Source organism: Salminus brasiliensis, chromosome 5 (genome assembly GCF_030463535.1).
Source record: "Salminus brasiliensis chromosome 5, fSalBra1.hap2, whole genome shotgun sequence".
Lineage (NCBI taxonomy): Eukaryota > Metazoa > Chordata > Actinopteri > Characiformes > Bryconidae > Salminus > Salminus brasiliensis.
This window is the reverse complement of record NC_132882.1, coordinates 22593998-22882355: the sequence shown is the minus strand read 5'-3', so window position 1 is coordinate 22882355 and position 288358 is coordinate 22593998. Positions and strand designations below refer to the sequence as shown.

Below are 288358 nucleotides of genomic sequence, written 5' to 3'. Positions count from 1 at the left end.
TATGGAGCCGGTGGAGCACAGATTATGGCCAGTACTTTTAGATTGTCATTATTTATAACAGATGTAGGGTTTCAAAAGGAAATGTTTGGACACCATTTAAGTTTGCATAGTTGTTGAATTCAAATAATTCCACAAACCAAGTGGTGAACAGAAAACAGTACAGCTCTATGGTGCTCTAGGCTTCTCCATATTCTCCACAGGTGGGTGTGTGCAGGTGTGGTGTACACCATTGTAGTGTTAAAGGCCTGAATGCTTGATCCTCATTAAAAGGTTTTATAAATATAAAAATGTTGTAAATCACATAAAATGTTTTAATTATATATGTGGGTTTACATTTGGACATCTGTGGAATATTTTGGACTAATGTGCTCTATCATAACAACACCTATAAAGACAATATCTTTTAGAGGAATGGTGTTCCTCCAGTACAGTTCTAGAGACTTAGTAGAATCCATTTGTCACCTATCTGTACATTAGGAGCCTGTCCTAATAGGTCCTAAATGTGCTATCTTAGCAAGCCTCAAACTTTTCCACCACCAGACCATTGGCCTAAAGTGTGTAAGGGTCATGGAAAAGCCCAGTTAGTGTTGAAATTTTACTATGAGACATAACTAACATCAGAAACTGAATTATGGTCCCATGATGCCTGCTTACTGACCACAAAGAAATGCTGTGACCAGAGAGAGGAGACCAACATCCAGACATGTCAATTGCTGAACTATCCTCACATTTCCTGTGGTCTCATAAATAGCTGTGGCTAGATCTAAAGCATGCCCAAAAGACTCTCAGATTAACTCCCATCTGACTTCAGTGTCATACCGTCTTTTCCAGCACTCCTGTAAAGAGCCTGAACCTAGAAACATATGGTAATTCACAAAAGCTGTTGACCATGTTTTGTTTGTTTGTTTGTTTATCTTCCATGCTCCATGTTGATCTATTTGTAATCTTATGTGATAGGCTGTTTCAATATCATCAACAGGCTAGGTTGCATTGTGAAGATCAGCCCATTGACGATCCTTCGAGTTTTGTTTCCTCTAGCAGAAATCCTGGAGAGCATAAATCTGTCTTTGGTGCTTGGCTAGAAAGCCACTAACGATCTCTGAGATGAGTCACACATTTTACAGTGTCATGTAATGAAGAGCTCTCACTTGTCTTGTGATCCCACAACATACCCAGCCAACGCCAGCCACCACCAGTACCCCAGCTTAGCATAGCCTAGCCTAGTGCAGCCAAGCTCGCCCACTACACAGAACATTTCCTACAGGGCTGGAATCAAAGCATCAGCAGGCCAGGCCTTCTCAGAGTGTGCCACCCAGAGAGCTCATATTCTGCAGTCACAATTATTCTTGTTGTCACAATCCTGTGGTTCAATATACAACTTTAAGACAATATGCTTTCACATTAGCATATGTTTCAACATGTAGAAATGTACATTTAAGATGAACTGAACATGAGAGCAAACAACATGGAAATTGGTGTAGAAATGCTAATGTTAATGCTAATGGGGAGGACAAACCACCCCAAAGAAGTGCATACCAGAGGTGTAAAGGGATGTCTCGATTGGGATCAGGGTCAGGGAGGTGAGTCAGACTGGATTATTATAAGAAATTAAGCACACTATAAAACAGTTATTTTTAAACGTCTACTAAACTAAATCAGTCAGTTCTGAATGTCTTACTAAAAATAATTTGATTTTCAATGTAATGTACTGAACATTATATATAAATAGCTTTTGACTGTGTCCTTTTCAATAAAAGCACAACTGCTGACTCTTTGACATCTACTAATTTATTGTAATAGGCATGAATACAGTCTATAGAAATGACTATAACAGCATTCCTATTTATCAAGGTTTTGCATAATACTCCAACCCTCCAAAGAAGACTGTTCTCTGCTCCACAGCCCAAAGCTTGGGGTTTTATATTACCCTCCAGCTAGTGCCTGGCATTGGATAGGGCTGGGCAATTGTTAGATAATCTATTGCAACCAATGTTCAGAACCTCTAATTGACATAATGTTGCCCATGTCGGTTATTTCAAATGTTTAAAATTCTGTTTTGTCTTGATGCAATTTCCCCTGACTCCACCCTGTCCACTCTGCAACACAGAAGCAACATGGAGGAGAACTTATACACCAAGCCAACTGAGTAACTCGAGCAACTTATATAATCATTCTTTAATCGAGGCCAAATGTTCAATTAATCGTGATACTGCTTTGAGGTCATATATGGTGACCTTGGATTCATGTATGGCAGCAAATGATACACTAGATATACTATGTGAAGAGCTTTTCATCATTCAGGAATTTAGACTAGTTATTAAAAAAACATGAGAGCTCTGTAAGCCTCTTTTTGTTCTTAAAGGTGTTTTCTCAAAAACATGGTCCTATTGGTTTCCCAGTGGGCAGTAATCTTTAACATCAGTTTTCCATTCTTTGTGAATTTTTGAGGATGGATCTTCTCTGTGAATCCAGAACATTCCTTTTTAGGTAGTCATGTAACCTGTACCACACTGTTTTGGTCATGCCATTTTTATGCCAGTTACTCCTTCAGACAGACGTTCAGACAAAGCATAAAGCAGAACCCCATTTTTTTGTGTGCTCATAGTTCATTTGCCTCTCTGATCTCATAGCTCGTATAAACCGCTTCTGCAGACAACTTGTCAGACTCGTGCCTTGGCTTGAATGGAGAATAACCCGTCTTTAATGGTGAAGGTAAAGCATACGTATGTGGAAATAATCAGGTCATATGTGCACTGAACCATCCCGGGATTATTTATGTCACCATCAAAGATGCCTGAAGGAAAGGTTTCCCCTTCAAAGAAGAGTGAACCCCGTGGGGCAACATCAATCACTAGAAAGTGGAATGATTTGGTTTCTTTTTTTTTTTATGCAGTGGAAAAGGCATGCAGTTTTGGGCATGGACTGGGGATGGTTACCTCAAGTTATTGTGAGAATAACAAAGTACAGACATGAGTATAAATCTATGAAAGTGGAGAATGTATTTATGCTTTCTTTTGCCGTGTTGTTGTCTTCATTTGCAGTGGAGAATCTCTACTTGAAGACATATACCGAGCTGAGTGTTCGGGTAAGTACACAAAGTACCAAAGGCAGGAAAAACAACAATTATAGTGTAGTTTTCTTGAGACAATTCCACTTCTCTGAATGTTTATTTTTCTCTTATAACCAAGGCTATGAACCTGTAGAAGAAAGGTAACATTAAATATACATTACAAAAACTCACATATATATTTATTATTTATAAGAATTAATAAATAAACAAAGACTTTTACAGTTCCCTCTAATCACCTTCCCCTCTTTTTCAGGTTTTGCAGCACGGGCGCAGGCAGGTTTTATGTAGCAAAAGCCATGGTCTGTGCTTTGTGTGTAACGAATATGTGGTAAAGATCAGCTACAGAGCAGTAAGTAAGGAATGGGAGTCTACAAGATGCTGCTGTAGATAATTACACTCTTTCAGCATGCCAAACGTTCCTTGGCTGATTAGTGTCCACACCATCCACCTAATGACAAAGCATCTGTATTCTTGTTTCTTCAGTCCTCATCTCTCTCTCTGTCTCTCTCTTCCTCTCTGTGCATTATAACCCCAGAACTACCTGTTCTTACTTATACAACTTTACCACACAGGAAACACCAAGGAATGTTCCTCTTTCATTATTCACTTTCTCATTCTCATATTCTCACAAACCACGTAACATGTGGCAACTTATGCAATATCGTCCCTTTTTTCCCTTTCTAGTATTGAAAACAGCAGTATGCAGTATTTCAGACCTGGAACCAAATGTACCCTTTAAAATGCTTCCTTTATTGAAAAAGCACACGCTGATACTACAGACCGCAGCAGACATGGTCATGATTAGGAAGTGGTTCGGTATTTTTGTGTAAATATATAGAATAGGCATTAAATTGCACTGCATCACTTGGATAAACGTGTATATGGAGCTTACAGATAATCCATAATGCTTGCTTCCAGTTTGCGGTATATTGTGACTCGTTCTCAAATAACACACTGTGGACGTATAACTTTCCTAATAGAGCTATTCTGTCTGTTTGTGAGCCAAAAAAGAAGTGGTTAAACTCCACTCTCTAAAAACGTAAACAGCCTGTTTGTATCGCAAACTTTGGTTCTTGTACTAAAGCCTGTCACCATTATTTTTGTGAAATTGTATGTATTGTTCCAGAAAAAAACAATATTTAAAAATAAATGTGCTAAACACTATTATTTTCATTCTAACATCATTTTATGTGGCTGATATAATAATAATAGCATAATAATTGGAATTGAAACACAAAAATATTGAAATATCCGAAAAATATAACATAGCAAAATCCAAATGGTGCAGTGGTGGTGCAGCCGTGTGTATGGTCACTACACTCAAAAACCTAAAAAAGCCACAATGCATATTCAAATAGCATGCAATATGGATATTTGAGTACACTCACTTTTATCTTTATTACATACCACATAATCAAACACTAGTTTCATTACCAATTGGTATGCAATTGAGGCACCCCCCCCCCATTTTCTTGCTTTGGAATACAAGCTGCAGATGTCTGTGTATCGCTTGAATAAGTGATACACTACAGACTACAGCAGCAGTGAAACTGTGAATCTTGTGATTAAACCTTGGCAGTTAATCCATGGTTCAAATGTTTGGGGAACCAGGGGGTGATCCATGTGTATGTGTGTATGGAGGGACCATTGTTGATTTACATAACTTACGACTTACAAAACTGCTTCAATGTTTACTCAGAAAATATCCTTAGTTTGTCCAAATGATCCCTCTAAGTTTAGATGCTACTAGATTCTAAGATTCTATGATTACCACAATACTCTCCAATACACTTCACCCAGGTACTCTTGGAAGAGATGGGTCTGCGTTTGAAGACAGTGAGTGCCTTTCTGACACCCAGGGGAAGTTCGTTCGCCTGGATGTTGCATTAGTCATTGCTCAATCTCAAACTCAAGCTCATGTCCTTATATACGAGTGTACAAGAAGTCAATAATAATTATCAGTGCCTACTTGCACTGAGAGCTTGTGTTTGTGAAGTGTAAAGACAATTACATTTTTATATCAGCTATTATGATTTACATCAGTTATTTTTGCTACACTTGAAGTAAAGTTTCTTTACCAATAACAATTCACTTTTACACTCTTTTACAAACATGGTTCCAAAAGTGGTTCTTCTGTGGCTTCACTTAATAGCAACCTTGAGTGTAATTGATACATTCTAATCACCAAAAACAGTCATAATCCAGAAACGTTTACTGTGCTTTCTAGAAAATGCATCAAAAGCATCTTCCATGTTCAGACGGGCACTCTTGTGACAAGGCTTTAAATCAGCTACTGCCCAAATCCCCCTTTGGCAAATCAGAAGGTATTGTACCACACTAACGGAGCATTGTAATTTAAAATACCACAGTAAAGGACAGAGCTGTTGCCATATTCTGTCTTTTACCAGTGGCAAATAAAATTATAAATGAACCTCATAATATGCACCAACAACAATAATGCCCCTCGCACACTTGTGTCTCAGAAATAAAGTCAAGGTTAATTGACTGTAAAGAGGAAGATGGTTTTAAATTTGTCTTAAAAACATGCATCAGAAAATCATGCCATATTCAATATGGCAGACTGTTAAAAAACAGTGAGGCGACTTTCACAGCTGACTCAAACCTTTGTAGTCAGTTGTCGTGAAATGCACTAATGAATGCCATACTGTGATCCGTACAGACATTTGGTTTGGATCAACTTTATTGTACATAAATAAATACTCTTAAAGTCAGTCACTTCTAGATCACTCAGACGTCCAGGACTTTATTACTGCCATGGGCCATATATGATGTGTTTTGATTGTTTACTAACAAAAGAGTTAAAGCTCCCAAACATGTTATTTCATGCTACTGACTATGCATGATTGCAACTCTATATATTATTAGGGGGTAGAGTGATGGCGGTGCAAGGCGGCGAGTTGGAAATGGGATGACTGTGGGAAATCAAATGTCATGGTCATCACTCTGCTATTCTTAAAGCGGTAAGCGTGTGCTTTGTCTGTGTGGACCTAAACTACAGTTTAACCCTTTAATGACAACACAATAAACATTATTGCACCTTATAAATAAATCTATTAAGGTCACAACTTAAATACGGAAATGTGGGGTCATTTAAGCTGATTAAACCAAACAAACTCAAACATGAACAGTTTAGATACACACTTAGTTTAATTTGGTAAGATTATATTTGCAATTATTCATGTGTTATATTGACATTATATTAATGATTATATTTATGAGTAAACTGAGTTCTGAAGGGAGCCTTATGTTTGTGCCGTGAAACCTTGATGAGGAGAATTCACACCTTTCCCACTGGCCCCTGGAACCATTAATTTGCATACTGGGTGCCCTCATTCTATTAGTGTGTAGTAATTCCCTCAAGGCTAAACTCTACTGGGTGTAAATTTATATTTTTCATAATGGTTAACTTTCTGGCCTCAGTGTTGTAGGATATAATAGCAAGTTACTATTTTCTGTACTGCTAAGTGTGACTGGCTGAGAACTGCAGTGTCCACTCTTGCCTTAACACCAGACTATACTGTCAGAGAAGTACACATACAGATACTACACACATATAGTACACATACTATACTAAACTATACCATCAGGATAGTATATATACAAAAAACTATATATACAAGTAATGATAGCTAATAAGGAAGTATTTTAAAATGCAAGTTTATTTACCTTCCATTGAGCTTTGGGTTAAGGTAACACAAATGATTCAGTTGAGGTATTAAGACTTTATGGGTATTTCTAACCTACTGTATTCACGTTGCTCTAACATAGAGGATGAGTCTTCTGGACAGGAAGTTGGTGTTCTGGCTTGTATTTTACTCTCCTTTGGCAGTGTTATTTTTCAGTGCTGTTGTCATATTTACTTTGATGATCATAACTGTGGAGTTCATTATGTCCAAAGTGACAGAAGGTGACAGGTGCAGGGGACAGAACTGCTCTGGGTTCATGGGTTTAAGGAGAAAAAACAGAACACTGAATGTATCTCCAGTAGTTGAACAACTTTATCTAATGTTTAATGAGTATATTTGTCCATCCTGTAGAGAGAGGCAAACATATGCCTCTGAAAATCAGTGCCACCTTCAGTCCATTAAGAAACTTTTTCAGCGATCTAAATCTGGAGGTTCTGGGGGGGACCTGATTATGCCACCTGTTTGTTTTTCCCCCAGTCTGCTCTCTGGTTTGGCGCAGTGCATCCTCATTGTGTTTCACAGGCTGTGTAATTATGTTTTAATGGCCTTCGACCTGCTTCAGTACGTCACCATAAAGCGGTTACTGCCCAAGCAAGCATGAATTAGCCTTCTGCAGTGTCTGCCTGCTGTAAAACCTCTCACTGTGGTGTGGGAGGTGTCTCCCTCCTCCAGTGCAGCCTGTTACCCTGGACCTAGCAACAGCAAAGAAAGGAGCAATTTGAAGTATTTCACACTTTTCTTTCTTTTTTTTTTTTTTTTGCTTTCATGGATCAATATCAAGCATTTCCAAACTCAAAAGTGACACTGTGACAAGTGTTATTAGCAGATTTCCTGGCTAAAGCATTCCCCACTTGCAACTTGTTTTCATCAGGTTATTTGTTCAATAATCAAACTGCACAGAGAGAGAACAGATCACTTTAACCACCTATCAAAGTTTCCATGAGCTAGCTGTTCTCAGAAGTAGCATCTTCTATTGTCAGCTCTTCACATCAATGTCCCATTGAAGTGTGAGGATCAGCATGGAATAAATTATCTGATAACAGGAAAAACATAATGTGTGTCTACCTCAAAACCTATACTTAGCTAATTAAAGAATGTACAACATGGATGTCATGTTCACATGGTACACATTTTATAGGCCACACAGACAAGCCCCACCCTGCTTCTTAGATTGCTGACATATTTTCCTCCTTAGAGAGATCTCTCGCCTCTACCTCTGCTGTAAGCAGTTGTAAGTAAGTGGTGGAATGAAAGAATCTGATGAAGAGACTGCTGACTGCATGAACCGGTCAAGCATTCTTAGGCCCAGTGAATAAGAGTCATGGCCTCAGATCTTTTTTCTCTACAATGCTTTATTTAAAGAAAAGTACACTCCTACAAAGCTACTGAAGAATGAATGAATGTGCTTTTACATTATGAACCATAAGTATTTGGTCAGTTACATTATTTCTTAAATATTTTGTACACAAGAACACAGAATTTAAGATGAGTATGCATATCTACCTTAGATGAACCAATATCCACCCATGTCCCAGACCTTTACAGGGTTTTTTTGCAAGCTGTAGCCTGCCTTTTTGCTCTTGAGGTTGTCCGTGGTTTTTCTTGTGGTAGTCTTTGGTACGGTGACATTCTGGATGATGCTCTTGATCTGTTGATCTGAACAGTTTTTATTCATGATGGAAAAAAAAAATATGCACAGTGTTCTTAGCAATGTACCTCTTAATGTTTAAATCCAGTGGTGGGTTTTGGGCCGGAGTTATTTTTTTGCCCTCTAAAAGTGAGAGAATATGTATAGGAAGCTATAGCGGTGATTTCTACATTTTCCATAATATGGGTCCTGTCTTCAAATTAAATTGTAATCGCCCAAATACGTGTAGAGCACACTGTAAATCTAATGCAAACATTTTGTGAGAAATTGATTCTTTCTGTGGTGCAGATTGGTAAACTTTCATCTTTCTTGTCTGGCTCTGTATTTGTTGCTTTTGTCTCAGCACTCATTGGCCTTGACAAGCTTTCCACAAATGGACCTTACCTCTGCTTGCCAGAACCTGGTCCACAGCTGGGCTTCAAAGGCGAGCGATAACATATGACTCTACTCCTCACTTAAGCTCAATGTGCTTTCACTTAGGCACATCTTGTATGATAGGGTCATGCACTTGGATTCAATGGGAAACCCAAGCAGCCCCTGCCTCCTTCAGCATAAGACAGCCAGATCATGTAGAATAATGAACTGTCAATAATCATTTGGCAGCAACCACAAAAATGTCTTATTTCCTTTCCCTGTGCTCTTGACTGATATGAGATTTTTTCACAGTATGTGTGCTGTGTAAGATTCATATACTGTGAAAAGTGGTGGATCAGTGGTTAGAGTGCTGGGTTATTGATCAGAGGGTTGTGGGTTTGATACCCAGGTCTGCTAATGACTGCTTCACATTATGTGAATTTAATGCAGAGAGATGCTGACAAAAGTCTCAGGGCGAGGTCAAATCAGCGCTTGTTCAGTCGGTGCAAACTGCAGAAACACACAGTCCGAAAGCTTACAGAGGAATGCCTGATCCTCATTATGAGGAGGGTGAGGAGAAAGCCAAGTGTGGAAAGCATTGGTTTGAACCTTGTCAGAAGCACCAATGCCATTTCGATGTTTCCAATAATCTATCTGTGTGTCTTTATCCATTTTCTCATCCATATACTTTTCCTTTTTCTTCTGTGTGCTATTGCTGCAAAAAAAATGTGTCTCCCATATGACATTGCATTAGTTCTCGTGTTTATTTTCATGACAAAATGTGTTTTCCTTCTGGTGAACGATCTTGCAATTCGTGACCCGCGTTGCTGATCAGTCCTTTAGCGTGCAAACCACTGGAAGATTCCCGATTACAAGACAACAAGTTGTGTAGTGTAAAGAGTACAACAATCTGACAGCTTTGAGGGCTTGTCCTCAAAAAAGGGCAGGTATAAACACCTCCAAGACGCACTGTGAACGGATCCCTCAAACCACACGTGAAGGGGGTCGGATAAGCGCAGTATTACAAAGTTTGTTCCCTTGCGGGTAAAATAGTTTGGCGCATTTTCTGCTAGTGTAGTTACAGGAATGAGAGAACCATCTATAGTTCCACTGCATTGTAGAACCACCACCATACCTCTAAATTGTTCACCATCTCCCAGAGAAGGATAATTTTGATGAGAAACCTTTGTTAACAGGAAGTTAAAGGGAAAGGATGTAAGGGAAAAGTAAATTCAGATCCTATCTGCTCATGTGTGAACAGTGCGTATGTCAGTGTGTCCATTTTAAACCTTTCCTAAGCTTTCCTTAGGAAGACACAGTCTTATTTATAGTTATCTTCCAATCATTGTTCACTTATTTTGATACATGGGTGTGAGTAATGTGCCCACTAAATACATGAGAGTACTTAGGTACCTAAAACTACTGTGTACACACATGTAGTAAATTGTATAATATTAAACTATGTTTTGTGTAAGGTCAGTAAACCTACAGTTGTGGTAGTGTGAGGAATTTTACTCATTTGATAGAAAGGCATTGAACTTGTGAAAGAGTGGATATGTGATGTAACATTATTCATCTCAACATAGCTTGTGCTTAAAGCATAGTTTGCATGTTGCTTTGTGTATTCATATTCATTTCAGCTTAGGAAGGACAAGGCTTCTTCCTGTACCTTTTGCAGGTGATGAGGAAGTGGCCTTGGTTATATACAGGCTGCATGCGGCTTAGGGAAATTTTTACATGGATTGTGGTATAATGTCAACCTTGAGCATTTTGAGTGCATTGCGCACATCAAAGTGACCATGAGCTTGTGATGGGCACAATGTTTTTTTTTTATTTTTTTATTTTGTATTTTTTTGCCTGGGGTGCTGTTCCCTGTTCTTTTTTCCCTTTTCTTTCCTCTTAAGAGTTGTCAGGATTTGTTCAAGGCTGGGACGGGGTGACATAGTGCAAGGTACATCCCGTAATTTCCTCTTACCGCACCTTACAGAAAGGTGTAGTACAGAACGTAGTGTGATACCAGCTGTCTCTTCTTCTGCCCTTATCCTGCAGCGCATCTTAATGGCTGAAGGCCACATCCATTAGAGACAAGCTCATAAAACATAATCTAATGGCTGCTCAGAGAGAGCCAGGGCTTTAACTCCAAGGCGCTGAATTACATGTAAAAAGTTAATCAATTTGAGAAATGAATAATGGAAATGATTTGACTGCTCACATCTTCAGAAAGACCAGAATGAGAATGAAGACTACTATTGTGGTTTCTTTGTTGTGTGGATATGTGCGTGTGCGTGTGTGTGTTTTTTTTAACTTTCACAAAAATATTTTGGTGGTAATAACTGTGTAGCCTGAAGTCATGTGGGATGCCACCCGCATACAAGCAAAAGGAGAATTTCTTCCCTGCTTTCTCCTGTTCACTGCTTCAATACTGTTTTCAACTTGCCCTCATCCACTTGCCCTTGCTATTTCCCTTTGGAGGGAATCACTAACGCCATTTTAAGGACAGAGTCATCACTGTATAAATAAATTCCTTCTCATATTTATTGCACTGTGTTCTGTTCTAAAGTTTGAGTAATGCTGCTAGACTATGTGTGCAAATGTTTGTGGACACCACTTCAAATGAAAGCAATCAGCTACTTTAAGTTGCACCCACTGCTGACACAAATGTGCAAATATCCACCCACAGCAGAATAGGACTCTCTGGAGTCCTATTCTGGAGTCCTATAAGCATGAACTTATTGGCCAGGCATGGGCTAGAGGGGTATAAACACCCCCAACACTAAGCTGTGGAGCAGTGGAACTGTCCCCTCTAAAATAATTGTGCCTCATTCAATACTTTTCTGATGAGTTGGGGATAAGGTGGGGTGGTGATCATGGGGTGGTGTTACAGCAATGCTTCAAAATCTAACAGTAACTCCAACAAAAGTAGGATAAACTCTTTTTAACATTTTCAGATTTCAGAAGAACCACCAAATGAGCATATGTCCAAATACATTTGTCCATATAGTGTATATGCACTTCTGGTAGTGGCTAACTGCATTTTGGTAGGTACATGTTCTTATACTAAGAAATTAAATTGAGTGTGTCTATTGAAGTCAGATGATAGGACAGGATTGAGTCAATATCAATAAAGACTAAAGCAGCAGCATCTTGCCCAGTGATCTGTGATCTGATGCAGTTTTCTTCTTAAAGCAGCAATGTCAGATGAAGCTTATTTTAAGACAGAGTAATGCAATTCATAATATTTACAGTCATGTGAAAAATAAAGTACACCCTCTTTTAATTATGTGGTTTTACATATCAGGACATAATAAAAACATCTGGTCCTTATAAGGTAACCAAACAATTTGAAGTCCATCATTCGGCAGTGAGAAAGATTATTCCCAAGTGGAAAACATTCAAGACAGTATCTTTCCAGGAGTGGACATCCCAGCAAATTTATCCCAAGGTCAGACTGTGCAATGCTAATGCCAGAATAACTGCAAAAAACCCAAAGAGCTACATCTCAGGCCTCAGTTTGCATGTTAAATGTTAAAATGACTGAACAAGTAGGGCTTGTTTGGAAAGGTTGCCAGGAGAAAGCCTCTTCTTTCTAAAAACATGGCAGCATGGCGTAAGTTTGAAAAGTTGCATTTGAACAAACCACAAGACTTCTGGCACATTATTTTTTGGACAGATGAGACCAAAATGGAGATGTTTGGCCATAATGCACAATGCCACATTTGGCGAAAACCAAACTCAGCATATTGGCACAAACCAACTACCAAGCAAGGTGGTGGAGGGGTGATGATTTGAGCTAGTTTTGCAGCTACAGAACCTGGGCACCTAACAGGTACTGTGTCATCCATAAACTCCTCTGTATGCCAAAATATTCTAGAGTGAAATGTGAGGCCATCTATTCAACAGCTAAAACTTTGCTGAAAATGGGTCATGCAACAGGACAGTGACCCAAAGCACACCAGCAAATCTACAACAGAATAACCGAAAAAGAAAATAATCAAGGTGTTTGCAGTGGCGTAGTCAAAGTCAAGATCTTAACCCAATTGAAGTGCTGTGGCAAGACCTTAAGAGATCTCTGCATAGACGATTGCCCACAAACCTTAATGTACTGAAAAAAAATGTTTTAAAGAAAGGGGCCAAGATTTCTCCAGAACGATGCGGAAGACTGATCAAGTCATTCAGAAAACAATTACTTCAAGGTATTGATGCTAAAGCTGCTCCTACAAACTGATTGATAGGGGTATACTTTTTACACATGGCCTTTCCATTTTGGTCTAATTTTGTTAAATAAACAATGACACAGTGGAATCGGTTTTGTTTTGTTCTTCTGGAGTTGTATTTACCTAACTCTCAGAAGACCTTCTAAGAACCAGATTTTGTCCTCATACATAAAACCATAGAATTTAAAGAGGGTATACTTTGTTTTTCACATGACTATAAAAGCTATAACACTCGACAAGTTGGTGAAACAAGTTTGTCCATACATATACAAGTTCTGACGTAACTCGCTTACTTTACTTTTCTAGCTCGTTTGTTAGCACTATTCCAGCACTATTCGATCTGTTTCATGCAGATATTTTGACAGTGGACCAGTGAAAACAAAGCAGTTCATGAGCCAAAAGCTGTGCTCATAGGCAAAGCTTAAAGTTGAAAATATAATAAAAACTAAAACCAATAAGTAAAATTCACATTTAATTTGACTATACATAAGTTTTATGAATAAGTACCATTATGCTTGGACTTCTCTTTAAAAATGGGCTGCATTACAAAGCTTGTTTTCTTGCTAATTAGATCAGGCAAGTCTAGGTGGAAGTGTGTTCCTATTTAAAAATCTGCTGCCTCCCCCTTTGTTTGCTTTCAATGCAGATGCTTCACACTTCTAAGACATGAGTTGAAGTTGACAAGGGATTGTTAAAAACAGTTCCAGTGCCCCCAGAGAGCCCCTCAATGACATAAGAGAAACCAGCAGATAAAGATAGACCAGGTAGTCAAATTAATCTATACAGGATTCATGTCACCTCTGGTGGACTTTGGCTGACCGTTGTACCTCAGCCCCCCCCAAAACCATCTGTCCATGACAGTGGCGCATCAGTGACAGTATTACAACATCATCTGGGGTTTAAAATTGCAGATGTCAGAATGGCACATTGTCCAAGCCAATTAAAATGTCACGTGTCAAACATCTGGCAAACGTTTGGTATTGGGAGTTGTTTATGAAAAATAACCTTTTGCCTGTCTCACGGGTGATTTGAGGGTAGGGATGTTTGTTTGCTTACATTGTGTTTCATATTTTAGCACAGCAAGAACATTTTCAGAAAGTGATGTATTGCTAAAGGGTTGGCTGGTTTGATTTGTTAAGCTAAGCCCTGGGGAGATATTTTTTGAGTAGCTCCCTGCCAGCTGGTCTTGCCTGCGTTGAGTGGCAACAGTGTAATGAGGTATTTGAACAGTGTTCTGTTTCGGATATGTAATGTTTAGCAACCATTCAGATCTGACAGCTCTTGTCTTTTTTTCTGTTGTCTTTGTCTCCTGGTTCACATGCTTTCTCTGTATGGACATTTTAGAATCAACTTGCTGTGTCCATGTAGTCCATGTAGCCTGCACAATGTGCTGTATCTACTCTCTAGGAAATTATCAGAAATTCCATAGCAACTGCACAGCAGCACTCTGGCAACCACTAGGAATACCACAGAAACTACATTGCAACAACTTAGTGACCACTTGGGAGACAGCAGCAACAGTCTATACTATTAAAAAATAAAGGTGCAACGGGGTTGTTGGCAATACCATTGTTGGTAAAAAAAAAATGTGTGAAGAACCTTTTAATTAGTAACCTTTTAATCTACTTTGTTTAAACCTTCAAAAGGTTGACACATACATCTGTTTTGGCAGCAATGGATCCTTATGGAACCAAAAATGGTTCTTCTATGGCATTGCTCAAATAACCCTTTGTAGCACCTTTATTTTTAAGAGTGTTGAAGTGGGAAACACTCTGAGTCATTCTGTACTCTCTCTGGAAAATGTACTGTTCTTGTTTTTGATGAAATACATATGGTCATAATGTATAATAATAAGACTTGCATTCTTCTATTTTTTGTTTGCATATCTAATGTTGACCAGAGGAGAAGAAAGGCTTCCCTGTGTCTGTGTTCTTGGTTTGTTGTTCTTGCCCTGAGAGACATTTTCCTTGCCACTGTCGGCTTTGCCTTGTTCAAAAGAGGCATGGGCCCAAGCTTCTGTAAAGCTGCTTTGTGACAGCGCTATACAAATACATTTATTTGGATATTGCCCAGGCATACTAGCTAAGCTAGTTTTTCTAACAGCTAGACACCATGTGCTCTCTGTCACACTATACTCCACTACTGCACTAGTCTGAGACCTACGGATTTTGTTTTTCACAGTATTGTAATGATCTTGCTCATCCAAAAGCTTCAGGCAAGTCTCTGGAGTCTTATTGAAAGCACCAAGAACATCTTCTAAATCCGGGAGTACTGCAATCATTCTGTGGCGATCATGCTGGATATTCCTTAAGCATACTGATCAAATGCTAGATGCTGTGGATTATAGAGACTGATGCCATGCAGATGCTGTGATGGGCAGCCGCGCAGACTCCGTCATCTGTTTCTGATGTACCGTTGAGGCTCTGTCAGTGACAGCACAGAGGACATTTTGGCAGGTGGTCCTGAAGTTTGAAATCATCTTCTGCTGTTAATATTCCCAAGGGAAATCTAAGCTTTGTTACTTCTGGAGCTCCTTTTTTGTGTCTTTAGAGTTAGAATAAAGTCCAGCCAGTTTTAGACAAAGCTGATGCACGTATGAGCAGTAAATTTCAGAGGCAGAAAAGAAGCCAGCGAGGTGATATAAACATGGCGAGAGAAAGTGAAATTTTCTGTTAAGCCGCTTTAAACACTCCCGTTGTCCATCACTCATCGGTTTTAGTAAATTAACTAAAAAACAGAGTGGACAAATGTTGTACAGACCTTTCATCTTTCAGCCTTAAATTGCCTTAATAGCCTTTAATTTTTGGACAGCTTTGTAAGAAGAGACCCAAATGGACGTTCCACACAACATTGTAATGGAGGCTCACTTCACCGCAAAACAGAAAACAGATGGAAAACAAGACGAGAAAAAAAGATATACAGAATGACTCAACCTTTACAAACTGACATGTCTGTTTACCAGCAAAACTGTAGAGTTCCATTGTGCAGTGGGACCTGGTTTCAGTTGTGTTCTCATGGAGTGACTGGACTGAATGATGGTTATATTTAAACAGCTTCCAGATGGGAGGAGAGATAGACATGGCCTGATCTCCACACTCTAACCTCTTCTCTTTGACCTTCCTCAGTCTAGTGATTCATGCCTGTTTTACTGTATTCCAGCCTTGTGAACACTGTTTGATCAAAATCTATCAGGTCATGCTGCACGTGGCTCGTACTCAGTCTACATACAGCATGGTTTTTTTTATTCATTATCGAGACTTTGCAAGCCTGAAAATGCAGAATGCTGCAATATGCAAATGAGTCCTCGAACTAGTCACTGTAATTTTTGTGTGACATTTGTAATTCTTGTCCAACCACAGCTTCGGTTAAGTGTTTCTAAAGGTGTTTGGACAAAAAACGTATTTATGTCATACAATAAAAGTTGGTCATCCTTTAACCATGTCACATTTTTGATGCAGCAGTGCGTTTTCAATAAATGACAAGGTTTATTGCAGCTGCAGTACAACGAGGGTACAAGTATTTCCTTCATATTATGCAGCTCCTGTGTTTGCAACTGTGGATGGCAACAGCTAAGTGTGAGAAAATGCCTAAAAGGTTATCTCATATTGGGACTTGCTAAAGCAAGCTTTTGAGCCTTCAGTTCAGTGTAAGGGTGCAAGTGTACGCTCCAGATAGTATGCTCCATCACTGACAGTGGTGAGATTTGTAATGGACTCGTACATGTTCCTTAGCAGCAGGAGGCTCTGATTCAGCTGATGACGTCAAAGCTTTGCCCCTCAGCGTGTTTTGTTTATCTCTGTGTGAAATGTCTTGGAGTTCAGAGCGTGTGACACACAGACCATGAGCTTCAGGAATGCTGTGCGCGTGTGTGAGAGCTGACCCTGTGATCCTGAAGAAGCGTAGACAGCACTGTCTGTTGTGATGATGTCACAGCCCCACTCACAAACAGCCAGTTGGTGTGGGAGCAGCACAGCAGTGATTGACTCCCTCCCTAACACCTCCTCAAACATGCTTCAAGCTTTAGCCTGTTCTCCAACTTTAGAGCAGACTCTCCAGAACCTGCTAGAGATTTCACTGCTGATGTCTTACATATGCTATTTTAGGAAGCACTGTTTTCTCTCAGTCAGCCAAGTAATACCCATTTGGTTATTGAGGAGGGTCATGTTTGGGTTATGACTTTTTAGCAGAGATTGTAGAATTCAGAAATCAGTTTGTTACTCAAGTGCAAATACTCAAGCTTTGAAATTACTTTGCAATCAACACTGCTGTCTGGGTGAGCAGAAACCCAGTCTCTCTAAACTCTTCTGTCTCTGAATCGTTGTACAAAATATTGTTTACTGTATACTGTCAAAACAATAAGTGGAGATTAAAGAATATGAGTAATAAACTCTTGGGCAGAAGTGGTAAAATACTGATGTGGGGAGATATTACATTTGACTATTAGATGCACTACATGATCCAACAGGACATTATCCAACTTGGCCCTTACTTTATGCTCTGCTATGGTCTCTGAATCGTTGTACAGCATGCCTAAACACTATTTTGAAGGCTGTAAGCCTCAGTCTCTTGAGAGCTCTTGAGGGGCATCCATTGTAAAAAGGCATATCTAAACTATTTAAAATATATTACATGTTGTATATTATAATAAACTATAATCTTAATATCTAAAATGCTATTTGTGCCGACGGAGTCTGCTGTGGGGTCTAAATGGTTAATCAGCTGCTAGTCTAAAATACTACAAAGCCATACATGTTGTGTGTGTTCAACATCTCAGTCCAAAAACATGGTCATCAATATGGTGTTTGTCCCCCTTCACAGCTTTAACAGCCTCTATTCTTCTAGAAAGGTTTTCCACTAGATCTTGGAACATGACTGTGGGGATTTGATTTCTTTCAGCCACAAAAGTATTTGGGGGGATTGGGCATACCATTGGGCCAATTTATCCCAAAGGTGTTTGGTGGAGTTGAGGTCAGAACTGCATAGAATTCTGGCACATAAACTGGAACACCAATGGCACATATACATATATACATATATATATATACATATATACATATATATATATATATATATATACATATATACATATATGTATATATATATATATATATATATATATATATATATATATATATATATATATGTACAGTGGGGAAAGAGGATTTAGTTTCATCTTCAATGCCCTTGCTGTTGGAAGGAGGTTTGCACTCAAAATCTCAATATATGGCCCCATTCATTCTTTCATGTACACGGACCAGTCGTCCTAGTCCCTTTGCAGAGAAACAGCCCCAAAGCATGATGTTGCCACCCCCATGCTTCACATGTGGTATAGTGTTCTTTGGATGCAACTTAGCATTCACTCTCCTCCAAACACAACGAGTTGTGTTTGTACCAAACAGTTCTACTTTGGTTTCATCTGACCATAAGACATTCTCCCAATACTCTTCCGGAACATCCCACAGTAGATTTCTTCACACCAAGCTGCTTGCCTATTGCAGATTCAGTCTTCCCAGCCTGGTGCAGGTCTACTATTTTGTTTCTGGTGTCCTTCGACAGCTCTTTGGTCATCACCATAGTGGAGTTTGGAGTGTGACTGTTTGAGGTTGTGGGCAGGTGTCTTTTATACTGTTAACGAGTTCAAACAGGTGCCATTAATACAGGTAATGAGTGGAGGACAGAGAAGCCTCTTAAAGAAGAAGTTACAGGACTGTGACAGCCAGAAATCTTGCTTGTTTGTAGGTGACCAAATACTTATTTTCCACCATTATTTGCAAATAAATTCTTTAAAAATCAGACAATGTGTTTTTCTGAATTTATTTTCTCATTTTGTCTCTCATAGTTGAGGTCTACCTATGATGTCAATTACAGGCCTCTCTCATCTTTTTAAGTGTGAGAACTTGCACAATTGGTGACTGACTAAACACTTTTTTCCCCCACTGTATATATATATATATATATATATATATATATATATATATATATATATATATATATATATATATATATATATATTACATGCCACTCGCATGTAATTTTTTTTAGACGTGAGTAGCTCCTCCTTTTTCGTTTCACATTACATTTCACAATAATCCATGTTAATATAAACATATAATAAAAAATATATAGAAGATATCTGAGTATACACAACTTCGACACTTTTATTTATACAACATACTGTATATTTAAAAGTCTTAGTAATTAGTACGCAATTAGGGCACACCCTGAGAGTTACACCCTGAACTGAACTGACAAAGTTAAAGCGTTTTCATGGAACAGTTTACACAGATAGAAAGCTGAGTTTTAACACTTTACACACATTATACCAAACATACGTTTGTGTGTAGATAGATGGATGAGAATGCTCTTTCACTTGTAGAAGTGGATCACCTTTCACACTGAAAAAAAGACACAGAGACTCTTACTTGCCCATTTTGAATGACCTGGGCTGTGACCTACTTGGCTTCCTATTTACATTTTAGGGCACTAATGAGTGTGTGAATTGTAAAGTGGAATTTGAAAGTAATTTTGAGGGCACTACAATCTTCCATAATGCACTCCTTATTTACAGTAAACATTGTAGCTCACTACATCAGCTGAACGTGAACCAAAATGTCTTGAGAGTCGCGTTACTAGGCAACAAACAGTGAAATGAAATGGAGCCGCCAACATTTACTCATATGAGCAAGTGATGGTTCCGAGCCACTGGATCCTGTGAATCTCAGATATTTCCCCTTGTAGTTCATCAGTGGCAGTGTTGTGTGTCTAAGCCACATAATGGTCAAAGATTGTTCCATGACTAGCACAATTCTTGTACTGATTCAGAATTCAGTTGTGCGTGTACGTAGCTTTAAGAAATGGCTCAAGGCCAATTTATGCTTCTGTGTTGAATCAATGCAGAGTCTACGCTGAAACCTGTGCAAGTGGCCTACACCGTTGCAAACGTTTATACTTGTGCATTGGTACGTTTGCATTGCTCTGCAATTACACTGCCAAAACACTAGTCCGGTGATGGGGTTTCTATGCAGCTGTGTATACTACAAATGATGGTGGCTGGAAATGGGCATTTTATGTTGGAGTTGGCGCTAATAGCTAATAGCGAACAAGAGAGAATATGTCTCAGGAGATGGACTGTACAGCCTTGAATCATTTGAGGCAGAAAGAGGGTGAATTTTCTGTGCTTCTCCGGCCACTTAGAGACACGGATGAGGAACTGCAACTAGATTTGATGATAGAATTCACCATCTGCAACCATTTCTTACATCAGTGTACGCACAACCCATGGCCCATGTTCGTTCAACTAAATGTCAGCGAAGGAGGAAATATGATGCCACCAAGCGGACCAATCACAGTTGTTGCGGTCTGCGTGGCCATTGCGTACTTACATTTCTGGATAGGTGTAAGTCAGGCTGTGTAGATTTGTTGCAGAAGCATAAATTGGCCTTTAGTGACTCGGTGCAGACACATGTTAATAATGAGGAAGTGTCAGAATTCATTTGTGTTTTTAGCACTACTTAGTAAACTAAATAGTCCCTCCTTATGTAGCTCAATATTAATGAGGGAGCAGGGATCCATTTGGGGCACAGCCTTGGCCTTCAGCACAAGAGCATCCACAACTACAACCATCTATAACCAAAAGTTCAAGGATGCCCTGAGAAGAAAATTATTCTGTTTAACAAAGTTATCACAAACAACTTCACAAGACCTTTCGAAAGGCAGCTTCTGAAAGAGCAAGGTCGACCAAACTCTACACACACACATACACACACATACGACTCTGTCCGTAAGTGTATTTAACGAGTACAGCCAAAGGTTCCAGCTTTCACATTTTTCTTCAAGACATAAATCCTTATATGGCTTCTGTAAAACCTCTTTCATTTGACCAAAAACTACCATGGCAAACCATAACCTCTTTTTAAAGGAAAGGAGTCAGTCAGCAGTAGTATATGGGAAAAAACTCGTTTTTCCCAGCAGATATTTATTTTCTCGTGATCAGAATTTCCATGACTTCAAAACCGAAAAAATAAGAGAGTGGAGATTCTCAAAGTAGGAGAGAGTCCAGCACAAAGCATTACACCATTACTGAAGCGACACTTGGACTATTTGTTATGTAACTGAAAGAAAAGGCAAACAGCTGTGATCTTCTTAATAAAATCAATGTGATAAATTCATACCCTTCTGTTATCCAGTGACACTCAAAAACAGAGAGAGAGAGAGAGAGAGAGAGAGAAAGAGAGAGAGGGCTAGTGAATTGTCTTATTATGAGCATGAAAGACAATATTTCACACATATGTGCAGAATGAGACTGCAGATAGTGGAAAGTTTTAGACCTTGACCTTGAGCCCGATCTTGATTATTGCCAGACTATTGTATACTGTCAGAACAATAAGTGGAGATTAAAGAATATGAGTAATAAACTATTGGGCAGAAGTGGTAAAATACTGATGTGGGGAGATATTACATTTGACTATTAGATGCACTACGTGATCCAACAGGACATTATCCAACTTGGCCCTGACTTTATAGTCTGCTTCACAGAGTCGTGAATCTTACCCAGCCATGCAAACAGAGTCATATTGAATTGCTAACTGTATGAGCAGACACGCACTATATGAACAAAAGTATTGGGACATTGGCTCATTCATTGTTTCTTTTGAAATCAAGGGTATTGAAAAAGAGTTGATCCTGCTCCTGTTGGAGTAACTGTCTTTACTGTCCAGGAAAGCCTTTCTACTAGATTTTGAAGAATTGCTATGAGGATCTGATTGCATTCAGAGAGTGTTGGTGAGGTCAGAATGTTAGGTGATCACCACCCACTTCATCCCCAACCCCCCAGCTCATCCCAGAAGTATCATATGGAGCAGCATTATTCCAGAGAACACAGCTGAATTTTGAAGAGCTTTATACCCCTTTAAGCCCACGCCTGGAATTAGGCATGGTGTTAATAGACTCATGTTCATCTGCTCCATAGAGTCCTGTTCTATTGGCAATACTTCTCTACAGTGTGTGGGCATTTGCACATATGTCTCAGGAGCAACTTATAATGTAGATAAAGTAGCAACTAAAGTAATGAAATGCATTCATTATAAGGGATATCCACAAACATTTGGATGTATAGTGTTCCTTCACATCAGCTTTGTGAGGCAGTTTTGCTATGTGTACAAGTGTTGACTAATTTAGTTTTTATGTGGTTGGAGGATTACAGGCAAATCCAAACAAAAAGAGACAGGACGCTGGCATATACAATCAACTGTCAGTCAGTGGATGTGGCAATTTTATTAATGCGCTTTATGCAGTCTTCGTTCCAAACTGCTCTCAGATTTCTTCTACGGTAAGTTCACACAGTGGTACGATCTCAGAATGCAGAGAAATGGGATGAGCCTTTTCAAGTGCTGGAAATGTGTTGGAAAGATACAGAACAGACTGAACTTTTGAAATGGCTACTTTTGAAGTTACTGTAGGGTTTGCAAGTAGCTGAATTCACTGTCGCTGAATATCTGCTCTGTGGGGTTTTTTTCCTCACAAAGACATTTCTCCAATAAAACCCTCCAAATATGCCTCAAACCATGTAATTGCACTTGCGTGCTGAGCTGATATTTTGCATGTGATATCCCTTAAAGCTCAGATTTTACTGATAATAATGGTGTTCCAGACCCAGGGAAAGTTATTAATAATTGCATAGTTTTAAATGTTTCTTTCAACATAAAATTCAGCATGCCCAGCTTGGTTCAGGCATAGAAGTGGTCAGAATGAATGGTGGAAACTCTCTCTTGCCTGAAGCAAGAGGAAACAAAAACACAGACTTTCTAATTTGATAATATGCTTTATGCATCCACAAGGACAGAGCTTTGCAAAACCTCTTACTGTGTTCTAGTTCTGGTTCTAACACTAAGAGCATGTTTGTACTTCGGTAGTTTTGTTCCAAGCAAGGAAATGATACATTGTTGCACTTTAGTCCTGCTTTGCTTTGTGTTCACATTGACATATTTGCAGTCAAACCAAAAGGCACAAAAAAAGGTAGAATATGATGCCAGTCTGACAGAAGGCTACAAGTAGAGGTCGGCATAAGGCTGGTGTCTTCGTGGGTTCTGTGTGAGCCATGCAGTAACTAGCAGGAAAAACGTTTTAGAATTTAATTAAATTAAAAATCTAACCAACGGATCCTAAAACCTCTTATTAAATTACATTATCACACAATGCACCACAAGCATAGTGGACCCAAGCACATAGTTTGATAATGTACACAGGCCTCTCCAATTAATCCAGAATGCGACAGAACGGATTGTCTTCAATGTTTCTAAGTTTAGCCATGTAACTCCACTGCTGCATTCTCTTTGCTGGCTTCCTGTAGCTGCCGGTCTATACCAAGAGCCCTTCAAGCTTCAAGTATGGCTTAAGATCCAAGAAGGGTAGTGCTTAGTATTGTGGTCTCCATACTGACTTTTGCAATGTACATGCTAATTTGTTTACAGAATGACATGCTGTACAATTTCACATTACTGTGGCTGCTCACACATGCCTTTACTTTACTAAGGCAGCTACACTAATGAATGCAATTCTAATGATGGCTAGTTCTGCAACACTGTGTAGTGTGGTAGTGTGTGGTTTGGGACACAGACCCACCAAACTAAAGCGTCAGACAGAAGTTAAAGCACAGAAACATGGGCAGGTCTGCTTAGAGAGTCACCCGTGACAGCCGAGTTCATTTAGAAATGGACCGAGTCGCAACCGCACTGGTTTTCAGTGGTTCAGTCTGAGCACTGCTGTGTTCGGCTCACTTGTACTTGTATATTCATGACATGAAATCATTGTGCTGTTTGTTGTGCTAACTGGTGATGACCAGAGAAAAATGGGCTCCCCTTTTTGAGTTTTGGTTCCTCACAAGGTTTCTTAGTCTCGCTATGAGGGAGTTTTTCCAAGCTGCTTGGTGACAGCGTTCATTTGTGAAAAGCACTATATAAATAAACGTGACTTGACTTGACTGCTTGTTGCTCCTCACCAAACTGATTCTCTTTTCTCTCCACACGCCACATAGCTCAAAAAAAATCTTCACACTTTTATGCTTAGCAGAAATCCAGCTGGGCTAGATCACCTCGGGCTTCATGCTTGTTGTTGTAAGTACTGGCTTTTTAACCCCTGACCACACCCTTCCTGAAACAGACTGACTGGAGGATCCATAAGTAAGTTATTGAACTAGCTCTCTCATTCATACAGTTGAATAACATTGATGTAATTGCTGGGGCAATGCATCTCCAAGTTTCAGAAGGCAGGCTGTTGCATGTAGGTGTAAGAACTAAACACATGCACACACACACACACACACATCAATACAGGGACACAGTATGCAGGATGATGGAGTTATGTCAAAAACAGGTTCAAGAACTCAACAATTTATGAAGTTTGATTGTCTGAATGACAACCACATAATCAAATTGCTACTATAACGAAAAGCCACAATGTAGTATCTGATGAAGTGTATTAGTACATGTCCTCATTTTGGAGCGACTCTTATCTAGACCAGCTTGTACACGTGTGTTTCATCACACATCCACGTTCTGCAGACAGGCTGCCAAATCAAAGCTTGTCTCAACAAACCTAGAGTAAGATTGTATGAACCTGTCTCCTGAGGGTCCAGCTGTGTTTCACTGTTGCTGAAGAAAGCGTCCGCAGATCTCTTCTGAGGAGCGATGTGCTGTCCTCAGCTCTAAACCTAAACTTGATCCGAGGTGATAGTTTTACATATATCATTACAGTTACCGTTCCAACTGATCATAATTATGTCTCATGTCAAAGGCTTGCAGGCTTATTGAGGTTATGGTTTCAGAAATCATATCACAGTCAATAAAAGTGTAGTCTTGAAGGGGCTGCAGAGAGTGATGGAAAGTGTTTATAATAAATCATTGTCAGCTTCATACCTTTATCGGCTTAACAGTAAAGAGAGAAACTCTTCCCTAAGGAAGCTCCTGCAACTTACCACCCACACACCGTCTGACACTTATTGAGTTTGGCTAGCTTTCATCTCTCTATTTGCTATGTGTTTGAACTGTCTCTGAACTAATTATCTTTTTTATTAATCAGTCAGGCCCTATTTCCTAGATAGGGATTTGGCTTGGATTAGTGCTTATTTCTCTTTTGCTTTGCAGTTAAGGATGGGGTTTGTTCACCGTTTGTAGCGGTTCATTGTTTGTAGCAGTTGAGTATGAAGTAATATACAGTGACAAACTATAATCAGAGACATACATGTAGATTATGACAACGTTGGGGGTCTAGCCCAGATTTTTGGGGTATAAATACACTGTAATTTCTATATAAAACAAGATACTTATTGATGTGCTCAGAAGTTTTTCCAAATATAGGGAGTTAGATGCTCTTTTGTAACAAGACTGAATTGGCTGTTTCATGTGGGTTGCCTTTTCACCATCCCAGAATATTAGCCATGGAAATTAGTGTCTATCTACCTACCTACCTACTCATTACTCTCACCGGCGCAATATAATATAATATCTTAAGTACTGAATACCACAGTTTACCAAACCCTTTAATTTACGCCGGGGTTGTGGTGTTTTTTGAACAATAGGAGCCCCCCCACATGTGCTGAGTGTTATTCTGTTTTTCAGAGAGCTGCTGGCTTTCCAACAGCTAGTCTGTGGCTGGTAGGCGGGTGCACATATTGGCCGTTGGGGAGAGCTGGTCCTGTACTGGCTCGGTTCACTTATCTGGCTGAGACCTGCAGCAGGTCAGGCCAGCCATGCCTAATGAGAACCAGAATTAATTTCCTTACTTGTCTCAAACCCAAGCACATGGAGACACAAAAGAAAAGGAGAGAGAGGGGAGAGGAAAAAGTGAGGAGCAGGTCCAGTGTCAGCGTGGTGCTGCACAGCATCAACTTCCTTATTGTTTCAGCTGTGAGATCACAACCTTTTCGCTTGCACCTTCAAGGCCTCCAAGATTACATTAAACACAGCTTGTTGCAAACATCTGAACACAGTGTACAATTGCAGCATGCAGGACAGGCGTCACCTTGTCAAACTGAGCGGGCAAAGAGGACACACAGAGTTGCTTCTTGGATGCATTTTGCCATCATATGCTCTGTTGATGCTTTCTGGGTTTGCTTGGCCAGAGCACTGAGCTCATGCCTGCATCTCAGCCCTTTTTCTGGCTTCCCTCACTAAAGAGAGATTGATGTGCCTGAAACTCAAAGGCCTATAAAAATAGTTGTTTGGCTTTTGGCTCTTCAATCAGGCAGAGCCCTTTGGATGAGATTCTGATGGCTTCAGATCTTTCTCTCCCTCTTTTCTGTCTCATCTTGTCCTTCTCTCTCATCTCTACAAACTTACATACACTTAATGGATACATTTGCATTTCCAGTTCAGTGCTGTGGAGTTCAACTGCAGTTCGAGATAATTAAAAGATGAACATGGATCTAACATTTAGATTGTTGTCTTATATTTCTGAGCAGTATTTTCCAAGTTTCCACATTTTGGAGAAGTGCCAAATCTTTACTAAGCACTAATGTTGGGACAAGTGGGCAACAGGATTTTCTAACTGGCCAAAAGTCTCATTTAATGGTAAATGCATACAATAGCATGCAAATATTTGTGCACCACTGGTAAAAATGTCTAAATGAGTTAAATGAGTAGAGGATGTGGAAAGTAAATGATTTAGAGAACTGTTCTCCACAAGGTTTAACGTTCATGTTGGCACATTCTTTCACAACATTTTAAGCAAGATAATTCTTTTTTGTACAGGTTTGATGTGACAAAAATGGAATGGGAAACCCTTCAAAAGTTCCATGCAAGACTAATAAGATTTTAAAGACTCTGGAGTGGTGGTACATTGTTTTACTGTGCAGTAAAATCTGCACAAATATTACCTTTCTGGACAAAAGTATGTTTGTAGGAAAAAGGGTGCAGAATTTAATGAAAAGAACACCTGTCCAACTGTTAAGCATGGAGGTGGATTGATTATGCTTTTGGCTTGTTTTACTGCCAGTGGCATGGTAAACATATCGCTGATGAGGGAAGACTGGATTCAATTAAACTCCACCCAATAATGATAATGTTCCTCAAAATCCACAGTGCCAATCTAAACATCATTCAAACTCTGTGGATGGATGATCCAAGAATCTCACAGACCCAGAGACCTTAAAGGAGAATATTTTCTGAACAGCAATTGAAACCAAGCTGTAATACTTTCCAAACAGGTACAGACCATGTATTTTGCTTCAGGCCTTTTCTTCTTTTTTTGTTATTTTAAAAGTATAAAAGATGGAAACTTTATGGCTTTGGAATTTCTTATTATTATTATTGGCCCAGGACTCACCTGGGTCATCTTTTACTCACTTAACTATCCACAGTAGCTGGAATTTTGGAGTGCCCAAACGTTTGAATGCCACCTATTGCATACACATCCAAAACAACCACAGGCTGCTATCCACATTTACATTACAGAAATACAGGAGCTGCACTGCTGCAGGGAAACAGAAAGGTTAAACTACAATTCATAAAGAAATATATATAGATGACAAAGAAGTGTTCAGGGCTAATGTTCTGTATTTGACGAGGTGTGGCTTAACCTTTATTAAAATTATGGAAGGAGAGGAGTGTGGAGAAAGTGAGGCACATATTTCTTTAATGCTGAACAGTATACAGAAACACCATGATCTTTTCCATCTTCAACAAATACCTCCACACTCATTGGGCAGAGATTTATAATGTAGCATGACAACAATCCAGAACATACCAAAGGATTCCTTGAAGAAAATTGGGGAGTTTTAAACTAGCCAGATCAAGCTTCTCTGTTAAATCCAGCTTCATTTGAAGAAAGACAAATATGTAAAAAAAAAAACAAACAAACAAAAAACCCAAACAAACCAAAAATGAGGCTGTCATTAAAGCTTGGCAGAGCTCCTCAAAGGAAGATACAAAGAAGGTAGTGACCGGTATGGCACAGACCTCAGTTGGTTACCTCATGTAAAAGATATGTTAAACACAGAATCAACACAGCTTTCATTCCCTTCCAAGAATTTGTTTTAAAATACAAACCCCCTACATACTAAGAACTGATATTCATGAAATACACTAACTTTAATCAACAGATAACCCAGGAATTCTGTACTTAAACAAAGCAGTTTTAACATACACCGTGTGCCTCTGCTTTATGCTTCTCACTGTAGATATATTATCCCTGCATATTTACTGTCAGCTGTTGCTGTAAATGGCTATTACCACCATGTGTGCACTCCTGGTTAAGTTATGTCAAGCTATGAAAAACTTTAAAATAGGAGCAAAGTTGAAATTAAACGTTTCTCCTCATTGGCTGGGCATTCTTAACAGGCCGTTATTTATATAGAGGCATCTGTCATCCACAGAGGTATACTTACCTGTCCACAGGTGTGTGTCTCTATGGATTCCATCTGCAAGCTTATGATCATGATAAGGTGATAATTATTATTATTATCACCCTTGAGTTAAGTATAGCTGTGGCTCTGTGGTTCTGGTTTCAATCCAGCAGGCTGGGCTTAAAGAGAGAGACGTATGCAGCAGGATCGTAATGAATGCTGGGAGTAGTGCTTTCTCCCTAAAGCTGCCAATGAGGCTTCATAAGCCTCTAACCAGTGTAATTGAAACTGAAATGAGCACCCAAAGAGAGAGAGGTATGTCAGAAATTGGTGCTTAGAACCAGTAAAACATTAAAAGCCTTATTAAATGCTACTTCAGCCAATTGAAAACATTGCTCAAACCCTTTGTTGCTGTGACTTGTTTTTTTTAATGTATAATTTCATTTCTGTTCTTCTTTTAATGAAAGTAAAAGTAAAAGATGAGTTTTGGTTTTGTAGAGAGTTGGCATTATTCAATGTACTAAAATACACTAATGTTCTATAAAATTTTTTTTAAAAAAAATTAAAAATTGTTAATAATAAATTACTTCCAGCAGTGGCAAAATCAACCAATGTGTTTACTTGACATGATAATACAGACTTTACTACAAAACAAAATAATGATTGACATGGACAAAACTACTCAAAACAGACAAGCAGTGAGAACGGTGATGGCTGAATTCAAAGTAAAACAATAGTAAACATGTAATGAAAATCATTAAAACCACACAAAGAGATTCATTAAAATAGGAAAAGAAAGTAAGTATTACAACCCTTACAAGATGAAATGAAAGATTTCCTAAATCTCCTGAATCTGCACCAGCAGAGCGAGGAAGCGTGTTGGCAAAATTACAGCTGACCCTTTTCATCCTGGACATCACCTCTTCCAGACACTCCCCTCTGGTAGACGACTCAGGACCATCAAAACCAGCACAACACAACATGCTAACAGCTTTTTTTCCCCCCCAGGGCTGTAGCACTCTTAAACCACAGTGGACACCTCACACTCTAATCTATAAATTTAATCTAGATTAAATATTCAAGATTTGTTGAAAATAAAGAGATTCTGATTCCAATTCTGAAACCACCAGAATTGGCGCAGACCAGAAAGAAGAATTGGAGCAGAAAAGAGGTTGACTTCTACAACAGGACAATGATCCAAACCGTACCATAATAATAATAATCTGCAATTGTCCTCCCTGGTCCTTGGTTTGCACATCATTGAGAATCTGTGGGTAGATCTTAAATGTGTTTCAGTTAAAACAGTTGCTGCAGAACCAGTGGCTAAAAGGTTTCTCTTGTTTCATTTATGTTACCATTTAGTTTTTAGAATCTTTATTGATCTAAATTCTATAACATTCTATAAATAAAGAAAGACTTTCATACTTCTTCAGTTTTTCAAATGTATGTCTGCACTAAACCTCTGACAAAGCCAGTTGGATAATATCAAAGTAGTCAATCCACTCGTCTGTGTCCTGATTTTTCCTTTTGATTTTGTTCTTACAAAAAGCAAGACTTGTTGGCCTTGTTAGAGCTCAGTTCAGTGATGAATGTGCTCAGATGTGTGTATCCATATCAAGTATTTCGCAATGGCTTCGAACATAGCTCAGCCAGTTGAATTCTAAAATGGGGACTACCCATTTTCGACTAAATCCCAATTCCACTGTATGTGTGATTTGTTATTGACCTGCTTAAGCATCACATTGAGTCATACTCTCTTTTAGTCCTGACACTCAGGCACACTGCTGTAAGAGTAACCATGAGTTAGAGAGACAGGAGTTCATTTCCCCTCCAGTGCTGAGGTCACTGTGGGACAGTAATCCAGGCTGTTCTCTCTGCCTTTATTTCACAGTTTGGGTAAAATCCCACTGAGCCTCTGATGACACCACTGGGAAGCCCAGTGCACAGCCTCACACATTCTATGACTTCTCCATCACCAAACAATGATGCCAGCAAGATCTCATACTTCTTGGTTTTCCAGCACAGGAAATTAGGCAGAAAATTGTCATAAAATGCATCTAGCACTAAGCCACAAGGAGATCCTGGGCTTAGGCATAACTATATGCTGCATTGTCCATTTGTTGCCTGTGTGTGTGTGTCAGATTATCAGATGGGCCATTCTCTGAATCAAAAGCTCACATAAAAAGAAGAATGTGGTTGTGTGTCTAATCTCTCAGAAATATTTAAATGATCTATAGCAGCCTGTCATCTTTTATACTAACTGTTCAGGTGGAGAAATGTTTGAGTCAGAGCTCATAATGCTTTGCAAACAAATTTAAGGTCTCACTTTTCTTTTGAAATAACAGAACATATTTTAAAGCTTTTAATGCCAATGCAAATAAGCAGCTACGGATGCAGTACACTCACCGTGATATGAATGTCATGAAAAATGTTTAGCTTTGAGAGTTATAACTGTTCTTTTTCTGAAGCAGAATACATCAGTTTCTGGATTTTTTAAAGCATATCGCACTTTTTTCAGTCAAGTCTTTTAGAAGGTCATTTCCTAAAGCTTAAGGTTAGCCTGCTTTATCCATTTCACAACCTTTGATGTTTTGATGGGGTTACTGTCCTGTAGGAACACCCAATGTTCAACCGTAGCCGGAGTCCAGCATAGTTTGCTGATTTCCTTGCTCTAACAGACCTATTAAACCTGCCAATTAACAGGTGAGTTAAATTAGATGTGCTTAAGCAGGAAAAGGTTCCCACTGTTATGGACCAGAATATGGAATATGACCCACCCCTGGTCTAGATGAGGGTTCGATTCTATGCTGAAGAATCGATATTCGTTATTCTGCCATCTTTACGTATTGTACCAATTCCACCTCCATGCTAGACAGTTGGACAGTTGAAGTTTTTCTAGGGTTCAGTGCCCTCCAAACGTACCTCTGGTGATTGTATTATTCGACCAGAAATCATCACCCAGAAGGCCTTTTCATTGTCTGTGTGGTGAGGCGCAAATGAAGCGTTTTAGTCAAGCTTGAAGGTGTCTATTTGGGAGCAGGGCTTTATTTCTTGGATGGCTGCTTCTCAGGCTGTGGCAATGTAAAACTCAGCAGCTTTCAGTCTTTGGCAGGTCTGTGCCTTGGTGGTTCTTGGGTTATTTCTGACCATCTGAACTAGTTTCCTCTCAGCAGAGGGTGACAGTTTGTGTCTTGTTTCAGACCATGGCAAAGTGGCTACACCTCCCAATGTTGCATTTAATTGCTTGAACCAATTATTCTGGAATCTGCAGTTGTTTTGAAATAGCTCCACCCCTGGAGCATCCTTCTCAGATCTGCACCATTAGGGAGGCATCTTAAGGTATGATCCTGTCACAAAACGCAATGTTTGAAGTGTAAAACAGAACATCTAGAGAACCTAGATTAGTTTGGGCGACAGGTCTGTAAACAAGCTGTAAACTGATGTCAAAATAGAACTCTTTGGCCACAATCAGCAAATGTACTGAAGCTGAAAAGAAGATGGCTTCTACAACAGAATAGTGATATGCAATATACCTTAAAATCCACCATGGACTAGTTGAGGAGACTTTTGGAACTTTTGGAATGGCCCTCATAGTCCCTTGACCCAAACATCATAGAACATTTGTAGATAGACTGTGCATTCAAGATGACTCAAGAGTATCCCAGAACTAGAGACCATATGCAAAGGCAAAAATGCAAATGGGGTGTTACCAAGTTGTCTTATGTTATGAAAAACTGAATAACTGTGCAATTAGGATTATCTGAGTTTTATATTGGTCTAGCTAAAGAGACTGTGTTTACAAATGTAAAAATGTGTTATTTGGCCAATTTACTCACATAGTGTTCAACTTCCAATTCCACATTCATATACATTTACATTTTATCTACATTTTTTTGTAACTGAGTGTCTTGCTATCCCTTTCTGCTGTGACACAGAGAATTTCCCCACTGTGGGACTAATAAGGGATTATCTTATCTTATCGTGTCTTATCTTGACTGTATCACTGATGATGTAGGAGACAGCATCCAGTTTTATTTAGAACTCTCTTTTGTGTCTTGGACACAGTGCTGTATGTGAGAGCTGTACTGGCTGAACTGGATGCCCTGCCTCTCTGTGACGGCCTCTATGGCTTTTTTATTTGTAAACCACTCCAGCTGTTCCTGTGGGAGGAATTACACACTAGTCACTCTGCTAGGGCGGGAGAGAGAAAAGAAAACAGCTGTCACATCGTGAAATACAGCACTGCACGTATGGTGACGGTGATCACCATAGTGATCCAGAAAAACTGCAAATTAAGGATGTACAAACACACACACACACACACTGAAATGAAACATGTCTAGTTAGCAAAAGCTTTAAAGCTGCGCAACACTGTAGATAATTGCCCAGCCACTGTAACAGATACTGTAAGCCCCTTGTGCATTTTCTCTGTTTACACAGGACTAATTATATTACTTCCATTATTTACTACTCAAGCTGGGCTTTATACTTAAAATGCAGTTCTGTCTAAAATGTTGGTATGTTTTTATAAATGTCTTCATTCATCAATCATTTTGTAGCTGCAACTTAATATTACATGTTTTAACCAAATGCCCACCTGTTCTGACCTCTGCTTGGAGTGGATCTGATCAGGGAAATGCAAGTCACTCTGTCACATAATATTATTTCATGTTTTCAACTTACAAAAAAATGAATCGGTTCCAGAAGGCCTTGCCATGCAAATGAGAAATGGAGACACCAATGTGTAATATGTCAGTAGTAGCTATGAATGTGACTCATTAAGCTAAACTGGTCAAATATGCAGCCTTAATTAAGATTACCATTAGTTAGAAGAGGCCATCTCTTATAAATGCCCAAGCTGCTACCTGACATGGAGTAATCTTGATGCATACCAGACATTTTCACTGTTTGAACAAAAAATATAGCTGAGCTTTAGAGGTCACACAGATTTTTAGAGATAATGAATTAGTATTTTTGCAGCCAAATCTAAAACATCTAAGGTAACAAATAGAGATTGATCAAAAGCTATCAGTAAATTATCAAAAAATCTATATAAAAAGAAAATAATAAGAAAAATATCACTAGTGAATAATCAGTACTTTATTGATTTCAGATTCATAAGGACTGTTGGCGACACAATTTAAATGCCCTCATTTCCAGGAACACCTATTTCAGAATTTCTCATTTTTGAAAATGGAACATTTTGCGGTGAATTTTAAGGAAGTTCTGGCAGCAGGCTTTAGCCAGCGCTGCTTTTGTAGGCAAATCCACTTGCATATTTACAAATCTTTCATGAAAGGGTCCATTATGTCTCTTTTTGTTTTCCTACCCTTTCTGCTTTTCACTGCAAACAGAGAACATCCGCGACCTGGCCCTTCTGAACTGTCCCGCAGTGAGGCCATGTGTGAACAGAGCCAGGTCCTCTCCATGCTGTTTCACAGCTGCATGTGTGCAGCTGCTTCTAGACCCGTTGATAAAGCAGCACAACAGGCAGGAGAACCTCCAGAGCAAGCGCAGTGCATGTATACAAAACGCTGCCCTGCTTTGCACTTCTTTGAAAATCAGAATGAATTGTATCAGTTGATTGCGATTACAGGTACTATAGTCTGTCGTTTCACACTGATAGCATTGCTCTCTAAGCGTTATGCTGGTGTCAGGTGCCTTGATTTAGTTATCTGAAAGAATGCATCATTTTTTCAAATCCTGACATTGTGATTAACTGCATTCCTTTGCTATTGTTAATCCCTTACACCTGCTTCTCATACATGCCCACATTTCATCTGTGGAGGCAAACATAGTCAACCCACCCACACTGTAAAATGTGAAATGGCACAAACTTGTAGTATGTTTATCCAAATGGCTTAGGGAAATAAATATGGCTGCTTTAAACCCTCTGATTTATCCTTGATATTTTATGTCTACCTTGAAGCCAGTAGTCCAGCACCTATAAATTCAGTTAAGGCAACAGACTGCTGGGTTACTCAATCCTTCAGATTAAATTTACTGAGCATTTACAGTGTGCTATCAGTCCAACAGGAAAGATGCCCCTTTTTGCTCGCCTCTACCCTCCTTATTCAAAGTGTAATTCAGCATCTCGATGAAAGTACACTGCTCTGTGACTGCTAGGCATTAGCCTGAGCGCACTGGTTGCAAAGTTCAAATTGCATGTTAGTCATATTAGTGGCTGCTGCTCTGCTGATGAAATGAGAGTTAAGAGCTCTTTAAAAGTGGTCTGAACATGAGCAGGGCACCAAGTGGCTGTACCTAATGAAAGGGACAGCCGTTTAATGGTCTCATCTGAAATGACCTGCTCTTTTATCAGCTGCAGCATCTGGCTTCAGTTAGCCCAGCAGTCGTCCCCCAAACACCGTCCGCCCCGACAGACCCCAGCAGACAGCAAGGCAAGTATGTTTTCACTGGGCTCTGGAAAAAACGTTCTCCACGTACTTTATTCGAAGAGATTAAGCCTGTTTATATGGAATGAATTTGCATGCTTTCGATGCTTTGGGTGCAGCTGCGTTCAAGTGTTTATTGCCGCAACAAATACAGCAGAGCTCCATATTTAGAGCGCCATTTATTTACTCTTAATAGAGTCATTTTTTGAACAGGCCACTTGTGCGCCATATTATTATGTTATTAACATTAAAACAGACTGGCAGAATCACTGCTTCTGCTGATCCTCTTATGCAAGCTGTTTTTTTAGCTGAAGATTAACTACAGATATACTGCAGATGAGTCACAGCTCCCTGTGAACACAACAACATGACAAAGAAACACTGACACACAAGGATATGTCTTACAGGATATGTATGCGTGTGTATTTTGTGTTGTGTATTTTACAAAGTGTTTTTTTTTTCAGTTAAGTCTGGTAACCAAACTAAACTAAACTGCTGGGATCAATGTTTTGAGTCTCGGTTTTACACTGTGTGATAAGCAGCCTTGATACAGTGGCACACCAGAATTTGGGCACCCTGGTCAAAATGTCTGTTTCTGTGAAAATATAAGCGAAGATGAGCTGATTAAACATTATTTTCTACAATTTACAATTTAAGTACAGTTCTAGAGTGAAAAAAGGAAAGAAGCACCATGCAAACGTTTAGGTACCCCAGGAGACTTGAGCGCTCAGATAACTTTCACCAAGGTCTCAGATCTTAAATAGCTTTTTAGGATGATGGCTTGGTCCCAGTTGTTGTTAGGAAAGGCCAGGTGATGCAAAACAAGACATTATCAAACACTGTGTAATGTAACAATCCCACAATGCACCAAAAAAAGAATGTACAAGCGTTGTACACCAAATGGACATGGAATACCAATAATCCATCCAGTTGTTTGGTTTGCACAGGTTGTCTGGGGAAGACTAACCGCCAGATTGTTCATGCCATGCATTCTGCTGTCGCACAGCAATGAGCTCATGAGTTTTTGGTAAGACGGCAAATCAAAACCAAAAAAAGTTTAATTATAATGTTTGGCTAAAAACAGCTGCAATACATTTTTATATGATCACTTTTTTATATTTTTGTTACTTTTACCTGTTTTGTTGTTGCATTTGAGACTGATCTATGCAAATTTTACCTCACATGGCTGGATCCTGTGGAATGCTGCCATAATTTTGCTTCCCGACACTCAGGAACAGCCTATTTAATCATTTTCTTCTTATGCACACTTCAGTTTATCTGAATCTGTCTGCAGTAGCATTACTCTTTAGTACTTCAACATGGGTGGGCTAACTTTGCTATTATGTTGACTTCAAATGCAGCACACTTCAGTGTTTTGTTGATGGTGATGGGTGTGTGTGCATATAGCTTTTATGTAGCTATCATACTTCCAAGCATAGATAAGGTAGCAGGATCTAAAACGGGACTATATAAAGTCAGAGCAGGTGTCATGCTTGCTATGAACAGTATGTAGACACATGTTGCTGTGTCAAGCTCCCTAGTTTCAAATTTATTCCCACTTTATTATCTGTCAGTGATGAATTAACCCAGCCACTGAGGGGGAGGGTGTGATCCAATGTAGGGACTGACCGGTGGATGGCACTCTGGGTTCTTCTCAGGCGTCTCTGGCTGAAGGATTGACTCAGTGTCTCTATAGCCCCTAATCCACATTAGTCTGCCTTCCTTCTTCGAGCCTGAACCAATTACATTGGAAGCATTAATAAGGAGACATGTCTCCAGCTGTAGGCCCCTCATGTCTTCCATAATGCCTATATTAATATACAGAAGAACTGACCTCTGTGATGCAAATGCAAGTGCATGTCTGTGCAAATGAGAATCAGACTAAATCTTAATGGTGGCTTTACTCTTTACTTTTTCTGATTGCTGTGAATCATAGTCATACTGTTTACACTTTTCACCATGTAAGAGGGTGTGTATTATGCTGTATGTTGCACAAATGTAATAAAGTATAAAGTAAAGTTTGATGTCTGGGGAATGAATTTTTGCTGTATCTGCTTTTACCAGGACAATGTACACTCATCATGGAGATGAATGTCATGGCAATATTGGGATTTCAGTGATTTCTTTGAAATTAACATTTTCTAGGAAGGAATGCATGTACAAAACAAGAGTTTGGTTTCGCAAGTTTTATTTTTTAGTTTTTTTTAATTAACAAAAATGTGATACATATAGGGTCATATATATATATATATATATATATATATATATATATATATATATATATATATAGATAGACAAGGTTCAGAGATATGTAACAAACTATGGTCATAAGGTATACTCATATAAGGTATACACAGTCAGCTTATAACATGGTTTTAGTAAGATAAAATAGTGCATTACTTCAGTTAATATGGTATTTAGCAGCTGTTTCTTGATAAAGTGTATGTGTGAGGGGGGTCAGTTCAGCTTGATAGCACTCATTGCACGGAACAGCACACAGTACAATAGGTAATTCCAAGGAGCTCAGTGAAAATCTGAGATGGAGATCTGATCGTAGATTTGTCTCTTGGAGAGCTTTCTTCACAATAACAGATTCTTTGATCATTAGTTCCTAATAATTGTATAAAAGTACGAGTTACTGGGAGGTGTAGCCACTTTGCCAAGGTCTGGAAGAAGATCCAAACTGTCACTTTCAGCTCAGAAGATGGTCTGGATGTGTTAGGCACAACCCAAGAACCACAAACACACTGGCCTGCATTTAGCTGACAGCTGCTGGAATACCGTTGTCGCTGTCTCCAGTCAAGCAAGTTTCATATCACCATGGACTGAGAAGCTGCCATCCAAAAAAGAAACCCCTGTTCCAAAATATACACCTTCAAGCTTCTCTAAAGTGGACAATAAAATGTATACTTTTAGGTTCTGATGAAACAAAGATTTTGTTTTCTTTTTGACACAGTGACCATAGGTATGTTTAAAAGAGTAAAAATAATACATTCAACCCCGGGAACACTGTACCAACTGTTGACCAGGAAACCAACACATTTTACTGAACTCTGCCAATTCTGCCAAGGGAAGTGGTCAAATATTTAATCAAAAGTCTACCAAACAAATGGCTACCAAAAGTGTCTGGTCAAGGTGCAACTTGCATGGTAACGTTTTAGTAACATGAAATAATCCAAACACACCAAATATACAAACATTAAACTGAATTCATGACTTTTTTTCTATCACAGATATGTTTTACACTTCTGGCTCAGAAAACATCCAAAATTGCCATGGCATTCCTGTAAACCATGGTGTTATTTTTGTTTATCTGTTCCACAGTTTTCCTAATTACTGAAATCACATAATCTATTATGGTGGCCTTTCATGGTCTGTTGTTTATAAATTACTAAGCTTACCACAGCATTTTTAGCTTCCAATAATGCGTGGAAGAGTTAACTGTGACACTAAAATGTTTTGACTGTGCACATTGCTCTGGTTGCCATGTTGTGAAACAACAGAAAGACTACAGATGCCAATTCCACATCTAGAATCAACTCTGGATATTTTAACTCGCTTGCACATGAACTAATAATGCAGTGACATACAGCTGAATCAAGAAACAGCTGAACAGAGCATTAAAAGGACTGAAATATGCCCAATAGATATAAATACTATTACATTAAAACCCACATACTTACATGACCATTTCGTATAATAATACACACATGGACAAAATTGTTGGCACCCCTTGGTTAATGAAAGAAAAATTCACAATGGTCACAGAAATAACTTGAATCTGACAAAAGTAATAATAAATAAAAATGCTATGAAAATTAACCAATGGAAATCTGACATTGATTTTGAACCATGCTTCAACAGAATTATTTTAAAAAGTAAACTCATGAAACAGGCCTGGACAAAAATGATGGTACCCCTGAAAATAATGTGACCAAAGGGACATGTTAAATCAAGGTGTGTCCACTAATTAGCATCACAGGTGTCTACAATCTTGTAATCAGTTAGTGGGCCTATATATAGGGCTACAGGTAGTCACTGTGCTGTTTGGTGACATGGTGTGTACCACACTCAACATGGACCACAGGAAAAGGAAAAAGTTGTTTCAGGAGATTAGAAAGAAAATTATAGGCGAGCATGTTAAAGTTAAAGGTTATAAGACCATCTCCAAGCAGCTTGATGTTCCTGTGACTACAGTTGCACATATTATTCAGAAATTTAAGATCCCTGGGTTGTAGCTAACCTCCCTGAACGTAGCTGCAGGAGGAAAATTGATGACAAATCAAAGAGACGGACAATACTAATGGTAACAAAAGAGCCCAGAAAAACTTCTAAAGAGATTAAAGGTGAACTTCAAGCTCAAAGAACATCAGTGTCAGATCACACCATCCATCATTGTTTGAGCCAAAGTGGACTTCTTGGGAGATGACCAAGAAGGACAACATAATAAAAAAGCCAGACTGAAATTTGCCAAACTACATGTTGACAAGGCCCAAAGCTTCTGGGAGAATGTCCTATGGACAGATGAGACAAAAATGGAAGAAATGGGCTGCCCAGTGTCAGAAAGCTTGGTCTCAGTCACAGATCATGGGTCTTGCAACAGGATAATGACCCAAAACACACAGCTAAAAACACCCAAGAAAGGCTAAGAGGAAAACATTGGACTATTCTGAAGTGGCCTTCTATGAGCCCTGACCTAAATCCTATTGAGCATCTTTGGAGGGAGCTGAAACATGCCGTCTGGAAAAGGCAGCCTTCAAACCTGAGACAACTGGAGCAGTTTGCGCATGAGTACCTATGCCAAAATACCTGCTGAGAGATGCAGAAGTCTCATTGTCAGTTACAGGAATTGTTTGATTTCCTCAAAAGGTTGTGCAACAAAATATTAAGTTAAGGGTACCATCATTTCCAGACCTGTTTCATGAGGTTATTTCTGAATAATTCTATTAAAGCATGGTTGAAAAGCAATGTCTGCCTTTCATTGGTTATTTTCATAGCATTTTTATTTATTATCACTTTTGTCAGTTTTAAGTTATTTCTGTGACCATTGTGGGTTTTTCTTTCATTACCGAGAGGTACCAACAATTTTGTCCACGTGTGTAACTTTTAGAGTCATTAAACTTAATGGGCATCTAGTTCCCATCATCACCATTGTGAACTATTATGAATTTAAAACTATTATGAAGTTTCTATTTAACAAAGCATTTCACACCAGGCAGCTCTGAATGATTGTTTTTACATCTTAACCATTTCATTAATTATGCAAACCTTTATAAACATCTTCTAAATTTTCCCCTTTAAGTGGCTGCCTTTGGGTTGTGACATACAGTGCCAAGCTTGTGAACCCTTTACAGTTTTCCATAAATCCATGAATGCATTAAAAAATATGCACATTTCTGTGGTGACATTATGCACATTAAACACATCTTTGACAGTAAAAATGAACCTTTGCTGGTGTAACTGGTGTAACCCCCTTTGAGCAGCAATAACTCCAACCAAACATTTCTTGTAATCCTGCACAATCCTGCACAACAAGTGGGAGGAACATTTTCCCATTCCGTCTTACAAAACTGCTTTAACTCAGTGATGTTGGTGGGTGTCCTTGCCTGAATTGTTCTTTTAGGTTTTTCCCAACAGTTCTATTTTGTTAATGGTCTGGACTAAGGTCTGGCCTTCTTTAACCATTCTTTGTAAAATTACGTGTGCGCTTAGCGTCATCAAGGCTTAGCCTTGGTAAATGACTTACAATTAAGCTTTAGTTCATGGACAGATACACTGATATTCACTGGTCCATCAGTAATGGCAGGCCTTCCTGGATCTTTCCTGGATAACACTGCCACCCCCATGCTTAGCAGCTGGTAAAAGGCTCTTCTTTTAGAATGCAGTGTATGTGCTGCAGAATTCCCAACATTTGTATCTCATCATGTGACCAAAATCATAAGAAAAGATTTTATAACCTTTTTAGCTTGCTGAACTCCTCAGGAGTCTTCTGTGTTTTAGGCATGGCACACTTCAATATGGCATGTTTAGAGATATAGATTTAGATATAAGAATTATTTTATTTGTTTACCTGGGTGTCAAACCTATGAACAGTCGCAAATAAGACCTTAGCATGTGTGCAGCTTGTTTATTGTGTTTTGTGTGTGTCATCATGTTTGTCCGTGATGATGTGATCATTACTAGTTGCAAACGCCCATGGTAAATGGTTACACCCTCTATAATCTCTGCACTTCTTTCCAGCCTCGCTTTTCTCTCTTATTCTCTGTAGGCTAGTGCTACCTATATGTACTATCTCTCTCTCTCTCTCTCTCTCTCTCTCTCTCTCTCTCTCTCTCTCTCTCTCACACACACACACACACACACACACACACACACACACCCTCCAATCTAGTGTTATTTAGCATGGATTTTTCTTTTCTCCTCTCTTCTACTCTTCTCCTATCTTCACTTCACTTCACTTCTCCTATCCTCTACTATATGCTATTCTCTTCTTTTTCCTTCTATTTTCTTCTCCTCTCTTCTCCTTTTGTCTCTTCTCCTCTTCTCCTCTCTCCTCTTCTCCACTCTCCTTTTCTCTTCTCATTGTCTCCTCTCTTACCTTCTCCTCTCTTCTCCTCTCTTCTTTTCTCCTCTCTTCTCTTCTCTTCTCTTCTCTTCTTTGTAGATTTAGTGGTGATAGTGTGGTAGTGCGTATCTACAGGTGTCCTCCTGGCTGGAGTGTAATTACTGAGTGTATGTGGTGTGCCTCAGGCTTGTGGTGTGCCTCAGTCTCTGGCTGTGTGGAAAATTCTTTTCCTTTTGAGCATATGATACCTGCATACATTCCTAAGTGAAAAGAAAGATTTGTTGAAAGTCAAGAGAAGATAGTGATGTGCTAATGTAAATTCATTGTAATTCATTCAACTGTAGTAGGCCTTTCTGAAAATGTCTTTAAGCGGTCTAAAAATATCTTAAAGGAAAAAAGTATTGAATTTGACATATGGTGTTCTGCAGGGTCCAGTAATAAGCCTGATTATTTTTTTCCTTTTACATGCCTCTATTAGTTCTATGTCTGATAGAGAATTATATATTTCTATTGAGTCGCATAATAAAAATGCTTATGTTTCTATGTCCACTATCAATCACTGAATAAATACTTTTTTTTCATTAGATAAAAAATCCACTTTTATTTTAAAATTTCACACATTACAAAAATGTTTGAAGAAAAAAGAAAAAAGCTTTCTTTTATTTAAGAAATATAACATCCTTCTCATGCTGCTAAATGCTGAGAAGCTGACCCATGCTTTTATTTTTTAGTGATTAGACCACTGTAATACATTATTCACCTAAAAGCACAGTTTGTTCAGAACGCTGCAGTCAGAGCACCTGTTTTTAGCTTCATTACAATGTGTTCCTTTCTTATTTAGAATTTAGTTTTAGAAAGATTTGACTTATTTTTATAAATTTCTTAATGAATGAACAGCTGCATAGATCTCAGAATGATTGACATAATAGGTTCCAAATCATGCTTTAAGGTCAAACCCTGCTTTATTTCCAGGATGAAGCACAATGAATGCACTTCTTTATTTTATTGTTCTTATTTTTATTATTATACAAAATGCAATGTAGTGCTTCAGGATAAATCAACACACACATCATGCAATATAGAAGTACACATTTAAATATAAAGAATAAAAAACTCTTTTTTCTCAATTTGGAGTTTCTTCACACTCACACATCTCCTTTAAAAAAAATTTTGTTTAGGCAACCAAAAATGGTTCTTTTAAGGCATCACTCAAAGCACCTTTTGTGCCACGTTTGTTTGTTTTTACACTTTGAACAGGGATGCCTGTACTTTTGTATAATACAGTATACGTGCTGTTATCCTTGTTTTTACCAAATATGAATAAATCTAATAATTCTAAAGCACATATTTTGTTACCTGGAATTGATCTGTTTTGTTTACGTTGTTACTGTATATCATTGCTGTCCAGTGAAAAATATGTATGTCCCAAATTGGTGAGTTTACAGAAAAAGGCAAAAATGCACCTCCATTCATCCAAAATTATTTACACAGTGTACAGAGCAGCTACAGGGTTCAAACCATGGCCCAAAATCCCTTAGTTATGCCTTCTGCCTCAATTCAATGCTTTTTTTATTTAATTAATTAAACGTTTTAAAAGCTCCACAAAATCTATTTCTACCATTTTACCATGATTTAATTTATAATTTGATTTAGAATTATTTTTAAAGATACACTCATTTACACAGTAGTGGTAAAATGCACAGCTTTTTTGGATTACACATTTGATCTGACAATTTTATTAAAAACATATTTTATTGCAGTTGAATCGTCTCCATCAGACCGATGCATTGCTAAACAGTGCTGCACTGGCTGTGTTTAAGAAGACAACTGGGTTAAATTAGACTGGTGTTGATATGGCTTGGCCTGACGTAAGCAGTGGGGCTGTTTATTAAAGCAGGACTCTGGAGTGTCTGTGAAGCGGTGTGCCTCTCACTGTGACCATCACAGCGCTCTCTCCCTCATTTCCTCCCCCTTTCTCCCCTCTCTGTGTGTCTGAGTGATTATATCTGTTACAGATAAACCTGCTAACCCCAATGAACCTAATCCTTCAGACAAGGAGCTCATCTCCTGCTTCTCTCCTTCTCTCTGAGACACACACACACTCATACATACAGCATATACTGCACAGTATATTGACCTCAAAAAGGTATATTGCATGTGATACCTAAACAGACCATGCATGCACAGACAGTTGCACACCTTGTTGCAATGTAATTTTGCATGTTGCAATTGCCCCCAATGCACAACCCTCCTCAAAACCCTCATTTTCCTGCTTTCAGTCTTACCCAATGCCCACACATGCATTTTTCCAGTGGCACACTGAAGTACAATTAAAAAGGAACTTTTGTGCAGACAGGAAATAATGCCTCTATTGCTCTGTTGTCACCTAGCAGCACCACACCTCACTTAATAAAAGCTCTAATCGGAGTATCTCCCTATTTCCCTGTCCCATGGGAAGACTTCACTTACACACTTTGTGTTTTCTTTATAAAAACTAATTTCCCAGGTTTGGTCCAGCCACTCGGGGCTTCTTTCAGGTCAGTGGACTCCCAGCTAATGCTTTCTGGGATGTTCAAATGTGGAAAGAACCCTGAAATGTTTTCCTTCAGTCAGAGATGACTCTGGCTGTGTTAAACCAGGATTATCTGTAAAGAGCATTATCTAATTATGAGGATTGTTATTGAGTATATATTTTTGTTGGTTTTGATGACAGAAATCTAAATATACATTCTTTACTACTTTTCTTCTGCTTTATCCTGGTCAGGGTCTTTTGTGGGTTTGGAGCCTATCTGGCAACTTTGGGTACAAGGCAAGAATACCCCCAGTCCGTGACAGGGTAGCACACACATGTATTCACTCAAACACTCTCAATGTGGGGACAATTTAGCCTGGCCAGTTCACCTTCCATGTGGTTTTAGGAGGTGGTAGGAAACTGGAGTCCACCAGACTTCTCAAAGAGGCCTTGGAGTGAGGATCGAACCCACAGCCCCAGTCCCCTGGAGCTGTGCAGTGCACACACCATCTGCTGCACCACTGTGCTGCCCAAGTTGAAAGATTCCTCTTTTTAATTAGTTTAATAAACCCATGAATTAAATAAATTGAACTTGTGGAATTTGCTGGAAATGCCTTGAAACTCTAGAAGTAAGATTAAGCCGCTTGAAATGGAATACCCTAACAACCACTGCACAAGCTAGAGTGCAGCTCTTTGCACAGTTTTGTTGGAAGTATTGAAACAAATTTGACATTTATACTGAGCTTGCGTAAGGCAAGCATGTCAGTTCTCAGCAGGGAATACGCTGTGATATTCCATGGCACTGGTTCCCTCTGGAAAATATTCAATATTCAGAATATCACTCTGCCATAATGCAGAGCAGTCTTTGCAGAAATTCTACATACACACATACACACACACACACACACACACACAAAAGAACTTAAATCTTACAAAAATATAGAAACAAGTCAGTGTGTCTGCTATGAGTGTTTGTAAGGTAGCTGTACTGTGTTACTTATGCTCATACAGATGTAATTATGGAGGCCTAATGTCCTTCATGATAACGCAGATGCACAGTTCTGAGGACGTCAAGCTGCATTAATGCGCTTTGCATCTGTGGATAGCTACTCTGCTTTGGAGCTTCTTGTGTGTTCACATTCTGACTGTATTGTAATTTACAGTGGTGGCTTCTGTGGCAGGCCGTGAAGGATTCTCTTGGAGGGAATCCCTCTGTCTTACTGCTGAGAAGGGACTCTGCACTGCCATGTCACCACGCTCCTCCAGTCTCTCTCTTTCTGATTCCATAAAACTCTTAATCTGGAAAAAAATGCTTCACGGAAACTGAAGGGAGAAGAGTGAGCCCCATGAATTAGCCGCCTTCACTTCTGTCCACGGGTGGAAAACCCATTAGGCTCAGCAGAAAATGCACTGGATGGTTTTAAAGGTATGTAGAGAATACCTCTCGGCCGATAGCAGTCACCTCGTAAGCAATTAGGGAAAAATGGCGCTCTGCAGTGAACGCCTGCCAATGTTTTTTCTGTGGTTAGCTTCAAAAATAAGCTGTGCAGTTGGCTGTAGACCTTGTGTGTTCCCTGTAATGCTGCTTTCTCTCAGGCTCAGTCTGGTGGTAGGTTCATAAAAAAAAAACTATCAGTTTATAATTGGTTTCATTGCATATTTTGAGGAAGGCTACTATTTGGAGGCACAGTAGTTGAGGCACTCACTGCACCCACTGTAACGTGAGCTATGTGAATAATATGAATGTAAAATTGGAATAAAATGAGAAGATACTATTTTAATTTAATGGGAACTCAATATGCTACTAACTGCAGTATGTACCTTTGAAGAAGTGGACAGGATAACGATCACAAGAACGCTGTGTAACGCTGCGTAATCCGAGTCATATTTGTGTTAAATCCAGTAATATTACTGTACTATATCAGTTCTCATGCTTCTTTCACATTCTGTGATGGTTCTGTATCTCTCAGCTTTTTCAGAAAAAAATGTGTCCTGTGTCACAACTGTAGGGGGAACATTTAACACAGACAAATGCACTTATCACGCCAACTTCATTAATATGTGGTTTTAATAGAAGCTTTACTCAGAGGTCAGTCAAAAACATCACCAGCACAACGCTTTGAATTTTGCCTGCTTTAAACAGCTAGTTGCCCTGGACAACTGCTGATGTCAGAGATGCAATACAGCAGGGCTTTACAGAAATGTCACTTCACAGCAGTGCACATTTATTGCTTATTGAGTGTGCCTGCTAACAGATTGCTTGACCTCTTCTGAGAGCATCACAAGCCACTCTATTAGCGAGACGTTACGAGCAAAAACAGACAAAATCTAATCTATATCAGAGTTAGCCTGTGTGTGAGTTTCATGTTCGAAACGCTGGGAAAAGAGTGTGTGTGTGTGTGTATGTGTGTATGTGTCCAGAGGGGACAGGCTGCCTTTGTTTCTGCCCGTACTTAAAGCGATCTGCTTCCTGTTTGTTACGCAACCTGTAGAATTCAGGACAGACAGATTTGTGTCATATGGATTATGCTTAGCACCAATTAACCTAGTGAAAAGGCCTACTGACAATTACCATCGGGTAGTAAGTCTGATTCCTGACTGGGCACAACTGCTTATTAGTCTTGCACCAGATGGTTTTTAGGTTTAAAGGTCTGTGCCTTTATTCTAAACTCTACTAATGAAGTGTCCCTGAAAAAAGAGGCCACACTGTAAACTTTAAACTCTGAGAAAAAAAAAGTGGGAAACGGATTTATCTCTAGTGAAGTCTACAGTTTCATTTGAACTTGTTACTTATTAAGTTGAAGATCAGAGTTTGTATTTCTTTGTAATATTATATAGATTTTTGCTAGAAGATAATATTTGAAGTTTGTTGATTAAAATATCAGTTTTAAAACAAAGTTTCTTAATTTTGTAATATTGTTGTGCATTATTACAGTGCACATGCAGTCAGTGCAGAAGGTGATATCTCGGCACAGGCAATCACTGTCATTACATTGTGTTCAGTTTTATTTTTAAAATAATTGCCTATTCATTTTAAAATAATTGCCTTTGTGCAAACAAGTGGACCAAAATAAACAATCTTGTATTTGAATAAACCTTAGTAATATTAATGCACATTAAAACTTAGTCTGAATATTATTTCTAGTTTTGTTAATGCAAAAATATCTATTGTTTCTTATAATAATCTGCTGTACAAACATAATGAAATTATTCTCCATTTTGACTTATTATTATTATTAGAGGTGAACTGATTTACTGTAAGATCTTGATTTCATGCTATAAAGTCCACAGTTAGAAAGAGGTTTCTGTCTAAAAAGAGGTTAACTAATCGTATAGCATAATTAAAACCACCTCATATTGAGAAATCTTAGATCTGTTGCCTAATTTTTGAACATGGTTTAAAATACAAAGATATTTGACACCTCTGTGTCCTGTTCTCCCCTATCAGAGCAGCATTAAAACACGCAAACGCACAGTTTTCAATGGCCCAACCTTAAATAAATAAAGGCCTATTGTGTGAGTGATTGTGCATGTACATTGTAAATTAGACAGCTCTCAGGCCTGTCACTCTCACTGCACAGGAGTTTAAGCTGTATGTGAACGTCACTCACGGCCTAAACCCCCAACCTATAAATAAAACACTCTGCATCTCTATTGCTTTCTCTCATCACAGATAAGCACTTTCATTTGTCTACAAATAGCACTCCGTTAAATGTTCATTAGTCTGATTCTGCAGGGGCAGCCATTAATCTGAATTTATTGACTGGTACATCAAGTAAAAGCCTCATAAGAATCTTCATAAGAACCAATATATAATGTAAATAATGTTAACCAATGCGCTTAATTTAACATTGTAAATTATGCTTCATCACTCACAACTAATTTATTTAGTGAATTTAGTGAGATCTATAAATTATTAGATTTCCATCTTAGAGCTCCACCTGTATGGATGAAGGAGTGAACTATATGTTTTGATATTTTAACAGCACTTACACACGACTTCTTATTTCAGTATTATTTTTTATTTCAGTAGAAATTTAAATTTCCCACTGATATGGACTTTTTAAAGGCTGGCCTGCTTTGAGATAAATATTTTTCAAATCATTGTTCTGATCATCTGATTTTAATCATTATGTTTGTATATTTGGATTTGTATGTGTGTGTGTGTGTGTTTGTGTGTGCGCTTGTTGTTTTAACCTCTAGCTTCCATTATGATTCTATAGTATAGTATAGCATAGTGACTCTCTCTGGTGGTGATGTTGTCCCAGAGTGTGACTTCTATCAACTATGCAGTACAAGCTTGAAAGCTATCAGAGTTACCAGAGTTTAAGAGCTGGTAGGAAGAATCTGATGAGCAGGCAAATATATTCACAGCACAAACACATCAAAGTCTCTTTTTCGGTGGATGCAAATCCCTTCCATTGACCCAGCAGCTATTCCTGGCAGCAATAGTAACGGGGTAATTTCTCTCTCTTTCTCTCTCTGTCTCTCTAGCTCTTTTTTGTGTGCTATGGCTGGACTGTACTCTGCTCTGGCAACCCCGCTCCAGCGTTTTCCTTTGTGTACTGGGAGCTGGGCCCAAAATGAAGTGAGAATGTTTACTTTAGAGCTGTTAAAATATTCCTCCGTCCAGGTTTTTTTTTTATATTAAAAGATCATATTTGTGAGAGGATTAAATGCAAACATTGTTATATCATTTCCCAAATATTCCCTTTGTTTTTCCAAATAAAGACATCATACGCAAGGCCCAGCTTGCCAGATACTGCAACAAGTTGTGAACCCAGGCAATCTCGTATTTCCACAAGGGGGAAGAGCCTGTGAAATTAAAAGCTTTCAAATATAATGCTGCTAATTCCTCTCTGGCTGGAGGCATTTATTCTTTTGACAGTTCCCTAGATGAGTAAAAAAACAATCCGGTGCATCAGGCCGGTGCAATGAAAAGGCATGAGTGACATTATAAGGGTTTTGAAACTTTTTATTGAGGAAAAATCCTTGAAATCTTCGACCCAATGGACACATCGACAACATTTGCAAAAAAAGCAGTTCAGAAATCAACAACATTTAGCAGCTCGACCACAGATTTGAAAGCAGAGTGACAATTAGAATGTGTAATACATGTATTAAAAACAAGCATGATAATAAAAACCCAGAGAAAAGAAAATCTCTTGCATTTTTGACTTTTTTTGAACAACAGTTCAGAACACTGTGCAACATGGCAACATCATCTTCTACTTGCTTTGTGCCAGCTGAGGGGCTAAGCGACAACTGTTTGCGCTTTTCCAACCATGTTTGGTTTGTGTGTGTGTGAATTTCCTCATCCACATGATACAAAAAAAAAGTAACAAATTCCAAACAACGAGGTTGGACGCAAACCACAAATCGATCTACTCAAAAAGAGACGTGAGCAAGTAAAATTGCAGGATATGGAAAAAAAAACAACAACAACAAAGTTTAAGACTTCTGCTCAGGTCAGCAGCAGACACACAGCATAGTCTATGCAAAAGCTCCTCACTGTCTGATCCCGCTCAGGATCAGTCTGCAGCGCATACACAGCTATGGAAGAAGAAGTAGCCCTGTCAGTAGAAAACAAACAGCTTCGAATGCAAACTTGGCAGAACGGGGAGCGCCGCCTCATGGGACAGTTCTCAATCAGATGTTTCCTCTGAATCTCTCCCTCCACGGGAACCTGGCCTTGATGACCCTGATCAATTTCAAGACGACTAATAGTTCTGGAAGTTGCCTTTCTCTTTGGCCCTCTTATTAAAAAAGATGACTGATCTTTTATGGACACACAGTTTGAGTGAATAAGCATGCCTTGATAGGACAGTGATGATTAAAGTATTTTCCATGCCACATTCCTTTCCTAATCAATCGGTATTTGATTACACTGGGCCCACGTTGTTCCTGCTTGTGTTTCTTAACAGCAATTGCCTCTCAGTGCCAGATCATTACAAACCATGACAGAGGAGGTTCTGATTAAAAACTGTGTGCGGAAGGAGGTGAACCCCATCACCAGCTGCACCCATCACCCCAGCTCCCTCGCTTCGCTGTGCTCACCTCTCCCACGCACTCTTTCACACTTCACTGCCTCCTCCTCCTCTCCTCCTCAAGTTTAAATATCCGTGCTGCCCTCCAGACATGCTTCCTCTCTCCAGTATTAATCAAGAACAGGTTAACCCTCTGTTAGCCTGGGCTAAATGTTAGGTTAACGCTGAGCACACAGGACGGCAAGCTAGGCCGAGTGAGCATGAACACAGCCAGTTGTAGTCTGACCATTTCAGCGGTAACTGTGGAATTCCCTGCTAGGGTGTTACATCAAATATTGTCCCACCATCAGAAGTGCCTCAACAAATATCGTCCGTCATTGCAGCGGATGGAAACACATTCCCTGCTCCCTGTTCAATAAGACAGCTCTTTGTTTTCTACCGTGCCCTGGCCTCTGCCTCCCTCTCTCACCTGACACCGGGGTTTTGTCCACGTGTCAGTGATAAAAAAAAAAGGCCAGCGTAACAGCCGATGAGAACTGTAACCAAAGTGTCTAACAAGCTCATGCTGTAACGCAAGACTGCATTTTCTCTACCAGCTCAAGCCTTTATGATACAGTAACAAGTCCATCAAGGAAGTCAATTCATATCGACTTAGAATTCTGCTCATTGCGAGCAATAATAAATTAAGAAATAGGTAACGCAACTAACTCGTTTTCTTCTGTTTCGATGCAGTGTTTCAAAAGTAAAGCACCAGAAATCTTGAGATGTCCTGCTGTCCGCTCTTTTCAGAAACCAAACGAATGCCTTGTCTTGTCTGCGATGCTGACGATACCTTAGATTTGAACGTCTACCTTAAAAAACGACACACTGTTAATCAGGATACATCCCATACATTCACAAGCTTTGAGTCCCTTTGTCGTGTGTGATGATCATTGATTTGTGTAGTTTATTCACCTTAAAAACCAAAACAAAAAACAAAAACAAAAACTACAATGGTCTGCGTGATTCCCTTACTGTTCTGCATTGGCATTAGGCACTTAGAATGCGTGTTTCACATATACAAATATAGACAGCACTACTTCCATATTTGGGCGATAAAAACAGACAATCATAAAATCTTTGGTTTTGTAAACACTTATCAGGAATTTCACCTCTTTTTCTGAGACTCATTTTTGCTGTTCACAATGTAATTAAGTTGACCCCTTTGAAGGAGACACGTCATCCTTTTTTTCTTTTTTTTTTTTCCGTCCTCCACACATCTGGATGCACATGTAGAAAGAGTCAGGATGGGAGTGCTCCAGAACACAGCACTAGTAATGCAGCCAGTCTTCGGGGCCATATAAAGACTTACTTTTAATGTTCACAACAGTGTCAGCCAAACTGAGGCTGGGTCTTTAACGGGTGTCTCTTCGCTTGCGTTCTCTGGGACTGCTAGTTAGCCTGAGAAGACAAAGCCTAAAAGTCCTTTCAAAGATTGGCAAGGCAGGGCCACAGGGGACCCTCATGATGTCTGTTAGCAAGACTGTCAAACAGCAGAACCCTGTCTGGAGCAGCTGACTATCGTTTGCCCCCGTTTTATTGGCAAATTATGCTTTAATGCAGTGTGGGAAAACATGGGGCTTTTAATTCAGAGCTAATAAGCAAATCATCTGTTTGCTCTGGCTTCCCTGAAACGCTCAGGACAACTTGCAAAACTGATTCAGCTTCTGTATGGAAATGCAACTGTAGTTGTTTCTCTCTCTCTCACTCCTACTCTCTCTCTCTCTCTGTCTCTGTCTCTGCCTCTCTCTAATTCTCAATTCGCTCAGTTGCAGGGTAACCAGGTTGAGTAGGTCTGCTGCTGGCAAGCGAACACGGGCTGCACCTGGGCAATGTAGTAATTACTGAAGTTGCCGTCTGCTACATAAGGGGCAGGCTGGTAGTAGCAGGTGACGTTTGCCACATTTGGTATGACGTTCTGCTCGGCCAGCACACGCACGGCCAACATGGCAATGAGCCCTAAAGTCTGCCGCCTCTCGTGCCCCATCAGGCACACCGTGCTTTCGTTCACCACCCCATGCAGAGTCATCAGATAGTCGTACTTGCGGTCCTCCAGCCCCACAAAGTGGTTCTGGAGGTAGGACTCCAGCTTCCGCTGCTGCTCGTTGATGTCCGAGAAGTCAATAAAGAAGCGTGAGCACATGTAGCGCTGCAGAGACTTCATCTCCGTCTCGGAGGCGGCTCGGAAGCCTCTAACCAGCAGGTGGCAGTACTTCAGCAGGCCGCCTCCCCGGATCTCCTCGGGGTTCCTGGTGCAGATCACCTTGTTGCGCAGGTGCTCCAGTGCCACGTTAAAGTCCCCGTACACGCTCTCCCCAATGATGGTGGGGTGGAAGGTTTTGGCCATGGGGTTCTCAGAGCATTCGTAGAAGAGCAGGAGCGAGTCCAGTTTGATCTGGAACGAGTCCACGCTGAACTCAAACTGTCGCCGCAGCGAGTCTACAAACTTCAGCTCCACATTCTTGCCTCTGTTGTTGGAGAGGGAGATGAGGCTCCAGCGGTCCGAGTCGTTGCACACTTTCACCATCTTCTGAACATAAGCTTCCTGTGAGGCAGGGCAAAAGGACACATTCTGAATGACATTGTCATTAATTCCTCTTGAAATCTTTCAGATCAGCTGGGGTGTGTGCATGAAGTCAGCTTTTTTTCTAGGTCAGGTTGCGAGTTTGAAACATGCGGGTGCTTTTTGCAACACCATGCTGCAGTCTTGTAGAGCCTACAACTCCGCCGCTGCCCGCCCTTACTCTGTGTAAGGTCTAAGAAGCTGAGAAAGCAGGATCGGCTTTAAATTGGTTTAACTCAATCCTCTTAGCAATCGAAAACCTAGATTTTACTATTAGTAAACTTGGCTAATTGTATTTTGGAGCTTTTAAATGTGCAGCACCCTTTGAGACTGCATACACAGTGTGAAAGGCTCTAAATCAGGTCATGAAGATCAGGCAAGAATAATAAAATATCAACACCACCACTCATACTAACAGTGATGACAAAATAATGGCCAACTAGTACTACTACCACCAATACAGATATACAATAATGATAATATAAATATACTTTATAATATAATATACAATATAAAACATCAACACATCAGAGAAAACAGTAAAAACAAATATGATAGAAAAATACTTGAAAAAGTGCTGAATTAATCTCATTTAAGGAAAATAGTACTTTTGTAGTCTAATAATAATAATAATAATAATAATAATACCTTTAAGGTCAGGGGTGTGATTTTCTCCTTGTTCACTCCCTCGGGCAGAAAGTCCAGCAGACAGTCCAGCACGATGTCCTTGACCATCTGAAACTCGGCCTCCCCCTTCAGCTCGGCGCAGAAGATGAGGTCCAGGTCCTTGTAGCCCAGGCCGCTGTGCTCGTGCAGGACGTGGCTGGCCGCGGAGCCGTTTAGCCGGACGTCCCGAACGCGCAGCTCGCGCTCCTCCATGCGCCTCCTAACGGCCTTCACGATCTGCCGCGGCTTCATCTGCAGCGTGGGGAAGTTGCCCCGGCCGTGGATGGGTATACTCTCGGTCAGCAGGCTGTCCAGCCGCTGCACTTGCTCCCAGCTGAGCACGCTGAAGCTGCCGCCCTGCACGGCCCCGGGGGCAGCACTGTCCTCCTCGGCCATCGTGTGGACGGGGAGCAGAAGAGGTGAGTTTTGAGGGCAGGGGCACTGCAGTTCTCTCTAGTGTGAGCGCTGGGGTAAAGGCGAGCCTGGGTCCAGCCTCATCGGAATACCAGCCGCTTAACTCTCCGACGATGGTCCTTATGGACGCTGGTGAAGTTGCATGGCCACAAACTTGGTGAGGTAGAGCAGCTGAAAGGCCGTGTCGCTTCCTGTCTGAAGCTGAAGTTACTCCCTCTTGCTCCTCTTTTCAGCCTGTCGCACGCTGCTCGACCGCTCGTTTCTACAGTGGAGGTGCAGGTTCTGCTTCTCGCAGTGGGGTGGCCGTTTGTATACGATCGTTGGAGTTTTTTTCTCCACCCGTATTCGGGGGAAATCGCGCCCCCTGCGCTCTCATTGGTTCACAGTGACTCGCCTCCTGCGCGCTGATTGGTTATTGGAACATGCTCGCAGGCAGTTCGCCCGGTGCTGGGGGCGGGGCTTGTCGGAATACGGGTGGAAATAAACATTGTAAACTCTAGCGGGGCTTTTCTCTAAAGTTCAGCCTGTGGCTCCATGGCTTCAGGGCACACCTATTACTCTGTAGGAACAATCCATGTGCACCTGGCACTGTCTACAAGTTAGGCAAAGCAGAGTACCATAAATATGTCATTTTGCTGTTGTTGTTTTAGTTTTTTAACCTAAAAACGTGTCGTATGAGCTCAGTGGCACCGGTTTGTTCACAGCATTACTGTATAAAGACGTGCAGCATGGATTCGCCTACTTCTTCGCTGTTATTCAGTATTGTATGCAGATCTGCAGCACAAGGTGTACCATATGTACGTGAAAGTCGTCAATAGTGGGTGTTGGGCTTCTGACTGAAACAGAAAACAGCTGGATTCACCAGGACAGTTCTGACACTAATCAGCTGTAGACTAGGGACGAACTGTCCTTACAAACCTGCTTTACAAACGGGACACAAAAAAACGTAGACCATCCTTATTACAATAACACGTTTATATAAGTCATATGTATAATATGTATTAAAAAATAAGCTGTATGTATGGATTTAAAGTGGTTGGCTTGAAATGCCAAGCGCAAAAACAAACCTCGGCAGAGACTTTGTAAACACTCACGGTAATTTTGCTCAGAATCTGAAACTAGTGTTGTGTGTTGCCCCCTGGAGGCGGTGCTGTGAAATACAGTTATACTGTGCGTTGGTCACAAGTTCAATAAGAACAGGGTCATTTCATTAACAGAAAAAAGCTTTGTAGGTATTTTTGTATTTTGTGCAATACAAATGTAGTTGACTATCATTGGAAAGGTTATTTCTAGCCACGATTTTCTATTAACTGTTAACTATTCTAATTTCTGTAAGCCTATGATTTCCTTACTTGTACCTGCATGTTATTAAATAGAATAGCAAAAAAAGGGTTATTTGACTCTTCACAATAGTAGAAGCATTTTTAAAGGTTAACCTGAGGGGTTAATACATTTTAAAAGGTTAATAGGTTTGTGTTTATATGAAGGGATTTGTTTCAATGCGCATTTTTGGAGTACAGATATAAAACAATATATGTAATATAAAATATAATATAATATAAAAAATATATAATGATATAATGATTAATAATCTGAGAATGAATTATTATATAGCTCTGACACTGTATTTTTTTAATCTGTCGCTTACACCAGCAACAAATTTCACTGAAAAGCAAGAAATTATCAAATTGCTGAAAATGGCTTTTACTGCATTTTCAAAACCAAACCCATCACTACAGCAGTGCCACAGATCATTCAGCACAGAGCTTGGAGCTTTCAAAAAACGTTGCATATGCATGCTTCATTTTGCTAATATGGAACTGACCTCACTACACATCACTGATATCGGTTTGCTCCTAGACTATGTACGTCAGAAACTCAGATGGTAGTAGATAAGCTCAGTCCCAGGTGCTTTCTAGGCGAGGGAAGGAGTCAGAGATTGGGTGCAGTGTCAGGGTGGGGCATCTGTCAGGATCCATCACGGTGCAAGGTCTGCGTCACTGCAGCCACCCAGCCCTTTAAATCCAGCTTATCCCATTTACTCTAACACAGTCTTAGAGTGGACGACCTGTGCACCTACACCTACCTTAGGTGATGACCCCAGCCTATATGTAAAATCATCACCTAAACCTAAACATAAAGCTGTTAAACATTTACTCCAGTGCAGTCGAATACATACTCCTTATTGCTCAATAGCTTCCTTAACCAATCTTATCATTTGCACACTGCTGTTCTGCTATTGCAGTTTACATATCATTTGCACAGTCAACACTCAGAACTGAAATCTTTGCATGATTTACATTCTTACACCTTTTACTGTCTGTCTTAAACTGTCATGTTTTGCATAGGTGTTGTATGATGTTGTACTTATTGTTGGGCTTTGAGCCAAATGGTTCACTGTTGTGCATGATGGTGTTGTAATGGGTATTGTACCACACTGTCTTGTCCAGTTGCACTTTATGTAGTCTATGTGCTTCTGTTTTGTACAGGCCTTGCGTGTGTACGGAACTCACAATGCCGCAGAGGGGCATTTATAAAGTTCTTCTTGATTTTATTCACTATTAAAATTGCTATGTGCTAGGTGTTACATCATAGGTTATCTTTGTACAGCATATAGAGACAATACTAACTAACAGACTAAGCAATGTGCATATCTAAATATGACCTGTTCCTTTCAGTAATGACAAATGATAAGTTACTGACCTGGTCAGAAGCCTAATGTCTGGAGAAAGGGTCTCTTGCCCTCTGGCAATATAAAGCTTCTTTTGTGTCCGCCAAGAGTGTATCTCTAAACTTCCTGCCCAAGACTGATCTGGACACACAGGCTAATAAACCAAGTGCAGAGGGTAGACTCTGCCAGTGAACTGACTAGACTGGGAATTTTATGGGCACAAAATCTTAAACTGCTGTCTCACATCTAGGCCGTCAGAAGGTATTTATTCACATTTACGAGCTCTCTTCACTCATCAGCATTTTTGTAGTGGTCAGAAAGGAGTACTGATGAGACGGTGAACAAGCATGATAAGTCATGTCAGGTTTTGGATTCCTTGCAATGTGGCAGAACAGAGAAAAGTAATACTGCACAATGATACAATGTAAAAATGAGGTCAAAAACAGTATACTGTAAGGGACCACTTCACATTTGACTTCTGACACATGTGTCTCTGACTTGCTTGTGGTGAGATGACTGTTCAAAATAGCAGAATAGGAAGTGACTTGTGTTTAACACATTTACCATGGAAAGAAAAGGCACTCCTCTAACCTTTGCACCACAGTGAGCCTTCACTTGTCTCCATACATCTTTTGTCTTTTCACTTGTTTAAGAAACTGTGCAATTATGTTTTGCACTGCATTTTAGTAATCAGTTTTATTTCACAATTTAACAAAAAAGTGATCCACATCATTAGATATATACAATATATACATACACTTACTGAGCAACTTTATTAAGAACACTGTACAAACAGTTGATAGGGCCTCTCTTAGCCCTCAAAACAGCTTCAGTCCTTCATGGCTTGGATTCCGCAGGGTGCTAATAAACATTCCTTTGAGATTTAGGTCCATGTTGACCTAATCCAAATCTCCCGTTCCACCACATCCAAAACTGTTCTACTGGATTCATATCTGGTGATTATGAAGTCCATTGAAGAACACTGAACCTCACTGTCATCTTTATGAAACCAGTTTGAGATGTTTTTTGCATTGTGACATTATCATGTGGGAAGTAGCCATTAAAAGAATGTTTGCGAAGTGCGAACCACACTTGACTGGGGCAAGGAGGAGAACTCGAGAAATTTTGGCTGGAGCACTGGGGGGCTTCAAGCTGATGGAACCCCGAAGCCAGACCCCCCTTGCCGGGCAGAGAATGGATAAAATTAGACCATTGGGAGGAGCAGGGGTGGCGGAGGGGTGCGAATTTTCATCATGAGAAGAAGAGGGGAGAGGAGCAGCTATATAGTGCATAGTAATGAAGAGGAATTGGGGCGTGGTCCTTCTCCCAAACTTTTAACTTTTATTACATAACTCTATTTATATTGTTTTCATGAAGGGATGCACATGGTCACCAAAAATGCATTTGAACAATGATTAATTGATATAAACAGGCCCAACAAGTGGTAAGAAAATGTTCCCCACACACCAATACACCACCTCCACCAGTCTGGACTGTTGACACAAGGCAGATTGGGTCCATGGATTCATGCTGTTCATGCAGCAAATTTGAACTCTGTCATCTGTGTGCCTGAGCAGAAATGAAGATTAATTGAGCTGCGATTACAGTATGTGATTTTTACCCCAATTGTAGCCATGATTCTCAATCACCTAGGCGCTTTTGTCCACAGACCTGCCGCTCACTGGATGTTTTTTTTCTATATTTCACAATTCACATAAACTCCAGAGACAGTTGTGCTAAAAATCCCTGGATATCAGCAGTTCTAAAAATACCATCCCACCTGGTGCTATCATGCCACACTTATAATAAGTGTGTAAGACATTTTCCTGATGGTTGATGTGAACATTACCTGAAGCTGCTGGCCTGTACCTACTTGATTTTATGCTTTGCACTGCTGCCACACGGTTGGCTGATTAGATATTTGCATAAAGGAGTAGTTGTACAGGTGTTCATAGTAAAGTGCTTGGTGAGTGTATATTGTTTTTTACCCATTCACTTAAGAAATATACTGTTTGACCAGTATCCTGTGGTTCCTGGTTTCATCAGTGTTGACAACCCACACAATGATGTAACTAATGAAACGTATTTCCTCTAAGCACTAGACTGTGCAGAAAGATACAGGAAACTAAGACAAAAATGTCTCATTCTCTAAACATAACGATGAGAAAGTTTAATTAAAGCTTTTTGTTTAAGCTACATGAAGATTACAGTAACGCTGACCAAGGCCTCATGCATATAGGAACAACATCAAACAGTATGATAGTATGTGAACTCAGCTAAAATCATCCTCTTCCAATTAGATGATAAAAAAGCAACGCACAGAGCCTGAAACAGCCATGCTGAATTCCTTTTTTTGTTTTCTCTCCCTCCCTGTGTTTCATTTATCCTCAATTGAAATTCCAGGTGGGCCGTTTGAGTGGGTCGTGCTGGACCGCTAGCCACAGTGCTAAAGTGCACAGTTAGTTTTGGGAGAACATCAGATCAGGCACTTGCTCCAGAATGGAAAATCCATTCCTCTTCAGTCCATTTGGTTTGACTCTGGGGACAACCTGATGCGGAATCTCTCGACTTTTCAGGAACTTTAGGGTGGGATTGTAGGTGGTGGGCCAGCGAGACGGAAAAATAAAGCAGTCATTGTGCCTCCGGTTCCATACTCAAAACTTTTTTGGAGGATCAGTGACAATGGCAGGTTCATAATGTTGCTGTTGCACGTGTTCCTGTCTCAGGACGATTGATAGATTGAGGAGACTTATACGCCTCTGCGAGATTGGATCTCTTTGATTATGGACCTTTTTTGCAGTGCAGCTTCCAGGCGCCTACTTCAAAGGTGCAAGCGGAGAGCCCTGCTGCTCAACAGCTTTAGCAGGTAATATACAGAGCAGACGTGCTCTCCATTAGCTGTGACAGACGTCCACCCTTCTAATGCCTCAGAGACCTTTTAATAAACCCCCAGCCAACTGTTACAACCCATTGAGAAAAGGTCATATTGGTGAAATGCAAGGTAGGTGCTTGTTCAGCCTTAAAGTCTTTTTCCTTACATTTATAGACCATAGGCAAACTCTGTTCTACTCTAGGCCTGCCTAGCAACATGTGTTTAAATCCCTATTTGAGGGATACTCTCCACACTTATTGGCAGTGGACCAGAACGTGCATAGCGGCACATGGCGGCAGCATTTACTATGCCAAAGGCGTGAAGGATCATTGACGTCACACGACGCGGCGGGCATGTTCACGGTTACACTCCAACTTGTAGCCCTAATCATTCAAAGCAGGCGGCTAATGAAGAGCACTCAGGTAATCCATGCTAAATGGCTCCATGGCAGCCAAATGAGATCAGGAGGGCTGGCTTGGTTGGGTTCTTAGCTATAGAGGGAGAGAGACTAAGCAGCTCGAGTGGACATTTCAGGACTGCTGAAAGGAAGTCAAGAATTACAGCCTCCAGTTCACTTTCTCTTTTATCCTGTTCTCAAAGTGACAGGTTATGTCAGAGGTATGTGTTGAATAGTGCTGGCTCCTGTTTTAGTCCAGAAATGTGAATGTATGAGAGAGGTATATTAAAAATGTGACCTATGAGAGTTATATTACCATGACCTACACCCATGATCTTGTGTTGCTAGTACCTCATCAGTTTGTGTGCTTGCACAGTCATTTGCAAACGGTAGCATGGGTAGACTCTTGGAGCTCCACAGCAAAAAATAAAAAGTACAGCTTGGCCTTCATTTAAAAAAATGGCCTTTAATAAATAATCAAAAGTAGATGTGGTTTGCTTGTTTACTCACTTCTGCTGTTTCAGCTCAGCTTGTACTCTCATATGAGTTAATTTACCCCCCTCCCTTGCACAACAGGCCCCAGCGTAATTACACCACCTTCATCTTACCTGTGGTAAAACACTAAAGCATCACCTTGAGTGGCTTATTGCTTTATCCTGCATTAACCTTCATTCACTAACCAGCAAAGAAAACAGAATGTAAACTGAACATAAATGGCCTAAACCTGGAGCTATATAAATGGTTATGGGTTGAGGTGCTGGTACATACTACTGTGATAATCAGGGAGCTAATTATGCCAAAAAAAATCAAATGTCAAATGTATCAATGCACTAACCTAAATAAAGACTAACTATGTGTATACAAACATGCAAAAATTTGTGACAATATTTTTGGCAGCCCCCTTGGAAAAAAAGCCAAACCTACCCATGACATGTTTAAATGTCCCTATCATTATTTAGGCAAATTGTATTATTCTTATTTAACCACATATTAAAAATACTTGGGAAAAACATGTACATATCGTTAGAAGATATTTTTCTTTCTTGCATAATGGAAAACGTTTTTTTTTTGGGATTCCCACCTACAGTGCATCTCCAAGGGGACTGATGGAGCAATGAATGCTCCAGGCCTGGCTCTGGCCTACCATCTGGGCAGGATGACAATGGAACAGGAATTCCTCAAGATGGATAGCCTGTCTCTCTTTCTATCCACTTTTGTCATAAATACACAGCTCCTTAGCTATCTTGTGTAGCTGGAGGGCAGCCGGATGACTTCTCCATGCATCAGGAGGGAACACTGACTGTCAATTTCAAGCACAGTTCTGGAAGAACGTGTTCCTGCCTGATGCTCCTGATCAATGAAACAATACTTAATCAAAGCAAAACACATATTATTCAAATTCCTCACTGGCAAGTATAGAACTGGATAAACTTTATCTTTTACTTGCACTAAAACAGCACTTAATCCAGGGCTATTATACAATGACAAAAGTATTCATGAACATTTTGTCACCTTACAACCACAAACTGAAATGTATTTTTTTGAGATTTGTGATAGACCAATTACAATTACTACACATAATTGTGAAGTGGGACAAAAATGATTTTTTTCAGAATTTTAATCAAATAAAAATCTGAAAAAAGTGATGTGCAAAAGTATTCTGTACTCCGATCCCCCCTAAATAAAATCCAGTGCCTTCAGAAGCCATTTAATTAGTTAATGGAGTCCAGATGTGTGTAACTTAGTATCAGTACCTGTTCATGGGGGCCTCAGTGGTTTGTTTAAAGATAGAGTTGTGGAGAAGTTTAAAGCAGGGTTAGGTCATAAAAGCATCCAAAGGAGCACTGTTCAATCCATCATCCTAAAATGAAAAAAGTATTCTACAACTACAAACCTAGCAAGACATGGCCACACCTACCAAATCTGGTCATTATGGCAGAGTGGCAAGAAGAAAACCATTGTTGAAAGAAAGACATACGTTTGCAGTTTGCCACAAGCCATGTAGGAGACATAGCAAACATGTGGAGGAAGGCGTTGTGGTCAGATAAGACCTAAGTTGAACTTTTCAGCCTAAAGCCTAAAGTATGCAAAGTGCTATGTGTGGCGGAAAAGTAACACTGCTCATCACCCTGAACACATCATCCCTATTGTGAAACATGGTGATGGCAGTATCATACTGTGGGGATGCTTTTCTTCTGCAGGAACAGGGAAGCTGGTCAGAGTTGATGGGAAGATGGATGGAGCTAAATACAGGGCAATTCTGTAAGAAAATCTGTTGGAGGCTGCAAAAGTCTTGAGACTGGGAAGGAGATTCACTTTAAAGCAAGACAATGACCCTAAACATACCACATTCATGTGTTATAATGGCCCAGTCAAAGTCCTGACCGAAATCCCATTGATCATGTATGGCAAGACATGAAAATTGCTGTTCACAGAGGCTCTCCATTCAACCTGGCTGAGCTTGAGCTATTTTGCAAAGAAGAATGGGCAGTCTCTAGATATACAAAGCTCAAAAGACTTGCAGCTGTAATTGCAGCCATAAGTGGCTCTACAAAGTATTGCTAATTGCTAATGCCACCCCACACCATATACTTTTACGTCAAACTTTTCAGACTTTTCAGACATTTTCGTTCCACCTCACAATTATGTGCTACTTTGTGTTGGTCTATCACTTAATTCTTTTCAGTTTGTGGTTGTAAGGTGACAAAATGTGAAAATGTTCAAGGGGTATGAATACTTTTGCAAGCCACTGTATGTAAAAAAGGAAAAAAAGGCCATCAGATAACTGCCTTACATAACCTTTGACACTCTTCATTAGCCAACTTCCCATTACACAACATCTTCAACTGTTGATAAAGCCAGTATATCATACAAAGAATTTTTGGCAATACTTGAGTTACAAGCTACCGACACAGGGACTTCATAACACAAAGTATTTTATTCAAAACATAAAACAAGTTTTATAAAGTACATTTGCTTCATTGCTACTGTTATGCAGTCTCATTCCTAAGTAATGGAACTTATATGGTAAAGGACTAGTTTAAAACACCATATATCAGTTACAGTTGCAGTTTACATTATTCTGCCTCCATTGTAAATTAGGTTTATCAGCAAAATATACAAAATACAATAAAATAATCCAACCAGAACATTTTAAATAGCTCAACCCAACTGATATAAGTGGTCTAGAGGCAACACAAAATGACACTTTTAATGACTACTACAGTCTCAGAATGATTTAACTCCTTCATGACAAGTATCCTTAGTACTTAGTACAGCACCTAACTAGCTATTGCTGTTATGACCTGCTGCAAAATGATGCATGGCCAGACGCCAGCTTCTAGCAGCATTCCTGAGGATTTAAAGCCCATTCCTCATGAGCAGTCACCTGCAGTTCACTAATATTCATGGGTTCTTCACCTTCTTCAAATATCATCAATGATTTTCTATGGGGTTCAAGTCAGGCGACTGAAACGACCAGTTCAGAATCTTCCAGAACTTGGTGGACTTCAGGGTATGCTTGGGATGCCCAAGCATCAACTTCTTCACAAAAGACATTTCCTAATTCTTTACTGAATCCATCATGTCCTCCACACACTGCAGGTTTCAGTCCCAGATGATGCAAAGCAACCCCAAAGCATCACCGAGCCACTGCCTTGCTTCACTGTAGGCAAAGTGTTCTTTTTAGTGTATGCTTTATTCTTCCTCCTCCAGACATGTGGCTGATCCAGGTAGTGTAGCCACTATCCCTTTAACTTTAATCTTCAGTTCAATTCAGTGCCTTTGCTAAATGATCCATTTCTATTCTTTCCCTTTTTGTTTGAGTATGACAATGATCTCTTCTCTGAACTTTTTGGTCAACTCTCTTGAGTAATACATGTTTATATAATGCATTCATAGTCATAGTTAAAAAACCCTGTGTTATATTAGTTGTCTTGAGCTATTTAAATTGTTCTTGTTTGATTTGGTTTGTTGCAAACAGCTGACATTTTTGCTACATTTTGCTAATAAACCTCATTTACAAAGGAGGTTGAATAATTTCGAACTAAACATACAGTATATAGTGCATTATGGCACATGGCTCAGTGTTTTTGTCCCTGACTTCACCCTAGCCCTGCCCAGTCATAAGTGTCCCCACCCTTGCCTTCTTGGTGACCCCGTCCTCTCGTTATCCTCCCCAGGTGTTCCAGGTTTTCTGTGTTCTTCTCAAGAATCTGTAACGAATCCACAAGTATCATCCAATCAACCAGAATAGTCTGGGACAAATCTTTCAGGACGAAAGGGAGATCACCACCTCCATACAGTGAGTATCACTAGTAACACTAGTGCAAACTTACCTCAACAGATATTATATAGCTGTTAGTGTAGCATTGGTTCTATTCAGTACTAGTCTGAAATGGTTAAATAAATTTTTCTGTTTGTCTGCTGGCAAATAATGAATTCAAACCAGTACATGATGTGCCATCTGTGCACAAATACCTAAAACACTCCTAATGTTAGACATTCAGCACAACCCACAGTCAACCACTACAACACCATCACCCAGTGGAGAGCACTGTTTTAACATAGCCTTCATTCCTACAGTGTAAAACTAGAGTGTCAACTCCAGGCTCTTCTCTCTGTTATGCAACAACAGTCAGAAGCACTACAAAGGAATATTAGAGCCATTCTCTGCAATCCTCAGCCATGATGTCCTCCCAACCAGCATTTAGAGTGGGTACAGACATCTGCTTATGGGGCAGATGTACAGTTATGTACAGTTCCTCAGTAGGATTGAGGAAGGGTGAGCAGGACAGTGTGGACTGTATCTCACAGCAGGTGTTCCATGTTGGCCCCACATGTGTATACCACCAGGGTCAGTGATGGGACCAGGAGGGGTTGAACAGATGCCACATCTGGGTTATACACTGCATACAGGGCCTAGATGGGACCCATGTGAGATTAAGGTGGGCTTTAACGATGAGGCCCATTTGGGAAGCCCAACTGAACTAAAATAATTCCAGAGCCAGTATGAGAGGAGATCATTGACATTTTAATGTTTTTTTTAAGAGTTCTCAGAGTTTTTTTATTTTCCATTTTTAATGTGTTGAGAAGATGATCCATATTTGGAATATATAATATATATTATATATTATGAATATATAATTTTCATACACTCACCAAGCCCTTATGAGCAGCACAATACTAAAGCTTTGCATGGCCTCCCTTCACTCTCACTCTCAGTTCTTCATGGTATGGATTCCACAAGATGTTGGAAACATTCCTTTGGGATTCTGGTCCACCTTGATGTGATTATGACACCCATATTCTGCAGATCTTTCAGGGCCCTTTGATGCTGTAAATCGCCCGTTCTACCATATGTTGCAATACTGTCAACAGGCTGTATAAAATTATTCTATACTTCAGTTTGCAATTATTCACTGGTTAGGCATTTAATATAAGCTCACTAATGTGTGTATGTGTGTGTGTGTGTCTGTGTGTGTGTGTGTCTGTGTGTGTGTGTGTACGTACAGGCTGACTACTGAATACACTGGAAGTACATTCTGATTCTGAAAACAGATGAGCTCTAGCATTGCTTGACTGAACGGAAAGTTCTAGTTCTTTTGTCTTTGAACTCATAAACATCACTGTGGAACGTCTTAGCACAAGCCAGGACATTTCACTGAACACTATTACTTATTATTATAATATATTTTACTACTGTGATCAGTTGCACAACAATATGTTGCACTTTGTACTTCACACCTGACAATTCTTTTCTGCACTGTCCATTTTGATATTAAATATTTTGTTTAATTAAGTGACCCATTAACTATTATTAAGTGACTATTTTGCTCTTTTTATTCTTATTTATCAGTTCTGTATATATGTTGATACTAAATTCAGATTTTATTTGGCAAAGCTGTATTTTATATATTCTACTTTATTTGATCACGTTTAGCACATTTCATGTGAGCGGAACGTTTGCATTTCACTGCTAGTTGCACTGTGTATAACTACATATGTGACAAATAACACTTTGACCTTGAGCTCTAAATGCTTAATGTGACGTAATGCATAAAACAGTGACCTCGGAGCACCAAACTTGCTCTCTGCTGCCAAGTGGATTTCTATGAATAAAAATAAACCTAATGTAAAATGATGCTTTATAGAGAACTATTGCTGTATTTTCAGAGCACAGGCTTGTTAATTCGGCAGACTACTCGTGATCAGTAATAAGTAGGAAAGATTTAGTGCTCCTAGGTCGTCCTTTTACTACATTCAGCTATGTTAAACCATGTTCTTTAATCAGATTTATTATGCAAAGGAAACATCTTGGTGTCAAAATGACTTCATTGTCAGATTACAGACTCGTTCATTTGGCAGTATAAAATACTCATGACCAGTAATAGATTATAGAGACAGTTATAGATAAGATAAATATGGTTCTTCTAGGTTGCTGTTGTTTTAGTACACTAAGCCCTGTTAAGCTTTTTATTTTTTATTTTTCCCCCCATGTGAAGTGTTTGAACACCTCACAGTGAGATCCACACGGCACTGCAGGCCATTTCAGAATGATGCAAACGTGAGCTGGGTTGATCTAGGACAGCCATTATTCATCTTTATAGGACATAACTCTCCTAATCAAGAAATACACTTTGCCATACATGGATCTCAAGATGTCTCCGCAACCCCCTAATGTTTTTTTGTCAGCCTCATAGAACATCTGCTCTCAGACTAATCAAGTCAAATAGGCAATTGCTATTCTCTTCACAGGACCCATGTCAGATGACTAAATGCCACAATGTCAGTAATTACCGCCTATTAAGGCCCTTAATCAGGATGCACTTTTTATAGGGGGGGTTATTCAGTTCGCTCTCGCAGTCGCACCTTTTGAATGGCGTAATGGAGCTTCAGCATGCAAAGGGAGGATTCTGTTAGAAAGGAGTCGTCTACTTAATCTAATCATAAGAATCAAATTCATCAGGAGGAGATCAGCCTGAGCATATGAATGACAATGTAACAGGAAAAAGGCTGACATCACTCGAAATAATTGCTGGGGTCTCATCTGACTCCTAATATGAGAAATAACAGGTTATTTTGAACCTTTCAACCGGAATAGGCATGATGGAGCTGCGTGTAAGTGTTTGTGCTTTAACAACTGTAATGGTTTAATAACTTACTTATAATACAGAAACACTTTATAAAGTCCGGACAAAATGCCTGCAATACTCAGATTTCCATTGACTATGCTAAATAGCATATGTGATAGAGTTAAAAGGGTTTAACAACAGCAAATAAAATATAATTCAAGAATAAAAATGCACGGTTGGCACAGGAGCACGGAAACATCACTTGCCCATCGGGCGAGTTTGTATTAAGGTGTAGCTGCACCAGAGGTCTCAAGTAACAAAGTACAAATACTTACTTTAGTAGAAATTTTGGTTATCTATACTTTACTGGAGTAATTATTTTTCAGCTTTTTACTTCTACTCCTTACATTTTCACCCAATTATCTGTACTTATTACTCCTTACATTTAAAATAAATAGCCCCGTTACTCCTATTTCATTTCCGTTTGTTTTCATTCCGGCTTTTCATTATAAAAAATAAATAAATAAATAAAAAAAGTGTGACATAGCAGGCGCATGTAGCCTAGTATGAAGATGTCCGTGGCAGAGACAAGAGAACTTGAGTGAAATATCCCAACTGAGCATCACATTTACTTTCCAATAAAGGTTACTGATAACATGCCTCTGAAGTTTGACCTTTTGCACCATTACAGTACTAATAGGCAACTACATCATATTTTCCACTTCATTAAAACACGTTAATGCTCAGTAGTTCACATAGATGCTCCTTTAAGATATTTGATATTACTAAAATGCATTCAGTTTCAATGGGCAGATATGCAGCTAAAACAGGTAGCCTAGTGCATCCCAAAATATTTCAACATTAACATTTTTATAGAACATTATAGTCACTATGGCTTTTAGAAAAATGTTGAAAAACGGTGGTGTAGTCTAAGCTTTTGGCCTTTGTTTTCCTTACATTACTTTTACTTTTATACTTTTAGAAGTTTTGAAACCAGTACTTTTACACTTTCACTTGAGTAAAAAGCTTAACTTGATACTTCAACTTATATAGAGGTCTTTTTAAACCCTAGTAACTACACTTCTACCTGAGTAATGAATGTCAATACTTTTTACACTATTGAGCTGCACTAACAGAACAACGAACATATCTAAGACTAAACCCAATTCACTGGAATATTTAATGCACATTCCTTCACACGGCTATTCAAAACAAACCAATGGTGTTACTTATTGACAAACTATGTCAGCACAGAGTGCACAGGAAAATGTAGACGAAGCATGAAGAGTCAAAGACCACAGAGTCCACAACCTCATTCTCTCATGGAAAACACAATTTTCATTGGTCAACTTTAACTCCACTGTACCAAAGGTGCTCTGCAAAATTTGTAGTAAATATCCCAAAAATGCAGATAAGTGTTTCTTTTTTTCTCTGATCTACAGCTGGAGACAAGTCAGGACCAGTGGGACCATCAGGACTAGTGGACACATGCATATGACGGATGAACAGCGATACCAATTTTCAGTTGAGCAAGTTGATCACAACAACAAATCACAGTTAAAACAGAAAGACCTTCCACTGACTCTCCAAAGGAGACAAAAGGAGACTTTCAAAATAAAAACAGACTGGAACTGGATAGCTAGCACTGTACAAATATGGCAAATATGGCTGTACAAATATGATTTCCGCAGGTGCAGACACCCCCCTCCATCAGTGAACATCCAGGGTATGAACATCGAGAGTGTGGACTCTTATAAATACCTGGGTGTTCATCTGAACAACAAACTGGACTGGTCAGTCAACACTGCTGCACTCTTCAAGAAAGTCCAGAGCAGACTCTACCTACTGAGGAGACTGAGGTCCTTTGGAGTGCAGGGAGCACTCCTGAGGACTTTCTTCGACACAGTGGTGGCATCTGCCATCTTTTATGGAGTGGTCTGTTGGGGCAGTAGCATCTCGACGGCAGATAAAAAGAGACTGGACAAACTCATAAAGAGGGCCGGCTCTGTCCTGGGGTGCTTCTTAGACCCAGTGCAGGTGGTGGGAGACAGGAGGATGACAGCCAAGCTGGCATCCATGCTGGAGAACAGCTCCCACCCCATGCATGAGACTCTGACAGCACTGGGCAGCTCCTTTAGCGACAGGCTGCTTCACCCAAAGTGTGTGAAGGAGCGGTATCGCAGGTCCTTCCTTCCTGCTGCCGTCAGACTCCACAACCAGCACTGCTCCCAGCGGACCACATACACACACACTTAACTACACACACATGTTCATGTTCAGAGAACAGAGATCCCTCAATGCAAAAATACTATGTGCAATTAAGAGTCATTTGCTGTAAATAATAGTTATTGCTTTTTTTAGAAATTCTTATTTATATTGTGTATATAGTGTAAATTATTTATCTACATTTTTATAAATGAGTGTCTTGCTATTCCTTTCTGCTGTGACACTGAGAATTTCCCCACTGCTGGACTATTTCTACTTGAAATACCATTCAGTGGTTATTATTTTAGCAGTTTTGTTAAATTCTACAAACATGTATAAAATCTTCATGAAACCTTTTCTTATTTACAGATTATTTAATGTTATTTTAAGATTTGTTCGGAAAGCAGTTCTTGTTCTTGCCTGACTGGCTAAGTTGAAAACTTGAAGTTGAGTCACGTATTAGTGACCTCTGTGATATTTACAAATTTGGTGGTCAGAACAGTCAGATGTTCTGTGATCTACATCTTACAGCAGAAAGAAAAATGATTCTAAAAGGCTGTTAAACCACAAAAGCGCAAGTTCCTTTGCACAAAGCACAGTTCTGGAACGGTGAGCTAGAAACATTGCGTTTCCATGACAGACAACAGCCCTTATTATCTTAGATTAGCTGATGTCATGTTTTGCTCATCTGATCTGTGTGTGCTTCAGTTATTCATTTTCATTGGATTCAGGATTTAGGTTTTTAAAAATATGTAATGGCCTTGGCCACTTTTAATTGAACACAATTAAAAAGAAATGGTTCATTATACAGTTGTGCAGTTGGTTAAACTTCACTCTGCTTTCAAAGTGCATTGCAGCTCAGTTTGATCTGTAATTCTGTAACTGTGGGCAAATGTGTTAATACATATTTCATAGCTTCTCATTCAGTTTGTATTAAGCCTACAGAGCAAATGTCCAAAGCAGTAATAAAAGTCAACAGATTAATGCAAACGTCAAACAAAGGCTGTACAGAAGGAACAAAGGAATCTATTATTTATGCTCATGAGTTCTTTATTGCATGCCACTGCCAGAATCCCATCAGCAACAAACATGGAATCTTTCTCCTAGTTTGTAGTACCAATTTAGTGCTTCAAAGAGTAACAATTTACAATTTAGGTGCTAAGTTTGCTAACTGCTGTAAGTCTTTACCTAAGAACCCCCCCCCCCCCCCACCAAAAAAAAAAAAAAAAAAAAAAAAAAAAAAAAAAATTAAACAAAAACAACCAGCTTTTACTGTGCGTACAGAAGGCATACAATATTTAACTTCATACTTACAAGTGGCATGCAAATGTTTGGGCACCCCTGGTCAACATGTCTGTTACTGTAAATAAGTGAGTGAGTGGAAGATGAACCAAAAGTTTCTTTCAACATTTTAAGTAGCAGAGAGTTTTGCATGCCATTGTTTCTTCCACACACCACTCACACTTCTCTATACATGGCACAAGTCAACAAGTCTATGTATTTAGGTGATGTGGTGAACTGTAGAATCTCTCACATTAACAAATCTTTGGCAAATAATCTGGCCTGCATCTATGACCATGAACAGTATGGGTCTTTTTTCCTCTCTGAATTTGGGGCAGGTACAAAATTCTATTTAGCTGAGAATCGAGGGACTTGCCCTCTTGTCACAACTTCTCAATTTTACAAAAAAATAAAAGCAGCACTGACATCCCAAAAGAAGCATTAAGCCAAAATATGCCCATCAATCCAGTTCCACAACCAAGGAAGTGAACACTGACAGACCGGATAATAAGAGATGAGAAGCTGATGTGTTATGGACATGTTGTAGTTAGGCTAATATGAATGTTTGTTCCACATTGGTGTGGCGATAGGGCCTTGGGGGGACCGCTCAACCACAATGAGCTCATCAGGGTTGTTGAAGGCTCTGTAGTAAACCAGCAAGTCTTGAATCGCTCGCTCCTCAATCTACAACACCAGACACAAATAGAACAGAATACATAAGAGAAAAGGCATGGACATCGTTTTTCTACCATGATGTCTGGATCTGCTAGAATGTTTGGTGGAATATGACCTGAAGATAAGCATGGTAATTTTTTTTACTTATTTTTCCCCAATATAAAGCATGTGAATTGGAAACCGAACAAACATGGTTCTTAACTTCATCCTGCAAGGTTTTTTGTTACATATCCTTACTTAACACATTACTGATTACTGTAGTTACTAGATTATCAGATCTACCTGTATCAATGCCAGAGGCTTCTCTCGACTGCGAATGAGGGCAGCTTCCTGTTGCTTCTCCTCCTCCACAATGGATGCAAAGGTTACTGCTGCAGTAGATGGCGGACTGCTTACCAGCCCAAGCAGCCACGGCCTGAGGAGAAAATAAGTCCATTTCAGTGTATGCTGGGTCGCAGATCCATGCAGTTCTTGCTTATAAATCTGCAATTGTTGTCTCATCTTCTGGTAAAGGAAAAAGGGTGAATTTCCCCAGAAGATTTGTAACAGCAAGTACTTCGTTAACTAGTTCTTAAACATATTCGTGTTTACAAGTGCATAAATCCTCCAGAGAAAATAAACATCTTCATCATTCTTTATTTGTCATGTCTGATTGCTTTCAGGAAACACAAGATGACAGACTGCACGACTGCGCATGTGGAGCTCAACGGTGAGAATTTCCAAACAAGAACAGTTTATTTATGAGAGGAGGGAACACATCAGTAGACCATGTGCAACATGGTCAATATTTCAGATTTGAAAGCTCAACAAGCCTGTGTGTTCTCATTAAAGCGCTCAAGCCTTCAGCTGGACGTTAAAGAGCAATCCTTTCCTGAGGCAGCATGAGCAGTGATCTTAAACCGGCTGCTTTGTCCTCTCCTTGGCCTTCTCCCACTCAGGATGTACTCATAAATACACATAGGGCTGAGCAAAGAGAAAAATTGGTTGTGACATAAGGTCTGCCCTTATCAATGGAGATTATGATCACAGACAAAACAGTGTGGTGTAATACTGGAGGTAAAGTTGTCAGACTTGTACTGTAGCTTCACACAGCAGGGGGGCAGATAGAGCATTAATAAAGCCTGGACAGAGCCGTAGGTCTGTAGCCTGAGGTCAGATCAGTACTGGCATGGGTGGTGGGCAAATTTCCTTCTAGATTTTGAGTAACCCAGGAGGGGTCATAAAGAGTAACATCCATCCACAAATATGTGCAGACTCAGACATGCATCTGATGTGCATTCAAAAATACACAGAATCCTCTCTGAACTGCTTCACAGTGTTTACAAGTGGTAAAGGCAATCCACTGACGCATTATCTACAACCTTTCATCTGCTATTAGACTTAAGACTTTGTAGTAGATAACCTGGGGCCTTAAGATACAGATACGCTTATGACACACTGATCCAGAGGTAGTGAGTGGAAATAAAACATCTATGGGTAAAGGGAAAAGAAAAATGGACACAGAGAGACAGACAGACTTAAAGGTCATTATACCCTTAAGGGTAAATGCGGACTTTTAACACCATGTGAATTTGAGGTCATTTTATCCGTGGTACTACAAGTGTGTGTGTGTGTGTGTGTGTGTGTGTGTGTACTCGATGCTGTATAAAAACAGCATGGCTTTATAAGCATATTACTGCTCACTGTCACGGTCACACAACTTGTACCTCCAAAATGGCAACTCAATGGGAGAAGAAGAAACCTTTTTAGTTTTAATGTAAAAGTTCCAAGTAATTTTAAGGCATTCAAGTGCTGTTTTGACACTAGAACAACGGTCAGATTCAAACTATCAAAAAGTGAAAAATTGCAAATCCCCCCCTAAAACAAATGGCTTCAATATATTTTTAAAAAATATTTATAGCAGTTTCACTTTAAAATCAAACCTGCAGAGGTGCAAGACAGTTTTAGGTGTGATAAATGTCCTAGAGGATCCATTCATGTCTGCAATGTTTACTATCTGAACCCAAATCAGGCCTAACAAAACATACTACAAAACAATCTACAAGGAAATGCAACACTGCCACCTAGAGGCAGTTATTAATACTGGGTACTTCATAGGGAAGCTCTAGTCATCAACTAATGCACAGGTGATCACAGAACAGCAAGTCTGTTGTGTCTGTGTGTGTGTATAGGCTTGAACAGAGAACTTTCTCACCCAGCAGGTTTGTCAGCATTGTTAGGGTCAGCACACTTAAAGGTCACTCTTTTTGCTGAGACAGCTGAGCCTCCTGGACCTGTTGGACTTCCAGCAACCACAGCAGCAGCTGCACACGGTTTACTTCGCTGCTCCTCCTCAATCAGCACATCCCGGAAGGAGAGTGAAGAGGGAGGGGACTGCACCGCCGTAACCCTGAACAAAACACAGCAGTAAATGGAGTTCTCAGAGCTGTGAAACTAAACAAAGAGGTGAGGACAGTCAGAACTAACAGGTTTAGTACGCACCAAGCTTTTGCTGGCTTTGTTGGAACGGCTACAGGAACCGATTTAGCAGACGCTCCATCCACACTGCCTTCTCTAGTTGCCATGGCCATCATCTTCCTTTGCTTTTGAGACAGTTTAGTGGGTGTGACTGAAAGTTTACTGCTGTTTCCAGACCTGTCAATCAAAAAAAAAAGTGGGGAAATAGGAGGTGAAAAACTTCATAATTTTGAATTGTAATTAAGAGTGTTAGTTATTAAAGGTCACTTAATTAAGAGGTCCTACATAAATCAATACTACAAGACTATTGACTGTATTCAAGGTTCTAGCATGAACAGTCAGAAAACACTTACGACCCAGGGCTTTTTGGAGTGGCTCTGACGTTCTGGTTGTTTGCCTCCATTTCCATAATAGTCCTTAGGTCCAAGACAGGTGCTGGGCGAGCAGGACTAAAACAGAACAAGTGTTGCCTTGGCTGCATTTCACTCTGGGCTAGGCCACATGCAAACTGGGTGTACCTGAACACTGCACCATATACTTTATGAAAAATCAAAAATGCAATGCAGACATTATGTAATGTATATACAGCAGTTTGATTAATCTAATTTTTGGCCTACACAGTTGGATGACCATATCTCTGTTATTCACCTGGCCTTAATCTTTGGGATGTTTTCAGGTGTGGAACACTTAGTAGGCACTACTCCAGTTGGAGTGCTAGGAGGAGTCCTGCAGTAAATAAGTCCTGACCTGTCCTCCTGAAAAGCAAACAAACCACCATTGCTTTTTACTTGCTGTAGGTAAAACAGACAAACAAAAATCTGTAAGATATGTATGTCTGTATTACTTGTGCCTCAGGTCTGTCGTGAAAGATGGGTGACTGGAGATCTCGAGGGCTTCCAACCCCCATATAACTGCCCTCAGAATCAGATGTGATCAGCTCATGAAGAGACTCCACTGAGCATGCTTTCCCAGAATCAATCAATCCTGTGAGTATTACAAAAAAAAAAAAAAATCATAGGTTTTCCTCAACATTGCAGTGATTTGCAACTTGACAAGAGCAGGAAAAACCTTCATAACTTAACAGAAGTCAATATAAAATTTGATTATTCCACGTAATTTTAGAGCATTTATATTGGTCCATTAATCAAGAAAATTTGATTCAATGTTTAAAAAACAAAACAAAAAAAAGAACTGCCAGAGCAACAACAACAACAAAAAAAATGGAGATACAAGGTTTGTGCCTGACAGCAACAAAATGCTATATTTGTATGTAGGCTTACCTGAAGAAGGTGAACTCTGGAGAACATCAGTGGGTGAATTATGAATTATATCAGACAGGTTATACCCTCCGGAGCTATCAGAGCGGCGCCGTGGTTTCCTCTTAGCTTTCATCTTGGCTTTCTTCAGCAGACTGTCACTGAACAAAAAAACGTTATGGCAAGGTCACAACTGTGCACTGAACAGTCAGGTTTGAACTGCATGACAAAAACATGGTGACTAACATACTTGCTAGATTGCTCCTGTTCAGAGCTATTTTTACAGCTGGTTGTTGAATCCCAACTCATGTCTTCGTAGGCACTGAGATCAGGGGCATCGGGATATGGGGTGATATGTCGCCTTTCCATGGCTGGAACCTGAGAAAACCAAAAATGTTTTAAGATCCTCAAAGCACATTTTCTTTATGAACATCATAAAGAAAAGAGCTGTAGACATTGATAAAAACCCACCATTTTCCTATATGCTTTGGACAGCTCCAACAACACATCATCACTCAAATTCTCCAGGGCCCTGGGACAAATAAGGGTTTAATGATCTTTCTCAGAATATAGAAACTCCATCCAAAAAAGCAGGAGGCATGCCAAGATTCATTCAACTGTTTTACTACTAGAGGCTTACAAATGGCAACTTCCAATGGTTTATTACTTTCCTGGAATAGCAGGAATTGGCTAACTTAAAACAGACAGGGTGAATAAACTCATGACTCACTTGGACTCCAGCATTGCAGCCATATTGAGACCAATAAACTGCAGACAGGACAGTTTTAACTGCTCAGCATTGTATACCACAGCAAACTCCAGCAGCTCTGCAGCGTTCTTCAGAGTCACTGTACATAAACATGATAAACACCACTATATGAAAGTGTGTATGTTTTTTTTATATTATTATTTTGTAGGCAGATATGTGACAAAGGAAGGTTAAACAATATAACTCACGGTTTTCAGTGATGGTCACCTCACACATTTCCTTCAGCCGAGTAATGAGCAGCTGATCAGCTACCACCAGCACATTACACACAAACTCCACGCTCACAGACTCTGCAAAAACACAAGCACACCACTTATATGGAAAGTCTTATATTTGTGACCATAGCAAAGGCCAACTGATCTTTAAGTCAGCACACAACAATACCTCCGATGGTGGGAGCCTCATCTGTGTATATGTACTCGAGTATGACCTGCAAAACCTTGGCACTAGTGGGCATCTCCAGTGCATTACAGCTGGTGGACTAAAGGGGGCAGAACAGACTCATGTACCAATTCTCAGAACAGCAGCAAACAGACTGCATGCATGCAAAATATGCATTTACATATAACAGGGTGTAATCAAATGTGATCATAACGGTTTTCATACCTCTATCCAGGGATTCCCCAACATGCTGTTAAAATATTCTGTAAAAAAACAGACAATTTACAAAACTGAGATGCTAAGAAGGTCTACTTGTTTAATGAGAAGGCTAAAGAATGTACTGCATAAACCTGCAAGGTCATCGCAGGGACATTTTCTGAGCTACATACAACACGCATGACAAGATGTCGTTTCTCTAGAACCACAGCATACACACTGTGCACTTCAACTGCCTAAGGGAAGCCAGAGTTTCAAATGTATTATGCAAGATGGCTAACTAAAGGTCTATAGGACTGCCAACCCCTATATAACTTCCCTCAGGATCAGCTCATTAAGAGACTTCATGCCATCTTCAATGTTCATGTTAAATTTAGCTGAGCAAAAATGCTTTGCAGTACAGTAGCAATCTTCAGTTCCATGCTCTGACATTATTTTTGGATCATCATACATTAATTACAACACAACAATCTGTTCTTAATTTAAAAGGGTTAAATAATGTGAAGATATTACTTTATACTGCAATGCAATTATACAATAACCCTGTAAAGCTCACCGAGTCGGGCACACAGAACACATTTGTGACAAGGGAACTCCTTCCCATCATCAGATTTCAAAGTGACGTCACAGAGGTAGGGGCTGAAAGAGCACAAAGCAGAAAGCATAATCAGAAATACATACCATCAAACTTGAAACTGCATGATTATTCTGCGGAGTTACCATTTCTTTAGAGAGAATCTCGGTTTGTTTCCAGTCTTCTTTTGCACAACACTGATCTTTCCATTCTCATACTTCACTCCATCAAGCCTAGAGATTAACAGTACTGTTACTATTATGTTATTTTAAATAGCTATAATCCCAATATTTGTCATGAGGTATAGTAGAAATCTCACCTTGCAGAGAGACCACCTAAACCTAGTTTTTTGGCTACTCCTTGAAGCATCTTCACGGGATTGGAGCTAGGTTCGATAGCACTGCTACCTTTGCCCTTCTTTCCCGACTTGGCACTCTTGCTCTTTGGTTTGTCTCCCTCCCCAGGAGCCGAGGGAGGCTGTGAGCGGTAAACCTCTAAAGCGGAGCGGCCGCCAAGATTAAGCTCCTCCAGGCTGTGGATCAGCTGCTGTTGCTGCTGTTCGGGGCCCTGGCTGAGGCGTGGCAAGACTGGCCTAGCTCCGTGCACTAGCATCTCGCAGGAGTCCGTGTAGATGAAGCACAAAGCCTGCTCCAGCAGTTCAGATGAAGCCTTCTCCAAGACCAGAAGGTCACAGCCCACAGCATCCACAGTCCTCTTCACGTCCCCATCGCCCTCATTTTCCTGCCCTGCTTCTGCAAGCAGCTGTTTGCGGAAGAATTCTGAACGCATGGACAGGATGTACTTGTGAGCAGGAAAGATGCGGTCGCCAGCCTGAAGAGTCACGTCGTGGATGCTGTCCATTTCATCAGCTTCAGCCAGGAGCTGCTGGAAGTGCTGGGTGAATGAGGAGGCTGACACAGTGGGCACTTCATATAGGCTGTGCAGAAAGGGGAGATCAATAAACATTTAAACTACACAAAAGAACACACATATTATTTATTTAATTTAACTGATACAGTCCAGGTTTGGAGGACACCTACAACTACTCTGAATAGTGAGAGTGTACTACTGTATGTGTGCTGTGTACTTGTACCATACTTTAAAGGAAATTACCTGGTTTTAGGATCAGACTGCAGCACACCAAAGTTACGGCCCTTGGAGTCCATGATGATGCTAACAGCTCGGTGGATGTAGGGGAGCTTTTCAAGACGAATACGCTCATACATACCTCCAGTCTCAGAGTGACCACATACCTCTATACCTACACCTGACCAAGCAGAATAGAGATTCAGATAAAAAAAAAAATTCACACAAGTCTTCTTTAGTATACTCTTTCAGTAAAACATTTGAGATTTTACCTTTTTTGTCAACAATCTTCTTGTATTCACCAAGCCACTGACCACTGAAGCCCTCTCCATCTTGTGTAACAAACATCATTTTGCTCTTGCCAAGAGTGATATCTGACATGAACACCTGTCGGCCATAGGCCCACCTACACTGTCTCACTGAGGTACCCACAGAACGCCAGTAAAACACCTGAGTGAGGGGAGAAGCAGCAGGGGGGGGGGGTAAAAAAAAAAAAAAAAGCTTTTCCTTTAAGCACACTTTAACTTCTACAATGATGATGATAATAATAACAATAATAATAATAATAATAACAACAATAACAGCAACAACTCACCCTCCCTGCTTCATCCAGGGCCAGGATGTTTATCTTCTCCCCCCCACTCTCAGTAAGGATCTGGGGCTCAACCCGATGATCCAAACTGCCTCCACTGACAAGAACTTTCTTAATGTTCAACTGTCTGAAGGTACAATTAATGACTTTAGAATCTAAACAAGACTTTAAAAGCTATATTATAAGCACAGAAACATTAAGACCAATCACAGATTAACATGAATCTCAAACAAGAAGCACCATAAAATGAATGGCTATCAACATTTTAAATGAAGACCAGATCAGCACATGCACACACTGATGGTCCATTTCCAAACTCTTTTTAATAGTTTTACATGCTGCTGATGTATTTCCAAAAATGCATTTCTCACACAGGCTCAACTTATCTGCATTTTGGTGGTATCTCTACTTCTTAAGGGCATAACTCACTTGGAGGCTAGTTTTTTGCACTGATAGTCAGCGAGCAGGTAGATGTCCCCTTTCTCCGTCAAACACACAGTGGCTCCATTACTGGCTGCTGCCATGGAAATGGTCACGTCCTTGTGATGTAGCGCAGACACTTGTCGGGGCAGGGTCACACACTTTTCCCCATTTGGGTCCAGCAAGTAGCCTGTGGGTGTTAAAAGCTTAGATAAGAACTCTTCATATGGAAAATACTTGACAGCATACAGCCACATGTAGACTAAATATAATATCAATACACTGTAGGACATGATATAATTTTTTCTGACAAGTTTGACATCTGTTATACAAATTATTTAATTTGTAACTTACCCAGCTGTCCCCCATTCAGTCCCACTGTGTAGACTGCATCTCTGGTCCACAGAACAGTGTGGAACCTTCCAGCAGCAACACCAATCACTGTCCTCCCTTTTAAAGACTTAGAGGTCACCTGCACAAAAGGGTAAACAAACGTAAGGATGTGTCATACTTTCAAAAGCTCTTCAACACAAGCCAAACTAACAGGTGGAGGTCTCACCTGTTTGGGTACTTGACTGGCAGCAGGAGGAGGCGACAGGCCAAGCTGGTGGTACGTGTTGAGCCCAAAAGTGTAGACATAACCCTCCTCAGTCAGAACCACAGTGTGATCTCTGGCTGCAGCAATCTGTGAGCAGTGATGGGAGAGGAGACCCTCCACCATGCGAGGAACCTGAAATGTAGAAACAAACAGACACAATTCTAACACACCTGACAGACATTATATTATATTAGACAATAAACCAAATTATGAGGTAAGATGGTCTCACCAAATATGTCTGTTCATCACCATGCCCGAGACGTCCTCCCTGACCATGGCCACAGGTATAAACCTGTCCCTTCTGAGACAGGAAGACAGAGTGGAACTTGCACAAGACCACCTTGGAAGACAAACACATACATGAGACACTAGAAAAACATTAGCAAGAGACAAAAAAGAATTTCTCCAGGGCAAACAACCTGAACAAGGATAGTCTCAGTGAAGCAAATGATCACAGCAGCACACGGTCACTGTGAGGTCAAAACCTGGTATCTCAATTCTTGTTAACTGCCCTACAGTGGTGCAATGATAAATGGGTTTCATGATAAATGGGTAAACAGAAGCAACAAAGACTTTTTACATTAATGGCCAATAAGATGAAAGAATGTTGTTCTTACCCTGTAAAGCTACCAAAGACACCATTGCCACAGTATATCTCCAGCAACAATATACTAGTTCTATTTATTATGCATGTTTGCTGAACTTCATGAGGTCAGGGCAGTTGTTTTGCAAGTCTGATGTTCTGCTCACCTGCTGTGGTTCAGAATACAGGTACTACAGGACTCCACTGAACTTTGCCATGGAGCAAGTGGCATGGAGAGGCTGGAGCCAACATCATAACTAATGCAAGAGTCTCTTCAAAGCCCAACCAAGGGAAAGAGATGTTCTGTAAAGCATCCCAGGTTCTGTAAAGCATGTGCCAAAGTGCACAGTGGACACGCTCCCTCCGTCACACAAGCTAGGCTTACTGAATTTGAGCATGTTATTCGCAAATTAATATTTAACTCTGAGCATCTGCAAAACAGCACGGTTGGTCATAGGGGCCTGTCTTTCTGTGTATGGGGCACCTGAGGGCTGATGAAAGATTGGGGAACATGATCCCCTACACACCAAGCATTATGAAATTAATGTGCAGACCGGCACCCTGGTCAGTGGGTTTCAGAAATGAATACGCCTAAAGGAACTAAATGAACTGAAGTGTACTGAAGTACAGGGCAAAACATAAAGAGAATGAATGGCAGTTGAAGACTATAACCTTTCAATCAAGTGGAGCATCATTTCACTTCTTTCATGCCCGGTTAACCCACACATAGTGGAGTAAAACCGCCATCCCTGTGTGATTAACATCGTCACATGATATCACATAATGATGCCCATTATCTATGGTAGAAAGCCATACCACCGAGAATCGAGAATTTACATTTGAGGCCCATTTGTGTGCTTTAATTGTAAATGGAAAAGATTCTCTTGTATTCAACAAATAAGGCAGTAAATGTAAGTGCTCATAATAAAAAGCAGCACTGGCCAGGCTATAAAGATCACTACTGCTCTGCTACATGTAACCTTACCTTATACATTCTCACATTCTTTCACTCAGCATCTCACAGAAGATTAGTCAGCCTGTGTTTTTTAGAAATTCCTAAAGCCCTACTGAAAGGTCTACAATGAGATTCAGCCTGGTTTCCATATCACCTTACCCCACTGCACATAGACACATTGTTAAACTGTCTAACCGATAATGTAAATGCAAATGAGCCCTCCTGAAGATGGAAGAGAGGGATAATGAACTTGTACGGATCAAAAATATTTCATAAGCTGTCCAATAGATTTACACAACACTCTGAAAGTCTTTCTCTGCGAATATAAAATATTTATTACTAGTATTTCCTATCAACAGAAGCATGTGCTTCAAAGTGCTGGTGGAGAGAGAAGTGGGAGATTTTGTACCCAAATTTATTTATTATGCGATTCCTAACCTCCGAAACAGTCTCTGCTACAGTACAACATGTCAGGCACTCTGTATCCGTTATTTGTCTTGGTCCAGAAACATGAAGTTTCAAGGTACCATGAAAGTAAACCAACTGCAATAACAAGTGCTATGCTGAGCACTTGTTGAGCAATAGACGTTTTAACCCTTGGTTTTACCACAAAATAAAGCAGCTTCTGAAACAACCAATGACATTACATCAGAAGATTACCTGCTTAATATACACTCCAGTTCTGGCAAAGAAATCCACAATCTCAGGGTGGTGTCTACTCTCTTGGTTTCCATGCCCAAGACTAAAGTTGGTGTTGTTGCCCCATGTATACACTTCAGTTGGATCTAACAGAAAAAAATATTATACAATACAGATATGGCCCAAAAGAAACATTAGAGCAGGGAATATTACTGAATAAGATTTTTTTATAAGATGTTTATATAAAAAAAAATACATAAATAAATAATAAAAAAAAGAATGATCATGGGACTAATTACCAGAGCTCTGGAAAACGACATGTGCAGGGCGGTCCTTCATAATTAGGTCGAGAACAGACAGGCCTTCCTTATCCAGAGTAGACAGTGCACCACCATGCTGTAACCAAAAGACAACAGATGAACTAAATAAATTTACTTGGGTTGTTACTATCAGTTATTTTAGTAGTCAAGCAATCTACCAAACAACAATACATAACAAATTTAACTGAACAATAAACCATGCATAGGTGTTCTTAAAAAAAAATAATAATAATAATAATAATACACCATTACCAAATACTGTTAGAGAAACTAGTCGGTTCATTCATATTATCCATCACCATGCAAACAGCTGAGATGTTAAAATTTAACTGAGCAACCAAAGTTAACCTTATAACTGATACAACTCTACTAAAGTGATACTACAGTGTACATATTAAGAAGTAAGGTATAAATTGAGTCACCAATTAAGCTCACCTTTACAAGGGACATGAGACAGTGGATCTGGCCATAGAAGGCACTCCGGTGCAAAGCCGTCCAGCCTGACTCCTTGTCCTTCACCAGTAGGTCAGAGTGCTTGCTGTCCAGAAGCCACTCCAACAGATCACGTTTGCCCAGTGAGGCAGCAAGGTGAAGAGCTGTGCGGCCAAACTCATCCCGCAGAGTGGCAGCATTGTGGCAGTGGGCTGACAGGAAGACCTTCAGTCGGCCTTCTGAGCCACTGGTCAAAGCAGCCACAATCTCCTCCGCATGGCGTGGAGAACGGCATTTTGGCGTACATTCCGGGGTCAACACACTCATCTTACACACTCTTCTCCCAAAACCCTAAACACCCCGCTCCCCCCTAACGGCAGATTAACCCTGCTTTAGCCTATAACAGAATAAGACTAAAATCAATCAGCAAAGCCACAACCCTTTTACAAACTTCTGATAAATAAACAAAAAAAACAACAACAGCCAATTAAAAAACAAAAACAACAACAAAAAACTAACAAACAAAAAACACTTACTGCAGCAAAAACTTTAAGCACAAATGAAAATGAAAAGAAAAACTCTCTGATCAAAACTCAGGGTGCTAGAATTGTGCATGTGTTGAGGTTCCACTGCACCCTAGCAACCCCAGGGTGAATATCAACCTCACCTCAGTCCACCATATTAACAGAGACCCACACTACCCAGTGCTGGAAGAACCATCAATGGCATCAAGAAAAAAAGATAAATATTTGGCTATTTGTTCTGTACAAAAGGTCTATAAATATATCCTCAGTTATCCAAAAATACCTTCTTTGTCTAGTTTAGCTCATTGTGCAAAAGGCAACACTTTCTGCAACCACCCAAAAAGTCCATCCAAACAGTCCATCCAGTTTGAGGGGAAAGACTCCTTCCCCCCAAAACAAATCTTTTTAAGCCTCCATAATTGTAAACGGTACCTGTGCAGAAAATAAAACACCACATTAATGTTCATGTTCCAGAGATGCATGCTGTCTTTACCTACAGTTACCAGCCATGCTCTACCATAGCTATCCCAACATGCTACATAATAAATTGCTACACTACAAGCATTTACATTAAGCATTTAAACATGTTTTACTGTGGGTTTTTACAATTTAAGAGTGAGTGACATTTCTCTAAGCTGGGTCTTTAGCTAATCGCACTCTAAAGAGCTCTTTCTTACACATTTACATCTACATTCAATTATTGCTTACCCCTACTTGGGCATTTTGTGGTTAGACAGAAATTTTACACATTCTGAAACCCACTGTTACGTTTTATTTAGTAGTGATCCTGCATGTCTTTTACCTGTATATGAACACATCGCTTTACCTACAAAGGGTAGGTACTACACTACAGTTTTACAGACCTGAATATTTGGTCATGTGAATTTTTATCCTTTGTTTTACTTATAATTTACTGGCAAACTTACCACACAAAAGTGTTCCACTAGAACTATCAATTATTATTGTGCTGATCAAATATAACAGACATTGCATTTCACGGGACAATATATACTAGTCGTTTAATTACTATATGAAGGGATTGGCGTGGAGGTGTCAGGATGGTGCAGGATGGTGAGACTAGGGATGTTATTTATGCAACATTATAAATTCATTACCTCCATAATCTTTGCACAAATATCAATAGTTTTATATATCAAATCTAGTTCTTGTGAACACAAGTCAGAGAGGCTTTATCATTTATGCCTTCATGAGTTTCTCTTGACTTGCAGGCTGTGGAGAGAATGGCCTTTAAAGTCAACGGGTTCTTCAAAAGCACAAACCCTCTGAAAGCTTAAGACTTTTCAACCAATGTCTTCCTGTATCTTTGTCCTTTTATGTATGTAGTCAAGCCTGAATTTAAAGAGCGACGTTAATGAAACGTTATAGTGTTTGACACTTTCCAAAGCTGGCTCCCCAAACCAGCTAACTACAGCTCCCAAGTCCGCACCAGCAGAGCCCGTCCAGCAGAGCCCGTCCAGCAGCCAGCTCACTTACAGAAAAGCATATATATATATATATATATATATATATATATATATATATATATATATATACACACACAAATATACACAAACCTAACCGGACATGTGGTGTAGCTATATAGCTATATATATAGCTAGCTATATATATATATATATATATATATATATATATATATATATATATAGCTATATATATAGCTAGCTATATATATATATATATATATATATATATATATATATATATATATATATATATATATATTTCTGTAGGTGCAAAACACTAGCTAACGATTATCAGGAGGTTATTTACCACGATAAATGAAACTTGCTGGGTAACTTTACGGGCTAATTTGACATTAGCTAACTTAGCTAGCTAGCTAGCTAACATTAGCTAACGATAGCCGCTACTGAGACGTGGCCGTAGATAGACGAGTAGATTTTCTAAATAAATAAAATGCCAATAAAGAATAACTGTTCTTGCTTGTGTTCAATGAGTCACCGAGAAAGTCCGAAGAATTGATATTACTCTAAAGTTATGCGAAGTAGTTTAGCTAATGCTAGCTTAGCTTATATGTGGTGACATCATCAGCCAAGCAGGTTGCAAACCCTTCACAACCAGCCTGACCCCGGGCCCCCCCCCTCTCTCTCACCTGCCGCTAGATGAAGGAAGAAGCGGTGTTTGAGCCTGAGTCGGAATGGCAAATCCACAGACACATCTTCAGAGGAATGTTCTTGCGTTTATAAATGATATGAAGCGCTGCAAATTGGCCAGGGGTAGAAACTGAGAGAGCAGCAAGAAGCACTGGGATTGGCTCCGGGAATCCTGTATTCTCCGCTTCTATTGGACTCTGTGAACCACTGTGTGGTTATGGCCCATGCAGTCCAGAGCTGCACACCGTCTAGTTTGGGAAAGCGACTAGCAGTTCTCAAGCAAACAAACTGAAAAAAGACTTTCTTTTTACCCTACAGGTGACATCTGCACCAAGTGTGCCCGTTGCTTGAAGTCGATAGGCTCAGAGGAGCTCTCTTCAGCGACCTCTCCTCCCATATGCAGGGCACTGATAGCACAAGGGTGTCCCCCTGCCTGCGTCACCGGCTGGAGGGATCATTTGCAGAGAGTTGTGGAGGTTTCCTCCACAGGGCATGTACCAGAGTGTGTGTTTTTTCAGTATTTAAGGTTAAATGTTACATTTAGTGTCCACTGTGTGTAAGCACCACTGTAAAGCACTGCCATTATAATGGGACACTTTAGGGCAGCTGCACATGAACCTTAGGTCACCATGCCATTTAATGCCCTTACTTCTTGGTCAAGGATTAGGCCTAGTCCTGAATCACACAGAATTCTGAATCCTGGGTATCCAGTGTATTATCATACAGACTTGATTCATTGAATTGAATTGTGGCTTTAGGCTAAAAACATCCCACTGTGGCCTGCTTTAGCACCCTCCTTCAGAACATACCACCAATACGGATTGATAAATAATAAACATTATTATTATTATTATTATTATTATTAGTAGTAGTAGTAGTAGTCAAACTGGAAGGCAGGTAGGATGATGTTGATGAAGTCTTGGAGTGCTGTTAATTGTGTAATGTTTGTGTGAACTACATGTCCTCTGTCGAGGACAAAAAAGTAAAGTAAGTAATTTATAACATTTTATAACAACACAAGTTTTGCTGATTTTTATTTTGCCTTACCTTCAGTAAACTTTCTAGATAAATGCAAAAATAGACATAAGGAAAAGTGTTCCCTCATTTATGCCACTCATCGCAATGCTTTGTGGCTTTGACACTAATGTAATTCAGACTACAATCCAGGTGCAAACTGAGCACACTCTCCGTCAGCTGTTGGTGGTGGTGACATGCTGCAGGGGAGGAGGGAAGCTTCTGCAGCACTTGGGAACTCAGACTAGGCTAACTGAACCAGAATTAGAACTCCAGGAGTACTGCAGGAGTGTGGGGTTGCAGGAAATGGTTTATGGGACAGAAAACGGATATTCAGGTATTTGGCAAGCCAGCAATTTAGAAGGAAATGAATAATGGTGCTACTCAAAGTAACCATGATAAGCTGATTTCCTTCTCCTCAGTTTAAAATCACATATCACTTGTAAATCCTGAGATATACTATCCAATTAGATGAATATTATTCATGGAAGTAGTATATCGAAATTGTCTATCTGTAACAAAATCTATTCTCCATTTGTGTCTTTTAAAAGCACCAGCTGATGTCAAAATTGCCACATTGAATCAATCTTTAGAAATAATTCCAAATGACTTCCATTGAAAGTTAGGTTTATTTTCTTAATATTTTTCTAATATGGTGTTTAATGTTTGCTTTCACTATTTTTAGCTGTACTAAATGAAGCAGGCATACAATAAGTTGTTTCTGAATCTCCTGCTGTTTTCATTGATCTGATACTCAATGGTTAGATGTATATCACTGATGCATATCACAGTCTGGAACTGAAAATAATCTGTAGACATTAATCTTTGTGATATTGCCAAAACGACATTTCCTATGATGTTTTCTCTATTATATGTAGAAGCAATTGAAATGCCTTGAAAAACCTTTGCCGCTTTTCACCTCTGGCAGTTTTGTTGAAATTTCATGATGAATGGCTCAATAGAAATGCCCCAAAAAGTTGTGGAATCTACTGTAAAATTGCCCTTTTGGAGAAACAAGGTTTTTGTGTGACATCTTTTAGCACACTTACATGTACATTAGCCTCTTTTTGTTTCAGCACCTTCTGAATGTTCACATTAAAAAAGTTTTTTTCGAATTAATCTTCTGTTGCTGCATGAAGAAAGACAGACTTAGTCAGTTCACATTCTGTGCATTATTCTCTGCAAAGTTAAAAGTTTTATATGATTTTCAATAATGATACATTAGAGAAAAGCACTGAGCTGCACTGTAAGAAATTAAAAGAAATTAAAGACTTTTTTTTAAGCGTTTTTCTTGCATCCTCTCTACCTTTTCACAACAGGAGGCGGTTGCTTCTTGAGCTGTAAACTTATTCAGATTTCATCAGCCATACAATAGTTCCGCAATTATTTGTGAGTGCTACCAGAGTTTAGCACCTATAGGAAAACATCATGACATTATGTTGTGCTGTCGTGCAAGTTGTGCTTTAAAAGGGTGAACAGACTGCAGTCAATATTAGTTAAGCTAAGATCAGACCAGAGAGAAGTTCATCACTGAATTATTCATTAATAAAGTATTATAGATATTTTAAGTACTACATAATAGATGTATTGTAGTTAGAGGTAAAAAAAAAAAAAAAAAAAAGAAAGAAAGAAAGAAAGAGAGAGCTCATATAATCTTAGGCTGCTTGAATTTATTCAGCCTGATTAGTAACATTTCTAAGCAGATATCCTAATTATCACACGTTTAAATATGATTAATGTGATTAAAGGTTATTGTTGTGCCAAATATTTATCGATTCTGTCAGCTACCAGATTTAAACCCACTTGAGACAAAGATATTGTTTGTTTGTGTTGCACTTGTGTCTTGTATGCACTGTCTATGTTGCACCATGGTCCTGGAGGAACGTTGTTTCGTTTCACTGTGTACTCTGTATGTAGTTGAAATGACAATAAACCCACTTGACTTGACTTGACTTGAAAACTTGAGCATTAACAGGAGATAGGCCCATGCCTTTTTTTCGGGGAGCATTCCAAATAGTATCGCAGGGGTATTGGCATGTTTCTTCACAATAGAAAAGTTTAATCATTTAAAATCTCGTCTTTAAAGTACACAGTGTGTAAACCTGGAACACCAAAAAAAAAGGCCAAACAAAAACAAAACAACTTTTAGGATTAGGTCCTGAACCTGAGTGATCACACTGCCGTACCGGGCACTTACAGTGCTTCGTGACTGCCGTGTGCGAGTCCCCCCCCCCCCCCCGCTGCTGGAATGGTACAGTCCACTCAGTGGTCTGTGCCCAGGATTCAGGGAGCGGACGAGGAGGAATCCAACTCGGCTAAGTCTGCGTGCCGCGCTCAAAGGCAGTGACATGAAAATCCGAAAAGGATACAGAATCCACAAGGGAAAGGAAAAAGTCAGAAGGTTCTGGATATATCTCAACGCTACCAAACGTTTAAAAGCCGAACAGTTCACCCGCCGGATGTAGTTTTCTTTTTTGTTGTGTTTTTATTTGGAGGGACTGGAGATAAGTAGACTGGAGCAGATTGAACTTTTGCCCTAAGTGATGAACGAAAAGCAGCTCTGTCGTCTCCTAAACCTCGACAAAGAAGAGGAATGATGATGGGTATGTGAATCTGAGACCCATTAAACTGGTGGTTTGCATGTTACCTTTGTGTTTTTGCTTCAACTCCGTAACTACGTAAGACAAAAGTCCAGGGGGAGAGAGAGGGAGAGAGAGACTGAGGAATGGGAGGAATGTGAATGTTCTCTAGGAATTTCAAGTGAGCACAAACCCCCCTGTAGCAGACCTCTCTTCGTTTTGCTCAGACATTTGTTACACTGTTTCTGGGGATTCAGTCACCTTCATTTGTCATTTCAAATGTCTGCAAACATGCTGGTAGCGAAGGGGAAACATGCCCACCACCGCCTCCTGACTCCCTGCTTGCTGCTTGTATTGTCATGCTTTGTCCCTGTCTCGCCTCTGGACTGTCCTGAGAAATGCGTTTGCACACTAACGACGGTAAAATGCGATCGTCAGAACTTAATGTCCATTCCACAGCCCCTGCCAGCAAACACAACGACACTTTTCCTCACTGGAAACAGCATCTCCCATCTAACCGAGCACTCCTTTCCTGCTCGTCTGGAGCATTTGACAGACCTTTATCTGTCTGGAAACCAGATAGAGCAAGTGGACCCTGGGGTGTTTGACAACTTGCCCAGTCTCCATTTACTTGACCTGAGCAACAACAAGATGCTGAATTTTAGCCCTGATGCTTTCCCAGAGAACAATAAGCTTCAGGTCCTAAACCTTAGCAGATCTTTGTATAATGTCTCCTACACAGAAGTGATTTCCAGCCTTTTAAAGAACAGTGTTCCTAAACTTTCCCATCTCAACCTGTCCAGCAGTGACCTGATATTCCTGCCAGATGGCATTACCAGTTTGTCTGACCTCAGCACTTTGGACTTGAGGAACAATTCAATAATCTCGATTAAAAATATTACTTTCAGAAGTCAAGTGTTAAACTATGTGGACCTGCGGAACAACACGCTGAAGGAGATCCCCAATGGGACTTTTGCAGACTTCAGCCAGATACCAGGGCTTCGACTGTACCTGGCGGGAAACCCATGGGTTTGTGACTGCCTCATGAAGGACATGGTGACATGGTTACAGAAATCTGATTTTGTTACGGACAAAGTGAACTTGACCTGTGATGAGCCTGCAGAATTAAGAAACGTCCCGCTTTTGCAGGTTGACCAGGCGAATCTGCAGTGCAACCTCTCTCCTTCGCAAATGGACGTTGTCCTGGAGACGTCGTACGTCTTCCTGGGAATGGTGTTGGCCCTTATTGGGGTGATATTTCTGCTGGTCCTTTACCTCAACCGAAAGGGCATCAAGAAATGGATGTATAATATCCGTGATGCCTGCAGGGACCACATGGAAGGCTACCATTACAGGTACGAGATCAACTCTGACCCACGTCTGGCCAACCTGAGCCTCAACTCGGACGTGTAAGGAGGTGTGCGGGTTGGTCTAGATGTGTGAGGTCGGGGGGGGGGGATGGTGGGGGGTGTGATGCGGCTCACACAGTCGCCGAACAGTGACTCAGCTCTCGATTTGCGTAGTTTCCACAAGCTTATGCCCTGACATGCAGTGTGCCGTGCCAGATAGGACATTAATTGGCTTCTGCTGGGGTGGACCGGTGGTGCACGCCTCCTGCAGTTTTATGTCTGCTGATGTGTCGTGTCAAGTGTAAATGTTGTGCAATGCTGCATGAATCAAGAACTCATTATAAAGGTTTATAAGTTCTTCTCCAGAAAAGTATTTCGGGACAATGTAGAATGCAATGCAAGGATCTACGTAATTCTAATGAACACAAGATATGCACATTTGTTTGCTTGCAAAACGACCAATTATACGTGTCTTAACATATGCCCCTCTTTTTGGATAATCTGTACTCATGCTTGCATGTGTTTCTGTACTTTTTCAATGGTTGAAATATCATGATATCCACATTTGATGATCAGAGGTGTCCGTTTTTATATTCTCATTTGTTCAATGGACATGGATTGACTTTTCGTATGAGTATGTTCTGCTGAATAAAAAGGTCTTGCATTGATCCCTCTTCTCTCCTCCGGTGCTTTGAACTCCAGAGAGGAATCCGAAGCTGCTGGAACAGGAACAGGGATTAGGCATACTCTTATGCATGCATGCACTCACGAACACACACTCACATATAGCCTTAACACTGATTCAGGGTCACGTGTTTTTCTAAACAACGCCTTTCTAACCATTCCTTGAGTTATTGTTAATAATTTAAAAATACTGAATGATTCTGAGAATCATCAGGCATGTTTATTTCAGTTTTAACATCAAATGTGTAAAACAACTTGGAACCTAGGCAACTGTGTAACTGTATAGGATCCTAAAGTACACTTAATAGCCAGCATTTATCCGGCGTTCCATTTGTAACTACAGCACAGATTTTCAGCACTTCTTCAAAGCATTCCAGTTCAGGAACAGCTGTTTTAGGGATTAGGATCAGAAAAAAAAGTTTGAAACAATCTGACTGATACGGAAGTGAAGGACAGACTTGAACTCTCCTCTTAGTTCCACGTTTTTGTCTAATTCTTTACAAATAAATGCATTTGTGGTGGGTACCGGTGATGACTTGCCCATATTTTAACCACCAAACAGTGAAAATCAGAGATACATTGTCTAAACCTATGCATTACTAACTTTCATGTTTTCCGCCCAAAACGCAAGTTTAGGTGCTGGATTTAATATTTATTTTATGAGGTACTTTATGAGGTAAAAATCAAGAAAAAAAGCTCCCTGGACAAAGAATTAGTCCCCCTGCATTTTTGGGTGGCTGTAACGCCAGGCTCCAGCAGGTGACGTTGCACAAGGGCTGCAGGATGTGTGATGGGATTCATAGATTGAGAAGAGGTGGTATAGTACAGTAAATGTCACAAAGTAGATGTCAATGATTGGCATAACGGAGTGATTGCATTTAGACGTGCCAAAGGCAGCAGTGTGAAGAAATTTGCAGGTTTTGAAGCGTATGGTCATACGAGTCTACCAGCAGTGGCAAAAATCCCAGTCTGCTGGAAATTCTTGTCAGAATTGTGGCTGAAAGGTGAAACCGACAGACAAGGACTGCTGACAGGTTTCATGGCTTGTGAACGAGAATTGCTTCCAGCAGTCAATGCCCTCACAACCAGTTTCTGAAAGAACACAGGGAACTGCATGTTTGTTCATAGGCTGTGAAATCTGCCTTCGGTCCCTGTCCGTCAGTTTTGTCTTTTGGTCACAATTCTGACCAGAATTACCGTAGATTGGGTTTTTTGCCACTGCTGGTCGACCCGAATGACATTTGTATGCTGCGTTTGATGTATCATCCTGCATGGCATTAAATCCAGTTAAACATGACTAAATATGCTCTCATTGTAACAAAACATGATGCAGTGTTTAAGGTTCTTCAAGTACATATATCTGTTATATTCAGAAAAGTATATTGTGATGTGATTTATCACAATAATGAGAACACGATAATTATCATATTGCCCTCCCTAACAACATGCTTAAACGACACAAAATAAGAGCTTTTACTGAAGTAATGAAATTCAGCATTGTGTGAAATATTTTCTTTTGAGCTTTTGCCAAGAGCATCAACCATGCTTACAAAATTGTGAATAAAGCTGACTAAAAACATGTAAGGAACAGTTATAGTTAGGAAGTCTGGAGATTTTTCAAATGTTCAAATGGAATTGATAGAAATATCCCACAATGTGCAGAACACCCAACGAGAAGAGCACACGCACCTTGGTTTTGTCCTGCTCCTGCTGCATACCCTGCTGCCCAAACCGTCCCCGCTCTCCAGCGCTGAGGTGAAATGTTTATGTGATGCACTTAACTAAAGATAACAATTCATTCTTTGTTAGTGCTCAGTGATTAATATTTGATGAATGCTTCTTTCACTTCTTTGTCTGCGGGATTGTTTGGATGTTCTGTATGTATGACCAGATGTCAAGTTCTGTTACTTGTCACAAGTGTGGAGCAAATTTGTAACCAAAGAACAGCTTTGGTGTTGGCTGTTCAGTTCCTTCACTTGAAATTAGCTGCTACCAAACTGTGAGCAATGGTAGTTCATCCAATCAGGCCTGTTCATTGCATGTTTGTGTTCTTGGCTGTTGCCAGGTGTCTCTCACATCTCCAGTAAGTCTGGTGAAACCAGAGGATGGGACGAGAAGAGTAATATAATCTGCTGTGTCTGGAGTGTTGATGTCTCTTCTTTCTCCAGTCAAGCACGGTGTTGTTGAGCAGTGACTGCTTCCTGAAGATGTAGAGTCACACCCATGGCTTGACTGCTTGTAGAAGTGTTGTCTTGTAACTGGGCCAAGGAGTCACATCCACTAAGAAAATGGCAGATGAAGTCATTTGTCTATGGATGCTGTTTTAGCAATACCTAATAATAATTCTACTGAATAATGTCTGTATGTATGATTGTTTTATACACTGATCAGTGTAATATTGTGTTGGTCTATGGTTTCACCAAAACAGCTCTGACCCACGGAGACATGGACTCCACAAGTCCTCTATATCCGGCAGTGAGATGTTAGCAGCAGATCGTTTGAGTCTTGCAAGTTCTGAGATGAACCCTCCATGGGTCGTGTCAACAAGGCCTGGCAACCCATGACTCATTCATTCTTTCTTCTTATGACTCTTCAATTGAAGATTGTTTGTGCAAGCAGGGCTGCACAGTGGAATGGTCCATCACCTTCTTGACTCACTTTAACTTATCTGAGAGTTTTTTTTTTATAGTCTTCCAGATATCATCTAGACCTTCACAGGTCCCCTGAGAGTAGGTGTGCTGGACTCATGCTCTGATGAAGTGGAAAAATGAAGGAGGACTACCTCAGAATTCTTCAGCATAACCTCAAACCATGAGCAAGATTGTTGAAACAGGACAATGACCCTGGATAAAGCAGGCTAACATTAGGCTTATGGAATGGCCTTCCCAACATCCTGAATGTGAATTGGAAAGATGTTGATGGTCAGGACAAACAAAGGCCAACAAATGCAATTGATATGTGCCTAGAAGAGTGGTCAAATACCCATCCATAATTATGCCAGAAGCTTGGTGATGGCTACCGAAGTGTGTTCATTTACATTTACATTTAAGGCATTTAGCAGACGCTCTTATCCAGAGCGACTTACAAAAGTGCTTTGCTATTTACCCAAGAAAACCTTAGCTAGTTTGAATAGACTAATAATTCAAAGATACCTCTAAGCTTAGACATTACTAAACACAAGTCAGTAAGGTGACCACTCTGCTATTCGCCCAAGTATTCTTGGAAGAGGTGGGTCTTCAGTCTGCGCTTGAAGACAGCGAGCGACTCGGCCGTTCGGACACCCAGGGGAAGCTCGTTCCACCACTTTGGTGCCAGGACAGAAAAAAAGCCTGGATGCTTGTCTTCCGTGGATTTTGAGGGATGGCGGGTGTGTGTATATGTCAGTGTTACATCAAGGTTTTAATTATGACCACAGACCTTTCAGTGTTTCGAGGACTTGTATCACTGTATGTGTTTGATGTGTACTGCTTAATTGTGTCCTGTAATTCTCCTGTCTGCTTTGGCGAAGGTGTGTAACTGAGCAGAGGTTAATGTTTGTATCAAATAAAGGCTTCTTGTGTTGGTTGAAATGGAGCAGCTGATGACACCCTGAGGATGGGCCACACCTTCCCCAGAGGAGAGGGCTCGGACTCCCCTCTCTAGGGGAGGAACAGGTGCTCTCTATCTCACGTTTCCACGGCGACGATCTCGACCTTGTTCGCTCACTGCGGGAGGTGGCACACAGTAGACTTTTATTAACGAGTTTGAGCAGCGTACCTCATCCATGCCTGGTTGAGCAGGTGTAATTAGGGGGTGAACAATAAAGGCCTGTGTGGGAGAGTTGTAAGTGCTGTGGAAGAAAGGGTGCTATTTTACAGTAGAGACCTTACTGTCTTACTGTACTTCCTATTAAAGTGAGGTCTATATAGGATAAATAATCATCCTGTGCAGGTTTTTTTCCCCATGGAAATCCCTCACATAGTCATTTGTAGTGCTTGTGTGTTGTGAATGTAACATATTACATATTGCTGCCATGTGATCTCAGTGAATTCTACTTGTAGATGAAGTGTTCGCTCCAATTATTATGTTTGCTTCAAAAAAGCTCCAATTATGAATTTCATTCACAGCTACTAAAAACATACGTAGCTACTCATTTCAGTACCATATATCTGTATCTATATACCAATATCTATTCAGGTTCTCTTAGTGTAATAAGAGTGGTTTGAAATTCTCTGATCTACAGAAACGTACACAATCAGAATTGTTCACAGTGGTGGTGATAGGAACGAGATGTCTGAAGTGTTTTATGCCTTTACAATCTACCTCACAAAGTTAATACATGAAATGGTTATGAATAGATTGCCTCCGAGCCTGATTTACAATAGCTTTATTTTTAAAAAGCTGTTGAGTGTGGTACGGAAAGGCAGTACTAAAAATGTTTTACTTCTGTTTTACTCTTATATGTAGAGTTATCTCATAACAAACATTTTGGGAGAAGGACCACACCCCACACTCTTCCTATTGCCCCTTGAGCCTGTTATATCACTGCTTCTCACTTCAATCCTGTGTTAATCAAACGTCACACCCACCTACACCCGTCTCCTGCCTTTCCTTAATCACTTTAATCACTTACTACATAATCAGCGTCAAGCGCATGCCATAGCAAAGTTGACCCCGACTCCAAGCCATTAATATGTCCCATTACCACTATTATACATAACGAAATCAGACAGCCAGTTTCCCCACAGTGCAGCTTTCTTAACTTTGTTAAGATCTGAACAACTTGAATCAGTGGAATTTCTCTTTAATCTATATCTATGAATACCCTCCTCTAATTCTACCTATCCAACCTCACCTAGCTGGAACCTAATTTGTAAATAGCTTGAGTGTCACAGAGATACACAGAAATTTGATTTGTTGCTGGCATGAGTACTCTATATATTTTATAATGTTTTTAAAGCTACGTAGCACATTTTCCTCACACTTTCCCAGTGCTGAGGGATCAATGCAATGAGTGTTGTGTTATGAGGTCAGCAGAGATTACACTACCTCCCTCTTCAAGGCCCTGAGAACTCATGGCAAAATCTCCAAGGGTAGAAGAACCAAAAGAGAATAACTGGATATTGTTAATTGGGTATGGCCTAATATTTACACTCGAACAGTGCCTCTTATTAAAAAGTATAAAACAACCATTTTTCAGAATTTGTTTTAAGGCTAAGATTCATGCCATTCATAGCAGGCTCATCCTTGTGTACACTCATCCTTTGGGTGTGTTTGTGTCTGTATTGTGGCTCTCACTATGAGAGGCACTCATTTTGCCTAATTTGGATTTATGATGCAACATATTAGTGTGTCATTTCTTTCTTCCCCCACTGAGCTTTATTAAACAAGCATCCTGAGAAATGAAGACAAATCTGAGTTGACAGCAGTGCCATTTCAACTGTGGCTAGTTTCCTGCCCTCCACTGGGACAAAACTAGCAGGAAATGGGAAAAGTGCCTGCGGTGAGTAGGAGCAATGGGCCTCGTTTATACAGTTAAGGCTATTTCAAGACATCTAAAATGTAAGATTTATCATAATGCACTTCAATAATACTAGGTGTTATTTATTCACATTATTCTTCTTCCTCATTCCGAACCTGATTTAGAAAACCACCAAACTCAGACCCACTGCATCATTCATCCGTCTCTTTAAAGTGCAGTATCCTGTTGCAAAGTATTACCTTAGTCTCTAACTGAGCTGTATAAAGGTATTGATTTTTTCCTCAGCTAACGGATTACTCTTACAGTCCTGTTACAGTTTGCCACGGATAGCAGTCCACTTATGCTGTCAAGGTGTCAATTAGAAACCTCAGAAAGGAGATTAGAATATGAAATTCTGATTCAGGGTGTAGACGTGCCTGGAAATACTGGGTGGCAGACTTACTGAGAGATGTATGTTCTCATTTTCATTTCAGGCCAGGTCCCTTCTGTGATGACTGCTAACTGATGGTACTGAGACGAACCACTCCTGTGCTATAAGTGAGTCTTGTCAAGGTTGACGTAGATGGAGGAGCCCAGTAGCCAAATGATTGCCTCTTCTATCCTCTCGTGAATCTGATACTTGTTCTGAATTCACAGGGCTACTTGGCTGTGAGGTTCGTTATTGGCTGAGACAGATATGCTGCGATCCGGGTTGTGACTGCTGCTCTGAAGTGTTGTCGGACAGCTGAAGTGTGAGCACTGACCACCAGAGTGACCATGAGCTCATGGAAAGAGGACTGTTCATACATCCCTCTGTCCCTCTCTGACAAACGACTTCTGCTGTCTGAGATAACAGATGGATTAAGCGGGAGGATGATCTTGACCAGGGCTGTGCTGGGAGATCAGTATCAAGGCTTTGATATGATTACATGATTTAGGTAACATAAGGTTACTCTGTAGGACTTCTTTGGACTGTTATTGCTAGGAGATGCCCAATAAACTGGACATCCTAGAGAATACCACTGTCATCAAATAATTATTAAAAAAAGCTGACCTCTACATAGTGTGAACAGTTTATATCTAATATGACCAAGATAAATACACCCAAATAATTATCCAAAATAAAAAAATAATCACATTCTCTTAAAATACATTGATGTTAAGAACGTTTCATTTAAATAGTGCAAAATTATGTGGAATCAAATCTAGGTACATTAAGGTTAGAGATGGCATATTGGAAATGAGGGGTATCCCGTAGAGGTCATCGGACATCGAAGGAAAGAAACAATAATGTATCCAATCCAATTCCATAACAAATCTACCTTACAATGGCTCACACTGTGATGCCATATTGTTAACCATGTACACTATATGTCCAAATGTGAGGACATCCCATCTAAAGAATGCATTCAGCTACTTTACATTGCACCAATTGCTGACACAGATGTGCAAATGCACATACACAGCTGGTCTAGTTGTTGTAGAGAAGCATTACCAACATGATTGACATCATGGCTAATGCCAGGTGGACTAGAGGGGTATAAAGCCTGCAGCATTCAGCTGTGGAGCAGTGGAACTGTGTTCTCTGGAATGGTGGTGCTCCATCCAAAACTTTTGAGATAAGGTTTGGTGGTAATCATCCAACAACCTGACCTCACCAATGCTCTTATCGCTAAATCAAATCCTCACAACAATACTCCAAACATCTAGCAGAAAGCCTTCCCTGGAAAGTAGAGGCAGTTACTCCAACAAAAGCAGCATAAACTCTTTTAATTCCTTTCATTTCAGCTATGAACGAGCCAGTGTCCCAATATTTTTGTCCATGTCTTGTATTCCTGTCGTAGAGTGTTCGAGTAGTTTGAGGATGACGGCATTCTTTAGAATCTCTATCTAATATTAACTGAAGTACTTTGATTACATATGCCTAATTCAAAACCTAGTTTTTTATGAGGGGTAAATACTGGATTGGTATCTGTATCGGCAAAAAAACAAACAAACAGTGATGTTGTGCCATATATAATTAATGCACATTAAGGTTAAGACCATTTCTTCTATAAAGATGCTGATCCATACAGTTTATATATGGAAACTAGGCTGCAAAAACAGTCTTTTTTAAAATCACGGTTTTTCTCATGTCAATAGAGCACACTCATTTACATATCCCCACCCATCCAGCCTAGTTCTGGTTAGCCCTGCCCTTTCATATCGCGGTTTTGAGGCATGTTTCAGCTTTGACTGCTTTTTAAATGAGGCACATTACAGCACAGTCAATCAGAACAGATCATAAAGACACAGTAACAAAGACCTGTTTCTAAGGGATAAAGAAAGGTTGGAAAACGGTTGGTAAAATGAATTATGACCGTTTTCTGGAACATAAAGCCATACAAATGTTGTAAGTGGATCTCATGGAAAAATATAAAAGACAAATGTAGGATATGGGCACTTTAAGTCATTATGTTTATGTTTAATATGTGCAGAATACAGGATTAATGTAAAATGAGACCGGGAATAGGGTAACTGAGTGAGCTTTCCCTCTCATAAATCGCAGTGCTTTCAGCGGCGATGGTTAAGTGTTCTCTTATGTTTCTCCTCTGCCTGTTTTGTTTACCATATTCTACTTACGTCTTGCTGTTCCTCATTACGGACATGAGGAATAGAAACAGGATACACGGGTCAGGAAAAAACAAGAGTCAATTTCATGGCTCATTATCCTAAAGATATTACTGTTTTGCAAAAGCACAGAAAATTGTTGTCTATGAAAAAGTGAAAAATTGCACAAAACGTTCACATTCTCCTTGCAGAGGCGAATGACTTTGAGGTGCTGATATCTGGCCTCTTCAGCTTGGCAACAGTGCTGACCTGGAATGTGAAGCCAGCTTGGAGTTAACATTCAGTGTGATCCAACTCAAATAGTTTGTGCCACGGGTGTGAGATACACATGGCCCATCCACCTCTGAACAGACCTCTTCCAGTGTTCTGCTAACAGACTGTCAACAGCCAAGGCCACACATGCGTCTGCAAGGCCAGATAATAATTAGAACGATCATTTAAATGAAGATAAAAATAAACACCCTTTCCAATTTTTGAGTTGCATGATATCACCATTATTCTGGGTGGTCACATGATTACAGTAGTACTAAAAAAAAACTTTACATCTACAGTTGCATCTGTCAAGAAGACAGTTCAGTTATTGAAGGAGAAATGTTAAAAAGGAGAAAAAAGCATAAGCATTGGTAAGTATAAGAATCTGAGCCACTATGACAAGATGATGGCTAGAAGACTGGGGCCGAGCACTCTCCAAAACATCAGTCAGGCAGCTTGTGGGGTGTTTCCGGTATGCAGTGGTCAGTATATACCAAAAGTGGTCCAAGAAAGGACAACCAGTGAACCAGCAACATGGTAATGGGCACCTAAGACTAATAGATTCGATCCACGAAAGCCCCATCTCAGGACCCCTACAGGACTTGAAGGATCTGCTTCAAGGTCTTGATGCCAGATGCCACAGGACGCCTTCAAAAGTCTTGTGGAGTCCATACAGCAAATGATCAGATCTGGTGTGGCAACACAAGGGGGACCTACTTAGTATTAGGCAGGTGGTACTAATGTTATGACTGATTGGTGTGTATAAGGAATGGTTATAATAGAGGACCATGAAAACCATCTTACATGGGTGCTTTAAAGAAGCCTTTTAAAAATGATTCTTTATAGCACCAAATAGAGATTAATTTATGGGTAAGAGTCAACTCTTTTTAAGTAATGTATAGAATCTTTTTTGCTAGGGGTTTAGTGGATACACTCTTAGAAAAAAAGAAGGTTGTACAATGGCTCTTTAGTAAAGGCAAAAGTTAAATATAGAACTATTAAACCATTAGAGTAAGGTTCTTTTAAGAACCAAAGGAGTTCCCACTATTGGTCTAAAAAATGTTTAGTGTAAAACCAGTAAGGTTCTATAGTAAAAGCAATGGTTATATATAGAGAAGCTTATACATCCTTAACTAGTTATTTGTCTGACAAAATTATTCTTCATATACAAGGAAAACTTCTTGTAGATGGTTCTTTAAAACCCCCTATAACATGCTTAAAGTGTACTGAGTAGTTGAAATGATACTATACACAGAAATCTATTTTATTATACATATCTTATCATCATGCTATGGTCAGTTTTACGTTATTTTAAGTAAACATGAATTTGGATGACATGCTTTCTTTCCAATGTGAAAGAGTAAAGGTAGAGAAATGGATTCCCCCACTGCAGCACTCATTAACCCCTTAAACCTTGTACATAGGCCCACACTTCAGTTATCAATAAACAATTAACAGTTCCATAGACCCTAGAACTCAAATATATACAAAATACATACAAAAGATGGTAAACTGTACCCACTAACTCATACTAATTTTTCTTTTTGATTATAATTAATTACAGAATACTAAACTTTAATGACAGTTTAACAGGTTAAAAAGCAAAATGACAGCAAAAACAAATGTTAAAAAATGAGCTAAGTACATTCAGGCCAACACCTACTTCTAGAAACTGAGAAGCGAATCCATCAAAGACCTGCCATTTCTTTCCCAAACAAACTGAAATATAACTGCTGTTATTTTGCTTACTTGGATAACTTGAAAAATCAGCTTGATCCCTGTTACCTGAATGAAATTTGAGTAGATCATCACTGATTTGAAGCAGGAAAGGCCCACAAGAGTACGAAGCATCCATAGTATATTACCAAGCGACATCAGCCTTCTCTGTGGCAGATCTGTGGCAGTTAATTATTCTAATTAGTGCTGAATGAGTAAGCCAGTGTGAAGCTCAAATGTTTTCTCAGTCTATGCTGCATTTGCACGGTCGCCCTCAGAGCTGCACGGGGGCTTGTTTCATAGGCGTCACAGACGCAAGCGTTATCAAACCTCTGGTAATACGATGTAGATCAGTGGAGCATGTCAGAAAGGATAATGACCTCACTCTTACAGCTACACAGCCTATGCAAGAGGCAAGATCTCTCTCTCTCTATCTCTCTCTCTCTCTCTCTCACTCACACACACACAAACACAGAGGAGTACTGGTGCTCCAAGGCCAGATGGAAGGAATCTTATTTTTAAGATATGTATTTTCTTCCTATTAAAATGCGCAATGAACCTTGAAGAGGCAATGTGGCTGAGTTCCCCCAGGACGAGAACAGTGTGTCCTTGCGTCTGACTCGCTTTACTGCCCTGAAGGAACTGGTTTACTTACTCACACACTGTATGCTCAGAGCAGACGTAAAAAAATCCCTCGGCCTGTTCTGTAGGCCTATTAGACGTTGTGTTGATTGCGTTAGCGCTGAAACCGTAATCATATTCTAATTACCTGGTTTCTATTTTGGGAGAGCAAATATATGAACACATAGCACAGAGGAATGTTCTCAAGAAAACATGAACTGATGGAATAAAAAAGAATGTAGGAATCATTGCGCTTGGTCCTCACCAGAAAATACAGCAGGTAATACAGCCGGCCTTGCTAATGTACTCGACAGCGCTTCAGCAGTGAAATCCCATGTCACAGTTATCTGGAGGGTGATATAACGATGCACTAAACTGGGAAGTATAATAATCTAGTTACAATGCTTTTAGGGGGCACCCACTGCTGATTAAGAATGATAGAGCGTAATGGGCTGGGTAATGAGTGCCCCAGCTCTGGCATAACTAATACCTTCATTTTATGAGAACAAATTATGAACATGACTTGGTAATTACTTTGCACTTGTTTAATGACATAATGTGTTGCTGGGAAGAAGTCTACTCCAGCCTTAAACCTTTACAGCGTCTCTTACTAACACTACCTACATTCTATCGGAGGTTACTCTGCATCATGATCATCATAATTCACTTTGCTCCCATAGGTTAGCTGAAGGGCGGATGCAGACGAGAGTGGGTCTATCCTATTTAAGAATGACTTACTATAAAGATTGCCTTACAGCACTCTGCATGTCCAAATGTTTGTGGACACCCCTTCTAATTGGTGCATTCAGCCAATTTAAGTTGCATCTATTGCTGACCTATTGCTGACACATTTCTATGCTGTAGATAGTAACAGTTATGTCTGGAACATGAAACAGCATGACTCTTGTTTTGACAATGGCAAAAGCAACTCATTATGACTTCTTTCTGGTTATAATGTCACAACCATGAACACTTTTCTGTATGACTGCCCTTTTGGGTTGAATTGACAAGAAAGGTATTTACAGCAGACAGTCTGTGGCAGATTGGTAGGAGTGGAAGATGTTAGGACAGGTAGACATTGTGCGGTTGAGGCTGTCGACATCTGGCAAGCATGGTGGAGGTTTGTGGGTTTTTTTTCTGACAGCCCTAAGGAGTTCAGTTCAAACGTAACCTTTACACTGTACCAGCTGCCAGACTTCTACTCCTCACTCTTGTGACCTAAGGATAACAAGTTTGCATTGTTTTTCACATAATTTAACGAATCATGAGGTCTAAAATGTAATAAGCCCGGCAATACAAGAGGCTATTTTCATATATCAGTCCCACAGACACGGTAACGACACCAGCCTATTTAATGCTAAGGCATGATGAGAAGCTGGAAAATGACAATATAGAAATGATTTATAGCAGAAGTGTTTCTGCTATATATAGGCTCATAGACCTGTGGTAAAAAGAATATACAAGGTAAATGTAATATTTGACTCCTGTATGATAATCCTAACTACCTGAGAGTGTTACTGAAGTGCTAATGATCCTCCAAGCTGTGTATATAACCATTTTGTAAACAGGCTAAGCCCACAAATTATGGAATTCCTATAATGTTCATGTGAATGAGGGACAGAGTCATGACCAGCCCATGCAACTAGAATGCCTTTGCAAATATTAATTCTTCTCTCTGGTTACAATCACAGTCGCTTACTGCCAAGTGGCTTATGCCTCTGCTTACAAAGTGTCTGTCATTTTCCACTCCCTGTGTGCCCTAGGATGACTTTCCATGTCCAGGGAGCAGTCTAGCGGGTGACGTTCAGAATAATGTAGCCTGGTGGAGACATATACAGCCCTGTCCTGTGCCATGAAATGTAATATTGGTAAAGTGCTGTGGTAACGTGAGAGGCAAGTGCAGATATCAGATGTATGGCATTGAACTGAATTACTTATCATCATCCAGCTGACGCCCGAACCTATTACGCCTTCTCTGGTTACGCTGTCACTCAGATCGCGGGAGATTATTCTGATAAAAGCCCATTTATACATGTGGTGAGTCACCCATTCCATAAGCCATCATGTTTTCTCACAGCAAAGAGCTTTAGAGGGTCAGACGGTGGAGTAAAGTGGCCAAGTCGTGAAGCATGTTAACACAACTCTCTTTTATGGGCTGGTGATGCAATTAACTGTGACTTCTGATAAAAAGACTCAATCTATTTTAGACTTATTTTATATGAGGACAGCATGGGTTGGTGGTCATTTGTTTGTGAGAGTTAGGATTGTGACATGATATTCACTCAAATGTTTTCTACTGTACACTAGCATGCACCGATTTTCAACAGTTTCAACCATTATCTCCCAAACCCTGCGAAAACGCTGAGCTCAGTCATTTTCATCAACCCACAAATACCACAAATACCCAAAGTCACTGAGCTAAACTTTTTGAACCATAATGGCTGGAGGACCTAATTACTTCCGAGTGTATGAGGACATGCTCTGTACTGCGTGCTGAGTGATATAAATACTCCCTGGCTGAGAAGCGAATAAAAATCATGGGAGAAATTGCACAAGCAACACACTATAAAAAGCCTCTCGCTATCAGGCTGGCCATGCTAAATGTGGCCTGTTGTTGTCCTGCTCTCTCCATCTCCACTCCGTGCTCTTCCACCATGCTCTGTTTTAGTCTTTTACCACAGCTCTGTGTGCATTAAAGAGCTGACATGCAAAGAGCTGAGAGGAACCCCATTCCGCAGGCAGCAGGTGAACCACCTAATTAGGCGATGCAGGAGATGGAGAGAGTGCGAGAGCATGGGATTAGAATGGTGAGGATGAACGAGAAAGAGGGGGAGAGAAGAGTCAGACGCAGCTGCTGCGTTAACTGATAACTTCCTCATATGGTTCGAATGAAACAGGCAGTCAAACAACTTCTAATCAACACCATTCTCAGCTCCAGCTCACCAGTGAGGCTGAGGAAAAGCTGGCCACCATGAGAAACAATGATTTCACTGAGATAAACAACAGCCATAATCAAAAAGTTGGACCTTCAAGCTTAATAAATGAAAGGTGAGCAATTTAAATTACACAATATTTGGAGTGCTCTCTAAAGTTTATGTACTGTCCCCTATATTGATACTATGTAGGACCTCCTTTTGCTCTCGAAACCGCTTCAGTTCTTTGTGGCATGGATTTCACAAGAAAACATTCCAGAGATTAAGATTCTGTTCTATCAATTCCCAAAGATATTCTACTAAAGCCGGAGGAAGGCCACTGGAGTTCATTAAACCAATTAAAGAGATCTTTGCTTTGTAACAGGCTGCATTATCATGCTGGAAGTAGCCGTTAGCAGATGGGTAAATTGTGACCATGAAGGGATACATATGGTCAGCAATAATATTCAAATAGGCCGAAGCATTCAAGCGATTTATTATTATTAAAGCCCTAATTAAGTAAATCTGGCTCCTCAGGGCCCCCATGTAAAATTACAAATTATGTCTTATGAATATCTTCCCAAAATGGAATAAATGTATGCTGTTTCACCAGTATCACTCTCCTCTTGATGTGGAATGTGCAGCCCTTAAAGTGGATTAGGTTTACTCAGCATACTTCAACCTGGAGAGCTAAAGCCCAAGCCGTGACTGGAGGAGCGGCTGCCCTGAGCGCCACATCAGTTCCCATGTCCATGTCACCCTGAAGATCCACTGCCCGCTGTGCACTTTTACTGCGACTGACACAGCGTGTAGCAGGCCACTGAAGTGGAGAAGTGGGGAGGCAATTAACACTAGACAGGAGGAACGACAGGGCACACAGGGCAGCTGCCCCCCCCGAGTCGCAGATTGAGCTTGTATCTATATATGGGCGGTAAACCCTGAAGACCCGTGAAATTACAACTGCAATTCAAAGCAAAAAAGTCAGTCACACACAGTCATCAGAATATTAAGACCACACCCAGACCTAGTTCTCAGAAGGCGTGTTGGTGACGAGGACATTTTGGCAATTTCTGAAGTGTGTTTTATTTTATTTATGCTTTGTGTTTTTTTAGTTAAACTAGATTTGAACAGACTGCTTTTGTCACCATATTTTAAGACTGATATACACTATGTTGACCATAAGTATTGGGACACCTACACATAGGCGATAATATAGAGTTGGTCCCCCTTTACAGCTCTAACAGCAGGTTTGGACCTCTATAATGCTGGAGCCTGTTCTATACTATGCGCTGAGCTCAGCATTTAACATCCCCACTCCGTAACTTGCTGTGGTTCGTAAACACTCCTGCTTTTCAGTAATACCACTCACAGCTGATCAAGGAAAGGCAAAAAAAGAATGGGTTGCAATGATGGCATCCTATGAAAGTACCATGTTGTAATTTAGTGAGCTTTCAGAAAATGTGTGTAAAGGCAGACTGCTTGCCAAGGTGCTTGATTTTATACACATGTAGGAATGGGACTGAATGGAACACCTGCATTCAATGATTAAGAGCTGTGTCCCAATACCTTTGTCCATATAGTGTATGTAAAAACCCTCTGCTCTGACTGGCTGCCCTATATTGTTTCTAATTCGAAACCAGTCCAGGATGAAACACTCCTGATGAAATGCACAGCACTGAGGAGCCGTCCTAATATTTAGGAGGCTATTAATGGATTTTTAACACACCGTCTCCAGTGTCACACAACTTGTAGCAACCCCATCTTTCCTCCCATTTACAGTCACAATGAAGGTGAGGCCATCATCCATCCAGCCTTTAGCTCAGCTAGTGCAGCATGCTCGAGGCTGACGAGCAGCAGCTCTCTGAGCTGAGAAATGAGAGGCATAAGCAGAAGGCAGAAACTAGCAGCATTTAAAGTGTTCTAAGCTCCACTACAGCGTTAAAAGCAGACACTGGCACATTTACAAGCTAGAAGACACGTGAAGGTGTGCCATACACATTTTAGGTACATACGACTGTGAGAAATTTGGTTATCCTTAGCAGGGTTATTGTACATCCTATTATTATAATAATTCAGTTCAGTCACATCCACTGCTTAAATATAGATGTATACAGCCAATATAGTTTATCAGCAAAGTATCCTTTAACTCTTAAAACTCTCTCATTGAAGACTCAGCAGGACCTTTCTTCGCTAATAACAAAATGCCATATATAATACACTTGAAAAAGTAAAAAAAAGGATAATTATGTAAACTAGTTGAGGGTTCTATGTTTTGGTATAGAACCACTGTCTTTACTAAACGACCTTGTGAAATGTCTGTGACCTCCAAGTTTGTCACAGACATTTCTTTATTTTCTTATTATCTGACCGCATCCTTAGACCACCACTCGTAATTACAGTCCCTTTCACCTCTCTTCATGTAGTGGCAAGGGCAGAAACACCTGTTGAAAATAAAGTGCTGGTGGTGGACTGTATCAGGATTTTGACCCAGCTTGTTTTCAAGCATAGCCCCTTTGCGTTGAATTACCAGTACGTGCCACGCTATGTAAAAGAATGTGTGTGAAAAGGGGTTAAAACTGTCTTTATTTATTTGATGAAAATGAAACGATAATGAAACCATATGTTAAAATCACTAATCACTCAAAAAGGGATCAAAACATATTCTAATTGTATTTGATTATTTCTACAGAAACCTCCTCATTAACTGACACTACAGACATGAAGATTTCAGATAAAAAAATTGACTGCATGTTTCACTTTACACAGAGGAAAAAAAAATCTTTACCTCTGCAACATTCTCTGTTTGTGATGAGTTAAGGCCATGACTGCATCTAGCCCACAGGTAAGGGTACTAACATTAGCAGTCATGTCTCTGGGGGTAGATTTTAATTAAAAGAGATGAAAGACACTGGTGCTGCTCATAGACAGGCATAATTATGTGTCACATGCAGAGGATGGTAGCTTGTGTGGTCACATTTCTCTCTCTCTCTCTCTCTCTTTCCTCAGTCCTGCAGGCATGTGCTCCAACTAATTATATGTGTGAGCATAGCTGGACTCTTCTCAAATGATGACTCTCCACCAGTTACATGTGAATGCGATGTATCACACAACTTGTGTCTCAAGAAGAATCAAACATTTACAGGTTGGTCTATTGTAAGAATTACAGATCTAACCAGAGATAAGGGATATATCAGAAAATTGGTCATATGGTGGATGAGGGCATCAAACTCCATAGTAGAACCAATCAGAATATCTGTTTCAGCTGGTGGTGAGACAACAAAGAGTCAAACTCCACAGTAGAACCAACTAGAATATCTGTTTCAGCTGGTGGTGAGACAACAGAGAGTCAAACTCCACAGTAGAACCAGTCAGAATATCTGTTTTGGGGAGAGGCAGGACTTTTACCAGGACTCAGGATTCAGCGAGAGAACCACTCAAGCTCATTAATCTGGAATATGTACTTTTGTGCTACCTCACTAATATAGGAACTGAGGTTCTCCAGAAATGTTTTCTAGCACAGTTAGAACTTTGAGCGAACTTGCATGGCTAAAACAAAAACTGAATGCTGATGCTGTTCATGAACAGGTTTTCTTGGGATGTGTTGTTATATTAAAGCTCTGATAGAGGCTGTATGTAGAGTTGAGACTCAGTAAGAGAAAGATGTCAATCAGTCAGTTATTGTTTTATACCAAAATGTGCTAATGATATGGGATTCTCCATTAGCAACTTAGGACATGCTTCCTTTCAAAAGGTATATGTATGGTATATATAATGCAACCCATGTAAATAAAGGTACTACAAAGGGTTATTTGAACAATGCCAGTGTGCATTAGACAGGAGGTTTGTTTCATGAGGACACAGGGCTGTTTTTATGTGACTTTATACATTAAGTATTTCCCAATTTTCTCCCCAATTTAGCTGAACCAATTAACCCACCCAGTCACTAGGACTCCCCCTATCACTTGCAATACTGCTGGCACTTGGAGGGTGAGGACAAGCACGTGCCTAATCCTATACAAATGAAGTCAGCAACCACCTCTTTTCAAACTGCTGGTAGTGCAGCATCACTAGGCAGCCAATATGCCAGCCAGCATCACAATGAGAGTGAAGGGGAGAGAGCGCCATCTACCCAGCCACACAGAGCATGGCCTTGGGCTGCGGCTGCTGATGGCAAAGCAGCATGACCTGGGATTTGAATTCGTGAGCCTTAGGCCATAGTGTCAGCCCTTTTAATCTGCTGAGCCACTTAAAGCCCAGGGAATACCACTTTAAAGTAATCCTGCCAATCTTGGCGCCTGGAGTAACAATAATAGAGATGCTATTGTGCCTTTTACAGGGCACTGAAGTGTTGAATTTTTTTTTGAAGCTGTTTTAAGGTAAAAATGCTACTTAATGTTGTTTTATGGGTAGTCATCTGAAGCTGTGGACAGCACATGACCTTTACATTGTAAGCATGCACAACGTATTCATGCAGATGCACTCTGGAAAACAAATGGGAGACAAAAACAACTCTACAATGTGTTGCAAAGAGCAGCCCACCCAAAACAACCCCCAGACTGTCAGTAGGAAGCGCAGAGAAAGGCTCTGATGAGGGCCGAGAGTTTAGGGTGAAATATGGGTCTCTGCCCGGAAGCTGCACAGTCACTTTCCTACTTCATAATTGCCATCTAGGAAGAAAGAGGGAAGACACAAAATCGTAATGATGAGAATAATTAATATGCTCAAATTTGTGTGCTGCATTTGTGACCCGCGTGTCCACTGACAGACACACACCGGAGAGGCTGCCCTGTAGGAAGTTCTGCTGGATGTTATTTCATTTTGTTTCCAGCTCTCATGAGCTAATCAAATGAATAAGATATTGCTCCCATGCCCTCAGGCACTGTCTCCCACACACACACAAACATAATCCCTCGTCCCTCTGTTTCTCCTGGAAGAGGAAACTAAAACAACAGATTCACATCTGTAACTAGGGTACACGCAGTACACATTGTCCTGCACTTTTTAGATGAATAAATCAGATATGAAACTGTCAATCTGTCCATTTATATTGTCACTGTCATTTCAAAACCTTATACACTAAGTGGACAGAAGTATTGGGACACCTGCTCATTCATTGTTTCTTTGTAAATCAGAAAGAAAAAAAAAGACTAACTGTCTCTACTGCCCATGGAAGGCTTTCTACTAGAGATTTTGGAGGATTTGATTGCATCCAGTAACAAGAGCATTAGTGAGGTCAGGATGTTGGATGATCACCACCCCACCTCATCCCCAACTCCTAAACTCATCTTAAGAGTACTGGATGGAGCACCATCATTCCAGAGAACACAGTTCCACTGCTCCACAGCGTAATGCTGGGGGGGCATATACCCCTCTAGCCCATGCCTGGCATCAGGCAAACTGTAACTTGCACACCGTCGGTTCAAATGAAATGAAAAGAAACCTGGATTTTGTTTTTTTGGTGTTTTTCCAAACCCATGGTACTAATTGAATCATGATTTTTTTTACTGTTACACCTTTGTTCTCTGTGTTTAAATATTTCACCTGTTCAAAGCATGGTAGATTTTTACACATCTTGCGACCTGCTCTTGGGCTACTTTAAGGGGTTAACTGTGTGTTAACTGGCAGTGTTGATCCAACCACTGAATACTGGGAACACTCAAGACACTTTCTGTTTACTGATACTGTCAGACATTTGATTTATGATGATGACAGGCTCTTGTTTATTTATTAAACCCCTTAACGCAGAAAGGCTTGTTACACACTAAGGTGTAACGTGTATCACTCAGTAACTACAGGGATTTTCGTACAAACTGGAGGGGCTATTGGTTGTTAATAAAAGTTTGTAATAACACCTTTGGCCTGTTTTAAGGGGTTAATTGACTCCATTTCCTAAATGCTGCAGTCTAAAGTTGTGACAGCCAGCTCACCTTTGCAGTTAGAACCGTGTTGTCACAGTCTTTTGGTCCAAATGTAAACAAGTTGTGCACCCATAAGATGTTTGTGGGCTTCAGGGCTTTTATAGCCTAGTTTCAGTACAGTCCATTTGTACACACCTGTGCTGTAAACAGGATAGTTGGCAGTATCCAACTACGAGTTTGGAAACAGCAATGAGGGGTTAGGTTGCTTGGATCAATGGTGTTCATAGATCACAATTTATCCAAAGGACAGTCCCTGGCATCCTTGCTGAGCTTGTCTTGGTGTGGTATTCTCTCACTTTGCGACTGCTTCTCCAGATGTACTGCGCTCAATGCTACTAAAGATTATAAAGGTAATTAAGTTACCTTAAGTTAGTAATTAAGGTACATAAGTGTGTAGTTTTCAATGCACTGCTCACCCTATCTATACTGCAATGCAGTGCAAAAAATCAGTGGCTTCAGTGGCGTCAATTCAATAGACACACATGACGGACAATGACAAACACAGCTATATTACCAATTAGAAATAGCCTTATACAATAACACACTTCTGTGGTAATGCTCTGTTGTCTGTTGTTTGTTGACGCCTTAAAATTGGGCAGAAAGTCAGGCCAGCTGCTGTGGGGAGGTCAGTGGTAGATTGGGCAGCCAGCTCAAATTGGGCTATTCATCTTGGCTGTGTGGGTGCTAACAGATTGCCCCTCTGCTTCACTGTCTCTCCATCATTAAGACACCCCCTCTTCCGAGGAGGTCAAGGCATCTTGTCGTTTAATTCTGCTGACGCCTTCCTGTCAGGCTGAGAACAAGCAAGCTCTCCTAGTAAAATTACAGCGCTTTCTCATGCACTTCACGTCTCCCAGTGGCTCTGACTTAACCTTCCCTTCCTTCCCGGTCCAAAAACAAGGCTGTAAGAATTCATCAAATTCAAACGTCTTTCCGAGGTGTGCTGGGTTCCTGTTCAGAGCGACTGTATATAGTTTAGAAAAAAAATATCAGAGAGAACTGGTTGACCTTTTGCTTCTGGTAATCATTTTGTGTGAAGGTGAGCAGACTGCTCCTCTTGCCTCTGGGCTAAACAGAGAATCGTCTTCTGATCTCCTTCTCCGAGCGTGCCTCTTATTTCCCCTGTCAGCTGTCTTCTCGGGCATCTGTCTGCATCACTGGCACTTGATAAGCCTCTTAAAGTACAGAAAATCAAAAGGATTCAGCACACAAGCTAGCGTATGTTCATCAGGTTAGATTCAAGGGTGTTTTTGATGCTGGGAAGTGCTGTTTATCAGGAGAGTTGTGTAGTTGCACAATGCTGATTGTGGCATTTTGACATTTTCATGAGGCTTTGGCATAATGATGCTGTTACGGTTTTTCTCGATTGCTAAGCGATGTTTAACAAAACTGGGCTCAACTTTAACTTCATTATCACTTTCCAAGCCCAAGACAAGTGCTAGTGTGCAATGTGCTAATGCTATCATTGCTTTCACTATAGTCTCATGCAGCTTTTTCCCTCTTCCATGTTCACCGACAGGCCATAATCGAAGATGTGGTCCATAAATGTCACCCCAATTTCAGGTGTTGAATGCTGTCCAGTATGTATGACAGGTGCTCTTGCTTGGGACCCTTCGTCACATTGTGTCCCTCTACCAGTACATACTCAGAGCTCATCATTTGGGACAGTTTATTCACCAATTGTTCTTAAGACGAAATTTCTTTTTAAAGCTCAGGTTTGACAAAGCCTCTGCCATTCAATGATGTTTTCTTATATGCGATTTGTTCAATTTACGAGGATAATGGGATCCATTAAAGCGGTGAACATTTCTGCAGTTTAAAAACACATTAAGAGTCTTTCAGTTAGGACTTTTCTCAACAGCATATTTAAGACCAATCTTAGAAAGATGTTGGTGAATTAGTCTCAATGTTGTCCCCCAGCACTTTCACCATTTAAACATTAATATTTTAAAATACATTTAAAAATTAATATTACATTTTGACCTGTTTACAGAAAAGACTGTTTGCAGATACACTTACGAAGGGTAAATATTTAAGACTTATATCACTTGCTGTATTTAATGGGTTTCTTTGGTTGCTGTTTAACAATTGAACAAATTTACTCTCTGAATGTTGTATTGCTTGGAGTGTGTTTAATGATTTTGTTTGGGTTAGGCCAATGTGTTATTTTGGCCAACAATTCAATTCAATTTATTTCAATTAAACTGTATTGTCATTTTACTAATACAGGCTTTTACAGTACAACCAAACACTGCTACATATACAGTGCAGAATAGGTAGGACATACAATAGTGCAAGGGCAATAGACAAAACACAAGTACAATAAGAAAGTAAATACAATAAATATAAAAATATACAAATAATAATATGTGCATGTGCAAATGTATGCATGAAGGCTGGGTGATTAGGGTCCAAACTAAATTACTGTACTAATAGTATAGTACTGTGATGTGCTGTGCGTGTAAATGAAGAGTAAAACAGTGAGTTCAGGTGTATGTGCTGAGGTAGACCAGGCTAGTTTAGTAAACTCGTACATACACATCTCGTACATACACAAAGTGTACAAAGCAGGAGAGCTTCTATTTAGCACAGTATGTTAACTGTTTTGAAAATATGACTTATAATATGAATGGACAGGAGCTTTCAAGAAGTTTGCACAAAAGCATTCCTATGCTTGTTGTACTGTGTATGGCTGTGTATATTTATGACAAATACATTTGACTTGATTTGATTTGAAATGAAAGAGAAAAAACTGAATAAATGATTAGAGTGCCGATGTTTCCAGATGGGTGTACTGCATGATACAGTTCCTTTCAGTTAATATCTTCAGCTCTGTGGCATGTATAAAAATGCTGACCAGGCTCAGCTGACCTTGCTTTTGGATCAACATGGCAAGGGAAAAAGATCTCAGTGGCTTTGAAAGAGGGTTCATTATTGGGACATGGACAACAGGGGGCTGAGTCAGCTCAACTGGCTGTGTGGTCTATAGGGAATTGGGTTAGAGACTGTGGTCAGATATTATAGTAGGGCTGCAGTCTATAAATCTCTCATGTTATTCTGACTGATCACTTTTATCCTGTGATGAAATTTTTCCATCCTGATGGGAGTGAAAATGCCCCCATTCCTAGGGTACGAGGGGTCAGTGAATGGTTTGAGCAGTATGAAAAGGGATATAAATCATATGATATGGCTTTCGCAGTAAACAGACCTTATCTATACACACCTATAGGAGTGATGTGTTGGACAGCGCTCCTCATCACCATCATTAAAACACTAGTAAAGGGAAAATTTTTGGGAACAGTAGTATTTCAGCACTCCAGTTTAGTTCCCAGGACTTGAAGAATTTATAATGCAAAACATGTAAGAAGTTTTTGAGGTCCTGGTCCTTTTGTTTGTTACCACATATAACGACTTGTTTTCAGTTGAAAGGATGGGAGTTTTTTTTTTACAGTGTGCTCTAAAACACCTTTTTTAGTTGTTCTTATTTAGCATATCATTATTAATAATTTAAACAATAACTGTTCAGACTGCCCAGACCTCCCAAGGAGCAAGCTTCAGTTCACCTTGAGCATGCCTGCCTTTAAACTGCTTAGTTTGTGCCCTCGGGCAGACTGCCACTGCGTGCGGACCTTGCCTCTGGACATGGCATTTCTGCAGATTCACTGCTACACACACGTGCAGGACACGGACTACACTAATGAGACACCGGGGAATCAGAGCCAGGAGTGATGCCTGTCAGACTGAATGTGTGTGTGAGTGAGAGAGCAAGATAGAGAGAAGGAGAGTGTAAGAGAACAGGTGAGTAAAAAAGAGAAGAGTGAGAGAAAGAGGCTTAGAGTGTGCATTTGGGACAGACAGACAGAGAGAGAGAGAGAGGGAGACAACGAGAGACGCAGAGAGTGAGTGTGGGTGAGTGGAAGAGCGTAATAGAGAGAGACAGACACAGACTGTATGAGAGAGTGCAAGAAAGTGAAAGGAGAGAGGAGAGAAAGAAAGCAGTCACAGAGGCTGTGTGAGAGAGCCAAAGGATGAGAGAGAGTGTGTGTGAGAGTGTGTGTCTGTGTGTGTGTGAGAGAGAGACTTTTACATGAACTTTAACGTTTCACAAACCAGTAGTGAGTGAGACAGAGAGAGGGACAGAGAGAAAGATATGAATAGATAGATAGATAGATAGATAGATAGATAGAGAAAGAGAGAGAGAAAGAGATTGGAATAAAAAAAAAAAATTGACCCGTCATGACATGCTTCAACATAAAAAGGTCAGCAAAGGTTAAAGTGCCAGCAGTGATGTTTCAAAGGGCCGCTCATAATCCCACAACCTCTCAAAACCATCAGAATTCTTCAGAGCATCATAAAACATAAAGATCCTCAACTGATTACTGAGATTAAGAAAGAGAGAGAGAGAGAGAGAGAGAGAGACTTTGAGAAAAGAAAGAGTGGGAGAGAAAGAGGGAGAGAGAGATATCAGCTGACAGATGATGATGACGATGATGATGATGAGAGTAATGCATTAAGTGGAGGGTACAGAGGCAGATGTTCTCACAGCTCCCTAATTGCGGCAGATTTGAGCAGAGGAAGGCCAGGGCGTAGAGGATGGGAGTGAGTGGAGTGTGGTGGCAGCACAAAGAGGAAAGTGTTTATAAACAGAGCAGCAGAGCAGCAGGGCTGAAGTGGGGCTGAAAGTGTTTATAACATGCAGAAAGTTGTCAGGGTTGATATTATCCCAGATACAGTTCTGCACTCCACTCCCAAATTAGAAAATGATGCAAGACTTCACTTTTCTAATGCCTGATAGTGATTAAAGGAAAATCCCATCTCACTCTCCTTCGGAGCTGATCCTCCTGCCTGTGAGACTGTATTGGTGGTAATAATGGGATCAGATACACAACCAGCTAAGAAAACAGAAACTAGAGGTGCAGTGTGCGCCTCTGCCTCAGGGAATACGTGTGGAGGAGGAAGGTATACAGTTTCTGTCAGTGTCAGCTTTACAGGAGAATAATGCAGGTTCTCTCACCGGATGATTTCCTCACACTTGGTGTTGAGCCAGAGCCATGCTGGACACAGCCTATTAAACATGCAGCACTGGAATGGACACACACAGTCAGCATTGATAAAAGCAGAGGTTTTCAAGGTAATGCTGTGAATATGAACTTCAAAACTTATGCCATTAGTCCAAAGCTCCTATCCAGAGTGACTTACAGTTGAATCATGTTATACAGGCTGGCCAATGTAGTGTTAGGGGTCTTGCCCAAGAACTCTAAATGATATACCATGGTGTGCTTGCCCGGCTAAGGAACTGAACCTTGGTCTGCCACAGGGAGAGCAGGACATCAGGACATGACTTGTGTGAACAGCAAAATATCCCAGAATTCATTACGCACCATGTTGCTGTTTAAATTGCAAAATTACCGAATGCGTCCTCCCATCCTCAGGAGTTAATACTCGTGAGTGGAACTTGCTAAGTCAGTACTACCAAGTACACCCGTCTGAACTTTGCATACTTTGTACTGAGAATCCCCCCACTTGTTTGCTGTAACACCCCTGAGCTCTGGAGCAAAAAAAAAAAAAGAGTCATGGAGCTTCATCTACTTCATCGTTTGTGAGGGCTTTGAATGGTCTATGATCTAGAACTAATCATCCAGCATCATTACCTGATCCCACAAATGCTCTTGTGGCCGAATGCAATCAAGTATTTACAGCAATGTTCCAACAGCCTTTTCAGAAGAGCTGTAACATGTAGGTCAATCAGAGTGATGTGATATATATATATGTGTGTTCAGAAATTTTCAGCATGGTGGTGACAGGCGATGTCCTAAAGGACAATTCAGCAAGAACTGACATATTTTGCTCCTGGGCTTCCCTGCAGTTGTGGAGTGTAATTGCCTTTTATGCCACTGTGGTAAATACAAATCACACTTTGATCTCTCTCTCATGGATAGTTGTAGTTGCAATTGAATTATTCAACGCTGATCACAACGTTAAACCACAGGTCCGAAAAGTTAGAGGCGTTTGGGCATGGAGACCTTCGTTTAGTACGCATCTTACTGTGCAAACTGATACCGCCAATAAATCTTGCCGCAGGTCCTTTGCAGTCACTGGTGGCAGCCGGTGATAGCTTCCTCTTTCTGCCATGTCCAGGTCATGTAGCCAGTAATCCTTTAACTTTGAACCAGCAAACTGTGCTTCCAACTGTATCTCTAGGATCTCAGTGCCTTTGCTGAATGATCTTTTTTTAATCAGTGATCTCTTCTCTAAACTTTTTGGACAACTCTCTTTTCTTAGCCATATTTCTAACATGCAATCAAATATCACAGTCAGCAAACCCCCCTAGCCAGGCCAGGTATTTTGATGTGTTTAATCTCACTTTAATCTTTATTTCCAAGTATTAATTCCAATTTTGAAAGCCAATTACCCAATCCCAGTTCATCTGGACTCTGCCAAGCACTAGCAAATGCCCCAAACACTTGGAAGGTGAAGACTGCCATGCCTCCTCTGACATATGTGACGCCAGCCAACGGCTCTTTTTCGGACTGCCGCTGATTAAGCATCACTAGGTGCGCTCAGAGGAAACCACAGCTCTCCAGCTCTAATACAACAGCTAATACACACCCGCGCTGTCCAACATTACAACAGCAGTGATGTGGGGAGCAAGTGCAATCCATCCACCTTGAGCGAGCAAAGCCAGTTGTGCTGTCTCGGACAACAGGTCCACCAAAGTTACATAGTGCAGTAGCAGCGCTCCGGACTCGGGGTGTTAATAGCAGAGACACGATTCTCCCTATTACAAGTCAGCATACCATCAAATTATTCTGTTATTTTAAGGTACAATTGCAACCCAATGTTGTGCATGTGCATGTGTCTACCTTTGTATGGACATCTGGACATAGAAGACTGAATATCCATTAGCACAGCTTGAAGCTATAAATGTTATTTTGGTACCTGTAAGATACACCATTTCTCTGTGTGGAGACTCCATACCATACACACATTGTGGAACAAGGTCCTGAGTGTATGAAAAAGCCAAAAGAAACAAAAAAACAGGAGCCAGAGCCCTGACCAGGCAATCTATTGCAGACATTAAGTTTGGCTCAGGGGTGTCATTTGTCACAGCCACATGTGTTGTCTGTGAAACAGCGCTAGGAGAGCACGGCTAACCGCGTTACATGCTGGAACCAAATTGCCAGTGTCCCCGTAGCCCACCAAGTCAGCATCTCCTGAGCCAAGCGGCAATACCATGATCGAGTAGAAGCCACAGGCAAATGGGCATTCGCCCCTGAATGAGGCACAAACTGAACCGGTTCAAGCGCGCTTATGGGAACGAGTTAGAGAACACGGGCTCATTTTCAACAGTTCTTTATGCTGAGGCAAAACATTGTGTGTGAGAGCGCTGAGAGACGTGAACATCGAGAGGCAGAAGCTCTTCTGTAAAATGCATTTATTTATTTATTTTAAATGAAGGGTGGTCCCTGACCTTTGCACAGCACTATAACAACTACACATGTATAAATAGGCCTGCACACATGGAGTAGGTCTACCAACAGGATATCTTTCGTGGAGGTCACAGACCAAACAAACGTCCGAGATGCGGAATAAGACACATTTACTACTCTATAAATTCACATCATAAATGTCACTGCACTAATCAGCAGATGAGTGGGGTCATGGCATTTGGCAAGAAAAGTACAGGATCATTTTGTGCTTTTCCACTGCCTCCAGACCGCATGTGTCACTGTGTGCCTGAGAAAGTGAACAAGGTGGCGGGTGTACATACGAGAAGACACTCTCTCAGGGATGACGGATTTATTTAAATGGAATGTCAGTGACTTTCAAGAGTACTTCAAGAGTTCAGCTGAAAATAAGGAGGCGTGATTTATTAAAATCTCAGTTGGAAAAGGTGCCCTTAAACATAGTGGTGCCAAAAAACTGTCAAGGTAAAAAAAATAAAAAATAAAATAAAGTAAGGAGAAATCAACAGACCATTAAGGTTTCAAATTTCTTCACCCAGGAAACTTCACAAGACATCCTCAACTATTAAAAAAAAAAATCTACAGCAGAGACAGCCTTGGGGCTGTTCAGGCAAAAAAGTTATACCTAAAATAAACTCCTTTCACACAAAAATGGCATTACGTAAGTGTTTAAAGGTAACCCGTGTTCCCACCTGCCACAGGAGCTACAATTACTGTAAATGCTAACCATTACAAGAAGGACCACTTCCACTTCTTAGACAGGGGTCTCTGTGCTTTTTATATCCTTCTTAAGAACTTACCTTTTATTTAAACAAGCGGTGGAAATGCTTTAAGAGCAAATCAACCATTACCTTAATGCAGACGTACATTAGCAACATCCCAGACTAAAAAGGTGCTACAAAGGGTTCTTTGAGTGCTACCATTGAGGAACCAGTTTTGTAAGAGAGGTGTGTGTGAGAAGAACCTTTAAATTGGTAAAGAACACTTCTTTTTTTTTAACGCTTAAAGGGTTCTTCTCATACACACACACATTTTTTTTTATGAAATTGCAAATGGCTGTTCTATGGTATCACTTGAACCTTTTATAGAACCTTATTGTAAGAATGTACAGCAGGGCTCGCATTAGGCAGATGTATATGTATTTAGGCTGTGATGCATGTATTTACTTTATTTTATTATTCACATAGAAAAATGTTACAAAATAATTGAGGAAAACTCTAAACTATTTGCCATAATACAGGTTCTTTAAAACCATTTCAACACGACAAGAGCAAACAATGCAGTTCAATTACTGCAAGCTGTCAGAAATGTGCCCCATACACTGCCTCATAACTCTGAAATAGTCATGACATCCAGGCCAATTCTCCTGCAAGAATGTGAAATAAGAGCTAAGTGCATGTACTGAGATGCACTCGGGAGAGCTTGCAAAGCAATGTTGAAAAGACAAAGCGACTGGCCAAGATCACACGCCAGGGGAGACCACGCATTCTGGCAACTCCGAACATACCGACTAATTAGCTGCTATTACTATAGTATAATTAGTTTAAACAGAGGAGTAACACTGCACCACAAAACATGATTTCTTAAAAAAAAAAAAAAAAAAAAAAAAAAAAAAAAAACACACAAGAAAGAACATGTGTAATATTAGTTTCAGGAAGAACAGCAGTTGCACCCAAAGGCATTTCAGAATCAGCTGAATGAGTCCTGATCATTCTGAACGGCTTCATCTTCGCAAGTAGGCCACCTAGACAAGACAAAACATACACAGTTTTACTGAGCATATCTAAAGCAGCACAACTTCAGTCCAAAGCTCTAGTGTAGGAACACCTTAACTGAAGTCCACAGATAGTGTTTCCCTGTTCTGTGATGTCGGTGCGCTCTGGAGATCATAGATTGCATAGTTGGCATTTTTCCTCTCCCATTTCTTCCACTCTGTTTACTACAACACCTAGAACGGTTTCATTAATTTTTAAACACGTGGAACATTTTCTTTGCTTGCTTCTTATGGACAAACCACACAGAGCTCTGAAACATTACACAACTGCACCACATGCAAACTCCAGTGGTCCGAGTTTGGTTTAATAGTGGGCCAGTTCCGAGGGGACAGAGGTAACTTAACATGTTCACATGTGCAGAAGAAACCGAGACTCCTGGAACAGCCCAAGTGTGAATATATTTTAGAGAAAGACAACTGTGGGTTACTGCAGCATAACCTGTACATGTCCCTTTTCTGAAACAGGTGGCCTAGATGGAACTACTATAAGCAATCACACTGACAAATGCAAACATGCTGAGGCCTTTTTTCAGGGTTAAAATTCATACACAAGCACAAAATATATAAATAAAACATAAACAGGTCCTGGAACTGCCCATCTGCCATGAGATGAGTGTGTGCCAAGCAGACGGGAACAACATTAACCAAGGTAAACTCATGCAGGGTCTGCTTCACGTGATGGATGAGGGGTAACTTGAGCTCAAGGATCAAACTGGGGAGCGAGTTACTTAAAGCCTATTACTTTTTACAAGGACAATAATCCATGCCCATTAGAATACAGCCACAGAGGCAACCCAAAAGAGGGAAACAGCAGGTGTAAGACTCATTTCAAAGCCCTAAAGGACTATGATTAAATTTACAAAGCAGTTGTAGATGGTTTTGACACCTGGTACTTTAAAGTAATGGAACTGAATTCACATTAATAAATATAATCAGTAATATTTTTCCCCCAAATGCCAGGCTGTTGAGTCTTAGACTGAACAGAGCCTAGTCTGTGTGTGGATTATAGTGTCCTGGCAGTGATGGCATGGTCTTGGAACGGCAAAGGCTGCCAACCTGCATGGACTTTTGATGGTTCTGGTATTTCCTTATCTGCACACTCCAAACTTGGCGAAGTAACCAACGAATAGTTTTCCTTTTTATGAAAGAAGCTGACAGGCTGATGCACTGCGGGAGAGGAAGTCAGTTGCTGAAAAGAGTGGAACTCTTGATGACGTTTATATATTATAAAAATAAATAAATAAATTAATTAATTAAAAAAAGCTTCCAGCACCAGCAGTGTGACTTTGCAGAGAAGATGCTCTGACGAGTATCTAAATTGGTCTACACCAAAACTGAAAGTGAGCCAACTTTGTACTGAACTCAGCCGTTAGCCTGTGTACCGTAGCCAAGTTAACGGTTTCCAGTAGAACAGTTACTTGGCAGTATTGCATTGGTTCTTTTTCATTTCAGTGGCAAGTTTCCTGCTCACAGCTTTTACAATCCATGTGCTGATAAATAATAAGTGCTTTTATTGATGGAAGAAATGCTATTTTCTGCTGTAAATACTTTTCAGTCCATTAGTCAAGGACCTCTCAAGCAAGGTAATGCTTGCAAATACTGAGAACAAAGTGTTCTTATTGGAGAAGAACTTGAGCTTCCACTAGAACACAGAAACTCACTCCCTCACACACACACACACACACACACACACACACACACACACACACACACACACACACACACACACACACACACACACACACACACACACTTCTCTCTTGGCCGGTCCGAGAACACAGGCGGCTTCAGTACATCACTGCGGCTGTTAAACGCTCGCAGCACATGACTCACATTCACAGTGGCCCTCCAGACAGAGCACTCAGCTCCATCTCCTGTAACTGAATCTGACCTCCGTCATTTGATTACCCTGGCCCTCTGCCCAACGCCATCCCCACCACCCAACCCAGACGCAACTGTTAAAGTGTGTAAACTCACAAACCGCTTGCCACAACTTCATTGGACACTTTCCCCTTTATCCTGCCTGGCCATCTCAAGCTCACCTGTCCTTTCTGGGTGGACCGAGTCTAATGAATATGAGTGTGGCCATTGTGTGGCCTTACTTTCAATGCAATGGTCATATCCATACAGCCTGTTTGTGGCAAAACAAAATCTATCCATGCAAATGAACATTTTTCCAGTTATTTCAGCCCCCATTTGGAATTCTAATGGCCACCAGCACTTACAGAATCACAGCAGGCAACGCTACAATTATTGCTTTATCTGCCAAAGACGGCGCGCCTCTCTGTGCTAGAGGAAAATAAATGGAAATGGGGTTTTTCATAATACACGTGGACAAAAAACTGCATCTCAGCATCAGCATTATGACTGTTCCCCCTGCTCAAGCCTGGAGGCCTCCTCATGCGTACTAGTTACGGAAAATCCAGAGACAAAGGTTTCTGCCATTAATTAGGAACCTGCCTGGAAGGAGAAGAAGCAGATAGGATGGTAAACACTTGAACCAGGGGCTTTGTTCCAGATACCTGGCTAATAGGCTGTGCATTTCTCTCAAAGAATGTGTAGGTCTTCTTCAAAGGGCATGTTAGATCTCAACTACTGGGAGTCTTCAAGTGTCAGGAATAGAACGTTTCTCTTTGCTATTCAAAAGCACAGTCAGATGCTTCTACTGTACGTATTTGGGATGGCAGTTATGCAAGACTTCTAAAGGTTGGCAATTACTGTCAGCTGTGGTAAAAGCCCAGTACATTGCACTTTAGGCCCAACAAACGTTCATTAATTGTAATTACACTCCAATGCAAATCTACACGTAGAGGGAAGGCATGACAGCATTCTGTATTTAATCAAGGCTGAATTACCACAATGGTCTTTGGGGCAGTAGCTCTGGGGCCACAGGGGTCCTGCAGGCTTGACTGCAAGTGGAATAACTGTGATGGAAACGGCAAAACATGTAGATGCTTACACAAAGTTTTGTCCCTGTGAATCAGGGGGTGTCAAATTGGGTTTCTTCTGGGCAAAGTTCTGCAGAGATTAGTGTGCCTTTTCACCCTCTGTATTCAGCTCATGAGGGCTTTGCTAATTAGCTGAGAAGTTGAATGAGGTGTGTTTAATGAGGCAGAACCCTAAGCTCTGCAGAGGTCTGGCCCAGACAGAACCAAGTTCAACACTTCTGTTGTAAATTATTTGTAATTTTTTAGCTTCACACTATATTTATTGACACTCTCGTTCTTAACTTTAGACACTACCACTAGCGTAGCTACACAGCAAAATGTTCAAGCCACTTCAACTGCTTAAAACTTGATGTGAAACATAAAACGTTCTGTAAACTCACTTACAATCAGTCCCAAAACTTGCACAAGCATCTCAGATTTATGACACAAGGTTCATGAAACAGCCAATAAAAATGCTGATCAAGCAATCATGTCAAGTGCTAACTGACTGGAATATCTGATTGGATTAATGGATTAATGGAGTTTCTATAACTAAAACGGTTTTCTTAAACACCTGATTGTGCCAGTGTTTATTATACTTTGTTGGCCTGTTAATATGATCTACATAGCTTTGTTATTATTTTTTCTTGATTTACATCTTTTTACACAGAAAATATTCTAGAGGGATCCAAAAAAAGAAAATCGTTCTAGAAAGAGGACACAAGATATGCAGTACTTGAATGCATTTATTTAGTGTTTTGTTGTTCTCTGAGGTCTACATACAAAGTATGGGACATAGAATTGTAAATGGCTGTGTAAAACTACATAGATTTCACCAAACTATGATTTGGCCCTAGAATAAAACACGAATTTCCTTTTATAGTGGGCCTTTTGCAATTATTTTGTAATTATAAGTCTTAACAAAGAGTGCTGATATTCTATTTGTGTGGTGTGAAGTTAGCCATCTGAAAGCATGGTAATGCTGGTTGTCTGGAGTTAGCTTTTAGCCTAGCTGCTTACATCTTTGGCTTTTGCTTGCATGCACACTGCTTTTGACTATTCTCAGGCAAAGCCATGGTCACAAAGCCTTGTTTACACAGCAACTAATATTCAACTCCTATAAGGGTCTGCTGCTAATGTTCTGCTCTGCAGTGTTACTGTTGGGTGAAGTGGGAAAGACAAACTAAATACTATAGTAACAAAAAGCACCATAGTCTCAGGAGGCGACCGTTGTTCTTTAAGGGCAAGAATGCTGATGTGTAAATTTTGGGGGTGTTATGGGGGTTAATGAGTCAATACTGTTCTGTAACAGTTGAAAAGAGATTACATTTTTAAATGCTTAGCAGACATAGAACAGGGTATAAATGTTGATTATATAGCAAAGAATCAACCATATGCAGATTGGAAAAATAGATATAGAAATATAGATAAAGGACAAAAGAAAAAAAATGTATACAAATACATTAAATATAATAATATACATATAAAGAAATACCAGCTTCTTAATTCATTAACCAGAAAAGTAACTGAATGTGTTTTTCAGTAGGTTCATAACTGTCAAGTTTTTCAGAAATGATGTTGCAAGTAGCTTGCAACAGGCAAGTATTAGTATGCAAAACTTGCCCAACAACACTGCACATCCCTCAGGAGCCATTACAGAAATGAACATCATAGTTGTCATGAAGAGAGAAGTACTCTAAAGTTAGATCAATTTATTTCACGGTTTTGTAGAAAGCTTTTAATTATTCCCTCAATTCCCTCTATTATTTCTGCATTCAACTACACTGTAAAAAGACCAGGGCAAGAATAAACTGTGCAATCAAAGAGCAATAATTCTATTAGTCAGATGACCAAAAGGCAATCTGGGGTTGCACGCAGTAAACAGGTGTCTGCAGCTGCAGCCTAAATCCCCTAATACAGCCCTGTATGAAAGAGCTGTTCGGAGATAGGCTTGCTGGTTAAGATGTGGTTGTAGTGGTCTGAGAGAAAAAGGGTTAAGGGAGCTCTAACCTGATAGGAGTTCATAGAGCGCAGAGAGGTGGGCAATGTGCTGGTGCATGTGGTCAGGAGCTGCAGAACCTCCTCACACGTGCTCTCAGGAAGGGCTAGTGGGTGGACGCTGATATCCTTTTCCCAGGCATTAACAGCCCTATGGAGAGAGAGAGAGAGAGAGAGGGAGAGAGGAGGAAGGAGAGAAAGGGGGGGGGGGGGGGGCAAGCGAGTGAGACAGAGCGGACGAGAGACACATAAATTCTATTAATCTGACAGTTTGAAACATTACAGTTTTAATCATGTCACAGCAATTTGTCAGCGGGGAATGTTGAACAGAGAACGAGATTGAGACACAGGGAGAGAAGCAGAGAGATTGATGTTCTGCCACACGTAATGACAATGATCTATTCAGGACATTTCGGTGACATTTAGCCATCTGTGTTTCACAAAACTCTGCTCTTAAAGCAAACTCGTTCCTGAGGCTCAGAGAGAACTACAATGCCAGCAAAAAAAAAAAAAAAAAAAAAAACAACGATCACATTTGTCATTCTGTACTTCTTCAGTCACTTCAGAAGTAATAAGGTGTGTAGTGTAGGACAAATGTGCGCAGAGATGTTCACTGAGCCCCCTCAGCTACTGTCAGTGTTGAGTGTGTAATGAAATAAATTACAATTACTTTTCTCAAAGTGTATGATTTAACTTTTAAATTGTATTATTTATTACTCCCTGGAAAGCATTTGCTCACTACTATGGCGTTTTAGCCAAAAATCACACCAGTAAAAGCAAAACGAAAGTCTTACTAATTTGTTTACAAGTTGTAAACTCAAATTCAAGATTTCTGATATCAGCTATCAAATGTCTTTTTTATCAGTAATAATATCAGATCTACAAAGTCATTCTAACTAGTCATATTACCAGGACGACAGATCAAAAATGTATTTTTGACTAGTCATATTGTACCATGGCTTTACATTGAGTTTCACTCTCTTACCTATAATTACCTATAATCCAGTTATTCAAATTCAAGATCTCTATGTTAGTCAAAATCACATTTACAAGAATATATCATCCTAGTAACATGGCTAGTCAGAGTGGCTTTTTAGATCTGCAGATGTGACATTAACTGATTATCAAAATGAGTTTATAGTAGTAAAAACTGCATTACAGAGATCCTGAATGAGTTGTACTAGTAAATACCGAGTTAGGACTTGGGCTGGTCCGTTCTTGGCTTTGTAGGCCAACGTCAGGGTTTTGAATCTGATGCGGGAAGCAGCTACTGGAAGATAGTGAAGAAAACGCAGTAGTGGGGTGACATGGCTGAAGACGACCCGTGCCGCTGCATTCTGGATGAGCTGCAGGGGCCTGATGGTGCGCAGAGGGAGACCAGCCAGAAGAGAGCAGTAGTCAAGTCTGGAAGTGACGAGAGACTGAACGAGCACCTGGGCGGCCTCTCTAGAGAGGAAGGGTCAAATTCTCCGGATGTTGTACAGGAGAAATCTGCATCACCGAGTTACGTTTGCGACATGACTTGAGAACGATAACTGATCATCCATGAATACACCAAGGCTTCGAGCTTCTGTAGAAGGAGTGACCGGTGAGTTCTCAAAGGAGATGGCAAGATCGTTTTTAAGTTCAGCTTACTTCAACATTATGCTTTACAAACCCAAACACATCTGTATCAACTGGAAAATACTAATTCAAATTCAGCACTGTATTCAGAAAGAAGTCACAATTATTTTGCCCACCAATCTGATCTGAGTCTTTTAATGCAGAGTATCATCCCATATCGATCTGATCTTTGTGTTTATATAAATAATATTCAGCCCTGAAAGGCTGAAATGGGGAGGCAAACTCAAGACATTTGGGCTGGAGTTCAGGGTGGCTTTGTTGTTGGAGTGTGAATCCGAGCCAACCGCAAGCTTGTAGTGAACCAAGTAGTGAGTCGAGTAGTGAGCCAAGCATGTAGTGAGTCTTCGTGAAGAAGAGAGGAGAAGGAGTGGAGGTGTGTCAAAAGTTGTCTGTCACTAAGGGCTAAGGGAATGAGGAGGTGGGGTCCAGGGCGTGGCCTTTCTCCCGGAATTAGATTATGTCTAAACTCTACTTTGTACTGATTATAAATGTTACAGAGAATTTTATGATAACAGACCAGTGATGGAAACCAACCAGACGCCACTACCTTCAGACAATCTCGCAGAACTCTTTCCATACGCAGTCTGAATCCACTTCCTCCTAGCCTAGAATAAGTTTGCTGTTTGGTGCAGAGGTCACTGCAGAGCTGACAGCACAGATCCTCTTCCACCAGACGCATAATGTAACCAGTTCAGAAAAGCAGACCTCCGCAGCTTGAATAATTAGAGTGATTCTGTCTGAGAGGGAGAGAAGCTGTCGGAACAGGAGTTCTCTCTGTACAGCAGAAAAAAGGAAAAAAGAATTGACACAAGCTCGAGTCGTACTGACCTGCTTGTGTCAGAGAGACAAAAGGGGTACATTGTGCACACCCACAAGCTTTCTAAGGACCACTTAAGCATCATCAGGCCGCAGGAATCTCCTGCAGTGCCTTTTCTGCAGGGTGAACGAGTATTTGTGGGTAGGAGTAGTAGGTGTAAGTGCAGGCGTAGGAGTCTGCGTGTGATCTTAGAAAGCCACTTCATGCGCCACACAACGCATCACAAAGCAATTTATTTAGCCCAGACAGAGTTTAGACAGGGAGCATCTTCATTTTCTAGTAAGATGGTTCATTTTAAATAACAGGTCTGTCACTGTTAATGTTAGCAACTGAGTTATTAAAAGATAACTCAAGATCAAAAAAAGACGTGACCTATAGATTAGAGGCTTAAGACCGGACGGTTGCTGGTTTAATTCCCTGGTTCAGAGTAGTGGAGGTTTAAGGAACAGCTCTTTCTCCTACCTCAACATGCACAGCTGAGGAGCAAGGCACTATACCCCCAATTGCTTGCAGGTTACTAAAGTGTCACCCACTGCTCTGTTCTCACTGCCCTATTCACTGGCATGTCACCGCTTTGGTTTTTGTAACATCATAAAAACAACAAACTCAAAACAAGCCATTTTTGCTTATTTATATGTGGATATGGTGTATGGATTTTATGATACATTTATTACTGCCTTAACTCATTACTGCTAATTTATTGAGAATCTAACTTTTTCATTTTTTTTTTTTTGTTTTTAAGCTTAACTGACCTGCTGTGAAAGGCCAAAACATTAGGGGTGTGTATTGGCAAGAACCTGGCGATGTGATACGCCTCATGATACAGGGGTTATAAATTAATGTTTTTTAAATCTACTTTAAGGTAAAAAAAAGGGGTTCTGAATACAAGAGTACAACACTGCTTTCTAGTGGTCAGGGTTTACATATAAGAAATTAACCACTGTCTGCCATGAATCTCTGCATGTAAACAAAAAAATTATTATTGTTTGAGAATCGAAACAGTACTGCAAAACAATATCGCAATACTTCACTATATCGTTTTTTTTTTTTTTTACACCCCTACAATACACTGAAAGAAAAACATCCCCAATAGAGAAAGGCTTAGACAAAATTTATGGCTTACTCCTGGTGCTTGCCCTGAGTGCAAGGGAGGTAAAGGACTTTTACGGCACAAGCTGCCAGGCGGGATTGATGCTCATCAAGATGGTGGTCACTGGCGGAGATGAGACTGTCACTGCTCCTGGCTTTCTCAGAGAATGAAGCAATCAGAGTATCCGTGTTCAGAAGCCAGAGCTGTTGATTTAGGAATGAAAAAAAAAATTAAGCTATGTAAGCCTACATTCAACTGGAGGAGTACGGGAACAGTCATTTGTCATTGAATATAGGTGTGCAAAGGACAGGGGTGGGGGGTGGCTGGGGAAAGAACGCACAGTAAAACCCACTACCAGCTGCAAAAGCAGATGAAATTGGAAATATAGTCTTACCATGATCATAGCTTTGCCACCTGGAGTCTGGATAGAAAAGCGAAATATGCTTTGAGCAGATGACAGCTCGAAGAGTCTTGAAGCAAGGGCCCTCTCCAAGAACTGCTGCCTGAATCAGAAAATAGCCAGAAATACTTATCCATAGGTCTGGGCTGACCAATATATACACTATACTTACAATGACTTTTTGATTTCAATATCACAGCAATTTTAAATTGCTTCAATATTTGTTTTATTTTTTATGCATGTTATGCACACACACAGTTGGACTACTTGAAGGTAGCTGCAGTCATGCAACCTCTCTTTGTTTTGAGTATGATAGAGTTGAGCCTGAACAAGTATTCAACTCAAGAGCAAAACAGTAACCTTGCGATGCTGCAAAAGGGACCATACAGTACAATTTAGCTTGTAACGGCACTATCCTGCACATGTATGTAACATCTGTATTTTACATATACAGTCAAACCAGAAAGTCTGCACACCCTTTTCATCGTCGCCTTTCTACAAATGTTTAACTGGTCATTCAGGTCTGGACTCTGGCTGGGCCACTCAAAGGGATTCATAGACCTTCACAGACGCCACTACTTTGCTCTTTTGGCTGTGTGCTTCAGGTTATCCTTCACCCCAGTCTGAGGTCCAGAGAGCTCTAAAGCAGATTTTCTTCAAGGATCTCGCTGGACTTGGCTGCATTCATCTTTCCCTCTATTGGAACTAGTCGCTTCGGTCCCACTACTGAAAAACATCCCTGCATCATGATACTGCCACTGCCATGCTTCACTGTAGGAACGGCATTAGCCAGGTGATGAGCCGTGTCCGATTTCTTTCAGACAAGTCGCTTGGCATTCAGGCCAAAAAGTTGCTTTTTGGTTATCAGACCAGAGAATCTTGTTTCTCATGGTTGATGAGTCCTCTAGATGCTTCTTGGCAAACTTCAAACCTTTACTTTACTAAGGATTGGCATCCGTCTGGCCACTTTACCATAAAAGCCTGATTTGTGGAGTGCTGTCTGGATGGTTGAGCTTCTGAAAGGTTCTGCCAAGACCACAAGGATACGCTGAAGCTGTCAAGAGTGACCCTCCTGCCCACCTCCCTGGCAAAGGCCTGTCTTCCCTGATCGCTCAGTTTGGTCTAGACGGATTCTTGGTGGTTCCAAACTTCTTCTATTTATGAATGATGGTGGCCACGGTGCTCTTTGGGACCTGTAAACCTGCAGTAATTTTTTTGTACCCTTTTCCTGGGTACTCTGCCTTGATACAATCCTGTGTCTGAGGTCTGCAGAGATTTTCTATGACCCTACTGCTTGGTGTTTGCTCCGACATGTAATAACTATGGTAGATTTTTATTAAGTTAGCAGAAATGTCACTTTGTCATTGTGGGCTATATTGTGTGTTGAATTTTGTGACACAAAAAATAAACTCAATCTATCATAGAATAAGTCTGTAACATAGTAAACCGTGGAGGTGAAAGGGCTGTGCAGACTTTCCAGCTTTATCAATATAGTGTATTTTATAGTGTAGGGTTTGTCTACTCTTTCTTGCAGAAATACAGGCAAGTCTTTACCATTTTATTCTGCTCTGGATAAGAGCATGTGTTAGAGTCAGGCAGGGTATAGAATTGGTCACCACCTCAACTAGCATTAAGACCATTAAAGATTATTATTCCTAAAAGGACTGTTACATTGTATTTGTTCTTATTTTAATTACCATTTTAATAAAAGTTTAGCTGTTTCCGACTTCCGAGTGCTTCAGACTAAAAAACATTCTTTAAATCCATTTCAGAAAGAGTGCAAAACATCTGACAGTAATTAAATATTAAATAAAGGCTGTTTTGCTGAGTATAAACACAGTACTTACCTATGTTGTGTAACATCACACTCTTCATCTTTAGTTTGCCTTACCACCATTTCAGTTATATAGAATTTGAACACGTCTGAAACAGATGTACAAAATAATGTTTGTTGGCAAATATCTCAATGTGATTAAAGTTTGAGATATCCATGCTAGCTAAAAGCTAACTCTAGGCTACATTCTCCTCATCCAGCTTACAGAGCTCATCAAATTCGTTCAAAGGGAAACACATATTACAAATTAGGAGACTGTAATAGCCAGAAAAAGCAGAGAAATCACGTTTTTGTGCCTTTTTGAGCCAAATGCTGCAAACTATTTGCAACTTTTGTCCCATGATCAGCACTTTAAAACACTTTTTTGGAACTGTAGCTTGACTATCAGTTTCCAGTATTTTGGTCTCTCCCCATAGAGAGAGACCATGGGGTCTCTTTCTATGGTATATATAAATATCCATTCCCATAGAAAGGTCTCATATCACTGGAAATAACTGACCAGTGGTGTTATAAATATGGACGCTAAGTTAATAGGCTTGCCTATAAGAAAAATTGGCATGATTTGTTCTGAGGCCAAAACATAGGATTGTAATCTGTCCAAGTTACATACTTACTATTTACTAAGGACAATTTGCAATATTTAATAAATGCATCAATGGCATCTCTAATACATTCAAAAATAGGCTATGAAGTAAGGATTTGCTTAGACAGTATCTAAATATCTGCTTCTTCAAGGCATACTTAAAGAAATGTTGTTTTCAGCTTGGTTATGTTCTGTAGCTTTCGTTGTAATTGGATTTTCTTATAATTACATTCCTGGACTTCAAAATAACCGGTTCGACATTCGCATTTCTTAAGAGTCTAATTATAATGTACAATTAAAATCCAATCAAACGCAGATAACTAGTCCATTTAGTTTTTTCCCCCCATTTTATGGCCAGAGAACACCACCAATTTCCTGCAAATTTAAGATAACTGATATCACAATCTAATTTACAGTATTCATGTTCTGAAAATCTTACCTGTCGTGACTGCCTCTCCTAACACTGCAGAGCACTTCCTACAGAAGACCCCCACAGTCTTGTGGCCAGGTGTCTGCTGAGAGACACAGACACAAACCAAAATAGACAAATGATCACAGCCGCATTTAAACCACATGAAGCAGAAATCAATAAGCAGAGAGGAACCATTTACTGAAGTAAGGGATGAATCAGGCGTTTGAACAGCGACGGGCTCCTCTATCTCACTGCTGCAGCAGCCGAGAGAGCCACAGTCAGCCCACAGAGTAAGACAGGGAACGCAAAATCAATCGTCCTGAAGAACAAGTTGAACTTCGCAGGCTGGCAGAGGCTTTTATAAAGGTAGATTGCCACGCCGCCTCCCTGAGTACCTTTCATAAAGAAGGAAGACTTGCTTTCTTCCCACTCCTGTCAGCCTAGAGGCAGTGTGGATGGAGCACTGCGTTCCTCCAAACAAAACTGAAAACTCAGCAAGCGAATCCGCCAGAAAGAGTTCTGAAAGACTGCCTTTGACGAGTTGCCATATTCGTGGAGTGTGGAGTCAATTAGAGTACATGAAGTATAGTCTTACTAACTTAAAAAAAAAGGAAGCACAGTATACTGGCAGCAGATCTATAATCTGCAGGAGTTATTATCGGTCCAATACTGGAATTACAATTATAACCTGCCGCCCAGTTTTTGCTCACACACAGGCTGATGCTGAAAAGTTATAAATGTCAGCACAGTGAAAGTTTCTCACTACACTTTTTTATTATTTTTATTCTGCACTAATATACTCTAATATACGCCAAAAGAAATATGCCACACACACACATATATATATATATATATATATTTATTTTTTTTTGACACGCACAACCTGGTTGCAAAACGTTACACTTTGAATTTGCATTAACTTATTTTATATTAACTTATTTTAAAAGACACAGAAAACTAGGGTTGCCACTAAGGACTATTTTTCTACCAATTATTTTGTCAGTTAGCTGAATAATCTTAATTATTTTTAATTTCTAATTAATTTCTTTTTCATTTTGACAAACTGTGAATAAAGGTGCAGAACTGTAGGGTTTTGAACCTACAGAACTTTAAGAACTTCAGCAGAATAGTCAGCAGTGCAGAGGGGTATTTATAGAGTATGTGATCTATTGTATTTATGCCATTCCCTACACAAAGAAACGTACCTTAAAGTAATGGCTGAACAGAGTAATTAGACAGTATTATCCAGTCAAGCCCAAAGCGTACACACACACACACACACACACACACACACACACACACACACACACACACACACACACACACACACACACACACACCAGCTCCATGGTGTTTGACTGTGTGATCACTTGGTGTTTACACTGGGGTCTTTTTTCTTTTTAATACCATGAAGAAATAATCATTGTTTTTGTTTGTTTGTTTTTATTAAACTGTAGCTCGAAATGGAGCAGGAAACAGAAACAGCTGATCTCATGGAGCAGTTACGTAGCATTAATGAGGAAAGGTGTTTGTTATTTGAACGATTGTTTTAGAGACCTTTTTCAATCATAAAAAAAGAAATGTATAAAATTACAATATTGATGCTGATGCATTTCTTTGCCAACACGGTACCATAATGCAAAAATGAAAGCAGTTCTAAGTCTAGGTAAAATGCTAAGTAAAAATAAACCAGTCCAACACATTAATGGTACATAAACCAACACATTAATGGTCATCAGCATCTCTGTTACTGGGTATCAGTATTAACCACAATATGGTGTTAATGCAATACTATGGAAAACAGGCATTTCTTGCTCCTGGGCTCCCCCTATAGTCTGGGGATGTAATTTGTGCTTTGAGATGCAGCCACAAAAAGTCAAAGCTGCATGAGGACTAAGGTGGTAGAGTAAAGTTACTGGATTGTTACACAATTGTGACTCGGGTTATGCAGCGTTACATAGTTCAGCGAGAGTTTTCCCGCCTGCTTCTCCAAAGTTTCGTACTGCAGTTAGCAGCGTAGTGAGCTTGGAGTAGCAACAACAGCGCCGCTATTCTCTCTATTAAAAGTCAGTGGAACATAATCAAGATCATCAACATGATTCTGAAGCTGTTATTTTCATTGTTTATATGTGTTTAGCGGGCCAGACAAAGCAGCAATATCACATACCTTTTCAGAATGCTGAGTAGCGGCAGAGATTACAGGAGATAAGTCCACTTGCTGTGCAAGGCTTTGGTCACAGCTGCTATCCCGAGTCAGGAGTACGTATGTATCACCAAGCAAACAGTCCTCTTCCTTAGGGAGAAGTTTCTTGTTGGCAAAAGGGTCAGGGTGACAGCACCAGTCATCTACTAATGTATTCCAGTTCCCATTAGGTAGAGGCAGAACTCGTTTAAAAACCCTGCAAATGCAGCAGTGTTATAGGGCTGAATGCTTCTGTCTTAACTACATTCATCTCTTCAGTGAATTAGAGCTAGATAAATCAACTTGCTCTTTGAACTAGAGTTGAACAAATTAACTCGGTCCTCACCTGTCTTTAAGCAGCATGGCCCTGCAGGACTGGCACAGGAAACAATACTTCTCCTGCACCCTCAGACGTTCAATCACACTGTCTGAAGCCTCTGGCAACAGCAAACAAAAGTTAACACTTCAGAACAGTACACACCTGAAAAATCTACAACAGCAAAATGATGAGATAGCTTTTCATTGTTGAATTTTTTATTATGACCTTCATAGAATATTTGCCAATACAGTAATGTTAAAGCCCATAACCCTATCCAAGCACACAGTAAGAACCCAGATACTTATAATTAAGAATGTAGCAAAATTACCAGCATGAAAATGAGAACAAAGTCAAAGAAACACATCCGATTTAAGGACTCAGGGTTTTGAGGTCTTAAGACTGCATATCTTGCCCAGTAGGGCTCAAACAGAGCATGGCAGTAGCTTAAAGCAAAGGGTCACACGGCCGGTGCATTCCATGTTCATCATTAATCTCACTTAATCTGTGCAGTGTGACGATGCGTGGAGCCTAAAGGCAGGTTCACATTCATTACTCAAATTCCTCAAGCAAACCAAATGACATTCAACCAGTCCTTGCACAGAATCATGCTTAATGACCTTCTGACACTGGCCCACAAGGACTTCTATGTTCATTCTCATGTCTCAACTGTGATAGCAAAGTTTGATGTATATGAGTGGATTGTATGAACAAGAAGTATGAACTTCTGCAGGTACCTGCATACTGGTCCACTTTCAAACGCAACCGGATATGAAACCCATCCTCCTTTACTTCAGGACTCTTCTGACATGACCCTTCCACTAGACTGACCCCTGGTGTCAGCTTCACCTGATACTCCTCACTGGGTACATGGATCTTTAGGGCCGAGTCTTCACAAGACACATTCACTTTTGGGTTGCCTTCAACAGCATCACTTCTAAAAAAAAAAAAAAAAAAAAAAAAAAAAGTCACTTTTCAGTCAGGCACACTCGGATTACAAAGGACTTGAAAATACTCATATCAATGGCAATTGTAGTATTATTATTTTTTAAATCTATACGGTTTAGGAAGTTATTTATTAAGTCTTTATTGTGCCTCATTCAAAAAGCATGTCACAAAAACAATGGGTCTTATTCACCACTTGTACTTAAGAATTCTTTTTATTATTATTATTTTTTTTTTTTTTACTTTTTTCAGATTTTTACATTCAACACTTTTCCTATTTGTTTAATTTACAAGGACAATAGGATCCATCATTATAAGAGTCTTAGCTGCAAACAATTCTTCTATGCTTTAAAAACACACCATGAATCTAATGAACCTGACTGGTGAATGGGGCCTAAAGAATTCAAATTCCGTTTCTCCAGTTTCCATTTCCATATATACATGGCACTGTTGGATAATCCAGAGCATAACTAATCCCAGCCTTATACCAAATGATTTTTCAAGCAATTTCACTGTCGCAGACAGATTTCCAATGTCAGAATGAAATTTTATAAAGCTTGCTAGACATCATCTCGATCGTTTGGTTTAAGGTGGTCAGGATTACATCGGCTTTTTTCTCGTCTTCACATTCCACTAAAATCAATATTACAAGTTTGATATTACAGGTTTTTAGTCTTGACTAATGCACATTGTGACGTGTACATTGTAAACAACCAATAGGGGAACTCTCTCCAGCACGAAACAGGAAGCCGCCAGCTATCCCCGTTGATTTAACCAGGGTCGTGTCCATGTTCTGAAGAATCTTTTTATTTTTTGCACAGTTTGTCTGAACAAACTACTGCACACACAGAGGCAGCTGCTACTAAAAGCAGCTTCTGTTTCTGTTCAATTGTTCAACAGTTTCTCTTCTTGTAAATATAACCCTGCAAGAAGTGTCAGACCTTAGTCTTCCAGAAGCATTTTGGTCTTTGAGCGTATGGTTAGCATTAGATAACCCTTGAAACTAGAGCTGGGCAATATGACAATATTTATCGTATCGTATTAATAAACACTGATCAGCTGCAGGTTTTATTACTAGCAGTGTAATTAGACTGGTTTAATTAGATGAAGAGCAGCAGATATTGAATAAACACCACTGTGTTCAGTACGGGAGAGGATCTGAATAGCAGTTTAAGAATCTGTCGATACTGATGTATGTAGTCTGTGATTACATGTATCATGATAAATATTGTATATCATGAAAAAAAGTCTTTAAATATTGTGATATAGTATTTTTACCATTTTGCCCAGCCCTACCTGATATGAAAACTAATGAATACTAATGAATGACTTAAGATTTCAAAATGTAAAAAGATGAACATGAACAATTACATCAACAGGTCAACCCATTCACCACCCAGAGAGAAACAGAGCGGGAGAGGACGAAAAATCAGACTGTCAACAACGTTATACTTTTATGTAAATTATATGTATTTATATGGAAATCCAAAGGCTCAAATGCAAAAGCAAAACCCATACTAATGATTCAACAGAGAACTATTGAATAGCATTTATCAGTATGACTGCATCAGCAGTATCTGATTAACAAGTTGAGGTCCGATGGCCGTGAGTGGGTTCAGCTTTAAAAGTTTGCAGTATAAAGATGAATACAAAAGTTCTTATCTAATGTCACTGTGTCCTTCTTAAACACAACAACCAGCCCTTGTGTGTCAAACAACCTTTAAGAGTCTTAAAGTCGCTGACGAAAGAGTGTAAGCGAAGGAATAACAGGTTGGAAAAAAGGTCTTCTGGCCTGTATACGGCTTTGGTGGGCTGTTTACACTGAGGAGAGGTTATGAAGAATGTCACTCAGATAGCTCGTTGTCCCATAGTTCATACTCTTGAGACTCGAGCCCACTTAAGTTTCAGTTCTGCCCAACACAGCAAAAGCATCTTGATAATGGGCTGCAGCAGAACCGCTCAGTCTCCTGAAAAACATACACACCATCTTCCAAACAACCTCTAAGGCCCTGTGTCCTTGTCACTGTGACAGAGCTAGACAGAGCTAACAAGTGTGAAGATTAAAGGTCCTGCTAAATTACTGAGCTATAGGTTAGTAAAAGAACATAAATTTGTAAAATACTTAATAAGAAGAATGTAAAGGTGCCCCCGCCTCCAATCACACCCACCAATATCAACAGATACATTCTGAAATTTTAACAATATAAAATGACATCGTAAATTAAGCAACTACGCAGAAAAAAAGCAATATTCCAATAATCCACTAAAGTCCATTTTAGGGGCCCTGCTGAGAAAATATCTGCAACAAGGTGCAAGAAAAAGTAGCAATGCCATCATTCTCTACACCCACTATAGGGACAGTTTCATCCTGAGGCAAAAAGAGAAAGTAGAGGCCATTCATCAGTACTGTCCAATTCTACCTGTCCTCACCCCACTTCTCACAGACTGCCTGCTGCTTTCATGGCAGGCTTAATAAGGGAATAAGAGCATGGACTCTGGAGATTCAGCACCAGTTCGGTTCAGCCACGTGGAATAATGTTCAGCAATAAAATATCAGAATCCTTCGAGGGCTAAATCCCATTAACCATTTTAATGTAAAGCAGCAATCTGCGGGATGTGACCAGCACACATGACTCTGGGGAGTGAATATGTGTGGTGTCTGTGTCCCAGCATAATTCTCCTTCAAACCAAACCATCTGCCAGCCAATGACTACCAAATAAACATCACTACAGACAACCACCAATACCAAGATACAGGTCTCAAGTCTAATAAGCATCTCCATCTAGTGGTGGAATACAATACTGCCAAAACACCAGTTTCAGGAGATACCTTTCAGAACATAATACAACACACACAATAAATATTCAGCCATGACAAAATTATATTACTACATGTTAAAGATATACCAGAAGTATCATAACACGACTTACTACGATATATACAATACAAATTATTACTTTTGAGTGAACGTTACTCCAGCACACAGGCGCTGCCTGGGATTTTGGGCCCCCATGGAAAGATATTACCTTGGACCTCCACAATATACCCCTCCAAAATACTCAATTAATACATTTTAGGGCCCATGTCAGTGTCAGTAGGACCCCCAAATGTGGATTCTACAGCGTGTCCTGTTACTTAAAGAAAAAGCAAGGCAGTTTAAGGGAACTGTGGAGGCCGAGAAGAGATCTGGAAGACTCTTGGAGAAAACTGCTTGTATACATGGTGACGAGGGTAAACCCAATCTCCTCATGAGTGAACCTGCAAGAACTCAGGACAGGCTGTTCCTCTGTTCAGCCCTGCTTGCTACAAACATTATCTTCATATAAGAGTCATAAGAAAGAAACCTTACCGGTCACCTCATCACAAAACATAGCGTCTGAAGGATGCTGCAGAATATCTACAGAAGCCAGATGAGTTTTATAAACAAGGGTTGGGGACTAATGAGGTTAAATAAAACTTTCTGGCTTCTGTAGATATTCTGCAGCATCCTTCAGATGCTATGTTTTGTGATGAGGTGACCGGTAAGGTTTCTTTCTTATGACTTATATATGACTTATGACATAATTAGACAGGAAACGTACGTTTGGAGAAAAAAAGGAACTGCAGGAACTTTCTGTAAAGTAAGGGGTGGATCTACCCTGTTTTACATGGATGTATATTTACATTTAAGGCATTCAGCAGGTGCTCTTATCCAGAGCGACAAAAGTGCTTCACTGTTTACTCAGGAAATATCCATAGCTAGTTTGTATAGACTAGGATCCAAAAGATGACGGAAAACATGATGACGGACACAGAAGTCAGTATGAAGACCACAGTCTCGGAGGAGGTGAGTCTCCAGTCTGCGTTTGGAGACAGTGAGCGACTCTGCTGTTCGGACAGCCAGGGGAAGTTCTCTCCACCACTTCAGTGCCAGGACAGGAAAATGCTGGTCTTCCGTGTATCCTAAAAGGATGGCGGGTCAAGCTGATCCATATATGAAGCTCGAAGGGCTGGATGAGGCTGTGTGTCGAGCTGGCAGTACGTTTTAGTTAGTCACCGGTCCAGCTGTTTCTTTTATGAAGAAGTCAGAGCAAGCTGTCAGTCAGACAGACAGACAGTCAGACAGACAGACAGACAGACAGTGTCCTACTAGAACTTAACGCTGTAGGCGAGCCCTGCTTTAGACCATGCAGTGGCTACTGGATCCGTGGAACGACGTAAAGACACGTTTTACATAAGTATGCACTTTTACACGTGTGTGTGTGTGTGTGTGTGTCTTTTACACACAGTGAACTGTGGGAGTGAGCTGAAACTTGCCGTATAACCAGGAGGCCGCTTTGTAGCCGTTGTCTCAGCTCCAGAAAGATGAAGTGCTGTTTCTCATTCTGCTCCATTTCTGCTCAGTTTCAGCCTCACGTTTCAAGCGGCGGGCATGAGAGTGTTTTCACCTTTTTCTGTGGTCGTTTTCGCCCCATTCAGAGACGTATATCGCCATCTATTGACCTGGAGCGGTATGACAGACGCGTGGTCTCCACGGATTAGCTAGCTAGCTAGGTTAGTCAAGTACGGAAACTACACAACACAGAGCAAACCCAGGACAAGAGCAAGAGGAAAGCTGGTTAGGAAAATATGAGGACAACTCCGAGGAACGTTTCCTTGCTCAGAAATGACCCACCAATGTGATCAGTGTAAATATTAGCTAACTGTCATTGAGCTCTGCAAGAGAGCTCAACAGTGCACCTGGTCCTGCGTATAAAGAAGGATGGCACAGTCAGAAACACAGCTGTGGTGGTGTGATCTTGGAACAGAGGAGTTGATCTTCACCCAGAGTCAAAGCAGACCTTGGAGTGGAGACCTTCACCCAGAGTCAAAGCAGACCTTGGAGTGGAGACCTTCACCCACTGTCAAAAGCAGGGGCAGCTAGACTCCAGCTGCGTGTGTGAGAGCCTGCTTTTAGCCCCTGTACTGTGTCAGTGTACTCTTCAGAAAAGCTGGAAACATATGTATGACAAATCAAATAAAATACCTGATATGTATTTATTCGTCACACTTTTCCACTAAACCTGTTTTTTGTTAGTTTTAGGTATTAAGGCAAATATCTTTTCTTTAGACACACAGATGATATGAACACTATAACAATGTATTTCAAATATTTTATTCTCAAAAAGTGTACATTTGAGTTTAGTTTAAAGTTACGCCATACAAAAAAAGAAAGAAAGTTATACCAGTTACTACCAGCATGTACTAAGGCCTCATAACTTAAAAAGCAAACAGTAAACTACTTAAAATACATACAAAAGTGACCTAAAAGCTGGAAAGCAACTTTAAATACCATAGCATTAAATACCACAGCAAGGCACTTTTCATCAAGTATCGGTTCAATATATATTAAACATTAGAACTGACAGATGTAATGTCCTTTTATGGGAGTTTCTGTCAAATGTTACTAGTGCAACTAAAGCTCTGCTTTAGATAGTTTAATACAGTGCATTGGTCAGACCAACATTTGGGCAAACAGAAGGGCTATAATGTCCATAACATTTCAGTAAGGTTTTTGGAGCAAAGAAACTGGCTTTTGGATTTGTGTCATAGTAGTGTAAAAGCAAACATTTACATTCTGAACATTGGGGAACATGACAAGTTACTTGACTTAATGACTTCATTGTGGTCATTTAGGACACTTGGTGTTACAAGGATCCCCTGATTTGAAGAGTCCATACACGCTGACTAAAGGAAACATTGACAGTGCACCTAGCATGGAGCCAAGCTGTACTACAGCACCGAACCACACGAGGGCGCTATGTCCTTCATCTCGCAGAAGCACCCCGATGATCACCTTCACATAGGACAAAGTGAGGACAAACATCACCCAAGTGATGACCTATTGTAGCATGAGAAAGAGAGAGAGAGAGAGATTTGATTAATTAAATACATTGCAGTCCAGTTAGTACACTGATTGAAAGCAACACTATGGAAAATGGCATTTCTTGCTCCTGAGCACGGTTGGGAAATGTAATTGACACTTTGAGCCATCACTAAAGGACATAATTATCTGGGCAAGCTGAGAGATACAGACCAGTCACAGACTGTAAGTGAAAGAATCATGTGGACTGTGTGAGGTGGCAGAGTAATATTACTGGAGTTCTCGTGAATGTTATCTTGCTCGCTTGTCCAAAATTACAAAGTGCATGCTGAGCCTGGACCGAAACACTCCTCTCCATATTACAGGTTAGCTACATACTTGGCACAGCGTGTCTGTATTATGATATTCTCTCTGCTAGTCGTATCAAATCAGTAGTTATCATTAATTTGGATGAGTAGACAAGTAGATGATGTAAGCCATACCACAAGTGCAGCTCCTGTATCGTGATGTACCAGTAGAGGGCAGGGACTCAGTGCTGCCATGGCCATAATGTAGGCCCCAAATCCTGTTCCAGTCACTGTGAGAACAGCCATCAGAACCAGGGACCTGACAAGGAGGGAAGGCGAAGTCAGGGTCTACATTAGATTTTTAGATAGGAAGATCTACAAACTCTTATGCAATTATATTAAGTCTCATAAAACCTCACCTTATTGGCACAAACATAGCAATGAAGCAAGCCACGGGGTTGGCCACTGCAGCCATGGTGGTTGCAAGGTGATAGGCCTGATTTCCATAAGGCAGACAAGAGTAGGACTGTACTGACGGGAGGACTGCATTGGTTAATGCATTGACCCAGGCCAGAACCATAAAAATGAAGACCACCTCTGCTGTGCTGTAGGTACCTTTCCCAAAGCTGCTGCGAGGTTCAGTTATTGGACCATCTGAAGCATCTAACATGGGTTTCTGTTCTGGAGCAGGGTTCTGCAGAGAAAGGCTAATGTCAGCTTTCCCTCCATGCACTTCATCATCTAGATAGTGTTCACGCTTGCATTCCTTTGTCACAGAACGGTGGTGGTTGAGCATCAGGAAAGCGCCCAGACACACTACCATCATGACACTGAGGAACAGGAAGAAGACCTGAGCGGAGAAGTTGGCTGGCTGATAATCTGCCACCAGCTCACCACTGGCCCCCCAGGTGGAGTTATCCATGCTAACATTTGCATTAATTGTAGCGTTCCTGCATTGGACAATCTCAACGCCCTGGATCAGAGCCACCAATGCCGGAATCAGGCCACTCAGACCCTCCCCAACGAAGTAGGTGGTGAGGTACTGAGGCTGGAGCCTCATCATAAAAGGCAGAAAAGTGACAGAAGACGTGCAGTCCACCACTGACAGCAGGAAACTGAGAGCCAACAAGGCCACACTGTGTGCAGCGTTTCCCACAACTATTGTGTGCTTCCAGAGAAAAGCCAGGAGGAACGTGGCAACCACTCCCACCACTACGATAGTGTAGATGACAGGCCGCTCGTCCAGAGCTCCAGGTTTGAAGCGGTGCATGAGTGTGATGAATAGTGGGCCGATGTTGGCCAACTGGATGATCACAGTGAGGTAGGAGGGCAGGTACCAGCCCTCAGGAATCCCAGGTACAATTAGTGGGAGTTCCACCCACATACCATTGATAGCAACCCATGAACCGATGCCAAAGAGGCAGGCTAATACATGTGTCAATAACGCCATGATGAGGAGATTCTTTTTTTTTAGATTCTGATTATCCAACAAAGAGCACAGAAGGTCATCTGAAACACGAACACAGTTTTTTTCCCACCTGAAACACAAACAGAGGACTTTCAGAGTAGTTGACAGTAACTTTGACAGTAACCTTAAAAACGAAAGGAGAAACAAATTATCTTGTTATTGAATTACGACATGCCATAAAATTGAGAAGAGACGTTAGCCATATTCTTCCAAAACAGAGCTGCAGGTGCAGGATGAAACGGTCATTTAAAGAAACATGATTTTTGATATTTTCTTATTGTCCATAAGTAGTGAAATCAATGTCTGTAAAATATTTGATTCTTGCTGGGGCAAGAACATTTACGTGTGCTCTTTAAGGAACTGCATTCTGCAGAAACTACATATTTTAAATGCACAACTCAATTTGATCTAGGGTTCCGATTTCAATGCTTTGCCAAGTGCACAATGGCACGATACTATGGCAAAATCACAGAAAATGGTTGATCACAGAAAACTAGGGATGGGCTGATCTAGGCATATTTTAATGGATCAGCTTTTTAAATTCCAATCCAGTTCAGTCTCAACCACAACGTCCGGCGTGCCATTTGGTGACCTCTGTTTACAGACATTATTCCCAGGCGGCAGCAGTAAGGACTACTTTATAGTAGAACATGAAACACAATGAAATTTTAACTCTCAAATTTGACAGTCGTCAACAACCAACAACAGATATGATATCTGCATACACACACAAAGTAACTTGTCTGCAGTGTTTCAAAGGAGCTGGGAGCTGAATGGTCAGGGAGGTGAGTCAGACTGGATTATACGATTTTAAACATACTATAAAACAATAATTTAAGAAAAGTACATTAACTACAAGTAAAAAAAAATCATTCCAGAATGTCTCATTATAGAAATTCAAACTAAAAATAAAGTAATTTATGTCAGTTTTAGTCAGCAGCATATCTTATCTAAACGTGTGGCTGTATTATTTATATAAACACAAAGATCGGATAGATATCGGCTGATACTCAGCATTTAGAGACTCAGATCACATCAGGGGGCAAAATAACCTGATCAGGACATCCTTACAGAAAATTATTAAATTAATGGTCTAAAGCGTAATTATTATTTATTTTTTTTTTTTACAATTCAGTCTCTGTTTAATCAAAGTGAAACTTTTCAAATGCCAGCAAAATACGGTTCAACTGAACGTACTGAAAGTCTGAGTATTACATCTACCAAACTGCAATACTGAAAAAGTACTGAGTATTATTGAGTACTGCTCATATTCTGTAGAACTAGAGCCAAAAGCCTTGACCAAGCTTAGAGGATTTCCATGTACAGACATTTTACAGTGGTCATATAATGAATTGCAGGTTGCAGAGGTAGTCAGTCGGGAGGTTATGTGACCTTTCCCTTACTAACCAACTGCTCTAAACCTGACCACCCAGAGGCTAATCATTTGTTCATCATACGTGAAAAGCTACATTAATGATTCAGGAAGCAACCTCCATTTCAGATAAATGTCCATAGCCACTTCCTTCTCTTCCACTTCCTCCAAGCCTTTATTCACACTTATTCCCCACCATGCTATCAGATTATGTAAAAGTAGAATTCTCATGATCATAGTCCAGTCTGCCTCCTTTTACCTAGTGTCCTTGAAAGACCCTTGATAGTTTGGGAATAAAACACACCCACATCACACACACACACACACACACACACACACACACCCAAACACAGACCTACACAACCTACCTCGTGTTGGTGCTGCCAACTGACTACTGCCGATTTACATTGTGAAAAGTGTGTGAGTCTGGTTACGTCAGCTAGTGTGTGTGTGTGTGTGTGTGTGTGTGAGCCCTTTTCTCCTCCCACACTGTTCTGCTCGTTCTCTCTCTCTGTCCACCTGATGGCGGAGAAAGTACGCAGGCGCAAGCTTCCTGTATGGCACACTAAACCTCTAACCTAATTCAAAGACACGGCCATGTGCTCAACCCGGCAGCTGTGACGAAGCAGGGAGAGGAGGAGGACTGATGACGTAGACACTCGTGCCCCACCCCTCCCCTCCCACTCCTACTCAACCTTGAAGAACCAGGAAGAAACACTACTGCTTTGCTTTTTGAAGAAAGGGGTAAAAAAGAAAAAATTAGCACCCCAAACATAATCACATAGTCAAGTAACGTTTGGTGTCTTTAGTTTTTTTCTTTATTGTGTAAAATATTATAAGCAGGTATATATTTAGGTGACACAGGCTCTGAAATTAGCCTTGGGACTGCTCTACAAATCCAAAAAAGCTAAATTTAGACACCAAACAGATCTTGGCTGTTAGACTATTTTAGGTAAATAATTTTTTGACACACAACAGTTTAAATTTATTTTTAATTTTTTCACAACAATTTTAATAAAAAGAAAAAAGGTAAATTTGTCACTGTACAGCGAAATGTGTCCTCCGCATTTAACCCATCTGTGGTAGTGAACACACACACACACTAGTGAACTAGGGGCAGTGTGTGTGTATATATATATATACACACACACAGAGCGGTGGGCAGCCAACTCAGAGAGGGTAAAGTACCTTGCTCTAGGGCCCAACAGTGGCAGCTTGCCAAGCCTGGGAATTGAACCCACAACCCTGTTATCGATAGCCCGGCGCTCTAACCGCTGAGCCACCACTGCCCCCTAATAGATATCTTGTACAGTAAGGTCTTGTCTATAACATAAAGCAGAGTGTCAGTATGATAAGATAAGATCGTCTTTTATTAGTTCAACAGTGGGAAATTCACAGTGTCACAGCAGCAAAGGGATAGCAAGACACTCAGTTACAGAAAGTAGATCAATTAGCAGTATATATACAATATTAATAATAAAAGCAATATTATTTACAGATAAAACTGTATTTGTTCCCAAATCTTGGTTCATTGCTCTTATAACTACATAACTCGACACAACTACATTACATATAGTAGTTTCATAGTAGTAATAATAATAAATATTATTAAATAAATAAATAAATAATAATAATAAATATTAATAATAAGCCTGCATTTTTATAATAAGCCTTGTTTTCAGTCATAATCCTCTGAATTCTGTCATTCGCCTGCTCTCATAGCATAACAACAGGGACAGTAAGATAACAAGGACGCTGCTCTGTCTTTTGACCCCTTATGCCTAAAATAAAGTCTCTCTAGCTAGGTTAAAATGTCTTGGTTGTTACAGGCACCTATGGCTTTCATTAAAGTGTTAGTATACTGGTCTATTCTACTCTCTAACTCTCTAACTTACTAATTCTTGTCCTGTACAAACATGCCTGTGAATGCTAAATCTTTATACTTCACCAGGGTCAGCAGTACAGGAAATAAACAACACTGCTGAAACGAAGAATGCTGTAAGCTCTGTTGCACAAGGCCAAAACTGACCTTATTATTGAAGTGTAATACTTTTAGTCAATGCCATTACAACTACCCTAGTAATTCTTAGTGTTTTTAATACTCAGAATATTCCATAGTATTAAAGACAAGTCTTTGAGCCTGCAGGTGAAATAGTCTTTTACTGTAACCAGTTAAACTCCAACATCTCTAAGAGAGATCTAAGATTATGGGGTATTAATTAATTATTTTTTTTATCCAGTACCCTTTTAAAAGTGAAATAGAGAAATATTGTTGAGTATTTGTTGTTTAAGCAGGTTAAGATTCAACACGGTTAATTTAATAAATGTGACGTGGTTAAGGATTATATAACTGGGCACTGCCTAGAGGTGGTATTTGACCCAACTGCACCAAATCCCAAGTATTCTGCATTATATAATAAGAGGTCATGCAGGTTAAGAGAAGGCAAAGCACCAGAACTGAAACCTGTAGTATACATCCATATCTTACATTTATCAATAACTATTACTTTTATATACTTTAATACACATCATAAAGAACCACTGCTAGTTACTGCAGAAGCAACACAGTAATGGAAACAGGTTTAAAGGTGTTATGAAATTGAATCCTCAAAGACATTAAAGCTGATCTTAGGAAAGACCCAAGTCCCCAACACCACTTACACCCAATTTACATCAATATTGTATTATTAAATAATCAAGTTCATGTTTAGCCTCAAGCCTTTACAGCCACTAAAGGTCTCTAAAAAAATCATGCCTTAAAAAACTGGTTCCAGTCCTGTAAGTTGTACAGTCATGTAAGGTGCCTTTGTTTTAATGCATGAAAAATCTGTAGTAATGTAAAGTCTCTCTCTCACCTGTTCTGAAAGGTCCGCTGCTTAATGCGCCTCAAAGCGTCAGGTCCAGTCTGTGCTGTTCTGAGTCTCCACTATCAACATGGCCTTGGTCAGGCACAGCATGATAACAAGAGGCGGGGGTCCGGATTTGGTGGCTGCTACCGTGATTTGGTGTGACTGGCAGATCTCAGAGGAAAGGCTGGTACCTGGTCAGGAATGGGGAAGAGAACAGGGGGCTCATTGCTGAATAGGCAGGTGGGTACGCTTAACTAAACCAACTGTCAGACAGCTTTAGACTGGAGCTTGTGATTTCTGTGAGGCAGGGCTGGGGTGCCTTTTGTTCTCTGCAAATTCCTAATCACTGGGGTGCAAAGTAATGGTGTTAGACCTATGGATATTCTCCTTTAGCTTCCACTAATGTTCTAGTTGTTGGCAAAAATCCTCCTCTCAGGGTACTTTATGTTGGTGTAAAAGCTTTTCACTGGACCGACTGCTTGGCCTTGGGTTTTAGCCATGAATGTTTTTTGTTAGTCTGTAATCTTTTACAAACAACAACAACAAAAGCCCTGCCTCACACAAAAGTCTAAAGCTAATGGCCAGTGACTTTTTAAAGAACCTTTTCAGGCTGCGTAAGTCACAACTTCATGGCCACTTATTATATTTTGTTTTGACTGGTTTCACAGGGAGAGAGGAATCTGTGCTCCTAAACTCTGAGATGATGTACTTTTCTGATGCCAATTTGGCCACAGTCCATTTTCAGTGTTCATGTGTTTTTCCACAAGTGGCACCCAAGGTCTACCCAATGCTACCCAAAATAACAAAGCACAATGCTTTCCTCACTCATTTTCTCTGAATGCAGATTGTGTATCTGTGCTCTCAGCACTTTTCAGCTCTAGGGACATTAAGAATATTTGGTGAAGTTACTTTCTTAGTGATTTTCTTTAGGCTGTAGGCCCAGTAGGCCCAAGTGTTCCTGGTCATATTCAAGAAACTGTCCAAACTTTGAAAATCAGCGGGTCAATTGTAAATACATGACTTGTACAATGGGACATATAATAACATATAAAGTTTCTTTTAGAAACTTAAGAATTTATGCATTTTAGTAGTAAATAGGGGGGCATTTTCCACTCCTCTAGCCTTTTAATAAGGTAACTCTATGTAGTAATCGTCAAAGGTGCTAGCTAGGTAGCTAGCAAATCGCATAAGAGGCACTTTTCGCAGTGTACTATAAAATCTCAATTTTAAAATAAAAAGACCACAGAGAGTACCTGCATCTACCATTTTATTTAACACTTACTGTTGATTAAAATGTATTGCTTTTTTGTGTGTTTTAAATAATTTTATTAAAATTAACAAAAGTCTTTTTGTATAACAATCCAAGTATCAACCATTAAAGCATGGGCTTTAAGCTATACAAAATAACTGAAATATCTGAGCAGTCTTTTCTGCACTTAGCTAGTATGTTGTGGCACCGAAAAGAAATAAAAGCATGCGGTTTGTCCAATATAGTACGTTGTGTAGTAATTCTGTCTGATCTGTCCACTGAATTGGATATATGTAGAAAATGCATATATATGATACATGATTAGATATGATTTCGAGTCATTTCTGTACTTAAGGCATTTCTTCAGGGAGTTTTGCCTTTACCATGAAGGACATAGTAACAAAGCAGCACAGTCTGGCTCAAGTGTTTTTTATATGATCTGTTTTTGGAAGATGGCCCTTCCCTTTATCTAAATTTCTTGAAACTATCAACTCTTCTGCTAGGATTTGCATGTTTTTCTATGTGTAATAGGATGATGTTATTATATTCTGGGTCTAGTAAGGTTTTTCATATTCATGACTCCATGTTTCTATCGTCAGACCAGATGTTAAAAACAGCAGACGCCACACAAATGTCTGAACATGATGTTATGTGGGTATGTGGTACACATAATAGACTGGCAGATCAGGAGAATAGCTTTCTAGACACTATTCACAAAAAACCCACATAGAAAATAGTTTCACATTATAGACAACATTCTGTAAAAAGATTTATTTTACAAGAGACGTATTAGTGACAATCCTCTACAATGACTTAAAAGTAATCTGTGGTGAATACATGCAAGGCTTTGTTTGATGCCACTAGGAAGCTGCATAGGCAGGAAAAACTCTTTTTAGTGTTTTACAGAGTTTGCAGTCAGATACCGGATGGCATGGATGAACATACAGCGCTAGGAAAAACTGCTTTATGTGTAAACATAATTTTTGTGTAGATAGTCGTTGTCATACCCTTTATTACCTCTGCTAATAGATTACTGTCACACACATCAAATGCTTTTAGTCTTACAGTCTTAACATCACATATTGACAGAAAAGACATATGTGATATGTTACATGAATTAAATGCTGCAGCCAGCACACCTTCACATAGTAGTGCTAAAACCCAACATTCAGAAGAGTATTTAAGGCAGAAAATGAAGACAAAAGATGCGGCCCTGAGCAGGACACAAAGCAAAAGCAGTTCAAATGTACTTGCTTTCTTTTGGCTCAAATAAAGACAGAAATCAGAGTGCTGGACAATTCATATCATGCTAATCTCATGGAGACCTACACTTTCATATCCTCTTAGGGAGACACTTATAGATAGAGTAGACTTGATTGTTCAAAATCAAATAATTATTCAAAAAAACCTGTGTCGATTTAAGCTGAAAAATAATTACACTAATAAAACCTTAGCACAGCTAGAGACAAAAAACAAAACCATTATATTGATTACATTAGATCTGATTACAGTGTGTGATCAGTTACATGCTCAATGGGTTGGAACTGCAGTGTACCTTTGTATGAGGGCCATGTTAGCGGTCAATTGTGGAAAATATCTTAAATAGTCTGGCTCACCAAACCTGAGGAAATTCTACAACCACAGATATCAATACAAATGAGGCATAAAAGCAGTGTTTTTCAAGAGTACACAACACATAATACAGAAGACATTCAAGCCTTAAGGCAGTCGAACGAGGTCTGTTTGTTTTGGTTTGCATCACTATCTGCAGGGCACCTCTTACCTAACTATGAATCGGAACAGTGGTGTGCATGTGTGAGAGAGTGAGCTTAGACAGCCCACTCAGTAAAGCCATAGTAAAGGCATCAATGTCCATACTTGCAGTCCATACTTCAAACCTCACACCAAGCCCACGAAGAAAATTAGGACCTCAGTGCACACAATGTCTTGCACAAAGCATTAGAAAAGCTATTTGGGATTTCACTGGAGGCATCATGCAGTTCATACCCATGCAGAACATTTGAACATGTCATCTCTCATAACAGAGAGAGAGAGAGAGTGGGGGGGGGGGGGGGGTAATATGCACATTTTGTGAAAAAGAGAGAGAGAGAGACGTAATGTATCTAAAATTAGAAGCTAATGGTGTGTTGTGATGAGCAATAAAGTTGCATAATTTCTAATTCAAGTGGATCAAATTCCCACAAACACCTCTAACCACCAGTTACATTAACCTCATGTGAACTACACAGCACTTGGAGGAACAACATGAAGCCCAGCATCCAGGGTGGGTGTGGGACAGATCTGTGGGGTATTCCTATCCAGACTGTTTGCCCTTTTTTTGGCCTGTTCCTCTTTCTGGTTCCCAGTGCAGTTAGGATCCTGAGTCCTGTTGCTTTCCCATGGTGGAAGCAGAGGGACGGGTCATGTAGGAGCTCTCTCAGCTTCTTCTGAAATGTAATGAGAAGATGTCATTAGGTATGACAGAAATTGAAGTCCCATTAAAATCTATAAAAGTCCACTTAACTGGGTCAACTATCTCTGTATCATTCCCTCTTGTAGCTTACAGCTTTTATAAACAGCAGTAAAACACAATATGGTAAAATACAATAGTCAATAAATCATAATTCATCATTTATTATGCATTTACTATCAATAATAATATCAATGAAATTTCACAATTTTTACATCTTCCAAATTTAATCAAGTTATTTATGAACTAATTGGCAAACAACATAATGGGCAGCTTTGGGTTCAAAACCAGAACTGCCTTTCAGGAAGTCTTGAGATTTCACAAAGCTAACAAACCTGTGGGTGAGGGAGAGTCATCATCTCCTGCTGTGGAGAACTGGTCGGTCCCTAATGCAGCTATGGAGCTCCTGGGTCGAATGCACCGATCTCCAGAGAAACTTCTGCGTAACAGTGCCTGCCCAGGACCAAAACATTAAGCAAAGACTGAAATACTGACAGACAGAAGGTTGAAGAATAGCACACAGATTTGTGTATGTGACCCCTGCTTACACTGTTACACTCAAAGTTATTTTAGCCAACATGATAGTGAGACTGACCTTACGAGTTAAGGGACTACTAGGAGCTGAGGCACTGCTGTATAAACTCAGGCTGGAGTTTGACCTGCTCACTGCCAACCCCTTTGCGCTCCCTCTGCGACCAGATGCCTCGAATGACTCAGGCGACAGATACTTCTCCTTTATCTTTAGGTTGGTCCGACCTTTCACTTAGAGGGGTGCAATGGTATATTTATTATCTGGAAATGCACAAAGCTCATAGTTTGAAGGCAGAATAGTAAAATGCTTTATTTACCTCTGCAAGGGTCATTCTTGACCAGAAATTCGTCCAAGGCTGTCCATCCACCACCAACGCGTACCATGAGCGTGCTTCGTAGAATACGCACCATTCGCAACTGCTGAGAGTCTCCGAACTGCAGACAAAATCACCATGTCAGCGCATAGCAGTTTAAAGTCTGTAATATTTTGGGATTACAGCAGATATGACTTTACTCTTACCCTGTAACGGTTGGCGCTAATCTGCTCCACCTGAAACCTCTTCGGGCAGTTGCACTGGGAAACTTGCCGGCTTACCTAGAAAGTTGTTTAATATCTGTTAGAAACTGCATGACCTACAGCTCTTCCTACAGGATGAACACAACATGCGAACATGGAAACAAAACACTACCTCCTCATTGATTTGGTCTGCATCTATTGTTCTTCTGTAGGGATCTCGGCTTGGGTGAAGCGCACTCACAAACTCATAGTAGTCAATGAATCCGTCGCCATTTACATCAAAGATGTTTGCAACAGCTGTCATTTCCAAAGAATTGGTTGGGAATTCTACTCGTAAGCAAACATCAGGGAGAAACGTTAAACATACCATACAAGAAGTATTATCTAGATATTAATACACATAAATAGATAACTGATGTTAGAGTAATGCTCACTTGAAGCCAGAACACTGTCGATGAACTCCTTTTGCGTGATCCTACCATCATGATCTCGATCAATGCCTCGAAATACATCTAAAATCCGAGACTTTAGGTGACTTATCCACTGCATGTACCTCTTGCGCCAGAGGTTGAAGTCAAAGTTGGCAAACTCTTCCAACTGTGAATGAACACAAAACATACATATTATATAATCAAATCAGTATCAGAAAATAGTAAACATAAGCAGTGTATATACCTTCACCACCCTTCATAGGCAATTATAACACTTCCGCATTTATTAATTCAGAAATAATTGCGTTAAATGGTTTCTGGTTCAATTGTAATTAATCTGTGTTTGTCAGTAATGTGTATTTATTGTGTTGATGAAAATGAAGTGCCATGTTTGGGGTTTTGTTGTAGTGAGTGGTGCAGTGGACGTATTAAAAACTTACATACATTTGTAATCCCTAGTAGCTCTGAAATCAATACAACTGAAGGAGCAGAAAAAGTGTGAGAATGCCAGGGACTGTTCTTTTGATAAATTACTGATTTATTAACAAAACTGATCCAAACAACCTGACCACAAGAAGTTGGAATGCGGTTTCCAACGTCGTACTTGGATATTATCAACTGTGATTGAACTGTGGTTGGTGGATTTCTAGCAGATCTGACTCTGACATGGTCAGCCATCTCGGAAGCGTTAACCGCTGAGCCTGGTGCACTGGTAAACAGCATGCTGCGGCAGACGTGCAGATTCACACAAAGGTTTTGAACTTTTATGTGACACAATTTGGCCAAGACAGACAAGCCTTTCATCCATGTTGGAGAAACGTCCACACTTGTTAACTGCCTTGCTGTTGGCTGTGTTGAGTGCTCTGTTAAATGGTGCAGGAAGTTGGACAACACTACTATTCAGAGCCAGACGTGATGACCCAGTGACTGTGATAAAGTTCTATTGGACACATTTACAAAGTCTATCTTAAGAACAGAGCTGTACAATGCACAGTGTGACAAATTGTCACATTAGAAGATGTGCAAAAGTATCGTGTACTATACGTAGTGTTCATATCTCCAACCAAATAATTCGTTATGAAGATAAACCAGGCATTCTTTTTTTGTGTCTTTGGCCTGCAAGGAGTTGAGTTGTTAAAAACAGTAAGCATTTAGGTAAAACGCTACTTAATATTGCTGGTGTTTAAGGTAGTTGTGGTTCATTAAGTAAACAGAGTGGAATTCAATTGTTAGTAATGGTATGAAATAGAGTCTGGTGGCACTTGTAACATCTCTAGCATTAGTGATTTCTGCCCCAAACCCTTTATGTATAGCCCAATGTTAGGTCCACTATACACAAATAACTAACGCAAATTGTGCATAACAGCAGTCAGAAGCAGTCTCCAACTGTACACCAGCAAGAGTGTAGGATACAGTTGATATAACCCTGCTAAAACACAGGCACACTGAGAGTACTGACCTCTCTGAGTCTCTGTTGGTGCTCGTCCAATTTTTTCTGTCTGTTGTGAGCCAAGAGCCAGAGTTTCTGCCACTGGCTGACCAGTTGACAGAGCTGAGGGGTGTGCGGGTCCAGTCTCTCCAGTGGCAGTGGGATTGAGGTCTGGGGTTTCAGTTGGCCTCTCCTTTCTACACACAACACAGCCCCAGAATCAGACATAGTCATAGATTATGCAGAATCAGAATTTAAGAGTGAGCTTTTTGAATTTGCCAGACTGCACTTACTGCTAGGAGTCCTATGACTAGGAGACACCTGTCGCTTAGGAGTCAGCTTCTGTTTGCAGGATTTTGTTGCACTTTCAACCTCAGGCACTTTTCTCTTCAACTCGTCCATAAATACCTACAAAGTGGAGTGGTGCACTGCATTCAGTAATTGCATTCAATAATTGCTTTCATTTGCAGAAACAAACAGCATGAATTTGAATTGATGTTGAGTAAGTAAGTATGTACAGTACGTACAGTGTGCTGGATGATTAATTCTGCTGTCTCTTCTATGTCATCAGGCAGGCCTTCCTGCTCCCTGATGTTCAGAGACTCTTGAGCAGATGAGATCCAGTCCAGGAGTCGCTGTACCTCCTCCCTTTCAGTCTCCAGAGCAGAGAGCGCGGTCTGGATCCGCTCGGCTTGCTGCTGTGCCCAAGTCTGAACCTAAGGCACATAATATTTTATATACTCTGAAAACGTGTTTGTTTTTCGCTCTTTGACACAACGTCAATGTGGCAGTTGTTCTTTTCATTGTGTCAAGTTTATGATGAATTAACCAACAGAAAAGATCCAAAAATAAAATCTCTTCACCTTTATTTTCTTTAAAAGTTAAGAAGGTATTTTCTGTTCTAACTGTAATTGTTAAACACTATCTACAAAATCCTTTATATTTTGGGAACATTTTATGACAAATGTTCCAAAATGAATGGTCTAAAATTACTTGGAATATGAATGAATGTTAAAACAATCTTTTTTCCCCTATACCATCTTTTAAGCATTCTTAAAGGTAAAGGATTTTCTAATATCAGCAACAATATCTAGAATAGAAAGGATGATGGTGGAATGGACTGTTTGCATGTGCACGCACCTCCTCATAGCGAGTCTTTGTGACACTAATCCAGGACTTTATAGTGATAACAGAGTCAGGGTGGCAGGAGGACAGAATCTTTTCTCCTAGAGACTGTATGGATTCCAGCTGTGCCTGCTGTTCACTCAAGGAACTCATTGACTCCTGTTCAAATGAAGCATACATATATTAGTCTAAACAGTTCACACATGTAGTCCTGGAAAAAAAAAACTGAAGAAGCCACACCCCCATACCTGGTGCTGTGTGCGAAAGGCCAGCAGGGCCTCCTCGTCCTCAGGGAGTATCCCGTATTTCAGAACGCGCTCAACGTCTGCAAGACGATCGAGGAATGAGTGAACCATTCCATCAAACTCCTCTGCCTGAAGAGATTCAGATCAGTCAATTTAGACATAGAAGATCTAAAATATCTTACTGTTCAACCCTCTCATACTCATTAAGTACTAAATTAGGATGTATTTTTATCTTTCATATTTTGCTGCATATATTTATCTGCTCTTTGACCAGTCGCCCAACTGCCTTCTCAATAAACACATATTTCTGTTCTGAAACACAAGTACCTGCTGTAGTGCTGCCTCTAGTCTGGCCTGTTTGGACACAGAGAGTTTACACACAGCCTCCCAGCGGACCTCCAGCTCGTCCATCTGCTCCTGCAGCCAGTGGGCATCAGCAGTGCTGCCACGGGTCAGGTCCCTCACAGAGCGTTTTAGGGTGCGGATACAGCCGGCACGTTTCCCCAGTTCCTTCTGGAATACCTAGAACACAAACATAAAGAGTGTAAAAGTGGTGAGGTTTAAAACAGTGGCCAAAACCTCTGAAATATTGCTCGTAAACAATCAGAAGAAAATACCTTGTGCTTATCAATCAAATTATTTACTAGGTCCTTCTCGCCACCAACAGGAACATCTTCAGCAAGCTGTGGCTCCGCTCTGTATAGCCAGTCATTGAGTGCCTGCAGCGCATCAGTGAATCTGCCTGAGAACAGCAGTGCCTCCTCCAGCTTATGTTGCCTAAAGAAGCGAAAGCGTTATTCTACAGCACAAAATTGCATCAGTAAGATTTGCTGATGGAGATGATCACTGATTGGTAGTAATACTTACCGCTCCATAGACTTCCCACTGATGGTGTCCCATGAGTCTCTGAGTTCAGACACCATGTTCTCAAGATGCTGAGTGTCTGAAGGATTCTGAGCTTTTTCTAAAAGGGAGCGACCGCTCTTTTGGCAGGCCTCATACATGGGCCTCTTTGAGCGGAAGAGTTTCTGGAATTCCTGCAGACATGACAATACAAACCTTTACTCTGAATATTGTTTACCTACTGCATATTTGTATTAGTAACTTAAATTTAGATAAAAAAAAGCAGTGCTGGTCCATTTTTGCTGACGTACAAAAACCTTGCCATTTTCCACCTCTGACAGTCGTTCTTAACATTGTGTCAATCTTAAAGATGAATGGACCAATAGAAATGCTCCAGAAATGACGTTTGGACCTTTGCGTGTTACCTTTTGCTCTGTGAGCTGCTGTTTGATCTCCTCATGCGACACAGCGATTTCTTTATGTGTGTCCAGCGTTTGCTCCACCTCACTCATCCAGTCTATCAGCAGGTGCCAAGATTCACTGAACTGCATGGGATATTACAACAAACTCATTTCAGGCTTTAAGATACCTGCTCCTAATTCATAGGTACTTTAAACAGATTTCACATCGACAGTGTACGACCTCGTTCATATTAAGCCACGCCACTGTAAAGTTAACCCACCATTTTAACTTGTCTCTTTACGTCGTCCAAGGCCTTGCCCCTCTCCAAGGTATGCTGATAGAGCTTCCTGTAGCGATCTTGCACGGTAATCACCAGGTTCTGCACCACATCGCAGTCTTCTTTTCTGCTGTGCTCCGAGAGCTGAGAGGCAGCACCTTCTACACATGTCTTCTTTTCGCCATAAGAATGGACCTCACTCACCAGCACCTGCCGTGGCAGAAAGGAAAAAGTTTAGGATAGGAAATATTTGCAATGATCAAAAACACAGAAGTATGCTGAATAAAGAAAGCATGCAGACACACAGACACAGACTTACCCTGTGTTCCTGAAGCTGGTTGCTGATGGTGTCTAAGATAAAGCTGGGACCAGGCAGGGCACTGATGGTTTCATCACATTTTGCCATTTTGGTCAGCAGATCTTGGACATTACTGTTAAACTCCTTAGCCAGACCAAGTCCTTCTGTCAACTTAGCCTAGTGATTAGGAGCATGTGTGTAAAGAGAAGTGAGTACATGTCTATAGCACACAATCATTTGTAACGTTTGTGTGTCTCTGTCTTGCCCTTGTGTTTCCCCTTCCTGGCCTCTGTGTTTGTTGCACATGTTCCCACCTGTGCCTCCTTTGTAGCCCTGCCCTCTCGTTATTTTCCCCAGGTGTTTCGTGCTTGCCTCTGTGTATATATAATCCTTGGTTCTTGGTTGGTTGTTGTGTGTGAGTACATGCATTTTATGTGTCTAAGCCTTCATGTTTGGACTGTCTTGCTATCCTTGCATGTTGTTCCGATGCTTGTTTTGCTTATCTTCTACTTTTGTTTTGTATCTTTCTTTTAATAAACCATTAATTTGCATGCGTGTCTGCATCATCCCTGTCGGCGTCCGAAACACGACATAATTAACATATCAGCCCTTAATTAATATAGCTAGCATTTTTTTCATTTATAATAACTTGCTATAAGGACACTTATTTATCTCAAAGGGAAGTGAAGTATTATAGAAACAATATATTTAGCATTATAAACTACTGACACTCACAGAGAACCACATAAGGAACACCTGCACACCTCCTCATTCATGCAATTATCCCATCAGCCAATCATATGCCAGCAGTGCAATGTATAAAAACATGCAGATACGAGCCAGCAGCTTCAGGTAATGTTCAAATCAATCATCATAATACCCTGTACAGTGGCCCAAAGTGCTTGCCATTTGTATATTACTACTCTAATGATTCCCTCTCTTTGTAGAAAAACATTTTCCAGGACTTCAGTATATGGTAACATACAATACTGGTCATAGACTAAAAGTCTCCTCACCTTGCGGTCCTGCATTTTTGCATAGACAGCGCTCCACTTCTGCTCCAGAATGCACAAGCTGTGTTCAGTGCTGGAGCCACGGGCCACGTTGCTGCCCTCTAGCATCCTGTGAACAGCATTGCGCACACTGGTATATGCATGCTGCTTGGAATCCATCTCATTACACAGCTCCTGCAACACCAGATACAGAGAAGAACAGCTTTTATTAACCATTCGTTTCATAAATATTTAAGATTATTAAGTTCAGACCAACATACTGTGTATTTATTTATAGACACACACACACACACACACACACACACACACACACACACATATATATATATATATATATATATATATATATATATATATATATATATGTAGTAATTACAGAGTTGAGTCCAAAAGTATGTAGAATTTATTTTAACTGCCTGTAGCATTACCAGATGAGCACTAAGCCTTTCACTGGAGGAATCGGGCATTCCCCACACAGTCTTACTGGAGGACAACCTCAGGTCTGTGTGCTCCAGCCACTGCAGCAGATCTTGGATCTCCATGGTTACGTCCTGAACCTATGGGAGAATAATCAACATTGGATTTAAAACATGATCCATTGAAGAACCCTGTGCAACAAGTCACAAGTCACTCTTCTGATGTTTGCATCTATGGGCAAAAATCACTCTAAACAAAGATACACTTTAATGAAAAAAAGTGAAAAAATAAAGAAACAAATAATTTTAAACAAGTATTGGGACACCTGCTCATTGATCATTTCTTCAGAAATCAAGGTTAAAAAAAGTTTATCATTAAAACAAACTGATCTTTATCAATCTAAATCTCACAAACACTTCAAAACAACCATTGTGACTGTGCTACTGTATATATATATATATATATATATATATATATATATATATATATATATATATATATATACACTGTATATTCTGTAGTGGTGTATGAAATACAGTCAGCCTTTTTAATGTGTTCTGTCACTAAATTGGAATCAAGCCCTGCTTCAGTTATCACTATAAGAGTGTGCAACGTGGGAGGTCTGTTGGTGCTTGCAACCACCTGACTGAGGTTATTCTCCAGCTCCAGCTGCCTGCGCTCTGTCTCACAGCGGACAAACTCCCAGTGCTCGTTCAGCTGCTCCAGACAAGGCTGGAGCCCGTGAGGACTGTCTCCTCCCCCCGTCTCCAGCAGCTCCCTGCCAGCCTGGTTCAGAGACTCCACAGTGTGGACGTGGGACATCACGTCATTACGCAGCACCTGCACACAAACACACACGAGCAAGTCAGGGAGCATTCAGCTAGTCTTCTCCCTGTAAATACTGTAATACTGTGGTAACAACATATATTTCAAATTAGCTCATCAGCTTCACTAATAATGCAGGTCTGTCAGTCTGTTTATGTACCTTGTGCTTGGCCAGCTCTATTTCACAGGTCTGCAGGTCAATGCTGATTGGCCTAGACACCTCTAACAGTTCAGCAGTATGGGAGAGCCAGGCATGTAGCTCATCAAGATTGTTCTGGAACTGTCCAAGGCCCAGCAATGCACACTCCAGCTGGTGCTGCTCAAAACACATATGTACATTAATGACACCATGGAGAAACATTTAATTTAGTACGGACAAGAATCTACCCAACCCATGCTCTTAAAAATAAAGGAGGCAATGTTTGCTAATATGTGTGTGTGTGGGGAGGGGGGCCTTCAAAAGGTCTTGATATTAATGTTTACCAATTTAAATATCTTTACACTCACATCTTTAGGGAAGCATCTTTATTTTTAAAAGTGGGACCATTACACCACTCAAAATGATAAATCTGTTTCTAATTTCATCTAATTTAAATGAATCTAATTTAATTTAAAATGCCAATTATTAGCCAGTAGAATATGACACTTTCATTAGACGAAATTAAATGTTCATGCATACAATTTTAGTGCTTTTTCATGTTTTCAAAACATATAATTAGAACCAGACAGTGCACTGTCGTAACTGGTCATCAAGAGTACCATGGTGCTGAATAGGCAAAGAGAGATTAAAAGAATTAATTTGGCTACAGCTTTTAGAAGGCTACTCTCTGTGACTCTCTGTCTCTGGTGAAACTAAAAGTCACTCCTGTTGCTGTGACCGGGTCATACCTGTCTGTTGACAGTTTCTGACTCCAGGCTGTCCCAGCGCTGCCGGAAGTCACACAGCGGTGAGACTGATCCCGGCCGCTCAGAGCCAGGAGAGAGGTGACACACAAAGCGATGATTCAGACTCTCAATTTCAATCTTCTTCTGGTAGAGCTCCCGCTTGAACCCCTAAGGGAACAGAGAAAACAATGAGTATTAAGAAGTTAAAAGAACCAACCAGGGATTTTGAAGGTTTCTTTTGTATACTGGTTCCAGGGCATCGAGTCTGACCTTCAGGTCACACAGCTGCTCTCTGACTGATCCCAGGTCAGAACCCACTAAAAACTCTTCAGTGGACTTCAACTCTGCAGACTTGAGCCACTCAAACAGTGCCTGCAAAAAGGATGGTCAAACATGTCAGTGATCTCCAACTACATTCAAGAATGGTAAATAACATCCAACAAAAACTAGCTTACTAATTAAATGCACAATTATGCTTTTTCTATAAATGCTTAATTAATTAATGCTTAATTTGATATGGTACCTGGATCTGCTCATGAATATGTTTAGAAATAGACAATCTCTGTACGCTTATGTCTTAGTAAATATGAGGATGATTTTATATGTTGACATAAAAGCTAAGCTGCCTATATACAAGACATTATGTCAAAATCACATTCTGAGATCCCTTCTAATGCAAATATAACAAAGCAGTGGAGTACTGCTCTTGGCGGACATGTTCTACACTAAAAGATGCAAGAGATAAAAACTACCTGCCGAGCTTGTCTGAATCATGCATAGTGCATTCTAGGACTGGACAGAATTTTAAAAACACTGAGGTATTCATTAGTATTCTCTATTTACTATGCAGACTATTTGCTTTTTTTTAAGACATAGCTTCTGCAGCTTTAAATTTTGTCTATAGATAGCCTTTAGATTCATATACATACGGAGCTAATATACATTATTACTGTTAGAACAAATCCTCGTATCACCAATGATGAAGTAGGAGCTTCATCATTGGTGATAGCTACAGGAGAAGCTAATTTTAACACAATGAAGTAAACAGCAGTAGATACAAGGGGTTTATGCACAACACCACAAGCATGACAAACTGCAACAGGATGATGATATCAATGATTATCTGGAGTTTGTGCAGTGTGTAGAGAATATATATAATAGTTGAATAAATCTGTTCTTTTCTGGCCACTCTAATTTCAGAAAAAAATGAATACTTTTTTGGATCATACAGCACTTTTGGATCATGAGTGCCTGGGAAATGCTGTTCCAGTCAATGCTAGTGCACTAAGACCTGGGCTTATTTTTAACCTCCTCAGACCCTGACTTTTGCTTGGTGTGCATTTTTAATTTCTCTTATTTAAGATTAGTAGGACCTAACAAGTATAAAAACTAAACTTAGTCTTTGTACAGGAAGTCACCCATATGATTCATTTTTGTAAATAACAATGTCCTCATATGAGGCCAAAGGGTCAAAGTTTATGTGTGTGTAACATAATTAAGTATCATGGTGCAGAGAAGCAAAAATGTAATGTCCCCATATGAGGACGCAGGGTCTCAAGATGTTAAACAAAGACAGCCTAATGTGACACTGGGCACTTACCTGCATGGTGTCCTGATAATTCAGTGCCAACCGTAGAGACTCTTCTAACTTACTGTGGCACTCAGTCCAGATCTTACTTAGATTATTCCATGTGCAATACAGCTGAGGAAGAAAACAATGCTTCATCATAAACAAAAAACAAAGAAAGGTTTTCAAGGTTTAAAAATTCCTCTCTTCAATACTGACCTCATCCAAGCTCTTTGTGACCTCTGGCTTGTCTGTGTCCCCACAAGCAGACATCAGTTCCATACCCAGAACTCCAAGCGTGTCCAGTTCTCCTTGTAGTCCATCTATGTCCTCCCTCAGTGTCTGAGCAGACAGAGCAGTAGGTCAGCGGGCAAACAAAGCTTGGCTCTGTTTTTGGTAGCAACAAGTCACCCATATGATTCCCCATTTCTTAACTAATGTCTCTTATCTCTCTAATCATATTTAGGGCTGCAACTAATGACTACTTACATAATCGACTATTTGGTCCATTATCATTTTGATTAAGTAGGAAAAGAAAAGGAAAAAAGGCATCGTGGCAAAAATTCGGAGAAAGGACCTCACACTCATACACACATTACCTGCATGGTTTCCAGGCTTTGCCTTATAGTCTCAGAGTCAGACCTGCTGGAGTTGAGGTCCAGAACAGCCTGTTGGGCATCATTCAGCCCAGCAGTCATGTCGCTTACATCACTCCAAAACCTCATTGCTAGATCCAGCAAGTTGAGCAGCCATTTTTCCCTCTCTTGAGCCTGCCTGTGAGCCTCCTGCCACTGGCCAGTTAGACTGTCCACTCGAGCCTGGATGGCTGCAGGAAAAGCAGAGATTAGGCAAAAGCACTCAGAGAGTAAATTTACATTACATTTACATTTATGGCATTTAGCTGACGCTCTTATCCAGAGCGACTTACAAGGTTACTCGTATTACAGAGGTGGGCCAATGTAGTGTTAGGAGTCTTGCCTTATTGGTGTAGAGCAGCATAGTCACCCAGACCGGGAATCGAACCCCAGTCTCCCACATGGTGTGGTAGTGGTGTTATCTGTTGCACCACACCAACCACATAAATAGTAAATAGACCCTGATTTTTCTTCCACCAGGGCCTTAATTCTTCTTCTTCAGACAACACTAACACCATGCTCGCACACAGCGTTCAGCACAAATACTTTCAATGATAGAAAGTTATGCTTACACTGATAAGCCATAACAATAAGGTCACCTGCCTAATAGTATCTAGGCCCCCCCCATGGAAAACCAATGTTACTGTTTACTCCCTAGTCCATAGAGTTCATATAAATAAAATACACAATGCAACCAAGTTGTGATTTTAAATTAATTGTTTTTGTGATGATATATGTATATATCCACCTATTCAGCCTATAGCACTTTAATCCTGACCATTCACACTAACCTTATAAGGACTGTTGCAGCCCTGAGTGCTTTTTGACATAGACACAGTATAGGCCACTTGTTTACATAAATCAAAGGAATTCGAAGGGTGTAATTGATCATGTAAAAATGAATCTGCAAATGTTTTTTTGATTAGCATTGATTGTACATCATAATCAATTTGTTTGCCATGTATGCACATCAAACAATGACATACAATGGCCATATATAAACCAGACACCACCACTGTGCCTTATTATTTACTCCTTCAGGAAACTGCCCACCTGTGCTGATGGAGCTGTCTCCTGCTGCTTGTGTGTTAGCCAGTAGCTCTTCAGCCTGAGATGCCACGCTGTTCAGGCTCAGCTCCAGCTTGGAGAGCTCAGCCAGAGTGTGCTTGTTGTCCTGCAGCTGCTCCTGGATGCGTGGGCTCAGGCCCTGCAGAATCATTGTGGCCTGCATGTGGCTGTGCAGACGCTCCAGGCTTTCACCTATCAGAGTCATCCTTTCATTCAGCTGCAGAGTGGAGAGACAGAATGGCTAGACAGTTTAGCAGAGACAGTAAGGTCACTGTGTAAAGATCATGCTGTGACTATCTAAAAACTTTCACCTTAAGCCTTAATTCACCTTAAGCTTGGCTTTCTATATACTAAGAATTATACTAAAAAAATTATACTAAAAAATTAAAGTAGGAGGCCAGTGCCACTAACCATAACCTGAATTAACATGCGGCAGGTTTAGTGGGTGGCACAATACTATTATGCCAGCTTTGCATCTTCGTATTCCCCCCAATACACAAAATAATGACTAAAAAAGGTAGACGGCGCTCCCGAGCGAGTCCTTAAAGTAAGATGAATGGGTGAACTGGGCTAAATGGCAAATATACATTAAGCAATTTTTCCAAAATTGTTTTCCTTCATATTTTTATACATCAGAAGAAAAGAGATGGAAAATGCTAGCATTTTGACTACTGAGCGCCCTGAGCGCAGCATCAAGTTGTATAAAGCCCTCCATAATTGAGCTGTGAAAGAGTGGAACTGTGTTCTCTGGAATGATAGTGCTCCATTCAATACTTTTGGGATGAGTTGGGGAGTTGGGGAGTTAAGGTGATGTGGAGATCACCCTGCATCCTGACTTCACTGAATGAATGAACTATTTTTAATATACTTGATTTCATAAAAAAACATGAATGAGAAGGTTTTTGTCCAATACTTTTGTCCATATAGCATATTTAAAAAGATATATTCCTGCACCCCCTCACCCAAATCAACTGTCTGCTGATTCAAGGATAAGGAACTTTATCAGAGAAGGAAAAAGCCTTGTTAATGTCCATTGCAAGTTCCTGTGAGAATTTATTTTAAGAAATTGATACAGTGAGAAAAACAACCGACCATTTAAACCTACAAATCCACGACTACAAAATGCCTATGTTGTGTTTTGAACACTGGTTTTAGTGCATTAACCAGAACCAAACCAGCATAAATCAGCTCCGCTTAGACCATAATTGAATGTAGTTGAATTTATATAGAATATAGTTTAATTTAATCAATTAAAGAAAATAAAAACTATTATTTCTTGACATTTTAAGCTAAAAGTCTCTTGAAGCTGAGCATAACAGTAATTTTATGTGATATGTTGGAGTATATTGAGTATTTTACCATGACTTAGTGTCTCAAACAATCAGATATCAGAAGCAGTTTCAAAAGTGTGCATGTTACCTGTGTGTAGCGGGGCAGAGACTCCTCTAGCACGGAAGCTGCCTCTCTTACTCGGTCTCTGATAGCCTGGTGCTGTTCCTCAGCCTCTGCAGCCCTTTGGCAGTACTTCAGAGCCTGGCCAGGATTCAGGTCTGACAGACGCTTGGCCAGCATGCCCAGTCGGGCTATCAGGGGCTTGTGTTCGGCTATGGACTCCCTAAGACCCTGCATACAGAGAGAGGGAGATCAGAAATTAGCATAAATGTGTTTCTTTGTGTTACACATATGCATATTGTTGTATATAGGTGAATTGATTTTGGTTATCACAGACATGCATTACTTTTTAAACACAATTTCATTAAAGAAAACTTCTTTCACCCTAATCCTTCTGGAAAGGGTAAGTCTGCTAAAATTGTTCCCTTAAAGGATGACCTAATGGTGAACTGCCCATAGACTGAATAGAGAGATCCCAAACAAAGACATGGCAGTTGAAACAGGAAGGGGGGAATAGAAATGCCCTGCAGTGAAGAGGCAGGATTCTTAGCACCTGTAAAAGCTCCTGTTGTTCTCTGAAAGCCTCGTAACTGATGGTGTTGAGGGCAAGCTGCCCCATAAGGACTTTGGTTTCCTGTAACCATGGTAACACCTCGGCATGGCCTTCTGAGAACTGGGACAGGAGGGACTGAGCATGCTCCAGCTGCAGCACCACATGGGAATTTGTACCAGTGGTTATCTGGCACTGCTCCTGCAGAACATCTAGACTTGTCTGTGAGGGGAAAAAAAAGAAACATTTGAATATGTGGATACTTGGGGTACTTTAGATTAATCAGAGAGGTGATGGTGTTAAAATCGGTACCTGTAGACCTTCCATCTCCCCTTCCTCAACATACGTCTGTAGTAGTTCAGAAATCTTCACCATTTTCTCTATGTTGAACCTGTGCTGCAGAATCTCCACTGAGAGTATCTACAAAAAAAGTCACAGTCACATTCACAGTTGACAGTATGAGGGCACAGATATGTGTGTGAGTGAATGAAATGAACATATCACAAACAGCACAGTAACATCATCTGCCTAGCACACAATAACAGCTACAACACGCAGCACTCATAAAAACACGCAAAATGTTAATTTCTTCTGCAAATGTAGGCAAATTTGCAAAATTTGCAAAATAAATTAACATTATGAAATACAAAAAGAAGCCAATTGTAGCTTTATCTACTACTTCTGCGCGTGAAGCTAACTCCAGTACACAGCTAACAAAGATTACAGCTGGCATAACAACAGTTAAGGTGTCCCCTCCATTCACAGCCTAAACAACAGACAACTCTTTATGATCATGTGAGCGGTGGACCGAGGGGACCAGAGTCACACCTTCTTCTCCAACGCAGCTTTTTCTGTTGGAGCAAAGGTTTTCCACACGCTGCACGTTATAAAGCCACACTTGCTCATTACATGTCAATTATTGGTGAAGTGTCTGTGTTTTTTTATGGCCTTCTAATATAACTAAATAAATGTATGATTAAAGATTAAGTAAAGACAGAGTAAGTCAATGTCAGCTTTATTGTTAATATAGATTGAAAATAACATATAAATAAAGATAAGCTTATAAAGATTAAAGATACATTTTTTGACATACACTCAACGTGGATGTAACCCGACCCCCTTCTCCTAATTAAATAATTATGCTAATAAATAAATATTATTTTTAAAACTACTGCTGTACTTGTTTGAATTCATTGTACAGTACTTTCAAGAATATCACAGGACAGCCACAATTTGCCACTGAATTTTAGGAGCTCCTCCTTTTAGTTAAAAAGAATCAGACATTTCAGAAGAATCAGAAGAAACTCACTTTCTGCTCATACAGCTGGGTAGCAATGATCTCAGTGTCCAGGTTAATTGCTTTCAGGTTCTCCAGTCCCAGGGATGTAGCTGTAAACCAGGCCAGTTCCTTCTCAACTGCTTGTTCCAACTGGTCAATATAACAGAAATATATAAAAGAAATCACTAGTGACACAAATGCAACTCCAGCATAACCAAGAAATCTACATTACCAAAGCATTAACCCATACGGAATAGTGCAGAGTAAAGACAAAACTGCAGAATGAATAGATAGTAAATCAATTCTATGTATGTAATGCAGAGAAAGAACTCCTCCTCATACCCTCTGCCTTTCAGCAGCACACAAAACGGCATCACCAGACTGAGCTGGGCCCAGCAGTTCTCTCTCAATGCGGCCCAACCAGAGGTGCAGGTCCTCCTGGCTGGAGGTGCATCGGCTGGAAGCCTCCAATGCCTGCTCCAGCCTCTGAAGCACATCAGCGCTGCTTACGCTCAACACTGAGTACCGTATCCGCAGACTGTCTGTCTTCTCCTGTACCAGTTGGGACTCCTCTTCTATGGAAAAGCACACGGAGAACCATTGTTATTAAGTCCAAATCAAATGCACCAGTCATTCATGAACACAAAGAGAGAAAATACCTGAGATTTTCTCCATTAGATTATGACCACACTGTTGAAGTTTTCCTAAGTCAGCACTCTTTGCTTTTATCTCCTCCATCACTGCCTGGAAGTCAACAGGAACAACATAGTCTTTGACAAAAAGAAGATATTCTATATATGAGATGTATTTGAACTGTCAGGGGCTGCCTTCCGGTCACCTTAGCTTGTTCTGTGGCCTCCTGTAGATGGAGCATTGCCCTCTCCGCGGAGCGGAGCTCAGCTAGGTCTTGCTCGACTGAAATGAGCCACTGGTGAAGACTGTCCATTCTCTCCTGGAAGAGCTGAGCCCGAGGCAAAATGAGCTCCAAACTCTCTCTCCTGTTCAAATAACACACAGTAAGGCAGGTGTTCTCTCAGGACCGTACCAGGAAACATTCTTCAGAAATAAAACTTATAATAAAGAGCTTTAAGGGCATCATGCTGACCTGCTCTCAGCTCCCAAAAGTAAAGACTCCCATTTAGGTTTGAGATGAGAGAGTTGCAGTTTGACTCTTTCTTTTTCTTCTCCCAGAAGTCCCTCGACCAAACATGGGCCCTCCTGCATCATAGTCTCCATGCTAGTCCTCCTTTCTTCTAGAAGACGCTGCAGAAGCTGTTGACAAGATAAGCTCACATTGATGACTCAATGCACCTGCAACTATGTTATGTTGTATATGTATATGTTGCAAATAAGTTTTAGTCTGGTTAAATCAGTTCCTGGTTCATTTTCACCCTTGGTGCGATTCATTGGGACAGGTGTGAATATAGTAATTGTACTCGGATGTGGACCAAAACAACTGCACGAGATCCTTGAGATGAGGTGGTCTTGGTCCAGTCCCAAAGGAACTTTGGAGTGGTTCATTTTTTGGTGAGAATGTGATTTGACCACGATCTGACTTATCAGCTGTACTCCAACATTACATTACATTGCTCGCAAGAGAGTGTAGGAGTTCAGTTGGGAAGCAACAACCACTCCTTAATGTCTAACCTTCTCAGCGTTGTTACTAATGCTACTGTGGTGCTTTGTGCTTCATACTGCGTTTCCTTTATGTGTAAATGGAACATTAGTAGCTGTGGCACCTGGGACCTGTGGGACTTTAACTTATCATGGTTACTCTGCCTACCATTGCAGGGTGTAAGTGTAAATAAGATCAAATGAGATCATTTTAGATTTTTTCCAAGAAGGAAATTCATAAGTCAACAGTTCTCATCGGAGAGAAACTGTAGCTTTGAGAGGATTGGAAATGCACAGCTTGTCTGGGAGAATCTGCTCGCTCCCAAACATGCCTTGTCCTTGCTTTGTGCCACTGAAGTCAAAGGTTTGTCTCATGTATCAAGGCTTCATTGTGGTTATCCAGGCATGTTTCACCTCACTCACTGTGCTAACAAAAGCAGCTGTTTCAGTGTGAAAGGTGAATAACCTCCCTTCAGGAACTGTACACAAAAGCATTCAGTGCAGCATTGTGAGCATGACGTTTTGTAATTCACTTCTCAATAAACGTGCAGTTTCAGGAACGAGCGGTGCTCCAAAACACTTCCATGGTCTAATTCACGTTGAACTACATGTCTCTACAGGCAGGAAAGTTTTAAGAGCATACCTTCTGCTCTTGCAGCTGAGCTTTCACCACTTTAAATTCAGAAGAGGGAGGCTTTTGATTTGCTGTAAGGTCTTCAATCTCACAAACCCACATCAGTAAAGTCTGGAGATTTTGCTGGAATGTCTCAGGATCCCCAAACCCATCTTTCAGAGCCAAGGCACTCCTAGCACCCTTGAATAAAAAGAAAATCATTATGGGCAGATCTGATTACAGAGGTTACCAATGGTTATTATACAGTAGTGTTCTGTAAATAAGTAAATGTGAAAAACAAATAAAAAATTAGTGGCACCTTCCAGCTATCCAGACTTGAGTCTTGCTCTGAACTGGAGTGGCCATCACTTTGCAGCTGTGTACAAAAAAGTTATGTAAATGGTAAATTGTCATAAAATACCAGATCCTGTGATAAATCAGTTCTGCTGTTGCAATATGCGAGCTCTGGGATCTCTTGAACAGTTACTTAACACTATTAGATACCAACCCTACTACTTCATATTCAACCCTAACTATAAATATTTTCTTTTTCTAGGCATTCTCCAGACAAGAGCAAAACAGCTGAGGATGTCAGTATCAACACACTCCTTTGTGAAGGTGACAAGCACACATGGCTAGAATTTGATACTGCAAAATCATGCAGATCCTTGTTTTGAATGAAAACATGTTTGTTAACTTGTTGCGTAGAAATATAACAACCTCTGCTAACTGCTCGGCTGCTCCAGTGAGGACCCTAACAGTCCTGGTTACAATGGGATCACCGCCCTTCTGTCCAGGTGGATACTCAGTCACCTCCACAATCTCCGTCACAATTGTCTCTGTTACTTCGGTGACCTCTGTGACTTCTCGAGGGTTCAGGGTTTTCCATGACCATGGGCTTCCAGAGTCTCGCCTCTGCAGGCTGGCTCTTCTCTCTGCTGTTCCTTGGCCCAGGGGGGATCTCCTGTACTCTGGAACATTAGTCCTCCTAGGCAAAGACCCATTGTATGGGGTCTTGGCTGGGGAAGGTGTGCTTCTCCAGGCATTATCCAAAGTGCTGGTGCTTGTGACGGTAGGAGCAGGGGAGCTCCTGTTTTTGTCTGGTGTGGGAACCTGCGGAGGAACCTGATCCACATGGTCCACATCCTCGTCCTTCCTCTCCTCCTTAGGAGGCTCCGGGGCAGGCCATTCTCTCTGCCGCTGGTAGCACTCCTTCAGGAAGTCCTCGTTCGACCTGACTTGCTTAGACTTTTGACCCAGGCAACTAGGTCTGCTTATGAGGTTACCCATGATCCTTCATCCCACGGCTGAATAAGGCATGAGGTAAGAGAAGGCCCCTGGGCCATGCATGCAGGAGTCGCCTCAGCTGCCTAAAAGACAAGGGGGCTCAAAGTGAGTTCACTTGCAAGTTTCACCCAGCACCACAAACCCTCCTGCCTCTCCAAAGGACACAAACAGCATATTCAGCCAACTCCTGTAATATAGACCGCACACCACAGATCTCAATTAGGCTTCTTCTTCCTCATGTTTTTCTACCTATTCACAAGAAAGCATCTAGTAGAAAAATATTGCACAAACCGAGCCTCTGTTCTGTGCACTAAGACATGAACACTGTGCCGCAAGTTTGGGGCATAGAAATGCAAGTGACAGGCCTCTCTATGAGGGCACTCTCCTCCAGGATGCCAACTGCTCACCCCGGCTGCCAGAACTAGTGTCCCCTGCCAGGGCTGGCCCCGGGATGGCTCTGGGAATCTTTTTAGGTCCTGATCAAATATGACAGGCATAAAAATGCTGCTTCATTTCCTTGTCACAAAAGCTAGGGGTCCTGTTTCTTTTCTTCTTTTGGAAGAAAGGCTTGGGATATTTGGAGGTGGGCCAGAAATGACATGCCTAAAAAGCAACAAATACTGGGGGAGGACAGAGAAATGTCCAGTAGGGAAAAGAAAAATCTGAGAATACTTTTTTTGGCAGTGAGCAACTTAAAATGAACAATAACATATCATTTTCTCATTATGATTTTACTCATTTCTTGTAGCCATTTTTTAGAGATCAGCTGCAGGGACACGCATTCTTTACTCTGAATTCTGACTTTCCCCACAGATTCAAAAGTCATTGTATTAAACAAAAAGGCCAAAATGAGGAGAATGGCAGAATGAGGTCTCAGGATGACCTTTACTATTGGAATTCTGACCGAAGTAGGCCTGAGGTAGTTCAAAAAGAATTCCTTAACTGTTACGTATGGTTACATGTGAAAAGCTCAGTGAGTGCTAATTGTGATTGGTCATCTGGGTCAGATTAGGTCATTCTGGATCAGTGTGTGTCAAAGCAGAGCAGCATGAAACACAACAAAGCTGCGTCCCATCCCTGTAGTTAGCATATCCAAATCACTGGAACCGAAGACCTAGTATATATCTCACTATACTGATCTTTAACTGAGTGCCTCCCTGTATCAGATGGAATCAGATATAATCTGTATGGGTTCTATATTGACATTTCTGTGGCTTGGCTCAATACACTGTATCTTATTTCCATCTTACTCCTGAATCAAAACCTCACTGGAGGTTAATCTACAATTGAAGATTACAATAACCTGACTTGCTTTTAGTTATTTGTTCATTTATTTATTTTAATGCATTTTTGTCATGCCCAATCTAATAAATATGATTAATCTGCCCTTATTTTCAATCCTAGACAAATTAATGTCTAAATTGACAAAAAAGGAGGTTGAAGAACTGTGTAGCCAACTGATTAGAGCAGATACAGCATGTAGATATCATGCATCTAGTACTTACAGATACCACATAGTGGCTTGTGTATTTTTTTATTGTCTTTTGCATAAAAATAATGTGTGTTCACAAGGGGAATATAAGCCCTTATGAAATGCTATCACGTATCCCTTTGTTGCATGGCTTCTAACCAGGCTAAGCTATCTGTTACAATATAACGCCTATTCAGGGACACTTTCCCTATTGTGAAAAATAGCATGCCAATGTGGAATGTCTAAGTATCTGCATATCAAAGATTTGAAGCATTGTATCATAAATCATGCATACAAAAGTAACTGTTCTTTTTGGGAAACAATTCGAAATGACCTCCTAAGCAAGCACAATCAATCACTCGTGCAAAATCCACAGCAACAAAAATGTCTAAACAGTTACTGTATAAAAGAGCTGAAAGGAACACATGACCTGAACCATCCTTCCATTTAATCTGAAATGGTGTCCAGTTCAAGACCCCCTCTCTAGGTATTGATTTATGCAGCATGTCACAGACAGAATCCCAGTGGATCGAATGAACCTAATGATACAGAGTTACCCTCATCGGCAATCTATAGTATGTCCGATAAACCTTAAAGAGGCTTATACACTTAGCTTTGTTTGTCTTTTGCTAAATTAATATCTGTTTATGCATATTGAGTATAATCCCTATAACAATTTAATAATCAGAACAAAAGAGGTCAATATTTTCAGAGGTAAAACAATTCAGTGGCCACTAAGACTAAGTTGCAGAAACAAATATAAGTAGGTCCTGTCAGAGGCCACCATAATGAATCCAGACCCTAATCTGAGCCCAATATGGCCAACAGAAGGTGGTAGATGGTGGTGTCAAAGATTACAGTGGGCAGTGAGGATGCACTCATGGGAGAATGTCTTTTTTATGGATCTGATAATGGTCATAAATCAAACCTTCTGTCTGGGTGACTTCATGTAGTAATAAAGATAGTGGTTTCTTTAATTAAAATGGATAGCCATGGCTATCCCAGGAGACATGTAAAAGCCCCTGATGGTATTGTTCAGGCCTTGATCTCAAACCCAGATTCAACAGATAAAATGAATATGCTGGCATTACATATAGCTGTGGCTTTTCTTATCCATATATGCTTCATTCAATGTCAATTTTGTCAATGTCTTACTATGGCTTACTAAGTTTAGAGAAGACACTAAAATGTATAAGCTTTAGCTTATTTATTCAGGCATTACTTGAGTTGCTGGATTTTCTCAGTCAAATTTTGTCAAAAAGAAAGTATACTCACACTAATGGCAATGAGGCAAGCACAAAGGCAGGCTCTTCAAAGAGAGAGAGACAGAGAGAGAGAACTAATGAGAACCAAATTCCTCCAAGCTGTTTCTGCTCATAACGAATTCCTGCCAAAATCCCCTTTGGTCAAAAGGAGAGTGGTCCACATAGCATCACAGCCACACTGCACCTTTCCCTGCTGAGGCAGCCTATTGGGGAAAGTTTGAATTTGAAAGGGCCCACCTCAGGCTGAACGATTTGGCGGTTTTTGACCGTTGAGGACACAGTAGTGGAGACTTAGCCCTGAGAACAGAGGAGGGCCTAGAGCTAACAAAACGATTCCACTGGCTCCTCTGTCATCATTCAAACCAGGGAACAAAAATCTTTGGGCCCCCCTTTTTCAGTTTGTCCGCTCAAATATATGGGCATATGCACTTGTGTACTCTCCCTCACTCACAAATACACCCTTAAACACACACACACACAAACACACTAGGCGAGGTAACCCATGCTTTCCCGTTGCCCACAGCCACAGGCAAACAATGTCCCTCTCGGCTTCCAGTCACCCCCTCCCACTGGCAGCACTCTCTCTCTCGCCTCTTTGTTGCACTCTCCCTCAAATTCCTTCCTTGTTGAGGCAACTGATGGGATGTGCATCCACTAGAGCCCAGTAGTTCCAGTTGAATTCCTTAATTCCACTGTTTCCAGGTCAGAGATGTAATAAGGCTCCTCTTCAGAGATCCTTGGATAGTCCGTTTGGGTTCGTATGCCTCTTGTGTGAACTCTTGTGTGGCTCCTGTGTTTCTCTTGTGCCAGACATTTGGACAGCGCAACACTCCCTCCTCACCACCCACTCTCCTCCTTACCCTCCCTCTGCTAGCCCCTCCCCCAGATCCTCTTTTGGCTCTGAAACTCCATGCCGCTTGTGGGGAGAAAAACGGAGGGCACAAAAAAAAGGTTCTAAAAAGACCCCAGGCTGCCCCCCGAACATTCACATGTTAAGTGACAGCTGCCTCCAGCCCCTCTCTCTCTCCCTCATTCTCTCTCCTTCCCTCATGCAGCAAGTGCAGGGCAGAGGAGGGCAGGCTACAATAGGAGGGGACCCCCACCTATCCAGCCCTCCGCACACACAACCCCCATCTCTATTCAAAGCCGGTGCACTACCCTCCACCGGGGCTACAAAGAGGCCTAATTACTGTAAAACATCTCTGATTACTTTCAACTCACTTCCAGTCTGCAAACCACCAAACAATAAACAAAGGGCTAAAGAGACATTGGAACTAAGACGGGGCTAAGATTTGATAAAGGCCAATTTCCATCCTGCTCAGAGTAGAATTACTGTGCAGCGTTCCCACAGAGTCCTTGATAAAAAAAAAAGGACTGATATAAGAGCATAACATCATTTCCTTGCTGAACAGGCTCCTTCTGCTGAATATGAAGAGGGCTTAAATAAGCTCTTTGTGCTCTCCTAGAGTCCTTTGGGAAGAGAGACTATTATCACTAGTCTTGCAAGGTGTCAGATCTCAAATGAGCCTTTATCCTATGGGGAGGGATGGTGAGAGGTGAGAGAGGGAGAGAGAGAGAGCGAGAGAGAGAGAGAGAGAGAGAGAGAGAGAGACAGACACAGAGAGTGAGAGCTGGGAGTGGACAGGTGTAGAAGCAGGTGCAGTGTAACCCTGGAGGGCAGGAGCACAGGTGTGGCACACACACACACTCATTCCCTTTCCCATACACACTCTCAAACACATTGCACCTGCACTCCACCAATTATCCTTAACTCTTCACAGGCAGCTGATGACTGCAGTTAATTGCTCTTCTAATTTCATCCAAAGCAGACCAATTAAGTTGCACCGAAAGATCATCTGAACATCAACTAACAGTCAGTGTTTGGATTTTTTGCAGACACTGCTCGACTACAAGAAGCTGTTATTATCATCATCACATATATGTTATAACACAGACTGGTTTCCTCAATAGGTGTGAGCTCACTATTCCCCATTCGCATTTCCTGGTCCTGTCCATACAATGCCTGGTGTAACCCAGAGAGAGCATGTGAGGGATAATTGCTCTTTATCAGAGCACAGTGGAGGACTGAAGGAGCTTCTGAGAGAGCCTTTGAAGATGTCCTCAACCTTGAGTGTCACAGCCATTTGCAATCTTTGGGGCAATGGTAGGGCGGGGCGACGCAATGGGTGCTACTCACTCACTCAACTGGGTGGACCCACCCTTGTAGGGGAGGTGCAGAACAGAGAGACCGAGCGGAGAGACAGAGGGAAAATACAGAAGGAGGCCGAATGGGATGAAAGCGATCAGAAGAGACAGCGAGCATACATGTCCACTTCACATCAGTCTGTCACTCTAATTCCAAGGGGAACTGTGCAGGAGGGGACTCCACTACACTAAGCACTTAAATTATTCACCTCAAGCCATCCCTCCCCCCCAGCTGAGATGGTGGAGGATATAAAACAGACAAAAGGAAGCGGTGAAGAAAAAGAGCCAAAACAATGCCTGTTGTCTGGACTGTCCTGGGAAAGGGACTTCTACAGTGAGACCCCGTGAGGTCAAGTTATTTAACCTTTACTGGGCTGCATCCTAGCCGGCATTATGTTATGTGCTTTCGGGATTTTAACTAACCATGTTATACTGCTCTCCAGTAGCAGGGAAGAACTAGAAAATGCATTTAAAACTCTGTTCTGTTTCTTTTTTTGAAGACTTTCTGATAACGGTGAGCTAAATGAATGTAATAAAAATTAAAGGATAGTTCCCCACTGGCTTCTAGTATATTTTATTTTATTAATACAGTAACAAAACTGTAAGACCTTTTTGTCCATGGCAGATAGAGATTAGGTTATGGAATATATGGAAGCCTGTATTTCTACTTACTATATACTGTATGTACTGTATTTCTATGAAGATGTGAAAGCAGTATTTGAACTAGCTGCTTGCTGTATGTGAATACACACTGTGTTAGTGGTTTGGCAGTGGTCAAGACTCTGGACCTGCCAAAGCTCTAGTCTGCGAGACACCTGATCCTCCATCCTTGCACAGCCGTCTCTTCAGTGAGCTAATTGAATTGTTCCCCCCTGACAAAGTCTTCCTCTGTTCACTGTGTCAGGCCAAGGCTTTTACCACTCATCAATACTTCCAACCTGCTCCCTGTAGTGTGCAATATGAACGAGACTGAGCAGACCGTTTTATAATACTACAACATTTAGGATTGTGGCATAATATAAATTGCTGTGTAAAAGTAAACCCATTATCTTGTAAAAAAAACACATGCAGTTATCGTGGTTATTATACACTGATTAAAAGAATACAGTTAGAAGAACACAGGTTTGGTTGCTTCTCTGTGAACACCAGTAAAGGTATGGATTTGTTAAGATCCACCAGCAGTTCATCTGGAGCTGGATTTTTATGAAGCGTATGAAGCGTTTTTTTATGATTTTTATGAAGCTTTTCTAAGAAAGTCGAAGAAGGATTTTAGGAAAACAGACATTAATAAGAATGTTGTTAAATGCAATTATCCAAACAGTCTTAGAAAGTTCTCAAAAATTATCTTAAGAATGTGTTTTTCTTAAGATCTTCTAAATGCACTCGTCATTGCTTTCTTATTAAGGCTTTTATACTGTATTTCACATCTTATCATAAACAATGCAAAATAACATTTCCAATATTTAGTTAAGTCTGTGTAGTGGGGAACAAAACGTACTTAACAGTACTTTATCAACAATCTCCACTTTTACATTTTACATTTACGTTTAATTAAAGTAATGAAACTACTTACCCATTATGTATTAATCTTTTACACTTTAAGACAAGTATAAGGCCATTGTAAGGATATGACAATATTTAATAAGATTTTATTTTGGGAATGTTAAGAAGAAAGATTTTTGAAGAATATCAAAGCACATCTAAGAAGAATTTCTTACTTAAGCCTCTGATTTACTCTAATGAAAGACTGCTTAGATAAACTAGGTGTCCTACTACTAGAGAAATCTGGAAAATGGTTAATTGTTAAGAAATGGTTAAAACCACATTGTAATATTTATTAGTATTTGTTATTTTTTATAAACTTGTTCTGCCAGATAAAGAGCTTTATTCAGATACCTGGGTGTATTACTTACATTACAAAACAGAGAATATAAGAGTCATGATGATAAGTAGTCTGAGTGGACGTAGTGCTCATATACTTGTCTCACTTGGCAGGTGTTGGATTGAGGCTATAGCGTGCAGTCTAGTGACTTGTATACTGTTCCTTGTTTGCGTGTGAAACGTCTAGGCATTGCATGTTCTCAGGGCAAAATGTAGGGGTGAATGCCAAATGGGTTACAGATGAGGCCAAATTTGATCAAAACCCCCATGTGTCTGCAGACCTGAGAGCAGCAAAGTGGATTAATCCTACTGACGTGTTCCCTTCCCCCACCATTTCACTCTCCCCTGCCTTTAAATTCAATAAGGCCTCAATGGGTCCTCCAATACACCATAATTAGCACTTGAGCAGACATGCTCTCTCCATGACACTCACATGAGGTCTATGCGAAGTGATAAATGAATATGTAGAAAAGGATCTTCTTTGAGGAAGGGGGTCAAAACCAAAGAGCCAGCTGACAAACACAGTAATTTATCACTCCAGAGTTCACTTCCCAGAAGGCCATGTGTGAGGAGTAAGCAATGGGCTTCCCTGCTGCGATGCCTGGGATACTGGAAGCTGAGTCACTGAGGGAGAAATAAAAGAGTGAACAACTTCAAATACCTGATTCATCTACTCACCAGCTGTAGGGATTTGGTGCACAGCTTGTTGTGAAACAGGACATTTCTGATTTGTCTTCAGAATTCCCAATTCTTTACATTGTGTAACGTTTGTGTAAAGATTGTGTAATGTTTTACACTAAAAGCTAGCCTCTTGAACCTTAGATTTATTATTCATTTATTAATATAGAAACTGCTACTAATTATTTGTAGCATTTTATCTCCAACAAGGTTTAGGCCTTATGAAACTTGTTAAATATGAAAGCAATGTAGTTATGAAGTAAAGTATTGAGGATTAAGCAATTTCTCCTCTAAACTTGCCATTTTGGATGACAGCAACAATCTTAGTGATCTATTTTATGATCTATGATCTATTATGATCTATTTTATACCTTTTATTTTATTATTGACCACAGTTCCTTGTTATCTGTTAACACATCTTATAAACATGTCTGGTCTGTTCAGTAAGCTAGACACAGTCAGACACCAGTAATTCTGGAAATGAGTGGCGTTTACTAAATGTCCATCACAGAATCACTAAGATGGGACCTGATGTTCTCCAGAAATGTTAGCTAGCACAGTCTCTAACTGTGCCCTGCTAACATTTCTAGAGAACACCAGGTCCCATCTTAGTCATCTGTGTGTGAACCTGTCAAGAGTCAAGAGTGTACCACGGAAGGTCGATCACAATTCTGTAATGAGTGCAAAGACTCTACACAAGATTTTAGACATGAATTATGTCTGTGTGGTTGTACAAGAACAGAGCCTAGTCATTATGCTAACTTCATTAACTACACAATCACTAACATTATACAATGTCCAGTATAGCAAGAAAACACTCTTTGGCAAGTCTTTAAGTTTGCTGTCCATTTTCTTTCCATACATATTACAGAGCAAAGGGGAGGTCTGGTGTTGTTTGTTCATTGCCATAGTGTATGGAGAACAGAGGAGAACAACTCGATCCCAGCCCTTTTTTCCAGCCTGTTTGCAGGTTGTGTGTGCTGTGCTTATTTGAGATGCAGACTTCGCTTTGTGGAGCTCAGGGAAAAGAGAGACCTTTAAGACACACAGCCTTTATCCAACTATTCAGCATCAGCGGGAAGTCAAAAGGGAAGAGGCCCTTGCACTGGGAATCAGGCGGGAGCAGCCGTGCAAGCCATTATGGAACATGGAATAACTCTGTTAATGGTACTCACTGCCATTCAAGGGGCTGTCAACTTATTTTGATTGGATTCTGCATGAGTGCCAAATAAAGAACATTTTTTTGGTAACCTTTTGTGTTTACACTGTTGGATTTCAATTAAAAGAGACTATGCATCAGGGGCCAGGCTACAAGGGTGGCACAGTTGCCACCCACCCTTGAAATAAACCTTGCCTGACATGCAAATCTGACCTTACAATTAATCATTTTAATAAAGAAAATGAAAGAAAAACACAGTCACATTTTGGTTTAATTGGAATTGACTAGCATGTTACAGTATGTGTATTCTGGATTAGACTGGTTTCTCTGATTTGCTCATAGATGCTGTTAGTGGAGGTTTTTTTTCATTATTATGTATTTTTGTATTATTATATTATTATTTGTTTATTTACAATTTAGTTTTATTTAGGTTTATTTTATTATTTAGGTTTATTTTATTATTAATTTAACCAAGCAGTATTACAAAATCTAAATATGTAGTATAATCTCCAAAATTATCTTCACAAAGCAATTTTGTGCAAGACAAGAAAAAACATTTAAACATTTAATGTATGTTAATTTACCAATATTTTCTTACAAACATATTCCACAGTGCCATTTCTATCTGCCTATTCATCAGATGGACATCCGCTATAATGTTAAAATCAATGCAAAAAAGTGGCTTTTGACATTACAGTGAACAATTTCTCTGTTTTAGTCATTGTGGTGAATCATCATTCAGCAATAGTGATTATAAGACTGTACGGACAGGCTGAGTGCACTGCCTGTGTCAAACTGACTGAAATGAGTAATCCCGAACAGGTTAACAGATAAGACAGATGACAGTGTGGTATGGCTGTCTCTGTTGTGGGTGGATCAGAGGCAAGATCCTGTTTTTCTCTCATTCCTCATCCTCCCATCTGAGTCTAATGTGCTTTCTGTGTGCTCTCTCATGTGTGAAAAGGGCCTCTAACGCAGCGCTGCACCCTGATCTCCGTATCCACTCAGAGCACAAAAGAGCTTGCCTGGATCTGTTCTCTCTCCTCAGACCAAATGCACCTCTCTCTCTCTCTCTCTCTCTCTCTTGATTTTCTGTGGTGCCAGCCCCCCCAGGTTGTAATGTCAGAACCTACTGCTGTAGAAGAAGTGTCTCCCTCTCACTTTGCTCACACACACTCATTAACAAACACATAAACTTACACACACACTTGTTTTTATACAATGTCATGACATGGGGTACTACTTAGGTCCTATATGTATTAGATATGTAACTACCTATGTGTAATTCAATGACCCTGTATATAATAGCTAACCCTTAGTTTCAATAATATCAATATTTTCAAAAGCCTTAATTTCAAACACCTAAAAGAAATGGTTTTGTCCTGACAGTCTTGATTGGAATATGACAATTTTGCTGGTCCTGACATTGTAGGTTACTCGTTTCTCTGTTTGTCTGACAAAAACCGGACACTATTGTCCTGCAAATGAATGAAAACAAATACATGTCCCCACAAAACTCACACACAAACACACCCCTACATACGTTAATATTCAGTAGGGAAGCCTACCCCTGTGTCATGGGACAATGTAGCACAATAGAGACGAGACCCTAATCAATGGCCTTTGTTTAGAGTTTTGCTCCTCTTTGCCCTTTTCTTTTCTCTCTTTCTGATGTAAAAAACCTCCAGCCCAAGCCGTTACTAGAAGGCTGTCTGGAGTCACTGGACAGTGTCCAAGAAGCTTAAGACATGGTGCTGTTAAAAGGATGTCTATGGTATTGCATTTGCAGAAAATGATGATTAGGGTGGTAAAACAGGCCTTTGTTCTTTTTTTAGACATCCTAAATATGTAAATACACAAATCGTTTCATTTGTGTGTCATTTTTTCCAGGATGAATTCCTGTGATTTTACTGAGCGTTTTTTACATGCAAGTAGTGTGGACTGCCACGACTTACTGCAGTGTCCAGAGGGGGCAGCCTCATCTCCATGCTCTTCAGCCAGTGGCGCAGTGCACGAATCTGCCCTCGGAACTCACTCTGCCACTGGTTCCACTCCTGTGGCTCCATCCTGGGGACGTGGGTCAGGAGGCATACATTTCACCTTCTGTTATTCAGTAAACTCTGATTTCTTTCTTTTCACAAGTGGGAGGTTCATGGAAGGTATACGAGAAGGAAACCCTTGCTGTCCAAAAATAAAAAAATCATCAGTTCGCCAGAGAACACCATGACTAAGTCCAGGACTTCTAGAACAATGTGCTTTGGACAGATGACTCTTTAGTATGGTCCTGATTTTTATTTATTTATTTTTGGACAGCTTCCTCCCATGAAAATAAAATGTGTGCAGTCTCTTTATGGTAGATGGTAGATGATGTACTTTGACACAAACTGTGGCAAGAACTACCTGTAGATCATGTAATGACATTTTAGTGTTGATGGAGACTTCTTTATACATCTGCTCTTGGGTTAAACTTGCTAAAACAGGTCTAATCTGGCCATGTCGACAGCTGTTGTATTTGTGAAGTATTTAGCAGACAGTGGGTTTCTAAGTGTTCTGAGATCTTCTGAAATCTCTTTCCAGACTCATGCCTATCTACAACCTTCTTTCTGAAGGTCTCAGAGAGCTTGTTGCGTCTTACCATGGTGATACCACTTACTTTAACTATCAAGAGCAAACCAAACTAAATATTTGAGGTTTGATTAAGACAGGCTCTTCCTCAATCCTCTCTAGACATGTTCTAATCATCTGCAGCTGATGTGCTGCATCTGATTCTAATGCAGTAGCAACCATTTAAGTCGTGTTTTGCCTTCAAAGAAAAAAACAAGAAAATTGCATGTCTAATTACAACATACAAATGACACTGCAACATTATTCCTTCAGTTTTATGTGTTTCCTTTTTATGGCTTCCATCTTTCAATATTATTAAAATGAAGATCAAATTTCTAAATGTTTTAATATGTTAATAAGGACAAAGGTTTTCAGTTTTTCACAGGACTGTATATAATATAAATAATCTTTAAGCATTTTCAAGTCTTTCTGACCTGTCTTGGGTCCAGACTATTTAGTAATAGAAATACACACAAATGCACAGCTTCCCAGTGGAAAAGTGAATATAGTGATATTGAAATAACCATTTTGTACCCTTAATAGAACATTTACATTGTTCATAGCCTAGGACACAAAAATTAACCTTTGCAGTAAAATGCTCATTGCTCATATCATTAATTAATTTATTTGTATGTTTGACTTACCCATATCTTTTTTCTCCCCCTGGGATTACTTCCTGCAACATAAAAACATGTGCTCACACAAACATAAACTCAAACACATAAGTAATGTTACCCAGCGATGTTCCACAACATTATGACTTATTATATCATATTCAGTAAATAACATTATCTCATAACAACAGCACATATCTGTTTGGGACGTCTGTTAGACTCTATGTGAAAAGTTGCTTTTCATAGCTGATGTGTTGGAATTGGGAAAATAAAGATCAGGGTTCCTCTGAAATGGCAAGGCTTGGTGGTATGATGGTTCATTTGGTATACCATTTAAAATTTGTCCTACGGTTCTTATTTTTTACATCGTTACAAAAAAAGAAGTGCAGAATGAAATTTAGGGCTGCAGAACCTAGACACATCACAAACTGCTCAAACGCTTAGCATTGAATTGCTACTGACAGTTAGCGCACAAATGCTAGCGCACAAATGCTCCTGCTGGATCCTGGGCTGTTCTCACGGTCGCCTGAGAAGTAAACCCGTTCACGATTACGGAGGAGAGACAGAGACAGAGACAGAGCCCTATAAGAGCCCTATATGATCTTTGGGAGAGCACATCAACAAGCGTAGTCTGAAAGATCTGTTTTAAAGAATTCTGTAATGACAGGCTGATCTATTTACTCTTTGGTTCTGTTTTGCACACTAAAACATATCTGATATACACTTTTGTTAAATTTGTGTATGAATAGCAAAGTAAACCACTGTTAACCTATAAAGACAGGCCTACTGATTCTAATAGCATTCTGTTTATTAAAAGGCTAATTATTAGTCAGTCCAAAAAAATGCTGTGATACACATTTTTGGTCATACTACCCAGCCATAAACAGGCATCTGAATATTTTACTAAAGGTTACAGGACAAATGTGTCATAACACAGTGCATCACACCCTGCTGAACATCAGACTGCTCAGATTGACTGCTCAAACTTCTCTGTTAGAAGTGCCTACAGTGGGTACACCAAGGTCAGAATAGAACCTTGGAGTAATGGAAAATAGCAAATAGCAATAGCAAATTAGTCAGATGGTCAAAATGTTCTGGCTCACCAGTGTGCACATACACACACAGCTGTGTTTTTTCATTGTCTTAAATAAGGATACACCTGATCCAGCTCATGCAGAGTTTGATGAGAGGCTGATTTTAGTGGACCTACCTTACAATTCCCATCTTGGAGGACAGGTGAAAGCAGTGGGATTGGCAGGGTTAGAGCAGGAAGGCCAGCAAAGCAGTCAGGAGAATGAGCAGAAAGGGGCAGACCATCACAGACCTCGACTTTCAGTTCTTCTGAATGCTCTGTAACTGGCTTTAATGGACAAACATACAAAAAGTGCATTTAAAGAAAGCATCTGGATCTATAACCACATGCATCAAGTATTATGGGAGCAAACACCCCCAAGGAGGCCAAGGATTTTCATCCACTCCAAATGCATTAATTACTGACTATAAGGAAAAGGGATTTCAAATTAATTTCATAATTCCTCTGATTAACAGTTTGCACAGTTTTAAGGCCAGACAGAAACTAAGATAATTACCACAATGTGAAGAGATAACCATGTTTTGTGAGCACTGAATCTGAAATTAAATCATCTCCTCATTCTTTAACAAGTGTAAGCTTAACTTAACTGTAAATGACTTTTATGGCATTTAGCTAATGCTCTTATCCAGAGTGACTTTCAATATTACTTGTATTCCTTGGAATCAAACCCCAGGCTTACCACATGGGGTGGAAGCCCACTGGCAGATGTGGTGTTATCCCTTGTGCCACACCAATACGTAGACAGTCAAAGTACACAATCTTTAAGTCAAGCGCTATACATTTTTATGGATCCAGTAAAACAGAAATGGTGGGCAATGAATGTTTTTAGACAGGCATTATTTATAACAGATATGGGGTTGGGGTTGTTGTACTGGTATTTACTGATGATGTGGTTGTTAATAGAAGTGGCAGGATGAATTCTGTAGTGTATAGAGTTATACTTGCTGCTCAGATGCTGCAAATCTGGTAGGATTGCACTTCACTGTACAGATGAAAAAAAAGCCCAAACCCAAGAGCTTCTTAAGGTATAGAAATGAAATGCGTGGCTGGGTCAGTCACAGGACCTAAACCCAAATGAGTAGCTTTTCTCTTACCAAAGATAAAACTAAAGGCAGGACGACCCACAAACAAGCAGCAGCTTAAGGCCTGCAGCCTTTACTGAAGAAGCATTTGATGTCCATGGGTTTCAGACCTTAGGCAGTCAATCACTGCAAGGAATTTGCATTCAAGTATTAAAAATAACACTTACATTTATAATTATGTTAGTTTGACTGACTTAATTTTCACCTCTATTGTGATAGTGTACATAAGCAAATTTACAAATATTGTCATTGACTAAATACTTACGGCTGTAACTGTGTAAATTTGTGAATATATGTAAAGTCTGGTCACCCCTGGTAAATATCTGTTATTGTGAATATTTAAGTGAATAAAATATCTCCAAAATGCATTAATAAAATATATTACATCAATTATTTGCAAGATTAGTGTATTATACTTTATTTGTTTAAATAATTAATATATCTATATCATGGCTGTCCAATGAAAAATGTCATCTACATTTTTGTACGTTTTTATGTGATCCAAATGATCCAAAATGTAGTTCAAAGCTCTGTGAAGCCCAGTATTATATAGTTATTATCAGTACATAGGTCAACAGGAGAAATGTTGAATAATTTTTTGTTATTCAGACTAGATTACTACATCAGCTACATTTTTTTTTTTTTTTACAAATAAAAAGGTACTTTTTACTGCATTATGCATTCATTCTAACAGTATATAGAGTTTTACAAGAAAACACACTTGAAAAGGTAAATGATTTTCAATAATGTGATCAGGTGTGTGAATGTTATTGCACAGTATACACACCTATAATACACACTGTATGTATAGATATATAACAGACATAAATGAATTTTTCATAGTACATTTATTTACATTAGAATATTGTGTTATTCTCAGAAGCAGTGTCAGTATCTTCACACCAGTATAATATATAATATCTCTTCAGTACTATCACGCATCCACCAATCAGTTTGTAATTCATTCATCTGTTCTAACTCAACACATTTTAAACATACTGGTACTACTTTACACACCTTACCATAGAGTAATATTTCAAAGCTCTTCATCTCGTAAGTTTAAAATATCTGATATGAAGTTAGAAAACATGCAAAACAAATATATTACAGAATATGATAGCAAAAATAATAAAAATGAAAGCAAAATATGAAAACATACACAAAATAAGTACTCTCAAGGCACAACAGAACATAACAGTGGATTTTGGAAAGCAAAAACCAAACACTGGTTAAAGAAGCCACATAAAGAAACTACCCTTCTTGGTGAAGGAGATGCAATTAATGAAAAAAATAACCCTCCCCCCATGAATTAAACACATAATAAACTTAAACACATTAAACTGATATTAGTGTTATCCATGTTAATAAGTACTGCTTATCTCAATGTCTTTTTCAAATACAGTAGTGCATACTTGGCAAATTAGGGCAAGGGGAATGCAGGTAAAATGTTTTGTATGACCTACAAAGAGTATAAATCAGCATGAGTTGAACATGAAGGCCAAAATGCCTCCCAGTGAATATAATCAATCTCCAATTTGGGTCCCAGGAGTATTTTTAATCCAAAAAAGCTGGAGGGTGAACAGAGTCCAAAATGTGGATGGTTAAGTCAGAATATGCTCAGTCCATGACAGTCAGTTCCTGGCATGATTTCCAAGGCAAACTTCAGGGCAACCCTAGCCTCTACTTTCTCTGTGCAAATGAGCAAGGAGCAAAGCAGGAAAGGAGTGAAAGGCTCACTGCAGATCTAAAAACAAAAACAAACAAAAACAATACTGACTATATGGCAACAAAAATGACAACAAAACCCAACTTAAAAAAACATATGTATGAAGTATGAAACAAAATGTGTAGCATGAATATCATTAACCTGAATTTGTAATGAAATGTTTACCTGAATATCTGGAGGCGAGGGCTGCTGGCAGATATCGGTCTTACTGCCTAGTATATGAACAATGTCCTCCATTATTCCACATCTGGTTATAGATAAAGTCTGTAAAAACAGAACGAGACAAAATCATTAATGATTAACCATTCAATAGTTAGTGTATTTATTCAGCAGATGACAAAAATGATATTATAGTGTCTATTATAACAAAGAAGAGGAAGGAAATGATAGGATTATACTTCTTAAAGCTGTAAATGCCTGAAAATGAAGAGCTGAGAGAGAAGGAAAATCAGATAATAGTTGCATAACAAGCTAAGAAGGGAGACAAAATACATATATAACTACATGAACTTACAGTTAACACATTTTCACTTTTGCATTCAGGTTTCTCCAGATGTGAGAAGAGGTAGGGCCAGGCATCTGAAATCTTCTTGGTACAATTCACCAGGACCACTTGAATGAAATGACTGAGAGGCTTGAGGATTGTGTCATGGTGGCTAGGGATGATGAGTATTTTCAAATGGATGTTTTTTTTTTTAAACACTTGTGGATGTGTACTATAATAAATGAGTTAAATACCTCCACATCAGGGGTTTAGTTTTGTAGTGGGTGAAAACATATTGGCATCATGTTGCTTTAAGTGTGCTTCCCTGCTCCAGTGTTAACATTTAATTCTTATATAATGTTAATGTTAATCTTTATACATTCTGCAATATTTACTATTTGCACAACACCCCTATATTTCATGGTGGCCAACACCTGTTTACGTAACACAATGTCCTGCTATTCATTCATAGACACAAAATAAACATCCCTGTATTTGTTGTAACTAGTGAACTAGTAAACATCATCACGTCTATGTTGATATATTTTGTAGTGTATTAACTTGAAAAACAAAAATAAATGTACAGAAGACAAGCAAATCTGAAATTACAAGTAAAAATGCAAGCTGTAAGTAGAATTTAATGAAAGTATGCTCTTTATGATAAAAAACCCAACAAATAATTAAAATAGTTAATCAGCTAATCAGCCCAACAAAATCAGCAATAGTATCTTAACAAAGCACAGAAAGTTCTATTACTGAATTAATCAAAATGGAAGAAATATATTTAAGATGAATTATTATTAAGGCTAACCACAAAATGCATAGTATTTGAGCATCCAAACCAATGAAGATGTGATCTTGTTACTAGTGTCCAGCAAGAAAATACTGGTAGCTTTTGGAATGCACTTTTCTATGACAAACATGCAAATAAAAATAAATAAGTCAGTTCCTAAAGTTTTCCTTTGCATTATATGTAGTTGTAATGATAGGAACACCAGGTTTCTTAGAGCTGTGGAGATGTACTTCTGATAGTTGTAAGGATTAGTTTTGAGTCCAGAGTGAAGAATTAAAATCTCCGGGAATAACTTGTTGAAGAATAGGAGGATGACGAGAAGTTCATGCTGAACCCAGAGCCTGTGGCATCAAAGCTGCCTCTTCTGGAACCTGATCTAGATCCTGTCCTCGACCCAGATCTTGAGCCAGCAGCAGACCCAGCACCACTGACATTGTAAGGGCTGTAAAGGCCTTTGCTAGACTGTGAACAGGCTTCCAGCAGTCTTAGCCCAGTTCCCTCCTCGACCATGCTTCTGTCCATTGCATCCTTATAAGAGATCTTCAGCTTGGTTTTGGGGCATGTAAGGTATTTAGAATAAGCACTCACATCCCGTAGCTTTTGGGCTGTGCGGGCATCTATAATGGCCTTCTTGATGGCCTCCTCCAAAGACACTCTTCCTTCAGTCTCTGGTTCAATAAGTCCCCCGGTGAGATACTGCACCTCTAGGAAACGCTGACCAGCCTCATAGTACAGCCAGCCTTTCTTAAGGGCTTGGGCAGCAGACATCTTCGCTTTGGTTCTAGGATCCTCAAATCCATTGAAAGCTTTCTGTGCTAGGTTGATTCTTTCCACCATTATCTTATCTACAAGACCCTTACTCACTGCATCAGCAACGGATAACTTGTCCCCAGTCGATGGGTCTATTATGCCGCCAGTGCAGGCTTGTGCCTCCAACAGTCTCTGGCCAGAGATGTTGTCCACTAAATTCCTGTGCATAGCTTCAGTGATTGAAACTTTCTCTAGGGTGTCTGTATCAAGAATTCCAGCCACAGGACCAGTCTCCTCCGTTGGATCATTCCATACAGTTGCAGGTGTTTTGATGGAGGGTATGGGACTCATTGGATAGGAGGAAGTAGACCCAAAGGAAGATGAACGTGAACGGAAGCCACCCATATTTCCAGATAACATGTCAGCGAATTCTGTGATTGCAAGGTTGCCAGAGCGGTACTGGTCAAGAGCAGACTGATCAATAAGACCTCTTGTCAGAGCATCTGCAATGTCGTACTGGCGACCTGACCGTCTGTCAATGATGATGGACTTCTCTTCTCCATCAGATGATGTCATTGTAATTTCTTCCCATTCGCATTCCTGCTCTGCAAGTTCAAGGTACGTTTTGTGGTCAATGAGCCCTTTGCGATAAGCTTCGTACACAGACATTTCTTTGCCTGACTCAGGATCAACAATGACAACTCGTCGTTTGCGAACAGAGGATTTGGAGGATGTCTTTCTCTCCCGCTTCTTCTCCTTCAGGAGCAAAAGCACAAGACCAGTCTGTGGATCTGTAATGCATCTCTCCATTAGCTGCAGATATGTCAAATTCTCTTCTGTGTTTGGGTCAAAAAAGCCCTTGGTATCATCGGATGGATCAGAAAGGATCTCATTCATATCCTCATCAAAGAGGCCTCTATTGTAGGCTACTTCCACAGGTAAGCGATGGCTCTCCTCTGGGTCGATGATTCCACCTGTAGCAATTTGAGCTTCAAGAAGACGAATTCCATGGTCTTTCAGGATCAGACCTTTTTTCATAGCCTGGAAGAGAGAAATGGTTTTGCCTGTATACGGATCTCTGTATCCAGTGACAGCACGTTCAGCAGACAACAGCTTGTCTCTGAACTCTGGGCCTACAATTCCCATCTTCACAGCTTCACCGACTGTTAGTTTGAGGTTCTTGATTGGATCAATGATGTATCCTGTGGCTGCTTGAGCTTCTAGCAGCTCAAAGGCAGTTCCTGGCCTGATCATGTTCTTTTTCATTGCTTGATAAATGGAAAGACAGTCCTTGGTTGATTCTACATATACACCAGAAATACAGCTTGTGCCCTCCAGATATTTCTTGAGTCTATCGCTCAACTCTTCAACTGTTATCAGTCCCTCATTGAGCTCAGAGACTGTTTTTGCATCAATGATCTGTGAACGGATCAACTCTTCTATTGTGATTTGCTTTCTCAGACCCTTGAACATTGGTTTTCGTTCAGCTAAAGACAGCAGAAACAGTCCTTCTTTATTAACCTTGCACCTCTTAAGCAGTTGTGCATATGAAAGGCTTTCTTCTGTGAGGGGATCAACATATCCCTTAACTTCATCGGACAGTTTCTCATACGTTTCTTTGTTAATATAGCCACGCTGTGTAGCGACATCTGCTGGAAGATGGAAGTGGAATTCTGGATCTATTATACCTCCAGTTGCTGTCTGAGCCTCAAGCAGTCTTAGCGCATAATCCACTGGGACAAGGTCCTTTTTCATTGCTTGGAAGAGAGAAATTATTTTGCCACTGTATGGATCCTTGTATCCAGTCACTGCTCTTTCTGCAGACAGAAGTTTGTCATGAATTTCTGGTCCAACCACTCCTTTGCGAACTGCTTCATCAACTGTGAGCATCTCATTTCTAACGGGATCAATGATGAACCCAGTGGCTGCCTGTGCCTCTAAGAGGCCAATGGCGTCCTCTGGCTTCATTAGCCCTCTCTTCATTGCCTGATAAATACTGGTTCTTGAATTGGAATCAGGTAACACACCAGCAACACTGCCGGTGCCAAACAAATACTGTTTAACCCCTTGTAGCTCTATGATCTCACGAATGGTTTTCTTCTCTTGCTTCAGCAGGTTGTAGGTCTCTATGTCAATGATACGGGCATTATAGAGTTCTTCAATAGTGACCCGGCGTCTGACCATGTTGCACGACTTGACATCTTCCCCTCTGATGATTTCTCTTTGCTCCATTATCTCAATGATGATGATTATCATTCGTTCTTTCGTTATTTTGCCTGAACGATATTCATCCAGTAGTTTTGTCCTCTCCTCTTCAGGTAGCAGAGACGAGTTCATGACATCCCAAAGGGACATTGAGCCTTGAGCAAGACCTTCAATAGGGAGGTCAATCTGAGTATTTGATAGATCACTCTGGGTCTGTTCTTCAGTGTAAAGGTAGGTCTTTTCCACCACTGTTGGTGCCTGTGGTTTAGAGAGTGGCAGGAGGTTTAAGCCAGTCTCAGGGTCTGTCATGCACTTGTCTTTCAACTGTTTGTAAGATACATTCTCATCAGTCTCAGGATCAGAGAAGGTTTTGTTTACATCTGAGGTTTCGGCAATGCTGCTGGACATTTCCTTGCTGAGATAGCCTTTCTGGTATGCCGCATCAGTGGGAATCCTATGACTGTTCACTGGATCAATAATTCCACCTGTGGAAATCTGTGCTTGCAAAAGAGGCATTGCATGTTCTTTGGGTATAAGGTCTTTTTGCATAGCTTGGAACAAGGAGATGTTTTGACCTGTGAAAGGGTCTTTGTATCCAGTAACAGCCTTTTCAGCAGTGAGAAGTTTCTCGTGAAGCTCAGGTCCCACAAGACCTGCTTTAACAGCATCATCGACTGTGAGGAACTGATTCTTTACAGGATCCACAATGAAACCTGTAGCAGCTTGGGCTTCGAGCAGAGCAGTTCCAGTATTCTGTCTCAGAAGTTTCTTTTTCATCGCTTGATAAACGCTAATTTTCTCTTTTGTGGGTTCCAGGTATATTCCAGCAATGCTTTCTGAGCCTTGCAAGTATTTGTTTACAGAGTTGTGTTTGCTCACGTCTTTTGGAGTCGTCTTACCCTGTTGAAGCAAATCATAAGTTGCTTTATCAATAATTTTGGAGTCTAATAGGGACTTGGCCGGAACAGGTGCTCTAAGCCCTTTGAAACTGGATTGATCTTGTTTCTTGGCTTCTTTTTCATCCACAATTGTGATTACAATCTTTATAATCTTCTCAATTGTCACTTTTCCAGACCTGTACTGCCTGATCAAATCAAGTCTTTGTTCCTCGGTGAGATAGTCAGAGTTTATTATCTCCCAGATAGTAACTTTCCTCCCTTTGAATGGTCCGCTTTGAACTTCTAATGTTGCTTGAGTCATGGCTTCTTTGGTCTGTGTCTCACTGTACTTCTGGACGTCTTTGGCATTGATTGCTTGTTCAGACAGGGACAGAAGCTGAAGACCAGTCTTTTTGTCAGTGATGCATCTCTTCTGGAGCTGTAGGTATGTAACATATTCCTGTGTGTTAGGATCATAGAAACCCTTCATGTCATCTGTTGGGTTACTCATGAGCTTATTTGTTTCATCATCAAAGTGACCCCGCTTGCAAGCAATGTCATGGGGAATGCGGTGGCTTTTCACTGGGTCTATGATGCCTCCTGTTGCCAGCTGTGCATCGAGGAATCTGATTCCTTGGTCTTTGTTGATGAGTTCCTTCTTCATTGCCTCGAACAGAGACACTGTTTGTCCAGTGTAAGGATCCCTGTAGCCTGTGACAGCTCTTTCTGCAGACAAGAGCTTTTCATGTAGTTCAGGCCCAACAACACCTGCTTTGACAGCTTCATCTACTGTAAACATCTGGTTTTTAACAGGGTCAATGATGTATCCAGTTGCAGCTTGAGCTTCCATCAGAGCAAGTGCAGGTCCTGGCCTCATTACATCCGTTTTCATGGCCTGATAGAATGACATTGGCTCTTTGGTTGAGTCAATGACCACCCCTGCAATGCAGTTTGAACCCTTCAGAGCTTTGTGCACAGTCTCCATCTCAGATACCTCTTTGACTGTCTTCTTTCCTTGGTGTAACTTGTTATAGAGGTCTTTGTCAATAACCTTGGATTCAAGCAGCTCTGTGGCAGGAACCGGTGCCCTGAGACCATCAAATGCAAGCTCACTCTTCTTCTCTTTTTCTTCAGCAACAGTGATTATAATCTTGATGATTTTTTCTACTGTAATCTTGCCAGTTTTGTACTGTCGAATTAGATCCTTTCTTTGGTCCTCTGTGAAGTACTCAGAATTTATTATCTCCCAGATAGTAAGAGTCTTTCCTTGGAATTTTCCAAATGGCACTAACACAGTTGTCTTTCTGAAGACATCCCTGGTTTCCTCATCAGTGAATGTTCTGGCATTTTGAGCTGCCTTCTCTGTAACAGGCAGGAGGAGCAATCCTGTTTCAGGATCACTGATGCATCTATCCATTAACTGTAAATATGTGAGATTTTCTTGAGTGTTTGGATCAAAGAATGATTTGGTGTCATCTGAGGGGTCCTGAAGAATTCTGTTCATCTCTTCATCAAACTGACCCTGTTTATAGGCTGTTTCAGTAGATACACGATGGCTATTGATGGCATCGATAATACCACCAGTTGCAATCTGAGCCTCAAGCAGTCTGATGCCATGATCTTTCACAATAAGACCTTTTTTCATGTTTTCAAAGAGGGAAATCTTTGCCCCTGTGTAAGGATCCTCGTAACCAGTAACAGCTTTCTCAGCGGACAGCATTTTGTTGTGATATTCAGGTCCAATGAGACCCTCCTTCACTGCCTCAGCAACAGTGAGCTTCTTGTTTTTAACAGGGTCTACTAAAAATCCAGAGGCTGCTTGTGCTTCCAGTAGTGTTAACCCAGTGCCAAGAGAAATCTTATGTTCTTTCATTGCTTGATAGATAGATATTTTTTGGTTTGGATGAACAAGCAGGCCACCAATACAGTTCTTCCCCTTGAGAGCTGTTTTAAGGTCTTCTCTCTGGCTGAGCTCATTCACTGTGATCTTGCCTTTGATTAATTTATCATAATCTGATTTACTTAAGATCCCTACTTCATAGAGCCGGCTTGCTGGGACCTTCTCACGAATGCCATCAAAACACAAGGCAGAGTCTCCATTTCTGCTGTCTACCGTAACACTTTGGCCATTGATGCTTTGGCCAACAGTCTGAATCTCCTGAGAGTGGGATATCTGTTTCTGACTGACTTCCAGTTGCTGAAGTTTTTCACGCAGTTTCTGGTTTTCCTCAGCAAGCAGTTTCTCCTGCTCAAGCTTTTTCTTCTCAAGTTCTCGCATCTCCTTTTGTTTTTTTATCATTTCGTCCTCTGCATCTTTTTGTTTCTTAAGAGCATCATGCATTGTGGCCTGAAGTTTCTTCTTCTCCTCTTCCATCTGTTTGCGTTGACGCTCCTGCTCCTCTTTTAGCTCCCTGGATTTTTTAACTTCTTCCTCAAATTGGCTTTCCAGCTTCTTTCTCTCATCTTCAATTTGTTTTTCTCTCTTCAACAGCATCTCCTTCTCTGAGATGAATGTCTTCTGAAGGATTGTTTTCTCCTGTTTAATTTGTTCCTGTTGAGCATTCGCCATCTAGAGAAATTAGAGGGGGAAGAGAAGAAGGTGTAAAATGTATAGAAATCATAGAACCAATACATACGCATCTTTTTCCTAAACAAGTCTAAATATTACTATTTAAAAATAAAAGTACAGTTTGGTACAAAATAAACTGGGAAAAGGTTAGTAAATAATGATTAACAGAATTATATATCAGAGAGTATGACAGTAGGAAGTAAAATTAATCTTAATATCACTGCTGTTACGCAAAAACTCAGTTGACCTTTACATTGTGTAAAAAATCCAATAGAAATGGTCCAAAATGAATTTGGAATAAAATCTTGTTGCACTGACATCCATTGAAAGCCAATATTTTTTCCCTTCTTTTGTAAAGATGCCATTTTGGAGTTTTTTTGCGTGACAGCAAAGATATGCTTATTTAAGCAACATTAGTTTTCGAAGAGAGGGTTAACAAGAATATAAGCTGCAAATTAATGTCATGTTTCACACAATACCTCTTTAGATTTTTTCTGCAATTCTTCTGCCTCTTTTTTCAATTTAGCTTTCTCCCTTTCAAGTTCAGCAATTGCATTGCGTAGCTCATCAGCTTCTTTGGTACTGCTTAATCTCTGGACCTCCAGTTTTTCAACTATGGTCATTTTCTCCTTTGTGGCGAGCTCTGTCTCATGAAGACGAGAGCTGATATCATTGGCTTGCTTCTTAAACTTCTTTGCTTCCTCCTCAGCTTTCGAGTGGGCATCGCTGAGTTGAGACACCTGAAGCCTGAGTTTCTCGGCTTCAGCTGTGATCTCCAACTGCCTCCTGCGCTCAGCTTCTAATGATTTTTGGAAGCCCTCTGTTTCTTGATCAAGTCGCTGTTGCATCAGCTGTTTGTCTTCAAGCAGCTTCTGAGCCTGCTCCTGAGCCAGTTCCTTTTGTCTTTGAAGCATTTCTGCTTCAGCTCTTAGTTTGGATGCTTCCTGAATGGCTTGCATCTTTTCCTTAAGCATTTTCTCAGCAAGTGCCCTTTGTTGAGCAAGGTCTGACTCTGCTATTTGTCTCATACGTGCAGCCTCCTGAGACTCTACACTGAGTCTAGCAGCTTCTTCAGCCAACTTTTTCATGTTCTCAGCCTCCTCTGCCAAGAACTTCTGAGTGTTGTCTTTGTCCCTTTGAATAAGACGCTGGTTCTCCTCTTCTATTCTGAGCTTCAGTTTTATTAGCTCTTCCATTTGAATCTTGACTTTGAAAAGTTCATCCTCCACCTGGGCCTTCTGTTTAACGGCATCGCTGACCTCATCCTTAAGGCGGTGAAGCTCATCATCAAGAAGGGATTTCTGTTTGTCAGTTTCATCTAGCTGCAGTTTCACTATGGTCAGCTCTTGCTCGACTTGAGATTTTTGCTTAAGGGTTTGCTCTGCAAGTGCTTTGTGCTTTGCCATATCTGCATCAGCTTGCTGTTTCTGTTTCAGTGCAGCAGCCTCAGCCTGAGCTCGTTTGGCAGCTTCCAACTCAGCATCCTTTCTTAGTCTTTCGGCATCCTCCTGGGCTTTGGCTTGGTGGGCTGCTTCTTCTTCAGCAGCCTGCCTCTGACGCTCTGCATCCTCTGCTTTTTGACGAAGTAGGGCAGCCTCTTTTTCTGCTTTTTCTTTGGCTTTTTCTGCTTCTTGAGCAAGCTTTTTAGCTTTCTCATATTCCTCTTTTAGCCTCTGCTGTACAAGGCTGTCTTCTTTCTGTTGTACGAGGACACTCTGGACTTGCTGCTCAGCAGCACTGCATTTCTGAGCGGCCTCTTTTGCAGCAAAGATTTGTCTCTCAGCTTCTTTGTCAGCATTGTCCTTCTGCTTTTTGGCCTCCTCTGCCTTCTTTTTGAGCCGATCCACCTCTTCTTGGGCAGCCTGTCGCTGTCTAGCTGCTTCCTGTTCTGCTGCAGCAATCTTTTTCACTGTTTCTTCGGCTTCTCTCCTCTTGTTCTCTTCCTCCAAGGCAATCTTGCGGAGTTTTTCAGCTTCCTCCTCAGCTCGCAGCTTACTTTGCTGGGTCTCCTCTGCAATATTCTTTAGTTTATTTAATTCAAGCTCCAAATCAAGCTTTCCAGATGATGCCTTCTCAAAGTTAAGTTTCAAGATGCGGATCTCCTCTTCAACAATTCTTCTCTGTTTGAGGGTTTCATCGACAATTGCTTTCTGTCTTCCTAGTTCCACCTCAGAAGATTTCTTTAGCTGGTTGATCTTCTCCTCGATGTCTTGTTTGTGCTGGCTTGCTTGATCTTCAAGAGCCTTTCTTTGGTAAGCCTCGTCCTCAGCTTGCCTTCGGAGGCGTTCATTTTCTGCCTCTTTCTCTTTGAGTGCTATCTCTGCCTCTGTTTTTAGACGGGTAGCCTCATTGATTGCTGCAAGTTTTTCTTTCAGTATTCTCTCAGCTTCGGCTCTTTGTCTGGCAGCTTCCGCCTCAGCTACTTGCCTCTGTCTTTTTGCCTCCTCTGAAATTGCACGGAGCTTAGCTGCCTCCTCTGCAAGATCTCTCATTTTAGCAGCTTCAGCTTCAAGCAGCTGTTTGCTCTTTTCAGTGTTAGACATGCTCTCCTTCTCAGCTTTGGATTTGAGCTGTAAAAGTATGTCCATTTCACTTCTTACTTTGGCCAGTTCATCTTCAAGCTGCTTCCGCTGTTGCTCTGCGGCATTTACCTCATTCTTCAAGCGGTAAAGCTCATCATCAAGCAGGGATCTCTGTTGATCTGCGTGGTCAAAGTCAGCCCTTAAACGAATAAGCTCTTGTTCAGCAGAAAGTTTCTGCTGAGATGTACAATCAGCCAGTTTCCTCTGCCTCTCCAGTTCTTGTTCTGCCATGTCCTTCTGCTTCAAGGCAGACTCCTCTGCTTTGGCACGTTTCTTGGCCTCACGCTCAGCCTCTTCTTTCTGCTTCTCAGCTTCTTCCTGTGCAAGGGTCTTTTTGTGGGCTTCTTCCTCAGCCTGGAGTCTCAGACGCAGGGCCTCGTTAGCTTTCTGCCTCCATTTTTCTAGTTCTTTTTCAGCTTCTTCCCTTGCCCTGTCTGCCTCCTCCTGCTGTTTCTTGAGGCGTTCTGCTTCCTCCTGCAGTTGGATTACAGCTCCATGCTTTTCTTTTAGTGACTCCTCAAGTTTTGATGTCTTCTCAACAAAGGACATGCGCTTACTCGTGACTTCAGCAGCAGCACTTTTCTGTGCTGCATCCTGGGCAAGTTTGATCTGTCTCTCTTTATCTACCTCAGCCTGCTTCATGCGTCGCTCAGCCTCCTCAGCCTGCATCTTAAGTTGCTCAAGGTCCTCCAAGGCTTTCTGCTTCTGCTTAGCAGCCTCCCTCTCCATCTCAAACTTGAGCTTCAGCTCCTCCTCGGCCTTGCGCTTCTTTTGAGTCTCTTCACTGACCTGCTTGCGAAGCCTCTCTGCCTCCTCTTGAGCTGCTTTACGGAGTATCTCAGCCTCATCAGCCTTGTCCCTAAGCTGTTTCAGTTCGGCCTCTGCAGTGTACTTCTGTTTTACCGTTGTTTCCAGTTGGAGTCTGATGACCCGGATCTCCTCCTCTATTTTGGCACGACTCTGAAGAGCCTCCTCTACCTGTTGACTCTTTGATTTGATTTGCTGTTCTGAGAGGTTTTTAAGCTCATGCAACTCTTGCTGAATATTCTGCTTTTGCTTCTCAGCATCCACAGCAACAATCTCTCTTTTGCTAACTTCTTCTTGCATCTTGAGTTTGAGTTCCTGCGCCTCTTTCTCTGCTTTGGCAATGATCTTTGCGTGAACTTCAGCTAGCTGCTTTTGTTTCTCTAACTCAGCTTCCATTTTAGCCATTCTTTTCCTCTCCTCCTCTTTAAGTTTCTCAGCAGCTTTCTGTATTAGTGGAAGCAAATGGTAAAGAAATTTATGATTAAGATTAAGCATGACATGTTAAATGTTAAGGTTATTTGAAGAAAGAAAGATGCATACATGACAAATGTTAATATTGGATTTAGAGAACAGTACAACATATGCAATCATTGATGTTATGATGATGAGATATAATTAATGTATGGAGACAATAGACATTTCTTCACCATATCTCTCAATCTGACTGTAAGATCATGCAAAGTATTTTGCGCTATTCATTTAAGGGCAGTCAATTAAGGGCTGCTAACATGGCAAATAAAGCATGTGCGCTCTGATGACATGTCATGAATAAGCTATAGGTAGAAAAATGGTCTTGACCTGGAGATTAAACACATACTAGCATACTCTATAAATGTCATTAAGGGGGGTCCTGGTAGAAATGTACATATTGCATCTTCTGATGACTAAGATTCAGTGCAAACATATTACCGGAGGGTGAATTCAGAAAAAAGACATTTTTTAATAAATGCTTATATTGGCGTTAGATTGCCAATGTATTAGAACTCCGAATACAGCTTTAACTTAGCTGCGTTTCCTCCCTGACTCTGCACTTATGCTTGTGCTGATGCCAACAGGCTTCTCTATGATGCACCACACATACTTCAGTAGGAATGCTGGTACCAATATACAAACAAAATTAGACCTGTTATGAAAGACTCTAGAATAAATACATTTATAATATATATAAAGCGTGAAAATCAAATGATACATACCACATCATTTACTAGAATGGCTTAAAATGGCTCACAGTGTACCTGAAAAGCCTGATATTACCTAGGACGTGAATATTTAAAACTCATCATGTCAAATAACTAAACAGAATCGTCTAACAGTATATAGCTGTTTCTGTTAGACTGCTCGTCTTTATACATCCTTACATAAAGCATTTTAACCTGTCTGCTCGGTGGAATGAGAGTAATTTCAAATTGTGACCATAAAACAGTGACGACAGCAGGCCAGTGGTAAAGAAAAAGGTAAATGACAAGTACCCCCGAGGAATTTACTTATGACAGTCTGGCTTATGACAGTCTGACAGACTGGCTCTGGTCAAAAAGAGTAATGCACCCTGATGTCCTACATTTGCTGAATTCACCCAAGAGTTTCAATGACTAAAGATCTGCAGCAAAGTAGAACAGCCAGTGAGAGGAAAAAATACAATGGAGTGAAATGGAAAAAAGCATCTAATTCTCATGCTGCCATCACTGAAATAAATAATGATATATATTAATTATATAATAAGTCATATTGGTAATTGTGAGGCACATTTATTTATATAAAAAAAAAAATGATAAAGTTTGTTTTTCTATGTCACTTGAATAAGACACTACAACCAACTGCTCTGGTAGAACAGGGTAAATGTTCTGACATTACTCTGAAATTAGGCAGTGAGAATAAGATCATTCCTTCCGTCTATTCACATGGCAAGATGCAAAATCAGGCTTTAAACAAGTTGAGATGGAATATGGAGAATATAAGCAGAGTGAAATTTTTTTTACCTCTTTAGTGCCCAAAAAAGACAAGCAATCATCATGACAAAGCACTGGCAAGCATTTAAGAGAAACCATAGAAATCAAAAGGTTAGGGTTAGAAAGAAACGGGAAAAAGAAACCTGTTATTCAGTGAAAGTTAAGAAACTCTGAAATCAGTCTAAAGCATAGTAAGGGCTATGTAAAAGAAGGAAGGGACAGATGAGAAACAGCCTTTAAACAGACTTGAACAACATGGATTTCAGAAAATGTTTAGGGGGACTTGATGAATGAATTGATTTGTTTAGACTGTGGATATTGAAAGAGTCAGGAACAATTACGCAACTTACGAGCACATCTTTCAATTCAGTGACTACTATCGGTTTTCAAAAACCTGAGGTGAACTAAGCCTATAGACCTCAATTTCATAATAAGACCACTTTTAGAAATGTATACTTTATCAGTCTATTCTATATCGATTATTACAGAATAGTCAAAAGCGCTTCTTATACAGTGTCTCAGTGCGTCAGAATTAAACATGTAATTATAATCCCTGTTCGAGAAATGTATATGTATTTACTGCTGAAGTAGAATATTAGGGACAGATATTTTTATAGATTTACTGCCATGTGTTTCCAAAGGTACATCTGGATTTAATGCTGTCTAGTCATCCATACATTAAGTATGTCAATTTGAGCATTTTGTTGGTGAGTAGTTCGCCAGGTAGTTAGTGTTAGTACGGTGGTTTTGTTTAGTACAGTTCAGTCCTTATATCACGCACCTCCTCATCCTCTAGGCGGCTCTGCGTGTCGGTGATGAACTTGATGTACTGGCTGGTCAATGTCATCAGCTCACTGTAGCGAGTTCTCAGGGTAACATACTATGGACAGAGACAAACAGCATTTCAGTCCTAGCTAAAAAATAACCCTTGCTGATTTGCTGAGTCTCTGATATAGTGTGACAACAACATCAGCAGTTATAGTCACTTACCTCCTGGATGATGTTATCAGAGGCAGATTCCATCTTGGTCTTCTTCAAAGGAGATGTCAGAGGTTCCACCTGAGCTTTGTAAGCAACCAGCTGCAGTTCATAATCCTGAAGTGGGGACATTTGTAAATATGTTAAATGAAGAAACATGGTTCTAAAGAAAACATCCAGAAAACAGATTACTGGAGTCGCATTTACCTTTATGGTATTGATGTAAGCTTTGGCATATGTCTGACACTCGTCGACTTTCTCCTTGTTTTTCTCAATCTCCTCTAGAAGTTTCTGTGTGTCAAACGGAGCATGTTAGCATTCGTCATCTCAAGGCACACAGTGTTCACTGAAATGGCTTGTGTTCCTGATGGGTGTTTGTTGGCAATACTAATGGCAGTACATAGCATATATATGATATTTTTGTGATACCTTTTCATTAGCCAGCTGTTCTTTCAGGGTCTTGCTATCAGTAATAGGTACAGCCTGGATCTTCTCCTGCTTCTCTTTGGCATCTGCGATCCAGCGGATGAGCCAGTCATAGCTATTGCGGTAATAGCCCAGCTGCCTGCCCAGCTGCTCAAGCTCGCGTTGGCGCAGGTCAATCTGAGCAAACACTGCCTGCCAGCGCTCCTGCAGGTTGGCCAGTAGCTGCTTGTAGTGGTCCATCTCAGCATCTCTCTCTCTGTGCACCTGTGTCATGCGGTCGCTCACTGCATTAGCTTTAGCCAGCTCGCCCTCCAGGGCATCGAACACAGGCTGCTTGCCCTCTGCCTCACTGCGCATTTTCTGCAGAAATTAAAGATAAAAGTGAATAATGTACACACACACACACACATTTCACATTATTCAATAAAAATGTCTTGTCTTATAGTGTAGACCTAGGGCATTATGAAAGGCAGTACACAGGCCCGAGAGCAGCTAATCATGGTCCATAACACTTCATTTTTAATAGGCACATTTTTGCTTACCTTGAGTTCAGTACGGTAGCTCTCGACTTCCTTGGTATCTGTAGGGACCTTGTACACCTCACGGAGGCGATCTTCATACTTCTTGAGGATGTCTTCAGCCCCTTGTGTATTCCTGATCACCACTTCTATTGTCTTAAGCCTGGGACAAAAAAGTGTTGTTAAATGATCAGATTCACTGCTCTGACAGCACTAATCAAGAGAAGGATAAAAAGAATCCATTACTCTCATAATCTCATGTTAATTTTAAGCTGTAATGCTAAACTTACTTCTCTAAGTATACTGTGGACAAGCTGTAAGTGTGGTCCATCTTCTGCAGGGTGACGTCCAGCTCAGAGCGGAGCACTGGAGTGCTGGCCTGCTCAGGAGAGGCCAGTACTCCCTCTGCCTTCACAGTCACCTTATCCAGGTTCTTCCTAATGCCCTCCAGCTCGACGTGTACTTTCTGGAAGAGTGGCATAGAAATTTAATGACTGTCCACTGGGAAACATTTAGCGTTATCTCATCCATGATCTAATTCTGTAAGTGTTAATTAGCCTTTAAAATTAATGAAGGATTCGTCTTACTTTCTGGTCAGTGGCCTTCTGAAGGCAGTCTTTGAGAGGGTCTTTTTCCACAGGTTGCCGGATGCGGGCGACAGTGCGAGACTCGCAGTCCTCAATCTGCAGGCGTAGGTCTCTGAGCTGTGTGATGTAGGTCTTACACACTGACTCATCCTGATCACCTGTATGTAGAACAGCCCTGTTATCACTGCTATCTAAACAGCATGACAGCTAAACAACCATACCGGCCCATGGGGAGAGATTTATCATCATGATTATCATCATAATCTCTGTGCAACATCCAACATGCAGGCACCTAAGATTCAAGATCCATAAGCATTCAACCAAAGCACGTACTGCCTTTAAAACGTTGTCTTCATTCTGTCCTAATGCATTGTTCACTCAGCTACATGTACAATACGTATTTCTAACCCATTCAAGGTGTGCAATTTCTCTCTCTGCAATTTCTCTCACTTTATCAGACAAAACTGATAAGCAAAACCCATCGGGAGCGCAAAAATATCATTTATTGACATATGTAGGAGACAAATAGCATAAAAACATGCGCTCACTCAAAAGTGCTGGACAGTTAGCTAAGCACAGTAACACACAGCAAGCGGATGAAATGGACTTATGAGAGTTCATTTCGCATTTCTCAAGCTGAGGATTAAAACTGTTCTCATCACTGCCTGCAAGAGCAACCTGCAGCTTAAGACTCACCCTTCGGTCTGACAACTGTTCCTGTAAGGTGAATTTCATAGTTACCGATAATAATAACTGTGGCTTTGTCATCTTTAGCTAATGATGCAATTGGTCAGATGGTTGTTAAAGGTAAACAGAGCCATAGATAGAGCTTACCTTTCTCCATTGTTCGGAGCAGGTTATCATAGTACTGAGTTGTTGTCTTGTAGTCCTTCTCTGTCTGAATGCGATCATCTGGATTGAAGAGCTGGGAGTTCTGAGAGTCTCGCAGGAAGTCCTGGTAGTGCAGTTCCAGATTTCTCAAAATCTGCCTGTATTCATCCACTTTCATGGTCTTGAGCTATTAAGCAGTTACAGAAGCAAAGATAATGAAGTTAATGCCACTGTTGTGTACAGTATGTATATATAGTTGTATATATTGTATCCTGTAAAACATCAATTTCGCCTCAAATGAAAAAGCTCTGCCAAGGATTTAATCAACTGTAAAAACAGCTGAAGGCTTTGAAATTCCTTAAACTATTTTACTTGTTTTCCTGTTCATATCATAAACAGTGAGATAACCATGACCACTGACCATGGTGATGTTCCATGAACGGACAAGCTGGATATCCCTCATCAGGTACTGCCAGGACAGTAGGCTCCTCATATCAAAATGCAGTCTCTGCCACATAGTTGTCATCTGCTGGAGACCACCTTCCAGGCTGAGGGATACAGAAAACAGGAATATACAGTGATTTAAAGGCAATCAACCGTGCAATGCAGTCTTATTAATTATGTGTTATTTTTATTAATTATCTTATTAATAAATCTGAACAAAATCTGAACTAAAAGAAGACAACCTTGCCTAAAGTGGCAACATGAGTAATATCCTTCCCTGAAAAGGTAATAATAGCAGAGTTTGAGTTTGGAGTGTAACTAATGCTTACTTGGAAACGTTCTCTACAGCTTCTTTGTTGACTGGTGGTACGAGGAAGCAAACTGAAGGTACGGTGGCCTCAATGCCTAAACGATTCAGGATCTTCCACTTATTAGGCTGCGAGTTGTTGAGGAGCGCACATTCGTCTCCCTTGTGCACGGTGATCTATTCAGAAAGAAATGAGCAAATTGCATATGCATGAATATATATATATATATATTTGTGTGTGTATGTATGTGATATGTAAAATGTGATATATGTATATATACGCAAATGCCTAACTTACCTCCATCTGTTTGAAATCACACACTGCCTGGACTGGCAGCTTGCCTTTGATAGGGGTGGTGGGGTTGCGAGGTTTCAGCTGGATGATGCTCCTGGCTCTGTTATTGAGGCTGGCCAAATGTGTCTTAAACTCATTCAGCTGCTCCTTCTCATCCTGTAAAACATGATTCAGTGTAAGCACTAGTATACACAATCTGACGTGAGTTACTACACACAAGGTCATGTAGAATTGTTGGAAGACTCCTTGAAAGAGACACCAACCAAAGCGTCCTGCAGCAAGTCCTCCAGACGAGTCGCTGTGGTAGAGCGATCGCATGAGTACTTCTTCTTCATAGTGTCTTGCATCTTCTTCATCTTCTCCTCTGCCTCTTTTACATCAGCAAAGAACTGTAAGGAGGATGTCAGAGAAAAGGTTGAGAATAATAATGCTGTTGTAAAACACACCCTTGAACTGTTTTGGTTTCCAGGATTACCTGAATTAAGTGAATAGTCACTAAATCTACAGAATTAATGCATTAATTAATTAATACATTAATTAACATTAAAAGTAATTAATTTTAGACCAGATTGCAGAGGCATTATAAGCACATGTGCATGAAAACATAAACTAATGTCTTAACATTTGCTCACATTTAAAACACTACCACGTAGAATAAAATGCCAAGCAGCCCACCTGGTAATATGCAGTATTCTCTTTGAGATGAGTCTCAATACAGCAGCACAGCTGAAGGATCCAACTCCACTGGGTCTGCAGGGCTGCTGTGAAAGCCTGAGACAAAAGCAGAGCATGAGAACAAACACAGCACAGACCACACACACAACAACAGCAGCAGCAGCAACAACAGCACAGTGTTACAGAACAGTCAAACTGATGTTTTACCTCAACAGTCTTTTTGCCTGGGTGGCCCTCCTTAATGAGCCTGTCTCCAGTAATCTGGATCTCATTGATCTTCTTCTCTCTGAGCTCCAGTTCCCGCATTAGTCCCTGAGAGACAATCAACAAGTTATGAGACAAGCTCAAAGCCTGCAAACGTCAAACTTTCTGTGATAAATAAGGAGGTGATAACATGACCTGACATTTGTGACTTACTGAGTAGTTCTCTTTCTTTGCAGTCATGTTGGTGTTGCGGTCGCTCCAGTCAAAGTTGACCTCCTCCTCCTCCTTGTCATTGAGCCACATCAGTTCTTTAGTGGCAGAACTGACAAAAGCATGGAGCTGATCAAGGTGCCTCAGGCGAGACTTGGAGGAGTTCTGAAGATGGGTAATAACAAGCATGTCACATCACTCTCACTCTCTCAAGTTTCAACATAATTAATAAGAAGTGATTAAAAGAGTAATACTCACGAGGAGCTTGGCATACTGAAGATCCAGTTTGGCCAGATATTCTCTGTATGTACTCTTGCTCATAGGAGATAGTTGACTCTAAAACATACAAAAAATAAAAATGTAATATAATAAAAATAGAAATAATCTGCAAAAATGCACCACAGAGTAAACACAGTCATACACAGCTGTAAATACTGATAAATGTGATAAAAAAAACTTACCTCATCAGCTCGTGCCCGCTCAATCTTGGCCTTAAAGTCCTCCACGGTCTGGTGAAGGCCTCTGTGGCTGCCCAGCTGAGACTCCACAGTGGGCAGGTCAGAGCCCCACTCTGCTGTCTCGATCCTGCGCTGGTTCTCTTCTACCCAAGCCAGTAAGTCCTGGGCATAGCGCAGAGTGACATCGTCCAGTTCTGGCCGTGGTCGCTGACTGGGCGATGCATGGGATTGCACTACTACTGACTTCATCCGTAGATTATAATCACTGCGCAGGTTCACCAGACGCTCATGCAGACGGTAAACTCTGTGTAAAGAAAACTCTTATTTTCTACCTTTCAGTTTTGTTTTTCCTGTCAATACTGGCTCTGAACTTAATTCATACTTCATTGTCCCTTATTGTACTACCACCAACAACACATAGCCCAGTAAATATAGTTATACTGGTAAGATCCACATAAGTCCCGCCAACCTTTTTATCCTGTGTTGGACCACTGACTATCTGTTTACTCTTGACGTCTTTGCACACTGTTGGAAGATCAGAATTGTTGACAAACCTGCGGTACATCTGCTCAGCCTGTAGATGGCGTCCATCTTTGAGAGTCTGCACATCATTGAAGAGCAGACGGATCATGCCATCAGCCTTATCCAAGTCTCTTCCCACCTCTGCAGTGTACTGGGCAGGCTTTCCTGCACTTAGGAGTCGGATGTCCTACAATACATCAGGAAAAAACCTATGATGGCTATGGTATTCAGGTCTAAGGGGGCTCTCATTTTAGTAGAAAGTTAAGTGCAGAGGCCTAATGTACCACTATGCCAGTGTTACAATGCCAATGTTATGGCCTAGTTGGACTTTATCATGGCAGAAGTAAAAAGCCATTGTAGGAGAAACAGAAAAAAAATCACATTTTGAAGGCTAATGTGACTGTGTCTGATGCCGAGCTTTGCCAGCCTGGTTTTAAATCATAGATGGAAAGGAATGTGCAGAGAGAGTGAGTCAGAGGCTCGTGTTATCTAATGAGATAAGAGTTGAGCTGCTGGATGTCTGCTCTGACTGGGGACTTAGCGCTGGTGATGCAAGTTACAGCTTTTGGGACTACTTACCGACTGCAGGAGGGTCTCCAGCTGGTTCAGCTGCTCCTCACACACACCAGACTCCATCTGCACTTTACTGACAATCCGCTGGAGTCGCTCTAACCTACATCACAGTAAGACATGCCCCTGTTAGACATCCTTCGTTGGTTTATTTGTGTGAATAGCTATCAATTCAGCTCAGGCAGAACAAGACAGAACAAATAAAATATGTATTAGAATATCACAGAGGAAATCAAAGTACCAAAGTCACTTTGCTTTGCAAAACACTAACAGATTAGAAAAATTAGCATTGATAAAGAAGGCAAAAGCACACATTATGCCCACAGTCTTGCAGTATATCCACATAAGCACACGTAAAATAAGCAAATAACTACATTTCATTGAACACTCACAGCCTCCCTGGACGTAGCAAGTACTCTAACCCATACGGGTCTGTTACAAATGCCATGACTGAGTATCCGAAAGCTCTCAGGTCTTCATCCAAAACACTAGGCAAAAAACAAGCTCTTCTCCCATAGTCTTGACTTGTCATGGGATTCAGCTGCATGGAACCACCGTTCAGACTAAACCAAAAGTTTTTGCTGCTTGGTCAGCCATTCCATAACACAGTCCTAAGAAAGGAGCTTCCCAGTGAGCTACATTACTCACTCAACCAGGAGCAACAGCACTGTCTTGTGACAGGGGACGAGCCCTACACAATACGCCCACTCCCTCCACATGCGGGATATGAATCTCAGTCTGTATTCATTTAATCTGACTGATATGGTCATATCATGTCTTTGCCAGGAATATTTATTGTATAGGATAAACTATCTATGAACTCCACATTTCCATGTTTAGTGCCCAGCGTAAAACTCTTGTAACATGCTATCAGATCTTCTAATGAACAAGAAAACAGCAGGTTGTTGACCTGAGGAGTGCAAACAAGAACAGCACCATCTCTTACAAACAGTAGACAAACGGTAATGTGGTTAGAGCACTCACAGCATCTCTGAGCTTTAGCTTTGAGGTTTCTCACATGAGACATATTTGCCACTCATAAAACAATTTCACTAGCATATGTTTCTTATTTCACTAAACGTGTTACATGGTGGATTTAGAGACAATACAGATGAAATATGTTGGACCCGTGAGAGCATGAACAAGCCAGGTAGGTATATGTAGGCTTGTGTAGACAGAAGGCAAGAAGCAATACTGGCCTTGTGAGTAGGGTGCCTTCCTCAGCAGTACTGAAGTAATGTCAGGCTTTTGGACTAATTGAGTCATTCTGCGAGTGGATCATTGTCTAATATACTGGCCAATTCCTCACTTAACTCTTAACTCACTAAAAAAGGGTTCTTTATAGTACTGAAAAGGTTTATTTTACTCAGAACAATAATCAAACCCTTTCTGGTGCTATGTAAAGTCTTATGCAAAAGTTTTCTAAGTGAATAGATCCTTTATAAGAAACAAATTTGAATATAAAATTTTTGAACACAATTCCTATTTATTTACTGAAATAGTAACATATTTAATGTGCCCTTACATACGTTAAACCATGCAAACATGCTTTAGAATGTGCAGAAGGGTGTCTCTGTACGAGATTGTAACTTATTGTCACATTTTGAGCAGGGGAGCCCAAATGTCTGCATAAGACTGTATTACTATTTTAAAGGTTCCATAAAAGAAAAACATACAATAGAATATTATAGAGAAGAACCATTAACTAGGCAAAGAACTATTTAATCATTTTATTCAAATGATTCTTTGAGCTATTTAGATTCCTTATCCTTAGCCACTGCATTTACTTAAAATGCTCAAAGAACCCTTGACCAATCGCTCTTAGATAAATCTCTCCAAATCACTGACAACTGAGAAAACACAAAGGACTCTAGTCTATAGACTATAGACTATAGTACCCTGGGATGTGTGAACAGTCAGACACATTACTTTCATATGAATTTCATCTCGTCAATCACCTCTCAAACTCTGTCCTTAGCAGCCTCTCTCTCTCTAGGATGGCCACATGGAGTCGTCCCCATTCTTTCTCAACGTCGATTGGGTGGTAACCTGGGGGAACTTTGATCTGACCAGCTTGCACTGCGCTCTGTTCAGACATAACAAAAAATACATCATTAACAGCGTCAATCCATATTACAACAAACGCAAAAATGATTGTTTAAACATTTTTTTTAACATTTGCAAACGTGCCACTAACCTCAAAGGACTGATAAATGAGTTTGGAACGGTTCTTGTCCGCCTCCTTGGCTGGCAGCTCAGTCTCTTTGAACCTCAAAAACTGACGCCACAGGATCTGCAATCCAGGAAAAAATGTTTGTAACTCACGTTGTAACGCACTGTAGTAATTCCTGTTTCCAGTCCCTAAAGAAGTGAAAAACTGAATTGGGTGCACCACTTTTTGAAGAAATTAGTTAGTATCAGGTAGTGATAGTCAGCTGGTAAATGAGGTAGAACACCAAAATGATGGTGCTGAAAACAACATCATGATAATAACACTCTGATCTAAATGCTGTAATTTGGTCAGGAGACAGTAAGCCTGTTGCCTCAGTTTCAAGCCTTGTGCTTCTCATTCACATAATTGCATCTTAGGCCATGTGTGTGATTCGGCATTTGAAATTCTTAACAAGGTGTTAATGTAATAAAAACAGATAACCCTTACAAAAGAAAACCTGACACTGGTTAAGCATTTTAAAGCAATAGCAATTCACATAACAGGGCAAAACATTTATTTGACCATAAATGAAACAACCATATAAATTAAGAATAGTCCAATTGTGTAAGGATATGTTTTTATCCAGGAAGGTTCATTTAAGAAACTAGAACTAATATTTGAGACCAAGTTGAGAGGACTGACTCAACCCTTTATAACCACTCCATTACTCATCCAGTAGGGAGTGGCGCTTAGTCTTTTTCAGATTAGATAGAATAAAACCCTGCCTTAAAGGCACAATGATTTTCTTACCATAAAGCTGCTGCCACACCCTGATGTGGGGGGGACTGTACAAATCCCTACAATGAACTAACCTCAAACTAAAGCATGACCTAAAGCAGTGAGAACCTGTACTGTTTGATGTGCTATTGAATAACATGACTCATTCACTTACGACAAAGTTGGCGTAAGTGAAAGAAGATTCTCATTAGCCGTTTTGGCTTTGTATGCCTATTGTTTCTGTCACACGCCACCACAAACTAGTTCTCAGCAAAGGTACAAAACTAATACTATATAATCACCTATCAAGAGACAGGTAATGCAGTTCAGTCAGACAGTGAAGATGTCTTTTCTTGAAAGCACATAATTGCTAATGGTGACATACAACAGAAAAAAGTCACTTCGCTCAAGCATGCGTCAGAGCGGCTTTAAGATCTGGTTATACACAGTGTAACTTTGTTGCCATGGTTTTTACCTCAATCTCCTCAAAGCTGGCAGGAAACTTCCTCTCCTCAAAAATGACGATATGGTGTCTGATCCACTGCAGCAGAATGGTGATCAACTCATAGTACTCCTGCCAGCGCAGCTCCAGCTCCTGCACACATACATGCTACCAGATCAACAACAGAAAGGAAAATCCTTCTGCCCTATTGCTAACTCGCACACCATACTCACTCAATTAGGTGTTAACAGCCCTGGCCCTGTCTGACTATGAAGACTGAAGGGGAGGGAGAGAATGGGGCATTTGAGGGAATCTAACTAAAGCTTATCGAATTGCATGATGGAGTTTCATAAGGCAGTTGTAAGGTTTATCAATTATTACACATTGATCTCTTTGTTTATAGTGTAGCATGAAAGTAAAAAACCTATGAGCATCTGTTTTATTGGAAACTGCAAAATGTCTATCAACATTCAGGAAATAACTATAACATGACTGATTCAAAATAATAAGAGAGAATAGATCTGCCTAGATTTGCAAAACTTTCTAAAAGCATTCTAAACAATGTTCTTTTAGAAGAACAGGATACAGGACAATGAAATTCACAAGACACAGCATTTAAGGGTTGCGTGGGAATGGAAAAGGGCATGTAGCCTCTCTGATAAAGTGCTTAATCTATTAGATTTGACTGCAAGCCTTAGACAAAAGTCTGTACATCGCTGTGTGTATGCATGACTGAGTAATGCAAAGAGCAATGGCAATGTCCAAAAGACCAGGATATATATATAATATATGAAAGAAGCTCACATTGACTCTGACACCCTCCGTAACATCAGGCGCACGAGGCATGGCATCATAAAGAGAAGACACATATGTAATGATGGACTTCTCATCAGGGTGTGGCACATCAACATCTGAAAAGATATCAAGCATATATTTTTTCAAAAGGAAGAATCTCAGTGTGACTGCTCATGCAATTCATTCCCCCCAAAAATCCTATCCAATCCAAGTGCAATATTATCTTATCTCGTCAAATCCCTCCCTGAAAAATGAGAAGTAAGGCGTGAACATACCCTCTGGGTCAAGTAGGCGTGTGACACCCAGCTCTCTTTCAGCCACGTTAAAAGCCTGCTCCAAGTTCTGCAGGTTGGTCTGGCGGTAAACCTTCGACATGTCAATGAGTCTGGGCCTAGAGGAGAACAGAAATGAGGGGGCCATCAGGTGCTGGTTCAGGTGAATAAGAATCACAGCAATCTGTACTTCATGGTATGTAGCAACTTGAAAAAATAAGATCTTATTCGTTTAAAATTTTACAAAACCACTCAACAATCAGAGAGAACATCGCGCCTAGAGTGGCAAACAAATGTGCACCTAAATAACACTAAGTTGGAGTCATTTCTGAGAATTATTTTATGTCCTTTAAACACCTAAAAGGATGTAGTGTAACTTTACAATACAATAATGACTTATCCAAAATAATCTCTGTTACACAGGACAAAGATAATTCATAGCTGGAGGTGAAAGGACCACCTGGCTCATAAATCTTCACTATCATACGACTCCTGAGGCATAAACCACTACCAACATGTCGTTCAATAAACCAAGAAACATAAAAATCCCATACAATACATTAAGACTTATTTAATGCTTATTTAATGTAGCTTATTTTCTCAAATTAATTCAGTTTCACACACTGAAATCATGACATTTCATAAGCATTAACACAGCAGAAGACCACATTTACCAAACGATTACCCGAAGCCTAATGCACATGCTAATCACCTTACACAGAACAGAGTAATAAAAGGGATTTTTAGTGGCCAGACCGGTATAACTCTTTGACGTGCAGGGTAGAACGCACTGCATAGTGGTCTCCAGGGCTGGGTGGAGAGATGGACTCTGTGCTTCCATCTTCAATCCGCAGTGAAAGTTTAGGAGAGAGGCTGCCGGAGCTCAAGCATGTTCCAGTGTCAGCATCGCCTGCGTAGGACTCGCCACTGGAGCGGGCCCCCAGGCTCTGGGAGCCCCTGCCCGAGTCTAAAGAGCTCTCAGATGGGATCTCCTCACACAGCATGACCACACGATCTTCGGCATCACTCACAGAGCCTGTAGTGCTGCTGTTGCTGACCCTGCGCTTCCTGAACGTCAGTCTCCTCTTTAAACTCTGCATCATGATTTCTACACTAGATGCTTATCGGTTGATTCCTTACTTCTCTAAGAACGTCTTGACCATTGCAATTGCATGTAATGGTTCAAGAGCAATATCCTCATTAGGTTTCCTGAGTCGAGTCCAGTGGTTTAAGCTTTCAAGTTCCCCAAAATGAAGAAATGATGCTTCTCAGTGATGACTTGAAGCATGCAGTCCCAAAAATGCTCAGTGAGCACAGAAAAGCAAAGGAAAAATAAGAATCTGTGATGGGTCCATCGTTTTTTTTTTGCCGTTGCGTGGAAAAACCTCCTTGCCCTTTTTGCAAAGAGCCAGCTCTGTCAGCTGCAGCAGGTTTTGTGTCTAACAAAAACATAAAATTCCATACACGCTCTGGACGGGCAGCAGGGCGTACCCAAACTTTGTAGGTACATGTCAATGTTTCACAGAAAGGTGCCCTGCGGTAATGCCTGTCTTTACTTCCATAATGACACCCCATTCACCACGCCTTCAAGTATTTCTCTCTTTAACTCCCTCTCACCAGCTCTCCATTAAAAAACGTCTCACTCACACCCACTCAGCCTCTCCCTCTTTTATATTCTGTTCTACAGAAGAAAGGGACAGCACAAAGATTCCAGTTACTTTCTTCTCCCTCTATCAAATACATGTCTCGCTGCATTTCAGAGGAGCCAAAATCTTTTAACTTTACTGTTTAAAACTATTAGTTAGTTTTTTTTCCCCCTCATATCAGGAGATTAGTGTGATTTATTGTGCAGTAAAGGTCAAGAAACACACTGGTGTAGGAGAAGCAAATGGTACTGTAGAGAGGCCTGTTTTTTTTTTTTTTTTTACCCGTTACTATTACTATACATTTATTCAAAAACAGACTGTGTGTAGCTCCTGGCTAAAGGTTTGCATCCTATTACTGAGATCAGACTTTATAATCCTGCCCATGTCACAGCCATCCATAACATAAAAATCGCAGAGGAAAAACTAACCATGTGTCTCTCTGAGTGGGAAGGATTGGTTAGCCTTTCTTTCCTGTTGAACTAAATGTGTGCAGTCAGGGTGCTCTGAGCACATTCAGCTGTTCTATATTATTGTGTGCAAATCTGTTGCAAGATATGCATTGACTGGTTGTGCTCAAAAGATGCTGATGAAGATGAAGATGTATGTTTTGAGGGAACTAGGCCACACAGACTGCCATTAGTTAGAGTCATCGAAAAAGAATGATTAAAACAATGGAGTGCAATTGACAATGATTAGGTAAGTACTTACTCATGTTTGTGAATAACAGCGTTGAAGAGCTTGCCATCCCTCCAGCTGGTGGTGAAATTGTCACAACGCAGGCCCTGGTAGCCATCCACCATGCGCTGAGACCACAGCAACAGCTTCTCCTTAGCGGACATGTCATCTGACTGCCCATTTACTTGGATATCTGAAATCTATTAGGTACCAAAATGGGTGTAAGTGCTTTTACTTTCATGCATTTTGGATGGATATAGAAATCCTTTTAATGAATGAAATGAATGAATCAAAATCAGAATGGATGATTTTCAAAGATCACTAGCATGATAAATCATATACGAGTAGTATCATATATAAACATATGCATGCAATTCAAAAGTTCCACCGAATACCACAGACCTCCAGGCCCTGAACCTGAGCAACAGTTAAGAAGTTTGGGGATGGGGATGGGGCTTTAACAATTAGGCATCAGATACAAGTACGGACTATGGAAAGTCTCCAAGATTAAAACAAATGAGTCTTCTAAGATCCAATAAACAAGCATCTTAAAAATAACGACATCCGTTATGCTGTAATGTACAGTATGTATAACCAACAGTAAGCTGACTGGGTTGGCTTGAGGAAAGACCACGCCACAGCCTGGGAACAAATCTTGTATTATTTTATTTCCTGTCCAAAGCCTACTGACTACCACAAGGACAAAGGGCAAATGAGTCACAATCATCAGGGATTCCCTCGTGTTTCCTATCAGACTCCCTTGAGAGATCCAGCCTGGTCCAGGCACTCCACCCTAATTCTGGTCCTTCTTGCACAGTAGGAAACTCCTGACTCACCCTGGACCCAGTTATGGAAAAGTTGGCTAATTTTTTATGGAGTAAAAGTATAAGACTGCCACTGTTCCTCCAAGTTGACCATAAATCCTAGGTTTTTGGATTTCTAAGTTGAGCAACTCAAGCCACAAGTCTCAGTGGTGCCGTTTGTTCCGAGCTACTAAACCGAACTAATCTGGAAATACGTGATTATTGTTTCTTTTTAAAATGAATACAATGAATAGATACATTTAGCTAGTTTGGTTTGCTTCATCTATTTTCATCTAGATTTAGTTCAGTTACAAATGACCCCGTGATTGCAAAAACATTAGAAGAGGAAAGGTAGAGAAATTTGAGAAGTATAGTTGAGTGCTTGATTAGAAGAATGCCTCTCCACTGTTATTTCACCCCAACACCCAAACGATTTTCCAGATTAGACAGGACAACAGTAGCGGAGGAGGTAAATGGTATTGGAACTCAACACTGACAGAGCAGGACACCTGGAAGTGGAGGATGATGGTCCATATGAGCCCCAGTGTAAGCTTGGGGTTTCCATCTGCTATGTCATCATTTCTAATGTTCACCAGCTTGACCTGGGAAAAAAATGAGCCAGATATGATGATATAGAGGAGACATTCTAATAAAATTTATAACAATCAACAGTAAAAAAAAAGCTATCCCATGTAATCAAATCCTGTAGAAGTTGCCTTACCTGCCGGTGTTTGAGAAAATCCAGTGCAATCTGTACATTCTGAAGTTTGTGGAATCGCATGCGCCCTTTTTCCCGAGGCTGGAAGGGGAGAGGGAAAGGTTAAGAGAGACTGATAAAAACAGAAAGTGGAAATGGAGGCAGAATGTAAATATGTGGTAAGAAACCACTGTGCATAAGGACTAATAACATGTAAACCACAGTTAACAGGAGTCCATGACTGAAGTAATGTTGATTTCCTCTCAGGCTGAAAAATATCAAGCTGTGTAACAGATGTGTGCTTAAAGACTCCATCAAGTACATAATGAACTGCTTAGCAGAACAGAAGAAATGGGAAACAGAGACTAATTTGTGGTACCCCAACATTAGGCACCTTTGTTTAATGAAGAAGAAACAATAGTCTAAAACATCTGCCACATTGGTTACACACCCAAAACATGAGCTCAAAGTTCAGCTAGATGAAGACGCAAAAGAGCATCAAGAATTCATGCAATGGTCAAGCTAATTACCCAGTTAGTGGAAAATGACAGGCAGGCTCTGTCACTATGTTCAAGCCAGTTCTATCATTACTAACATTACATCTACACAAAGCTCAAGCTCTCCATCAGTAAAAGCTGATGAGATAGAGTATAACCAGTAGGTAATATAGTATACAGAAAATACACTATATTAAATAAGCCACCAACACTGGTTTATCAACACATATCTGGCTGTATTATGTGGTTGGTGTAGCATAGTGGTTGACAACATTGTCCCTCTTTAGGCATACTATGGCTTGATTCTCCAGCCAGGCAAGCACACCACACTACACCAGTAAGAGTCATTGGGCAACACTTATAACCCTACATTTGCCTTCCTGTTACACATGATTCTAAGGTAAGTTGTTCTGGATAGAAAGGTCTTTACTGTCACGTAAAGAGCTCCACTTGTACTGTTTTTTTTTTTACTTTTTGACAAAGTGTGAATCTGGCAGTTGTTTTTTTACACTGTGATGATCATGATGAATGGACCAATAGAAATGCTCCAAAATGACAAAAGTGAGTAAAATCGTTCATTGACATTTTTTTCCCTTCTTGTGTAAAGTTGCCATTTTGGAGATACAAGGTTTTTGCATGACAGCGACAAAGCACATACGTACGTACATATATTATAAAAAAATAGGACTACTATTCTATACCCAATTTTATTATTGAAAACAGCAATAAAAGCTTTTATTTTGGCCTGAGGTTTTAAAATTTTGTACAATATTAACCGTAAAAATGAAAAAAAATGCAGATGGAAATCACGAATAGGACAGACAACCTACTTATGCTGCCCACTCATGGAGCCATAATGTGACATGGGAAAAAAAAAGAAAAAACAAAAACACCTAAATGACAAACCCACTCACCAACCGCAAGTTCCTCACAACGTCCCTCTCCCTGGACTAGCCCCAGCAAGAGCAGTGCAAAGAGAGGAGGCAAAAGCCCACAGGGCAGAGGTCAAAGGTCAGCATACATAGGGAGGAAGGGATAGAAGGAGATGGAGAGGGAGGTAGAGAAGGAAGATAAGGAGTCAAACAGGTGCCACACAGTTCAGAGAGAGAAGGCAAAGAGTGAAGTTAATGTGTTATGGACAAGAGGAAAGCAGTACTGTAGCATGGCATCAAGCTAGTAGAGAGAAAAAGAAGGTTTGCATGGAAAACCCAGTGTTTTGGGTGTGATTCAATAAAATCAGATCAGCTTTTGGATTTGAGCACAGAAAAAACATTGAGCATGGAACAGCTTGAAATAACAAAAAAATGAAATCAAAGTAAAGCAACACGTTTAGAATGAGGGCAGACTCCTTAATGGCAGCTTCATAGTTTCGCCTTCACAGTTAAGCTGGTTTCCATTAGCTTAAGGATGCTGCATAAGTACTTGAGGTTCAGTGGAGCGGGTTGGGGCGTAAGGTGTAGTGTTAGATGTGGCTCAGTTGGGCTGCAGTACAGTTATTCATAGTCTCACACACACACACACACACACACACAAACACACACACAATGAGGCTCACCAGCGTCTCCCCTGAGAGCACCTCCAACAGAGAGATCAGGTTATGTCCATCGCGTAGATCTTCATACAGATCCGACACATGGCGCTGTGCCTGAAAAAAAATAGAGAGAGTGAGAGAGAGAGAGAGAGAGAAAGAGAGTATAGAACTGTTTAGAAAGGCCAAATATTAGTCAGAAACTATTCCATCTTTAACAGCAGGTTTTGGTGTGCCTTAGACTCTACAGTGCAGCCTTCACTCAGCTCTGCAGAACATCAGCAGGAATGCATGCCTGGGGGCAGCAAAGCAGCCTTGACTTCAGTACAGACGCACCTGCCCAAATGCCAGATGCCATCTCTGACAAGTGATTTATTATAGGGCATGAAGCCGTAATGAATTCTGAAGCAACTCCCCCGTCCCCTTTTTTTTATAACCCCCTCACTCATAGATGCACACACAACCATGTTCTCCATCTCCAGACACGCCAACTTCAAGCTGTGTTCTTAAGGATACATTCATATGTCCAGCATTAACATTAAAATGATCAACACTTCAACATTTCAACAAACACTATTTAACCCCTTAAATTCTAGGCTCCCTATTCAGTTATTCAACGTAAATGTGGGCCCTGGAGCCTTTAGAATTCAAGGGGTCGAAGAGGTGCTGTCATGCATGGTAATACAAGACACAGCAAGTGATGGGAAAGAGAAAGACTCGTGAGTTTCTTATGCTGATGCGTTTTTGTCCATCTACTTGTCCAAATACAGATAGTGTGAGACATTCGACTTTGGGTCAAAGTGAAAGCCACATTCCTCACACTAGGACACTAACAGCATAAGAAGCTTGGAGTTGAGGCAGAGAGCCTCGAGGTACGGAGGAACTCATGCAGTTCAGAAAGGGGTGTATCCCCATCCTGCCGGGGCCTGTGTGCAGATGGTACCTACCTCTGCTCTCCAGTGCTGCATGAAGAGAGGAGGCATAAGATCAACACAGAGGGAGAGAGAAAGAAAGAGAGGGATGGGAATGATAGAAAATGAGCAATAGATAAATAGAAAGTGGTGATGGGGTGAAAAATGAATGAATATGTTGATTAAAGATGGAAGAGAGGAATAACACTGAATTATGCACATTTATGCATTAAGAAAAGTGTTGATTAGTTAGAGGGTAATTAGTTAGTGTACTATCCAATACAAACTGTCCTGCAATCATCACAGCTGAAGACAGCTCAGACAAATCACTGAAGCTGAATAACTTTAAAGAGAATTCCAAACTATTGCAACTAATGCACTACACACGCAACTTTTAGCCAGACTGACAAGCAAGCCCCAAGTGACTGATAGTCCACTGTGTGTGTGGGTGTGTAAGAGAGAATGTTTTAAGGGACATTACACTTGCACCATTTGGGGCACTGGTATGATCAGTAATACCTTTAGCTTGCTTTGGCTGCAGGAATTGCTAAAGGGCAATGTGGTCATTTCAGCACTGAACAACTACAGCAATAAATGACTTGCTGACATAAAGAGGGAGCGATAAGCACTCTCCTGTTCCTACACGGTAACATTCCCCATTTGTGGTCTGGCTAAACTGAGCTTGCCTAGTCTTGTTTCATATAAACACTCGTTTATTTAGCATAACTTAACATTAACAACATGAACCACACAGAGATTCAGTAGAATACTTGAGAAGACAACTCTTTTTTTAACCCCTTATGCTCCATGACTTCCATTACACCGAAAAGATTACTAATAGGTACCTATGCACAAAGCCATGGAAACTGGCGTAGTGGTTTCCTAAGTCAGAAAACTACAGGTGGTTTTGAGGAGGTTTAAGGTTACATAGTCCATGGTAGATAATTCCTGATACTTATCTAACTATTAATTAAATACATTTCACTTAATATTTACTAGCCTGTTAGGTGCCAAAAGTGCTAACCTTTACATGTACAGTTATGACTGCTATTTATCTTCCAATGTTGTGCTAGGAACTGCTAATCAACACAGTAAACCATGATTATCTCTGGGTGATTGGAATGATGTTAAAGCAGTAACTTTTAGTTATGTTTAGTTATGGCTACTTTCCAACAGGTGAACATGTTTACTCTGTTGCTCTCCCCCATTTAGTGTGCTGGAAAGGACTAGAGTACATGTACATTTTATCCTAAGCTTCATCAATTCCTTTAAGGTTTTAAACAGCTTGGAGATTTGTTGCTCGTCCTTCTTGTCCACACAGCTGGAAATGACTCAAGGACATATTATTCTAAGCTAAGTAATGACCTTAGACCTTTTAAAGGTTAATTTTTATTACACACATGGTTCTATATAGAACGAAAAGTGGTTCTTCTATGGCATCACCTACAAGAAATAGTGATACTGATAATGGCAAAAAACAGGGTTATCCAAACTGAGCCATGTTTTCATGTTTCAGAGCATTTCTGTAATTGTGCTCTCACATATTTTGCAAAGGCTACAGAGGAGAAGTCAAAAATGTGGCAATGCCCAGACTTAACCACCAGGGATCACTGTTGTTGCATGTTACCATCAATGTTACGTAAGAAACTCACCCACTGCATGACTTCTATTGACTGCCAGAATTAAACTACTACAATACTTACTCAATGGGACACAAAGAGGCTACAGCAGTGAGCTGCAATGCAGAGTGGTCCTCTGTCGAGGGTACTGTATTCATGTTCCCATCAATTAGACACAAATGCTTAGCTGTCAGTTCACACAATTACTAGTCTGCTTTTGATTGTGACATCTGTCTCCACAGATTCCACACTTAACAAGAGCTGTCCATCAGCACAGGGCAATAGTGTGCTGTTATAGTCATGTTAAGTGGAAGCTATACATCTGCTTGTGCTCCCACTACAGCTGTTGACAGACAAAATCACACTGCAAACTGATTGATCTGTCTGGTGCACATTTGAAGGTTAAATTCATTCATCTAGTCAACATCCTGGTAATTCAGCAGAATTCTCTATTTAGCAATGCAACAGTGAAGTAGATGAATAAGTGGCTGTGGCAGCTGAATTTGGTCAGCTAAAGCTCATAACGTACAATAACTCTCTTGGCCTACTGTAGTCTGTTTACATTGTACACCTTTACTGCTTCACAGACAAAATGCTCTTCCGTAGCTTTCCAAAGCTGTACTCTTGCTCAACTTCCCCTCAAAGGCATGAAACAAGGTTCTACAGTGAAAAAAAGGGGTATGTCTTTTTATACCTCTTCATGGCTGTCTCCACCCTAGGGATCGGCCAATGAGAAACGACATTGGGCCATTTGATTTCAGCTCAGTAAGTTTGAACCCTCATAGTCCTCAGCGCATTGCCTTGCACTCCTAACACGGTTTTATAGTCATGTTTTTTTTACTTTGATATGTATCAGGATGGTACTGAGGGGAGATATAAAGAAATAACAACAACTATGAGTCAGAATGAACCTCTTGTATATTTTATATTCAATCGAGTACACTTTTTGTTCTACCTTTCAGGATTATTATGAGGTGTAGAGTGGAAGAGGATAGCACGGCATGGTAATTGGTAACCAGGTAAAGGCTATTCAGTAATAAGCAGAAAAGGAACAGTAATTGCTATTAGTAGTGTGACAAGTAGTGACAAGGCTGGTAGCAGAGGAAAAAAAAAGAGGAGAAAAATAGCTGAAACCTGAAGACGCTAACGGTAGGCAGACTAATTCTGCAAGTATGAGGCAGGCAGACAGCCACATGCAGCCAAGCACATATGCTACTGGCGGCCAGGCTGACTCCACTGGCCCTGAGCACAGTCGGCCTCTTCAGAGTGGCAAAACGAATCCAGATGTTTCTGACTCATTCTCATATCCACACAACCGGTAACTCTTAGCACAGTGCATATGTTTGTCTTCAATCAAGGGCTGAGAGGTTTGGCACTACACCGGCCTTTCACAGAATAGACTTTTGTACGGCAAGAGGTTTCTTTTTTCTCCTTGGGTAAATGAATGGGCTTCTTTGGTTTCTGGGAGTCTGACTGGTAAAAATAGAAAATCCTTGCAAGCTCAGGCCCATTAGCTCTGACATTACAGTGGCTTACATTAAATGAAAAATGACACAGCAATGTTTTCCTCACAGGAGTAGCTTCAGCGGGAGGTGTTTTTCTTTGCTAATGAGAAAGTCTAGATTGAGGGGTTCACCTTTTCTATCCTGCCCTTATTCACTCAGAATCCCTCACCCATTGTTACTAGAGAATGACAAATTGAATGGTATACAGCATGTCATTAAAAACCTCTTGAGTGAAGCTAGTGCGAGGAAAAGTGCTTTGAAGAGACAACATGTTGTCGACATGTTTGAAGCCAGTGATGTTTCGGGACTAATTACAGTTTAGTGTTAAGTTGCCTGGGTGGCGTTAATTTGTCTATTTAGTCACTGGGTGCCATTATAGACATGCAAATGCTTAAAGTGATGGGCTACTGTAAATATTTTGTTGTCATGGAAGCTGCTTGACCGGTCATTTTCAGGCTGGTATAAACAGAACGGAATAACCTTGACCTGATCTTATAACTAAGATATTTGTATTCTTTTACTGCAAGAATCCTTAAACCTACTGAAACAGACTGAACTCTAAATCCAAAGTGCTGCAGTGTTCTTCTATGACCTTCTGATACCATCTGACTCCAATTTTGGTAATTAATAGGCATATGCTTTCCCAATGAGGATCAACCCAAAGTTTAACCCAACCTCTTTTACTTAGAGGTTAATTAGAGATGATTCAGAGTAAAAATATTTAGTGTGCATCTGTGGTGCTATGCTTAGCATAAATGTAGCCACCAGGTTCCACAGATGTATTAGATTTTAGATGTATTAGATTATTTATTAGATTCATTGCTAACAATATTTGATTGCATATACAAATAATATGAATAGGAAAAGAATAATCCTTGTACTAAGATGCTTTTGGGAATGCAGTCCTGATTGAGAAAAGCAGGATTGACAGGAAAAAAAGGATAATATTTGTGTGAATGAGAGATAGTGAGATATAAAAGGGTACTTGGATCTGGAAGATGGGCTGAGTGAGCTAAGGAGCTCTCAGAGAAAGCGTTTAAAAATGAATAAATAAGATAGGTGAAAAAAACATCAGTTACCTTTATCAGGTGTTTGTTCACCCACTTTGTGAAAGTCTTTTTCTGTACTCGGTCCCGTTCATCTGAAAAAACAAACAAACACATACATATTAATTAAGATTAAAATGATCAAAGCCATTTAAAATGCAGTCTAAATTACAAAAGAACACACACAGTAAGAGTAATCTGTGGTGTGGACAACAACACAGTCTAATTCACTAATCCCCCTAATTCACTCTGACCAAAGATATGTCAGGTCAACATGACTGTTTGGAGATCAGCTTCTTGCACAGACATGCCTCTAACCTCATACCAAGTCATCAGCACAAACTGGCTTAGGGGCACTCTAAAAAGGTGCGTTCACTTGGCAGATGCTTTGGCAAGATACGTTGGCTCTTCCATGGGGCTATTGTGAAACACGGAGTGATGGTAAAGGCTGAATGTGCATCTGAGCTCAGAGGATGACCTCAGGCAACACAAAAACACATGTACAGGCAGAACACTGGAAAGCATAATAATATCTTTACTCACCCAACAAAGCAGACCAAACACAGTGATATACAGCCTTTTCTTAAACCATATCAAAGCCAACTCACCCATTACTTATTAAGGCTAGGCATACAGAGGGTGGAAGAACTATTAGCTAGTTATATGTATTCTAAAAACACAGAAAGGAACATTATTTGTTGGTTGTGGTAAGCATGAAGTAGGTATATACTACTTGCTAATTGTTTCAGAAACCTTATTTACTGTTAAAATAACAGTAATGCTTGTCACAATAAAATATGTAAATGGATTTTATGTCATGTCAGTTTGGAGCATTCCTATTGGTCCATTTATCATGAAATGTTGATACAACGTAAAGAACAACTGTCAGATTCACATTATGTCAAAACGGTTTTGTGTGAGACGTTAACAGAAAAAATAAGAAGACATTACAAAATACATGGAATGCATAGATCTCCATTGTTCTGTTCTTAGATTACCCCTAACAGAAAACTGCATGAAGACATCTGACCTAATATATTGCCTCACTTCCACTATTGAGAAAGTTCCATCCCACCCAGTATCAATATCCAAGTAGTCTACTGAATTACATTTCTCTGGTTCCTCTATTCTGAGACTTGATCCACTGTAAGGTTTCAGTTAGAAACTGCATCTAATTAAACCATGTGTATTAGAACAGTCCCTGCTATACATATCTATGACTCAAACTCATTTGAAGAACTGATCATTGTGCTTATTTTGCTCCGCCAGAGGTGACAAATGCTTGCTGTGGCTGCAATCCTGGACTGAAACTGCAGAGTGAAACAGAAGGAAGTGGCAGTTTCAGAGTGCTAAACTAGACATGCTAGACATGAGCGAAAAGACATGAAGTCCAAAGCCTTTAAACCCCAGCCCGTTATCTAAGGCTAAAGTGCAGGGAGGTTTGCATTTTTGTGGCAATGCTGACACACCTACAGGCTACACTTTCTCTAGATTTCTTTCCTGGGTGGGGTCAAGAGCAAATGTTATTGATCAGTGTTGCTATGGTGATCACCAGAAAACGGAAACTCAACACATTTTGAACAAAGAGGGTGGGGTACTCGCTGCTCATCAGTAAAGAAACGACTTCCTGTCTGGAGACTACCAATTTAGGGAAAGTGCATAGATGGCATGACAAGTAACCAGTCAGGAGCAAGTGACCCACCCCTGTAAAGAACGCAAACTTTGACCTCGGAGTCATCGGATTCCACTAGATTTCTCTCACAAGTATTGCGTTACAGTTCTAATGGTTGAGCCGTCACTGCTGCAATTACATTCACAATGGACCCCACCCTCTGGCCGCTGTGAGGTCAGGTACACTGAAATCTGATACTGTCAGATAATCATGACGGTCACTAATTTGGCTCCATTGATTTGGCAACCACTCACTGAGTCAATTTATTATTGATCAATGATAAGCTGCAAAGCTCAGTCCATACAGAAAAGAAAAAAAGTAAGAAGAAAAAGAAGAAGAAAAAAAAACTCGCTAAGCATTAATCACATATTAAGCATATGACAGAACTGCATTGTCTTGATGCCAAAAAAATATTTGCACAGGATGACTTGCGCTATATTTGTTCTTCTGCTAATGACCTGAAAACCAACAGAACAGCAGGTTATGGGATAAAAGGGGTGTGGTCTTTTAAGCTTGACTTTCCAATCTGAAGCACTGGTGATAGCGCTTAGTATGCTTTTTTCTAGTACTAATCTCTTTAGCAGTACAGCAAGACAGAAAGACTCCATGCCATTTAAATAAGACTATAAAGATAAGGGAAATGCTGATACAACACACTCCACCTGTAGAACTTTAAAAAAATGGAATTGGACATAAAAAACAACAACAACACAAGCCTAAGCTCAAGTTACAAGCCTCAATCTCCTCTTTCTTCCTGACCAATGTATAACTGGGTCTACGAAAAAAGTATTTTTTCTCATAATTACCAATTAGATTTCAGCAGCTAAAAAGCACTATGTATAACTTGGACCAAGCAATGAACCAAAACACAGAATTATGGTACAACTGTGTAAAACCTGTCTCCTTCCAAGAGAAAACCACAGACTTTTCCACATCCTTATGGAGAAAGCATACAGATCATAAACTAACATCTAGTATGGGGAGAAACTCTCTGAAGAACTGGAAACATTTAAGTCTGAATGCCTGAGCATTGCAGGCAATTTTATGACTATTATGAACATATTTTTAGCCAGCAGTCTCTCGCTGTTTTCCCAACTAAACTCTAAGGAGGTGCTGTCACTCAGATACCTTTCCTGCCATCCATGGCCTTGAGCATCCCCTGGTAAAAGCCATCGTCTGAGGGTACCCTGGATCTGCCCAGGCTGTCAGTGGAGTAGTTCCTCTGTTTCTGCTGAGAGCTCATTTTCTCAGTCTTTTGAGAGCAGAATCAGTCAAGAGCCTTCTTTCCCCCTGGGTACAACCACAGGCTGTTGTGCTGTAGAAGATTTCTTTCCTCACACCTTCTACTGCAGTGCCATGGAGCGGAGCAGCGGCTGGCAGCAGTGTGGTGAAGTTCCAGTCAAAACTTACTTTGTCTTCAGTTCTGTTCTCTCCCCGTTAGCTCACGTTTCCTTTCTTTCTCTCAGCCCAAATGATGCCTACAGGCTACGTAGTCTGGGCCTGTCCCTGTGCTGCTCTGAATGTGCTTTGACTCAGTGTTTGGAGGACATTGTGGGATAGGCTCCACCCCTACCCTTCACTCTACCGTGTCATGTTGGTGGGGCCAGGGCAGGAAAAGAGGGAGGAACTTGGAGAGCAAAAAGAGAACAAGGTGTGGCTGCTAGCATGCCTCATATGCACCACCCGCATCCAGTGTACAAGCACACCTTAGATGTTAGACAGTGTAAAAGAAGCAAAAATACAAAAACAAAATGCAAGCAAGAACGGTGTAATCTTCTCACATGACACATGTGAGAATTTATTAATTTGGGAAAGTTTCTAAGCTGTCATTTTTTGAAATCCTGATTGAATGTGATGATACTGAACTTTCTCTGGGTGAGTGTGCTTGTACAAGCACAGACACAATCACTGGTTTAGAACACGTAGCATTCCAGAGACGACAGCAATAACGAGTTACTCATTTGTCATGTCTGCAGAGCCAGGAAGGGTGTGGGAGGAGGTTGGTCACTCAGGTGTCTGCATGCTGGTACAATTACTCAGCTACCCAACCCAAACCATCTGCAACCCCACACATGGTGCACATTTCCATGGAAACGTGGAACTGTATTTGGTAGTCACTGTTATAAATACATTTCTTGGTAAATGCTTGTACATAGATACAACAGTTCTTCCTCCTCCCTCAATTTGTACACATTTTCCACCTCCATATGAGGAACCTGGTGAATCTCCCAGCAAATCTGGACAGATCTGTCAGAAGTTCTTAGTTCTCACATTTCTGGATGAAATATCTCCACAAAAATGCTTCCTGCTTTTCACTGTTTCTTCTCAAGCTACTTATGCTCAGGGAGACCATCACAAAATATCACATAATTGGACAAATAGTGAATAAAACAACAGTGTTCTAATGTAACAGCGAACAAATGCTGCTCGGTTATGCTCAATCCACCGTGCCTGTCAATGCAGTTCCCTAGTGAGTCTAACCTCAGAAGTACTGCTGATTACAGTACCTGTTCAGGCTTGACACTCGCACAGTGAGTTTTAAATTGGTACAGTGTAAGGGAATGGGAGTGTGTGAGGGTGTGGTTATTTTACCATATTTGACGGCTCTGCAACAGACGTGGAGAGGCACACCTTAAATAATGACTTTAGCAACTCCATGCATGTGGAGGAATTAAGGAGTGGTAGAAGAAATCCGAATAAAATCCCTAGGAGCGACGGAGATACACTGTCATAACGGGGCTTGTGGCTTAACTGATCAAATAGTTTTTACCTTTCCGTGAACAGTGAACATTCCTGCTCAGTTTCAAAGCAAAAAAAGAAAAGAATCAACATATGTAATACAACTTTAATACATCTGTGTGATGAGGAATTAAAGAAATTGTACTATATATTGTTTCTGTATCTCTGACATGGCAGCTTTACAGAAAAAGGGAAAAACCTTAACTTTCAGTTGGAATTTTGTCCTTTTGAAAGGCGTCAAAAATGGAGGTGTTGGCATGGCAGCGATGATATACTGATGAATGATTGCTATTTGAGCCATTGGCCTTTGTATCACTGTTATAATGATATCATAGAAACTGCAACATAATAATGAGCCTAAACAAAAATGTACTATGAGGATAGAACAACATGTTGCAGAATCATTTAAATACTAGTATTTTGTCCATATCATTTAGTATTATTTACACCTAACTTAATAGTGTAGTACTTCAAGAAGAAACTGCCAACTGAGCCTATGCAGCCAAACTGCAGTTTCACTCCAATCAGCAAGCCGTCAAGCTGTCAAGGAAACAACAATATGGAGAAGTATCATACCGACTTTTATATTTAAATGCTACTGTTTGTACATCTTGAATGCAAATCCTCAGTAAGATTCACTTTCGGGGTTCTCCACCCATTTCCCTACCTGCTCAGAACCGCCCTCTAGCTCCCACTCAGCCAGTGCTGGGTGAGATAATCATCCAGTCAGACACTCAGTCAGGGTCAGCGGAAGAGTCACCGCCACACACTTCAGCCCAGCCTGACTGAGATAATGGACAGACTTAACTTAAGACATAACATAAGCTAGCAGATTTGGAGAGATTAGTACTGAGGACTAACTAAAAACTGAAGAGTGCAGCTGTTTAAAGCATCAGCTTCTATTAGAGCTCCAGTCTATTGAACACAATCATGTCCAATGCTGTATTCGGATCTTGAAATAAAAAAATAAAATAATAAAAGGTGAAAAACAGTACCTGTCTACCTATTTTGACTGCCTGCACTTTGTTGTTCTGGATTTTTGCCCACCTCTCTCCCCCGAGTCATTGGCAATTCCCACCGCCTGTCTGAATTTTCCCTATCGTACATCTGAAAATCACTGAGTCTCATATGGTGATACCACAGAGCCCGCAAACAACCCAGAGAAATGTGACAGAGAGGCACTAACTACAGGCTCTCTAGCCAAAGTCTAACTCCAGTGATGCACTCACATGGAGACTGTGGAATATCTTGGTCATAACAGCTTTTCTGTAAGGACACGCCGAAGAAACGTCCCATTACACGAAGCAAAAGTGCTTATTATGCTATTCACGCATCAGGGCTGCTCCAAGACCAGATGCTTCTTTATAACAGTAAAAGCTTTCACGTAGGCAGAGCCTACTCATATTCAACTGTTTTGAATCTTACAGTATATCCCCCTCTTGCTGCAGTTGCTTGCGTCATATGGTTGGAAACTAGGGAAACCCCACTTTACTATTTTAAGACCCAAGAGTTACCATAGTTTCCCTGAAGGCTCAGGCTAGGATATTAAGACGGAATATGCTAGACTAGCTAAGCATGAAAGTAAGCAACTGAATTAAACACTACATTACAATACAGGTTCACACTACCAAAGATTTATACTAAAGGAAGTACAGTACCGTTCCAAACTGGAGTTATCAATAATGTAAGATCTATTTGGTAGAATTTCAATATATAAAATCAGTGCGGTTGGATTTTCTGGATGGATTGGATATTTGTAGTACACAGTCAGTTAAGTACAGCATTAAGAATGTAACAAAATGTAGGTGTGCACAAATGGAATCGTCCAGTATGACTTTTTTTTTTCAACAATTTAACAAATTAACAATTACCAGCCAGTTGTATTATTTTATACACATATATTAATAATAAAATGATGCAGTATTATTGTTACACATATGACTCTGCCAAAGAGAGGACATTTTTTGAGTTGGTAGGCTGTTCCAGATCGAAGGTCCTCAATGAGAGAGGCAATAATAGTTTGGTCAATCAAATAAAATGACTAGAATGATATTTTGACTTTTCTCAACAGAAAGTGACTGAAAATAGGGAGTGTATCTTCTGTGTTCACATAGCCTAAACAGTGTGAGCTTCAGATAACAAAAATACAATAAGCTACATTTTCCTCTATATGATTTATTCTTTAATTTATTTTCATAGTTTTCATAATTCTGGATAATCCTAATATATGATATCCAACATCTGGGTTATGAGATTTTACTTTACATGTTATTATTGTATATAAAACATTACTGGCAGTGTTCTTATACCACAGCTACCACACAGAGAGAAATCATATCAGCCATATTCCAACCATTGTGGCTTCACCTCATCACATATTATTTTAATGAGCTCTGCCCAGCAGATAAGCAGATACTAAAGGTTAGAGCTGTAACTGAACAAAACACCTACTACCTACTACAACCAACCAACCAGGCAGTCACTCATACTGAGAAAATCCCACTGAAAACTTCACAAGGTCCATCAAACTAATAACCAAAAACATTTGGGAAACCATATGCAGACTAATAAAGAAAGAGACAGAATGGGGCACTGGAAGGACTCTGCAGGTCTTCAGAAAGTTACTCAAAAAGGGTAAAATTTCACATTCCTGAGCAGGGTGTAACTAGAGCCCTCCTGCAACACAGGTGGAGCCTTTCCTAGCACATCTCTGCCTTGTTTTCCTCACTCGTGCTCTTTCGTTCCCTTTTCTACTTGTGGCAGCGTGTGTGGAGATGCCTGCCCCACCCAGATGGAGAGGAATGCTAATAAAATGAGCAGAAGCAAGCAGCTCACCTCAGCAAAAACGCAACCCGCATCATACAGCAGAACCACAGACACACCCTGTCGTTTTCCATTAGAACAAAACACTCCCACTGATCCGCTTAACTCCTCAGTAGAGCGGAAAAATGTAAGTGAAAGTGATTGTGCACCTTTATGTACAGTATACAGTAGAACTAGGCTCACTAACACAAAATTGGGGGTGCAGGTTTATATATATATATATATATATATATATCTCCAGTCCTTGTTGGGGTGCCCATGTGTTTTCCCCCATCTCTTATGGAGTGTTTGGTGATGAGTCATTTGCCATGAATATGCAGGGTTATCCAACACCGTGGGTCAGATGTCAGTGTTGTATCAACACTGGATTTCAGGATGAAGCTAAATCACGATTCAACTTGAGCCAGAACAGGGCAGCACTGGCACCAGCAGCCGGGATCTAAAATAACTTGTAACTGCTGTCCTCTTAGACTCAGCATGGAACATCCCTCGTCTGTCAGTCAGCTTTTGCCCTTCCAGATCGTTCTACTTATTCAACCTCTCTGATGTTCAGAAAAACTGGAGAAAACCAGAGTATTGTCTGTTGTCTCCCTCTAATGGAGAAGACTGAAAAGATCTCTCAGAGACTCTAAGTACAGACACAGTGTCCACATAAGTGAGCAGTGTATCACAGCTGCAAGTGAATTAAGTATTTTAAAGGTGGATAAAGGATCTCTATCATAATGAGCTAATGTTCAAATTGTGTTATGGTAAGTAGAACCAACTATGGGAGTGAATGGATATATGTATATATGTAAAAGACACTAGGATAGGGTGCTGCAGTATGAAACTGAGCACCCTCTGCACTAGAGCACACTCTGTTAATTACTGTGCCACTGTCACTTGCAGAAACGGTTGTAATCACTGAAAAAGCAGCATTAGATTAAAGGTCCAATCAAAATGAACATATCTGCACTGAATGAGTCCCATAAAAACTTGCCACAATTTTTATAATTAACAGTAACTTAGTTTAGACTCATATGCAATAATCTCTTATCAACTACATATCATCTAATGACATATAAATGTTCTTACATTTTTATTATTATTATATTAGTAGTAGTACTATTAAAAATGTAATTAATGTAGTCATTGGAATTTTGAGCCATATTTGTCATAGTGAATATGTACCATCAACAATTCAACACTAGATGGCGACAAAGTACAAGCAGCCCTGGAAAAACTCTATGAGGTCCAGCGATATGAATGCTGTTAATGCCAGGAGGATCTAGTCAAGTGTGTGAACTCCACTTAGTGTGTGATCGGGTGGACAAAGTACTATTTCAGTTAAAGCAGAAATGTACTTAAATCTAAATATTATTTTAGATGTAACTGTTATATTGTTGTATTGTTAAATTATTTTGCATTGCCACTGAAACATGTGTCTTCACACATGGGAAATACAGTTAATGAAATAAAAAGAAAAAATCCTCTTATTGTTAAGAAAATTATGGTAAAACTGTGGTACAGCTACAACTAGAAAGGGGTGGGCTTTAATGAAGATGCACTGTGATTGGTTTGCTTCCAGTTTTAAGCACATTAAATGTGCCTTCACCAGCTTTCTCCCAGTATAAAGAGAAATGACACATGTGGCAGAGAATAGTGGAAAGATAAGAAGGATCAGAATTTTAAGCTGAGTAAATAAAAAGTCACAAAAATTATAATAATAATAATAAATAAAGTACAGATACTTGAAAGTAAAGCACTTCAGTACAGCAGTGGCGTAGATCTGTCCGTTGCTGTGACCCATCTGTGCATGATTAAGATACAGTTGGAGGGTTGTTTGGACATCCCTGCTCAAAAGGCATGTGGGTTGATAATGTAAATGCATAACACTTTATCTACAGAGAACAGGCTTTAAAATGGCATTTTAAACAGTGTATGAAATGCACATGCCACATTTTTCAACATGTTTCAACAAATTCAGCAAATAAATAAAAAGTAACTGGGCTTTACCAGTACAAGTGTGCTCTCTGTAAATATACTTCTTGGCACACAGAAAGTCAACAAAACATGTGACCTGGGTGTCGAAAAACATGCGGGCTCCTAATACTGCTAGGCTAGAAATCATCTCAGAAAGACTTCTTTGCAAGACTTCCTTTAGCAAACATCTCAGAGCTGGATGAACATCAACCACTGCGTAGAGCAAAATGAACAGCTGGACCATCTCAATAGGAGTTTAGAGCATAAACCCCCCCCAAAATAAATAAACAAATACTGTAGTCATAATACTGTTAACAAAGAAGAGTCATTACATGGCCAGTAGTGCTAAGCCTGCAGTTTGTTCAATTGTTGTTTTTGATGTGTATACTAAATCCTCGGTCAGCACCTGCTAAGCTAAAACCCTCCCAATGACCATATTTAGAGAGGGAACTGAAACTCACCTGTGCAACACATTCTAGTGTAAAGAAGCCTGACTCTCTCTCCATAGTTTGTCTCATTCAAATAAACTTCCTGTTGACAGAAACGTCCAGCAGGGTCCACGGTCCACAATGCTTTAGCGTTATCAGGGCTCTGTGCCATCATACCAAGAGACTTTGCACTTTCTGGAGTTTCCTCCTGCTGTCTCTCCCACACACAAAGACACACACCCCCTTTCATTTGTCTTCGGCAGACAAAAAGCACTACCGTCCAATAGAGCGCCGGTCTGCGGTTCTCACTATAGCCGTTTTATAGCCGTGCAGAAAAAAAGAAAGCATTACAGCTCCTTTTGAAATAACACCATTTAAAAAGTCAATAAAGTAATAATAGTAATTATGACCATAATTAAGCAGGTTAGTCAGTTACCTACACTTACTTTGATCATAAAATGAAATGCCCAGTATAAAAGAGAATTAATTTTCATATTATGTCTGAAATGGGAATGTGTGAGGCTTGCATGGGGTTGTTAAGGGCTGTGTGTGACAGCGAGGCATGAGGCATAAAAAAGTATTGCGCGTTAGTCAAAGGAATCTGAGCTGATAACAGACCTTTGAAAGCTTTACTGGATCCCTGGGGCATGTCTCTATATGTCGTTATAATAATAATTACAACTGTCAAACCTGTCTTTTGCTTTAGGCATGTCATGACAATCTGTGCTCAAGGCACGGACATTGCCTGGAATTCTCAGACCTACATGACAGATTTGTAAATTTTAATCACATATGCTCAGAAGACAGGTCCACATATCATGAAAATGTCGTAGTGAGTTTATATTAGGCTGCAACATCAGATCTGTGTTAAACTGCATTATTTAATATGCAAATGCACTGAAAACTCACTAATTCAGCTCAATTAGTTCTTTTGTCTCCAAAGAAAACAAAACATTTTTCCCCAGGTAAGGCTTCAGGCATGTGTGTATGAAACTGTGTAAGACTTCAGGCAGGAGCGAAAGCAGTGCTGGTACCTGGACCTGCTGCTCTTCTCAATCGCAAGGTGTATTATTACATTAGACAATCACTCATTAGCACAGACATTGTCATACCCAACGTCTGCCACCTTCAAGCCTTCCAGTAAAAGGGGAGTTTATCACTGGTGTCCTCTGAGTCAAGTTCAAAACTCTTAATTTGGCATTATGATCTCTAAAACCTTGCTCTGTCCTTTTGTTTAGAGTAGTCCTGAAATCAAGTAAATGTGATGAAGTTCATTCTAGCCCATTCTTGGCAGAAATAAATGCGTTAACATTGACCCAAAGTACTAATTTAAGCCATTACAGCTATATACATTTAGTATCTGTAGCTAGAGATATCTAAAAAAGCATTTGTGGTTTAATCACAGGGTGTTTGTATGTAAGCCCTGCATGTGGATGACTTATGACTACAGTGATTAATGCCAAGTTATGCAAGCTTAATCATTTTGCAGAAACATCTTATTTCACAAAGTCACATGAAATAGATGTCACAACATTAAAACAAATTAGGTCATTTTTCAAAATCATTCTCAATGATATTCTCAATATCATAAATTTTATTGAGAATATTCTATGTCCTTCTATGTCTTCTTACAATGTTTGTTTGGCTTTATGTTCCAGAAAACTTCAATTTTCCAACCCAATTTCATCTCTCAGAAATAGTGTTTCTGTTACTGTGTCTTTAAGATGTTTTTGTGATATCAGAAAAACAGTGATTTTAAAATGGGCTGTTTAGGTTTTATATATGAAACTGTGGACTTTCAGACTTTCACAATATTTGCATACTACTTGAACACTTCTTTATTTTAATATCAGTTTTCCATGATTGGGACATTTAATGAGGCATACCAATCTGGACTATTCAATTCCATTCAGTGGCAGTATTAGTGTTGGTGTTGATACTGTAGTGAAATTCAATAAAGTACAGCAAATGGAAATGAGGAGTAACAGGGCAGTGATGGCTCAATGGTTGGAGCACTTGGCTATCAATGACAAGGTTGTGGGTTCAATAACCAAGGTCGTTAAGCTACCACTGCTGGGCTCTTAAGCAAGGCCATAAACCCTCTCAGCTCCCTGGCTGCTGCCCACTGTCCACTGTGTGTGTTTGGTCAGGAGCGTGTATGTGTGTGTTCACTGCACACTATATAAACAGTTCAATATTCAATCAGTTCTATATTCAACAGGTTTTCAGGTTCTTAACAGGTTGTACTACCTTTATACAAACAGCAGTGAGCTGTACTGCAACCAACAGTATGACTGTGTGCCATACTGGGATGCTAGCTAGTGCTAAAAATGGTCCTTCTTCGATTTAGTCAAAAGTTTAGTCATTGGCTATTATTTCTACCCTCTGTCAAACCAGAAACTGTGCTAGGTATACTGGACACTGTACACTGTCTACAATTTCAAATATTGCTTATCATCCTAGTCCTATAAAATATAACTTAATTACGCACAGTAGAACAGATCCCTGTTCAAGTGCAGAACGGGCTTATATTCTTCATGGATTGTTCCACTGAAAGTGCAGTGCAATCAGGGCTGTTCACCTAAAGATGTTGCCAAGAGATTAGAATAAGAAGCAGCTGTTTGTCAGTCAAAGACGTACGTCAGTTTGTAAAGGCCAGCTTAGCATATCCCTTTCCTCTACACAGAGCTAACTGCAACAACCGGTGCTCAGCGGAACTCAAAGGAGTTTCCAAACCCAATAAAACACCCTGGTGTAAGACACTGATTTAGCCTCTCTCAGTGACACAGGGCTTCTCCATGTGCACTCTCTGGAACTTTCCATCATCTCTTCCCATTGTAAGAAGTAATTTCACATGACTGACCACTAATGCTATTTCTCTTTTCACTCTAGATTGGACTCATTTCCTTTCATTTAAGGAAAGCTGATCTAGTAGTGTCTAGGTTATTAATACAGTGATGTTGGCACACATATATTGAGCTCTGAGTAAATAATGCTTAATGTTGTTTGCATGGAACATCTGCACTGCATTTTCTTCTTAAGTCATCTATGCAGTTTCTCTGGATCCACTGGTCTGTCTTGTGTGACAAGTCTGAGCATAAAAAGCATCAACTATTTTCTGTTCTGGTGAAACTGAGCTCTATGCCTCTATTATACAGTGGCCAGGTAGTCGTGGGTGGTGCCAAAAGAAACAGACCCAAAGGTTAAGGTTCACACTTGGATGGCACCTCTTAGAGAAAAGGATGCTATACCCGTAGCATTGCTTACTCACACTTCCCAATCTGGTGAGCTCATTAATCGGAACAGACAAGGATCACCTACCCCTTTTCCCTGTCTCAGAGAGCCAAGTACCCTGGTTATGACGGCTGAGTAATAAGGAAGAAATATGGAAATACATCTGTAATGTAATTCCCACTCTAATGTGTGTATTCGATTAAATTCAATGACAGTGAAAGAGGGATCACAGGGGTAGAGCTGTCAGCAAGTAGAACACTGCCAGTGAGAGACCAGGTGCCAGTACATAGCCCAGGTCAGCTCTGTCACATTGAGCTTCTGGGATCATCTTTGATCAAGCGTTCTCTTTCACTGGCAGATGAAACTGAAACAGCAGTAAAAACATAGTCTAAGGAATCTTCCGTGATGAAATCCAAAGTTTTAATGTCACTTGGCAAAAGGTCATAGAACTGGACGGCAGGTTTTTAAGGTGGCTCAAGCTCTCCTGTGATTGAACTTGGAGGTCATTAAAACTAGGACATCTGATTTATTGTGGGGTTGTCACTATGAAGCTAATCCAAGTTTACACCTAAACAGAGACATCAAAGATTGACTGGTAACATCTGCAAACTCCTGGCCACAGTCTCTCCTTGTAAACATGTCTGATCTGTCTGTCTGATCAAACCTTGAGACAACACAATGCTATTGGGACCATATCTGGCATGGGTGTCTGAGAGGTCCGTGGAACATTCATGGCTCTGTGAGGAGAAGTGTGTTTACACCGATTTAAGTGCTTCAAAATGCCATTCCCACAAGGGCATTAAAGTCAGCGAGGTGACAGACCCTATGTGGTACCAAAATGTCGACATGGTCTCTGTATAAAGTGTCTCTGCACGGATGGATGCAACATGAGATACAGAGCAGTGTGCCCATGTAAGTAGGGCATGTGTAGGGGTTAAGCCCATTGCAACTGAACAAAGGTCAGTCAGTTCCATACACACCACACAGATCGGTATCTCAACAGCGGAGGTATACAAAACAATGTACTGAAGCTAAGAAGAAAATTCCATTGGACTGTAGTGCCCAATTTGTAATGTCCAGTACTGTACAGTATATGAAGCTAGTATATCTACATCTTTGAACATCAAATTTTTTAACTTTTTAATCTACAGGGAGGAGGAAAACAGACAAAAACAGTCAAGGAGAAGAAGACAAAGATTTAACAGTATAAAAAATATGTGGCTCCATAAGTTTACAATACAGTACATAAATACTGTGCAGGAACCCACAGTCTGGAGGGGTTTCAGCAGCCACTCCCCCCTTCCACCAGCTGACATCCTCCACTCCAGCATTTACAGGGTTACACTTTCTTCCACAGAGCCAGAGCAGTCTGACACATCCAGTCACACTTGTGCAACAGGGTTTTCGGAAGAAAAGGCAAGACGCTGCTGAAGGATAGCCATGACTTATAAATATGCAATTCAACCACATTTAATCTATTAGCAGTGCTGCACTCTTCTCAAGAAAATGAGAGACCTGAAGATAATGGAGCACTTCACATCTCCCTGCAACGTGTTCATCTCTTACCTTCCCTCCAGCGCTTCCGCAATCGCCACACAGCTATGAGAGTGATGATGTGCCCCAAAACCACCAGGGTGGGGAACGTTGATCCTGGGGGGCTTGCAGGCATTAGGACTGAGATAAGCCTGGGACAAGTCGGGCAGCAACAGGTGGGAGAACAGTGGGCAAGGTGGGGAGGGGGGGGCACTGGGTGTGTCGCAAATAATAAGGGGTGGTTCTACTTTTTAAAAACGTACACAGGCAGGGAAATGTCTTCCAGCAGAAAGCCGGAGGGAAATGAGCGAAAGACGTAAATCTTCATGTGCTTTTTCCCCTTGTAATGGGAATTGTTGTGCTCCCTCCTTCTTGATATTTATACACCCTTCTCAACCCTTCCCTCTCACTGTTTTTCTCACGTCGCATGTACTTGGAACAACATGTCAGCCACACCATTTAAACTTTAGTCTGATGAGATAAGCGACTCTCAACTAACATCAAAATTCCTTCCTATTCACATGAAGCAAAGATCAGCTTAAACATCTACATTCTTTCTTTTGTGCTTGCTTCTCCCTTTATTCAGTTGCTGAATGGATGCTAAATAAAGAACTAGCATCTCGTAAACGAATGCATAAACTTAACCTAAAGAGTGTTCAAATGAAATCTCAACACAGTAGAGACCATTTCTTTATTTTCTCTCCATTTTTACAAACTCAACACATTATTAATGGTCTTAATTACCATGAATCCTCAGTATTATTTAAATAGAAGAGATCATCTAGGCTCTTAAAAAATAAAGATCCAAATGTAAAAAACATCTATTAGAGTAAAGAAGCCTTCATTGACTTAATGAACCGTCACTTTTTTGCCAATTTAAAACTTTTGGGAAAAGGTTCTATAGAGAACCAAAAGTGGTTCTTCTACAGGACTGATCAAAGAAACCTTTTTTAAAAGGTGCAGGTCATCGCACAACCAAAGCAGCTTGATGTCACCAAGCAAACACTACCCACCCCTCCCACCACTAGCCGCTTAAAACACCCAACACACATTACGAGAGACATGAAGAGATGCAGCCAAAGATTCCTGCTTCAGGGACAAATGGGTGGAAGCGATTTTATGGCACCCGCAAGATATCAGCATTCAAACCACCCAGAGTTTCACAGGCAACTCCACTGCTTTTTATCTCCCCCATCAAGCTTTGACACAACACAACTATCAATCGCATTTGGTGAATAGTCTCAGCAGTAAGCAGGGAAGTCATGTAAGCGTAGATAAAGAAGGAAATGTGGAGGAAATATCACACCTAATTCAAGTCATGCATAGTGTGAAGGGGTTTAAATATGGAAGAGAATTCGAGCCTGGCTGGTTGAAGGTCGCGCCAAAGCGCCAAAGTGCATTTGCCTTCCCCCTCCTCCCTCAGCCACAACAACACTCCTCTCGCTGGGTTCGCCAAACACATTCACACAAACAAGTGACACGAACACACAGACAACGTCGGACAACAGCTCGGCTGCGCTAACCTACCAGGTATGACCTTCATGGATCAGGCTATGTGGATGGAGAGGAAGACGAGGAGAGCAGGAGCAGGAGAATGAGGGGACAGGGAGAGGTTCCAGTTTGTTTGGTCTGCCCCGCTTCTCCCCCTGCGTAATATTGACAGCCTACGCCTGCTGCTTGGATATGTCAGCCTACTCCCTGGTGGCTTTGCAATTAGGGAGGGGGTGGCAGGGGCCGGGGGCCGTGGGGGCGGGTAAGGGGCTGGGCGAGGGTCCAGTGAGCCAGTAAGCAGGGTATCAGAGCCTGCTGTGGATATAAATATCGAGCAAAGTGTAGCGCACATGCCATCACAGTTAGAAACTGATGGAACGGCCATGGCGTCCGCATCAGCTTATGCCTGGATGATGAAAGAGCTATTCTGTGAGATTATGTCACATATCCATGGCTTCACTGGGACAATCTGACCTTTACAATTTGCTTTGGCATCTGTGTGTCTGGGGAAAAAGCTCTAAGACTCTAAGCATTAATCACATAAGGTTACCATTTTTAATTGTTTAATATTCTGAAACTAATGGAACTCACACACCCTCACATATCAAAAAGAATATCTTTGTAATTTCTTGTAATGACATTTCAGCCATGGACATTCAACGATGGCAACATAATTTGTACAATCAAAAACAACTGAAAAAAAAATAAAGTATACAGAGCCTGTAGAGGTTGGTTATAAAATAGCTTCAAAACACATGTAAAAACAAGCCTACTATTAGTAGGCCAAGAGGTCTAGTGTAACTTCTTTTGCGTCTTTTCCCACTGCAGATAAATCTACTAAATCAAATCCTGTGAGTGCAACTTTCCCCATAATGAAGAAAGCAGTGTCAGACTACCATGGATGGTTAGAGATTCCCATCACTTTCCTTCTCTCACATGGCACCATGATGCCTTGGAGACCTCTCATAGTGCTCAACAGACCTAAATATAGCATGTTTTACAGACACTTTAAAAGCAGCATGTGGCATGGTAAATAATGGTGTTGAAAGACAGTCCAATTTAACAGGCATTTTCACATTTGTGTTTACTCTACTCAGCACTGTACCTAAATGGAGTAACTGCCACACTTCAGCCACATTACTTGGCTTAAGTCACAACTAGTTAGAAAATTAGTGGAACATATATTAAATAGCTTTGGCATCCAGAGCCTATATTAAACTCATTACTCAACAGCCACTTTACAAAACGTAAAAATAGGTTTCCTATGGAGAATCCACCTCAATTATGCAGTGTAATTTGACATGAGACCAGGTGCTTGGATTAAATGTTGGGAAAACGAACAAACAAAAAATAATTGCCTGACCCTAAGGTGAGTGAGTACTGTACTCTCCTGTTGAGCTACAGAGATACTGCAGTAACTGTTCATGGGCCTCGGTTAAGCACATAATGATTCCCTGTGCTCCACCCCTCAGTTCACTTAGTCTCTCCTCATTAAATCCACCAGCAATTTCATACCCTACAGTTTCAGGTGCTGGAAAATACATGGCACAAGACAGACCCCTTAAAATAATATTGCTCACAATAAGACAGTACAAGTGAAATGACACCATCAATGCAACACAGGTGACAGCACATGGAAAAACCATGAACTTCCTAAAGCTGTAATGCAAAGCCTTTCCTGTTTCCGGAAACATAAGGGTTGGTGCTGTCCAAGTTTTTCCATTCCAAAATCTTTTCACTTTTTGTCGAAGAGATGTTTTGGAGTAAAACTTCAATCATCTGCAATAAACCCAGAGTAGTGGAGCAGCAGTAGGACAAAATGTGAGCAGCCAATTCCCTGCCTGGCTACACACATGCTAGAGGCAGCATATGGTCACCTTCAAGATGAATGGTTAATTTAAAGAGGTTGAAATGACAGGGAGGTATACATATGATTTCTCAGTTAGCCAGATATCCTAAGCCAAGGAGAACCAAGGGGTGGGACAACAAGGGCCAGAATCCAGCACAGTTGGCTTATTCCCCTTCTCTAACACACCTAGTAAATCCAGCAATTATTGGAATCTCCACCCTGCCCTGAGCTTATAGCCTAAAAGTCTATCTGCAAAAGCCAGAGACATTCCTATTGAACAATCCTCCTTTTTGATTTGAGTCATTCAGATTACAGAGAAATCCTTATTTCTGAAACACCTCTAAGGGAGAACCGGTAATAACGAACACTGGATGATAAATATCCCAAAAAATAAAACAACAATGACAAAATAAGTCACACAATTTCATAGAATATCTTCCTGGTATTATTCAAAATGTAATTTTATATGCAATATTACTGGCCAGGTCTTTACATCTGACTATAAATACTGCTGTACTTAAATGCTGCCTGTATATTCAGACCTATATTCCATTTACTTCTAGATGAATAATGTCAAATGGAAATGACAGTACAACTTAAAAGCTATACATTTACCCTGTATAATGCCAAAAACATCTATTTCAGAATCATACTGATTGGAGTGTTGATTAACTGCAATAGCAGCCTGCACCACAGTGGCATAAACTAGCCTGGGACGCGTTGCACTGTATTATGCACTATAATTATAACTGCTTTTGACGTCCTTTTTCCCCTTCTCTGACTCAGCCCTTCCTCTTACATAGTCCTGAATTAGCAAAAGTAAAACACACACACATGCACACAGTATCAGCACAATGGGAAAAAGGAAAGTATTATTTGACTATGACTAAGAAACCACATTTGCTTCAAACTATATATTCATGCTCCAAGCATTTTAACTTGTTTTTACTACTTTCCTCTATGGATACAATAAAAAACAGCCTATAGTATCAACCCTGATCCTAAAAGGTTATAAATCAGTTGTTACATCAGTTCCTGTTACTGAACAGACACAAGATAATTACAAAACCAAGTACACAGACAAACCAATTTCCAAAAGGTTCCCTGCACAGGACTAAGGGAACGGTAGCACAAGGTCACCCTGTTGCAGGGCAAATTTACTGCCTGCTTTTAAGAGTTCACTGCTGTAAAGTCACAACAACACAACCTATTGATAGTGTGTCTGACAGTTCTCAACATCTGAAAGGGCAGACTCATATCTGCCTTCCCCAGCTCCAGCATGAATGACTCACCCTCAACACCACAATCATGTGGCATCAAAGAAAAGACTGACATTGTGGCCGGTTCAGGCTTTTTTTAATGAGGATCACAAACATTCAGGAATTTATGGCGTAGGCAGACACTCCAACCAAAAATGGCATATCTGACAAATGACAAGGCAGACTGACTCTCCGCTCATGTGTGGGCAGTCAAATTGTTGCCTTCGGTGGCATTACATTTCATTCTCTTGTTTGTAAATGCACAATGCTTTTATAAACAGGGAGAACACACTATAAGAATATGCTAGAACTGACAGTCATTTTTTTTTAGAGATGACTGGACACTTGGATAAATGTGTGGGAATGTTTCAAGTCAAGCCAGACTTGAAAAAAAGAGATAAGTTATCTCACCAGAAAGATGAGAAGAGTGGTCATGCTACAGTAGGGGGCAGCAGACAGTTACCAAGCCTAACAATCCACTTTTCACTGCCTAGGAGCAGTCCATCTGCTTGACTGATTGATGAAAACAATATGTGAAGCATTTGATCTCTTCTCCAAACTGTGCTGCAGAATAACTGGAATACTGATTTGCCAAGACATTGAAATGCTGATTTCCCAAGAGTGTTTCAAACCCTGAGAAAATGCTGAGTTGCTTAATTTTGCAGACCTATTCTAGGTGTGACAGTAAAAAACACACCCACGGTGCTATGCCAGGTATTACCACTTCCTGTCAGCTCAAGAATTTTGCACCACCCATGACGTGTACTGGCATGACAGTTTGGAAATAATGCACAAACTAGAAGGTAACTTTAAACTTTATAACATGTCAAAAGACCAAGGCAACTGAGAAAGTCCAATGCCTGGCCCGACCATGCCAACAACAGCACTAATAGCATCCAGAACACATTCCAGAAGGTTCTGTTGCACAATCCATTCCCCAGACAGTTGCAAGGCAAGCAATGATAAAGTTTTGTGTTATTAACTTTATCTGTGGTATGCTCCATTGCATAATGGACAACAGCAGCATGGTACCATCACGCAGGGCTGACCGCAGAGATGGAAACCAGAGACCTCTGGTCACACACCACAGGACGGAGCCAAACACACAGGCTTCCTGCAGCAAGGGCACAGATTCCTGAACGCACAACACCCCACAGGCAGTGACAATGTCACAGCCCATGCATGCATGTGTGCTGGTCATAAACGCCTTTCTTCTGAATGACTGACAAACTGGAACATTTCCAGCAGGAGAACGAAGATTTTTGTGATTTTTGCACTTTATATTTAGCACAAGCTGGAATTCTTCTTCTGCTTAAGAAATACAAAATCTAACCAATCCTTAAATATATACAGTATCCCAATATGACACATAGCACACTTGTTAGGGCAGCTATATATCCATTGATGTTTTGGGTGTGGATGTGGTGTGGAATTGTGCCAGAGGAGAATTTCATGAAATACTGTGTGGGTCCTTGGAATAGACACTCCAAACCAGACAAACTGGATAATTGGAAAAGCCACCAGAGAGAGAAAGAGAGAGTGACTAAGATGAAGAACTGATAATCACAAAAAAAGACCAGGGTTGTCATTTTCATGCAGAATGTTTAGACTCACACACTACATTTGACTGCAGTTGCATCAGCTTTAAATGCTAGATGTTGCTTCCACCTCTCTACAATCTTAAATGAAACAATGCAACTTAAGAATGAGTGCATATGCACGATTGTGCATGATTATTATAAAGACATTACAATAAACAGTTCACCTTAAGAATAAATTTAGTTCAGTAGGCTATTGTTTGCATTAGCTGTCTCTCAAATATATCATGCCCATTATGCTAACAATATAGTGACACCACTCATGCCAACTCTACACTAGTCACCTTGACCCTCCCACACCATAAACTTGTGCAGAAACCATAGCAACAGCAGTGACGTGACAGAAGTAGAGCAGAGGAAAGGGACTCAAAAAGTTGACCATACCTTCAATAAAGTTTGGAAAGGTTTTGGCCTCTGGCTCATCCAGGGAATGGTCCCAGATGATCTCTTGGACAGGAGAACCCTGCTGGACGGCCCGATCTTTAGCCAGCTCTTCCAGGACGTCATAGTCCAATTCCTCTCCTGTTACAGGCACGGGGGGCGCCACAGGTGGGCTTCCATCTGCGCCCGGAGAGGCAATCTGCTGCACCTCAATCACCTCCTCTACGACAACTATTTTTCTCCGCATGGTGGCTTCGTCCTTGGGCAATGCTTGTGTGTCACAGATGATCTCCTCAGTGGGGAGTGGGCCAGTGGAGACAGGCTGTTCAGCGGCCTTGCTCTCGCAGAGCCCTTTCTGCTTCTCTCCTCTGTGCTGTGTGTCAGGGGCGGATGAATATTGTGCAACGCTGGGAGGATCCCCCTGCTCAGGGTGGGGGCCGGCCTGGGCTGAGGCTGCTGCTGACGCTTGGCCTGTGGGTGCTTCCCTCAGTCTCTGTGAGGAGGATGTTTTTCCTTTCAGAACCTCCCGTTTTATTTTTTCAGCCGAGGGCTGAGCAGACTCCGCCTCCCCTTTGTATGCAGGGGCCTCGGTCTGTACAGCTGCTGCCTGGCTGCTTTCCTTAGCACACATTCTTTCAAAAGCCATTTTTGTAGAGCTGTCTGTTACCAGTGTTTCAGGACCCTGTGTGGGACGACCCTTAATGGCAACCTGTGCTGTCGTCTGCTCAGTTGTTTTGATTTCGGCTGCTGGTGGCAGACCTTGACTAACTGCAGCAGAAGTCTTTTTGCCCTTTTTTCTAGGTTTCAAAGTTTCCTCAGGTTGAGCATTTGAAGATCTAGCTTCTGATTTCTCCACTGGTTTTGATGATTGTGGCTTTTGTTGGACTGATGTTATCTGATGTTGGCATACCTCATTCGTAGACTCCACTGTTATTGTTTGTTGTACCAACATTTTTATTTCTTCATGGATACCAGTTTCTTTTGCTTGGGCATCAGCAGCCGCCGCTGGGATGGCGTCGTGCTTATGCATTTTATTCTCTGTCTTCACAACAGTAGTTGAAATTTGCTCCTCTGGAATTTCTACCTCTTTTGGAGCATTTAGTGAAATCGGTTCAATATTTGTGGAAACAACATCATTGTCTTTTGTCTCTTCAGTACTAGGGGTCTTCTTTGCTTTCTTCTTTTTACTCCTCTGAGAATTGGTAGTTGCTACAGCCAAGGGTACTGCAGGTGGACTTGCTGCTACTGTGGCTAGCTTATCTGCATTTTCTTTCAAAGTCGATGCAGCAGCTTGTTGGGCAAGATTTGCTTCATCTTTTTCTTTAACAACGCAGACATCTAGCAGTGCTGTGTCCTTCGTTCTTTGGGTTATTTCTGGGATTTTTTCATTTTTTTCCAGATGCAATTTGGTTTCAGATTTAGCCTCTAAATCCTGCTCCTCTAGAGGAATCGTAGACTCAGATGTCAAGGACGTGGACACCTTTTCTGCCACTTTGGGCATTTCGTCCCTGACCGGCTGCATATTCTTGGTCATTGCGGCTTTCTGCTTTTTATCCCGTTTCTTTTTAGAGGATGAAGACACAGAGACATCCTGAGCTTGTACCTTGCCTGTATTGTCTTCTTGAGGTTTTTCTACTGATACTCCTTCAGGTTTCTCAGAGGGTATTACTGGCACTTCGTTCACTGTTGGGGTAGAGATTTGGGCTTGCAGATCAGCAGTGACTTCAGTCTTTGGTAAGCTTTCGAGCAAAGCTGTCTCACCACTTGTAGTGCAATCTTCTGATGCTGTCTTGGCCTGTGTGGTAGATATGGAAACCTCTTCCGTCATTTTGAGCACTTCATCCTTCATGGGATCAGCCTGCACGTTCTTGGCCGCTGCTGCGTTTTGTTTTTTTCCTGCCTTCTTTTTAGCAGAAACAGGCAGAGACACATTCTTTTCCTGGGTTTCCTGGGAGATGTTAACAGACACTTCCTCCTTGAGCTTCTTTTTACTAGTTTTATCAGAGGACATTGAGGACATTGATACCACTGTGCCTTCTGTTGTGGTAGAGACTTGGGCTGGTAGATCCACATTGACTGTGGTCTTTGGTAAACCTTCTAAACAAACCTTCTTACCACCCTCAATGTTGTCCTCTGATGTTGTCTTTTTATGTGTGACCGACATGGAGACCTGTTCTGTCCCTCTGGCCGATTCATCATTGACAGTATTTGTCTCGAGGATTGGTCCTTTCACTGTTTTTTCCACTTCTTTTTGGGGTGAAGGAGACTGAGTGGCATCATTAACTTGTTCCCTGGCATTGGTGTCCTGAGACACTTTCTGTTTACCAGTTTTATTGGAGGACATAGAGGCCATTACTGCCACTGTATCTGTTGTTGTGGCAGGGAGTTGAGTCAGCAGATCACTAGTGGCTGCAGTCTTTCGTGAACTTTCAATCAAAGCTGTCACATCACTACTAGTGTAGTTTTCTGACACAGAAACCTCTTTTGTTGCTTCGAGCACTTTATCCTTCATTGGATTATCCTGGACATTCTTGGTCACTCCTTCATTCTTTCTCTTCTTTTTGGAGGAAGAAGGAAGACAGGCATCCTTAGTTTGTTCCCTTGTATTTGTTTCCTGAGAGATTTTAAAAGACATTTCTTCTTTAAGCTTCTCTTGACCAGCTTTATCAGGGCACACGGAGGCCATCATTGCCACCGTGTCTTCTGTTGTGGCAGAGACTGGGCCTGCTAGATCTGTACTGACCATGGCCTTTGGTAAACTTTCAATGCCGTCCAACGATGCTGTCTTTCTCTGGGTGACCAGCATGGACACATTTCCAGTCACTTTAGGTATTTCAGCATTGACTGTATGTTCCTGAACAATCTCAGTCACTGTTGCTTTCACTTTTTTCCCCAGTTTCTTTTTGGAGGAAGAACACTGAGAGGCATCATTAGCTTCCTCCCTTGTACTGACTTCTTGAAACACTTCTGATTTTTCATCTTTGTGCTTTTCTTTACGGGCTTTATTGACGGACATGGAGGCTGTCGCTGTTGCAACATTAACAGCTGGTTTGGTTGGAGGATCCATACTGATTGTTGCTGATGGTGAACTTTCAATCAAAGCTTTCTTGCCACCCCTACTGTACTTCTCTGATGTTGCCTTCTCCTGTGTGACCAGCATAGAGACCTTTTCTGTGACTTCTGGTACTTCATCTTTGACAGGATGCTCCTCAACATTCTCAGTCACTGGTGCTTTTACAGTTTTTTCCACCTTCTTTTGGGAGACAGGTGGCTTAGTGGTATTGTTGGCTTGCTCCTTGCTGGCTTCCTGAGATGCTTTATCTTTGAATTTTTCTTTACTAGATTTACTGGGGGACATGGAAGCCATCATCGCCACTGTTTCTGCTGTTTTGGCAGTAACAGCGAGTTGGGCTGGCAGATCCACAATGGCAGGGGCCTTTGGTAAACTTTCAATCAAAGCTTTCTCAGTTCTTGTACTGTTGTCCTCTGATGTCATCTTCTGTGTGACTGACACCTTTTCTGTCACTTTGGGCTTTTCATTCTTGACTGGATGGTCCTGAACATTCTTGGTCTCTGTGGCTTTCAGTGTTTTTGCCACTTGTTTTTCAGAGAAAGGAGGCAGAGGGACATGTTTGCTGTTGCATGTTTCCTGAGAGATTTTAACAGATCTCTCTTCTTGAGTTTTCTCTGCACCAAGCTTTATATGAGACATGGTGGCTGCCACTGTCCCCACTGCTATAGTAGTAACAGTGGATTTGGGTGGCAGATCCACTTCAGCCATGGTTTTGGGTGTATTTTTAATCAAAGCTGCCTCGTTGCTCCCTTTGATGTCCTCAGTTTTCATTGCTTTCCGTATCACCGACTGTGCACTTGTGATTTTAGCAGGTTCTGGGGTGGTCTTCCTCCGATCCACTTCGTTTGCATAGTCTTGTCTACTGCGGGAGGCCTGTACTTGGTCCCTAAATGCTGCATTGGGTTTGATCTGATCACCAGCGATTGGACGACCTCTAAACCTAGGTGTTTTATCACTGGACATTTGCTCCTCCTTAGCTGCCATTTCCTTGCGGCGATATTCCTGCCTTTGCAACAGAGCCTCTTGACTTTCTGCGCCTGCCCGGCCTGGTTTGGGAACATATGAAGTTGGACCCTCTACAGCCTGTACTCGTGAAGCCCTCTGGACAATGGCCAAGGTAGCAGCTGGTCGACGGACTCTTTGCAGTGGAGTGGGCACAATCTCAGGTGGCAGATGCAAGTAGTCACGCAAGTAAACAATGCCCTCATTAGTAAGGTACCAGTAGAAATGCCTCCAGGCAAAAGTCTCCCTCACCAAGCCTCTGGACTTCAGGGAGCCCATTGCTCTAATCACCTGCAAGTTTCCCACCCCTGGAACCTCAGGGTGCTTTGTCTGAGGGCGCTTGTCTTTTTTGGCCACCATGACGCCATCCCGGAAAAGGCGCTCATAAATGGCCTTCAGGTGGTCAAGGGGCATCACCATTCCAGCAACCATTGTGCTTCCTTAGTCACAGCGTCGGACTACACAGGAACACAGAGACCAGACTGCCAAACAAGAACGAATTACTGAATGACCTCACTCTGCTCACTCTGAAAGGATCCAGTGGCAGAGCCGGCTGCCACGTGCTCTTGGTTCAATAAAAAAAGAATGTCTGAACAAATCCTTCCCACTGTATCTCTTCTGTTCTTCAATGTTCTCAAGTCCTTAGAGACCGTTCTTCCTTTTTAAACTTTTCAAAGAAGAAAAAGAAAACTTCCAAAAGCAAAGTCAAAGGAAAATCTGTTCCCTCCTTTGCGCAGCCTTGCTTGGAAGTGAAGGCTGTACTGGCAGAGTAGCAGTGACAGAGAGAGGGGGTGTGTGCAACAGAGAGAGAGAGAGAGCACTGTGCTCTACTCAGCCCCTCCTACCTCTCTCATAAGGAAAGGAAGGAACAGTATGAGACAAAAGTTCCACATAGAGACTATTAACACGCCATGGTCCACTTGAATGAGTGAAAAGTACAGAGATGAGCTTTTGAGAATTAAAATATAAATGCAAAAAAGAAAAAGAGTTAAATGAAAAAGCTAGCTAGAAACATACCTTAGTCGTTCCTAAGCACATGCAGAGCAGAGACTAAGAAGAGACACCCACTCTCACTCATTAGAGATTACTACACACCCCCTGGTGTGTCCGGTTTTCTTACACCAGGAGAGAGCGGGTTGGCCGACGAGGAATAAGAAAAGGGAGCCACCCTTTAGGCATACCATATTAGAAAGACACACCAGTCATTCACACCCACTCTCAGTAAACCGAGTTTACACACTTCGTCTCGTGTGACAAGAAAAGGATTTTCCTTAGAGGCACACTCTATAGTCTCTCCTGAAAGAGACCTTAACATTACCTACTCTTTTATAATAGCGTGGTATCTCAGCTGCAAAGCCTATGTTTGAGGAAAAGAGCCAGCTGCCCTTTGATAACAGATTATATAAAAGAGCACTCAGGAACAGCAGATATGAAATGAACAGTATTTAAATGACTGAGGAAATGAAAACCTTCAGAGCTGATAGAGACATAGTACAGAACTAAGCAGAAAGGGACCAGGGAGTCTAGCAGAAAATAGCCTGCTCTCATTTAAGATATGTTAAGTGCAGATATGAGGAGAAACTGCTAACAGCAAACACTAGCAAACTATAAATGTATGTACCTCATACAGCACAGTACACACCAATATTTGTATCAATTGTTAATCAATCTTCTTCTCTTTTGAACAAACAAGTATCCATAATGGCATTCATTGTGTACCTACAGTATAACTAGAGAGCTGCAAATACACTTACGTTTTAAAGCACTCTAGGTAGTTCATGATGCAACAGGCAGAAATAACCACTAGCATTTTCATAGGGTCCGATATAGCCAGTGAACTCAAATTGCCAATGAGTTGGCTATATAAAGAGCAGTACATCGGAGCTAACCTTTCTCAGCATCCAGGAACAAGATATCTGATTTCACACCCCTCGATTATTTCTGCTCTTTACATCTGTCTCTCCATTTATCTGTCGCTCTGAATGGGGGTGAGAGACAGTGGCAGAGATAGAGAGAGAGAGAGAGAGAGTGAAAGTGAGAGTGAGAGAGACTTTGAACTGGCATTAATAGCCTTTCAAAGTGATCAAAACCCTTGATATGGAAAATTATCAAGGAAATATTTTGTTTCAGAGATCAGCGAAACTCAGTTAACAGTTCCACGAAACTCAAATATCCTCTTTCAGAGTTGGAAATATGACCGCCGGACAGCTGTAAAACACTGTGTGAAACTAAATAAAAAAGGACTTGTAAGCAAGCTATACAACCACATCCACAGTGTAAACCTTACCATCAACAAATGCTTAACCTGTCCAGGAGCCTTCAGCAACATGATCACACAATACACCACCACAGGAGGGCTGTTTAGTCTAAAAGGTTCTAGTTTAATTACACAGTGCCATGGCTCAATAACAGTCATATAGATAATTATAGCCTCTCACCCAGCTACATTACTGCTTATTCCTTTGGTTTACAGCTATAAACGCTATGTTAAATCCTAAAGACTGAAGCGCAGGCAATTTAGACTTATGCACTGTCCATTTCAGGCATGGCTATTATTGTAATAGGGCAACCATGAATGAGAGTCACAATATATACAATATATGTTGACACATAAAAGGTCTTTTGTTTTTACTGCTCATAAAACCCCATACATCTGCAAATACTTGGGGAGCAGGACGATGCGGAAAGAACTTCAAATGAATCCGCTCAATGTGGTGCAACACACCTTTAGTAGGCATGTCACAAATTCTTATGCTGACAGGCCATGACTAAACTCACCACCACCCATTTCACAAGAGCTCTAGCGAACATGCTAAGGGGCAACAACGTCCGGTCGAAGAGGCAAATTCCATTCAGATTCAAATGATTTACAATAGCTTACATTTTCACCTCGAGACATGTCTCCAGGAAGGTGAGTAAAGGTATGTGGTAAATGGCCCTAAGGCTGAGCATGTCACATTAATCTCCTCACTTCAGGAAAAAGAAAGGGCCTCAAATAAGGTACACATACTAGGAGAAACGGTGTCTATGACGAGGCCTGTAAGCACATGAACGTTTGAACTGTTGCATTTCATCCTCAAAATATACAAAAAACATTAAGAATGGAAAAAAATAGATTTGTATCTAATTGACTTGCTGCAGTTGCCATATATAAAATGTGATTTGCTATTTTTTTGCTTTATTTTTATGTTGTAGGTAGAATGTTTTGGGTGAGGTAGCCTTTGAGCTCAATCAAGTAATAATGTAAACAAATATACAACAAATATCTACACAATATTTTCTTCACCCATATGACCAAATATCCTTTCCAATCCCATGTTATGATATAAAAACTATGTCATAAAAACAGTGCCCTTCTAGTAGAAAGCGAATGCCATTTGCATCAACATCTCTCTCTTTTACTTGAATGCTAAACTGCTTTCCAAAATTGGCCATGAAAGGACTTCTATGTGACTGCAGTAGTAAACAGATACTTCACATTCCTGATTAACAGGTACAGCTAACACAGAGAAACCCCCCACCACTAAACCACACTTGAGCCAATCAGATGACTTAAGGACAACTAGAGTTAGAACATCTGAAGGAAAATAAATGAGAAAAAGGAAGAAAAAGACGACAACAGTAAGAAAAAAAGCTGCCCAAATTCTAATGGGGGAAGGATGAACGTAATCTAATGTATTTAAGAATAGAGCCCAGTCCAGTGAGTGTGTTTTAGATGTGCGGTGTGCATTAGAGCCCAAAGTGCCCAGAATAGACGTGTCAGCGCTGCCTCTGAAGGACTGGCGCTCTGCCTACGGTAAAATAGTCTGCTAGGGCTATGAGACACGTGCCCCTCACTCAGACAGCTGGCAAAGGTCACCATTTCTCCGAGGTCAGTTTTGTGTGCAGCCATGACAACCGAGGGACTTCAGCAGGTGATATGTGATAAAAAAAAGTAATATAACTATCAGCTTCGATACTGGTCTGAATAAAATACAGGATTTACCTGATGCTCATATGCATATCGTCACTGTCCAATCAAAAACATGGGGGCTTTACAGGAGAAGGCAAAAGTTCTTAACTTGGAATAAAAGTTAATGTAAAATAAGAGTTTATTCCAAGTAATCATAAAGCATTTCTGTTGGTCTATTCAGCCAGCATTATTTACACAGTGTACAGAGCAGCTAAAGGGTTCATAACTTTCGAGTTTTTTCATTGGACAGCAGCGATATCACAAAAAAAAAGCATTACCAGCAAGAACACAATTCCTTTGTCTTTCAGCTTACCTATGTTTGGAAAATTCAAGTAAATTGAGGGCATTAGTTTCTTTAAGCAACATAAAACAAAGCAGTATTCAACAGGTTACAGCCAGTCATCACTGGTAGAGCAGTTACACAACCCTTTGAAGCTTGGGCTCCTGACATTTAGTCTTTAAAGTAGGGTGGAATTAGATGAAATTGGCTGCTATCTATATGCAGGCTGTACTGAACAACCTCAGACTGAACAAACTGAGATCTGAAGAACTCCTTTTTGCTAGTATGATACAACAAGATAACCTAAAACTGACAGAACAACACAAACTCACACACTACAACGTCCTAACCAACACTCAGACACGGCACAAAGTAGCTGTCAAGTTTTCTAGACAAGTTTTCTAGGTAGAGAGACATTCCTGCTGTTCAGAGGACAAATAAACAAAAGGTCTTTCCAGATTTGCACAGGCTTGCACGATTTGCAAAGTTCCTCTCCTATGCAAAACATGATGTTCACAAGCCCAACGTATTCAGTTCTTATTTTCAGTTTTAAATGGATATAAAAGCATTAAACACAAGGCGTGGCACAACGACAGAAAGCATTTCATCTCATAAGCTCTAGGATTGTAAGATATAAGTCTAAAGTCTTTGTTGTGAACTAAAAATAACCCCTTAACTTTCATTGATCATGGGCCCAGCTATTATGAATTACAAGGCCACATATATATTAGTTCACATATATATATAATTGGACTGTTTAATGGCCACTTTTATACACTCTTCATATTGAGCCAATGTGTGATGTAGGTGGTGATGGTAAATGATTTTTTAACCTCTTAAACTTCTCAGATTCACTGTTGATTCCTGGCTTTGTCCCCCCACTGTTATAACCTAGGAGCAACTAAATGCTTTGCATGTAGTTACCGATTAGTAATCCTTAGGGTGTAATAAAAGTCATGGAGCATTAGGGGTTAAACACTCATCAGTAGAAAGGTTCTTTAGGGAACCAAAAGAGCTCCTTCTATTGGAATCACTCCACAGAATCATTTTTAGCACCTTATTTTTAACAGTGTACTGTGTAGTCATTGCTAAAGTTAAAAAAAGTTGTACCATCTGCTCTTCAGGTATACTTATACTAATACTTTCCAGTTTGGATTCCAAATTTTTGGACTGTTTTAAAACCAACACATTTGCATAGATTCAACTATTCTGGAGATGTAGCTGTTGATGCAGCTGTTAAGGTCTGCTTAATCACGCTGATGTGATAAGTAATAAGGAGCGTTTCTGCTTTTCAAAAAAAGCTTAATACAGGACAGTCAGCACACTACTCATTTACATATATCAGTTGTACAGATACAGTGAAAAAACAGCCTGTTTAAGTCTACAGGAGGAAAAAAAAAATACAAAAAAAAGATGAGTGTGTAATAGGCCTTAGGATGTGGTGTGGGTAGTTATCCTGCAACCACTAGGAAACTAAAACAAGGTACAGCATGTATTTATGGGAATGAGAAAATAAAGTTTAGACTTGTCGACAGGTCTTCAGTGTTTAAAAGGTCTTCACACTTCACACATCAAAATGTCCTTGAGCACAACCTTAGCCTTACCCTAATAGTACTGCAACTATGTTTTCCACCATTTATTAAAGTTCCTTTAAGTAAGTCATTGCCAGAAAATAAAGAAAATATATATTCGACAGAAAATGGCACAGACGTCTCATCATATGTGTATAGTATTATAAGATGTAAGTGAAGAATTAGGAAGTAGTACAGTTAATAGAGTGGATCGATATTCATTTACTGTGGAGTTTGGTACAGTGCTTCAGCTGTCTCCAGGGAGAAACTGCTGACACCAGAGTGTCCCCTCTCATCGGCAGCTGAGACATCTCGTTGACCAGCACCTGTTCACACCCAGGAAATAGCCTAACTGGCCCAGCCTTTGGAGAAAAAAAGGTCAGGCTGCAGGAGAACGGTGGGAGAATATTGGTCTTGTGGTATTTTATACTGTTTTACAGAGACTATTTTCTCTATTTATTTCAGCTGCTGGGTTGTGTATCACAATGCAGTGGGTGTGGTGGCTCTCAAAAACTATTTCAAAATGTGGCTCTAATAAAACATATGAATTCAGGCATTATCATGGTAGCCTTTAATTTCCTGTGGTGTTTATAGATTAGATGCAAGAATACTCAAAAGGTCTGAGTTCCCATATTTCACCCTCACAAGAGTGAATACCACTCATGCAGTTTTGTTCTTTTCCGGCCAGCTCTGACCTCTTTTGGAGACCTACTGGCCTTCTCTTCTTTCAGTTGTTCTGAAACTAAATATCAGATGTATCAGAATCAAAAGGCTACAGAGTCTGCTTTCCTGACATCATCATCCAACAGTCATTAGGAATGTAACCTAAAACTTCAACTTTAATATTGTTATAAATACAAAAACATTTAGTACTATATAGTATATTGTCAGGATCCAGCTTGTATGACGAATTTTGATAATTTGAATCCATGTCCATGAATGGACCAATAGAAATGCTCCAAAATGACTTGGGATGGGATAAAAATATTTTACACTAACATCTATTGAAAATTAACAAAGTTTTTTCTTCTTCTGGAAAGTTGCCATTTATGACATACAAGGTTTCTACTTGACAGCAACATTATATATATATATATATATATATATATATATATATATATATATATATGCTATTTGTTTATTTCCCTCCCCCAACAGACACACAACCTCGAAACATATCTTGCTACAGGCTGTGACAGGACAAGCTCAACCAATTAGCAGTCTAGCAGCTTCAGGGTTCAGGCTCTGAAATGTAAGCGAGCCAAAGCAAAGAGGTTTAATCTGTAGCACAATTCAAGACACCACACAAGACCATGCATGCATGCAAAACAGGCTAAATCACAGAGATGAAAACGTATTGTTGGATATTCTGTAGAAAGGGTACTCAGCAAGAAGAGTACTGTGACTTTTACCAACATGTTTAGAGAATGACAAGACATTGAAAGCTGCACATTCCACCAAATTAGATGGCTTAAGTCAGTCCTTAAGGCAAAAGGATACATATGGGTGAAGGCTCATCTTTAATAGGTTTTGGAGCTTTTCTTTTTTGCTAATTGAAGTAAAGCAGTGTGTGGCTAATGTCACAGCTTTGTTCAGTAAAACACTGTTTACTTTGCTTAAAGCCATAATCACAAACAGTTCCGAGGAGTGTCAAAAAGTTCATTGCCATTTCAAATAATTTATTTTACGAGATGCTAATAACCAATGAGCTGTGTTCCCTCATACACACCACTTAGCCAAATATTTTGGGTACATGCTCATTCAATGTTTCTTCCAAAATAATTGTATATTAATAGTGATATTGATAGGGGGGTCGTCTTTTGCTGCTGTAACAACCTCTGCTCTTTGTGGAATGTGTTCTTAGGCTCATGTGTGGCTGCATACACTTTTTTGGCACTGCTTTTCTATGGGAATTGTATGCATTTAAACAGTAGTTTGAAATTCATTAATAAGGGGTGTACACAAACGTTTGGACATACAGTGTACACACAAACAAGAGACATAAACATCATGACAAATTATGTAATATTAATAGGTACAATGCATTTTTTTGTCTTAAAATATTTTAACATTTGAATGGCGGTCCACTCCTGACGTCAAGTACAGTGAGCAAGTTTCTGGCCAGCATGGAAAGACAAGAAGGAAAAATGGCCTTTTCCAGCCTCTCAGTGTCTACAGCACATATGGAAAAGTAGTAAAATGATGTAACGCCCCAAGTAAAAATCACAAGCCTGCCTTGTGTTTTCCTCAGAATGAGTCACGAATCACTTCAACTTCTCCTTTTCCAGAGTGGAAAGAAATACGACCACATGGATTATCCTTCACTGAGCACGTTCACTCAGTTTGCTTACCCTCTCACTTCCTCTCTCTGCTTACCCTACTGTATGTCTGCCCCCCTCCCCTTCACTTTAGCCCTCTCTCAAGTGCCTAGTGTTTCAGTAGACATTTCTGAATGATGTCCTAACTTACAACACCTCTGAAGGCCATAAACCTCAGTACTGGGACATTTAGTGCACGGACTCACCTCGCAACCAAGCAAAATTTCACTGCCCCTACCTTCTTCTCGTTAGGTACAAGAAGTTCAGCTTGTTCTTGGCTGCTACAGTGCTACGTATCTAATGAAAGTCAGGTTTGGAGTTGGTGGTACATGGCATGCATACAGCAAAAGCACAAAAACCCTTTGTGAGCAGTAAACAGCTCCAGAAGCAGGATTGCATCTGAGGTCGGAGGGAATTTGAAACAGCCCTAACTTTTCTTGCTCCCCCCGAGGGAGCCTCCGAGGCAGAGCCGTGAAGAGGCCAAAGCTCAGATGGGGAAATAAACGAAACTTCACTCACTCAAATTAACCAGCAAGAGAACAATTCTACTCGCAATTCAATCGCAATCTGGATGCAGGCCTCCCGAGGAGCAGACCTAGTGACTCTAGTCATTAGTGAAAAGAATACCAACCCTTTCAAAAGTATCATGGATATCAATGACCGGTCAGGACTGGGAGCTGAAACCAGTGGCAGTGCCCCACATGTGAAATGAAATACCACAACAATAATAGCAATAGTTTGATCTAAAATCTAATTGGTGCATTTCCCTCTACTCCCCAGGCAAGATATGCTTGGTAACCAATGTTTAGAGAACTCAATGTGGTCTGAGGCAAACATTTGATGGTTTAGGAGTTTTAACCATTGTATGTCCTACCTATTCTGCATTGGAGACTTACTGGAGACTACATAGCTTGCTTGACTACTTGTTAGATACATTGCCCTTGCAGCCTCAGTGCAAAACTTAAGTGCCTACATTTGTTGCGAGGGTAAATGTGTGTACATTTGATTTTTCACCAGACTGTTGCTTTAACCAGCTTAATAAGGAAACAATAACTTGTCATACTGTAAGTCATCAAGAATGAGGATGTCTTGAACAAGTGAGAAAGGTGTGTTTGCAATGTAGACTCTACTCTATCTACTCTATCTACTAGTTAACTGTTACTAGATAACACCCACTTTCCACTTTTCTGGAAAGCCAACAAAGGCCAGTGACAGACCAAAGTCCACAACCTCCACCTACCTTTTTTGCTGCTGCGCCAGAAGCGGTCCCCCAAAACATCACCCATTCTCTAGGAAGCTTTGGATGCTTTGTGCATTGAGGCACCTGAACAAACACTCAGACTACTCCAACATCACCACCACCACCAGTGCCCTGTACCGCCGGTACCAGTCCGCTCCAGCTAGCCTGTCGCCAATCTATTGCTCCCATATCCTGTGGGATGGGAGACGAAGAGAAGAACTGGAGGCAGGTGGGGGCAAACGGGAGGCGATGCTGGGAAGGAACAAGAGTGTCTTTTCATCCTCTGCCCATAAACACACAACTCTCATAAATCTGCCCAGGCCAACACAAGTCCTCCTGCCCCCTCCTATTCTTAGCCAGTCCATACATCTACTCGCACCACCACATTGTTTTAGCAACACTCGGACACAAACACTGACTGCCTTATTCACAGGCGCTAACAAATGTATTGTGCGGGGATTGAGACAAAGTTCATGGTTGGGGTGTGAAAGAGAAAGTGAGCGAGAATAAGCACAAAGGCAGCAGATCTCAGAGAATATCTCAGCATGCTGTGCTTGAAAACATATGGGGGTAGAGAAACATCATACAGTATCCTAAAGTCATCAAGTTAATGACGAATTCTAGCACATCGATTCTTAATTTCAAATTTTCCTTATTTTGTATGCATGAACATGCAGACAGTTGAACTCTACAGTTTCTCAGTAGATGGAATAATATTCAAGCTACTGTTGTGTGAAGCTTGTTCAGCCTCGCAAGAGTGGCTACAAAAGAATGTCTTTGAGGGTTGAGCAATTTTCTCCCTCATATAACTCGCCTACACAGTAAAGGGATGGCTTTAGAGCTTTAGATTAAACCTTGGTGTCCCAGAGCATGCGACTGTAGGTGACTCTATTTTGCAACTGCTGGGACAATAATGTCTATTACGTAGAGAAAAGTGTTACGGGCGCAAATGTCTTCACTATAGCAACCCCACACTGAGGCTGCAGATTTAGTACAGCTGCAGTTTACGTATTTAATGAAGTGTCTCACTTTCTTTTTTGGGAGGGAAAACTTTGCTAATACTGTCAGCAAACAAATTCAAGGGGGAATAAAAACTGCACCCCAGGTGTTTCTAATGTGGTATGCTATGAACATCTGTGCAATTCATCTGCATTTAGAGGTTAAACATGGTCAGGTGTGGAAGACAAGTGGTTGTGGAGGGAGTTTGTGTTTAACCATGCAAAAACCTCTTTAAAAGAGACTGTCACTATAAATAAGGCTGAATGGCTAGCGTGACATTATGTTGTTTCTGGGAGCAAAGTGAAGACTTTCACTCAATTTTAAATACGCCTTCAGTATCTATGTCCATGAAGTGATGCTAAATTAGGATAAATAGTTTTAATGTATTGCTATTAAGGGTTATAAGCCACAGCTATAACTGGCGATAACACCAGCAGGGATATAGTGCATAGGAATTATTTCTCACGCATAGCTTAAAAATCATGTGTTGTTTGATGTTGGTGTTCAATGGAAAGCATGAAATCTAAACATTCTGTCGAAGGTGCCCTTGAATGAAAAACTGTATTTACTTTGGCAAGGTTGAATAATGAGACGGACCTCAAACAGTATCCTCTCCGCACAGCAAAAAAAAGGGCTGTAAAAAGGGACAATTTCAAAAGCCCAAAACTGTTGCACAAGAGTTTTGACTAATTTTAAATATACCCACAATATCCACCTACACCCAGCACACCAGAGAAGGCCTTTTGAGGCTAAATGCAACAAAAATGCTACTTTGTGAAATTACGGAAGTGTGGCTAAAAAGCCTAAAAGTTACCTCTAGGCCAACTGCTAAGGGGCCAACCAGAGAAAAGCTTATTGTAGAAAGGGTTGCTGGGAGCATCCACACAGTACAGTAGGTAAGCACAATTTGAGGTTAAACTTAAGGGAGCGGGTGCTAGGCTAGAAGCTAAAACCTAGCCTGCTAAAAAGTACACTGCACACTGACTCTAATAAGACTTAAGAAGTATATCAACACTATTCTGTTATTTGGGAATAAAAAGTTCTTGTTACAGTACTAATTTATGCCATGCTATGTAGATGTATACAATTGCAGTGGCTTCATCCAGTCAATAAAATCAGTTCAGCATTATTGTATTTCCATCCATCCATTATTATATAAGCGCAGTGTAAAAGGAAAATCACAGCGTTTAATTCTAAAGGTAATATAACAGCATTGTAAATAGGCTTGTAAATCTGCACCTGAGCATTTTTCTCTCCAAACACAGTCACATACCTTATACACAGTCATAACAGTGTAACCATAACCCTGGTTTGTAATGAACTTGGCCATTATATCAGCTCCACTTACTATACAGGAGAAGTCTGTAGTTCTAGAATTACAGACTGTAGACCATCTGTTTCTCTGCATACTGTGTTAGTCTCCTTTTACCCTGTTCAGGACCACTACAGAGAGATGATAGGTCGTTCTCAGCACTGCAGTGCACTGGTTTGAGTGGATCAGACACAGCAGCGCTGCTGGAGTTTTTAAACACCTCCAGTGTCACTTCCGAACTGACAATAGTCCACCAACCAGAAATATCCAGCCAACAGCTTCCTGTGGGAACATCCTGTGATCCACTAATGAAGGACTAGAGGATGGACAACACAAACTTTGCAGCAACAGATGATCTTCGGTCTTAGTCTTTACTATGAGATGAAAGGTCCCCTACGAGGAGGACCAACTAGGTAGGAGTGTCTAATAGAGTGCATGGTGAGTGGCAGTGCTGAGAATGACCCACCGCCCAAATAATACCTACTGACCATTGAAGAACAGGGTAAAAGGAGGCTAACAAAGTATGCAGAGAAACAGATCGACTACAGTCTGTAACTGTAATTGTAATCTGTTATAAAACAAGACTGAAGCTAAAAGGAGATGATATAATAGGCTGAGGGGTGGTCAAAATATTCTGATAAGACTGTGTATTTATACATCAAAGAACAACTTAAAATAGGCAATAAATGCATTCAATCACAGCTTTATTACCACATCTAATTGTAATGAAATTACCCTATTTAAATGACCCTTTCTGTAATTACTGATATTTGATATAGTGATATTTGATTGGGTCATGTAACACACATATTTGTTTTGTGGAAGGAAAAAGCATCCATTTCAGTGCTGCCAAATGTTTGTCATTACTTGACACTGAAACAAACACAAAACCCCAAATCAAATGAAAGTGTAATTCATTTCATAACTATATCAACACTGTACAAATTACATAATTGCAACAAATAACAGATATGGAAAGCCATTCCCATTAACTTTTAAGGAGGTAAACATCAGGTTTATGTCTGAACAATGGAAGGTGCTTGAAACTACAAATGGAAAAAAAGTTATATTGTCTTTGTCTTCAATAACTGTCACTGAAGTGCGGCTGAGATGGCAGACAGAACATAAAATGGCTGGCAGTGGCTGGGAATGCCAGGCGACTGGCGTGGGATCGGGCCATTTGCGCCACCCAGAGACACACAGAGCAAACCAGGGGTGTTTTGCTTAGTCCTGAGTCAACACGTACCAGGCTCAGATATCACACTAAGCTAACACATCAGAATGAAAGCCAGAGAAATTAAAGTGTAATGCTAATGGAGGTAAAAGTATGGTGTTGTAGCAGTGGTGCGAGAAAGACTGTGCGAAACTCTTCAAATGTTTGGCCGGTGAGTCAGCAAGTACAAAGCCACTGCAGGGTGTGGTCAGCCAGCTCCCTTGGTTGCTATGGGAATATGAGTCACAAGTCGTTGGTTGGGCAAATACGCCACCTGCCCTGGACTGTGGTGAGGGGAACACTGTCGTTACCCTTAGCAACCGCAAAGCAAAACTGACACAGGATAGCCACAGCTTACTGGCAGTGACCCTGTAAATCTGCATCCCCAAACCTGACACTTTATTTTTAGGTGTGTGTTCTGAGAACCAACTAACAAATTCCACACCCTGCTGTAACACACTGAAATACTTTAAGGACACACACACAAACACATGCATGCACCAGCATATGAACACAAGTATACACACAAACACAAACAGAGCATTAAGTGATTTATGACAAAGCTCATAAAAAGTCCTTCTCTCCCCATCTGGAGAGAATGAATCAGTTGCATTCTTTCACTCTGAGAGGAAAGTAAGAGCAGGAAGGGTCGCAGTTTGAAAAAATGCTCTGTCGCTCTTCAGTGAGGTTTCTTTCCTATTTCACAAACAATGAAACATTCTATGTCCTTATCTCTCTGTGGGCTTTGAAAGAACACCTCTTTTTATTAAGGAGCTCATATTTCTGCATTGCGCAATCTGCTATGCTAGGTTACAGGCTGTGGCGAGCCACAAGAGGGCTCTGTCCTTTGGGCTCACTGTAAAAGCTACTGTAAATGGCAGATGCCTTAGTCCTACTTATTTCCCTGACTGGATCATCACTGAAATCGGTGCCCTAAAGCTTTAGCTTTAAACCTAAAGTGAACCACACTATGAACATTTTACTACATGCACTATTACAAGTCTACACAGTAAACAACCTAGACCTTTTAATTACACTCAAAATGCACACTTATAAAAAGTAAAGGTGCAACTAATGGCAACTAACTAACTTTTGGTCCCATTAAACGCTAGATGTGTGAGAGTGAGGAACCTCTGAAAGGTCTAAAGAACCATCAACTAATGTTTCTTTACCAATTTAAAGGCTATTTATACATGGTTCTTTATGAAAACCAAACAAGGTTCTTCTGTGAACCACTTCTGGCTCCATAAATCCAGGACAACCTAAAAAAAAGAATGCAGCGATGGAGACTGATCTGTGAAATTAATGCCACTACTTTGCCCTTTATATGCTCTGTGACCTTTATTACACCATCAGGATTACTATTCTGTAACTACACGGAAGGTTCTGCAGTGTTTAAGAGGTTAAAACAACACCTTTTAGCTCTTCTTCACTGAGGAATCTTATCACAAGGGTCATCATCACTTCTGCATATTTTACTTTCAACAATAAACTGACACACCTAACCTCTGTTTTGTTGGTTGTAAACAATAGATAAGTACATAAACAGAAAGGTGTTGGGTTAGGTTTGGTAGGGGTTAGCTGCAGTTACAATACTGGTAAATTCAACCCTAGTAGTGCACCAATTTAAAGGCTCTTCACATTCACACACCTCTCTATTTCAAATATGGCTCTTTATGAAACCAAAGGTGCTCAAAACATGTGTACTTTTTTTAAGAGTGTACATCAAAAAGCTGTTGTTAAAATAACAATGATAACTGGTAGAAACCCCAGACAGTGAAAGTACTCAAGAAGGAATTCATTACACATACAGGGCACCATGAACTATCTATATAAGGAAAGCACCAGCTCAACATTAACAATCAAGTGAGACTTTGGGTTTGCTTTTAACTGAATTAATAGCCGCTCTCAAAAACAACACCTCCAGCAATGCCCTCATACCTGTCAGGCTGTGAGAACAGAAATGACACGCCCATTCTGCTGTATCAGATAAACAATTTACTGTCATACAAGCAGTTTTGTTGGTTATATTCAACGGGCAAGTAAACAGAAAGGTGTTAGGTTAGGTTAGGTAGGGGGTAAGGGTTAGCCGCAGCTGAAATTCCAGTAAAGTCAACCCTGGCTATTTACCTGTAGGAGTTCAATTCCTGGATAATAACTCACATAGACAGAAGCTGACAGATTACAGGGGAATATGGTGCCGGCAGCTGGGAACGTGTAGCTTTTCTGCAGTGCTTTAGTTTAACAGCTGGGTGGTTTAGTTTAGTTTCATGGCACAGAAATGTTTTTGTACATGATTCTAGAGAGACACAATCCATGTGTGCATGGCTGCTTCCACACAAAAGCACAGCAGCAGCATTGCCGGTAAAGAAAAATGACTGTGTGACACGTTGGCTTTTAGAGTTGATTTTTCTTTTGTACATGATTCAGAAGCTAGGACTCCAGGAAGAATGAATGCTTGCATCAGGGTAAAGTATCTTTAAAAGCTAAATATCAAACAACTAAAAATAAAGCAGTAATGGCTCTTTAGATAGCAGTTTTAAACCCACAGTGCCAGTAAGACCTCCATCAACTTTTGAGATGATGTGCTGGTTTGCATTCCAGGGACTTGCAGTTCTCATTCTGGATTGTCATACTCTTCATACTGTAACCTAGCACTGGAAGCTAGCACAACCTAGTACCTACTTTAACGTATCTAGTGAATGGCTAAAATTGTAAGCTGAGATAGATGTGCATTCCCTGTGAGTTTTTACGCTCAGGCCATCACCTTCATCAAGAGCTGATCACCATCATCAGCTATAGGCCATAGATATTACTGAAAAAACTATTATCACTATTATCCTACAGGTTGTTGCATTACTGCATCATTATTCATTTCACACACGTTTACACTTCTTATAGGATTTTCTGATATTCCTTTATTAAAGCCATCTCGCCTTCCACTCGCTGCAGGTTTCCAGTGCCAGAGGATGCAAAGCAGAGCATCACAGAGCCACCGCCTTGCTTCACTGTAGGCAGTGCATTCTTTACAGTGTATGCTTCATTCTTCCTCCTTCAGACATACTGCTGAGTCCAGAGGCCTGAAAAGTTCCAGTTTTGTTTCATCGCTCAAGAGAACAGAATCCCAAAACAAAACTTTTTTTAGGGGTATGTCTGGAGGAGGAAGAAGAATTCCTTCTCTGAGACTGGCACTGCAAACTCCAAGATTGGTGCAAGGTCTTCCAAACTGATTAATCTCTAAACCTCGCCCATGTCAAAGAATGAGGAGTTCACTGTAGAGAGTGCTCCAACCCAGACCATCATTTCTGAAATTCCTTCAAAACGGTTTCCTTATCTGTCTAAAATCTTCTCTTGTTTTGTCACACTCAACTACCAGCGAGACATCTTGGAATGTCAAGAACAACACTCTCCACCGAGTGTTACTGGAGTGAGCAGATAAAAAAAGGCCACATGGCTCTCGTTTTGCAGCAGGGCTCATCACACAATACAGCACATGGGTGTGGTGAGCGCTCAAGATACAGTCTCAAGTTTCATCACAATGGGAGTCATTGATTGCTCGCAGAAATATACGGCACAAACAAGACATAGACTTTTCTATGGTCTGATGTTTCAAGCTGAATGTTGAAGCTTGTGCCCTTGGCTTGTATTCATTCATTTCTCAGGCATCTATTCACACATGTCCATCTGTGTTATGCTTCTCTTCCCTGTGTTGTAAAGCCAGGAGTAAGATTATGGTCCATTCTAGCAGTGGTGATCCAAAAGGTGATCCAGCCCAGGGCTGGGCTGATTTGTTACAGTCAACAATGGAGGAGCCAGATTTCATCTGGAAGGCAAGAAAAAGGAAGAATCCTGCATGTTTCTGAAAACAGACCAAGATCAACAGCATTTGGTTTCTCTGGCAATGCGGCTTTGACAAAAACCGCAACCAGCCTGTGCCAAACAGGAACACGAAAGTGAGCTTCAATCCAGTTCATGCCTGTGTACTGCACTGTGTGTTGCTCAAGGGCTTGCTGGGCCAGTACATCAAAGTCAGCGATCCTTACAATTAAATAATAGAGGCTCCATTACTGTCTCACAGGGCAGATCTATAATAGTTTAATCCTTTTTTTCAGCATGACTTGCCAGTGTGTGTCTGTGTGCCAGCTCTGTTGGCTACAGCAAGGAATGTGAAGACCAAATGGCTGTGGAAAACAATTGATAAACTCCACCTTAAAAAGAAGGGTACACTCCCTTTTCCTCAGGCAAGGGACATGCAAACTAGACACACAAAATGAATCCGTTTATCAAAGCTTCATGGACATATCAAACCTATGACAGCACGAGGGCTTTGCATGACGGATTACCATGTTTGGAATATCGTTTTCATTTCCCGTCTCCTTCTGTGTCCCTTTCTCCACCCCTATCATTTTCATTTTTCATGTTCCCACTATACACCACCTGCCTACACACATAACCTATTGTGCCTACTGGATTTGAGCCAGTTGTGTGCCACCTGCTATTTGTATACAGAGATAGTATTTGCATATGGAATACAGGCCTAGCTGATAGTGCTTTATAATGTTTGCAGTGCCACGCCCAAAGCTTGTACTGTGGATACAGCAGATAGTACACCCGGAGGTGCGGGTTAAACATGTGTCCTTTCCAAACAAGCACTGGGAATAAAGGTCTTCAAAGCTCTGTGCTCTCACACACAACAGTGTGTGTGCTAGGCAAGAGAGTGCTTACTATGTTGCTTAAAGCTCCTATAGAAGAAAACTTGAAATCACAAGGCAATTTTAAAAATAAAACAAGGAAGTCAGTACTTCAACTTTTTCAACTGTACAGAAACTTGTAGAGTAAAAGACACATTGACGCTTTATGTGTTCTGAGAATAGGAAACCTCCCTAAAATGAGGTAAAGTTGATTCTAAGGGTTAAGCCCTGGTCTAGGACTTTACCTCAGGTGTAAAAGAACCTCTGCAGGTCAACAGTGTACTGATCTGCAGTACATTCCAGAGACGTTTGAGGTGTGACTAGAAGTCCACATGGACAAGTCAAGGCGCCCTCCAGTTCTCCCGAAGAGCAGAAACTCTTTCAAGTCTCTGCACCAATGCACTCCCAGCCCCAGCCCCACCCCCACCCTGAAGAGCTTTGACAGATTGATTAACGCCTTCATTGTGTGTGTGTGTATGTGTGTGTGAGTGCCTAATTTTGTGTGGGAGGACTGTTCTGGTGGTAGAATGTTCAGACACAACCAGGGTTATGGTGACTGTAGAAAGCTGTTTCAGATCTCTGCTCGCTCAACATGTTGTTCATATGACTCGCACTCAAGATTTGTTCCAGATGACTTACCGTGCCTATTGTCACAACCTTGTTCAGTTCTCAGAATCTTTGTGAGGGGAGGTCTGCAGATGGCAGACCAGAGAGCACCTACTAAGATCCTAAACATGTTTGTAATACCTTCAATTAATTAAACGTTCTCTAAAAAACAGCAGGCAATGTGAACACATGCAAATCGGATTACTGGTGAAGTGTCTGATTCTGTGGAATGATAAATACTGATAGTGCTTTTAGGACTGAGAAGAAGTGCTTATGGGAGGCATTATCTTCTGTAGTACTTGCAAGACTCATGGTTTGAGACATCTGGTTGAGAAGACCTTGTAGGGACACCTTCTTTAGGACTGTAAAATGGTAGGGAAAGTCAGGAACTCACCTACAAAAGACAGAAACACAAAAACAAGCTCACTATTAGTTTACAGTTATAATATCAACAATGTCAAATACTGTTTAGTTTAAACTTTTACTGGATTTAAAGTGAACTTCTTTTTGAACTGAGGGGGGTGGTGCAACAGCACATGGGTAGCGTCTTCTGAGTGCCTTTAGTGAAGAGATTGTTTAAGAAGAGTGCATGACCAAGCAGGAACAAATTCTTCACGGTAGAGGAGGAAGGTTAGCTTGCAGACAGTGCCATCTGCTGAACAGTAGCTGATATAACAAGATAACTGACCTCTTGCTCTGCAGGGCAGATATATTTTTTAAACAAATCTGTATCATCACCTTAAGAAGCCAAATTAGGCATTGAAGTAACAGTTTAATTACACCCTCATGGCTAATACTGGGCACTGACATTAATACAGTAAGTAGTGATTTTATGTGTGTTAGTTTGTTTCAGTATTATCTCTGTTTAACACCTTAAACAGACACTGGCCCGCCAACGAGTCGAAAGTGTTATTACAAACTTCTATTGCCAAAGAAAAGCCCCACCAGTTTGTTCTTCACGTTACTGAATGTGAGAAAGCAGAAGAAAATCCTTCTATGTGGTGGGATCACAAAGAGCTAAGATAACAGAATAGCTGATATTCATAAACGCTTTGATATTGGAAACAGCTTAAATAAGATTACCCGCAGTGGCCTGTAAAAGTGAGTGCAGTGGGAAAGTGACAGTCATAAACACATATTCATATTCATATTGTATACTTTATTCTCATGCAAATAGTGTCCAACTATTTTACTGCACATCCATTTCTGAGCACACTGTGCAGCCCAAATAACTATCTAATTTATGCTACAGTCACATAAATTGAATCATTGTGGAAACCATCACTATAACAATTTCTCTCGCTTCACATAAAGCTGCTGATTTTAATAAAAGTTTAGAATGCCTCAAGCTACAAATTATTTCCACTCACACTACCTGCAAGAGCCTTTATGAGAATAAACCGACATGATAAATAAATGAATATAAAGCACAGGGACCATCTTCTGTGTAAATGTCCCACATAAATATACCTGCTGGCTAACGGTCAATACAGCACTACATCAAATGCAGCAAAGGGATGTCCTATATCAAAGAAAATGGCATGTCAGCTGTACAGAAGACACAAATCATCCTCCCCTGCTCGGTGAGGGAGAGAAAGAATCAGAGACATGCACAACCAAGAGCAGCTGGCAAAGTCTGACCAATAACATGATTATCCTTTGGAATTAGAGGTGTTTGATGGATTTAAAGTGTAGGAGACTGAATGCCTTAACTCAGTCTGCTGCTATATGATATCTTCATTGTGCAGGTTGAAAAAATAGAAGAGGTTTAGTGACACCTTTAACTGGACCACTGATAATCAAAACTAGCAGATCTTTCTGGGGGAAAAGCAGGCTCATAAAAGCAAAGTTCAGTTTTAGTTAAACTGCAAACACGTAAATCTGCACGCAGTTTCAGTATGGCCGCATATGGTAGTTTGCAATCAATGTTCAAAATAATATATATTGTATTTTGGTTGCAGTAATTTTAGTTGTGTGTCCAGAACTCAAAGCTGTAGACGACTCAAAGCTATGTGCAGTTACAATAAAGGTAATATCCAGTAAACTCTTGTATTATAAAAGTAGCTAAATGAAATCCTGAGGCAAATAATGTACTGTAAAATTACAGTATAATAATGTAGTATAACATCTAAAATACCCTTTGATAATAAGTTCATATTTTACACAGATCAGCCACTAATATTGTATAGGTTACCCTTTGGCTTCAAATCAGCTCTGTCCAGACCTGGTCTCTTAGACTGGTATCCGGTAGGGTAATACAGTATACTAAACAGCTATTAAAGATGATGATGGAATCTTCAAAGAGGACAGTATTTTAAAATTAAGATGTGTCTGATGTGTCAAATTTCAAAGTTCTGTGTCTATTATCTAGTAAACAGCCAAATAAGTTTATTCATTCAGGTGCATTTAAGAGAGCCATAGAGTGGGAGCTCTCTAAAAACAGGCCGGAAAAGAACAAGCCCACTGTGGTTGTGGTTTAGCGACATGTTGAGCTCGAATCAAAGGGAAAGCAAGCAAACCAATCTACTAAATATGCCTGACCATTCACTCAGCTCTCAAATATGAGGCTTTATCCTCTAAACGTGCGTGATAGCTGTTAAGACAGCTGGAACCTGGTCTGTACTGTAGTAAGTTATCTAAGTCTAGCTGATCAGTTACAGATTCAAACATGAACCTCATGTCGCCTTTGTATCTCTCCAACACTAATCGCTTGACTTCACTTTCTCAGACACAAGTTTTTATGGCCAGTGCTTGTGTCAGTTAGTCAACAGCAGCCGCACTGGGCTGTCTGTTACTTGGTGTATCTGTAGCTGAACCTCAGCAAGCAGGCTACAGTTCCAAAACCATAGGTAAGATAGTCACTTGTCTAAAGTTTAGTTTTTGTTTTAGCTAATGGTGTTTTCTTTGTTTGTCACACTCTGTGCAAACTGAATTGTGGACTTGATTGTTTTTCAGCAGGATGAGATTGTACAGAAGCCATGTAAAGGTAGAGAGCATCTTACACTAATCCCCACCTTCTGCAATACCGCATAACATATTTTGAGATGGTATGAAAAACCATCTGCCCAACCCTAGTATCTGGAAGACATTGGCCACAGATATTTTAACTCCTGTTTGTTATAAAGGGAAACCTCCAGGCATTGAACTAACAAACCTTGTGTGCTCATGTGCTTCCTTGGACCACTTTTCGTAGGTACTAATTACTGCATATCGGGAGCACCTCACCATACCTGCCATTTTGGAGATTCTCTGACCTAGTCTTGCCATCACAAATATGGCTCTTGCCCATTTATCTGCTTTTAACATATCGACTGTTCACTTGCTGCCTCATATATATATATATATCCCAACCTTTGACAGGTGTCACTGTAACAACATAATTAATGTTCTTCACTTCACCTGTCGGTTGTTTTAATGTTTTGGCTAATTGGTGCATTTAGTATATTATAGTATATATAGTATATCATTTATTTATATGAATGTATGTAACTGTTATTGTAAATATGACAAGTGATTCCATATATTTGAACAGTTCTGCATGATAGTAATTTGTTATGTTAACTGGAAAACAGGCAGAGGAATCTGTAGCCACACTGCGAAAGCTGGCAGGGTGTGCAGACAGACCATTGGGTTACTGAATGCCAGTGTGAACAATGTAAAAGTTCTGACTGGCAGCAGGAGAGGAAAACAGTCTGTACTTCAGAAGGAGAACGCTGGGGGAAAATAGCCCCACCATCCACCACTGCTCACACACAAAAGTGTCAAACACGTGCACGTGCACATGCAGACACACACACACACACCTCTGCTCCAAACACAGCTTTCACAGGACAATACTGTAGACTCTTTCAAGCTTTGCCCTGAATACTGCACCACAGACTAGTGAACACAGCGGTACACAAAGCATGGACAGACACACTTCTTGCCGCTATGTGAATGTGGCCTTTCAACTGTGATTTGGCACTCACAGCAAACAGTGACAGTAAGCACTGGAGAACTTTTGCCACTCACTGCTGCTTTGAAGGTCTTTTAATGAGAGGAAAGATCCAAAAGGACCCAGCATGAAAAGACGCTACTCATTTACTGTTGCTTAAGACACGCAAGAACTCAACAGAAGGCCAAGCAATGTTGGCTATAAGCTCAACGTGCTAGAAGAACACGAGGGCTCGACCCCCACAGTCCAGTGTTGTTCAGTGCATGCCTTTTTGTTGTCTACACAATGCCAGCTTTCTTCTGAATGTGCCATAAAATGGAAAAAAGAAGAAGACTTTGGCGAGCAGTGGGCCTTAATGGTTCTAGCTCCTCATGTAATCATGACAGGCAGCCATTCTGAGTCTTGCAGTTGGGTCTGCACAGGATATTTCACATAATATTTTGCACAATGGCTTCTTAAAAGTCGTTGAAGTGTTGGTCTGAGTCAGCGCTTCTCAATCCTCACTTTATTTTTAAATGATGTCACATCAAAGGTCTATTGATGTGTTTCGAGATTTTACAAGGATATGCACATGATGTCACAGATGGTGGCAATCATGCCCACGCAGTGCCAAAAAGACCAACTCAGTGGCAGCATTAGCGTTTCGAGAGAATGCAGCTTAAAAAAAACACAGAAATGGGAAAGAGCTGCTGGGCGACTGACTGTACAAACAGATTCAGCAGGAATTCAGACCTCTCCTTTTAAAGACTGCCGAAAGCCTGAAAACATTCACTTGACCTTGTGCTCTCAGATGTGAAGCTTTTTCCTATAAATGTGTGTGATGAGCCTCAGTTAGCTGGCCGTTCCTGGCTACACATTGATGTCCATAGACCACCGTTTCTTTGGTAACTTGGATGGATTGCCACTTGTTTCATTCGTAGTTCAACTGTTTTGCCACTCAGTCCGATTAAAGGAGGCAAGTTTCAGTGGGAACTTGATGTCAGTGCATACCCTGTATATGCAGACACATCAATTCAATATGGTACTTCTTCCATATAGTGTAGCCAAATTAGCCTCTCTCCACTAATAGGGCAGACTAATAAGATTGAAAAAGTAATTCAGCAGCATTTTGGGCATGCAATGAAGCAGCCAGCAGATCAGAAATCAAATGAATCACTTGTTTTAGAGCTTCCATGTAGTTTAACTGCATAATCACTCTTTCATCAAGTATGAGGACTGGCTGGGGATAAACAGAATGGCTGTGATAATTAGTTAAAGTTGAGGTCATTTTCAATGAAGATTATATGAGAAAGGTCTTTTAATGAATTGCTACAAAAAACCTAAAAACCCTAAATGTGGTCAATCTGACACTACAAGCTGAAAGCAGGGTGATAATTCATATGTTGCTCTATAAAATAGTTTGATTTATTGAGTAACACATGGACAAACAAAAAAATCTTCTGGAGAGAAGTTTTATGGTCAGTTAAGACAAATAATTGGGTTGTTTGGCCACAATGAACAGATGTACTGTATATTTTAAAGACTTTTACTATAACAACTGTTAAGCATGGTGGTGGTAGCAACATGTTCTGGGCTGTTTTGCTACCAGTGGAACTGGTACATTGCACAAAGTGGATGGAAACATGAATAAGGAGGACTATCATACATGTTTTCAGCATAATCTCAAACCATCACCTGGAACATTTGAAACTTGGACACAATTGGGTGTTCCAACAGGACAATGATCCCAAATACACATCACAGTTGTTTGTGAAAAAGCATGCTCTTACTAAGCTTTTGAAATGGCTTTCTCAAAGTCCTGACCTCAACTCTACTGAACTACTGAAAATACATGGACCGTTCTTAAGACATTTAACTGAACTGAACAATTCTGCCAAGTGGAGTGGTCAAATATCCAACCAGAATTCTGACAGAAGCTTGTTGACGACTACCAAATGCATCTGGTCATGGTTCAACTTGCTAAGAGAGATTTAACCAAATATTAGGTGCCTTAATTGGGCAGGCTTACAGCTGGCCATGCTCTCACTTATTGGCTAAGATGGCAGGATTTGGCAGAATTCATGAAGCTGCACGGTGTGAAATATGTAACAACAGTGGGAAAATTCTTCAGTGGGTTTAAATCCCAGGTGGAACAACAGCAGTTTGGACGGCATCGCTGAAAAACATTCTTAACTCTCAAGGTGTTCCACTGCTGCTGCTGTTGTTGGACATGCCATGGACATAACATTTTAGGCACAAGACACGTTTCTTCATCAAGAAAACGATAGATTAATACATCTGACAGCCAAATACTGAAAGATGTAACAACTTTAATCAGAGTTAGTGCTTTACTTAGCGCAAGTACAAGCAGCACAGACAGCTCACTGACATTGCTTTACTCCCCTCACGCCTTCTGGCAAATGCACGCACATATACAGCTGTCGTGCATTAGCGGCTCAAGCCTACTGGAACAGTACCCAATGTCTTACACCTGTTTTCTCTCTGCCTTTTGTTTGCTGTGCACTGGTCTCTCCCACCGCACTGCTTCTTTTGTTGCCTCGAACGCAATAATCTCTTACCTTTGGCTGAATAGTACGAGTCCAGCATTCTGAGCAGCCAAGCGATTCCTGCAGAACCACTGAACTGTCTCTCTCCCTCTTATTTGCACACACACACACACTCTCTCTCTCTAATTCTTTTGCTCTTTCTTGGTGGTTCCCTCTCTCTTCTACTTCTGCCCTTTCTCTAACACGTCATGACTGTGCTACAAACTTAGAGACTAACCTCCACCCTCCCTTTCAGGTTAGCATGGCCCTTCCCACAACCTTACAGCATGTGTGTGTGTGCATTCAGTTGCACATAACATAGGTAGCATAAACCTACCAATTCAGGCTTCAAGTCATGTTCAAAGACAATTTCTGGAAAGGGACTTTCCCATAATCAGAGTACATTTCATCATTCAGCACAAAAGCACAAGCTACTATAATCTGAAACTTGTATCTGTAAGATGTGAGTTTAATGTTGAATGTTAAATGGGTGTAGGAGCAATATACACGGCCATAAAGTAAATTATTAACCCCAGTATAAGCATCTTGCCATTATCAGCACACAGAATGAATAAATAGTTTTAAGGTAGGAGGAACTACACATAAAGGGCTATTACATAAAAAAACTCTATAAATATATCAACACCATTTTAAACTCAATAAGGCTGTATGTGTATTTTTGGGTGTATTCATGTACTTTCACTCATTTTGTCATGTAGGGGAGCACAGGCCCAAAATGACGCAGGATAAAATGCAAAATGGACTTGACCATACAGATATTTTAAAAAATTCACCCTAAAGACACCTGTTTTCATACCATTAAAACAATGACTTTATCATCATACATCGATCAGACATGAATTTATCAAGGGCCAAAATCTGATGGCTAGACAACCGGGTCAGAATATCTCCAAAACGGAAGGTCCGATGAGATATTGCTGGCATTCAGTGGTCAGTACCTACAAAGTGTGCTCCAAGAAAGGACCATCAGTGAACTGACAACAGGGTCATGAGTGCCAAATGCTCACTGATGTGATCCATGGAGGCCACACCTCACAGTTTATGGGACTTAAGTTGCTGCTTGCGTCCAGATACCACAGGACAGGAGTCCTTGAGGAGTCCATGCTTCCACAGGCAAGAGTTGTTTTGGTAGCATTAAGAGGATCTACACAATGTGGTTTTAATGTGGTATTCTTGCTTTACCTGTATGTGTCTGTAAGTCATGATTTCACACCTATAATATTCCAATCTCCTTGCTTGTGGTTGTAACATAGTATAATTTTAAACAATTTTAAATAGCTTACAGCGAGAGCAAGCTAGGCTATTGTTAGCCTCCCAGGAAAATAATACATATAATAATGCAATGCAATACAATAATGAGGCACATTCCCCCCATCCAGTGTCTGTTATTGTTATGCACAGGTTAATAAAAATGTACTGGATGTAATATCAAAAAAGTCCTAAACAGCTCATCACACAAGAAACAGCCACAACGCATTTAATAATATTGATGTTACATAGAATAAGCAGACTTTTTTTTATTTTTTATATATTGTATTTATGGTCCATGGTGACCCTATGGTGGTCCTCAAGAGGTTATTAAATTCTAAAGTAATGCATTGGCTGCACTCACTCACAACTAGGTACAATGCATCTAATAGACTGGCAAATCTATGTACATATAGTTGTTCTAAAACATGAATAAATGATGAAAATAACTGCTTTTATGGGTACAAAAACATTCTTACATTGCCATCAGTCAATAAATAAATGGTTAGTGTAATATTCTGCACAAACAACGCCCACGCAGAGCAAGCAATTACAGTTTAAGATCACCTCTGTTAATCATATTATGTGTGTTATGTAAAAGCAGGGTGCGCTTTTCAAGACTACCTAAGTGAGACCTGTCAGTCAGCAGCGCCACCTTTAAAAACTAGAGATAAATGAAGTGCAGCTCCAGCAGAAGAAAACTCCAGCAGCTCCAGAGAACAAACAGTGATTATTCCCTTTAACCAGCAACAGAATGGCAGGATTAGAAAGATTTTGAGAGAGAAACACTTCCCCATAAGCCCTGTGTTTAGATTCTCAGGCTCTATGGGACTCTGGAATACCCTTTAAGCCCTGCTAGTTAACATGAGCTCAGCCTAGTTCCAAACAGACAAACAACAGAGAACAATCATCATATACAGAGGAAAATACTGCCATATGACTTTAGATTTAAGTTCAAGGCTCAGTTGCATTTAAACGTCAGAGATTTAACACGTTACAAAAAGCTTGGTGTGCAGTTAAAATGCATTCTGCAGCTTCTGTAATAAGCTAGCATGTAGATTATTGCTAGAGTGTGGAGCAGGACACTATACTAATTCTGAGTCTTCTAACGCCATGGTTATAAATTGGAAGCAGGGGATCCCCAACTTAATCTGGTTACAAGGCACCTTGACTATTAGCAGCACAGAGGATTGATAAAATCTACACATCACTGGAAAAGACCTTGTGCTCTCATCTTCCTAAACTTTGAACAGTCTGGGTATATTCACATAAATCCGTGGGGGTTTAAGAACCCCTGTTCTAATACACTGAGAATAAGGATTATCACAGGCACATTTCTAGCCACTCCTTATTTTAGACGTATTTAAACCTGTATCACATATACGTACATATATACAAATCATGAATGATCTGTATTGTTGCATCCCTCCCCACCATTAATGTCAATACCTTCAAATTAAAATTGAATTATTGCATTTAAAATTCCAAACACTAACTTGTTAAACTATATGAGAATTGTATAAAAATATATATTTATTTGAGATGGGTGCATGTTCATAAGCATCGCTGTTAAGCAATATTGTATCTTCAAAATGTCAACTGTGCAGCTGAAGGAAAACTTTAACAAAATACATTTTTAAATGTTTAGAATTTTTTATTGTTATTATTTTTATTAAAAATTTTTATTCCACATCATTTCTGAGCACAGTGTAAAGAGCAACTGCAACTGCTTTAAATATCTATATCGCAAAATAGCAAAAACAGAGACACTCAAGCGCTGGTCTTCCTGAATGTAAAGAATAGAAGGGTGTAGCCAGCTTTAGCTGCATGATTACAAAACAGAAATAGAACAGGATTTTTTTTACTTTGGGGAAAACCTTTAGAGTACGCCCCTCCCTGCTCTATTAACACGCATCCTCCTCCTCTGCTGGAGCAGAGCCAGCTTGTTTAATGGGATTCCCAGAATGGGACTGGAAAGACAGAAAGACATGAGCTTCTGTTCTGTCCACTACACAGCAGCAAACAATGGCAAACAGTGGGAGAGGTCTGCAACCGAAGCCTGTTCTCTCTTACTGCTGTACACCACAACAGTTTCATTCATCTATCGATGCGTTCTCTCATAGCAGCTGTGACAAAGTTAGTCAAGCTTTAAGGAAAACTGTCAAAATCCCACTTTAAAAAATAAGAAACTGTAGTGCACAACCAAAGGCAAATAATTACTCCAATAAGAATGACAAGACCGACACGTTTAAGAGGCAATGTGTCCTGATCAAGTCTGTCAGGCTGATGTCATAGGGACATAGTTGCACAGTTGGTGAAGTTAGGGTGGGTAGTTAAAGTTACTCAGTTGCCCAAAAGGGCAAAACATGTCTGAGCTTTGAAGAAAAGAAAAAGAAAGAAAACATTGGCCAGACTGTTGGCTTTTCATCTGGAATGAACAGATTCCATACTAGTAAACACAATTTCCGGAACCTTCAAAAACTCCCCTACTGTGTCCCTTCCTGTGTTTGTTTGAAACGTCTTCAGTCTGAGTCAACAGGACCACCTGCAGCCTACAAACTGCATTATTGCACACACACACAAGCTTTTTATTTTTTATTTTTTACACAGTTTAACCTTTTTGCCATATGCCGCAATACCTCTCTTAATGCTAATGAATGCTAGTGTGGAATGTGCTCTAACAGAACAGCAGATGGCAGTGCACCGCAGAACGTATATCACAACAGAACATTCAGGAGGAGTTTAACAGACTTGGGTGGAATTCCAGAAAGAATCATTGAGCACTGAGCACTTTCTCTACCATGCTCTTTTAATATGCCTATGGGAACCTGGGCACTTATCAGGTACTTTAGATATAAAGTTTTTCTTATAAAGCCCCCCCAACTCCCAGTGCAGTGAACTTTCAGATAATTTCAGATAATGTCTTCAAGTCTAGGCTGAAAAGCTTTGGTAATTAATTTATTAAAATATATTAAATTAATGTTTTACCTAAAGGTAAAGGTTGCAGATGCAGAGGTTTATGGACATTTCATAGACACTTGCATGTGATCACTCAGGTTTACGGAAGGCAGAGTGGATGGATACCAGTGTTTCAGGGTGCTCCTGTGTCTGTGTTACCTTCAGCCACTCTCCTGTTAGTTAGGCTGCTATAGTCAGAGTTGTTAGCCACACTCTGGTAATGTTATCATTCTCTGTTTTTCATAAATCCAAACAGAACTAATTCCATGTCTTTTTCTGAGTTAATGACTGCCTACCTGTCCGACCTGACACAGATGGAGGTTTTGTCCTTCAGCTTTGAGGGAATTTTCCCTTGCCACAGATGCCTATGGCTTGCTCACTGGATTTTTTATATTTTATCTGTTGTTGATCTTTTGTATATGTATGTGCTTACAAGTTCTGTGAGTGGTCAGTGTGTAACGGTAATGAAGAAGTGGTGTGGACGCAAGAGTTACTATGTGCAGCAAAAGCAATAACAAGAAATGTGAGATACTGGAAAAGTAGGCCAAAACTCAAAGAGAAAGAACAGAAAGGTTCAGAGGAGATGCCAGGTTGCTGGCCATGCAGACACTGCCAGTACCTGCTGTCCTGGGCCAGTTTTACCAACCCAGTGAAAACTAACCACAGGTACGCTCTGTCAGAAGAAAGGAATGTATCGGGTCATAAATATTTAAAAACACAGAAAAGGTCAGATTTCTGTCAGTAGCTGAAGATTCTATAACAGTCATTCTCAACCCCATTCCCAGCACACCTGATTCATACACAGAGGGCCATAATACGCAAACGAGCCCCTAACCAATCACTAAGTTTTTGTTAGATGGGTGCTGTATTGTTGCAAGGTAGTTCCTATGGCATTGCAGGTGGTTGCTATGGTGTTGCTTTGTGGTTACTAGGGTGTTGCTAGGCAGTTAGGAGGTGGTTACTAGTGTTACTAGTGCATTTGTATCCCATTTATTTCTATGGAAAAAATTCAGGTAAAAATCTATCAGCCATTAAAATGATTATTTTGATCAACATTACATGCCACATTATTCAGTCACCAGTGTGTCTTCCGTATTTTACAAGGTGGATCTCAACCACAATATACAACATATATGTGCATATTGTGTCCATATTGTGCCTCTCTGAATTGAATAGAATTGCTTCATCAGAGTTAGCGGTGGGAATCACTGTGTCAGTAAAACAGGTCTGAAGATGGGGGGCTGCTGTACCTCGGCTCCAAAGCGCACAACATAGCACGAAAGCCCTGGGTACCGGTTGGACATTTGCTCATCCATCTTGTCTCGTCTCTGCAATATGCATTACTGGCGCTGCATTCCTGTTTCAGAGTTGCATCTGTTCTGGGTCCGTCAACATTATGTTATTAATTCGCATTTTTATGATTTTTGACATTTGTGAATCGATTCAGAATGGTCAACATCCACATCGAGATGCATCTTAGAATCAAAATTTTCCCTACCCCTGATCAGAGTAATCCAAGGATACAGAGACATCTGTGTGTGCTTATATGCAGACAAAGCGAAAACAGCTCAAAGCAAAAACAGCTCAAAACATTCACACATACCCAAACAGTAAAATTCAGACACGCACACAATGCCCTGTCCTTGACACAGGCACTCCACTAATGACGCTTCAGGAACAATTTCTGTACTGAAAGGGAAAAAAGGCCATGACACGGGTTGCCTCTCCGGGCTCAGGGGGCGGTGGACAGGAAAACAGGGAATGCAGATGACTTTCCGAAAGGTCGCAGGCAGGAAGGCCAGGGAATTCCCTGCTAGGCTAATGGTCCTGCTTTCTTCAGCTTGGGGAAAAAACAACAACAAGAGACGTACCACAAAATACAAACCCCATTCAGAGCACTACAAATTTCATACAAGATGTGACTACAGATAATAAGGTTTTGTCATTACATCACCGTGGGGTCAATTAGAATAGGACTGCTATTTCCTTTAGTTAATTATAGCATGTACTTAATTCTGAAATTGTCCTGAAAGAGATGACTCCCAGAAAGCACAACAGGCCTCCTTCTCTCTGAGTGGGTAGGATGACGTTTCATCTTCCATCATTACTCAATATGATGCTAGCCAGTGCCTGTCACTGTTAGGTGATAGAACGGACAGGTAGTGTTTTCCTCCAAGCATGTTCAACGGTCCAATAAAGATGCATTAGGATGTGGTAGGCTGACCTTACGTGATGCAGAGGGATCACACGCCAGCCTTTTACCCTTCCAGCACTGATTGCATTTTGGATAGGGAGTGGGAATAGGAAATGAAAATTGGTTTAATTCATGGTAAATTGTAAAAGTTGCAAGAGGTTATGAGATTTAGGATTCAGGTACTCGTTTGGCTCACCACACATTTCCAAAGCCTGTAAAATGCTGTTTGGGCCAGTCCTAGAGTTTACTGATTCATACCGGATCAAAATGACTGATCTTATCATTTAAATTATAGCATCTTTCCAAGCGGGGCCTAAATGGGTTTGTTTTTCCCCAAGGCCTATCTATGCTGCATGAGGGTGAATATAGCCAGGCCGTACTTCAGGAGCAAGCTCAAAACTACCTTTATTGACCAATACCAAACCCCCAAATCCCCCCAAAATGTTTTCAGTTAAGCTTCTATTTTTAATCCTCCTCTGGACACGGATTCTCACTGTTCTAAGATAATTGTAGAGCATGCCAGCAAAGCTTCCAGACATCCATCACATACACATAGTGCTGGGCAGCAAATCTCTGAAATAGATCAGACAAGCATTCTGTAGCAGTAAACCTCCATCAGAAAGTCCAGACACTCAGACTGAAATCGATATGCAGTGAAGAGCATGATACGGAACTCCTGCTGCTTCGGCCCTGCTGGTGATATCATTAATCTATGTCCAACAATGTATAAATCCAACTCTTTATCTCCGGCTCACTTTCTCCTTTCAGTTCCCAGAACCATGACATGGTAAAAAATCTCCACCACTGACGAGGAGTCCCAGAAGAAGCACTTCTAAATATGCCATCAGAGAAACAGAGTTAAATCTAGCACTCAGACGTGACTTAATAAGTGGGTGTCTATATTAGCACCGAAGTGCTAGTGCACTCAGACTGGTTACTGGAACTGTCTGATGAGTCTAGACTTATAGGTTCATCAGTATAGTGACTGGTCCAGACACACCTTCTTTTCCGTGGCTGCTCTCCATTCAGAAGCTACACTGGGGCTAAAGGTGAATCCTCTAAACATCAGGATGACATGACAAATCTCTTCACACACGGTGGAGAAGTGATCTAAGTCTCCATGATGTAGACTTTCCAAAGCCTACAGAGGCAAATCAGCTGACCCCGAGGCCTACATACTATGTCAACAAACATAGCTCCACGCACGCTCCAGCATTAGCTGTAATTGGCACTTTACACTCATGACTACATTAAACTTGTGAGGGTTCAATAACTTGATCTCGTTTATAGTTTAGTTGCTATAATACTAAAACCAGGTTTTACTTTCTTCATGTAAAACAATACTCTGTGCACAACAATACTTAAATTTAAATCATATTATTTATGTCATGTTATTGTTTTTTGTTTTTATTTTGTTTTTTTTTTGCTTACTGTTGTATGCAAATATTTCAGGATCCCTAAAAGTTAACAAGTCTTCTACATAAAACAAACTCAAATACACTATATTATGCTAGGGTTTGGCAAATAACAATAATGGCATATACAACAGTACTGAAAAATGTTGACGGCACCACAAGTACATCGTCAGGAAGCTCATACCCCATATGCATTTCCCCATATGCTAATTGCTCACTAAATGCCACACAGGTAGGGAAATAATCAAGCCTACCATAACTTGCAAATTTAGCGACGTGCTGAGTTCGAGTGAAAGGCAGTGCAGTGGCACTAACTGCTGGCAATGCAGGTGGCTCAGGCCTCCTACTAATATAACATTGGTGTTCCTGCTTGGATGTAAAAACAGGTTTCATCAAGCAAACCTGGATGAACTTGTGTACTTACTGTACATGAAAACAGTCGCAAACCTTCCAAGACCATTCTTTTAACTTTGTGCTTTCAGATATGAGGTGTGATTTAGCTAGCTAACTTATCAAAGCCTCAATAGCCAGCTATTAGTCCAACACAGCAGAACCTTTGTTATTGCCAACACCAGCCACTTTATTGCTTAACGTTTAACATTATAAGTTGGCTGTCAATCAGCCAGACTTACATTTGTTTTGTGGTGAGCAGAGTGTTATGCTCGCTAACTAAGCTAAGGCTACCCAGCTTGTCTTTGAAATTGGAGCAGTTTAACAGTTGTAATTGTCAGACTGACAATGCTTTACATTCATTAAATAACTGATATAAAATTGCACACAGCATTTACTTAGCTTGTCACCCTGTGAGCAAACTGAACTATGTATTTGATAGATTTTTGGTTTAAAAATAACTCGAGACGAGATTGTATGAAAGCCGCACAGCTGCATAGCAAGGTAATATTTAAGGCCATATGAAGGTAGGAAAAAATGTCTACATCAAAAAATAAAGCAAGAAAAATAGGAACTTCTCCTTACAGAGAATCCTTTTTAAGAGTCCATTGCAGTAGCATTCGAAATATGTTCTGTCAGACAGCATGTGATGAATTAAAGGCACGTATCTCATATCTGAGTAAACATGTAGCAAGAACTGTGTATTTACTGGACCTTTCAAGTACTCTATAGCTATGTACATGGGTTCTAGTACTCTGTGAGTTGTCAAATAATGTCCTATGCTACAAGAGCTCCTCAAATTTAAATAGGCGTGGCAGGCCTGATGAGATGCTATACCTGCCTTCTGGTTTGCAAGGGAAATGTGAAGCTTAGCTGTTTCAACATGTGAACATCAAGCTTCGTACCCTATTATAGGAAATAGAAATACTATGTCAATACTGAATTTCGGTTTCAGATCCACAGATGAGATTTATCCATAGTAGCTGTTCAGATGTTCCTTCTGAACCTTCCAAAGGTTTGCAAAAGATTTGAGCATTTATGCTGCAGAAAATTATGTTTTTGTTTGTGAATGTGTGCAGTTTTACATGTAGAAGAGGCCCTTATCCAGAGTGATGTGGTAGCAGTGGCACTAACTGCTGGCAATGCAGGTGGCTCAGGCCTCCTACTAATATAACACTGGTGTTCCTGCTTGGATGGAAAATGGAACCTTTAATTTTCCATGTGCATGTCGCACAACCAAGAACCAAGAAGTGTACAATAGCTCCTCAAACCTTTTTTTCACGCAGACATATGGACACACACACAAGCAAACAAAGTCTGCCAGGACGTCCGCCAGTTCTGCAAACAATGCCCCAGCCAGACACCCCTCCCCAGCCCAGTTACCCCCTGCTGTGCCAAAAAAACACAAACACTGTCCCTTTTTGCATCCCCTCTACATCCGAACACACATACAAACTCTCTCATTGTCTCTCTCTCTCTACAGTGAAAAGTCACGCTGAAATTGAGAAGTTCACCTGAAATGCAACCAACTCAACTGAAGGAAAACATTATTAACTTTCCGCTGCTCCTCGCGATCTTTCAGAAAGTTAGAGCCAAGTCTCAGCAGCAGAAGAGAACATGAAGAAGGTTTGTGCAGCAGAGAAAGAAGGGATGCAGAAGTACAGCAGGTGTACAGAGCACAGCGAAGTTGAGTGTGTACCTTTCAGAGTAGTGATCTCTTGCTGGATGGACCTGCAGGAGTCCATGACTGGATATGAAGATGACGTTCTTCAGTAAGTGTTCTTGCTGGCTCTGGTACTTCTAGCTAACTCTCTAACTCTCTCACTGTGCCTATCTATCTGTCTCTCACTCTAAGGTAAATGTCAGTCAGCTTGTCAGCCCTGCACCTGCTGCAAGATGATTCTTGCACTCGGTCTCTTTCTCTGCTTATTTACGTTCTTCAAGGACTGCTTATCATCAGCAGGCTACTTGCAGTATGGTTGGTCCAGTCTGTTCCTCTTGCTTCTCTTCCTCACACACATACATAAACTCACATTCCCACCCACATTTGGTCAGAGTGCAGGAATCTGCCGTGCCATGCCCCTCCCTTCCTTCATCCTCCACTACACGTAGCTGGCTCCCACATACAGCATCACCGCCTTCACGCTCATAACAGCCAATCCATTCACTGCTCTGGTGAATCCATTATGGTTCATTAAGCCAATGAGCAACTGGCTGCTTGATGAAATCCCTTGACTTAAACAGAGATATCCACTCTAAAAGCAGAATGAGGACACAAACAATGAGAAAGGCTTGACAAGGTCTTTCCCTACATTGACTTGGGATGCCACTGATGATTATATCATGTTTGTTTATATATATATATATATATATATATATATATATATATATATATATGATTTTTTACATGAAAGCAGAACAGTTTGTCATCACATAGCCAATGTAATGCCAATGGAATTCTTTTTTAAAAACTTGTTAATGAAATTGTTACTGGGAACAAATATGTTGCAAATGAGTAAAACATGCACCAACTAAATTCTATAACCAGTACTTTAGCATTCTTTAGCTTATGTATCATAGTACAGTCATCATTTGAATTTAAATAATTTCAAGTATTCAATTAATAAAATCAAAAGTCAGCTTGATGATTATTCCTTGTTTGCAATTTGCATGATGATAATGCATATTTTCCTTTTTTCTGTAAAAAAATAGCCTGATAGATTTTTTTTTGATATATAAAAGTAGTTATGCACTGATTATAAAAAGTTACATAAGCTTATTATATAAGCTACAATATATCTGTAGATATTCTGTAGATATGTGTATCTGCAATTCCACTACAAAACTTCCCAGCATTTCAAGTAAATAAAAAGCAGACTGGTAAAAGACACTCTTGATATCTCATTTCCTCTGAATGCTTCTTTAAAGATTCCCCCTTGGGTTGTTTTAAAGATACACACAACATCAGAAGTCCACAGAGAGGCAAGATGCACACATTCTCAGCGTAGTTCACATCAATCCCACTGAATTCAGAGAACAAGCATCTATGATGACTCAAGAAGGCTACTGCAATCATCAAGGCCTTTTATTATAAACATTACACAACATATTAAACTAGATATTAACATTTTGAAGAATAAATGAATGTCTTTTGTATCTTGCCATCCTTAGACTTAAGTCTATGAATTTAATTTGTAACCGTTAGGATGAACTGTTTTGTGTTCCTACATTGTGTGGATGGGCATGTTATTACGTCTGTCCGGTCATAAATGAGAGTGAGAGGAAACCAGGGACAGATCTCTGGTACAGGAGGAAAAGCCAGTCTCGCCTTTCTTTCCCGTCTAGGACAGATGAACTTGGCACATGCCAGCACCAGCTGCTTGACTGAAGATGAGAAGGTCTGTTTGTCCTGCTTATGAACATGTTGAACTACATGTTGAACTACATGATACTAAGGAGCTCACTGACTACGAGTGTTGGATGCCACCAATGCAAGTCAATCCCTGAAATTTCCCAGCTCCTAGATATTCTCTGCCGACTCATTAAGTGAGAACTTATTGAGTTCCAAACCTGCTGTTAGAGCTGCAAAGGGGGACCAACTCCATATTAAGGCCAGTGGGTTTAGAATGGAATGGCTTAAAAGATCCTGTAGGTGTAATGTCTATATAGTGCACTTCACAAACCTATACTTGTATGGCTAATGGTCCTAGGCTTTTATGTCTTAGGCTAACGCACAGCTATGGGGGACCCCCCCGATGCCCAACAGCATGTCTGCACTAAAGAACTACTTCTACAGCCAGATTAGCCACTTGGGGACTCTGGGCAACATTAACATTGATGTTTTCAAGACATATAATGAAGTACAGCCTTAGTTACTGTGAATCCCTCTAGTGTGTTCTACGTTTCTAAGGGTTCTAAGGTGGTGGCTGTAGAACCCTAAGTGAAGTTGGGTCAATATTCCAGTGCATGCACAATATTCAGTTAAATAAATAAACAAATCTTTCAACCTTTGACCTGAAGTTTATTAGGGTGGGTTCCTGGAAGTACCTCAACAAAATCCTTTAAATAAATAAAGAGGTTAGAGAAACAGAAAAGTGCAGCAAAAGAAGGTTCATTTCCACTCGACAGATAAGAAAAATAGGCAAAACCATTTGCTCTATTCACAGGCAACTGCCAGTGCAAGTATGAATGTTATGGAGGTGGGCTCACCCGAACTGGTGTGAGCCTTCAGTTGTTTATATGGGTTGTTGTAAGAGGGGAAATGTCTGACAGTAAAGGGTTTACTAGCCCCCAGTGCGTGCCTTCCTCACAGACTAAATTTAACACCTTCCACACAAATTCCTGGAAGTTCTCTGAAGACGGTGGTATCCCCACCTCTCACTCTCTCTAGACATTGGTCAGATTAAATTTGTATCTGTTTTCCAGTCATGCAGGCTTACTGCTAAGGTCCTAGAGATGTATCAATATTGGTGGAACACTGATTACTGGTCTGCTCATTTTTTTACAAGAAGAAGCGTACGGATTTCCTGTTTGTGTTACTGCACTGGTTCCTGCCCTTACCTTTGCACCACAGAACCACTGTCATATTGGCGCAGTTGGCAGCTGCAGTTGGCACGCAATGAATCTTGGGATATGTTGGCTGGTGAAGGATCCACTCATTGAAAAGAAGGACATATTTTTTGTGTCCGCATAAAAAAGAGCCTTCGAAATGGGACAGTCTAGCTGTACCACTGTGATGCAATCGGTATTTGATGGCAGCCTCTGAAGGATGCAGCTCCTGAATTGGGACACAGCTTGTGTGTGTATGTGTGTTATATTGTGAGTTTCTGCCACTTATCTGGGTTTGAAAAATGGAAAAACTGACATATCAGTCAACAAAGCATTGTTTAACTAAAACTAATCTGTATAACTGAGCCATAATTGCTGTGGAAGGGGGGTGACTCTTATTATTGATTTTTTTTTATGAATTCATAGATTTCTTTCAAAATAATTAATAAGATACATAATCTTTAATATGTAATCTCATATCAAACATTTCCCTGTGTCACAATGTTCAAGCCTTTCAAAAGATTTGAGGTCTTTTGTAGTAGGGGGTTTATGTTTATTATGAGAGCTGAGATGTTCTGCTGCAGGCTGTTATAAACACACTTTTGCTGTGAAGAACAGCACAGAACAATCGAGCTGGAGCTGCAGGAGTATGAACTATGAGACAACAAGCTATCTGAGAAGCATGCTCGCAACCAGAGCAGAACAAAAAAATGCTTATCAGCCACTGCTGACATAACTAATTTGATTGATGCCATAAAAGTACAGTTAAATGTTAATAAAGCAAGTCATGGGAAGTCATGTATTTGATTTACATATAATTAGTAGAAAGATAGAATTGCTTTGTCCAAGTGGGTCTTAGTTTAGGAAAGGGGACATCCAGGGGCACTCTCATCTCTACTCCGGCCTCTCTCCCTATCCCTCTGTCTCTGTCCCTCTCTCTTTCTCTCTCTATGTGAATGTGGTGACCTTTTGAGGTCCTTTTACTCCACTTCTTTTTCCTTATGTTCCTTTTAGTGTCTGTAATGCTGTATGATGTTCTGATCACAGAGCAGTGCAGCATGTGAGACAGAGAGAAGAGACCCCACCCATGCTCTCTATCAGATACTGGGTGTTAGCTGTGTCACAGGCCTGTGCCACTGTGGACGTCCGGTCAGCATTCCTTCAGCCTGAGGTCACACGCACCCATAAAGCTCCAGGGAGGGTCATGCCAATTCGGAGCAGAGGACACGCTCATTGTCTAGCCTGTCAGCGAACTCACTGTGTACACGTTCTCGCTACTGGAGGGCCACAGGCTAGTACATACACTCTGCGCTCCATCTTCAGAGGTTCAGGCCAACCTCAGCCTTGACATGAACAGTAAGGGAAACCTGATGTCATAAATGAAGAGCTCACACACATAGTAAGCACTATGCACGTGTGCGTGAGTGTGTTTTTGTGTGGGGCAGGGCACACTGCCAGGGATCACTTCTAATCACTCCTCATTGTTCAGAAACCATTGTTAGTGCTCCAAAGCACTCCAGCATTTGGCTGCAGGCACTCTAAAAACACCTGACAGGAAGTCTATGCTTTTTTCCTCCCATTGCTGAAAATAACGCAAGATAAACATCATTTGAAGAACAGATTCTGATTGGCTGAGATGTGTCCTATGTGTGCCAATATCTCTAAATAGCCACTCTGAATGAATATCTATATATATATAAGTCTTAGTCTGCCTCATTTGTCTGTAACCTAGCAACAGCCAAAAAATTTACATTTACATTTACATTTATGGCATTTAGCAGACGCTCTTATCCAGAGCGACTTACAAGGTTACTCGTATTACAGAGGTGGGCCAATGTAGTGTTAGGAGTCTTGCCCAAGGACTCTTATTGGTGTAGCGCAGCATAGTCACCCAGACCGGGAATCGAACCCTGGTCTCCCACATGGTGTTGTTGTAACGCAATGGTAGGTGGTGGTGTTATCTGTTGCGCCACACTAACCACAAATTTAAGTAGTAACGGTGAAGTTTAAAAAAAAAAAGGAATGAGCCTGTTAAAAAAAAGCTAAACAATGTAATATATAAAATTATATTAAACAAATAACATTGTGTGTTAAGCTAACTTAAGGTTTTTGCCTTTTTTCTATATTTATTACATATATATTATATATTAAATAAATATATTGTCATTCTCCACATATTTTATTACTTTATCTTATTATAGCTATTATTTCAATTATATTTCTTTTTATTTTATTATTGTACTTTGTTCTTGTATTTTAGCCATTCTATCTTGTTGTACATCACAACATGTTTAAATGCAGCAGTGCAGCTGTACTGAGATTTATTGGCACAGCTATACTGATGTTCTGCACTAATGCCTGCCTGCATCTCACCAGTGCCAATCTCATGGTACAGAACTCCCTCTCCTGTCCTGTTGAGTAAATGTTTCATTAATATATTGGATATATCCTGATATATACTTGCCATATAATATGATATTAAACTACTGAGCTTTACCATTTTTTCTGATTTAATGTTGAGGAAGTTAAGCTGAAAATCTAAAAGTTGGCTATTATGCTGAAATCCAAACACTCTACTCCACCACAGGTAGAAATACACAATATTCTGCTGATATTGGTATACATTTCATGAAACACACACACACATTTGCTCTGTGTCATTGCAATCACAAGACATAGAGTCCATAATCTTTGTGGAAATGCTGTGTGTATGTGTTGGTGGAGGAGGGTAAATGGGGGGGGGGGGGTCACAGGCTTCTACAGTTTCCCTATAATCACAAAAACAAACATGCTTCCACCCACGCATGTTGTCAGGGCCATGGTCAAGGCTGGTGGGTGGAGCCACTCAGTGACTGCAGGCAGATAATGCAGCTCAAGCTAGAGGAATGACACACAGAGAGGCATGAGGAGACAGAATGTGTCTCAGTGTCTTAGTGATCAGGTCATTCTCACTACAGGCTTCTTCCCAAACACTGAAGGCTGAATGGACTTTTGTTGTCATACAGACAGAAGTCCACTAGGGGCTGTTCTTCACTAGTCCATTGCAATCTTCTTAAGCAACATGCCAAACTTTACCAGTGTGACACAAACCAAGAAGCATCACTGTCAAAACACAAAGACCAGAAATTCACATTGAGGAATGAACTTCTATGGTGGTCTATAAAATATTTTGCTCAATGAAATGTGGCAGTGTGAGAGAATTTACACATTTGTCATAAAGCCAGGTTGAAGCCTATAAAGCTTGTCAACTCAGTTCCCATGTACTTCCACACACACAAAACCAGATCCGCATTTAGGGTGATACAATAGTAAAGGCAGCAGTAAACATGGATATGGTTTAATACTTGATATTTCTGCATCACTCTAAAATAATAATAATAATAAAAATAATAAAATAATATTCTCAGTATTCAGTAGCAGTTCTTCATTCTTCTAACAGCAGCTTGAAACATGAAATTCGTTGTTATTTTTATTCGGAATAACATGAACACATTTTCGCAATCGATAGGTGCTGACTCAGCAAGCGATATTTAGAGAGTGCATAACAATGCCCTTGGGAGATGTAAACTCAGTCCAAGCATATGGCTAAAAGCGGAGGCCTTGCCAAAGCTGTCCCAGGGGGCAGGAGTCTCTGGGAATGGCCCCATGTTACTGTCCAGGCTTGTACTGTAGAGTTTTCTAAGCAAGGTGGAAGACCTCTCAATGAATAGGCCTTGCAGCTTTCACCATTATCAATGATGTGTCACTCGCTATGTTTGATTGTGTGTGCCAGAAACCTGTTGCACGATAAGATCACCTCTTGTGACAAGTAGTTTCTCTGGCATAGTATCGGCATTATCTATAACAGGAAGTACCAGCATTGCGTCAGCATTGTGAGTGGCGCTTTACAAACCTAATGCCTGAGAAGGTTAGAGAAGTGGCCTTGCGACTGGAAAGTTGCTGATTCAATTCCTGGATTGACAGGACACAAATGAAGTGCCCTTGAGCAAGGCACCCAACACCGAACTGATCCTCCCCGGGCGCTGCTAGGCGGCTGCCCACCGCTCCAGGCATGTGTGTGCTTACTGTCCTGCTAGTGTTTGTGTGTGTGTGTTTTACCACATGGATAGATTAAATGCAGAGGTCAATTCCAATGTGTGCAACACAATAGGTGAAAGAAACACTGTTAGAGACATTGTTAGACACACAAAACTGCCCCTACTAGATAATTAGCTTGTGACACTTCAATCTTTAAGAAAAAGCTTAACTTTCACTTCAGATGTTAACAAAGCCACAGGTGCTCGGAACCCAAATGAGTGCTCTGTGGGGGTGTACATCTGATCAAGAAAAAACACAAAAATCCTATATCTCCAAAATGACATATTTAAGGGAGAAGGCAAAAACTGTTTAACATTCAATAAATTGAAGCATTTCTATTGGTCCATTTAACAGAAAATGTAAAGGACAAAAAGTGAACAACAGTTTACCGTTTTCATGTGCGACAATTAAAACAGGAAAGCTGCTGGTGTTCTGACCATGCCAAAGTCCAGACCCCAACAACACTGAATGTGCTTGGGATTATTGGAACAACAAGCAGAAAAAAATCTATAAATCTGTAAATAAATGAAATTCTATAAATGAGCTTTGAATCTCCCTGCACATGTTTTTGAAACAGAAAGCAACTGTCCCGTTAGGAAGCTGCTTCACACACTGAAAAAGTGTCTAATTAATGTAAAAACTGGTCATTTTGTCATTCAACTCTTTTACTTTGCAGAACAAATTCCTGATCTTCAAGTGTCTGAATAATAATGAAAGAAAATTGAGTACAAATTGCATCATGCCACATATCAGTCGACTCTTTCAGTCTAAAGAGATGGACAGAGAGGCGTGTACTGAAGGCAATGCAGCAGCTACATTTTCCACTACTGTTTTTGATTCCTCAAACTGGGTGACTGCGTTAGTGGTGCACGGACAAGCTCTCTGTGGTAGAAGCACTCAGAAATAAAAGCAAGAGCTAATTGTTTTCTACTCTCAATGATTATAGCTCTCAGAGCCGCTCTCAGAGTTTAGACTGAGAATGCTGACTCTTTTCTTCCTGATGACTTCACCCTTTATGCTTTTATTAAAACATGGCTACTACAGGAGGTTTAACTGTTACTGTAGCGCGAGTTGGTTGGTAGAGTTGGTTGATAGCAAAAATATAAGATTTCAAATACTTAAATACTTTTTCCAATAAACAGAACATATAGCAATGTTTCATTATGCTGTGTGAACAACATAATATCATATCATATGGTCATACTGCCCACCCTTGCTCCACTGTGCAAGCGTGAGAGTAAGGCACCATATCTTACTGAATCATCTCTAGGTAGATGGAATAAGCCATTTCCCAAGGACCATTACCAAGCACTGTAGTGATGGCAACCTTAAAACCCAGATTCAAAACTGAGCTGATAAATCTGAAAAGCTACATTTCAGAATGTTGCTTTGAAGTCCAAAAAATGAAAGTCACATGACTGTCCCGAAAAAGGTTTCACTACACCACACTGTTTCAAAACGTTTCGAGCGTTTTTCCCACGTTTGGGTAAATGCTTAAGAAAGTCTGAGATGCTGATCTGAGTTCATCATGTTTTGACCCAAAATGCTTCTGAATGAGAATCATTTGTTTCATTTGCTTCAACAAAAGCCCCGCTGATGCCATCACTACGTACAAGCATGCAGCGTTTGCATTTGGGTCTGTTTCTCTTTCTCTGGCTCTCCTTCCACAGGTGCACCTGCTTAACCAAATGAATCACACGAGGACCACTGACCAATAAGAGTTCTGGCTGGAGTAACTGGGGGAGGAGCCTACCCTTTACAGCCAGGAGCCAAGCTGGCTTAAAGAGGGCTGCTATCACACACTATGTGCTATAGGGT

The 288358-nt window shown here is 40.5% G+C and overlaps 6 protein-coding genes and 1 long non-coding RNA gene across 11 annotated transcripts; 2 read left to right on the top strand and 5 right to left on the bottom strand.

Moving 5' to 3' along the window:
- Nucleotides 1-48756: 48756 nt before the first annotated feature.
- tent5aa (terminal nucleotidyltransferase 5Aa) lies at nt 48757-53828 on the bottom strand. The gene is made up of 2 exons (XM_072679863.1): nt 53040-53828; nt 48757-52373 (listed from the first exon to the last, which is right to left on the bottom strand). The coding sequence occupies exons 1-2, from the start codon at nt 53451-53453 to the stop codon at nt 51594-51596; spliced, it is 1194 nt and encodes a 397-aa protein (XP_072535964.1). The 5' UTR covers nt 53454-53828; the 3' UTR covers nt 48757-51593.
- A 16101-nt stretch (nt 53829-69929) lies between these two features.
- ibtk (inhibitor of Bruton agammaglobulinemia tyrosine kinase) lies at nt 69930-84734 on the bottom strand. Its single transcript, XM_072679862.1, has 28 exons — nt 84579-84734; nt 81927-82879; nt 81471-81567; nt 81193-81317; nt 79224-79334; nt 78956-79126; nt 78751-78868; nt 78406-78586; nt 77980-78103; nt 77657-77834; nt 77412-77565; nt 76618-77235; nt 76445-76531; nt 76281-76363; nt 75734-75771; nt 75512-75608; nt 75316-75417; nt 75089-75206; nt 74830-74890; nt 74609-74736; nt 74383-74519; nt 73947-74086; nt 73751-73857; nt 73456-73551; nt 73127-73279; nt 72840-73034; nt 70928-71060; nt 69930-70654 (listed from the first exon to the last, which is right to left on the bottom strand). Exons 2-28 carry the CDS (start codon nt 82248-82250, stop codon nt 70523-70525), a joined length of 4008 nt encoding a protein of 1335 aa, XP_072535963.1. The 5' UTR covers nt 82251-82879; nt 84579-84734; the 3' UTR covers nt 69930-70522.
- Nucleotides 84735-88227: 3493 nt separating this feature from the next.
- On the top strand, nt 88228-89616 carry tpbg (trophoblast glycoprotein). Its single transcript, XM_072678856.1, has one exon. It carries the CDS (start codon nt 88452-88454, stop codon nt 89583-89585), a length of 1134 nt encoding a protein of 377 aa, XP_072534957.1. The 5' UTR covers nt 88228-88451; the 3' UTR covers nt 89586-89616.
- Nucleotides 89617-94662: 5046 nt separating this feature from the next.
- On the top strand, nt 94663-96704 carry LOC140555581 (uncharacterized). The gene is made up of 2 exons (XR_011979667.1): nt 94663-96203; nt 96303-96704. It is a non-coding gene; the product is annotated as an uncharacterized lncRNA (long non-coding RNA).
- Nucleotides 96705-98589: 1885 nt separating this feature from the next.
- ube3d (ubiquitin protein ligase E3D) lies at nt 98590-138543 on the bottom strand. 4 transcript variants are annotated; one of them, XM_072678851.1, is made up of 10 exons: nt 138339-138543; nt 133834-134033; nt 133127-133217; nt 132766-132997; nt 130626-130701; nt 129617-129692; nt 127764-127872; nt 127403-127572; nt 123852-123990; nt 98590-98660 (listed from the first exon to the last, which is right to left on the bottom strand). In XM_072678851.1, exons 1-10 carry the CDS (start codon nt 138413-138415, stop codon nt 98625-98627), a joined length of 1206 nt encoding a protein of 401 aa, XP_072534952.1. In that variant the 5' UTR covers nt 138416-138543; the 3' UTR covers nt 98590-98624. The 4 variants fall into 4 exon arrangements, with proteins under 4 accessions (XP_072534952.1, XP_072534953.1, XP_072534955.1 ...); XM_072678852.1 differs by having other exon boundaries at nt 130626-130698; XM_072678854.1 differs by lacking the exon at nt 98590-98660 and adding an exon at nt 117460-118884.
- Nucleotides 138544-139160: 617 nt separating this feature from the next.
- slc52a3-2b (solute carrier family 52 member 3-2b) lies at nt 139161-145925 on the bottom strand. Of its 2 annotated transcripts, none has more exons than XM_072678850.1 (4): nt 145867-145925; nt 140591-141709; nt 140367-140490; nt 139161-139902 (listed from the first exon to the last, which is right to left on the bottom strand). In XM_072678850.1, exons 2-4 carry the CDS (start codon nt 141619-141621, stop codon nt 139690-139692), a joined length of 1368 nt encoding a protein of 455 aa, XP_072534951.1. In that variant the 5' UTR covers nt 141622-141709; nt 145867-145925; the 3' UTR covers nt 139161-139689. The 2 variants fall into 2 exon arrangements, with proteins under 2 accessions (XP_072534951.1, XP_072534950.1); XM_072678849.1 differs by lacking the exon at nt 145867-145925 and adding an exon at nt 143380-143532.
- A 1884-nt stretch (nt 145926-147809) lies between these two features.
- On the bottom strand, nt 147810-245708 carry LOC140555853 (plectin-like). Its single transcript, XM_072679172.1, has 75 exons — nt 240977-245708; nt 220038-220099; nt 214951-215040; nt 212923-213000; nt 212711-212803; nt 211432-211598; nt 209081-209196; nt 208815-208921; nt 208044-208163; nt 206837-206932; nt 206598-206725; nt 204649-204742; nt 204102-204256; nt 203551-203851; nt 203348-203425; nt 203093-203254; nt 202883-202987; nt 202676-202771; nt 202264-202389; nt 202004-202156; nt 201728-201882; nt 201376-201502; nt 200958-201141; nt 200124-200281; nt 199827-200002; nt 199561-199699; nt 199022-199378; nt 198800-198883; nt 198605-198709; nt 198396-198494; nt 192759-196112; nt 186157-192279; nt 184766-184864; nt 180730-180761; nt 179437-179548; nt 172419-172474; nt 168256-168829; nt 167855-167911; nt 167566-167736; nt 166414-166580; nt 166147-166306; nt 165968-166052; nt 165651-165883; nt 165339-165458; nt 164342-164449; nt 164033-164251; nt 163507-163710; nt 162073-162304; nt 160984-161210; nt 160604-160726; nt 160418-160519; nt 159088-159189; nt 158821-158985; nt 158093-158248; nt 157750-157947; nt 157119-157247; nt 156694-156864; nt 155699-155854; nt 155383-155589; nt 155126-155245; nt 154725-154894; nt 154475-154634; nt 154185-154379; nt 153861-153986; nt 153628-153771; nt 153015-153203; nt 152781-152895; nt 152518-152684; nt 151062-151224; nt 150800-150954; nt 150631-150705; nt 150428-150545; nt 150175-150341; nt 149915-150032; nt 147810-149556 (listed from the first exon to the last, which is right to left on the bottom strand). Exons 1-75 carry the CDS (start codon nt 245478-245480, stop codon nt 149531-149533), a joined length of 24465 nt encoding a protein of 8154 aa, XP_072535273.1. The 5' UTR covers nt 245481-245708; the 3' UTR covers nt 147810-149530.
- Nucleotides 245709-288358: the final 42650 nt, after the last annotated feature.

Excerpts from the sequence above, each read along its gene's own strand:
- tent5aa (XM_072679863.1), bottom strand. The coding sequence starts at position 53,453 with ATGGCCGAGGAGGACAGTGCTGCCCCCGGGGCCGTGCAGGGCGGCAGC. Across the intron at positions 52,374-53,039 it reads TCACACCCCTGACCTTAAAG|GAAGCTTATGTTCAGAAGAT; the intron begins GTATTATTATTA and ends CCTGCCTCACAG.
- ibtk (XM_072679862.1), bottom strand. The coding sequence starts at position 82,250 with ATGAGTGTGTTGACCCCGGAATGTACGCCAAAATGCCGTTCTCCACGC. Across the intron at positions 81,318-81,470 it reads TGTCGTTTTCCAGAGCTCTG|ATCCAACTGAAGTGTATACA; the intron begins GTAATTAGTCCC and ends TTTTTCTGTTAG. Across the intron at positions 75,207-75,315 it reads GGTGACCATCACTGAAAACC|TGACTCTGAAGAACGCTGCA; the intron begins GTGAGTTATATT and ends GTTTATGTACAG.
- tpbg (XM_072678856.1), top strand. The coding sequence starts at position 88,452 with ATGTCTGCAAACATGCTGGTAGCGAAGGGGAAACATGCCCACCACCGC.
- ube3d (XM_072678851.1), bottom strand. The coding sequence starts at position 138,415 with ATGGAGCAGAATGAGAAACAGCACTTCATCTTTCTGGAGCTGAGACAA. Across the intron at positions 132,998-133,126 it reads GCCATGCTGCTTAAAGACAG|GGTTTTTAAACGAGTTCTGC; the intron begins GTGAGGACCGAG and ends CTGCATTTGCAG. Across the intron at positions 98,661-123,851 it reads GCTCTATGAACTCCTATCAG|ACGCATGTGTGGCCTTGGCT; the intron begins GTTAGAGCTCCC and ends CTGGCCTTGCAG.
- slc52a3-2b (XM_072678850.1), bottom strand. The coding sequence starts at position 141,621 with ATGGCGTTATTGACACATGTATTAGCCTGCCTCTTTGGCATCGGTTCA. Across the intron at positions 140,491-140,590 it reads GCTATGTTTGTGCCAATAAG|GTCCCTGGTTCTGATGGCTG; the intron begins GTGAGGTTTTAT and ends CCTCCTTGTCAG. Across the intron at positions 139,903-140,366 it reads ATACAGGAGCTGCACTTGTG|GTCATCACTTGGGTGATGTT; the intron begins GTATGGCTTACA and ends ATGCTACAATAG.
- LOC140555853 (XM_072679172.1), bottom strand. The coding sequence starts at position 245,480 with ATGGTTGCTGGAATGGTGATGCCCCTTGACCACCTGAAGGCCATTTAT. Across the intron at positions 201,503-201,727 it reads GCTGTAGAGAACGTTTCCAA|CCTGGAAGGTGGTCTCCAGC; the intron begins GTAAGCATTAGT and ends TGTATCCCTCAG. Across the intron at positions 180,762-184,765 it reads CCTCGCCTCCAGATATTCAG|GAAGTAATCCCAGGGGGAGA; the intron begins GTAAACATTTCA and ends TTTATGTTGCAG.